The sequence below is a fragment of the Carassius auratus genome, chromosome 49 (assembly GCF_003368295.1).
Source record: "Carassius auratus strain Wakin chromosome 49, ASM336829v1, whole genome shotgun sequence".
In the NCBI taxonomy this organism is placed as follows: domain Eukaryota; kingdom Metazoa; phylum Chordata; class Actinopteri; order Cypriniformes; family Cyprinidae; genus Carassius; species Carassius auratus.
The window spans coordinates 10,456,257-10,702,567 of NC_039291.1; the positions used below are offsets into that span (position 1 = coordinate 10,456,257).

The 246,311-nt window shown below is 36.3% G+C and overlaps 10 protein-coding genes and 1 pseudogene across 20 annotated transcripts in view; 3 read left to right on the forward strand and 8 right to left on the reverse strand.

Annotated features, from left to right (window-relative positions):
- LOC113066171 (uncharacterized) overlaps positions 1-3,019 on the forward strand; it is a 5,007-nt gene extending 1,988 nt beyond the window's left edge. The window contains exons 3-5 of the mRNA XM_026237895.1: positions 281-325; positions 456-592; positions 979-3,019. Coding sequence (XP_026093680.1) covers positions 281-325; positions 456-592; positions 979-2,406 — 1,610 coding nt within the window. The 3' untranslated portion in view covers positions 2,407-3,019. The remainder of the gene's footprint in view (positions 1-280; positions 326-455; positions 593-978) is intronic.
- A 265-nt stretch (positions 3,020-3,284) lies between these two features.
- On the reverse strand, positions 3,285-4,946 carry LOC113065910 (adiponectin-like; annotated as a pseudogene).
- Positions 4,947-27,790: 22,844 nt separating this feature from the next.
- On the reverse strand, positions 27,791-58,130 carry tmtopsb (teleost multiple tissue opsin b). The gene is made up of 4 exons (XM_026237897.1): positions 57,672-58,130; positions 53,759-54,087; positions 41,301-41,534; positions 27,791-30,520 (listed from the first exon to the last, which is right to left on the reverse strand). The coding sequence occupies exons 1-4, from the start codon at positions 58,033-58,035 to the stop codon at positions 30,245-30,247; spliced, it is 1,203 nt and encodes a 400-aa protein (XP_026093682.1). The 5' UTR covers positions 58,036-58,130; the 3' UTR covers positions 27,791-30,244.
- A 13,941-nt stretch (positions 58,131-72,071) lies between these two features.
- On the reverse strand, positions 72,072-84,895 carry LOC113066174 (activated CDC42 kinase 1-like). 4 transcript variants are annotated; one of them, XR_003279137.1, is made up of 17 exons: positions 82,124-83,600; positions 81,806-81,983; positions 81,568-81,638; positions 79,695-79,922; positions 79,451-79,603; positions 78,986-79,263; positions 78,783-78,909; positions 78,555-78,701; positions 78,351-78,445; positions 76,436-76,630; positions 75,922-76,013; positions 75,753-75,797; positions 74,296-75,668; positions 74,113-74,208; positions 73,895-74,022; positions 73,548-73,657; positions 72,072-73,026 (listed from the first exon to the last, which is right to left on the reverse strand). XR_003279137.1 is itself a non-coding variant. In XM_026237901.1 (17 exons), the coding sequence occupies exons 3-17, from the start codon at positions 81,966-81,968 to the stop codon at positions 73,651-73,653; spliced, it is 3,198 nt and encodes a 1,065-aa protein (XP_026093686.1). In that variant the 5' UTR covers positions 81,969-81,983; positions 83,621-83,779; positions 84,767-84,895; the 3' UTR covers positions 72,072-73,650. The 4 variants fall into 4 exon arrangements, 3 of the variants coding, with proteins under 3 accessions (XP_026093686.1, XP_026093685.1, XP_026093684.1); XM_026237901.1 differs by lacking the exon at positions 82,124-83,600 and adding exons at positions 83,621-83,779; positions 84,767-84,895 and having other exon boundaries at positions 72,072-73,657; XM_026237900.1 differs by having other exon boundaries at positions 72,072-73,657; positions 79,695-79,901; positions 82,124-83,601.
- A 1,836-nt stretch (positions 84,896-86,731) lies between these two features.
- Positions 86,732-98,569, reverse strand: LOC113066175 (transferrin receptor protein 1-like). The gene is made up of 18 exons (XM_026237902.1): positions 98,416-98,569; positions 96,309-96,358; positions 95,951-96,173; positions 95,326-95,497; positions 95,059-95,196; positions 94,078-94,162; positions 93,862-93,990; positions 93,601-93,699; positions 92,847-92,986; positions 92,586-92,746; positions 92,390-92,506; positions 92,217-92,302; positions 92,057-92,120; positions 89,732-89,837; positions 89,543-89,633; positions 89,107-89,340; positions 88,841-88,990; positions 86,732-88,743 (listed from the first exon to the last, which is right to left on the reverse strand). The coding sequence occupies exons 2-18, from the start codon at positions 96,351-96,353 to the stop codon at positions 88,501-88,503; spliced, it is 2,283 nt and encodes a 760-aa protein (XP_026093687.1). The 5' UTR covers positions 96,354-96,358; positions 98,416-98,569; the 3' UTR covers positions 86,732-88,500.
- Positions 98,570-103,539: 4,970 nt separating this feature from the next.
- LOC113065952 (C-C motif chemokine 20-like) lies at positions 103,540-105,259 on the reverse strand. Its single transcript, XM_026237485.1, has 4 exons — positions 105,047-105,259; positions 104,644-104,746; positions 103,701-103,778; positions 103,540-103,592 (listed from the first exon to the last, which is right to left on the reverse strand). Exons 1-4 carry the CDS (start codon positions 105,147-105,149, stop codon positions 103,556-103,558), a joined length of 321 nt encoding a protein of 106 aa, XP_026093270.1. The 5' UTR covers positions 105,150-105,259; the 3' UTR covers positions 103,540-103,555.
- Positions 105,260-115,041: 9,782 nt separating this feature from the next.
- Positions 115,042-141,782, reverse strand: map3k15 (mitogen-activated protein kinase kinase kinase 15). Of its 4 annotated transcripts, none has more exons than XM_026237903.1 (30): positions 140,945-141,782; positions 139,579-139,718; positions 138,760-138,783; positions 137,490-137,567; positions 136,494-136,687; positions 135,770-135,938; positions 135,583-135,689; positions 135,287-135,457; positions 132,776-132,888; positions 132,519-132,678; positions 132,189-132,339; positions 131,987-132,094; positions 131,853-131,902; positions 130,894-130,989; positions 130,730-130,817; positions 130,520-130,653; positions 129,879-130,006; positions 129,652-129,782; positions 129,465-129,570; positions 128,135-128,292; positions 127,648-127,831; positions 124,813-124,990; positions 121,933-122,107; positions 121,667-121,852; positions 120,514-120,619; positions 120,192-120,423; positions 119,227-119,342; positions 117,730-117,845; positions 117,514-117,590; positions 115,042-116,178 (listed from the first exon to the last, which is right to left on the reverse strand). In XM_026237903.1, the coding sequence occupies exons 1-30, from the start codon at positions 141,249-141,251 to the stop codon at positions 116,067-116,069; spliced, it is 4,095 nt and encodes a 1,364-aa protein (XP_026093688.1). In that variant the 5' UTR covers positions 141,252-141,782; the 3' UTR covers positions 115,042-116,066. The 4 variants fall into 4 exon arrangements, with proteins under 4 accessions (XP_026093688.1, XP_026093689.1, XP_026093690.1 ...); XM_026237905.1 differs by having other exon boundaries at positions 116,044-116,178; positions 117,487-117,590; positions 140,945-141,251; XM_026237904.1 differs by lacking the exon at positions 137,490-137,567 and having other exon boundaries at positions 140,945-141,781.
- Positions 141,783-147,902: 6,120 nt separating this feature from the next.
- On the reverse strand, positions 147,903-191,641 carry LOC113066177 (SH3 domain-containing kinase-binding protein 1-like). 5 transcript variants are annotated; one of them, XM_026237910.1, is made up of 19 exons: positions 191,326-191,641; positions 180,332-180,489; positions 164,310-164,433; positions 163,410-163,436; positions 161,574-161,680; positions 161,212-161,395; positions 159,645-159,838; positions 156,289-156,364; positions 156,070-156,164; positions 155,709-155,810; positions 155,311-155,362; positions 154,199-154,270; positions 153,771-153,930; positions 152,152-152,225; positions 151,792-151,865; positions 151,034-151,183; positions 149,905-150,125; positions 149,666-149,729; positions 147,903-148,132 (listed from the first exon to the last, which is right to left on the reverse strand). In XM_026237910.1, exons 1-19 carry the CDS (start codon positions 191,327-191,329, stop codon positions 148,094-148,096), a joined length of 1,977 nt encoding a protein of 658 aa, XP_026093695.1. In that variant the 5' UTR covers positions 191,330-191,641; the 3' UTR covers positions 147,903-148,093. The 5 variants fall into 5 exon arrangements, with proteins under 5 accessions (XP_026093695.1, XP_026093693.1, XP_026093696.1 ...); XM_026237908.1 differs by having other exon boundaries at positions 151,792-151,901; positions 191,326-191,639; XM_026237911.1 differs by having other exon boundaries at positions 151,792-151,901; positions 161,269-161,395; positions 191,326-191,638.
- A 2,171-nt stretch (positions 191,642-193,812) lies between these two features.
- Positions 193,813-208,749, forward strand: LOC113066178 (kelch-like protein 24). Its single transcript, XM_026237913.1, has 7 exons — positions 193,813-193,980; positions 195,034-196,012; positions 197,709-197,893; positions 199,571-199,689; positions 202,743-202,931; positions 205,498-205,686; positions 206,601-208,749. The coding sequence occupies exons 2-7, from the start codon at positions 195,093-195,095 to the stop codon at positions 206,799-206,801; spliced, it is 1,803 nt and encodes a 600-aa protein (XP_026093698.1). The 5' UTR covers positions 193,813-193,980; positions 195,034-195,092; the 3' UTR covers positions 206,802-208,749.
- A 25,156-nt stretch (positions 208,750-233,905) lies between these two features.
- Positions 233,906-236,300, reverse strand: LOC113066180 (calcium/calmodulin-dependent protein kinase II inhibitor 2-like). The gene is made up of 2 exons (XM_026237915.1): positions 235,809-236,300; positions 233,906-235,192 (listed from the first exon to the last, which is right to left on the reverse strand). The coding sequence occupies exons 1-2, from the start codon at positions 235,975-235,977 to the stop codon at positions 235,122-235,124; spliced, it is 240 nt and encodes a 79-aa protein (XP_026093700.1). The 5' UTR covers positions 235,978-236,300; the 3' UTR covers positions 233,906-235,121.
- An 805-nt stretch (positions 236,301-237,105) lies between these two features.
- On the forward strand, positions 237,106-242,117 carry LOC113066179 (acetylcholine receptor subunit delta-like). The gene is made up of 12 exons (XM_026237914.1): positions 237,106-237,507; positions 237,840-237,985; positions 238,097-238,141; positions 238,257-238,366; positions 238,453-238,608; positions 238,713-238,825; positions 238,905-239,105; positions 239,254-239,365; positions 239,534-239,648; positions 240,710-240,920; positions 241,022-241,140; positions 241,710-242,117. The coding sequence occupies exons 1-12, from the start codon at positions 237,450-237,452 to the stop codon at positions 241,890-241,892; spliced, it is 1,569 nt and encodes a 522-aa protein (XP_026093699.1). The 5' UTR covers positions 237,106-237,449; the 3' UTR covers positions 241,893-242,117.
- Positions 242,118-246,311: the final 4,194 nt, after the last annotated feature.

Sequence of the window (246,311 nt, forward strand, 5' to 3'; positions counted from 1 at the left end):
TATAGTGTTTGCTTGTAGACAAGCACGGTTCTTGCGGCCCCCTGCTGCCAGGCATCAAAGTGCTGATGTGTGCAGTTTGAAGATTCATTTCCTACAATACCCTCTATATTACCACCTTCCCTTTCCCCCAAAACCTGTAAAACTGCATCCTGCTGCTCTCAGCTCATTGGACCTTTTACTGTCTGTAAGCAGTTTTTACTCTTATCTTTGACAAAATGCAACATCTGGTTGAGACTTGAAACCCCTATTTTTCTCTCTCTCTACTCTTCTCCTCAAACAGATTTTCTCTTGGCTGGACCTGTAACCCGGCATTTAAAAGGAGACAGTAAGTATGGCTTGTTTACCTGTTTTGTAAGCTTCTTTATAGAGTCCCAATTCATTCATCTGTTGTATAGCTACCATATAATCAGAATGTTAGATTTGCACAATGAAGTAACACATAGTGTTTCTGCCAGAAGGAAGTGATGAAAGGGCAGGCATTGAAGCAGGTCCAAAACTAATCCGCAACAGGAGAAACATCAGCTGGTACAAGCAGCACTCTGACTTCTGGAGCTGGTACAAATACTTCACTGACAATGGGAACCAAGAGGGAGTGAGTACAGCGTATTATGAACCAAATAGGACAACATAGCACACTATAAGAATTATCTATAAGAATCTATAAGAATTGTTAATTTTAGCAAAGGTAAATCTTAAGGATGAACAATATATCCGTAACACGTTGGCCCGTAACTTTAATACCAGGAAATCTCTTGTGGATGATTAATTTATGCATTTAGCAGACGCTTTTATCCAAAGTGACTTACAGTGCATTCGGGCTATCAATTTTTACCTATCATGTATTCCCGGGGAATCGAACCCCAAACCTTGTACTTGATACCGCAAGGAGACAGTAAGTTTGATTGAGGTTACATATGTGTTTTGTGTTGGCTGTATAACCCAAGTACTTAATTGAAATAATTTGTCATCACTTTTCAGGTTGCAGAGCTGGATCGTGTCTATCTTGCATACTTACAGAACAAGAATCGTGCTGAGGCAGGTCGTTCCTACAAGCTGTACCTGAAGCACCTAAGCGACATCTACAAATCTTGTGCCGAGTCTGATGACCCAAACTGTGTGGCCTCGTACACCAACAGACCCAAACCTAAAGCTGAGGCACCAGTGCCTGCCCCAGTCAAGGCTTGTGACCCTTACAGAGACCCATATTGCTTGTACTCGAAGGGATACTCATATTACCCATACATGGCTCCGGGCCCAGCTTCTGTCAAAGCACCTGCACCTGCCCCAGTTAAAGCCCCAGCCTACATCCACACCCCTGTGGCGAAAGATCCACGTTCTGCTTACTACTACTACTCTCCGTTGGTGCAACCCTTCCTGTCAGCTGAGCAAAGGGCTGAGCTGTTGCGAATCTGTGACGCTGAGGATGTCGAGTGTCTTCAGTACCACCTCCGTGCTGCTTACGGATACAAGCCTGCTGTTGCCTCGGCCCCATCCTACGCCCATCTCAGCTGTGACCCTAAGACCGATCCTCACTGCGTCCCCCATTTGGTCCAGAAGGCACCATCTGGTCTGTACCTGCGTTATCCCCATTGTGACCCTCGAGTTGACCCATACTGTGCTTATGCTGCTGCTCTGGCATCCTCACAAAATCTCGAAGCCCCATCTTCTGGCTTGGAGAGACCCTGCAACCCTCTCTACGATGATAACTGCAACCCTCTGACAGCCACAAGGTACGGCAGCTTGGCTCCTGAAGATCTGAAGGACAAGCACACCTCTGTAGCCAGTGCCATGAGGGCACCTCCAAGCCCTCGTCAAGACCCTTATGCCATGTACCGAGATGCATATGCTGGGGCTGACCTGCGAAGACACATGCCTACACAATTCCAGCCTCTAAGGCACCAACTGGAGGAACCTCAACATCCTTTGGGACCTCCTGGGAAGACCAAAGAGGGATATGACTGTTTCATCGGGTATGATGAAGAGTGTTTCCCACTGGGTTCCCAAAACGAGCACCGTCCTGCTGTGCACAGACAGCCGTCCGACTCAACCGAAGCCTACGAGCCCCACCTGAATGCCGATGGATCCAGAAATGGAGTAATTGAACCTGATCCTGACTGCGACCCGGAGTACGACAGAAACTGCCGTTTGCGCCGCTACGAACCTGAAGTGGCTGAAACCGCCAGTCCATCACCTCAAGAGGAGCCAGCCCAGGAGGAATCCCACCGTGAGGAGGACCCTCAGTATAGAGAAGACTCCTACCCTGCGGCCCCAGGCTACAACCAGCAGCAATACGAGCAATACATGAGTGGACAAGAGGATCCATATGCCGGATTTGGCCCCCAGGAACCAGGAGCGACTAGTTTTCAGGATGTCCTAAGAGGATACGGTGGTCGGTATCCTGGCTAGGATGACCACCGTGCCTACAATGGAGACTACAGAAAGAAATAAATACCTGTGACAATGTATGCCAAGAATAGTAGGTCAGGACTGAAGGGTTTTATTTGTAGATGAATATTAGAGGCACACTTGAAGAAAAGGTGCACACATCAGTTTCACAGGATTTCACTTGGTTCGCTCAAAATATATTTCGAGAGCTGCTGAAAATGTCCTAGCTCTGGAGTTTGACAGCACTTGTATAGGAATAAAATATTTGATTCTTATCATTTCTTTCTGATTCTTTTAACCAATGTGACCTGATTGTGTTTTGCAGCATCTCTAGGAGGGATAGTCTACTAGAGGAGCACTTGAAATAGCTCTTTGTATTATTTTAGAGGGAAAATTACACAAAACAAAGTATGTAAAAGGTGAAAAGTGTACTTAAATATACTGTAAATTCTCCCATTTGGCTTTTTCTTTGTAAATTCACCAAAAAGTTTCCCTTCAAATGGATATTTAATGATCTTCTGGGACACTTGCTTATTTGTATTCTTTTGTTAAATCGCCAAATTGATGCTTTGCGATTTGTTTGCATATTTGTAAGATGTTTTTCTTTGGGAATGTTCTAAATAAAAGCTTTAAAGATATTGAGCTCTTTTTATTTGCAAATGCATAATTACTATTGACAAACTAGCTAATTTAAAAAATAAGTTTTTCTACTAATTACAATAAAGTACCATTATTTTGAAAAACTGTAGTAGAAATTGTTGTTGTCCATATTTTATTGGACTATCACAGACAAGTTAATTATTATGCAATAATTATTATTTCACCCTACTGTCATTCACAGAGCAATGCTATACTAAAACTGATTAATTATCTCTCTGTTCAACACACATAAAATAATCTGCACCAAAGCAGCATAAAAATACATATTTAATGACAAGCACCCATCATTTACTGCTTCCACAGTTGGTAAACTTGATAATTTAAAAAAGAAATTGTGTCACTAATGTGGCATAATTTGCATAATGTTTCAGTTAACTGTCTTGGGAGTTTAGAGAGATGCTAAAACTCTCCACAATGAAAAGGATGTTTCTTCAAAATCTAGGACACAGCCCGTTGTGCACACAGATACCTCCATTAGCCTCAGAATACTTTTAATACACATTAATAAATATAAACACTCAACAGCTGTCATGCTATTTTGGTTCATTAAAAACTATGCCATACAAATGGCGATTAAAGAGATGCTGAAAAATCACAAGTCTCTAATCTAAATAAAATATAATTATAAGGTAATAGGTCAGCACGTATGATGGTATATACTGTACCTTGAACATTGATTAAAATATCTGCGAGTATGAAGCCAGTGAAGGTGGAGTCGTTGTTGGTATCTGCATAAATCCCTGCATCAAATATGTCATCATACAACTGTAGCCAAACCTCATCTCCAGCAGACAGATTTAAAATCACCCCTTCGGAGGCTTGATCCAGATTTCCGTTGTGGAACTAGCCACAGTCCGGCCATTTTTATACCTAGCTACCTTGGTGTCCTTCTCATTGATGGTAAGATGATATGTAAAGTAGAAGATCCCAGGGATGGCACAACGAAACTTACCAGATATGTCTTCGTAGTGGTGCTGGTCATTGTAGAAGGTTTTAGTGAAGCGGATGGGAGCCCAATTAGCTGGGCTGGTTTTACCTTTGAGCCCCATGCTAAAAGCAGAGCGGTAAGAAAAGGAACCCTCTCCTCTTTCTCCTTTCAGACCGGGGTTTCCAGGAAATCCTCTTTTTCTTAGAGGTCCCATGTCCCCTGCTTCACCTGGCTCTCCATCCGGTTCTTTGGGGTCTTGACAAGGATAACTGAATTTATTAAGATTTTTGCAGACAAACCATTTATTTTGTTGACTGAGAAGAATCCATAAATCTAAATTTAAGTTTTATTTATAATTTTTTTTAAGAATGTTTCTTCAGGTTCAGCAGGTCGGTTTGACTAATTTAGTTTTTTAGTTGTTGGGAATACTGGTGATGTTTTTCTTGATAATTACGGGTCATGGACAGGCCTGCTGACATGAGTGGACAACATTTTTACAATTTCCATAACTGCAATATTTGCAGGTCAAATAGAAACATTTTATGATGCATTTTATGTCCATTTTTCAATTATCCTCTGAGTGAATTTACACTTATACATTTGTCAGCCACTCTTTGTTATTTTAAGCAGATTTTTTGTTGTTTATCATAGTGTGAATTTTGATCAGCTGTACTGAATCCAATTAGGGTTCATTTAGATATTATTATTAGATATTAAAGTGTGGTTTAAATGTCCAAATGCCTTCATTGGGCACTCAATACTCAATTAAAAAGTCTGTAAATAAATCACCTGAATCTCCAATATCTCCCTTTTCTCCCTCACACCCATCACATCCATCCTGCCCGGGGATGCCATCAAAACCTGGGGTCCCAGGAATACCCCTCATCCAGCCGGTACAAGGTTCCCTGCCGTCCTGGCTGCCATTACTACATAAAGCACATCTATCTGTGCAGTCTTCACTGTAACAGCCATGTGATCAATCTGTTGTGTAAAAACGAAAAAGCTATTAGAAAAAGATTTTTATGAGTAAACAATCATGCTTTGTCCTACCTGGTCATAAACAGTGTGTCATTACAGTCTTTTGTGTGTCCCACTATCAGACTGAGATAAGAAATTATGAGAGTTTTTATTTATTGTTGATGATTCATTGCTGCTGCTGCGTGCTAGTCAGTTTAATGCGCACTTTGTGTGAATAGCTATGTTATTATCTCATAACTCTAGAAGCTTTCTGAACATTGTTATAGATATCTGCTTATTTACGGAAGGTAAAGGACTAAATTACTGCCTAGTTACCTAGAAAGACCCATTTAATCAGCGCTCTAGTCATACAATTTAGCAAAATAGAGCTGCTAGCATAAGAGCAGGAGGAACTTAAATGTAATCATGGGGCGCCACCTTGTGGCTCAAATAATGTTGTATCAAGAGCTCAAAGGGCTCCAGACACATAAAGGCAGAGATGAATAAGATAAAATGGGTAAAAATAATAATTTTAATTCACAAAAGATGATTTACATATATAATATAAATATATAATATATAAATATAATATTACAAAATATTTCAAATAAATGCTAAATGGCATTTTTCTTCACTATTTCTGTTCATTGACACATCCATTTTGAATGTAATTCTGCTGTTTGAACCACAGTCAAGGCAGGCTGGTTTATAATCATAATGCTACCTCATGTTTTGATAAGGTTAGCACAATAGAGCTTACTGGACATGACAATTTCATCATAATAATGCATACTGTTGTTACATACCTATTACTGCAACATTTCTCCAGGTCTTAATAAGGACTCTCAGAGTTAATTAGACGCTTCATTAAAACATGAAACCATTAGATATGAAGGGAGTTCTCTATCCTCTGCTGTAAAAGGTCAGTGTTCATCTCGCACAGCTCCCTGTGCTGTACCTGACACTTCACTGGAATAATTGTATTACTTGTACTGATAATAAAATGCCAACATATTTTGGTTAAACGATGTTTTGCTGAAATGTCATGACTATGAATTATCGTCCTCCTATTTCACCTTTGAATCAGCACCATCGATCTACTATTGTGTTTGTTTAAGCGGATATCATGTGTGAGCACAATGAACACATTAGGTGTTGTGAGAGCAAAAAAAGACTATTAATTTAGAGTCATACATATGCAGGGGAACTATTAACCCATTAAAGGCTTCTACATTATGAACATAATCAAAACTTTGCTGAGAAACTTGTACACAAACTACCAGATGTCTTCTGTCATTTCAATGATAGTTCATACTTTTTTCAGTAAGTAAATCTATCTATCTAAAAATGTGAGTATCACATATGATACATTTGGAGACCATTTATTTGTACATTCCCTATTCAACATTGTATTGCATTACATGGCCAAAAAGTCAGTTAAAAGTACTATTTGGTCATATAAAATCAGAAAATGCAACAAACTGCATATTTTTGCTCAGTTACAAATACTCTGCATAAAACATTTTCTTACAGAGGGAGGTCCTTTGATTTAACCTTTTTTTTTGTAGTCAATACATTATCATGTTGACCATGTTGTACAAAAGAATGAAAAAAGCATATATTTGCATAATTTATTAATGCAACCAAATACAAAATATGCTGATTTGCCCTCTTTTCCAGTTTTAAATACAACAACCTTTAAACCTTAATGACTATAAACTAAGCAATAGTGTTAGAGGAAACATTTATGCTACAGAAGTTTAATTTTGTGAAACAAAGAGAGGGAAACTCTAATGTTCTAGAGCATTAAATGTAAGTTAAGTAACATGCCAAGTAATTAACCTATTTTTCTTTACAAGAAGTAAGTTCAGAGACCTAAAGGAGATTCATTATTGAACCAGTCAGCTTCTGCAAGCACAAGTAGCAAGCATGTGCAGGGAAAGTCATCAATGAGATCATTCAGGGCACATGCACATTAATCAGTGTCAAAATGAAAACAAGTATGCATCGGTTACCATGGACACAAATGAGGAATCTGGGTTTCAGCCCAATGGTTCAAAAGGTATTCGAAGAAAAAGCCCTGTGAACAACTTGAATGGTAGAAGGCAAACCAAATAGGCTTATCTTACCACTGCAGAGCTTTGCAATATGCACAGTTGGAGTCATTTCGTGGCTGCTTGTTTGCAGCTCTAATAGGATACCTCTGGAATTGGATTATAGAGGTAATAGGGGAATAATATTGTGAGGGGTTTATTACTATTATGACAGCTTCGTTCAGGAGGGAAAAATATACAGTTACAGTTGAAAATGGGTTTTCATGACGTCTCGTGCTTCAAAATAAATGGTTTAAATGCATAACTTTGAATGAATATCGTTGGAGGTAGAAAGTTGTCTGGCTGAAGTTTGAGGAAAAGCTCCTATAGCCTGTCAAAGTCCAACTCTCTCTCACTGAAGACATTTCGGCAAAGATGTTAGCTCAAACAGAGTACACTACTGGATAAACATTATAGCCCAATGACCCCTCAATCCCCTTAATCACAAATGGGGATGAAATAATGAAAATTAAGGAAATTTCATTTTATGCCAGTGAACATAACGTTTGATCAAGTAACCTGTTCTGTACGTTCATCTTCCATACCGCTAATAATCTTAATGAAAGCCTCTGTAAACAGTCACCTCTGAACTCTATACATCTGAGCAGTGGCGGCTCCAGACATTTTTGATTGGGGGGGCAATGGGGGGGTCCTGGTCTTTTCAAGGGGGGTCTCATGAAAACCAACAAAAAATACAGTGGACATGGCTAATAACTGCATATTTCTGCTACTAAACAACAAAAACACCTTTGCAATGTAAACAAATGACAGGCTACATTTGTTATTCATATCCTTCACACTGCACTTTCATGTCAGGTATATTATGCATTTTTATTGACATTGATATTTTTACATTTATTTCCAGATAGATATTATTGAGTTTACAGGCTAAAGTGGTCTTGCTGTTGTAAACACTGTTGCTATTGTAGAAAAAATATTTGCATCACATTTAAAATCTGAATTGTTTTTATTTTTATAATGATAATTCAGAGAATGAGAAAATCTGAATAAACCTTACCAGTGTTGTGATAATTATTTTTACGTGTTAAAAATAAATAAGTACTATAATATAATAAAAGTTTATTCAAATAACATAAAAAAGACCAGACCCCTCGATGCCTGTGAAACTTTTCTCCCTCAAACAGCACGCTAGTGTTACTTCTACACTACAGGCTACACACAGCAATATAAACAACGTATCTGCATGTTCTCACATCACATAGTTCTTGTAAAATAATAATAAGTAAATAAACACCAAAATCACTTCGCTGAGAATGAAACACCACTTACCAGCTGCCACGATGTTGAAAATATCCTCTAGCAATTAAAAAATGCGCGTGCAGCATGAGGAATATTCCCGGTTGGATGAGGTCGTAGTCAGGTGAACGGCCATCATGTTGGTCATTTTATTTACGGCTAAATTATTATTAATAAATTGTACTAATATTATGATTGGGCGTGGGCAGGCATTCACAAAAGTTTATGTTATTACAAAAAAAAAATTTTGAGGAAATTTTGCTTTGACAAAAGGGCACTTAAGGGGCAAAGGAGCAGGTGCTCAAGTGAACCGGCTCTTTCGGACAATTCGATCAAATAAACCAGCTGAAAAAAAAAATGGTTCACCGGTTCTTTTGCGCTCGATGTAATGCCGTCATTGGCGATGATTGCCCTTCATTCAAGCCTTCAGTTTACCCGCGCTTATAACATTTGCACAGAATCAGTTCAGAATCAATCACCAAAAGAATCAGTTCGGTTCAGATGCGCTCTGTGTCAGTCTGCTTCGCGCTGAATCACGCATGCGCAGTTATCATCAGCTCATCGGTTCTCGAATCGGACGCGTCCGACAGAAACGGTTCTCGGTTCAGTGTATGAATAAATGTCGAAATGATTATTATTTATTATTGTTCTGCGTAGTTTGAAGAGAAACATTTTGGATCTTTATCCCGAATATATATATTTTTTAATCAGGAAGAGGCTGGGGGGTCAAATGGGGGGTCAAGGCATTTTTTGGCAGGGTCTTGAGACCCCCCAAGACCCCCCCTGGCGCCGCCGGTGCATCTGAGAGGCTTAGCCACAAGATAAGCTGACCAAATTTCAGAAATGAAAACCAGGCATACGCTATTACTAGTTCAGCACCTAATATATAATTGAACTTATTTTCCTCCCTGTATGTTCTGTCTTTACCTTGTACTAGCAGCTTGACAGACAGCTAACAGCCTCAATGAACTTAATAATTTGAAATTTTTTTCTGTTAGAAGACGAGGACGAGTCACAATAAATGGGAACTGTCTCCAGAAAACAAAGATGTCCGGTCGTCCTAACATATGACTATGAGGATTGCAACTGTGCTGGCTTTTAATGAAGATTTATGGCAGCACGGCTGATCATTTCTCAAAGTCCAGGTATTAATTTTTTTGTGAAAAACATTCAGATGAAACATCATTCAAACCCTGGAGAGCAGAAGAAAGTGAATACACTATGATTCTCTGCATTCTTCCTTTGTATTTAGGGTATGTTTATTACAGTTCGTTAGGTGAGAGGTGTCTTGAGTGCAGGACTCACTAACACATCAGATGACTACACTGTGATGTGGATGCTGCATTAAAAGCACCGCTGGGTCAATAGATTTTATTGCTGGGATATGAGAGGCCATGGGCAGATCTTCCTTTGGCCTTAAAGCACATGAATCATCATAAAGGAGAGTAACAGGGGAAGGTCTGACTGACAAGCCGGAAAATTATTAGATTATTTTTTAAGATGCCCCATGAACATTTTCAAATACACTTTTACTTTCCTGTCAAACTGCAACCTTAAAACACGCCACACACACACACACACACACACACACACACACACACACATAGAGAGATTTTCTTTTGTGATGTTTTTTTTTGCATGTACAACATTGGGCTGTGTACAGATGGGACAGGTCCAGACAGTCCATGACACTCCTCCTCTTCCCACAGCAGGCCTTCCAAGCAGACTTCGCTTGATGGATGGCTTTTATTTTGCTGTCAGCATTTAACTATTTTGTTGTTTATCTTATTATCTTCTGCAGATACACTGTCATTTATCTAAGCTACCACATTTATAATTTCATTAGATAATGATTTTTAATTACCTTTTTTTTAAGAGTTTCCAGTTAAAATGTTTTTTTATTTTTTATTATTAAATTTAAAATATTTTATGTTTAGGCATGTTTTTGTAGAATTAATTTACATAAATTAATGTTTATTTCATTCTATATTTAGATTTCAGGTCAACACTAGTGAACATTTACTACAGAATCCAAAATGAATTATATATTTGAGCCATATTTGTTTGCATTTCAAGAACTTCAACAAAAAAAGTGGAAATTTGTTCATTTTTTCTACCTCAGTTTTATTAAACAAAAAGACGACCTCATAAAGATTCTAGTCTTGTTTATCATTATGCATGTTTTTAATTGGTTTTAAACCATCTAATCCACAAAGACACAGTTTGCATTGATTTAGTTGGAAATGACATATCTAGGGATTTGTCTCAATATCTGATCATTCGAATTTGTCAGAAGTTACATAAAATAGTGAGCAGCTGTAATCTTCATAGTCAGTGGAGATGCCTGAGGTCTGAGAGTGTGTGAGAAAGAAAGGAAAGCTGCGTCTCAAGAGACTACTTCCTCTTTGACAGATGAATCAAGTCCCTGCATCCTCTCCTAGGGCAGTGCACACTCTCTTCAGATGATGCTATCAGACTTTCTTGACCTTTGACACACACTCAGTCCATCTGTCATCCCACCACCATTCTCCTTTGAACACCCATAAGAGTGCACTTTCTTTTATATTTCTACTGGAGAAAGCAAGAAGCTTGCTGACCATAAGGCCCTGTAATGCATTTGTGCATTGTGATGATCTGCCAAACAGCGCTTCCTTACAGCTGAAACTCAAGAGCTGCCTTCAGGCGCATAGTTTCACCCATATCCCAGGAGTCCTGTCACTTAAACTATTTTCTTTAGTACTGAGCACCAAGGGAAGGAAGTGTTTAACAATTCTTATTACTGATTGCCTACTACATGATTTTGGCTCAGTTAAAAAGTAAACTTTCAAATGAAATCTTTTGGCAACTGACGACAGATGGGTTTGACGCCAGAAGCCACTCAGGAATCACAGGCTCAAAGGGAAGCATATGAGTGCGTGACATAAATGCAAAGTATCTTTCATTGGACAACCTCCCTTGATAACATGAACATCTGTGCGCAATACTGTTAGCTGATTCATCATGATCGGATGATCTCCTAGAGGAAATTAACTGCAGGGTAAATATCATAGCGCAGAATGTCCCTTCAAATCTTCTCTCGATGAAGTTCTGCAGTGGAATTACACATCTTATTAAGACAAAAACAAGAGCTGTTGAATATGTACAGCACATCTATAATTATCATTTTATGATTGAAGTAATATACTGGAAATCACATTTTTCAATAGCGTGCATTTTATGTAAATTCACACAGTTATATAATCAGTGTTATTGTTAAAAAACACTAGTACAAAATCATTTTTGTATGAAATAAAGCTGAAATAAAATAAATGTAAATATTAGAAGGAAAAAACATGAACTTAAGAAAGCTTAAATTTGAGTCATTTTGTGACTTTCTATTTAGAACATTTTTAAGTAATTTAAGTACAACTTAAACTTCATATATATATATATATATATATATATATATATATATATATATATATATATATATATATATATATATATATATATATATATATATATTAGACTTTATAAATAAGATAAATAAAAATAAACCTTTCAGGGCAACATTTCTAATTTTCATTTAAAAACTAAAATGATTAAACTTATTAAAATATGAAAATATGAATAAATTTGACTAATGAATAATCCTAAATAACAATTTATTTTTACACTTTTTGCATATGTGACCATAATTTGTAATGATTCACATACCTTTAACTTTTCTAATAAAAAAAAATACAGTTAAATGAAATTCAGTTGATTTCAATTATAGTTTTTACCATTCAAATTGCAGTTCTGCGTACTCCCTCAGCAAAATTGAAATGTTAATTTAGGAACTTTAAATTCATGTCTGACTGAAGCACAGACCTGTATTAGTTACAATGACCACTGCAGTGACACAGAATGCTTAAATCGGCCCTTCTCACAATATGTTAATCACAGTTGCTGCAATCGTAATCTTGATTATTTTTTCGATTGCTTGTGCAGTCCTACATCTGGCTATTTATCAGGTGAAGTTGCTGGTGTTGCGGGAGCTGACAGGTCTTCCCTAGAGCCACGGCCTGCTGCACTGCTAGCAGCACTACAGAGATTTACCTTTAAAAATATATAAGCAAGAGAGAGGATAGAGCTGCTCAGAATGGAAGAGCATGATCCTCCCTTATCTCCATCTTCATGACCATCCCTACAGCAAGGTCAGTGGCTGATTGTGATGAATGGATAAAGAAGCGATGACAAAAAACTATGCTGTCAAGCTCTTAGCAGATGCTGTGATCTATCTATGCCATCTAGGGGACAGTGGACTGCATATAGGATACTGAAGCTGAGCAAATATTCTGCTTGAATGCTAAAGAAACTTCCTTTAAAAAAAACGTATTATGACTTTCTCCTCTAAAGAAGACATGAAAGTCGGAGCTGGGAAGAAAACACTTTTTAGTAGCATAATACAATTTAAACCCAATTTGTCTGACAGGCTCTGTACTTAAACAAGGATGGCAGCTCAATACATGTATTAAATAAAATCTATGCAAACACATCTGTGGATTTACAGAACAATGTTGATTGATGACAATAAAATCCATTATTTATTTCAGAAACAGGGCGTCCAGGTGGACAGGCTCACAGCTGCCTCGGTCAAAGCATGTGTTCTCCCTTTGGGCAACGTCTGCCATGTCTGACAGCATATGTGGCAGACACTGCCAGGGCTGATGTGTCACCGATGAAATATAAATAAAGTAGAAGCTCAGAATAGATAGAAGAACAGATTTTACCCAGCTGCCAATTAACACTGGACACCAGAAGCCTGAGATTGTGAGTGTAACAAATAACGGTCTTTAAAAATGAAAAGCCGTAGTTTTATTTGAAAATTAAAATTCCGTCATTATTTACTCAACCTCATGTTGTTCCAAACACATTATTTCTATTGAAAAATTTGAATAATATGAAAGTCCAACACCGCCAGGACTTTTCAAGGTTTTTATAACTTTGTTTGTTTGCATCTGTTCAAATAGACTTTGCATTAGTGGTGGGGACTTTTCAGTAACTCTTTCTGCAAGTTACACCAATACACCAGTAGGTGGCGACAAGCGACTGACTATTTTTATGAATTAGTTATATGGAACCAGTCAACCAATTAGTTAAAAAAAGGTTGACTTATTCATCATGAACAACCATTTATTGAGTGAGTCACTGTATGTACCCTGAGTATAAGTCGCATTAGTCCAAAAATATGTCATGATGAGGAAAAAAACATATATTAGTCGCACTGGACTATAAATCGCATTTATTTAGAACCAGGAGAAAACATTACCGTTACCAGCCGCGAGAGGGCGCTCTATGTCTTCAGTGTAGACTACAGGAGCACTGAGCAGCATAGAGCGCCCTCTCGCGGCTGTAGACGGTAATGTTTTCTCTTGGTTCATTTCCCTTAGTTCATTTCTCTCGGTTCATGTCAAATTAATTTTGATAAATAAGTCGCACCCACTGATCTATATATATTATAGATCAGTGGTCACACCTGACTATAAGTCGCAGGACCAGCCAAACTATGAAAAAAGTGCGACTTATAGTCCGGAAAATACAGTAGTTGCACATCTTGTATTTTGAATGTTGCACATCTTTTGCAGTTGTTATGAACATGACATGATGTTCTAAAAATGCAGTGCTTAGTTCAACGAGGTCTCCAGACCTTGCTTTTTTGCACAAAACATAAAAATGTGCTCTGATTGAAAGGTCCCTATGGCTTACGCACATCTTTTGAAGATCCTTACAATGATAAAACACTATTGTCTGTGTGATATTACTTTAATAGCTCTTGCACTGACCACTTTCACTGTCACCCCCCCCCCCCCGGTATCCATGGTAACTACTGTATAAAATATAGTTATACGGAAAACTTGTTTAAAAAAAATACAGTTTTGGAATGACTCCTTTTTAGGTCAGCTGTCCCTTTAAAAGAATGACCAAAATAGAATTCCTACTCCAGCAAACCGCAGCAAACTGAGTATAGTGGAATCTTCTAGAGATTCTGATTACAGAACAACTATAAGAGCCCAGAGCTCACAGCAGCAGGTGCACAATGCAACTACAGTTTATTGTACTAATCAAGCCCTAATATGTTTTGGGAACAATACCATTTACACCATTAAACAGATGATAGCCAAGGGATGGGGTTTGGGACATATCTGGGCCGAGTAAAATAAAATGAAATGGGCGATAAGGATAAAGGGCACGTGTAATGAATCATACAGGACAGGTAATTCATCCTAACTCCATGGGCTGTGCTAATGAACACTGGGAGGCCATGCATCCCAGTAGACCTCTCTGCTTTTTATGAGCATTCCCACCACCTTCACCTCTCTCTCTCATTTCCTTCCTTTAATGGGATTTGTGGCTCCCTTTCAGAAAAAGAGATCCCACGCTGAACCTCATACATGCACATAGACCAGAAATATAGTGATCAATAGAGCTATTCAGCAATTTTCAGTCTGAGAGGGTTCTGTGTGTGAGTCTTTTGTCTACTAACTCAATCCAATGAAATCTATTTCCATAGATACCTTGAGTCTTAAACTTGAGTTACAGAAAACTGCAGCATTTTTCTCTAACAACATCTAGAGATTTTGAGAAACTGTAGAAATTGCAGCAGCTGACCAAGCACTCACTCATACAACCAGTCCATGAATGTCAGTGCAGATTTACTGTCACGCTGTTATAAAATATAGATGACTTTATAAACTGCTTAAAATACTTTATAAAGGGCAAGGCATGCAAACAAGACACTGACGACTGGTGAAAAAAAAATGAGAAAAATGCATTTTGTAAATTGCCAGTGAACAGAATAGAGACCCGGTTATGTCATTTTTTCAGTTAGTGACAGCTGGAATAACGAGGTGTTAGCTTTTCTATTTGGTATGCGTTCTAACCTTTCCCTCGCTCTCCATATTTCTCTCTCTCTCTACCCTGGGGCTGTTTTAGGAAAGTAGACACCATTTCACTTTTTCAGGGTCCATTTCCCTAGAGCCATTGCCCTTATGACAACTGTTATCGGAGGAATCTAGTGAAATATTGAGCTGTAGAATGGCTTGCACAGGTATACCTGTTTTTATCACTTTTTAATACGCATATTAGCGATTCCCCAATGAGGATTCAACCGAACTGCATGAGGAATATCTAGGCCCATATAGACAGGACATACACAGTGAGGGCTTGACTGACGAACTCCCTGGCCACCGCTTCACTCTGTGGACTTTCTTCATAAATATTTAGTGCAGGAGAGATGGAGAGCAAGGAACTGCAGTCTGGTCATATCGATTACATCTAATTCTTGCAGCTGGGTGAGTTTTTCTGCTTTTTCAGGTTGAGATCATGCAAAATCTGAGATAAGTTGGAGGCCCCAGGGTTAGGTCACATTTCCATGCAGGTATTTACTGAATTATGCAAAGACGGAAAAGAATATCATAGAAAAACCATGATCATGAATAAATCATGAATAATATTAATAAGGGATGGTAATGGGTGGAGGTATAAATGAGAAATGACTGACTGTACCATGAGAGTTCAGCAAAAGCAAATAATTCAGAAAAAAGATAGGAGAGTCATGGATATTGTTTGCTAACAGGAAGCAAGTTTATATTCATATATCATATGAAGGCTGAGCAAATGAATATGATGATGACCCTGCACACATCAGGATGGTGTCTTCAGCGATGCAACATCTAGATTGCATTGTGTTCAAATTATGGATGAAGTTATGAAAATGGCCTCTCTTTCTGATGAACATATTTGAAGATGAATTTTAGATGATGCAAACAGTCACCGAGGTTTCCCAAGATCCCAAACAGTGCTTCTTTATTTCAAACCTTCAAATGATTGTTCCATTGACATTGCTCCATTTATGTTGCAAATATTCATAGAAGGTCTCAGCAGACCACGGAGACACTAAGAGTTTATTAACTGGATATCAACACAGGTACTGACATCCAGAAATAGCCTCCATGCCTCATTTGTTCCAATGAAAATCTCATTTACCCGTTTTTCCTCGCATACTGTTTTGCTAATTACTTAATGACTCTAATGAATTTTCTTTTCTCTTCCCACAACCATTCACCCCCTCCTTCCTCAACAGACCCCAGATGTTGGACCACTGAGACGCAGCTGCTGCATTCTCTGCCTGAGAAACTTTTTAATGATGAACCCAGGGGCGGATTCCCCAGATGATCTGCTGCTCACTACACTCATGTTAAACATGAACCGAAGGTCATTTGATAGAGAGATGCGAGAGAGACAAGAGAGAAGAGGAATGAGGGAAAGTCTATACATCCATTAGTTGAGTTGAGTCTTGCTAACCTCTCCACTTCACGCTTCATCTCCATGCAAAGCCACATTTTTGAAGTCTGGTTTCACAGACTGCATTTTTAAATTGCTCATTTAGAGAAGTGAAGGCTGTCTAGACAAAATTTAAAGTGACCAATCACAGTTTTATTTTTATGTGCCATTTAGGAGTGGGATTATCTGAAACAAATTACACTCAAGTGATATAATTTGCCATTTATTACTTAATTTATAATTAATTTATAATTTATAAAAAAACTTTTATTCATGTTTTTAAAACTGACATTTATGTGTAATTATTATTTCTTTAACTTTACTTCTCTTAATTACCAATGTGGTGAAATATGCTATCAAATAAATAAAAATCCTTATTGTACATTAAAGTTCTTTATAGTTCTCTTTGCATTCATCTTGAATAACACACATGAGAGGCTATTTTCTATGAAATACAGCTTCATCTACTGAAAATGGAAAAAAAAAGAACTGTCCAGAACTGTCAAGATTTACGTTTTAGGAACATTACAAACAGAAAATGTTACCAAAAAAAAAAAAATAATAATCTAACAGCAATGTTACAATATTTTTTTGCTTCTTCAGCTGAAATGATGCTAAAACATACCTCACCATTTGCCTCTTTTTGTCACTCTCCCCCGCTCTTATTGACTGTGTTCGATCAATTAACACAGAAACAGTAATAAGGGGTGTAAAGCCTGCTGAATCTGCAGAAATTGTGCTGAGTTCAGTCTAAGAAGTCCAGTTTGGTCACATCAGGTTATGAGTTATGGTCCCAGCTGACCACGCAGTCTACCAGCTTTATCTGGACTCATTATTACTGGACTGCAGTGGAGGGAAAGGACACAGCAAGCTTTGGTCTTTCTGCGACAGCAGAGCGTTAAATCCTTTGCTACAGCCATTCAAACAGTATTACTGCATACGTACAAACAAATATTTGTCACATAATGAGAAAACACATACATGGAAAGCTATTATTATGAACAATTGAGAACAAGCAGTTCTAATGCAGTTTTTTTTAAAGAGGGTGCATAGGAAGTTTACTTTTTACATTTGCAAATTTGCAGTTTAGGTACATCTAAAAGAACAGTAACCTGGCATCTTTTAGTGATAAAATCACCCTATTGTGTTCGTTTATAAAGATATTGGGCCTCACAACCTTTCAGAAAACTTGCTCAAAGGTAACTGGAAAGTGATCGATATGTTGGTTTTTGCCCTCCAGCATCCAAAGGGGGTCATCATCTAAAATCATTGAACAGACTCATCTTTACAGTAACTCTCAACATCTCCCCTCAAACCACTGTCTTCTCACTCAATAAATCATGTGACCACAGGACCAATGGCAACACTGTATGTATTCAGTACACATTATTCTTACAAAAAACAAAAAAACAAACAAAAAAAAAAATACAGAAAAAAACAGACTGAATGACAGGCTGAATTGATTTATCAAAGTAGAATTATTAATCATGTTCTGCCTTTCCTCTGAGTCAGAAGCATGAACAGCCACACAAAGATGGACACTCAGATTAAGAGGAAAGCAGCAGTGCACCCACACCAATGTCACATCTCCACCACCAACACCTGCAATTCACATCAGGCTGCAGTAAACGATCAAATGCGACATGATAAATCATTAAATTTCAGAAAGGTAACACACCAAAATTAACCCGTTGTATCGTGTCAGGGTAAGTTTGCACAAGGGAGAATTCAATATCCTACATAGTGTTCCTGTAGCTCAATTGGTAGAGCATTGTGCTATCAAGGTTCGAGGTTCGATTCCCTGAGAACAAATGATATAAACATTGATATCCTGAACGCACTGTAAGTCACTTTGGATAAAAGCGTCTTCTAAATGTATTAATTTAATGTAATTTAATTTACATGGAGAGAACCAAACACTGAACACTTATGTATTCTAATACAGCAGTGGTTTGGTAGGTTGTGAGGTTGTGAGGTTGTGAGTTCGAGCCTTGGGCTGGCAGGAATTGTAGTTGGGGGGGAGTGCATATTCAGTTATCTCTCCACTTTCAATACCATGACTTAGGTGCCATTGAGCAAGGCACTGAACCCCCAACTGCTCCCTGGGAGCCACAGTGTGTGCACTTTGGATGAGTTAAAAGCAGAGCATGAATTCTGAGTATGGGTTACCATCACATCACTTACACAAAAACCCCCACCAAAGATATTGTTGATATTAGGTGAACAAAACTCATGTAATGTTTAAGTTAAACTGTCTTCAGCTCTCATGAGAATGCAATGTTATACTATTTTTTAAGTGGTGGGCAGTTACAAAGTGTTTCACTAATCTTTAAATTATAATCTCAGAGTTTCGCACCACTACGTTTCTGGAAAGATTTTCAGATTTTGAATTTGAAATCTGATTACAACAGTTAGGAACTGATTCAGTGATCTGATCGGAGCGAATTAATCAATGAATCAGCCTCTCAAAATAGGGCAAGAACAGTGAAGAATATGATCCTCTGAGTTTTTAGTGCATTGACTCATAATTAATAATAATGTCAGACTGGGCTCTAATTTAATTAAACTCTATCCCATCTTAGTGGGACATTAGATCTTTTGGTCTTTAACAAATACATTTTAATCATGAAGGTGGAGTAGCCTATATAAAAAATAAATAAATACAAAAGGAAATGCAGAAACATACAGGAAATGATTATTCCTTTTAGAAATAAAATGTATATTTCTATTTCAGAAATCAAACAACAATTCTAAGTTCAGTCTCATGTTTATTATGTTACTATAGTAAGTCATGTTTTCCTGACAATACCTGGATTACATTTGGATTTTGAGACAAAAGACAAAACAACCACAGAGGGAAGACTTTGTTTGCAAGAGAATAATCCTTTTGATTACCAAGAGCAGCGACGGGGGAATTGCCACCGCTTCATTGTTTTCCTGGTTTTCTCTATAGCAGAACACATGCCAACGAGCAAACAAAAGCCAAGCTATGATGCGAGCATGGCACAGATCCATTATCCTGACAAATCAAACCCATCCGACAGTCAGTAAAGGGCCTTTCACACCGCAGGAACCTTTTCATAGTACCAGAACTAATTGTGGACCTACCCACTTTTGGGCATTTTCACAACGCCGGAACACTGCCTTTTTTGAGAACCAAATTAGCTCCTACTCTGGAGCAGGGTCTAACCAGCACAACTGGTACTAACCGTGTTGTAAGTAGACATTGTTTAGCCAGATGCGTTCAAAAATGCCGTCCCCCGCAGTGTAAACATACTGTAAACATTGTCAACTTATTTCACAGGTATGATGAACAGCAATAAATATACGGACGCTGAAGTGCAGGCACTTGTAGCAAAAATAACACTGCCAGTTGTCGTTGCAGATTCTTAATCCTTCTTTCCGTTCTTTCAATCGCTTTATGTATACGCAGACATTCCATGTCCATTATTGTGAAACCCACGAGACACAACAAAAACACAGACGTTAAAGTTGTTTACGTTGTTCTTCGTGCAAAAATGACATCGTTGTCGACTGACTCACATCACATCCTAGTACATACTGTCGGTGCGATGCAACCTTTTAAATGATACTGGGAAATAGTTTGTGCAAAATTGTCCTAGTACTTTAGTACTATGCATTAAGTTCTGGAACTAAAGAATCCCGAAAGGCCCTTAAGTCACACAGATTGAGTCTATGTGTGAGCAATAGAGGACCTTGGAGAGGTTTCCCCCCCCTGCTTTTCAGTATTCAGAAGTCTGTTTAATATACCCCAACTTTGAGGACACAAATTGAGCCAAAAGAACTCTTCAAAAGCCACAGTGTTTCTGCCGGGGTCCCTGAGGGCCAGACGGCCATTTGCAGTGTAAATGCAGCTTGTGAAGGGAGAGCTGCGTGTGAATTGATGAGAGGCCGACAGCGAGATCACGCATTCAGAGAGGCCCTGTAGAAGACTCGTCTCTGGATCTGTGCTAGACAACAGCGTCCTTGAGAGCCGCTTAACAGTCAGCTCCCACCATTACCATTTCCTGCTCCTTGCTTGCTGTCTGTATGAATAAATCATGGGTTTAGACTGGAGTACACATTCACAGATTTTAAATTATCAGACTGTTGCAGGGGTTTGATGTACACCTTTTTCTTCACTGTTTCAATTTCTTCCCCCGCCTGGACATTCATCAGACAGCGTCTATGTTCTTTAATCACACAGCAGAGCATTTCACGGCCATTTCTCTTCATGCTTGACAAAAAACTTTTATTTCCTGCAAATATTTTACATTTCTGATTTGTCTTGTCTGTTGCATGATCACATACCTGATATCATCAGTGTGGTCAATCGAGAAAATTTTATTATTTTATCAGGAGAAGATTTTGTATGAATTCTTAACAATTCGATTTTTATGGAACAATCACCCTGTAGCAGATCTATACAGGTGGAGCTGGGGAAGGTGGGAGGTTTCTGCTGCAGTGAAAAGTGAAAATATTTGTGAAAATATTGTGAAAATATTTTTAAAAGCTAAGTTAACTATTCATAGAGTGATTCATCTAGACCAGTTGTTTCCAAACTTTTTGCAGCATGCACCCCTTTCTAGAGTTTGACACCTGTCAAGCTCCCCCCAACACCTTACTCTGGTTAAACTTTACATTTTTAACTGCAATAATTAAATATAAATATTCCGCTTAAACTTCACATTTTTATTTGCAATAACTAAATACAAATATTTACTTTAAATTAGAAAACAAAGAAATCTGTTATAAATGCAAAAGATTTCTCCCTTGATTTCTTTAAAGTGCCTGTTTTTAACCAGGTGTCCATTTTGATTAATGTAGTAAGTGAAAAATAAATGTACGAATTATCAGTTATCGCCTAATATGAACAGGGTGGGGCTATTGTGACAGATGTGTTTGTAAAATGAAATTAAATCATGAGTAATTTATAGCTTGGAATGTGTAATTTTATTTCTTAATAAAACTTTCGCATGTGAAGTTTACCTCAGTTAAATACATAAAAATAATAAAGAGACAATCTTTTCCCCCACCATTACAAACATTCTATCGCGCACCCCCGGTGGTCAGTCTGCGCACCACTAGGGGTGCGTGCACCCCAGTTTGGGAACCACTGATCTAGACCACCAAGAGTGACCTTTGACACTACATGCCTAAATGCCGTCTTTTATGTTTTTGTCTATGACAACATACATACAACATCAGTTACAGTACCTCTGTATGGAATATTTACCATGATCTTCTGTTGCATTGGACACATAACTCTTTTTGGAAAAAAAGAGCAATAAATTAAGCTGAGAATGATTATGTTCTTGTTTTGAAGAAAATTAAAACAGTAAACTTTTTGATTAAAAAATTCACACATCAGTGGATTAAATGAGAACTTGTGAGAACAGGAAATGTCACACATCTATAATTCACAATGGCAATGAAAACAAAAAACAAAACAATGAAGCATCTCTGAGTGCCAAATGAGATTCCTGCATATACAAAATTAGGGTATGAATATTTAAAATACAATTACAGCTCAGTTATGTAATAAAAGCCTAAATAAAAACACCTAAATCTTTACTCTGACCCCTGAAAACAAAGTTTGAAAAGTCTTAAAATGGAATTATTTCTATAGATTTTACTTCGAGTATTCATATATTTGTAAAAGGAAACATAAAAAGTAAACTTTATCAAAGTAAAAATTAAAAGATGTTAAATTATCATGGTTATAAATAAAAATAAAAAACATGCAGAGACTGAACTATGGTTTTCAATTTAGCCAATATTTCACAAATAAGATTAAGCAGAAAAATCCATCTGAGGAACAAATTAGCATCACAATGATCTTCAAATTATTTTTCCATTCCCACCCCCTGAATTGACAGATGTATTTTAATCACTGTTTGTGCGATTAATGTAATTGAACCTTTTCATATCCCAGAGCCTAGAATACATTCTCAAACATGACATTAGACACTATTTATTAACATTTAGACACTATAAAAGAACAGCTACTGAGGAGAAATGGTGTGCTGACCCAGTTTGACTCGCAATGTTTCAAACCTTATCAACTGAGGAACCTGAGGTCAGACATAATAGAGCCATTTAGGAGCAGTTTTGACTGCTCATTGGGAAATCTCTGAAGAGGTTGTACTCTGATGCACAGGAAAAGAATTCGATGACAGAAATCTTACAAGAGCGCTGCGCTCTGGGAGACTACTGTGCAAATGGACTGAAAAAGGGCACCAAAGGGCATTGAAGACATAAGCATGAAAGTTCAAATCCGGGCAGAGAGCTATTTTTTTGGTTTTATTTTGAAGTTTTTTATTTGGGTTTTATTTTTGTGGATAAATATTTATGCATATACTTTATATATCGCAAAGTCAACACACCACAATGTTTGCTATCATTTTGCTTAAGTGTGGTGTATTTTTGAGAGACATAAATATGAGACATAAATATAGGGTAGGACTTTATTTTATCCATAGGTAATGAATGGATGTGAAAAGAATGGATGCATCCTAAATAAATTAATAAGCAAATACAAATAAAACACGTACACAAAAAAAGCCATTTTACATTTTACAAGTATATGCAGGATGAAAAGTTATTTATTTAGATTACATTTAAAAGTTTTATTGGATTATTAGTGTTTTTTTTAAAGTGAGAATTTAGTGTATGGTAAATATATGTAAATGGAAAAATAGAAATAAAATTAAAAAATATTTTGATGTTTTTTATATTACATTTAACAGTGTTATATTATATTTGTGTTTTTAAGAGAGCATTAGATTATAGCAAATAATATCTAAATGTAAAAAAGAAAGTGAGAGCAGTAATAATTTAATTGTAATGATTTGTTTTTGTAAACAATAATTATTTTACTGTAACTGGTTTCATAGATATTAGTTAATACCGTATTGTGCATACCTAGTGAAAAGTAGTATGACTGGTGGTTAAAGGAGTTGGCCTGAAAAATAAGATAACTTATTAGTAAACTGAAATGGAATTTTTATATATTATATTTTTATTTTAAAATTGTATTTACTCATGATTGCATCAAATCCACAGACAACAATGCACTGTTAATAGCATAGTAAGCATCTCCCTCAACCAAAAACTTCCTATACAAAAAATTATAATAAATATAAAAAAGATAAATTAATTAATCTTGACTTTATATAGTTATACCAGCGAGATGTATTTTTATGAAACTGTAACAAAAAAATACATCTTTCTTTTGGATTACCACAGCAATGTGTGCAGGCTCCAGTGAATATAGAATCAGGATATAATGTTTCCCTACTGTACATCTTGCTTTCATGTGGCATTTGTACTTGGTTAAATGTTCTTTTGGGTTTTGCATGTCTTTGTATGCTGTGGCACGGTGGAGATTATCGGTGGGCTGTGATGGGCTTCCTGAGCTGCAGGGTGGTAGGATGCCAGTGTGTCACAGAGGATAGCCCAGCAAGTGAGTGCTGCTCTATTGCGTAGGTCTGACTGGAGCCAGTCACTGCAGGTCACTAGCGTCTAATCCATCACTGAGGGCATCTGGCTCCTGCCGCAGAGAAGCACATCAGCAGATGGTTCTCTCTATGAACTGGCAGTAATAGAGAGAGAGAGAGAGAGAGAGAAAAGCAAAAAGATATTGGGTTGGGCATATTTTGTCACAAATACAAAAAAAGACAAAACAGGCAAAAAGTTATATGACGATGATATCCATAAACTGCAAAACAAACTCAGATTAATAATATTTTCTGGAATCAGAGAAATAGTTTTCGAGTTTTGGAATGCATGTTCATTCATTCATTAAATTGATATCTAATTAATATAGATGTAAATAAATCCTAATTAACAATTATAATTAAAAAGACCAAAAAAAAAAAAAAAAACAATGTAAAAAATTTCTTGAATTTCTGTAGTTGATTGTCATTATATAATGAATTACACATTAATACTGCAAAACGTGAAATACCTCAAATAATTGTTCAAAGATTATATTTTAACTTTCAGCCCACTGTATTTAATGCTTTTATGTCTGCTCAATGTAATATATAATTTATTTATTACTAAAAATACAAGTCTAAAGGCCTGTTCACACCAATAATGATGACTATAAGGAGAACTATATTACTATATATACAGTATATACTATATATATATATATATATATATATATATACAGTATATACTATATAGTTCTGTTAAAGAAGGTTCTGTTTAATGCACTGCAGTTTTGTCGTCTGCCGCTTATAAGGAGTTTGTCTATTCTTATATAATTAGAATGATTAGTACAACTTTATTATGATTTTTGGTATGAACTGGCTGTTCCATGTCATTCCGAACCTTGTATGAGTTGCTTTCTTATGTTGAACATAAAAGATTAGAAAAATTATAAAAATTCAATCAATGGCCACAACCAACTGCACCAATCTTCAAAATATCATCTTTTATGTTCAGCATAAGGAAAATCAACTCATACAGGTTTGGAATGACATGAAGGTGGGTAAATGATGACAGAATTTTCATTTTTTTGGTTAACTATTCCTTTAACTCTAACCGATCACAATTTAGAATTTTAGGGTAGCATCTGAAATAGCCAATTCAATTTTAGAGGACCCTGCATTAGAGGAACTCTCTGTACAGAAAGGTTCCTCATTTCCATTTAAGTGAATAAGTGACATGCTTTCCCCCATGATAAACAGGCAGAACCCTCACAGATGTCACTGTGACACTAACACTGACAAAATGATTATGGCCAGGCCTGAGGGCTTTGGCGATAGTTCACAGTAAGTGAGTCTTTTACTAATCAGAAGGATAAATGTTTATTAATGAACATTCATCTGTCTCTGTGGGAAATTGATTATGATGGGTTACAAGGTGTGATGTTTTTATTCTATTTAGCAGACACACGCTGCTCTGTGTTTTGTTCTGTGATTATCTCATATATATTGTGTTAGTCTGGTTAACTGTATTAAACATATATCAACAAAAACACAAGGTGAGTTCACATGACGTCACAGCATGTATACTTTATCTTTATAACATTTGTAATGCATTTAAAGCAGTTGCAAGGTCAGACCAAATGCACTTACCCTCCTTTCAAAAATCAATTTTATCTGATGTAACTGACGTCAAACCTGCCATGATGCATCTCGACCAGAAGTATCAAAGAAATTCTGCAAAATGAGTGAAAACTGAAAGAAACAAACATCTACATAGGCTAGATGTTATTTACAATATATTTTAATTATAATACTTAATATATTTTATAATGTATATAATATTATATATAATATTATATATACATATATATATATATATATATATATATATATATATATATATATATATATATATATATATATATATATATATATGTGTTTGTGTGTGTGTGTGTGAATGCATTATGTGAGTTCTCTTGCTGTTTGGCAAACTTATCTGGAAATATACAGTATACATACCTGGAAAGTACACTACTCAAACTGACACTCCGTTTTTTAAAACCCTGATATTAATTCTGCATATTTCTTCTCATGCACCTGCTGCATCTGATGGCCCTTCTTTTCCGAGGCGTGAGTACTCTTTCTGTCTTCCAGCATTTCTCTCACCCTCACCAGCTCTCGACTACCCTAACTATTGATTAATCCCGCTCAGAGAGGGATTTATCACACTATGGTGTGACTTTCCCATTTTCAAGTCTCAAATCAGAACCCAGTACATCACACTGTTATGACGGAAACTAAAAAAGCAGAAATCGGTCACAAGGATGGATAAGGTCGGAGCTTTACCCTTTGCACTTTGGAATGAAAGAATTAGAAACATTACTCATTTTGCAGAAAAGAGGATATTCTTGAGAAATCTTTTTAACAGCTCATATCGCACAATGCCAAAGCAAACTGGAAATATGCTTTTCTCTGTTGCACAAATTGTATATATGCATTGTGGACATTTTACAATCAAACAAAAACAGTAACTTCTATAAAAGCCACATACATATTTTATATCCAGATATTTTTTATTATTATCATTAACATATGTAACATTTAGAGAAAAAATTGCTTTGGTAATACATAATAGAGACGAATGCTAGCACACACAAACACACAAACAAATGCACAAATAAATTAGTGACCATCTGACAAACAGTTCAGTGCTTTAAAACGTGCAAACACAACGCAACTACAAAACAAAAGCTCTGATTTGGAGATCACTATGATGTATTAGATTCATTTTGGGCATGTCAGAAAAAGAAATCAGAAAGAAATCAGAAATTGTAATCTTATTTAGAATTTACAAAGTGAGTTGGAATAAAAAAAGCTTAAATCTTACAACTTTTTACAACAGCATTTTTACACATTTCAAAGTGCTGTTCTCTTCCATTTCCATTTGTATCCTGACACAATATCTACATCATTGACTGCATTCTCACTTAACGTACAGAGTTTTGCACATTGTCAGCTTTGCACTACTATGCCAACTCATAAAAATTGGGTCACATACCACTTCATATAGAAACGGCCCCATAAAAATACTCACTAATGTTGACACAAATCACAAAAAAAAACATATTATACAAATAAAACTCAAAATAAACACTGTAGTGGTAATCATTTTTGTTTCACAAATCCAACTCTTGTAAAAAATATTTACAGATATGTGGCTCTAATACAAATGCTTGTGTTCATGTAATGTTCAGTTATAGAATTCTCCATTATATGAGCCATAAAGTGGTCATTTAATTTAAATAAAGGAATAAATTAGTAAAATATATTACTCAAAGGTTTGGGTTCTTAATTAATTTTTTTTTTTTTTTAAGGCTTGTGCTTACCAAGACTGCAACTATTTAATAACAATAATAATAATAACTGTAAAAACAGTAATATTGTGAAATATATAAATTTTTTTTACAAAAAAATAAATATTTTTATATATTTTAAAATGCAATTTATTCCTGTGGTGGCAAAGTCTACAGTGTCACATGATCTTTCAGAAATCATTCTAATGAGATGATTTGACATTCAAGAAACAGTTTATTATTATTATAAATGTTGAAAACAGTTGGGGTGCTTAATATTTATGTGGAAACTGATTTTTTGATGAATAGAAAGTTCCAACGAACATTATTTATTTGAAATTTTATGGTTCAAAAAAATAAAAACAAACAAACAAAAAACCACCAACAACCTTACTGTCCCCAAACTTTTGATTAACAGTATAAAACTGCATTTTTGACCATTAATTATTATTAATTTATTTTTGTTTACCTTAACAAGATGGTACTAAATATATGCACAAAAATATAAATTAAAATTGATCAGCAAAAATATGATACTAAAACAAAACACGCACAGTAAGAAAGGCTTTTGATAAGTCATAAAATATGTATAATAATTCAAATTAAAAATAATTCAAATTCTCTTCAAAGTGTCAGCTACAGTATATGTGATTTACCAGGATGTCATAATAGAAATTTTGTTGTTTGATTGTAAATGTTGCTGCATTAGTAAACACAGATCAGCTGGTAAAAACAGTCACAGTCCCACTCGGGACCCAGTGCCAATCACAGTATTCAAGTCTTGAGGAGTCAACATTCTGCTCATCGCTGAGAAGCCTGGCCTTTTGATGGCAAACAACTTAAATATTGATTACAATACACCAGAATCAAAACAAAATGAACCAAAAACAAACATACAAACACTATAAATTAATACATTGAAATTAATTCCATTGTCGACAGATTCTGTTCCACGTTTTGGCTTCAAGGCATCATTGCTTTCTGATATGTTATAGTTTATGAAAGCTTTTTAGAAATTAATTATTATTCTCTCTGTGTGTATACAGTACGATAAAGAGATTTTATGGGATGGGTGCCTGCAGCCAATTTCGCATTACATGCCAAGAAAATTGTGTATTTCCAATGAACGATTTGCTTATTTAAACTTGGAAATACATTGGTGAGGCTATGGAGAGCTATTCTCAGAATGTTCTCATATGCTCAGCAGTTTTAAGCTACATCTGTTACAATACAAGGAAAGCTAAAAAAGAACTTCAGATCTCACATTTAAATACTTGTAAAAGTATATATTTCATGTAGACTATTGCATTTTAATCATTAAAGGGGTCATATGAAACATTTCACAGTTTTCCCTGAGTTCAATTAATGTTGTTAGTCAAGGTTTCTTACTGCTCAAAATGTGTTTTATGCCCTCAAACATTTTAAGGGTTTTTATAAAACAAGTCTTGCTGAAATGAACTGCACAAACTCACTGATGTGATCAGGGTCACACTGTATTATAAAAATGAAGTTAAACCACAGCTAAGCACAATGTTTGGTGGATATTCTTCATATATTACTCTCCTGTTAGTGATACCTCAAGGGCAGAATTACTTGACAATGAAAATGAATTATTGAAGTGGATATGTGAATGTTCAAAATGTATTGGGGTTTTATGTTTCACAGATTTTATTTTAGGATCCAGGAGCAAGTTATCACACTTCTGTATTTCAAACATCAAGGAAAACAATAAAACCCTTTTAAATTTGAGCAATATATATTCCATAAAGGAATAGTTCACCCAAAAAAGAACATTTTCTGTAAATGGACTCAGGCCATCTAAGATGTAGATGAGTTTCTTTCTTCATCATAATAATCCACAAGTAATCCACATGACTCCAGTCCATCAATTAACCTGTACAAAAGTTTTGTGATTGTAAGAAACAAGGCTATAATTAAGCTGTTCAGCCAGAAGCAATGATTTGAAGTTAAAAACATCTCAATGATGGATTTGTTTATTACAGATAGACAGGTTTCCACTTCATAAGACATTAATTGATGGAATCATGTGGATTTCTGTGACATTTTTATCAGCTCTCATTCTGACGGCACCCATTCACTGCAGAGGATCCACTGGTGAGCAAGTGATGTAAAGCTAAATTTCTCTGAATCTGTTCTGATGAAGAAATTACAATTTTTTGAGTCAACCATTCCTTTAACAAACAGGTCCTCATGTGCTTAGATTACTTGTACATGTCCACACGATGAACAGAATTATTAAGAAGAGTAACAAAAGTATCATTTTAAACAATCTGAGTTACACTGGTTGTCCAAACCTGTAAGAAACTGGTAGCAAAAGTGTTCTTGTCAAAGTAAAATATTGAGGAAAAAAACTTTTTCAAGAGAGCTACTATGTAGGCGCCAATAGCCTCGTGGTTAGCGTGTGACATATAGCGCAACTGTGCTCACAGCGACCCAAGTTCGAATTCCGCCTTGAGGTCCTTTGCTGATCCCGCTTCCCTCTCTCCACTCCAATACTTTACTGTCATCTCTCCATTGTACCCCATAAATATAAAAAAAAAAAAAAAAGGGAGAGACCATTCACCCAAATCTGAGAGCACATCCTGGACTCATAAGAAACATAAGCTAAATTAATACTTAGATCCTTACGCATGTTTCAAACTTGTTCTGGGGTGTCATTCCTTTTTTCCAGCGGTCCACTTTCAATATCCATTACTATTTTATTTTCCCCAGAAAGGTCATGCATGCAACATCACATAATCATCAGTGAGGGGCGTGTCCTAGTTCCACATTGCTCTGCAAGATACGCCCACTTTCCTTTTACGCAATCCATGACCTCTATAACCTCTAATTATTACAATGAGCTCAATCATTGTAATAGGCCACAAGAGAGACAACAGGTCTATTGGTGCCCTGGCCCGCAGCAGGAGATGGTTTCTCACCCACTGAGGAGCTTTTCTGCCCACCGCTGTTAGGAGCAAAGATAGTAGGATGGCCAGCTGAGGCCACCGCGAAGGTCACATTCTGGCCGTTGGCACGTCGCACTGTCCTGAGAGTTTTGGTGACTTTGGAGGAGATTTTAAAGCTGGAGCCTCTCACTGGGGTGGTGCACATGACGAGCGCATGGAAACATCTGCAAAACTGACACATAAAGACAGATTGAGAAAGCTGGGATTACATTTCTAAAGCTTAAAGCATAGCTGACGTAAAAATTAAAATTCTGTTATAATGTACTCACCCATATGTCGTTCCAAACCTGTATGACTTTCTTTCTTCTGCGGGAACACAAAAGCCTTGGAACTTGTGATTTTAAAGGCAAAACGGCTGATATTTTCTTCAAAAATGTTCTTTAGTGCTGCACAGAAGTCAGTCAGACATTCAGGTTTGGAATGGCATGTGGTTCCTCTTTAAAAGAAATGGCAAGTCAAGCTAAAATTGATTTCACAGCACAACTTAATAATTGTGGGTCAAGAAAGTGGGTTAAGAAAATGAACCTATTTAAAAGGGGAAATCATTATTATTTTTACCTCATTGGGGGATATTTTTAATCTTTCAAAAATTTATTTTGATATGTCATGTCATTTTGCATCTCATGTAAATGGATCTTGATTTAAGAATGTTAAGATATTTTTACTGGGAAAAAAGACAGAAATACTGAGTGAGAACATACTTTTCTGCAATATCTTAATATTTATAGGCACATTTAGCAGATTAGAGCTGGCCAATAATATAATTTACATTTTGTGACAATACAAGCATTACAATTTGTGATATACATTTCCCTACATATACATAGAAATACTGGTAACACTTTACAGTAAGGTTCAATAGTTTACATTAGTTAACTACTTTAGTTAACATTAATTAAAGGTGCTGTAGGTAACTTTTGTAAAAATATATTTTTTACATATTTATTAAACCTGTCATTATGTCCTGACAGTAGAATATGAGACAGATAATCTGTGAAAAAATCAAGCTCCTCTGGCTCCTCCCAGTGGTCCTATTGCCATTTGCAGAAAGTCATGCGCTCCCGGTAAAAAAATAACCAATCAGACCTGCGGTCCGTAACTTTGTTTGTGTTCAAAATGTAGAAAAATGTATATTATAAGCAAATACACCATGAATCCATTTTCCAAACCGTGTTTTTAGCTTGTCCTGAATCACTAGGGTGCACCTTTAATAAGTGTTTAAATTCGGACTATTTTAGATTGCTTCGGGGTTACCGCGGCGGAGTAACCCAGTACCTTTGTGATTCTTCATAGACATAAACAGAGAGAAGTAGTTCCGGCTACGATGTTCTTCCGCAAGACACAAGCAATTCTGTTTATTAACCGCTAGAGCGTCAAAAGTTCCCTACCGCAGCTTTAAGCATTAACTATTTCTACAGCCTCTATTAATCTTAGCTAAAGTTAATTTCAGCATTTACTAATTCATTATTAAAATCAAAAATTGTGCTTGTTAATACTAATATAAAACTAATGGAGCCTTATTGTAAATGTTACTGAAATACTTAATATAAGGGGCTGGACACGAATGTAGCTCCATTTTACAAAAAAGTAAATTCAGGCAATTGAGATTTTGTATATAAACAAAAACAACCTTGATCAATCCTCTTGCATTATCAGCACATGTTTTCCTGGTTAACACAGTAAAGCTCCTTTGACACAATCTATATTGTATAATGCACTATATAAATAAAGCTCTGTCTCTAATATATACAGGCTTGTTTGCAAACTGAAAGCTCTACATGCACAAAATTCATTAACTGAGGCAGGACCTCTCAGCAGGAGCATTGGCAGTGACTATCTGAAAGTGATGGAGAAGCTTGTTTGAAGGTGCCAATCGCTCACTGAGCATCTGTGTTTATAGCTCTACATTCCCCAGCATGCGATCACAAGCTTGCAGGATTTGACCATCAGGTCATCACAGATGGAAGCAAAGTGGGCTGATTTAAGCTGAGAAAAAAAAATCTACATGCAGAAGACAACCCTTAAAAAGAAAAAAGAATCCAAAGGCTTGCTGTCACAGTTTTGTTGCGTTCATCTCGTCTGTGACCTAGTTTCTCCTCGTGTCTTGATTTGATTTGTTTCACCTGCCCTTCATGAATTAAAGGGGTCATATGATGCAATTTAAATTTGTCTATTCTCTTTGGACTGTTACAAGCTCTTGGTGCATAAAGAAGATACTGAACTCTTCTTCATCATCTTCTCTGCCTTGAGGTTTATTACACACTGTAATGTGGGAGAAGACTGGACTAGAATTTTTGGTTGGATTTTTGTTTTTGTTTTTTTGCCTTATGGACAAACCTGCCATTCTTCTAATCCTAATGAACAAGGGGGAACCCTCTCTGAGGACCATACACAGGACTTTTTAGACCTCACTTAACACTCTTGTTACCCAAAAGACTGCCCTGTCACATTATATCACATGGGACTTAACAACACTTTTGAAGGCTAGATTGTCCAAGCAAGGTCCTCAAGGGAGCTTTGCCGATTATTATTATTTTTCTACTGTGGATTGCTCGTATGCTCACACTGCTGGAATCCTTTGCTTCTTCAGTTCAGCCTGAGTGTTGGACCTGCCTGCCACCTCATCTCATTCCAGCCAAGCACTCAATCCCAGCTCTACTGCTGTCCGTTACCCCCTCAGCATACCCTGAGCTTACTCTCGCCTATGCGGGTCTACATCCAGGATTCAAACCACAACCTCAGCCCTCCGACCAATCAGCTGCCTTGGCTCCTAGCTCCCTCGTTTCCACCATGGCCCATCATCCCATCGGCTCCACCGGGCTCCTTTAACCTTTGCCTCATCATTCCGTCCCTTTGGCTCTGTCAGGCCCCTCCTTCCCCCTGGCTCCGCCTTCATCCTCACTCACTCCAGCTCCACCGTGGCCTTCCAGAACCACTATTCCACATTGGTTGCCAGAGCCTACTGCTCCATCTTGCCCTTTCGTATCCTCAGTGTCGAACCAGACTCCTTGTCTGCTTGGCTCCGTCTAGGTCACCATTGCTGGCATCCTCACAGGAGCTCGCTTCTCCGGATCCTCCTCCTTGGCTTCCACCATGGCTTCCCCCTCCTGCAACTCTGCCATAGGCCTGTGTTTTGGCTGGGCTATGATGATCCATCGATGAGTATCTCCTGTTCTAGCTCACAATCATCTCATGCCTCCTTCGCTCCCCTTTATCTTCACTGCCCTGGTTCCTCCTGCCTTCTACATCCCATCTCCCCGTGCTGTGGTCTTTTATTATCTGTCTCGCCCTTCTCCGGTTTGGTCGCTGGCTTCTTCCTCTATCGTTGCCTTCCTGGTCCTGCCTGCTCCATCTTTCATCTTCTTCACCATCTCCTCTCATCGTTTTGTCTTTGGTTTTTCACTATAGATCTTTGTAGGGACAAAGATGTGCCTTTCCAGAGGGGGGCGTTCTGTCACAGTTTTGTCGTGTTCATGTCATCTGTGACCTAGTTTCTCTTCATGTGTCTTGATTTGATTTGTCCTTCATCAATTAAGCCCTTAACCTGCTGTGTATTTATTCTGCCTTCTCGTCTCTGTCTGATGTCTGGTCTTGTCAGTTTGTGCTAGTTTGTATGTGTAGATTTTGCCCTGTTAATAGTATAGGCAAAGCAAATTTATTTATATAGCACATTTCATACACAATGGTAATTCAAAGTGCTTTGCATAAAATGAAGTAAAATAATCATAAGCAAAAATAACAAAAATAAAACAGGGAACTTAAAAACATTTAAAATGATTACTTTTTTTTTTTTAAATGAATTAAAAAAAGTTACAAATGGAAAATGATTATACATAAACTATAGTGGAATCAGTTCAGACATAGCTCAGTGCTCATTCAATAAATGCACAGCTAAACTGGTGAGTTTTGAGTCTGCATTTAAAAGTGGCTAATGTTTTAGCACATCTGATCTCTTCTGGAACCTGATTCCAACTGCCGGCGGCATAATAACTAAAAGAAGATTCCTCTTGTTTTGTGTGAACCCTTGGTATTTCTAACTGACTCAAACCTAATGATCTGAGTGGTCTGTTAGGTTTATATTCAGTGAGCATATATGCAATGTATTTCAGTCCTAGGTCATTGAGTAATTTATAAACAAGTATAAGTACTTTAAAATCAATCCTAAATGTAACTGGAAGCTAGTGTAAGGACCTGAGGACTGGTGTGATATGCTCAGATTTTCTGGTTCTTGTCAGAATCCTGGCAGCAGCGTTCTGGATGAGCTGCAGCAGTCTAATTGTCTTTTTGGGAAGGCCGGTGAGGAGCCCATTACAATAGTCCACCCAAATGGTGATGAAGGCATTAACAAGTTTCTCCAAGTCTTGACTGGAAACAAAACATCCAATTCTTGTAATGTTTTTGAGATGATACTGTGCTGATTTAGTTACTGATTTGACATGACTACTGAAACTAAGGTCTGATCCAGAATCAAAATGTATGATTAAAAAGACTCTTCTTCATAGTCTTCTCTGCCTTTTGGGTTATCACCATAGTGTGACAAATGCACTGTTGTCCAAAGTAAGTGCTATGTTCTTGCAATGTACTTTACATGATAGATAAAAGGTTAGCACTTTATTTTTCAGTCCTGTTCCTCATGTACATACTATGTACTTATTATAGTAATTACAATAACTATGTAATAACTAGGCACTAACCCTGAACCTAAACCTAACCCTACCCCATGTAGTTACCTTGTATTACCAGAACTTTCTTAGATAAATACACTGTAAGTACACTATAAGTACATGTTAGTACACGTACTGTAAAATAAAGTGCAACAGATAAAAGTTTATTGTAATTAATCATAACTGTCTGCAATGGTCTCAGAGGAGTTAAACACATTTTCTGAGAGAAGGTGTTTTGTCTGTGTGTGAGAGATTTAGCACATCCTCACACAACAACTTTCACCATGAAATTTTGACAAATTCAGTCTACACTTTGAAGGGAGTTTTATGAATACTAAAATACAGAAGTGCAAGTGTTAGTCATAAAAGTTCAGAAACTCAATTTCTGTAACAGAAACACTTATTTTTAACTTTAACGATAACAAAGCAATATATTTTGCTCCAAGCAAACCCATTTGCAGCAGACTGAAATAAGGAAATGTTTTTGTGGCCTTGGCTCTATACAACCATCAGATTGTCACATTTATGTTCAGTTAGTTTGCTTTCTTGGGCTTTCAGATTGTTTTCAGTAGTCTTAGTCTCCCGCCAGTCATCAGTTATCATGGACAGTTATTCCTCCTCATTTGCCTGGTCACTGTTTACATTAATGTGTGTTACTTTAGCCTTCTTGGATTTCTGTCGTGTGGATTATAACTACATTCTGGGTTGGAATGCTATTCATCGTCTTTGTGCCTTCTTCTATGACACAGATAGCAACAAGATTTCATGCAAGTGCTGAATAAATGAATGGCTAGTCATGAATTGTTCCCTCAGAAAGACAGTGTAACTAATCCCCCCTTCAAAATCCTCCGTTTCAGGAACAGTGGCTAAAATCACATTGAAAAACGCATTTGAAAATTTCAATTCAATCTGGAAACAAACAAAGTTTAGGGCTTTTGACAAACACAGAAAAAGGATGACATGAAATCAACAAGGAAGATGTAATTGTGTACTATTTCTAGGCCACTAATACACATATATATATATACTTACATACACACAGTAAATGCATCATTTTATAAACCTGTTCCTGATTTATCCACGCAGACTTCAGTCCACAAACAATCCACAAATCACAGAGTAAGATTTCACCCCTTGAGAAAACGTAGTATACTTAGTATACGTCCATTTTCACTGTATACTTATAGTCTACTACATTTCCTCAGAAGATGCCAAACACTGCGGAACCATCAAGTTTTGTAAACTCAGTTTCACTGCTGTATTCAAACATAAGTGCTTTTTTTGATACTGATTATAATTGCCTTTGAATCTGAGGGAAAACTAGAGACAGACAGAGACAGATAGACGACTGGAGGGGTATAGATTGGGGCCAAGGGTTCACAGTTAATGGTAGACTTTCCCCAAGCCAATCGACTCCAGTCAGCCTGTTAATGGCCATTCTGTGTTCTGCTAGCACTGATGGGACGCAATCATGCATGACCATGACATTCACTGATAGTCCTCACAAAAGCTCTCCATGCCTCGACCACAAATCTGCTAGTCCTGACAAACATCTCCTTAATGTTTGTACTGACAGAGTTGACCTGCAATGTAATCAATCTGTCTGAATCTGAAAATTGCTTACATTGCTGTCAGCCATTGCAGGTGTGTGCCATGCAAGTTTTTTTTTTTTCTTGTACAGCAGACAGGTGAGAAATGTGATGCGTCTTAGGTGGGAGGAATGAGTCTATAAATGGATTCAGATCCACACACTCATTACAGGGGCTGACAGGAGGTCTAGTGAACCCTGCAGAGATGACGAAGATGGCACAGAAGGTGGCTGTGCATCTGGACATGCTGTAAGACAGTTAACACAACTATCTGCCTTGGTGTTTCATCCAATCAGATTTAGCACATGTGGCTCATTGATTTAACATGGCCACTAACTGAATTCACTAGGATTAGATCAGATTATTTTTGATGATTAGTATGTGTAATTCATTCATGGGTAAATCAGTGCTCTTGATTAACAGCAAATTAAGCTCTGTTGCCAGTATTTGTGGCAATTACTATAGAAAATACGTTTGACTCATCCCATAGTTACAATAAGGCAACTGCAATTAAAGTACACAGGGCCAGGCAGTAAATATTAAAATATGCAATGTTTATATCCACAAGTATGGCCACAAAGCTTATTAGACACTTGTAAAATATGTTCTATTAAACGTTAACATAGAATTCAACTTAATTTTCATGTCACAAGAAAAGCTGCTGATATTACATTGGTGAATAATTAGTTCATCTCCCACAAAAATTATTTAGACAGCTTTACAGATCAAATAATAAAATTTTTATGGAGGATAATGAATTGACAGAAATGCAAGCTGCAAAATGTGCAAGCTTTTGGAAGATGCCATCATTTACTTTAATTGTCAGCGCCTTACCTTAACCACATTATATTATTTTTCATTTGCATTTTTTTATTATTTAAATTAAGAAAGATGATTTAATTTTCTATTTTAAGTTACACATGCTGTTGGTGTAGCTTAAAAAAAGTTTACCCACAAACAAAACTTCTGGCATGATTTACTCACCCTCATGTTGTTCAAAACCTGTATGACTGATTTTTTTTCTTTAATGATATTTTGAAAAATGTTGGTAACTAAACAATTTCTTTTCACATACATACATATTCCATACATTGTTTGATTACCAATATTTTTTTAAATAGCTTCATTCATGTTGCACAGAAGAAATAAAGGTATACGGGTTTGGAAGCAGATAAGGAAAAGCAAATATTGCCAGAATTTTCATTTTTTGAGTGAACTGTTTTTTTTTTTTTTTTTTACTTATAGCCGAAACACAGAAAACTCCTTTAAGGATGCAAGTCAAGTAAAGAGCAGAGATTCTGTGCGGGCCTGAAATAACTCTTACACATGTGATTTGCATGTTCCCCATGATGAGAACATCTGAAATCTCCATGTGGGAAAATGCTAATTATCTTCGCCATCTCCTATAAGTCTGAACTTGGTGTGAGCAGTCAGGGTTTAGAGAATCATTTCCACCTCTGCCAGATAATAAGCAATAATTTCAGTGTAACTCATGCTGGATCAATGAATGTTCTGTTGGCCGGGTACAGTCCGGATCTGAGAGGAGTGCTGGGTAGCACACTTTTGAGCAGATGATGGTGTGGAATGGAGATGATTAACTCTCTGCGGGGTATTGCAAAACTTGGGAGAGCAAGATAGAACTTCCTTGCCAATTATGTTACACCTGTTCACAGGTGGTCCAGAATAACTGATCCCACTGCTTGGATGAACTGCCTGTATCTCTGGAAAGCTCTTAATTAAGCTGCCACTTTTGTTGGTCTCAATGTTTTTTTTTGACACAGTGTGAATAATAATGTCTATTTGCAGTCACTTTTCACATGGCAAGAAAACAAATAAATAAATATAATAAATAAAAATATAATAATAATCGTATTGTAATTTACTTGTATATTTTGTCTTGTTTTGCAGTAAAAAAAACAAAAAAAACATAAAATTTCCTAAAAAATATACTCTGAAGAAAAATGGTGTAGCTAAACTTGTTTCCACCATGGGATCTATTCATCCATCCATCCATCCATCCTCTGGTGAAAACAAGATGCCATAACATATGTATTATATATATATATATATATATATATATATATATATATATATATATATACAGTGGGGATCGAAAGTTTGGGCACCCTTTGCAGAATCTGTGAAAATATGAGTGATTTTCAAAAAATAAGAGAGATCATACTAAATGCATGTTATTTTTTATTTAGTACTGTCCTGAGTAAGATATTGTACATAAAAGATATTAACATTTAGTCCACAAGACAAAAAAAAAATGCTGAAATTATTAAAATAACCCCATTCAAAAGTTTGGGAACCCTTAGTTCTTAATACTCTGTGTGGTCACAGCACACAGTATTAAGAGCCAAGGGTTCCCAAACTTTTGAGTGGGGTTATTTTTTTCAGCAATTTTTTTTTGTCTTGTATATATATATAACACAAAATAATAATGTATGAAAAATAAACTAATTAATGACAGTTATATTAATATATTAATACGTATGTATTGTTTTAAGAATGCTTTAAGAAAGTTTTTACTGGAAACCAAGGAAAACATTTTGAAAATGTTGTTGTGGTGCAGTTTGCATGTGCTTGTGACTCTTAAAGCCAATTAATGAACAATGGAGGTTTTCAGCAAAATAATGCTTCCCCTAAGTACACATTGTGCTCTTAATCTGAAATTTGCCAGAAAATTCCTTTACGTCCCAGAAAAGAGAAAGAGGAAGCAGTAAATGTAATTACCACAGAGCATGACAGCTCCTGAACCCATTCGGTATAATAGTACTGTTATTTACTCACGAGCTCAGGAACTTCGCAGCTCTCTCGCACTCCAAAACCCACTTTTTTTCTGGTATGCTTCCATTTTCTGCCGTCTTTCAATCTCCACCGGTCATATTGACACATGCCGAGCAGATACTTGAATCTGTACAGCACTTTAAGTCTTCAACTCGCCTCAACTCACAGTTTCCATGGTTACGGGCTGGGAGGAATTGAAGACTGAAAATGACATACAGGTGACTGGCGTCTCCTCCAACAGGCAAAACTAGTTTTTCCAAGTCTTCATCTCCGGTCTTATCCCAAGCAATTGTTTGGAGCAAATGCTTAAACCCTTACAGAAGAGGAGTGCACAGATATTACAAACCCAAACACATGTACACAAGTTCAGAAATGATAATAAAATGTGCATCTTGTATCAGTTTGATCATGTAAGAAGTGCTTCTCTGAAAGAAAAGTTTATTTGCAAACTTTCTACTTTTACCGACCAAACTCTCACACAATCCTTGAACAAAAACAAAAGCATATATATTTTTTTTCACTTAAATGGTTTGTGCATTCTTCCAAAAACTTGAACATAACTGCATGCATAACTATTTGATTGTTTTGTCCATCCATAACCTAAAATTAAAGCTGGAATACAAATCAGACATCAAAGGATGGATTTGAAAAGCCTAGGCTTTACTAAAGAATGCACTCTGTAAAAACAGATCTTTAAATAAAGTAAATAATGCTGAAAAAACCCCACCAATAATTTACTTGATTATTGTAGGAAATTATTATTATTTTTTTTTTAACAGTGCAGAGTATGAGAGGAAAAGGATGAGCAGATAGAGAGAGGTTAACAGCAGAATACAATTCAAAACTCAGATTCAAAACTAGTAAAAGAAAAAGTCAAATCCTTTTTCATTTCCTGTTCCCAACACTGAACCATTTAACTTGATTTTAATATTACATATTAATGAAATGTTAAAATGGTAATTTAATAACGTGTTATGTAGATTATATCCTTGTATGTTTTCAATATATAACTCATGAAAGGTTATAATTTTACCTATAATAGCTTGACTATGAACTGAGTGGCCTTACAAACCCTTATTTAACTAACTTAAGCTACCTAGACATTCAAACAATTTTTCCTTTTCATTCGCTTCAGCCCACATTTTGGACCAAAATAAATTCTCAGCTTAAAACAGGCTCTATATTTCACATTCAAAGGAGGTTTTGATGGTTTTTGCCATATGGCCATGCTTAAATTGAGTTTACATACGCTAGCTAACAAAATAGCAACTAAACCGCAATTTGTCTAATGTGACATTACTTTTCTTAGTTATTTTTACAACCACTCGTGATTCTATAGGTAATTTTTAACACAAAAATTTTTTATCAAAAAAGTAGCCTATGTGTTTTCTTACAATAACATTCATCCATTTTTAAGTGTGATTAAAGCATTCAAATATGTAAAAGTATGTGCTGCATTTACAATCAAATAATCTAAAGCAAATATCACTTGTAATGTAATATTCATATCATAGCCATCCACTAGGTTGACCATACGTCATCTTTTTCCCAGACATGTCAAGGCCGGGATATCTAAATTGCCTAATATGTACCGATATTGGCTTTGTTTTCCTAATGTGTTTCCACTTCCTGAAAATAATGACTGAAAGATAGTTTGACAAATAGCATGCAGACATTGTACTAATCAACCAATCGTGTTGAGGAGTTGGGTTCTACAGAGAATGGTCAAAACTACGTGAACATATAATGTTTGAGCACTAAAGAGGGCATGATCAATGAATCAAATCCAAAACCTGGACATTTTAGGCAATCTGGAAATCGCGGCCTGGACATATCTGGGAAAAACAAGCATAGTATCTTTGCACATTGACTGATAAGCAATTAATACCATTTATCTGTTACCCACCTGTTTGTTCATGAAGATGTAGATGACAGGGTTTAAGACAGTGCTGCTCTTGGCTAACAGAGAAGGAACGATGCTGGCTGCTGGTGTGACCAGGCCGGGACGCCCGAATGTGGCAAGCAGGGCCATGATCCCATAGGGCAGCCAGCACAGCAGGTAACACACCACCATGGTGACCACCATGAAGAGAACACGCTGCTCCCGCTTACGGCTCACTGCTGTATTGATCCTGCTCATCTTTGCCATTGTGATGAAGGAAGAGGAAAAGGAGGGGAAAGAGAAATAAGTGATACATGACATCACACTGTGCAGCTGCGTCACTGCTTCTTTAGCTAAAGTATTAAAACTGTACATGCAGACATTCACAGATTAAACGCCTCAATGAATGTTTAGCGTAGCTTAGCTGGGCAGAAATAGATATAGCCATGAAATCGATCACTCTGGTCTGTAATAGACCCTTAAACACAACAATGGGTGAACAAAAGGCCCGTTACACGTTGTAGAATTGCCTACTGAGCATGAAGCACCATTTTCTCAGTGTTGTAGCACTTTGTCTGGCTGCTAAGTGCTCTTTTGGTGAAGGCGCCCAAGAGCTGACAGTTGCTACTTTGCTTGAGCTTCAGTCCCTGAAGTTTGGTGCAGTGGTGCTCTGCAGTGTCATTTCCTCTCAGACCCCAATGTGGATGCAGAATAAAAAGTCATTTTCTTTATCATCACTCCCCATCCCCCTTTAAAAAGAGCTTTATACTCTTATTCAGCAAGGACACAACAAATATATCAGAAGTGACAAAATATTTCTAATAATAAATGCTATTATTTTTAACTTACTGGTCACAAATTCTTCCTCAGTTTCCACATTAAAAACATCTTAAAAGTCTTACACACCCCAAACGTTTGAACAGTAATGTATATAAAATATATGTCTATCATTCATTTTTGTGATCTTCAAACAACAGTGCTCCTTTGAGCTGGTTAATGTTATGCACTATATTAATAACCATCGTGCAACCCAAATTAAAATTTTTTCCTAGAATTTTTTTTTCTTAACTGGAAAATAAGGCAAAAATACTCAAATCACATTGTTCCTGCATTCATGTCCAGATTAAAAATATAACGTCAACATCACTGATGTGAATACAGCACTGGTTCTCACATGACTGACGTTTTGAAGACATTACCAGAAAGAGTCAGTGACCGATCTGTGTTGTCACACCTAAGTAAGTGACTATACTGTACTAGTGAAATTAATGAATATGGATGGGAAAAGACAGAAAGTATGCAATGGAAGAATTCACCTTTACTTTAAGCCACATTTCCTCACATATAACTTAATGATCAGAGTCATACAATGCTTTGAATTATATCCTATACTTTAAATTACAACATGAACACATGGGTCTGTACTTCTGCAATGTAATGGCTGAAACCCTGCACCCAGAGCAACATAATAGTGCTTTGATTAAGAGCTAATTAAGAGCAATGGAGTGTAACATGTCCGGCCATTTCCTCACAAGACACCTTCGTTTCCACCCTCCATCTCGAGCAGAGGCCGCAACTTGACAAATTATTCCTTAGCAGAATGTCAGATCAATGTCAAGTTGCTAAATGGCTCCCCATTGAATTGTGCCACAGTTCTCTGGGTCTTTTTTTAGTGGTCACATTAAAAATTAGTCCTATATGCAGAGAAGGGCAACACTCAAGGGTGCATGCTGTGAATAACACAGCATGTAAGGTGTGAAGGGCTGTGGGGGTGTAAAGTCATCCCCATAGGCCACAGCCAGCGGCACATCTGTGGACACACTACCAATTAAGAGTGAGGAGAAGACGTGACTGGCGGATGAAAAAAGGCGGTTTGTACTCCACAAGACATCCACAACTTCCACCCAATTGAAGTTTGATTGACAGGTGGAAACTTCATGGTCACATTAAACACAGGATACCATGACTGAAGACGGACAACCTCAGATGTGTATCACAATAGGAGACAGTGTGTGTAGGTGTGTCCACTTCCCATAATCCTCAAATGAATTCCAGTAATTACAGCACAACTTGTGATGAAACTTTATTGCTGGGGAATAGCAACTATAAGCAGTTATTTACAAAATGCTAAATGGATTAAACAAATACACTGTGAAATAGGGAAAATTAGGACAGAAAATAAGCTTTGGGAACATTATAATGATCACACAAAGTGTGAAAGCATAGGCTCAGTCAATATTCAAAACCTTATTAGCATAAATAGACAAATTTTCCCCTCTGGGAGACTAGATTGAATAGATTAAAAACTAAAAAACACCTAAATCTGATGACATCCAGAGCTGTCAAACTTCTAAAATGTGCCTGGAGAGTCACAAACCCCAAGATTCCACATCATTAGAGCAGGCAAGTACATGTAAATCCAGGCATGCATTACACATCTAAACCCAATGTTGTGGTGGTGTTGTGGTAATGAGACTCTCCCCTCTGGGTGCACGTGTGAGCCCTGGAGTCAGAAGTTGGCAAACCCAGCAGCATGGAGCGCTGTGAAGGAGATGATATTGCATGTGGCAGCTCCTGTGGCTGTCAGAGAGCCTTTGGTCAGGGAGGATCCCTCGGTTATATGGGTAGGTGGACATGAAACATGTGGCTATAAGATTCTGAATGCCGTGTGGCTGCAATCACAGCTGAGAGCTTTAAACTAAACTTGGTTTCTGGAGATCTCTTTCCAGTCTTCTCTGATCTTGGAAAAACACACTTCTGTCGCCAGTCAGGGGAACATGGATCAATCTTTCAGTTCTCCGGTCAACCTGATATTCTGCTGATCTGGTGTAGGGTTAAATTTGAAAGACTTAAGCAAGATGGTGACGGTCCTTAAAAGTTTTATCTACACAGCTGAGTTTTTAGCATCACTGTAAAGAGTTGTGATCATCAGTTTGTAGTCAGTTTTGAATGTGATGAAATGGTGATGAAAATGTTCCGGAAAATGGTTAGAAATGTCTTTCTATCAAGTTGTGAACAGCATGCAAAAAACTAATATAAAACACAACCAGGGCTGCGTTTCCCAAAAGCATCGTAAGCCTAAGTTGATCGTAAAAACGATCGTACGATTGATCTTAATATTACGGTCTGTTTCCCAAAAGCATCGTAGCTTAAGTAGCACTTGAAAATCTTCGTAGATCTACGAGTGCTCTGGAGTAATCGTACATCCCCAAGTGCATTGTAAGAAGACAGATTTATGAGGACACCTGCAGGACAACCGGCAGATTACACTTTTATCTAGATTTAACACACTGCAACGCCAGTAATATAATAATATTTTGATTGTACTTTATTGTAGACTTTATTGTACTCGTTTATTGTTTACATGAATTTATAAATGAAATAAATAAAAAGGGGAAAACAAGATGAAAAAAAACACATCTTTGTTTTTCTCTATCTCCTCTAAGAGGACATTAATTTCATCCTTTTGAAAGGTATCTTTTTTTTTTTTTTTTTTTTCAGCCATTTTGTCAGTGTCTCCGCCTGTATGTAGGTGCTTTATATAGACTTGATTGTATTGATTGGTAATCCAAAACAGATGACAATTATTAGGTTAAACGTTCAGAATACGATTCCATATAAGGTTACATTTTAGCACTTCGCGAATGGACAGCGACTCCTAAGTAGCACGTAGAGCGCGTTCTCGCGCGTTCATGTTAAGTGCATTTTTGGGAAACGCTCGTGGAATTGCTGCGAGCGTTCGTAAGTTTGCACGTAGAAAACGCTCTTAAGAGCTAAGATACATCGTTATCGGGAAACCCGGCCCAGGTAAGTATGATTTCTCAAACAAAAGAGCCACTTCTTTTTATTGAAGCAAAAACAGTGAAAACTGATTTCTGAAACAAATGATTATAATGAGCTAATAATAATCCTAAAAATTTCAGAAAGTTTTTAAAACAATTCCAGAAAGTTTCCAAAATTTCTGGAAAGTTTAGAACATTTTCTGCATTTTTTGGGGGGGCATTTTTGCCTTTATTATGATGATAGGACAATATTCAGAAAGGAAGCGAAGTGGGAGAAAGAGAGGGGGAAAAGACCGGAAAAGGTCTGTGAGCTGGGACTTGAACTTGGGACACCCAAAGCACAACGGCATTGTACGTCGGTGTGCTGCCCACTAGGTGACTTGCACTGACATTTTTCAACCCTAATCAATACTGAGCCTTATAAATGGTAATGAATTCTGTCCACACATAAACAATATATTAATTTCATACAAGAAGCTATTACTTGCTACCAGTATAAGATACAATAGCTAAACATTTTAGAAAGAAAATCTGAATGTTTGCATGTTACTAGGGCAATCCCGCTCGAAACGTGAGTAGCAATTGGGCGGGTTTTGTTGTGAAAACCTGGCAACCCTGACAGAGACTGACATTCCAGACCAGAACGCACATTTTCAAGGGAATATATCTGACTGTAGCATTGTTTTTCAGATAAAAAAGTACGTTAACTTATCATGTTTATTAAATATCTGCAAACATATTATGATATTTTCATGCTTTAGTAGACAAAAACTTACATACAGCACCTTTAATCACTAAAGCCTATAATGGGAAATTTTCAAACATTAATGACATTGCCATAGCCAGCAGCCATATCACCCTGGAGCCCAAGACCGGTTTCCCACTGAAGCTAAGCAGGGCTTAGCCTGGTCAGTACCTGGATGGGAGACCTCATGGGAAAACTAGGTTGCTGCTGGAAGAAGTGCTAGTGAGGCCAGCAGGGGGTGCTCACTCTGAGGTCTGTGTGGGTCCTAGGGCCCCAGGGTAGCGATGGGGACAATATACTGTCAACAAGCACCGTCCTACGGATGAGACGTAAAACCAAGGTCCTGACTCTCTGTGATCATTAAAAATCCCAGGATGTTTTTCGAAAAGAGTACAGGTGTGACCTCGGCATCCTGGCTAAATTCGATCATTGGCTTCTGACCATCATGGCCTCCTAACAATCCCCATATCCGCTGATTGGCTTCATCACTCTGTCTCTTCTCCACCAGTAAGCTGGTGTGTGGTGGGCGTTCTGGCGCACTATGGCTGCCATCGCATCATCCAGGTGGATGCTACACACTGGTGGTGGATGAGGAGATACCCCCTAAATATGTAAAGCACTTTGAGTGCCTAGAAAAGCACTATATAAATGTAAGGAATTATTATTATTATTATTACTACGCCATTTCAAATATTTTCCTGTGCACAGGACCCTCTTTAAGAACCTACCCTCTACATTTTACATAATAAATAAGAATAGAGAAGTGCAAGTACCAAAGTTTTTTTTTTTTTTTTAAGAGAAATGACTAAAAATGACAAACTTTAGGAAACACCGTTTTTTCTGGATCAGTAAAACAGTAAATAAATAAATAGGGGAAAAATTATATATTAAAAAATTATACATTTAAAAAATAAATAAAATATTGTAAATAAATAATACATAAGTAAATAAGTAATAAAATTAATAAAGTTGAAATAATTTAAATATACGTTTAAATAAATGTAATATTTCAATACTAAATAAAACAGAAAGAAAGAAAACATCCAAGAATAAATCAATCAATTTATCCATCCATCCATCCATCAATTAACCAGTAGTAGGATTTGCAATGTGTTCTCAGACTTCAGATGAAGTAAAGTAATAGGAGTAACAGAATTTAAAATAGCTGCCAGTAAAATCCATGTATCTTTCTCTCTCTCACACGCACATAAGTGAGAGACAATAATTAAGTAGAGAAAGATAGCTGATAGTTGAAAGATGGTCGGCTGGACTGACACATGGAACAGTGAGTCGGAAACACACAGCAAAGTCTAAAACAGACTTAAAGAAAGTGTCGGCCAGAGAGAGAGAAAAAAGGAGATGGTACAGTATATGGATGAGGAGTTAGGGTTGAGTGACAGAAAAGAGAAGGAGAGATAAAACTTCATTCTAGTCCGACCCATTTCAGTCAAATAGGCCCTGACGAATGTCTCCTGATTGATTTGAGGCATAACCTGATCTGTCGTCACCTACACTAAACAAATACAGTGGACTAGATCATTATATCTTCTGTCTGACAGGTGAGCAGAACAGTTGTGAATATAGCTGCTAAAAAGTTCCCAGGAGAGTTTGTTGCTCTATGCATTCCTTTCTTTATTGCTCCCAGTCTCCGTCTATTCTTTAAGCAGCTACAGTTGCTTGTACAGCATGCATAAATCAGTGCCTTTAAGTAAACAGTCCTGCAAAATGAATTAATCTCATTCATGTCTGCACTCTATTCTCTGGAAACCAGCAATGAGGGTGTGTTGAGTAATACAAACACTCCTTCCTCCACTAATCTCATTTTCTGTGTGTAATTATATCCCTCTATTTGTCATAACATGTTAATGAAAATTTGTGTCCACTAATTATAGACTAAGAAAATACAAATTATATAATAATATATTATATATCATTTTTATTTGAACTGTGCAAGAGCTCAAATTAGATAGCAACTTGTTTGCGACTGGTCCTGAGAAAAGGATAAATTCTAAAATTATTTACAGTAAGTATCTTTAATCTCTCTGAATCCAGGACCACCTACAAATTTCATATGTGAAGTTTGAGCAGAAAGAACAGCGCATGTCAACATTTTTAAAATTTCCGAAAGTCAAACCATTTTGACATTTTAGTGAATCAGTTTATTCAGATGAGTCATTTAAATAAAATTCAAAACGATTCAAAAACAACTAAATTTTTTTTGTAGTGGAATATTTACACAATTGCAATTAATTTAGATATATTTTCTATCTTTTAATAGTGTTTTCAATTTGTTTTCAAATTTAATACCGTTACCTTATGAGATCCTTTTCAAAAACTATGATGTCACATTTCTAGAACATTGTAAATCTTGAATTTCTTTTAATAATTTTTTGTTTTTAAAACAAAATTATATTTAGAACACTTCACTTTGTGTTATACAACGTTGACATAGAATTTCAGAAAACTAATGCTATGAGTGTTTCTAATATAACGGCTGAGGGAGGGACAACTAATTTTACATGCTTCTCTTCTGACCACCAAAATCTCTTGCCCCAGCCTCCCCACACACACTTTTGGAATGTCATAGAAATGCTATATTAGAGTTTTTCTTTCCATTTCCATTCACCATTATAGAAGTTTACAACAACTTCTGCTTCTAAAAACTCCGAAAAGTATTGTCTTGTGGTATAGAAATACACTGTTGTGATTGTACAAATAAATGCCAGAACACAGATCCACTCCATAAAATTCTATATAGGCCATTCGCCAGGACTTATTATAGGACTAAGGATTCATTCCACCTGTCCAACCTTAAAAAATGCTGTAAAATTCCCACAACAACAGCAAAAACGGCTCTAAATAGCACAAGATAGAATATGACAACGCAGCACATTTTAAGACATGCCTCATAAGTTTCTCTTTCAGGAGTGCAGAGTAGCATTTCAGCAGTAGCTGTAATAGGGACATGTGACAACAGAGTTTTGCTGAATTTTTTGACATCTTGAGGGCTGTCTGTTCTGTCTGAAATGAGGGGATGAGGAAAGACCGGGAAAGAGAGGGTTAGCTAAGAGCCAGGGGTGTCCAATCCTGCTCCTGGAGAGCTAATGTCCTTCAGAGGTTAGCTTCAGTCTGGCTCAACACACTTGCCTGGAAGTTTTCAGTAATCCTGAAAAACTTGATTATTTGGTTCAGATTCATTAGGAATGGAGCTAAACTCAGTGGGAAATCGGCCCTCCAGGAGCAGAATTAGACACCCCTGGTCAAGATCTACCAACTAGTGCTGTAAGTATTAAGCTGTCATTGGTCTTTGAAGCTCATTTCTTCCATATTTAGGGTATGAAAGCAGCTTTCACAATATCTGGCCACTTAACCTGGAATAGCAATAAGCCAAAAAGACTTGAACATGACTGTCAATGTCATTTGAAGGCTCCTAATCAAGTTATAATCATAAATTAGGTAAATGAATGACAGAATTTTCTTTTTTGGGTGAATGATCCCTTTCAAGACATGCAGTTTGAAAAGTAAAGGCTGAAATACACTACACAAATTTTGCACAGATATTTGCCTCTATGTACAGTCTGGGTGAGTCAACGATATAGTTCCAGAAAGTCAGAGCAGTTTGCAGATTTTGGCAGCATTTTGATTTTTTACTTTCAAACTTTTATATCATCCAGAAAAGAAAGGACTTATAGCAAGTAGTAAACTCTAACAAAAACCATCCTAACCAATTTCCCCCAAACTCCAACATTTAATCCAAACCAATTGCATTAAATCAAAATGCTTCACCTGCAAAACTTCTTCCTTGAAACCTCACTTGAGGTCAACACTTTTCAGAGCTGGCAACATGACTTGCAGCAGATATAAACTTCGTTTCTCTCTCTCGTTCCGTCTAACCAGCTGATCTCTGTGCAAACGGATGGTTCGGTCTCAAAGGATGGTGGAAACTACAGTGGCAAATCCTCTGGGTTTTTCACCCCACGTTTCCCCAGTATTCTCCGGTCCACCAACAGTGTGAGTTTACAGAAAGAGACAGGTCGTGTCTGAGCAAATGAGGCTGGTGTTTGGGAAGGCAGTGGATCCCCTGCTGGGTGACAGTTTGGATGGGTTAGTCAACGGCTGAGTGGAGCGACAGGAGCTGGGAGGATAACTGTATGTGCCCTATGCACTGTAAATATGCAACTGTTAAATCTTCATTCAAATTTATATAACACTGTGACACTTTTGGGGGACGAAGGCACAAAGCCTACCAAATCCACCCTAGCATATGTCAGGGAGAGCTTGAGCACTGGTTTGCAGTCTTATTGATCACAAAGGTGTGAATCATTATCTAATTGACTGCTTGTGATGTATGCGAAATAAAAAGAGGCTTCAGCTTAATCGAGGAACTGGTTACTATGTAATATAACATCATGTGGCATTTTTATCACCCCTTTGAGATTTAGCAGAGTGGATGGGGAATATATCTGGCACCTGTCCCCCCAGGACTCCACCGCACCGAACAGTCAGAGTTGCATCTCGTATAAACACACAGGGTGCTAATTGTCTAAAATACTCAAAGCTTATCAGCATTCCGCCTCTGCGCCCGTGGTTCAGTACCAGTGAAGAGGAACTACAATCACTCTAATACAGTGGAGACAACGCTTCAGTTATCTGATCTCACGCTACGATTGGCCTATAATTGGTTTGCATTAAATGACATCCAAATAAATTGAAGGCAGCAGATTAGGAAAAATGCCTTTGATCAAATTATTTCATCATATTCAGGACACCATTATGCTAATTATTTTGTGCGAGGTATCATTATGCCACTCTATAAGAAACCATACGAAACATAAAGTTTCTAATGATTGTTTAAATTACTTGAATGGTCGTAAATTGTTTAATGTAATGTATATGTGAGCTCAAAAATGCTAAATCTGAGAAAACTTGAACACTTAAGCACTCAAAGGAGTAATAATAATAATAATAATTCTTTACATTTATATAGCGCTTTTTTTCTAGACACTCAAAGCGCTTACATAGTCAAGGGGTATCTCCTCATCCACCACCAGTGTGCAGCATCCACCTGGATGATGCGACGGCAGCCATAGTGCGCCAGAACGCCCACCACACACCAGCTTACTGATGGAGAGGAGACAGAGTGATGAAGCCAATCAGCGGATATGGGGATTGTTAGGAGGCCATGATGGTCAGAGGCCAATCGGCGAATTTAGCCAGGATGCCGAGGTCACACCTCTACTCTTAGAGTAGCGCTTTTTCCAAACCTGCATTAAAGTCTGCCAACTCTGAGCTGGTCTGTTTTGACATCACTGCAATGCTCACATCTGAATGTAAATATGTCATCGGTGTGGAAGTTCATCACTCTGAGTGAAAAAGACAAAGTTTGCAATCTGTAATACGTGTAGGGCCAAAGTAAACCATGGGGGCACCACAGTGTTGGATTAATGCTTGTCTAGGACAATTCGATTTTTTAAAGGGGCGAGTGAGAGAATTTTACTTGCCCAACTTGACAAGAAGCCTGATTTAAATGCGAGGAAATTATCTTGACAAAATTAGCTGAGCATATGCACCTGATTCTAAAGAAGCATGTAAACTTTTATGGAGATGGTCCATATTAGATAATTACACTACAAAAGCTACTACACAAGAAAAGGTAAAAAAAATAAAATAAAATCATGACAAATGACTTGAAAGTGCAAAAAGTGGTCTTTTTCCTCTCTGATGGATGTTTACAGGAATGATTACTATTTTTTAATCAGTAGCTCAAGCGTGAAGTGCTGAAACCCTGTTGTTGTTTTTTTTAAAAGGCCCTTTTCATTACATCTGTTTTGTTATATACAGGAATTCATTTTCAGTTCATTTCTTATTTCTACCTCTTTTCAGTCACAGAGCACTTTATGCTGAGAGTTGTTTAAATGAGAGAACATCTGTAACTTAGTCCAGATTCGGGGAATTGTAATGTTCAATAATTTATTGTATTATGTACATTTTTTTTTTTTTTGCACTGAAAATTTTTGTTGGCATTTGCTGTCAGTTATAGTACTGCAAAAATCTGTAATGGTAGGTCACACTAGTTAAAAATAAATAGATAAATTAAACTAATCAGAAATGGGAAAATTGCAATCAGTGCATCTCATATATATATATATGTGCTTAAAGAGACTGCAAGGTCATAAGCCCTGTGAGGTGTCTTTACTAAAGGTTAATTTTCGTTTCTCTGCCTTTGTGAGATCGTAACCCATTAATTGAAAATGATTTCCACTCAGGGTAAGAAGACCTCCCTTTGTTCCTGCTTTTATCAACACAAGCCCAGGCTCAAAGTTATCTGCTTACACAAGCATGGATGTGTCAGAGAAGCAGGGTATTTGATTTGATTTGATTTGAGGGTTAGATCACACCATTGATGTCTAGCGCTAAGTCTTGACCTATATACAGTACCGTGATAAAGTATAACCACAACGTCACATTTAGTTCATTGTGGATCTACAGATGACCTTCAGACCAAAATGAGATTCAGCAGGCCTTTTTCACAGGAAAAAAAAAAAACCTTTATAAAGAGAGTGCTTATGTTAATGCAATGACAATGAATTGCTGCTGAATGAAGTGAAATGAAAAGGTGAATCCGCCAGTGCTGAAAGCCTCAATGGCCTATTTTAGGCAGGGCTAATTTACATAAACATGAATGTTTTAATTTACGAACTCTCTCGGAACATCACAGTCTATTAAAAGTGCTGAAACATCTATTTCATACATTGTAGTCTGTTCAGACACAGAGAAGATGGAGCTTGCGAGATGATATTGTTGCTATTGAAAGTAATTCGGTTGCAAATCAAAGTTATTTGTTGTGTCAGAGGATTTAATGTAAGCAGCTGATGGCCTCTGTTAGCTCACCCATACTGAAAGGGGTGGGAGGAAGGAAAAGAATTGTGGGAGCTTTGAGAGCATTTGTGTTTTGTTTACTCCAGAAGATTGTCCCACTCTGGGGACATCAAATAAAAACTACTTCTCCATTGAAATGTTGTTTTCTTCTCATCTCCATGCAAATTTTGACACAATTTGCTCCATTCCCAACATAATACGGTGCTTAATTTGCATGCAAAATGTTTTGTGCAAAACACTGAGTACAATTTTTAATTGTTGCTGACTGCAGATGCTGATCACCTGACAGCACAGGACATCTCTGGAGCAAGCGTTCGAAAAAGAATTAAACTAGCTTCCTCTGGTAAAGTGGAAATGATAGAGGAACACAGACAAACTGCCGTGAGCCAACCTATTCAAACTGTTTTTAATTTGAACCACATGTAGAGAGAGGACTGCAGAGTGGTTTTGTTAATTAATGGTGCAAAAAGGTCATTGTGAATAATGATTTGTGAATATTAAGCTAATTGAAGTTGAATTTGAAGTCCAGGTAATTGTTTCTCTTGTGGCAGGTTGCATAAATAATTTGCTGCATTTTCTGTTACAATAACAAGCTGCAATGTAACGAGAGGGAGTCAAGGACAGTTTTTCCCTCAGTAGCATGGAGAACATGTTTTTCCTGCTATTGTATTGTATTGTATTGCACACATTTCATGGTGCCTTGATCTACACTTCTGTTGCTTCTAGAAGGGGGAAATTCACTATGAAAATGTTATATTTTTTGTAAATTAGGCACAATATTTATTAAGTCCAATGTATATAATAAAATAATAATATTTATGGAATAATATACTGTGGAAGTAAATGCTGCCATCAACTGTTTGATTACCAATATTCTACAAAAGATCTTCTTTTGGGTTCAACAAAAGAAAAAAACTCTTAATTCATAATTTATTTAATTTATTGTGCAACCAGTACTCAAGAAATGCATCCAAAGCCAAGTAAACCAGGCGTATGGTTTGTAATATGAGGCATAAAGCTTCTCTGAAATCAATAACTCATCAGCTGTAGTAGACAGTGGTGGTTGTGACACCTACCTGTGTGATAACCTGAAGGAGTCTGCCATAGCTGTAGACAATCACCATAAAAGGGAGAATAAGGCAGAAGATAAATAGACAGATGATGTAAGACACATTGTTGGCTGTCCTGGCGGCCCAGTTGACGCTGCAGGTGGTACCAGGGCCCTCCGGACCATAGCAGCTCCATCCAAACAGTGGTGGAAGAGTCCAAATAATGGAATATATCCAGGCAAAGGCAACACCCATGGCCACCTTTCTGTAATTGGTAGAGTCGGCCTGCGTAGCCCCCATCATGGTGCAGTAGCGCTCGTATGAGAGCACCGCCAGAGAGATTAGAGACACGACGCCTGTACAAACAAAGAGAGATACAAAGACAGCACAACGTGCTGCTATGAGTAATAGCTGCTTTCTGGGTTGCTTACAGATCCTTATTACCTTTGTAATAAAGGTTTGTTTACGCTGACTAAAAGGCCAAATCTGCAGTTTTATGGGATGTACTGCAGAAGTGCAAAAGTGTTCCTGTGGCATTGTGTTAGCAGCGCAAAAGGTTGTGGGCTCGATTCCCAGGAAACACACATACTTGCAAAAAAAATGTGTAGCTTGAATGCACTTTAAGTCGCTTTGGATAAAAGCATCTGCTTAACGCATAAATGTAAATATACATCAAGCTCAGTGCTGTGGGGTTACCTTGCTTAAAATCAAGGGGAAAAAATTTGAATTCGATACACTTGAACACTGTAAAAAAATATTTTTCTAAGTTGGAAATTAAGATAATTGGATAACGTTTTACTAGAAAATGTTGAGTCTTTTTACTTTAAAACATCATGTTTAATTCAAACTTTTAATTGGGTTTCTTTGCAGTTATTTGTGAAATTTACCAGCAGTTTCTGAGGGAAATTGTATCAAATTAAATCCTACACCAAATGTTTATTCAATAATATGTGCCATTAGTAAGGACCTGATTTTCTAAACTGTGAAAATGTTTTTCAAAGTTGTAAATAAAGATTATTGAAGCATTTTTACGAGAAAGTATTTATACTTTAAAATGTCATGTTTAATTTAATGTGCTACTTTCTGTTTCTTCGTAATTGTGACATTTAGCTCTTTCTGAGTGAATTTTTTTTTAAAAGGAATAGTTCACCCAAAAATGAAAATATGCTGAAAATGTACTCACCCTCATGCCATCCAAGATGTAGATTAGTTTTTTACTTCATCTGAACAGATTTGGAGAAATTTAGCATTACATCACTTGCTCACCAATTGATCCTCTGGAGTGAATGGGTGCCGTGAGAATGAGAATAAACTATTCCTTTAAATTAATCCCACAACAATTCTTTTCAATCTACTATTACAAATCATCTAACCCACTTCCTCTTCAGAAAACCTGTTTTAGTGTTTACATATTAAAAGTAGTTTTTACAGTTGAACTCTTGGTTTCTTATAACAGCACATTTACACCCTTACTTGGCACTATTTTGCAATATATTTTGGCATGATTTTACTAATACACAATCCCTTGTGCTTTGAGAGACCTTGCAGTCAAACACAGCTGCCTTCAATTTCAGGTGTGGTATTTTAATATTCCCCTGAGTTTGTTTGGTTTTGCCAAATGCACAAGGACACAAAAAAATCACATTACCAGATGCACAAACAGTTTCTGCATGTGTATTGTGTAGTTCACCATTTAGGATGTTTGCCAATCAGTCCACATAAGACTGTAAATCTGTCTTTTAATAGTTGAAAAAAAAAGATTAAAAAATGATGACGCTCCCTTATTTAATAATTAACTAAAAATGCAGTCACATTGGGCTTTGAGCAGTGAAATAGGGACTGTGCGACACTACAAACCAGACAGGGTTTAAGTTAAAGTTTTTAAATTAAGCTAAAAGGCCAATCTGTGACTCCTCAGGTTTTTTTTTTTTTGGGCTATTTAAATTTGCAGATCAGAAATCCCTAAACTTTAAGCAAAGAAAGACAAAATGGATGTGCTTGCATTTTCCATCTCCCAAAATCCTGCCATGCTGGCAATCACCTCTTTCTATGCCTGATGTGAGTGTGTAGCTTATGTAAAATCTGCACTGAAAATGTGTACCATGTCTGGATGAAGTTATATCTCAATGAGCCTGACAATGTAGCTGTTCTGTACCATTCACAGCTGGTTCAAAGAATAAAGGCTTACATTTTTTTTGTCTTGTAAATATCAGCATTGTTAGCACTTTATCGGTGTAATTCATTTGAGGGAGATAGCAGTAATCAGTGAAACAAGTGTATAGTCCACAGCTTACAATTAGCATCATAATGGCTTTAGACATTGTGAATGAGTAAAGAAGCAACTTATATCATGTAAAGTACATGGCAGTTCCTGATGACAGCTAAACAGGAAAGCAAGTAATGTGCCTTTTGAAAGGAATGACATGAGTTGCCATCCGTCTTTCACAGACTGGAACCAATTACAGAGGTTTTCTCCATAAAAGCAATCTTAGTTCTCCTGTAAGCATGGATTTATTGAACCAATGGTGATTCCTATAGCTTTGTTCAGCAAGGGACCCTGACCAGTATTTCAGGTTTTGACCATTATAATGCATCAACAACATTTTTTATTTACCAACTAGGTTATATAAGAGTTCTAAAGCATTGATGTTAAAATCTGTTGTCATATAATCACAAAGACCCATTTGATCTTAACGGCTGCTGGCACCAGAAAAGTAACACCTGTTAATTAACAACAGAACAGCTATTCTACTCACTGGAAACACTACACCTGTGCACTACACTCTGCCCCATTACAGAGTGGATGTTATGGGTCAAGTACAGGACAGCACACATCTTATTTCCCTACACAGTTCTCCTTGCCTTCAGGTTGAGCGCTAAACCCTAATCAGAAGAAGAATACACCCCTGCCCTGGTGTGTTTATTTAACACCTTTCTGATTATGCACGTACGGATATTTTCAATTTTACACTGTAAAAAAAAAGTTTTCATTATCTTTGTTTCCAATATTTTGTCATTTTTATTTATTTATTGAGTTTTCATTAAATAGTTAGTTACACCTTAATTTTTGTCATCAGTAAATAAATTCATAGTGGCTTAAAAAGTGCGATTAACTTATTTCTGTACGCAGTAACTTTGGCAAGTTTAAAATTTTAGTGGGTTAGACTTTTTGTGTACATTTGAGCATTTCTCTCTCTCTCTCGCTCTCTCTTTGGTCTGTAGTCAGCAAAGAATACATTAATTTTACTATGGCACATTTCCAGAAACACAACACATGTTTCACAATCTAAAACATATCCAGGACAAGGAGTTTAAAATGTCAACAAGACAACATCCATCAAACTGATTGATGAAAGTCCTGCCTTCACATAATGTGTAAACAAAGCCTATATGTTGGATTAGTCACCTATGAGGGTTATAGTTCATGTGAACTGTACAGTGCATTTTGGGATATTGTGCTAACAAAACCCGACCTGCATCGTTTGTGGCAACTTTTATTTAGGGGGTTAACAACATATACTGCAAAGCTTTCAAAATTAAATGATAAATCTAAATGTGCAAACAACGTGCTTAATTCTGAAGTCAATTAAAGTTAATGTCTAGTTAGTATGATGAAATATAAAAAAATTATTTTATCTTTTTAGATTATATTTTTATATCAATGTTTTATGATACTGATATCTGTTCACTTTGAAAGACAAACGTTTTGATTACGGCGTAATAACAGGTCCGACGAGCTGCAAGTAGCAGAACGCAGAACGTTAAGAAAACAAACGGCATCTGTCTTATTACACATCTAACTCTCAAACAACATTTTAACCGGTAAAAACGTTTTACATTGTGGCTGCGCATGCGAGGTGCGATTCAAAAGTGCCAATACAGGTGCCTTCGAAGCCTACTTCAATTGTTTAACGACACTGCTGTTAACATACAGACTTACCGAGGAATGAATTGATAAAGCCATACCACACGCATCCCGCGCGTCCGATGAGCCACCGGCCCTGCGTGCTGGCGGCGAAGCTGAACGGGGTGCCGAGGACGCACACCAGCAGATCACTCACTGAGATGCTCATCAGAAGATAGTTCATGGGCGAGCGCAGCATCTTGTAGCGACAGAACAGGACGAGAACGAGCGTGTTGTTGAGAAACCCGAAAGTTCCGATGAATCCAAGGCACACGGCGACCACCAAGTGTCCGGTCGGACTCAGATTGTGCTCTATGTGATTCTCATCCGAGTGCGCGCTGCTCCCGTCATCTCCTCCAGCGCACCACGCGCAACTCAGACTCACGTTGGACTCAATCATTGCACCATTAATTATGGTTTATGGTTTAATCAGTTTGGTTTTGAAACGAGAGTCTGTGCTTTGTAAAGTCAGTGTTATCCATCAGGTTTGTAGAGTTTTCTAACCCATTATTTCTGTGGGACTGGAGTCTACCAAACGCATAACGCAGAAACACATGATTGCCTCATATATTCTAGAACAGGTTTCAAGATGTGGTCAAGCCAATTATGCCCCTCCTCGGGATGAATGGGAGTTTTTATTACCCCCCGCCTAGCTGACGTCTACGTCTCAAACCACAGCACTCTCTCCTAGTTCGTTTTTCACCCTTAAAATGATTCCTTGTTAATTCATCAAAATGCAGATATGCAAATTAAGGGTTAAATCTAAGTAGGTACTGGAATCTATACACAAAAAGTAGAAATGTAGAAATAAGGAGGTATTTATTACTTCTTGTAACCTTAAAATACTTAATGAAGTCAGGCTAATATTTATAACTTGAATAGGTTAACAGAGTTTTTTACACCATGGAAACTAGTACACTAAATAAATAAATACATAAATAATGTCAGGTCAGAGTCTCTTGAAAAATACACTCCAATGGTTGACTAATTGTCTCTCATCTTATTCATAGATGTCAGTTTAACTAATTTGGGCTGTAGAAAAGTAAACAAATATAAATAAATAAATATGTTCACATGTGCATACTAAAGACCAAAAAAAAAAAAAAAAACCTCTTGCAGTAAGTTTAGACCTGAAAAATATTAATAATATTTTTTCAGCCATTTCCTAGTAAAGATGAAACACCTGAAATTCTGGCAATCAAAGATGTTCTCACAATAATAGTCAAGAGATATTAAAGTTATTCATTTTAATTAAACAAGTACTTAAAATAGCAATACTCATTCATCCAACTTTAGTAGAACCATCACGATCTTTAAAATTTGACTAAAAACGATTTGGTCAATGAGGATTAAGGAATAGACTATTTATCTCTTCACATGGATTCTTTTTGACAGGTGAGAGGTCAGGAAAGCAATTTTCTCCCATATTTCTCTATCTTTCTCCACAAGGGGCATCAGAGAATTGCTCCAGGATCAATTCTATTGATGTGGGACTTAATTGTGTCTTGTAGCACTTATGAGGGCCAAAACTCATCAGGAATGTTTTCAAGAAAAGTGGAAGAACATCTAAGTGGACTGTGCTACACAAAAGATGTACATGCCCTGTATCCTGCTTTAATTAATGGTGTCTGATACATCAAGAATCCCTTTGAAGCTCTGAATTGAATCCTAAAAAAGGATTTAAGCAAAGTCAGGTTTCTTGCCATAATGCCATTGTGAAATTCCAGATCTCTAGCTCCTCTGGTGGAAGATAAAAGAATGCTTGATTAAGAGAATTGTTCGGGGCTCAAAATGGCCCATGAGCAGCAGAGAGGGGGTGCTGCTTTTTCCCCTGCTTTCCTTTTTACGGTTTCCTGAGGGAAGAATAACTTGTGGTGTACAGCATTTCATAGTGCTGATCAGCAAAAGCCCTTGACTTCTCTTATTAACTACATCCAACCGTCTAAAATCAATGTTGGTTTAATTTTCATCTGAACCTGGACTGTTATTGTACAGTTTGTGTAATATAATTATGGGGTCAGTTTATGGGCTTCTTAATTCAAAAGATATTTTGATGAAAAATACAAACATATAAACAATATACCATTCAAACTGTTTTTTTTTTTTTGTTTTTTTGTGAGGATACATTAAATTGATCAAAAGGGACAGTAACAATTTTTACATTAATGCAAAATCTTTTAAAAAATGTATTATGTTTTCCACAAAAATATAAGCAGCACATCTGTTTTCAACATTGATAACAGGAAATGTTACTTGAGCATCAAATCAGCATATCAGAATGATAGGAAATCAGAAAACTGTTATTTAAAATTTGAAAACTGTAATAATATTTCACAAAATCTTACTGACTACAGTTTTTTGAAAGGTAGTGAAAAGCCTTACCTCTAAACATTTAATCCTGATCTAACATGCCACTGAACATCAGCCTATATCAGCTGAAAGAGAGTTTGACTGAACCAGTGACACTGGGGTGAAAAGCAGTGGAATTACTCAGTCATTATATGGATATGTTTTCATCATTTGTCCCTTCCACAATGTCCTAGTCAAAACATTTTTTTCTCATAATACTGGGATGGCAACACCATTATAAAACTAATCCATTCCTCCAGTGGGCTCTCAGCTGGGAGGCTGCAGTTTATTGAATTTGCTCTGTGTGTGGTGCGCCGTTCAAGGTCGTAATTATGAAGTCTGATTATTTCATATGAGTGGACATGAGTGAGGTGAAGAGTCCTCAGGATAGAGTGGGATTTGCTTTGGTCTTGTCGTCTTGATTAGCTTATTCTCCACACACATGAACATGGTGTACATTCATTCAAGCACAAATCAAATCCACAGGAGCCTGATAATGAGAGTGATACAAGTATGAGAAAACAAAAAAAAAACATCCAAGCACCTACAGACAGGAATGGACTGGAAATGGATATCGCTAGAAATGCACAATGTATTGGTATCATTGGTTATTGTCCAATATTACAGATTTTTTAAATGTATTTAATTATTTTATAAATTTAGTTGTATCTTTTTTCTGTATTATTTTATTTTATTTTTACAGTTGATTACATATGCCATCATCTGATGCTCACTTAATGTTAATCTTTAAAAACTAATTTAGCAAAACTGTTAAATGTAATTCTGTAATCTACAAATGAACATCAATATTTCATATCAATGCACAGTGCCACATGAATTCACTTGCAGCATTTAAAAAAGGTTATTTTAAGTTTGTGTTCTATTTATAATTTATTTAGACAGAATAGCATTTAGTCTTAATATCTGCTATTTCCAATTCTTCAAAAATCACAATTTCCACAAAACTATTAAGCAACTGTTTTCAACACTTATGAGAAATGTTTCTTGTGCACCAATTCAGCATATCAGAAGGATCATGTGACACTGTTAAATGTAAACTGTAATCCACAATTCAGTATCCATTTTCATTTTCATACTGCATATTGTAATGTTGTGATAACTGAATTCAATAGGATTTGAAACCGCTGATTTAAGTTTGATTTATTTATCATTTATATTGTTCAAAATAGCATAGAATTTTAATATCAGCTATTTTTCAGTACATTTGACATGTTTTTCAGTGCTATCAAAGTGATTCCTGACTGGTAAAGCTTGTCCACAACCTTGAGAAGACTAAGGAAGTTGCTGCCAAAGGTCAATGACAAGCCTAAACATCATCTTTCTAAACTATGTTTCAGTATGCCAATCATCCCATGGGTCTTTGCAACAAACCAACAAGCCACGTCTCCATTTCTTAAGTGCATTGTATGTGTGAATAGCGACTGTCGCAACAAATTTCCATCAACACTGCTTTATATCTCAAGATGGTCTCTTTCAGTAGTCCCTCAGTGAATTGTGACAGGGTTTCAAAGTACACTGAAATGTTCCTTTGCATGCACAGGCTCAGAATAACAGGGCAGAAAAAGGGCCACGAGAAAGGAGAGAAAGAGAAGATGGAAATCAACTGAAGAGATTACCCATAAGAAACCCAACAGGAGTGAATGGGATTTAGTTAGGTTAGGGTTTCAACTAGATACCAAGCAAAAACTGTTTTTGACAGTGTTGACATGAGAACACCAGAGGCTTATCCTTGATTGCACAACAGCCCAGAGCAATGAAAAACTTGCTCTCAAAATCAGAGAGAGCAAATTAACAATGTTTTTTAATAGTCAATAAGCAAAACTAACCGTTCAAGTCAAAGAAGAACAGAGGGACATGTTCCCTCCTCACACTGCCTGATTTTCACCAAAATCGTTCACTTTTTCATCACGCCAGGACGGTTCTGTCTAATGTGATATGAAATCCATCTCGTGTGCTATCAGCTGGGAGCCTGCTGTATATCGAGTTTCCTCAGCGTGGAGTGTGTCGGCCAAAGTCATGATAATGAGGTCTGATTAGGTCATATGGGTGGACATGAGAAAGGTGAAGAGGCCTTACAATCAGAGAGGGATTTGTTTTATATATCTTGACTATCTTCTTCCATCTCTCATTAACCGGAACACATGTACAGATGATACATAAGCATCATGCCAGCTTTACAGGTTGCCTCTGTTTTGTATTCACCCTCAGACATAAACATAGCATTGCTATAATTGAAGAAATGGAAAGGTCGAGTGTTATGGCTGATGTGAAAGCTTTGTTCATGAGTCTGCAGCTATGATAAAACACACTCAATCACCTATAGATGGCAACTCGACATGGACCATAAAATAAAGCTCCCTATATATATATATAGGGGAAAAAACTAATGAGGTTTATATGTGACATTCAGAAGGCCAAGAACCTGGTAACCCCACAAGTCCCACATACACACTGAAGCTAAATAGGGTTGTCACTCCTATTCTAACTCCAGTCAATACTATCAGAGTTCACCTACTAACCAGAATCACAACTGAATTTCCAACAGAATTCACTTCTGAAATCAGAATGAATCACAGATCTAATGCCAGTGTAATTACAGTGTAGATACTTATCACTTCCATCCAGACACAGGAAATCACTTTCAGGCACAAACCTACAGCACAGAGTAGGGAGTCATCTGCTTCCATTTACCCTGGTTCCCCTGGGGGTATACGGGCCCGGACCGGAGGAGATTTGACTGGGGGAATAATGGTAAAGAGAAGTATGAGAGGTCAAAAGGATGCCATTTGCACCATTAATCATGTTCTTCTCAGCTATGTCAACTATGCAGTCGGTGCCGCTCTTGTCCAAAGCCATTGGGAATTAATCACAGCACCAGCTGATACCTTCACTTCAGCTCCTGTTTTACACCCTGTCTGTCTTCATAAAGTGTTACAGATTTAGTGTATCATTTGTCAAGAAATGTACATGTATGCGTGTATAGTAAAATGGGTGATGGGTTAATATCTCCAGTGTGGGAATATGGGTTTAACTGTGACTTTTTACACACTAATATGGGGAGGCAACTTGAAGATTTGTTTACTTGAATGTGTCTCTAAACTGAGCTAGAAGTCATGCCTCACATTGTTCTCACTCAATGTTTATCTGAAAATAATAAAATAAAATAAAACGAAGTGTTGGGGGGTGGGGGTATCTTTTCTGATTTCAAATTGTGGACAAATCCACACATTACATAATGCTGTACATATAGCATAATATACTCTACGGCAGTGAGGAAATATTAAATAAAAATTAAATTTTTGTTAACTTAATTTGTTCTTTTCTGAAATCAAGTTAATCCGTACCAGGAGTGTACTGTATGACAGACGTTCTTTAGACATACAGACAATCACTTCTGCCAATTCACAGGTCAATGACATGACATGAGAAAAGACAGAAGTAGCCATTGACATTAACATGTGCAGCCATGACAATTTTAACTAAGAACAACTGTGCAGTCAAACATTCTGCCATTCAGCGGATAAACACTTCTCTGTTCTCTCCAGTGTGTTCAGCTCATATTTTCCATCATGTCTACAACAAAATGTGCGCTCAAAAAGAAAAAATTCAAAAAAATGCTGTTTATTGAGCTGGAGCTTAACCTGGAATATTCATTATTTCAGCAATTTATCATAGGGTTAAACTGGAATGCTGGTGGATAGTAAACAAAATGCAGGTTTTTAAGTTTAAATACTGCATACAAAGTGGCACAAGTGCTATTGAATGTGCTCCAGAGACTTTTAGCATGCCAGTCACTTTCGAAAATGTCCATTTGTTACCATATAGAAAGCATTTAATGCAGCATTCCTGCATGCTTTAGGCTAATTTTTCATATAGAGACATATAGAACAGTGGCCCATTCTACCTTTCTAAGGTATGAAGAAGACATGACACTAATATGACAGTGAATATGTTATGTCTAATGGCACTGCAACATATCTGGCAAGACAGATGGTGAGTGTGTGCTGCAAAAGAAGTGTTTCAGAGGCATCAGACATTGAATCTCAGCTCTCTTATATATACTTGTCATTTTACAGACATTTTTATTCAAAGTGACTGATACATTTTTGTTCTGGTCTCTCCAGAAAAAAAATACTGGAACGATTTTCCTATAATGACAGTGCCAGCCTTGAAGAAATTTCAATAATGATCAAAAGTGACAGCAATGAGTGATCCTTCACACATGTGGTTCAACAGGCACCAATAAGCTACATTCAAAAGCATTAAAGTTTCCTCTGAGTAGAAAGGTTATCATTTTCTTTAGCCATGAACCTCATAGAAATGATTTAGGAAAGTTAAATTAGTTCATTTTTGAGAAAATGTTCTTTTTGGAGGTCACAGTTAAAGTGTTATGTGTCAGTTTTTTCAGTTATAATGACTTAATTATTTCAACAGTCCCCTTTTCCTTTTTTTTTTTGGTTTATGTGCCTTTTAAGTTTTGATTTGACTAGATAAAAATCTGCCTTGCTGTCAGCCACTGATTGTCCATTCTAAGCTATCTGCAAATGAATGCAACTCACTTTTTAAAGGACATTAGAGTCTGCTTCCTAGTCAAGAAGAACAAACTACCGTTCTGCTGGAGCGCCTTGCCTTCTTTTCCAAAGCCATTCATCACATTGTCAATTATTGTAGGAGAAAAGAGTAAGCACATACATAAATCACCATTATGAGTAGGGTCGGGAAACAGGCGGCCAAGGTGAGGTGACACAGACTCACCAAAGTATGAGTCACAAAACATCAAAGTTTGATCTACTTCAAATTCCTCTCTTGCGACTGTGGGGGAAATCATTCCCAGTCTGAAAAATTGAACTTAAAGGGATAGTTCATCAAAAAAGGTAAATAAAAAGAAAAATGAACTCTTTGTAACTCATGCTGATGGTTTTTTTTTTTCTGCAGTGGAACACAAAATTAAATATTTTGACGATGTTCGCCTTGCTTTTCCATTCAGTGAAAATGTATAGTGGTCCCAGGGTATCGATTATTTTTGAAATTATTAATAAAAAATTATTTAAAATATCTGCTTTTGTGTAACCCAGAACATCTTAACTTCATCCTACCCCTTTAAGAATCCGATATTCAGATACCTCAGACACGTTGAGCTTAATTTTATAGCTCAAATTTAAGTGACAGAAAATCCATAGATGAATCCATCATTACTTGATGGGGCATTAAGAGGTTTTGATGAGTTGCTCTCACGTTCAGCTGAGCAGGGTGTGTGGTAATACCGTAACATCAACAACAGTCTAAGTCGCTGGACCATTAATCATCAGTTCACCCGGAGCATGGAGGCCCCCCGCAACAAACACATCCCACCCTTACCGCAAAGTCCCAGTCGCACACTTGCTTAGTCACCTCCTCAAAAACTTTAATGCCTAATAATGACTGAGGAGGGAAACAGGGAACAAGGTGGATGTACTGTATTCACTCTGTCCTCGATGGTATTATAGAAACTGGAGGTCAAAAAGAGAGGGTGCGAAAAAGAGATTGGGGTGCTCAGCAGTCATTATTCATGTTTAAAGAAGTCCCTCTGTGCTTTTTCATGACTATGATGTGCAACTTTGTTTAGTGATGCATCTGTGTCCATTTCCACAGCCCATTACAGGCATCCGTCTCCATTAATGACCAAGATGAGAGAGAATCCCCACAGAGAGAGAGAGAGAGAGAGAGAGAGCGAGAACAAGGGGTGACTTCTATTGTTTTAAAGTGAGCTAATCATATGTTTTTTTAATCTATTATCCCTTAGAGAAACCTTTCTGCATTTTTACATTCAGAGTTGAATTGAGAATGCACTGATTTTTTTTTATTTATTCAAAATGAATTGAACTGAGGTAAAAAATAATAAAAAAAGGACACAGAATTATAAAATTCAAAACTGGACTGTAGGAAGTATAAAAATTATGTAACTAGTACAAAAGCAAAGTTTGTCTAAAAACAAAACAACAGACACACATAATATCAGATAAATGGAAAGAACATAGATATATAGATCATATCATATATTTTTTATCCCCTAAATTTTTTGAATTTCAACGACATTATTTTGTGTGTTTATAAAGCTGTTTTTCTGGCCAGTCTGTTACACAGGCAAAACCTGACCCAGATACACACAAAGATGTGTACACACCTGCTGAGTGTGTTTAAAGAAGGATGTAGCTTATATGGCAATCTTTTATTAACCTAAAAAATACTGAAAAAAAAACCCTTTTCACACTTGCGTTACACAGAATCACACATCGAGGAACAGAGCATAATTATTTCGACATGAATTTTGAAAAAGCCCAGTGGACGGGGATGAGCAGAGGTGAAAAAGAAAGTACTTAAAATTTCACACCACAGAGCATAGAATGAAGAAAACAAACACGGTCTATACCCAAAGTCACTGCTTGGACCAAAGGCTTCTGTTTAATGAGAAGAGAAGAAGACGATGACTAAGTGAGAGAAACAAACTGAATGATAAACATGGATTACGTCACACATTTCGGAGATAAACAAGAACTTTGATGGGTGCTTTGTATATTATTCATAAAGGTGTAAATTCATTTGCTGTTGGCTTTTCATCAAGGCAGGAGTGGAGCAGAGAAGCGGCAAGATGTCTGGTGACCTGTAGTTATCTGTCGCTATGAAAACGTCAGTTTGGGAATTGATAAATGTGAAGCTGTTTGAACTACAGTCATGGTCTTATCTTAAGACGAGCCACCTGCAGACTCACATTAGTCCCTCCCTCTAACGTTAATGTCTGGTGTGCAAATGTTACATCATAAATTCATGAAATGGTTTGACGGCATAATTTTTTTTTTTTGACTTCTCCAAAAAGGAGTCTATCAAAAACATTTCTCAGATTTGTTTCAACATTCTGATCAGCCTAACATAGCAATAGGCTAAACCAATACCGTTAGTTTGGGGCGGAGCCATCATTTTGGCTAACCAATGGGGCAAAAAAATAAAAAATACAATGCAAAAAATTACATGCTTCACCTTATTTTTAAAGTGAAGTAAGCTGTTTTCTGTGAATGTGCAAGACTTCCATCTCATTAACCACTAAATAAATAACAAGAAGAATGTGAAAGTGCAGTAAACAGTACAACTGTTTGCACCAGTGTGCTTATAATTAAGTTTATAATTAAGAAGACAATAATTAAGGCTCTAATGTGAAGGTGGATAAAATAGTAAATAAAACATTGTGTTTAAAAAATGTGTTTACAATGGAGCAATGACTTCCATTTCTTGTTTATTTAAAAAAAAACATTTATAAAACTTAATTAGGGGCTCATCAAAATTATTTGCCAAAGATTTTTGGAAATTAAAAAAATGGCTAAAACAGAAACAATGGGTAAACAGAAACATAAAGTCATGATAAAAGTAGTAGACAGATCTTTAGTATTTTGATGTACATCCAGAAAAACTGACTGAGCCAAAAAGTATAATTCATGAGATAATCCTCATTTGTTTACATTGTAAATGGGATGATATTATACAAAAGAAAAATATTACAATATTAATAATAAGCTTTTTTAATCCTAATATTTTTTTAAATGTATATTTAGTCTACTGTTTGTCCAGATTTTTTTTTTTAAGCAATTAACTTTAATTTCAGTGCATTGTTCAGTCTGCACAAATAACCTTGAATATACGCATTATGCATTTTAGCCCTTTGATTCAACACTTCTGAATGAACCTTTCTGGTGCTCGGGGAAGAGCCACACATCATCTGAGTGTGATGGGATCGATATACTCAGGTCTGGCAATGAGTCACAGCTTTTAATGCTCCAGCAAACAAGAGACAATAAGACTGGGAATATGTCCCCTTTTCCTGTATGGACAAACAACCAATGCAGACAGCACTTTCAGATCTCTTGGTAATAAAAATAAATAAATAAAAAACACAAGCCCTTTACAGATGCACACCTTTTAGTTTATCCAACTGTGTCATCTTCCTTCTGAGATTTAGAGGATGATGAAAAAACCTGTATATAAAGGTTTGAAGTATCCCCAGCTGCCTTGATATAGCAGGGCAACTCATGGGCAATGGGAAGCACAGCAGCTTTGTTTACAACAGGAGTGTTATTGATCCCAATCTCAGCTGTCTGAGATGTTTCTGTGATAGTGGTTTGCAGAAGCCAGATTGCAGGAAACCCGGATCTGACCTGTGGCATTACTTCTAATGTCTAATCTCAGCATGAACAAGAATCATCGGATATTACATGACCGTTGTGGGTATTTTTAGATAAGAGTTTAAAGAAGCATCTTAGGTCTCCTTTAGTGATTCAATTCTGAGTTGAATTATTACAGTCATATGCATCAGGGCCATTTCAATATATTCAGTCTGAGCTTTTTGCGCCACAGGGTTTTAATAAACAAAGAAATTACAGAATGGAAATTTTTAATTGGACAGTCCACTCTAATGCCTTATTCTAGATTGGTTGTTCTCAACATGTTGTGCTTCAGGGCTTTACTTAGGACATCAAGTGGTGACCCAACACAGATACCAAAACAGTTTGTCACGCAAATGTAAATAAAAACATAATTAATATATATAATATATATAAAAAATCTTAACATATAATAATAATAAATAAAAAGAAAATGTCCCCCAAAATGTACATTTTAAGATTTAAAGGGGGATCGTTTAGAGTCACAGAGAAACTCTGGCAGATAATATTTTTATTTTTTTCATTTTTATAGCCAAAAACCTAGAAATGGGTAATAGTAAAATTCTACATAACTTTGTTTAAATCAGTGATTCTCAACTCGGGCAAGACGGCTTCTGCAAACTTCCTGGGGTCCACAACACATGTATAAATGATTTACATTTACATAATATTATCATTATTTTCAATGTCGTGAAACACAAAAAATAAAGATGTCCAATATAATAATGAAATCATATAAAAATGTCAGATGCACTGGTCTAAATACATTAATCAAAACACTAAAACTGAAATTAATAATTTTCATTAGTAATTTGCTACAAGTGTAATTTACAGTTTTAAAAACTAACTTTAAGTGAGCATTAGATGACAGCAAAAGTAATCTAAATGTGAAAAAAATTAGCCTGCACAATTTAATTAGCAAAAAATCAGTAAACACTGGCAAATTTTTATAATAAAAAAGGAAGAAATTACTCTAATATGGATTTGTTAACTGTATGAATTTACGTCATGCATCCCAAGAGTTGCTGAGAGTGTAAATCACCCTATACAGAAAAAAAATAGCCTCATCATGTATTCAGATTGGTGGACAACTGCAGCAAATTTGTATGCTTACTCCCAAACTGATGGTTAGATTTTAAGGTGGGGACAGTGGAGAAGCTTCTTGCTTTAAAAAAATAAACAAATAAATAAACGATCAAATAAAATCATGCAAATTCATATGAATTCGCCACCTTGTACGTTTTCTCATGAAAATGGGTTGCAAGACACGTGGCAAGAAAGGAACGAAGATAATAAAATCAGAGAAAACTTCAAAGTTAGGAATGTATTCACATTCAGAATCACAGATGTTTTTGCCAATTTGTTCACCTCAACTAAACAGACACATTCACACCAACACCTCCAGGACTGGCAGGAGTAAGCAGCAGCTTCTAATTATGAAACTCTGGCGTATTATTAACACCTGCATGAGTGTGACAAGTCACAACTCAACATCAATCTCATTCTCACAAACACTTTGTAATTTTCATTGGCTTTATGACTTGCTTCTATATATTGAAATAAGAGGAAAGCACAAAAAGATTGACCTTCAAGTAATATTAACTTGCACTGGTTTGCAATACAGAAAAAAAATGAACTCTTACCAATCCAATTTGAATAAAACTTTTTTTTTTTTGTTTGTAGCTGTATCTGTGTAACAAATCCACACAAATTCAATTAATCAATCAGCCCCTAAAACAGAAAAAAAAAAAAAAACTGATTAAGCTGAGAGCCTACCCACCTTCACAATCTCACTACTGAATGAGTATTGATTTAGCAGACCAATGAATAAGTGCCATTTATTATTTAAGGGCGGGAATGAAATCCATAAATGACATCATTAAGCATGACAAGTTATGGGGTTAAATAATGTAAGAACATGTCTTACTCTTGCCATCTAATAACACCTGTAACCTGAGTTATTTTTATTTTTTGTTAAATTGCGTGGAAAAAAAAATCCCGAGTTGCAGTCTTTTGGGTCTTATTTAAAAATAGCTCGTTAGGAAAATCTGACAAGCAAATTCGTTTCTTTACATTTATGCTCTCTGTACGCTGTGACACGCTGTGTGCTCACAGTAGCCAATCATTGCAATGATATAATTATTGCGTAATTTGTCAATCATTCCGATTCCGCCCCCTCTACGCCACATTCAACCATAGACAGTAAAAGCATTCAACGCATTCAACATGAAGTCGCGGAGACGCCATCTTGGATCGGTCGCCAGCTCCACTCAGTGTAACCTGTTTGGCAGGTGCATTGAGCTGTCAGCGCATTTGATTAATCATACCTCACGGAATATCTAACTGATTTTGACGCGGGTTTTTTGCTGCAAAGGTCATTCATGCAGCTATGATACAGGACACATGGTTCAGCGTATTTTAATATTCATAATAGGCTTAACAGTTAGGCCTACATTATATTCTGATAATAAGATATAAAGTGACCAGACGTCCTAAATCAAAATATGTGAGGTAGGATATTTATAAATCACACACTATAAATATAATAAAGAAGCAGAAACAGATAGTTACAGTAAAATAAGATATTTTAATAAGTTGAAGTATAATGATTTGTAACGTAATAGATGAGTGCGATGGCTTTATTTTATAAGGTGATTTTTTTATTATTATTAAAATTATTTTACAATGTTTTTGTAATCTATTAATTATCACGGGCTAATAAAAACAAGTAAGCCTATACCAATACGAACAGTTTCGGATATATAATTTTGATTGAAGATGAGAGGACAGTCCGTGCCCCCGCTTGGTTGTTGTTTGATCATTTTTGTGTTTTCAGTTTAATAGGGTGAAGGTAATTTATTGGTAAATATTACTGATGATAATATATAGTCAAATAATACTGGCTTGTTTTTGCAGCTGTGGTCACTTATATGCCTCTATAAAAATTTGCAATAATGCACTTAAGCCCAGAGAGAGCCCTGCTATAAGATAAAAATATTTTAAAATCATTCAAATATGCACACCGTGGAGTTATGGACTTATGTTACAATAAATGTTTTAACATGCCTGATTGCTAGAAGACAACTATGAAAGTACGTTTTTGCCACCTAATAATAATAATAATAATAATAATGCTTTGGTAAATCAATTATGACATAAAAGAAAACATACTAAGCCATATTTATGACATAATAAGTCTTATATTAATACATATAAAGTAAGATATATATATATTTTACCAGAATTGTTTCTCGCACTGGAGTTATTTCTTAAGCTTGATCTAGATGTGCTTATAGTAATGGAAAATAAATTCATGACTCAAAAGAGTCGGGGAATATGAAATATAAAATGAGGAATTTCGAAAGCAAAGAAATGTTTCATTCTTTAGCATAATACTGACATCTAATGGTGAATTTGAGGAAAAGTTCTAAATGTTTAGAGAAATCGTCAAATATTCAATATTCAGATATTTTTTGATGGCTTGTAAACGTCTGATGGCTTGTAAAATAATATATTTTAGAAAATAAATAAAGTTAAATGATTTGAAGTTCATTTCAATTTATTGAAAGTGATTTATTTTATTTTATTTTCTCCGAAACATATTCTTTAGACAACACTTTGGCCTGTACGTTCTGTCATTGAGTGGTTGTTCTGTAAGGCTTGCAATGACTCATAGACATTTATAATGCACATCCTCTTCAAAGCTCCATTACAAGGCTCAGTGGGTCCTTATTTCCAACTCTACCTCCAGGCTCAATGAGACCTGCTTGATTTAAAAAGGATGTTACATTCTTCTCACAGTTTTTGATGTTGAATTGCTGCCATAATTGTTTAAACACAAAAAGGGTGGTGAACTAATGAAAATTACAGTCATTATTCACAGCAGCTTTAAATATTTACTTCATACAAAAATACAGATTGATAATTATACAACAAACATTTATAAAGCTTTAACAGTAAGCCCAGCATTCTGCCATTCACTTTATAAAAAGTGGGATGCAACCTACATGAGGTGAGCACTGACACAGGCTATATTCCAAAAAATGATCCGCAACAGCAAATTGCATAGCCATGAACACAAAACCAGTGCAGGTAAAATACATATAACTATAATTAGAATACTGAACATCTGGACAAGAGGCAGATAAAATCACAAGCACAGAGCAGAAGCCTCAAATTACCTAGCCAGATGTCTGTGTGTGATTGATGTAATGTGCGAGACATACAGTTCTGACAGAAGAAAAATGCACATAAAAAAGAAATAACTGTAACTCAGTTCCATTCATGTAACAGATAAGGTGATTTCCTAATGACATTATGTCATAAGTGGTCTTGTGATGAAAAATACAATAAAGACCAACAAACTAACAAGGAAATTAATAAATTAACAAAACATTAGGTGCAGTGTTGTATGCAGTCATCATGGCACATGAAAATGGGTGTATTCTAACATCTACCTCACTATACAAGTCTTTGACGTATCTCGTTATCATCCCAGAATATTTTGGCTAAGAGACCATCCTGAGACCATCTAAAAATTATTTTAAAATATGACAGTCGTAGTCCATGACTGTGACTAATGTGAACACCACTGAATAGTATTAAATGAATGAAAACTAGTAAATGTTTAAATAAGCAAGAACAACATCTGTGAACTGCATGCGACATCATGTATGAGAGTTAAAAGACGTATGAGCATTATGCTAAAACAGGAGCGTAAAGTTGCGGTCACATTAGCGAAGTTTCTGTGAAATTCACGCAGAAGTCACTTTCACACAAAGCAGCTTTCTGTTGGTCATTTGCTAGTGACCAACTTGAACCCACTGTGAAATCTGTGAGGAAACATTCACAATTATACAAACTTTCTGGTCATGTGGATTCCTATTAAAATTACAGATTTTGCCTGTGAAAAATAGCTTAACAACTGTAAATGTAACAACACCTCAATGGTCAATATATCCATTCAAAAGCTTATTGTGTCTCTACAATATACCCTTGTATATATATCTTTACATAAAACCAGTGGCAAAGAAAAATTACAACTCTTGTCATCTCATAATATTCATTGGCTGTGCTGATAAGATTCACATTATGTCTCCAATTTTCAGATCTTCCCTATGCCACTGCAGAAAAATATTCTGAATAAATAAACTACAAACATTTCACAGGCTCAATGCTGAAAAGTCACATAATGCAGTGAAAAGCAAACTTTTTCTATTTTAAAACTTATATAACACACAGTCTTAAGTACATGGTTCAGCTGTTCACATTGCACTGCTGTACTTCAAGTAAGTGAATTTTGCATTTGTCTTGCATTGATTATAAACAATAAAGCAATGAATATTCAAATGACCTGCAAATATCTACTGGTCTACAGTCAATGAGCAGTAGATGAAACTCAATTCTCATTAGCTGCAGTGGAATGGAGATTAGCTCTGTTCTTCTACTTCCAGCCATTAGATCCTGACACAAATCAGAGAGATGTCAATGAGATTATGTAAAGTGCATCAAAAAATTGAAGAATTAGTTTTAGTAATTTTTTCCCCCCCCGATGCAATTAAAGTCAATGGGGTCCAAACCAACACTGCACCCTATTGATTTTCATTGTATGAATAAAAAACCCTGAGACATAATTACAATTTTATGTTCCACAGAATTAAAAATTTTGTTTTAACAATCCATTTAATCATCATTTACTACCTATGTCTAGATGGACCGTAGGAGTCCAGCATTTGGGTGCTGGCTTGCTCTAGATTCCAGCTACATCTCTCCAGAGCTTCCACACATTCAGGCCGAGCCTTCAAACCCAGTCGAAACAACTGCTCCACCTACATCAGGAATCAATATATATGAAAATGCTCTTTTATTATCAAAAAATAATTTCCCTCTTTTGAGTCTGAAATGAAGCACACAAATACCTTAAGATATTTCACGGCCTCCTGAGCATTCCAGCCGTGTGTCTGAAGGGCCGTTTGACATTCCTCCACAGTCACTCCATGTACTGCTTCCTGCACCTACAGAAACACCCAATCAGTCGTCTTCGAATGCCATTACATCATTGAGTAGCCAATGGTGAGAGCATATGGTGATAAGCTGCTTACTTGTTGGAGTGTGACACGGTTGTAGGCACCTGCTAGGGTGCTGCTGGACCAGGCCAGACTATTAGAGGTCCCACTGTTGGATGGCCCACTGGTGTAGCTAGGCGAAGTGTTGGCCTTGTTAACTTGCTGTTGAACCATGGGTCTCACAGTGGCCATATTGGTTGTTTTTTTCTCCACATTTCCCTCAGAGTCCTTTAAGAACCTGTCATACTTGTCCAGGTATGCTGGTTTCTCAGGTAGCAAGTAATAATGAGTGCTGCTGGCCTTCACACCACCGTACACGATAGGAACGATGCATGGACTCTTAGCTGGAGTCTGGGCCACTTCAGTAGAGCCGTACTGAGAACTTGTAGTGGTGGCCGTCGAAGTATAAGACATGGCGGAGGAGCTGGATGGCGCGGAAGAATATGACGATGGGGACAGGCAGGAACCCAAGGATCCAACGCAACAGAGGCTGGATCTTTGCTGAGGGGAGCCACCTTGGGGCGCCATGGGGCTTGGTGCCCGAGAGTTGGGTTGAGATAGAGCATGATCCCTCGGGGGTATCTGAGGCGGACATCGGCTCCTGTCTTCATTGTCTCCAAGGGAAACTGACAAACTGCTGCCGTATATCCCTGGCCGCTTAGATGGACGCATGGGTGGGATGGGGATTCTTGGAGGGATTTGAGGCTTGTCCTCATAGGAGCAGGGTAGGATGATCTGGCGGTGTGGGGTGAGAGCTGAAGGAGTCGGGAGGGGTGAAGAAGGGAGGGAACGTCCAGCCGGAGGGACCCGAAGCTTCACCATCACCTCCCTTTGTAGCTCCTTAAAGATGTCTGCTGATTGTGTAAAGGAGTGGGTTTCCTCACCATGCTTGGTTGGAAGAAAGAGATTGTCCTCCATGTTGTGTTTACTATCAATTTTAACATCATCTTCTGACTGAGATATATTGTCTTCCTGTGACACGGTTGCATTTATGGAGCTCACTTCTATGTCTTCTTGCTCTGCACACTCCACGGCCACATCGTCGTAGGCCGGAAGAGGAGGCAGGGGCCACATTTCCCAATCCGCCACTGGAGTTGGGTGCATGGGGTTGGGCAGCGCTCGAATGGGGCTCTGCGGTGGCGCCATATCCAAGATGGAAGCAGCGTAGGATGCAGGTGGCTTTGCTGTGATGGGATTGGGGGTCTCGGTAATGGGGGAGGGTGATGATGAGCTGAAGCTATCATCTCCAAAGTCAATGAGTGAGACTTCGCTAAGGCGGTCACTCAGACTAGTGCTTTCCCAAGGGCGGAGACGCAAACCCAGGTATGTGGAGGTCTTAAGAGAGAGCTTCTTCACACCTGTCACTATCAAATCATCATCGTCATCCAGCACAGAGTCATAAAATGGTTCTGGAAACAAGTCATCAGGCAAAACTTAGAAATGTGTTTTTGTGATGCAGCATGATTGCAGTGAAGAAGAGAAATGGTTCTTACTCTTAAGAAGAACGGCTGGTTTAGGAGGTCTAGGAGGAGGTTGTTCTGACATAACAGTGGAAGCAGAAAAGATCAGAAATTAAAAAAGATAAGCAGTGTAAAAAAGAGATGTGATGAATATGAAGTAGAACAGAACTGCCCTACACAACAAGACCAAATGATTGCTTACTTTTAGACCGGTTTGGAAGTTTAGTGGGCTTTGTTGCATTTAAATCCATCCCAAGAACATCTGGTGGATCCATGGGATTACCAAGGTACAGACTGAACACAAGGTACACTGGGTAAATAGCAAAATCCACTTCTACATACTTTCACAAGATACAGTTGTCTAGTGGTTCTCTACAAGGGAGCCAGGGGCCCACTGGTGGACTTCTAATCTAATGGATGGAAAATTATTTCTTACATAAAATAACAAATAAGAAAATATTTCTCCCCTCAATAATTGTTTTTATTAATTGAAGATCATTTAGTGCTTGAAACATTTGAAATTGCGAAATGAATCATAGTAAATTAATATATATCAAACCTTCCAGATGTCAAAAAGGTTGAGAATCGCTAGTTTAGAATAATATACTGCTGCTCTCTATTGGTGAAAATAAGTAAAGCAGTCTGTTCCCTGAGAGATCAAAATTCAATAGAGGCTGTTAACAAGAGGTCACTCGTAAAAGTTCATGGTATCTCACTCATCAATCTTGTCAGGGGCACCCCAGCTACGGTGTGGATCCGTGTCTCCATGGCCTGTGTGGATGAAACTGTGCTTGAGAGGTCGGCTGATGTCATGAGCAGACAGACCAGCCACAGAGGTCACCACATTCCTAGGGAACTGTCCTACTTTCAGGGTCTGTCTGTTCTGACCCCTCCACCAGTAGTTCTCTGCTCTGCAGCACAGAAAAACGGGTTTAGAAGTAGATTTAAAAATTAAAAATAATTGCAATTAATCTTATGATGATTTTCAAGTTGAATATGACTATGAATACGATTTTTTTATGAATTTATCTTAACTTTCTTATACTGACATTCTTATATATATATATATATACACACACACACACAGGTGCTGGTCATATAATTAGAATATCATCAAAAATTTCACTAATTCCATTCAAAAAGTTAAACTTGTATATTTTATTCATTTATACTATGGGGTCGTTGAATGCTTGAATCTGATTGGCTGACAAACGTTCTGAGGTGTGCAATTATTTTCTGGGAAACGCACGCCGAACGTAGTTCCAGGTGTTGTGAGCATTGCCCTGAAGATATTATCTGTTAGCATAGCGTAGCAACTTAAAGGCTACACATGACATTTCTCACTAGCGATGTTACAGCGCTGTTTAGATGCAATGCAGCAGAAGAGTGTTTAGATACACACATAGGTTCGTTTGCCTAATTCACACAAGCTCTCTCTCTCTCCCTCTGTGTGTGTGTATGTGTGTGCGCGTGTGTCTCTGTCGCTCTCGCTCTCTTTCTAATAACTTCATTATTAACTGCATTAGAATGCTATCAACGTCTCAAGCCTCCGTTACCAGCTTTAAAACGACGTTTTGGTACTAGCAAAAGAGGCATTGGATGAGTTGCGAGACATGGGCTTCAGCTGTCGCATTCCTTGAGTCAAGCCACTCTTGGACAACAGACAGTGTCAGAAACATCTCGCTTCAAAAAGGACTGGACTGCTGCTGAGTGGTCCAAAGTTATGTTCTCTGATGAAAGTAAATTTAGCATTTCCTTTGGAAATCAGGGTCCCAGAGTCTGCTTGAGGTCCAGTGTAAAGTTTCCACAGTCAGTGATGGTTTGGGGTGCCATGTCATCTGCTGGTGTTGGTCCACTGTGTTTTCTTAGGTCCAAGGTCAACGCAGCCGTTTACCAGGAAGTTTTAGAGCAATTCATCCTTCCTGCTGCTGACCAACTTTATGGAGATGCATATTTAATTTTCCAACAGGACTAAGCACCTGCACACAGTGCCCAAGCTACCAGTACCTGGTTTAACGGCCATGGTATCCCTGTTCTTAATTGGCCAGCAAACTAGCATGACCTTAGCCCCATAGAAAATCTATGGGGTGTTTTGAAGAGGAAGATGCGATATGCCAGACCCAAGAATGCAGAAGAACTGAAGGCCACTATCAGAGCAACCTGGGCTCTCATAACACCTGACTGATCGACTCCATGCCACGCCGCATTGCTGCAGTAATTCAGGCAAAAGGAGCCCCAACTAAGTATTGAGTGTTGTACATGCTCATACTTTTCATGTTCATACTTTTAGGTTGGCCTAGATTTTTAAAAATCCTTTCTTTGTATTGGTCTTAAGTTATATTCTAATTTTCTGATATACTGAATTTGGGATATTTCTTAGTTGTCAGTTATTATCATCAAAATTAAAAGACATAACCATTTGAAATATATCAGTCTGTGTGTAATGAATAAATATAATATACAAGTTTCACTTTTTGAATGGAATTAGTAAAATAAATAAACTTTTTGATGATATTCTAATTATATGACCAGCACCTGTATATATATATCCTTTCCTGGACTGTAGGTTGACCGCGACCACACAATACAGCCACATCTAACACCTAACAAAGAGACAAAATAAGTCCTCACCTTCCCTCAATTATGGTGATGATGTCGTTAGCATGAATTTTAAGTTTGTCTGGCTCATCAAAGTCCTGCAGCGCCCTCATGTCAGTGGGCATTGTCTAAAAGCAAATTAGAAATATGTCATTGATTAAAACAACAAAAAAATATTTTGACATTCATGTTCTCTTCAGGATATTCACCCTCTGCTGTTACTATCTAAGATTTTACCTCCACAAGGAAGTCCCTGAGGGACACAAATGTTGGCCTGTCTTCAGGTTTGGGCGACCAGCACTGCAGCATGACGTTATAAATGTCCTGTGGACAGTCCTCTGGTTTGATAAGCCTCTCTCCCTCCCTATCGATCTTATGGAGAATCTATACAGAAGGACACACATACAAATGTCACACAGACTTACAGAAAAAAAATCGATTTCAGGGTCAGGTATGAGGGTGTACCTGGCTACCATTGAGTCCAACCCAAGGTTCCTGCCCATGAGTGAACATTTCCCACAGTGTTACTCCAAACATCCAAGTATCACTGGCATGGGAGAAGGTTCGGGTCTTTAGGCTTTCTGGAGCACACCTGCAAAGCACAGATCACTTTGATATGGGCTCAGGGAATTATTAAAGAGTAGAAGTTGGTAAAGTACTCTTCTCACCAGGCAAAAGGGACTTTGTGATGCTCCTGCATCACATAATGATCATCGTTTTTAGGCAAGGCCCTCATTAGGCCAAAGTCACCAATTTTGATAAGGTCGTTGGAGGCTAAAAGGATGTTGCGTGCAGCCAGGTCTCTGTGAATGAATCGTCGGGACTCCAGGTACGCCATGCCACAGGCGATCTGAACGGTGTAATGGCACAGTACTGATATCAAAATATGACCCTGACGCTTCCTCAAGCGGTCTAACAATGAACCCAATGGGGCAAGTTCTGTCACCTGAAACACACACAAAAAAAATGGATAAAGTGCTTTAAAAAGATCACACAAAAGGAACATCCTGTACACTAGTGTTTAAACAGTCTGTAATATGTTGTTTCTAAAAGAAGTTCTTGAAAAAAGCGGATTAGTTGTATTTTAAACATTTTTTGCAACCCCAGAATGCCATTTTAAGTACTTCAATTACCATCTTCATGGGGTGTGTGAGGACAACACCATAGAGACGAATAAGATTGTGGTGGTCCAGGGAATGCATGGCGTTAACCTCCCTTATGAAGTCATCTAAACCTTCTTCCTGTTCCAACAGGTCTGTCTTCAGGCACTTCACAGCCACACTCAGCTACAGCAGAGGAAGAAACGCTATCTATTATATTATTTTGCATATGGATACCTCACCATTACTATAGACACTTATTTTCCTCTCTTCATACCACTCTTCCAGACGGGGCCTGCCATTCTCCACGTTTCACCACTCCGAAAGAGCCATCTCCCAGTTTCTCGTAGAGCGTGAGGTCTCTGTCACTGATGATGCAGGTGAGATTGGCTGGCTGTCCGTCTGGTTGAACTGAGGATGGGGATGAGCTGCGGAACACCCCTGGGGTCTGGGAATCCGAGTCAGGCCGCTTCCCAGTGAACACCTGCTGGCCCAAGCACAGAGACTACGGCTGAGGGTGATTCCACCTGCCTCTGCCTTAAAGATGCAGTAGCTCCTCATACAGTAACTTTTATAAACCTGGCAGACATCTATATGAAACTTTTTTTTTTTGTAATTTTTTATTTTCAATTTTCAAGGGGAAATACAGAAAGCAAACCTTCAATATATTCCTAAATCAAAGACACTTGAAAGTTTATGCAATTACATATAAATTTAAAACAGTAATAATAATAATGAAAAATAAACATATACCTATACTGTACATCCATACTCATATACACATAAAAACAATTATCAATATAGTGTATCTTCTCTCAGGCCTGGAAAGAAGTTTTTACAAGTGTCACCAGTGCTTTGTTTCCTCCTCTTAACAATAACTATATACAATAAAACATGGGGAGCTATTACTTACAGAAGATTCCAAAAATTGCCATATTCCAATATTGAGAAAAAAAAAAAAAAAAAAAATTTGAACCTTTCAAAAGAGGTCTGGGCGTACTGGTTTAATGTAGTCAATCCATTTACTCCATATTTGTAGGAAGTCTTCCCTTAATGCTCTTAAGGAGAAAGATAATTTTTCCATCACATGTATATTATGTGTTATATCAATCCACTCCTTCACCGTGGGTGACTCTGGTTTTAACCATTTTCTGGTAATTACTTTTTTACTAGCTGCTAAGAGAATTAATAATAACTTCTTATCATTTCTGTTCCACCTCTCTGGGGGGATATTACCCAAGTATAAAAATTCACAGGTATAGTCAATCTCTACCCCAAAGACAGCCGTCAGAGCTCCTTTAATCTCATGCCAGTATTGATTCAATTTCTGACACCCCCAAAAAATGTGATAATGGTTCGCTTCCATTTCCCCACATGATCTCCAGCAGCTAGTACCCTTCCCTTGATGTTTTTTCTGTGATGGTGTAGTGAAAAACCTGATAACGTTTTTCCAACAGAATTCTCTCCATGTGGCTGAACTTGTGGATTGCCACTGTGCTCTACAAATTCTGCCCCAGTCTTCATTTGAAATATTTAAGTCTCCTTCCCTTATCCACTTATCCCTTATATAGAGAGTATTTTCGGGTACATTTTGGAAAAAACCCTTATACAACTTTGAAATGATCTTATTACATGGCTGAGCCTTGGATACTGCTAGGAAAACCTTTATTATTCCTGACTCAGCCCTTGACATCTATATGAAACTTAAATGCTCAAACGGCTTAGAAACCATCCACTTGCATTTACCCGAATCCCTTGTAGCTTGATCAGTATAAGGTCAATAAGACTTAGCTGATGTAAAATGAGAAAGGATTCTTGATCTTAAATAGTGTTGCCATTGTAACGCATCAAACATTAATACTCTTCTGGGAGTTTTTTGTGGCTCTTTGCATGCTAAAAAAGTTAATGAAATTCACATACAAAGATGTCGGCCCTTGTAGCGCCCCCTTTTGACAAAAGCAAAGTCAATTTTACCTACAGTCAGAAACCTTGACAACTAAGAATGGGTAGGAGGAATTAAAACAAGGGAAAAATTAAACAAATTAGAAACCAACTCAAAGTCCATGAAAATAAAACTAGATGGAACCCTTGAATATCTGTTACACAATCAGTCATTTTGGCATTTTTTAATTTCAGGATCCACACAATACCTTGCTCATCCATGACTTCCTTTTGCACATGGCCCTTCTCCTTTTCACTGCCTCCCATAGCCGTCTTTGACCTGCACAGCCAGAGAAAGCAGAAAAAACACCAGAAGGACTAAATATAATAAATATGTCAATTATATAATGTACAGTAAATTAATATAAGGCCAAATAAATACAAACACATTTAAACAATTAATAAAAAAATTCAAAACTCCTCTCACACACATGCAACTCCACTCACCTGGTCGGCCCATGCCAATCTTTTCAAGGTCCTCATTTTTGACATAGTCAAAGTGTGAGAGACGTGTGACATTGAGCTCATCACGAATACGCATAAAGTACTGCTGGAGCTGCACGTCGGTGAGCAGCTCCATGAGCCACTCGGTTCCCTCTTCAGACTGCATGTCTCCACCGTCCGGCTGCACACACATCAGATAAGACTTATTGTTTTAAGAATAAACAATCTTATCCTCCACAGTTCCTATCTGATTTTGAGGATATTTAGACATCAAGTTTTTTTTTTTTTTTTTTGCTGTGTAAAGAAAACCTAATCTTTTACCTCATCTTTTGCATCATATTGCCGTTGATAGTCTGAGCCCGCCGCCATTTCTACATGGAAAGCAGTGTTTGCAGGCAGCGTGTGTATGAGTGAACCGCATTCCCTCGGGATGTGTCCTGTTTTCACAGTAAACTGTCAGGCGTCTCCTCTAATCTGTGAGATATTTGTGTTGGATTCTTCTTCATCCCATCAGCTGCTACAAAAGCAAACTCTTTTATAAGCTCAAGTAGAGAATACAGTGTGTAATCTGATTCCTCGATGAAACAATAGTTGCAGTCTCATGAGAAACTGGGTCTTCTGCTGCAGAACCTCTGCGCAGGCTCCAGAGACCCTTTTGGATGAAAGAATCAGTGCACGCAGTGCCTTAAATCCAGTTAATTGCAGCCCTGTCTCGTCTCCCAAACATGCCAGCATCCATCCTCTGTCTCATCTCCTTTAGTCTCAACTCCTTGTCAAAAAGGTCACAGCTTCTTAGCGATAAGGCATTTCCGTCCATTATAAGAGCCTTTTCCAGAAGCATCGTTTTGCTCTCTTGTGCTGAGTCACTGCGAGCTGCAGTACAAGTGCAGCAAACCTCAGACACAATCCTTAAAAGCAGTATTGCTGTATAAACTGAATGTGTTCTAAGTGCTCAATGTCCCGCTGTTTAGGTATTTATTTGATACTTATTTGAATTACAGTTTCTGAATATATGACAATAGCTTAGCAATAGGCTAATATTATTCATGGTTAAGTAGTATTGTTTGTAATGGAAACTTATTTTTTACCATTAGTTGTTTAGGGCAAAACAAGTTAGAATGAAGGTAAAATAGGTGAAATTCGCAGCATTTAATAAACAAGTTCTGCTCGCGTATTTGAAGGCTTCTATTAAATAAATTAAGGTAAATGTCATATTATGCGACTATGCATTACTTTACCGAGAGCTTTCGAACTACTAGCTATGTCCTGCCTTACCAACAACTGGTACAGCCAAATAATGTATAGATTTTGTAACAAACTAGCTAGTACTTACTAAGCCTCTAGTGTGGACTTAGCATTCTAATTTAAGTAAGAGCTTATTACGAATGGCTGGTCCAACCCTACACAGGACATGATGACGCATTCACTACTGATGAATTATGGAGTCTCCCATGTGAGTAAGGGACAGCATGTCCAACATCCAGAAATAAATCCGCCCCCAGATGCACATATTTATTCACACTTTCTCACGAAACACCCAAACCATCAGAAACCACCCGCTGAGTGTGATGGCAACACGTCATAACTATGAAAATGATGCAGTAACCCTTGGCAACTACAGTTTGACTATAGCAGACAGAATGCCACATGGGATCTCTTTTTTTTTTCTTTTAGAGATCCCCTACGCACATGAGAAAACTCTGAATTTGTAAGATAAGAGATGTAACACACCGGCCTCATAAGTTTAAAGAACTAAATATAGCCTTGCTTATTGACCCAACTAGGCATTTATGGTCAAGTGCTATCCAGCGGTCTTACCTAGATTTAGGTCAGTCCTGAGGCCTTTAGAAAATGTCCGCTAAATACATGCTGATATCAGAGACCGTCCTCCTGCGGTCCAGTGTTTGACAGCGCCATGGCAGGCAAATATGAGCCAAATCAAGGCCACTTCTGACTGGTCAACCTCAAACTGCAAAACTGCGGAGATGAATGAACATAGAAGCAGTTGAGATATGATAACCTTGTTACAATGTGTCTTCGAAAACATTTGACATCACTTCAGAGGTTTACACATACGTATGTAGGAGGAAGATCACGAATCATATAAACATCATCCTTGAATCATCATGACTGCTTTCCTGCCCTAATTATACAAATACCCCCTCCCCCCATTTTATTATTATTATTTAATGTCTTTAGATTATAATTTTAATGGATTTTATTTCAGTTTTGTTTTAGTTGTAATTATTTTAGCACATTAAGTTAAACTAAATGGAAATAAGAAATGCTTTGGCAATTTTTGTGTAAGCTGTGACCACACCAGCTGAATTATATATTACTATACCTGAGATAAGGAGCTGGGGCTGTCACATGTGACCTGAATAATTAATAAATTACATAATTTATTGAACAATAGCGGTTTTTGCCATATTGTTGCTGGTTCGTGCTAAAGAACACAATACTATCTGGTATATACATGTAGGATACTGCTTTTATTATAATGTCGTTAAAAGAATATTAGCTTAAATATACCAGAAATATTAATCAGAACAGATCCAAAAGGAAATATAAAAACCAATTGCGTTTTCCACCTGGATTTCAGGGACCACAAGCGCGTTTCGAGTCCGCTCGGGCCCATGCTGTCTAGATAGGCATCGCGCTAGGTTTTGAGACACGGCCATTGTCTTCTTTATTTTCAGATACAGAATCGGACATAAATAACAGGCCAATTCAAACAAGCGTAAATAAACAATCTATATGTAGATAGTTGAGTTCAACCAAATGGGCATTAAGGGCCGGTGTTATCCATGATCTCAGGCTCTGGAGTGATGCAGTCATTAGGATGGTTAACGCGGTGCAGTGGTACCTGCATCGATTCCCGAACATTCAGTACCGCGTCCCGAGCTTACATTAATGCTGTTTTGAGTAAGTGATATTTTAAACACAGTCACATTATTTACTTACCTCTTAAATTGTAATTTGAAACAGTATTAGCTACTCAGCCGTCGTAATCCTTCTTCAGCTTCAGTACACGGATTGATCTCGCTCTTAAAGCGACAGAAGCGTTTTACGCACACAAACGTGCTGTGGAGACAACGTTCTAAATTGGAATCTTGAATTGACCGTGGTTATTAAATTAATGTAAATAATATTAATAAAGTCTGAATCTAAACATGCACGTGTGAATTATAACATCATTTTGTCCACCGAATCTGCTCTTCATTGTGACTACAGCATTAGTGGTCGTAGTAGCCTATAGTGGAACATTTTAAGGTAATTTACTGTAACATCACTGATACCCACCGTATCATTTGTTACAGGCTTTAATAGTGAATACAATACACTTAGCAGATACACTTGTCCTTTCTATTGAGGACCACCAACTAATTATTTCCTAAAACTAATCCAATTACAAATACACTAGATTATACTGCACACCTTTTGGCACTATTAGAATTAAGATTTTAACTAGAGGTTTTCAGAAAATTACACATCGGTTCCAAACAGTGTTAATTTTGACACGAAATTTTAATTTAGTTTTAGTCTTAGTCTTTTGACTATAATTCTTTTTAGTTTTAGTCAAGTTTTAGTCATCTGATTTGTTTTAATTTTAGTCTTATTTTAGTCGACTAAAATTGCTTGGTATTTTAGTCGACTAAAATTGCTTGGTATTTTAGTCGACTAAAATAAGACTAAAATCAATAACAGATTTACTAGACAATTTTTTACAGCTGGTATAGGAAACAAACTTAACCAAAATATATAAAACACAAATTCAACTTTATTTCAACACAACTGTGTCTTTATTTCGATTCAGAAGCTTTTATGCAGCAACAAACACTGTCATGATAATGTAAACAATAACTAGCTGCCAATTGACCATCAATAAAAGAAAAATAACGTTAGGTCCAGGACCTTAAAGCTTACAGCTGAGCTGAACAATAAGTGCATACATTTAAAGTAAATATTTAATAAGTTGGCAGCTAGGTGGATAAAAAAGTAACAAGATTTTATAAGGTATTCATTTGTCTAGCAATATTGTATGTTTTAAATACTACAATATTGCTAGATTAGTATGTATAATGATAGGATGTGAACATTCATGTTTCACATGACTAATATAGAAATATTTGTGATATTGTCAACAAGTAGAACATTATAAAATATACTAAACATTAGTATTAATCAAATGCATTTATCATGATATTACGTATTAGTATTGTGCTCTCATCTAATTTGAAGAAGGAGCTATTTTACAGTACTTTTCAGTTCGTAATATTTAATGCTACAACATCTACGCACTGCACTATTCCAATTTTGCTTAGCTCAATAAACAAAAGAACATCGTTGTGAAATTACATTTGAGAAAATGTCCGGGTGGCTCGTCTGTAAATGTCTTTTCAAATTGGTTGTGTTCTTGCCACGAATGAGCGCTCTGCGTGCTTTACGCTTTGTTTTGTTTTGTTCGTCGTCAAACGTGAAGTGAGCTGTGAACATTATGTCGCTCTTTTAGACATCACCTCTTCGAATGCCGTCTTCCCGGGAGCTCATTTAAAAACTGAAAACCTTCGCTTCACGTCTCAATAAGTCAGGCTCTGATTGGTTCTCTTCTCTCATGCAGTCTGTTCTGTTTTGCCGGTTCTTTTGCTCATTCCTCGCATCTCTCCCGTCTGCTGATTTGATTTTCGTCACAGTCTATTTTCGTCTCGTCCTTTATTCGTTGACGATAATGTCAATCAATTTAGTCATAGTTTTAGTCTCCATCAGTGCCTTCTATTTTAGTTTTCGTTTCGTTTTCGTCTGCAAAAATATATTCGTTACGAAAATAATGACGAAAATATTTAGTCAACGAAATTAACACTGGTTCCAAATCCCGTAAAGTGTCTTGTGAGGTAAGAAGATATTAGTAGTCTTACACAACAATAAACATTCTTTTTACACCAGAGTTTATTACAGAACAAAGGTCAACAGATATTGGATAAAAACAACAGGTTTAACAATCAATAGCAATCAAAGGTTTTAACCACAAAACATCTAGACATATTTGAATGTCTGTGCTATTTATTTTGATTCATATGAATTTAGTAAATCAAACACTGCTTTTCTAGAAGCACTCATTCTTAAGTTGAGAATCATATAGTAATTTATTTAGCCATTACATTCTGCTTGAAACAGATAATTTGCCTTGTTTTAACAATCTGTGACGTTTACATTTATTTCATGCACAATTCTACATGCTATGAAAGACCAAACACATTCCGTAACTTTCTGGTAAGTGCCACAATGAGAGAAAAAAAAAAAGACTTGTATGTTGTCTTTTGCAGCCTAGCATGCAATACACTTGAAAAATCCCCCCACCAAAAACTTTGTCTGAAATGTGTACAAACATGAAACCATTATATATAATAAGCAGTAAGCTAAATTCACACCATATCCTAATAATTATGGAATATGACCACATCCTCTTTTTTAACGCCTGCCTTAAAGAAAAAAAGAACAGATACAGAAATAAGCAACCAAAAGTAAAACATAATATAGAAAAAAAAAATTAAAAGCACAAACAGGCCAGAAAAGTGAAATCTGAAACAAGAACTCATTGAAACATTGAAAGAAACTGACAATGAAAAACAAAACACGACTAGATGTCATGACTAGATGTAACAATCATCCTCAACAGTTACACAGATTACAGTTTTTAATAGTAACAAAGGAGGAAATAAGCCACACAAAAACAGGATAATGAAAAATAAATATTTACATAAACTATGGGAAACACTGTACCCGATAATTTGATCCACCCTACAGTGAAATATGAGGATCACTGTCCTCGATATATACACATCGGTAGGCAAAAACTACCTACTAACACTCCACATTATGGAAGACACTGCTCCCGATAATGGATTTAGAATAGAAATATAAATGTTACATAGAAATGCTGTTGTCACAAATATGCTTGAGTACATGTATTTGATCAAAAGGGAAACTAGCCTTGCCAATTTTTTACATTGTATCAGATCAAGAAGAACAAAAAAGATACTTTAATACAAGGATATCTGTAAAAAAAAACATTATTCAAAATTTCACATTTTGCCAATTTAGGGCTTTGCTTCAAAAATACAGAGGAACTGCTTCGTAATATTACAACAGGTGCTTTAGAGCTTACCGTACTTCCTCGAGCACCTGTAACAAGAGACATTTCTAATGCCAGCTGTTGGTAACATGTATTTCCTTTAGCAGATGCTGCTTTTAAGAACTGACAGTATAACAGTCACAATTATGGAAGTCACTGCTTCCGATAATACAAAAATAATAAAAAAAAGTGTCTTTTATAGTGAACACTGTCACTGATAAATAAATAAGAAATAAATATATTATGGTCCTCGTTTGGTCACAGAGGCTGAGTTGGGGTTTTACACAAGGTGTGAAAGGAACTAAAACTCCCAAGTAGTGACCGAGGACAAGATTTACTCAGTACGTACATGTGCAAATTGATAATGGTGTCATGGATTAGAAAGGACAAATTTAACGTCACATGCACCTTAAAATAATTTCCAGAGCTAGTTACCGTAGTTCGTAATATAATTAAAGATCGTATAATTCAGATATACTTCATAGTGACACAATTATACTTGTGTATCTAGAAACATTTTCAAGCAAAATCAATGACAATTTGGTTGATGCAACAGTGATAAACACTAGATCTCGTTGTCCAAAGACCAGATATCTCCAGCCAGGTCATTGGCACAGCCCTGGATGGTCCAGGTGAGTAGAGCGAACTTGTTTAAGACCTGGTCTATGTCGAAGCTTGTCTTCATTTCATATACATCACCAAAGTACTTTTCCAGGTCTGTGGTGGTTTGCCACCCATTACCAAAGAAAATGTGGCGGAACGGGACATCTCTCAAAGAAACGTAAGGAGAGAGAAAATTTTTCTCCACCTTAAAAGATGAAGAAAACAAAAACATGAGAACTTGGCCAATATGCATTGAGCAAAGATACAAGACGAGCCTAGAAAGACCAAGAGAATAACTTCACCTTCATTATGCGGTTATTGATGATGCGACACATCTCCATATCATTCAGGTCGGTATTCCGTATGTCAGTATTAAGGGAGGATGCGGCTTGACTGTAGGAGCTTTTTGCAGCATTCAGCCACTTCGTTGACAAAGACTCAGTTTTACTAACCTGTGAAAAGAACATTGAGAGACAATGAAGTTAGGTTAGTTTATTTTAGTTCAAGAGTTTCAACTGTATTTTTTTATTTATTGCAAAGACATAATTCATAAGACAAAAAGCATTACGTTGTTCTTTTTGAGGACATCAACGCGCTGGATGATGGCGCTCACATGGTCTGTGATGACATCAGAATACTTGCTAACATCTAGTTTGAGGATGTGGTCATGGACGAGCCGGAGGGCCATTTGCCCAGCAACCTGAGCAGCAAGCACTGACAACTCAACCACTTTCTTATTGGTGATGCTGTCTAAGTGAGTTTTATCATCCAGATTTGTTCCAAAAAACTCTTTAGCAGAGGCCTAGTGGAAGAACATCATTAAATGAGCATGCAAACATTTGGATGACTCTGTATAAGACACTTATGAACAAAGCAACATTTTGAGCTGTCAGACTCATAAAGCCCTTGAGCTTGAATTATAATGAAATGGCTTGTGGAGTATGCGCCATGATTATAAGAATTATTATTATTTTATTAAACTGACAGGCAGATGAAACACTTACTGGAGGAGAGACAAAACTAAAAGACACGGATGGGATTCCAGACATGGCCAGAAAAGGATATGCGCCATCATCCATCTGCATGGTTTTCAGACTGAGCACGAAAACAGATTCATGTATATCATATTACCACAGAAACAATCATGATTATACAGATATTTCCATCATTAAAACAAATCAAAGCAGACTTACTCAAATTCCTGTAGAAGGCCTGAACTTGAACTATTGACCTTTAGCACGGTCTTCTTCAGAAGGGTGTGCAACAAAGGACTAGCAGAAGCTCTAAAGTGACCTGCACCTGTAGATTAAAGAGAAATGCATAAGATTTTTAAAGAATAGGGAGAAAAGCAGGAAACAGGAGTGGAAATGGAATGAGTGGAAACTCGAACCACTACATGCGCACCACCAAATTTCATAGGTACACAGGCACTAATATGTACTTTTGTTAATGCAAACATAACAGATTTAAATTTAATTTTAAAATGAAGGATGAAGTGATAAAAGTGCCATGTATCTCTTCAAACATGATGTGTTTTTACAGCAAAGTCAAAATCTTGGAATGACCATTTGATATGGAAGGGTTTAATGAACAAATACATGCAAATCTGAACAGGCACAACATCGATAATTTATATGCATTTAGGTAACACTTTACAATAAGGATCATTAGAAGACAACTTAGGTAACATGAACTAAGAATGAACAGTTCTTCTACAGCATTTATTAATCTTAGTTAATGTTAATTTGAACTTTTACTAATGCATAATACATTTTCAATAAATCAATGTTATTGCGAATATTAATGTACGGGTTGCCGTACGACTTCCATGTAATGCAACCCATGGTATATGTACAGTAGATAGAAATCACTGAATGTAATGTCATTAAAATATAATGGTTTAAGTAAGATCTTTATTATATTATTTTGCATTCTTGTCAATAGATCTTTGTAAATATTACACAATGCACCTTCAATGCACTGTGAACAAACATGAACTAAAAATGAACAACTGTATTTAAATTAACTAACATTAACAAAGATTAATAAATACTGTAATTTGTTTTTCATTGTTTGTTCATGTTAGTTAATACATTAACTAATATGAACTTATTGTAAAGAGTTACCTGCGTTTATTTATCTATTAGTCATAATGGGCCAGACCTAAGAAATATATGGGCCAATTTTCACAAAATTGGGCACACATACTTGTTTTCACACATTGTATGACTATTTGCATTTTAATAATGATTGGAAATTCAGATGTGAAGTTATTAAAAGGGGGGTGAAATGCTATTTCATGCATAGACAATCACTGATCAGAGCGAGAGCGAAATGTCACAAAAGAAGTGTGTTTTTGGTTGCCAGGGCAAGACAACCCTGCACAGATTAAAAAAAAAAAAAAAAAAAAACAGCATTAAGGGACCAGTGGATGGAGTTTATTTTTACAGAGCATCAACGGAGTTGTGCAAGTGTTTTTGTTTGTTCCCTGCATTTCGAAGATGCTTGTTTTACAAACAAGGCCCAGTTTGACGCCGGATTTGCATATCGTTTATTTATTAAGGATAATGCAGTCCCAACGAAAAAGGGTCACAATGGTGTGTTGGAACCGCATGCAGCGAGTAAAACTGCTTCAAATATCTCTGTGTTGTTAACTTAGCTATCGGCCAGTAAGCACATCAAGTAAACAACATGCGATGTTGCCATCAAACTGCACTTTCCACATGTACAGCTTAAAAAAAAAAAAAAAAAAAAAAAAAAAAAAAAAAAGACGACATAAAGTGGAACTTAGTCATTTTCCAAAACCACTAAGCAAATATATACAGTTTCAATACATACTAGAGACGTCCTGCTGTAGTCGTTGCTGATGCTGCTCTTGTTCAATTTCATATTCTGGATCATAAATATACGGCTGAATCTGACTATTAGCCATGGTTTGTTTTGGATGATGGTTTTTTCCTCAGGGTAATGTCACAGCTTCCAGACGCTGACAACGCAAAAGCCTACTGGCGCTCGTGATTCTTTAGCTCCGCCCACACGTCATGCCTTCAGCCGCTCGTGTTTTTCCGGGAAAAAATGGTACAGACTATCTTTCTCTTATGAAAATAATAAAACTAAAGACTTTTTGGAGTTATGAAGGATGCAGTACTACTCTATAGGTACTCAAGATTAACATGATGTTGAGTGAAAACGAGCATTTCACCCCCCCTTTAACCAGTAAAATATGACTGCCTAGTTCAATCATATGGTTATGAATTTTCAGTTGTAACACCCCATATACAAGAGGTGCAAGATGTGCTGAATATAATTTTATGCCAGACAAAGAAGAGGAAGAGGAGGAGGAGGAAAAGTCTTAGCTAAGAATAAGAGATACCATTTAGTACCATAACACATTATTAATTTATCGTGACATCCCTTGTAAATATACAAGTCATTTTTTTGTCATTTACAAAACAAATTGTAAATGGATGAGCAAAAGTTTATAATAAATATTTGTCACTTGAACACAGTAAACTTACCAGTAACAACACCATCTAAACTGATGTAAGTAAAGGCTTTTCTGTCCAGTGATGCCCAGTATCCCTAAATAGCAAAAGACAGCACATTACAAAACTTGCATTTCAATTCAAACCATGTGTAATTATTCAAGCCAAGCACAGATGACATCAGCACACAAACCTCAAGCCATTCAGTAACTCCGACGTTACCAAAATCCCCTGCAGTCCAGCTGGCAAACACAATGCTTCTTTTGGGTCTGAAACCCTCTATGATGATGAGGATGAGGAGTGAGTGTATGCCACAACAATACACCCTCAGACTCTATTTGAAAACACAGGTGCGTAAAGACATACCTTTCTTCAACTCAGTGAAAACCTTCGCAAGCTCCAGCAGAAGAGTAGTGCCAACTGTAGACTTGGCATATCCCAAGCTCAAGGAGTCCCTTTGCGCTCCAATCACAACATAACGATCTGCCGGATTCACACCACCACAGTTAGATCACAGACATTTTGTTCTATAAATGGATTTGAGCAAAAAGCACAAACTCACCAGGGTCCACGTATCCTTTGATGACTCCAAACACATTATGGATCTTAGTGTGGGCAAGATTATTATTGACTTCTACGGTTATGCGGTCATTCTCGCTTCCCAACTTGTATGTGGGGAGCTGACCCTTAAAACTAATTGGGGCATCATCTCCTCCCATATTTCTGTGAGAAATTTGAGAATACCAATTAAGCTTTCTGTTTTTCAAAACAGTATTTTATTTTTATTTTTAATTATCAAGGTAAACCAAAACCTATAACATACTTAAAGATTTCACGTGCTTTGTTAGCAGTGATGGTTTGGGCGAGTATTCCAGGAAGACCAGAGGACTTGGCAGGAGGAAACTGTGTGTGATTAAAAGATGGGAATCCTGGGGTGTAAGGATCACCTGATCCAAGGTGGACCTGTAATTAAGGACCGGAATATGTAAATGAATGTGCTTGCTTTATTTTTTACTGTCACAGGTAGTGATTTTTAATGAATCATATGAGTAGGGATGTAACAATGCACCACAAGCTGGTTCAAATACCATGCAAATATGAGACGATTCAAATTGGCTGAGATGTTAAACATATCTCAAAACAGTTGGTGGTGGGAGTTTATATGAATGTGTCTCTAAAGGGGAACTGACTGTATTTAGAAAAGTTTAAGATTATATTTTCTTTTCATCTCGTATAATGCATATTAAAGTACTGTTTATTAAATCACTGTGTATAGTGGTAACCAAGGAAACACCATATTGCTGCTGTTCCATAAGCGCCACCTGCTGGCAGAGAATGATTTTGCTTTTTGATTTAGCACATCTGCTTTTTTTTCTTCGTGCAGATGTTTTACTTAGCATAATTTCACAAAACTAGTCAGCTCATCCTTTTTTTTTTGCATCAAATGTAAAAATTTAACTAAAATCGAATTCAAATGCTTCCAAGCATCTTTGTTTGGATTGTGATTAATATATCAATAAAAAACAATCATCAAACTCAACTCAAACATATGAATAGTATTCTTTGGCATAACTTACATGACCATAGAGATCAGTATCCTCAGACATTATTTCATAGTCAGCTGGGTCTGGGTAGATCAGAGCTGCTATGGCACCCATTTTAGCTGCATTCATAACCTACAATGGTGACAAACATAATTTGATCAGCACTAGCAAAAAGTACCAGACTGTTACTATTAATAAAATTGGACACAAATGGTCATGAGTGTCTAAGAAAAAAAAAATACTGTATATAGTCAGAAGGAAGATGAACTTTTTTATCCATTACTCATAAATCACCTTCTGTGCCATGCTGATGTTTCCAGCTCTCATCAGTACAACAGATCCATTTAGACTCAGTCTGTATGTTTCATTCTGCACAGTCTCAAAGTCAGAAAGCTGACCATAGTTGGCGTACACCAGTCTGCCCTGTAAAAATAATTACAAAGTAGGCTGACTAACAAAAGAAAAAGACAGAAATACAAGTGTTTCCAGCAGGGAAAGCGGAAGGCTCACCTCTTTACGTCCTGTTTCACTGTAAGCCAAGAACCCATTTGGACGGATACTCACTGACCCAAATTCCACTTTGTTGGGTTTGGACCTGTTAGAGTTAAATACAGTCCAAATTACAAATAACATATCCAAAGAAAGAGTAAAAACCATGATTTTATTTGCAAAGGTGTTCAATGTGGTTTTTAGCATGTTGTCGTGTGGGGTTTAGGGTCTTCAGAGAGGTTTTAGAGTGCAATGTATTTGTTAACGTACCCATGTTTTATTGTGTTCAGAGAGGGTTTAGGCATATTTTGCATTCTCTAGTGTATCACTATGCAGCTTTTATTGGTGTTCAGAGTGGTTTTTAGCTCTGTTATGCACTTGTTAATAAGCTGTATTAAACCCAAAGTATAATTCACTTGTACGTGTGAGGTGAATTTCATCATTAGAATAGTATGCGCACCACAAGATATTTGTCACCACGCGTACTTTGTATGTGCAGGTCTCACATGCACATTTAATTCGTTTTTGCACTAATCCATTGTTCTACAAGGTGGAATCAATGGCCTGGGCCATTGTTTAACAGTAGAAAACTAAACTAGAGACAGAACAACAACAAAAACAAAACTGTAGAGACACGAAAAAATTTATTCATAACTTTAGTTTAAAAGAGTACAAAGACATTTTTATAGGTTATAATGTCTGGGGAAAAATAGAGCAGATATTGGACTTTGAAAGGTTGCGTGTGTACACATAAAAAATTCTGAAGTATACTTTTGGCTTTAGATTTTTACTGTGTTCAGAGATGTTTTTAGTGTGTTATGTGCAAATTAGTGTTACTACTTGTTTTTTTTATTGTATTCAGTGTGGTTTTAGTGTGTTATATGAATTTTAGAATGTTGCTATGCCAGCGCTAAGGTGTTCGGAGCTGTTTGAGACTTCTGCTATGCCGTTACAAAGGTGTTTTGAGAGGTTTTATTTTGCTGTAATGTAGCTGATACTGACTTGTCAGGATACTGTAGCTTCACAAAGTGTTCATCAACCCAGGGGTCCATTTTCTGTTCCGTGAAAAAATTATGGATCTTATCAGCTAACTTGTTATCTGCAAATGATCCTGCTCTACGGTCACTCTGGGATAACTCGCTTGATGGAAGAGGAAGAGAAAATCAGAGAAGTTCAATAACAGATGTGTGTACTTTAAGTTAAGCAATCACAATTGTTTTAATGTTTAAAACGCACAATGAGCAATAATATTAGATCATTTACAGTTACCTTAATCTATCTTCAATGTCTTTAGAGGACAGTTTATCATTCAGAAGTTTAACAAGGTCACTCCAATCCAAAGAAGGTGGATAATTTGGCAGAACTTCTTGAATAGGTGGAACTCTCGAAGGGCAGGGAGCTGACTCAGACTCATGGTGTGCAGAGAATCCGACGAGTAAACCTGAGACATGGAAAATGTAAAAGGAAAACTATGAGTGTCGTTTCTCACATGAGCAGTAGAAATGGCTCATTGAAAAACCTGATTTTGTTTGATCACTCACAGGGGTCAAACATTTTTTTTTTTTTTACTGACCATTGTCCCTGGCAACCAATTTAATATCTCTTCTACATAAAAAAAATTAATAAAATTCTACTCGTATCTATATTCTAATTTGTGTTTCTTTATATTTACATGGCACTATGAATTCCACAATGAGGACAGAATGGATCCTTTTCAGTAATGAATTCAATCAAACTGTCACATGCAAAAAAAGCTATTTAAATATGAAAGTACAGAATTTAAGAATAAATAAAACTGATTTCATAGGGTCCATTATTACATAATAATGACTGCATGATATTCATTCACCTAGAGTAAAAAACTGAATAAACCGCAATCAAAAAAATACCTCACCTACAATAAAGATGACCAGCACTCCACCAACCCAAACCAGAATCCTCCACCTGTTCCATGGCCTAGAATGACTGGTTCTTGTGTACGTGTCATTTTGCATGGGTCCTAGTTCTGTTCCATCCATTTCCTCCTCACCATCTGCAGAAATCTTGACCTCCACGCGGCTGCTCTCTCCATCAGGATTCTGAGATCGATTGAACTGGGTATACGAGCTACTGTTTACCTATTAACAGAGGGGGGAAAAAGTAGGCTCCAAGTTCCAGAGAAATATATACAGTATATATTTAAAGTATTAAGTATTGTACTTAAAATATCAAAGATGTTTAAAGACAACAAGTTTGTCAAAAACAGAACTTACTATTTTTGAAAACTTCATTCTGGCCTGATTAATTGTTCCTGCCATGGAATCTGAAATGGTAGAGATATTAAATATCTTTAGCAACACACAGTTTATCACAAGAACCTGCTTGGACGAAGTGCTCTTTTTGAAGCCTCTGAATTCATAAACACAGCCCTCCTTGTTCAAAGTCCAAAAATGTTTTTATCCACTGAAAAAAAGTAGTAGACTTTTGATTAGTTGATCTCCGCCCAAAACCCCCGCCCTCTATAGTGGCTCCACTGGTAGTTAGCAGTGGATAAAAATCAATATGGAGATTATATTATGTTGATAATGTGATGTGAACCACAAACATTCACTAATCTAGTGACCCATTAAATGATTTACACTAAACAAAGGAAGCTATAGCAAAAAATACCAAACTGAAAAAAAAAATACTATGTTTTGAAAATATAAGTAATCAAAACTGTTCATCAAAACAGTTGTGTTGCTGGACAGATTTCCCCATAGTGACATTTTGAGGTATATTATATCGTTTCCTTATTCTACATTCCTATGAATAAACTTATGTTTGATTAAAAAAAAAAAAAGTGTGTTGCATAATTTAAGGAAATGTTTGTGTGCACGCTTAGAGGAACTTCCGTCTGATTCACCCAACAGAACAATTGGCGGCTTTTTTTTTTAAGTCTTGCAACAGTACAACGGCATGCACTGTCACTTGAAAATTTATCGGCTAAGACTTGAAAAAATAACACCAAAGGTCTAATGATTGAGTAAGATGAGATTAATGAAAAGCTACACGACATTTGTCTTATTTTCAATTGTGTCGTTGATGACACCCAATCTAGCCGAAAGAATACAAGGTTCCTGAACACAAACCAGCTTTTCTCATGTTTCAACACAAAACAATCTTGAACAGGAAACCAGATACACACATACACGTTTGAAATTGCAATCTTCTCATTGCAAAAAAGTCAGCCCCGATTCATTTATTCTGCAAGCGAAGGGATATTATAACAGAGCGGATACTGAGGTAAAGAAAAAAGTACTTTGTTAGATATGTGATATCAATATTTCGGCCCCAATTAATTGAATCACCTTATTGTTGAGCTCTGCAAGCATAAATGCAGTTCAAGTTTGAATAAACATGGATGAAGATCTGTTCTCTCAGGACTTGGTCAAATACCCAGAGAGCACTGTGAATGATGAAAACCATGTGCTTGTCACAACCAGCATTATATACTAATATTGAAGCTGTTCCATAATCATCTCCATTGTAAATCAGGTTACAAACCAATCCTTTCAGAGCACTAAGAAATAACAAAACTACTAAATAACGATTTAAATGTTATTCTCATTTCCCGAACACATGGTTACAAGGAAGTTACATTTTACAGCAAGGACGAATACCAACATAATTATTTTTTTATTTGTTATCTGTAAAGTAGTTAATAAGTTAATATATAAATAGAAAGCAAAAATATGTATTCCGCACTCATTGGAGAACACTTGAAGGTCAAATTAAGCATTTCCTGTTCACATGCACGTGGTGCAGAAATATAATTCGTCCATTATTATTGACTTTCTCATTTTATAGATTAATAATTAATAGAAAACAAGCCTTAGCACAAAAAAACTATATTCAGATCATACCATTCCTAGGCAGACCTTCATATTACATAAAATACCAAAGTATATGAATTTCCTCCAAATCGGTAAAAAGTTATCTGCAAGGTGACGGTCTATGGGAAACCTTGATCCTGGAGGACTGGTATTCCAGCAAAGTTTAGCTCCAACCCTAATCAAACACACCTGAACCAGCTAATCAAGGTCTTCAGGATGCGGTTAGGCAACGCATTTTTTCCCGGGGTTTTTCAGGGTTGAAGCTAAACTGCAGGAGAGTGGCCCTCCAGGACCAAAGCCCACAATCTCTGGTCTACAGTACGGATCTTTCTAGATTTAACCACATTAGTAATGTGCATGTAAACTTATTTATAAACCCAAAGCATGTCATGAAGTTCAGTGATAGCGCGTGACATTATCATCGAGCTGTCAACTGCAGGCCTTCCTGCTAATTTATAAAAAATAAAAAAAAACACAACGGCGTACTGAAACACAAAGTACTTACTTTGAAATGTCAAAACTGTTCCTTTAAATGATCTCGTGTGCGTCTAGTTGTCAGAACCTGAAATCGAATTTTGTGTCTTTAATGTTTTCAACATGCGCTCGCTAGTAGCTGCTGCAAGCACCCCGGTAAAAGCTAACGCCGCACTAGTGTTGCCAGATTGTAATAAACGAACATCGCAAAACCCCGCCCACTCCAACAAAAACCGCCCAAAACTTTAACTGTCAAAATAATGTGATAGAATATGTCAGTCAAGGTTGTTAAGAGCCATTTTAACTCCGTAAAACAAAATAATGACGACAAACTAATTAATAACGTTAGATAAATTTCCCATTGATCAAATCAGGGCAATTATAATAAAGAGAACTACCAAATATGGTTAAAATATGCAAGAAGTCATCGTCAAAACGTCAATCAAATAATATTTAAATATATTAAAATATTTTTTTCGATACCCTCGAAAAAACAAAAGCATAATTTTCAGTGTCAACAGTCAGAATTTAAATGCAAAAAAAGTATATAAGTGAAAGGAAAAAAGCAACGTAACTATGTATTTCACACTTGATGTTGATGCAAACATTAGACAATCGAAATTGTGTCGTCATTCATAGATAATTCCACAATGCTGTCATTTTGGAGATGCAGTGTAGAGCCTTCGTGTCATCTCTCCCACAACAGGTGTAGGTTAATTAACGTTTTGAGAGGCATCATGATCGCTCATACAGTTCATACATTTAAAATTATCGCGCTAAATCCCGTCAATCATGAAGCCCCACGTCTGTCTGCAGATCCCTAGCGATTGCCTAAAAGTACGACCCCGACGTCCACATCAGCATCAGCGCCTTCACACTGCAGTGTGCTTGTGTTTATAACGTGATGACTGTGTGGATGCAGTATATGCACACTTGGGGTTGTTTTTAGCCAGTTAGCCTATACAATTTATATGTGTGAAAACCGCCAAACTGACCTAAACCAGCCCAAATTCTGTCGGATACTTGAGCCTATTTGTACCCGCACAATCAAATTCAAAACCGCCCAATCTGGCAACACCTGTCCGCAAGACACACAATGTTCACGCAATGCGCACGTAATTTAACGTCACTTCCTGACTTCCTGATTTATTGAGGGGGTTGTTGTTGTAGCCATAGATATATAAATAGCTAGACGCCTCATTGGACGCGTTGACGTATTGGAGCAACGGCTCAGAGTGGCCAATGAGGCGTCTAGTTATTTATATGTCTATGGTTGTAGGTTTATATATAAAGCGGTGAGCTGTAGGCGACACTTTAAAATTGTTTTACAGATGTAAAGTAACTCTATCACTGGGACATGTGCAATACCCATATGTCAATAAGCCTTGACATATGTTATGAACATAATTGTTGAAATGAATTTATTTTTAAATCAATGTGGTTATCTCTTGAAAATGTGCAGGGAAAGAATTATATCAGACAAAATTATGTTTTTGGTTTTATGTAGACATGCACCTGAACTAATGGAATACATACACAAAACGAAAGAAATGCATAGTTGATATATAAAGTTAGAAAGTATTGCTAATTTCAGAAAAGAAAATGAGGTTTTAATTTATGGACCAAAAACCTTTGCATGTAATAACCTACATATAATAACAAAGTCCATTTAAGGCAAGTCATGTCACTTGGATCTTTGAAACGCCTCTCGAGTATGCACGTGCACCCTTTGAATTGGGAAACATCAAACTCTCCAAAACTGTTCGCTGAGCTTACGATTACATTTATTATTTGAAACCACCAATGAAATCTGACAGGAACTGTCTCATAAATGTTTTTTTTTCTTTTGCTCAAATAAAGTTACAAAACACTGACTGTTTCTATTTGAACCTTATTGTAAAGTGTTACCTACTATTGATAGTCATCTTATCCTCTCATTGTGTCTCAATATTGAGACATTTTGTTTGTTTGTATGTTTGTTTTATCATGGTTCTATTTCTCTCTCTATATATTTCTGTTGTTGTTGTTTAGAAGATTTATAAAAACAAATCTGCTCTGTTTTAATGTCAGCTGCAGTGATGTGATGACTTATACTGATTATCGATTGGCTCTTTTATTCAGAAGGCGGGCTTCCTTCAACAGAGCTGCCATATTGACTGTTGCATTTTTGCCCATTCAAAACTACGAGTAACACGTGTTGGGTATTCTTTAATATGTGTCCCAAATCACGTACTTATGCACCATTCTGTGACGATTTGCAGTATAAAAAGTTTGAGCAGTGTGTTCACACTCAAAATTCCAAAAAGAAAAAAAAGTGTACTTTACACACCTGGATGTTGGACACTTCATGCACTCAACTTTTGCAGCTTAAATTACATAGAGAAGGGGGAGGGGCTATCAGACTCTGATTATGAATGACAAAATAACCTTATATAATTCATACACTACTTGGTTGAGTATACATAGTGCAGTAGTACTTTGTGTATAGTGTATAGTGCATCATTTGGGATTCAGCTAGACTGTCTAAAACTTGATCGCTGCTCTGTCAATTCTTTGTCATCAGTTAGGAATCTGGGTGTGCTATTTGATAACAATGCTTCCTTTGAAACCCATGTTTCTAGCATTTGTAAAACCACATTTTTTCCAGCAATTATGACCTATGCTCTCAATGTCAAATGCGGTTAATTCATGCGTTCATGACCTTGAGGTTAGATTATTGTAACGCTTTATTGAGTGGTTGCTCTGCGTGCTTAATAAACCAGATTGGTCCATATGCAGAGTTCTTACTAGAACCAGTAAGTACTGTATGACCATATTAGTTCTGTCATCACTGTACTGGCTCCTTATTGAACATCGAATACATTTTTAAAATCTTGCTTATTACTTATAAAGCCCTGAACGGTTTAGTTCCTCAGTACTTGAGTGAGCTCTTATCACATTATAGTCCTTTACATCCTCTGCAATCTCAAAACTCTGACCATTGATAATCCCATTTCAAATCAACTGCAGGTGGCAGATTTTTTACTTATTTTGCACTATTTTTTACTCTGGAACAATCTACCTAGTATTGTTTAGTAGGCAGACACACTCTAGATTTAAATTTAGACTAAAGACTCATCTCTTTAACCTGACTTACACGTAACACACTATCACATTTCTATAATTCAAATCGGTTTAAGGATTGTTAGGCTGCATTAATTAGGTCATCCGGAACCAGGAACACTTCTCATGACACCTGATGTACTTGCTAAATCATAAGAAGAATGGCAACTATGCTAAAATTTGTATTTTTCATTGTTAGGTTCTGAGGTCACCATAGCCATCCGGATCTACTTTAGCTAAAAAAAATTTATATATATATATATATATATATATATATATATATATATATATATATATACAGTACAGACCCATAGTTTGGAAACATTACTATTTTAAATGTTTTTGAAAGAAGTTTCTTCTGCTCATCAAGCCTGTATTTATTTGATCAAAAATACAGAAATAAATGTAATATTGTGATATATTATTACAATTTAAAATAATTGTTTTTAAATGTATTATACTTTAAATTATAATTTATTTCTGTGATGCAAAGCTGAATTTTTAGGATCATTATCACATGATCCTTTAGAAATCATTCTAATATGATGATTCATTATCAAAGTTGGAAACAGTTCTGCTGCTTAATATTTTTTCAGAAAATGTGGTACTTTTTTAGGATACTTTGATGAATAAAAAGTAATAAAACAAACAAACAAAAAAAGAAGAATCTATGTTTTTAAAATATAAATATTTAGTAATAACAATATACACTACTGGTCAGTAATTTGGGGTCAGTAATTTTTTTTCTTTCTTTAAAAATAAAATCAATACTTTTATTCAGCAAGGATGTGTTAAATTGATATTTCATGGTGTTTTATTTCATGGAGAGCTAATAGCTATATTATTAAATTCGAAGATATTTAGTTATCCATTTCACTCACATCTAAACCCATTCAATCAGCTTTCAATATAAAGGAACAGTTCACCCATAAATTAAGTTTTAAACACCCTCAGGGCATCCAAAATGTAGATAAGTTTGTTTCTTCATAAGTACAGATTTGGAGAAATTTGTTACAAGATCACATCACTTGCTCACTAACGGATCCTCTGCAGTGAATGGGTGCCGTCAGAGTTCAATCAGCTAATAAAAACATCACAATAATTCACAAGTAATTTCTATGACTAATTTAGTCCACTAATAGGTAGAAGTTAAAAATGTATTAAAGATGACTTTGTTTCTTTCAAACCCATAGCTTTTTTCTTCTCGATATGTTAATTGTTTGATTGGAGTCATATGGATTACTGTGATGTATTGAGCACAATAAGTTAGTATTGCGTTTATATTAGTATATATAATTGAATGGATAAATTGGATAAGTGAATAATTAACCCTTCTCGATACATAGAGTTTTGAAATATTTTGCCCTATATATAAGTTGCTAGAAAAAACTCCAGAGACCCGAAAATCCATAGTATAGTAAAGTTAGTTTGCGTTTTCATTTCGGTGCAAATGTTATAGGTCCACAATTTTAGAAAAACAAAGGACAACAACATTGTAGTGCTGAGTTGTAGTTCATCACAGAAATGCTGACTGAAATGGTGACCTTTATTTAAAAACACATATAAGTGAAATTTAACAGAAAACAAAAACAATTTATCTACACAATTGTATAAAATGTTTATTCAATTTAAAGATGGAAAAACATTTCCTACTCTGTCATACTGGCATTGCTTTTACAGTAGAGGGCAGCACTGACTGACCAAAAGGGTCATTCCACAAAATGAAGATCAAAATACATGCACCCTTAAAAACCATTTGTGAGCGATATCAAATATATAATTCCTTTGTATATATTGGTCTTTATAGATGACATTTAAATAGTATTTTAATGAGTAAAAATTGTGAACTTGATTAGTGAGATAACTGAATACAAAGAGCTATAAAATATTTTGTATAGTTTAAAAGAGGCCTTAAGTCCACAGTGTAGTAAAGTTACCTTGTATTTTCCCTCCATAAATACTCTGTACAAGAAAGTGCATATAAGTAATGCCAATATAAAGAATATATGTTCTCTTTATTAAAGAGGAAAACTCCAGACGAGCCTCTATTTTCTGCTGTTCTTAAAACATTAAAAACCGCCATTCTTCACTCTTGCTGCCTTCATCCTAAAGGGCACAAAACATTTTTATTCCATCAGTTAATTTTCTTATGGGCACAACATGTAGTAAGACTGCATTCCTTATGATGGTGACTGATAAGATGTGCTCTCTTACTTCAGGCACGCAACTCTCTTCTGGGTCCAATCCTTCGCTGGGTCTGCGCAGATTGATTTTCCTGTCTCAGTTTGGAAGCTGAAATGATTTAAAATACAGTGAAGTCTAGCACCAGAGACAATATTATCAATAGCCTAATATCTGTAAAATCAGTGTCAACACAGCTTATGCGTGTGGCATTGCAAATTCAAGTGATCCTCTTTCTCAACCCCCAAAAATATATAAAGAATTGATCAATTTCAAAATTAGTTAATTATAAACATAAAAGAAAATGATTGTTGTGATAATAAAATGTTCTATATATTTATAATACATGTAGTTGTATATAAATTATATTAACAAAACCTGGTAATGTAGATTAAAATAATCAGAGATGTCATTAAATGTTTTTATTCTTTTCATATATTTACACATTACAATAAAATGAACACACTCTCAGAATATGCATCCTTTAGGGGTAAATACGGTACAAAAGTGTACATATTGTAAGGGTGCTGCTCCAGTGACAGCTTTTGAACCTTTTTTGAGTGCAAACATTTACTCTGTATTATTCTCTATTATAATATAATATCTAAAACAATAGTGAAGTCATCAAAATAGCACAGGTGGACGTATAGGGATTTGGTAACAATAGTTAATGTGTTAGGATATAATGAAGTAACAATACACAAAAAAATGATACTTGTATTAATTTTGCAAAACATTCAACACACATTTGTCAAATTTGCTAAATATACGTTTTATAGATATGCATGTATCTGTATAGATAAATAGAACGATGCATTTTCCAAAGTTGCCACGTCTTCATACAATTGTAACTTATAAATTATAAAAATGTATACAATATATATAGAATATTATATATATATGTGTGCATACAGTATGTAAAAGTTGCACAGTTCACATAAAGTACATGAAACATGTATGAAAAAATAAAACTTACATTATTGCTGCAAGATCACAGCCGCCAGTCATGGATTGGATAATGTAGCCTTTCAGAATTCCACAGCGTCTAGGGTGTCTCGTATAACTAAGACAGCAACTCACTGTGAAATAGGAAGGGAAAGTGTTATTCTGTTGTTCACGCAAACCTTCACATGCATTGGTTTATCAGACTGCTAATACAGAAGTTTCCCAGTAGCCATTCAGCTAGGAAAGCTGAATACGTAATCTATCTTTCATTATACTAAATCTGTGCTCCTGAGCACACAACACAATCTTTATTTTTAAAGTGAAAATACTACTCCATGTAATCCGTGTGTGTTATATGGTTAACGCATTCAGCAGAACATTCAGTTTTTTCAAGGAATACGTTTCACATATTTTTTAAAAGCACATTCACTCACCTGCATCTGTCTCCAAAGCAAAATATAAGAGTATGAGGAAACTCAAAGTGTAGATTTTAAGGCAAGCCATCTTTGGATCTTGGGAAGTGCTCCAGTATCTCATAAAGCGTTGTCAAGAGAGTGGTAATCCACACAGGAAAAAGTTCTGAAGAGCTTTGATGAACTTCAGTGATGAACACTCAATTTAAACCTTCATTTGGAATTTCCCCCCTCCCTTTGGAATTTACGTTCACTCGCCAAATGAAACTCTTCAGATGTGGATATACAGTACGCTGCGGTCGGGCAGGTGTGTGAGACAGTTGAACTGTAATCTACTTCCTGGTTCCATAACGACATGTCTCTGATCAATGTGTCTGGCATTAAACCAGACAAGGGTCAAATATCATTCATTTGCTTGAAAATACTCATTTAAAAACTAATTTATGACTAAATTAATTCATTTAAACTTTTTATAAAATTCTTTGCTTTTTAGACATGGAAAATTTTGTAACACACACCTGTGTTTACAAATACAATCAATCAAACGACTGATTCAAGAATGCGTGAATTAAATATTCATTGATTTAAATAAGTATTTCTGTACGTCTGTAGAACCACATAAGGGGAAGTCGTGGCCTAATGGTTGGAGGGTTGGACTCCCAATCGAAGGGTTGTGGGTTCTAGTCTCGGGCCGGACGGAATTGTGGGTGGGGGGGAGTGCATGTACAGTTCTATCTCCACCTTCAATACCACGACTTAGGTGCCCTTGAGCAAGGCATCGAACCCCCAACTGCTCCCCGGGCGCCGCAGCATAAATGGCTGCCCACTGCTCCGGGTGTGTGTTCACAGTGTGTGTGTGTTCACTGCTCTGTGTGTGTGCATTTCAGATGGGTTAAATGCAGAGCACAAATTCTGAGTATGGGTCACCATACTTGGCTGAATGTCACTTCACTTCACTTCATATTATGAATATTCATTAAATATATGAATTCTCGTGAAATCACCGTCATCATGTTGCACACTTGCACAACAGAAGTGTCTGAAGGCCAATCATTTTTGTCAACAATGTATTGCACTCTAACTTGAGGAAATCATCTAATTTCTTAAGATGCATCTGACGTTGGAGATTCATTTTAGATGATTTGTACACACATTTTTGTGTTTGCAACAGTTTGTACCAGAGATATGACAGAAAGAAACTGTTATGAATCACCTCATTGGCCTAAATCCAGATTACTCAAAACCTTGTACTTATTAACTACAACCATGTAAGTACTGCATTAACAGCTGTCACACCCTATTACATAAATTATATTTCAGTTAATATTTTATCTGGGCAATAACAGACTTCCGCTGAATGTTTAACTACTGACACCTGAAGATGATCAAATGTGCCGACTTCATTACACCAAACTTATATAAAGGCTTTAATACATCAACTGGTCAAGTGCATTAAAGAGATATAGTTTGTATTGTGTGGAACAATAACAATAGCAATAACAAATAGGATCTAGTATTGTCTTGGACCCTAACTTACCCACAAATGTGAGTAAATGATGACAGATTTTTTATCTTTGGGTAACTGTCCCTTTAAGGAAAAAACACCTATTGAAATACCTTTTTTTATCATTTAACTTGGATTAACAAAATATAAGAATAGGCTCAGATTTCAATTGTTGCTTGTGCTTTTAATTCTTTTTTCACCCTGATGAACTCAAAATATGCCTTTAAATTGGTTCTAGTCTTACATTGAGATATTTGCCCTGATGAAAAGCTTTGTGTGATTCATTTTCTTCATTGTAGTTCTGCTGCTTTGCGCAAGATATCGTTTGCATCCTAACTTCTAGAATTATTCAAATAGAGAATAAATTCATCAGTTAAAGTCAAATGAATTACATGTGAGTGAATAAAGCTAATTATATACAGGGTTAGCATGAATGAATCTGCAAGAGCACAAGAGAAAGTAGAAAACACGATAGCTTTCTGTTACTAAATGGCTGGATATTATTTTACTCCATGCAGGTGTCACCAATTCCATCAACTCTAGTTGGTGTAAAATGTGCAGAAAATGAATAATTAACTCACTGCAGGAAGGATTAAAAATATCACATGCTAATTTTGGATGTGTCCTTTAAATGTCTTTAATTGTGAAAAAAGTAAAAGCTTAAAGTAGATTGTTGCCCTTTCTTCCAGCTATTATATGTATTTTGCTTACGCAGAGGTCTAAAATGAGGAAAGTGCTAAATTTAGAAGTCCATCAGGTCTATAAATAGCACCCATATAAACATTTAAATAATGTTCTGCATGTGAGAAGAAGTTCAGAAGTTCAGGTATGACGTAGATGTGACAGGAAAAAAAATGATGATGAAATAGAATGTAGAAATACAATTCTGCATTTACATGAAGACAAAATAACATCCAAAAATATTTGTTTGCCAAAAGGTAATTTTGAGCTTTAAAGGGGTGTTGCTGTTTTTGGTGTAATGCACTGTATTTATGAACTTTAAGGTAAAAAATGTATATATTTTCCAAACAATGCACAGTACATTATTGTTTTTCTCTATCCCCCTATCTTAAAGGTATTTGATTGATTAAAGAATTTATTGATGTAAATGCTCAATTCAAGGTACTTCCGATAAGCTTTTGTGTTGCAGGACTAGCACGACTATTGTTACTATATTTTATTGTGGTGAATTGCCCTGTGCTCGTTTTGTATTACGTGTATTAAGATTGTTGTTTTTCTTTCTTTTTGTTGTAGTTGTCCTACTTCTTGACTTAATGGCGGCTGCAGGGTCTTCTCCATGGGTGTGACTGGCACTGGTGAGGTGGTGGGGATTTTTCTGTGGTTTTTGGTGATCCATATTTCCTTCTGAGTGCTGTGACTGCTGTGCTACATTTGTTCGGATTTCAATTAGTGGTTGTATATTTTCACACCGATAGTTATGCCCTGTTGGAGCCCTGTGACATGTCAAGTGTTATTTTCTTTCTTAGTTTAACTTGAATAAGGTTTGTTCCAGTGTTTTAGACATTTATTACTTTATGTGAAAATTTGTATCTGTGACTTGTAATAAAACTGCTTTCAGAAGTGATGAAGCCTACACTACAGTTTGTGGCCAGTTATAAGCCCCCTCTGATTTGGTGGGTTACACTTGGATAACCTTCTATAATCTTAAAATATCTTTCACCTATTAAATTGTAACATTAAATAAAAACACTTAAACCCAATCTCACTCTGGGAAACATTCAAATGGTTCCATGTTCGATGTTTTCCAGTCTAGTGTTTTCTGTGACTGAGCAGGTATGTTGTTAAATATTTGTTGAAAGCACACACTCTTCACAATAAAGGTTCTTGATCTGAAGAAGCTTTAACATCCAATGAACATTTCCCTTTGCACTAAAAGTGTTTATAGCAGAAAAAGTTATTCAGATCCTTAAAATGCTCTTCACACCAAGACAAAATCAGTTCTTATTATATTAGTTCCTACTTTTCATTCATTCGTTTTTCCGGTGGATCGCCTCATTCTGTTTGTGACACTGTACGCTGCAAAACCATGCCGTGTTTTTACTACCAAGACGCAGTTTCCGACCGTGAGTTATTCCATAACGGACGCAAGCAATTCTTTCGCTGAAGAAATGAAATGTAAACAAAGGAATTATGATCCATATTACAACGTTATTGCTTCGTTGTTTTTTTATGTGTACTGCTTACACAAATGTAGCAAATACAGTCTTTATAAGCTTTCCATTGAAAAACAGCGATCTGTCGTCGATGTTTGAGGCTTAGATCTTTATAATGATACATAGTTTGTCAAGATTAAATTTGTCCTGTTACATTTAATCTATTCATAATCACTGACACGTGCGAGGGTGAGAGGCTTTGAGGACAAGGGCGTTCTGGTGCAGGTTAACAGGTTAAGAACCGTGTCTTGAAAGCAGACAAGTAACACTAAAGAAGGCATTTTGCAGCACTCTTGATGCATGATTGTTTATCTTGTAGGAAATAGCTTGAATACTTTGTTTAATTCCATGACAGTTGTTTGAATACCACACATTTTTGCATCATGGCTAACTCATTTGATAGCTTTTCATAAAATGTTTGAGTCACAGATCACTTGCGCAGATGCCCATCCCTCCTTGAACTTTCATTTCAGTTTAAGAATAAATGATATTTAGATGCAACCAAAGCTTCATAAAGGATCTGATCAACAATTTGCATGCATCTTTTTTTTTTTTAAGGGGATGCTGGAGGCCAGCACAATGCATTTAATTATCTATATTCATCCATCATCTTCTGCTTATCCGGGGCCGGGTCGCGGGGGCAACAGTCTAAGCAGAGACGCCCAAACTTCCCTCTCCCTAGCCACTTCTTCCAGGGGGGCCCCCGAGGCGTTACCAGGCCAGCAGGGAGACATAGTCCCTCCAGTGTGTCCTAGGTCTTCGCCGGGGCCTCCTCCCGGTGGGACGTGCCTGGAACACCTCCCTGGGAAGGCGTCCAGGAGGCATCCGAAATAGATGCCCGAGCCACCTCAGCTGGCTCCTCTCAATGTGGAGGAGCAACAGCTCTACTCTGAGCTCCTACCTAGTGACCGAGCTTCTCACCCTATCTCTAAGGGAGCGCCCAGCCACCCTATGGAGAAAGCTCATTTCGGGCGCCTGTATCTGGGATCTTGTCCTTTTGGTCATGACCCACAGCTCATGACCATAGGTGAGAGTAGGAACGTAGACTGACTGGTAAATCGAGAGCTTTGCCTTACTCTCCACCAACCTGAAGTGGGCAATCCACCCTTTTCCGACTGAGAACCATGGCCTCGGACTTGGAGGTGCTGAGATATATATATACATATATATATATATACATATACATATATATATATATATATATATATATATATATATATATATATATATATATATATATATACACAACATGTTTTAAAGAAGTTTTTTTTGCTTATCGTTGCTTCATGTATTTGACCAAAAATACAGGGAAAAAAACTGTAATATTGTGAAATATTATTGCAATTTAAAATAATGGTATATGTTAGAAGTCGAATCACAAACAGGTGCTTCTCAATAAATTAGAATGTCGTGGAAAAGTTCATTTATTTCAGTAATTCAACTCAAATTGTGAGACCCGTGTATATTATTAAATAAATTCGGTGCACACAGACTGAAATAGTCTTTGGTTCTCTTAATCTAATTTCTTAAGATGCATCTGACGGTGGAGATTCATTTTGGATGATTTGTACACAAATTTATGTAAAAGAGATATGATAGAAAGAAACTGTTATGGATCATCTCATTGGCCTTATGTTACTCAAAACTTTGTACTGTACTTATTAACTACAACAACTTACGCATTTACAGCTGTCACACCCTATTACACGTCAGTTAATATTTTATCTGGGCAATAACAGACTTCCGCTGAACGTTTAACTACTGACACCTAAAGATGATCAAATGTGCCGACTTCATTACACTTATATATAGAATTTAATTGTATATACATCAACTGGTCAAGTGCATTAAAGAGATATAGTTTGTATTGTGTGGAACAATAACAATAGCAATAACAAATAGGATCTAGTATTGTCTTGGACCCTAACTTACCCACAAATGTGAGTAAATGATGACAGATTTTTTATCTTTGGGTAACTGTCCCTTTAAGGAAAAACAAACCTATTGAAATACCTTTTTAATTTTTTGTACTTGGATTAACAAAATTTAAGAATAGTCTGAAAGATGTTTCAGGCTCAGATTTCAAGTGTTGCTTATGCTTTTAATTCTTTTTTCACCCTGATCAACTCAAAATAGGCCTTTAAATTGGATCTAGTCTTACATTGAGATATTTGCCCCGATGAAAAGCTTTGTGTAGTTCATTTTCTTCATTGTAGTTCTGCTGCTTTGTGCAAGATATCGTTTGCCATCCTAACTTCTAGAATTATTCAAATAGAGAATACATTCATCAGTTAAAGTCAAATGAATTACATGTGAGTGAATAAAGCTAATTATATACAGGGTTACATTAACATTTTTAGTGCCATTAAATTTCATGCAATCAACTGAAAACTAAAAATTAATGAAATGTGATTTATAAATATTTATATGTACTTCTTAATATGACATTTATCTCAATGTTCACTTAACCATGTAAGATAACCTTCTAAATGTAGGATAACCTTCTAAAATCTGAAAATATCTATTCATCTATTAAATTGTAACAGTAAATAATCACTTAAACCCAATCTCACTCTGGGAAAAAAAGTTTCAAATGGCTCCATGTTCGATGTTTTCCAGTCTAGTGTTTTCTGTGACTGTTGTTAAATATTTGTTAAAAGCACACACTCTTCACAATAAAGGTTCTTCATCAGAAGAAGCTTTAACATCCAAGGAACATTTCCCTTTGCACGGAAGGTTTTTATAGCAGAAAAAACTTTTTCAGATCGTTAAAATGCTCTTCACACCAAGACAAAATTAGTTATTTTAAGAACCGTGTCTTGAAAGCAGACAAGTAACACTAAAGAAGGCATTTTGCAGCACTCTTCTTGCACGATTGTTTATCTTGTAGGAAATAACTTAAATACTTGAAGTTTATTTCCATGACAGTTGTTTGAATACCACATATGTTTGCATCATGGTTAACTCATTTGATAGCTTCTCATCTGTGATAGAGTCACAGATCACTTGCGCAGATGCCCATCCCTCCTTGAACTTTCATTTAAGAATAAATTATATTTAGAGGTTACCAGAGGTTAAGAAAAGGATCTCATCAACAATTTGCGTGCATCTTTTTTAAGGGGATGCTGGAAGCCAGCGAAATGCATTTAGTTATCTAAACATAATTGTATGTATTATGACAAAAAAAAAAAATATACACTGCTTTACGAAAGTTTGGATTCAGTAAGATTTTTAATGTGTTTTAAAGAAGACTGTTCTGCTCGTCATAGCTGCATGTATTGGACCAAAAACACAGAAAAAAAAAGTTCATATTGTGAAATTTTATTGCAATTTAAATTTCTATTTTAATATAATTTAAAATATGATTTATTTATTTATTATGCTGAATTTTCAGCAGTCATTACTCAAGTCTTCAGTGCCAGTTCAGTATTTGAATCTGTGTTACTTTTGCTCTGATGAATAAAAATTCAAATGAACAGCATTTATTGAAAATATAAATCTTTTTTAACAATATACACTACTGTTCAAGTTTGGGGTTATTAATAATAATAATTATTATTATTTATTTTTTTGAGTGAATTAATGCTTTTATTCATCAAGGATGTGTTAAATTGCTAAAAAGTGATAATAAAAACTATTTTAAATAAACACTGTTCTTTTTTAACTATTCATTAAATAAGACTGCAATGATGATGAATAATCAGCTTTGTATCACAGAGATAAATTACATTTTAGTATAAAGTATATTAAAGTAGAAAACCATTATTTGAAATGGTAATAATATTTTACAATATAACATTTTGAGCAGAATAATCTTTAAATGTTTATGTTTAAATCATAATACGTATGATTTAAGTTCCAGCTACAGTCATTCTGAACACAACAGCCCACATCATTTCCATGAAAGGACTTGCATGACTTCTGTTAAAGCACCCTGACGTTTTCATACAGATCTCATATTTCCAGCACATGAAATTCCATGCTTGTACTGGAACTGTAGTGTCTGTGCATAATTCAGAGTGTGAGATTATTCGCTTACACTTTTTTATGTTGCAGCTATGAACGATTGATAATATGGCTGTCACTTATAAAACAAAAATCCTCTGAAAAAAAAAATCACTTATAAAATAATAAAATCCTCTGTTCTGAGAGGGAGTAAATTTCCCTCCTAATGTCCCTAAAAACTGCAATAACATCTTCATTTGAGTAGCTGAGCATGAAATATGACGCCATGCACAAAAACAATGGGATTTCATTTCTAAATTAGACTGGCTGAAAATAATTTTCATTCAAATTTCGGTAACACTTTATTTTGATAGTCCACTTTAGAAATTCTACTAGCAGTAAGTAACTTTGCAACTACATGTCAACTAGCAGTTAGTAGAGTATTTGTAGACTGTCTGCTTAATATCTTCTAACACTTTCTTTGTCAACTTATTGTCAATTTATACTAAGCCTAAACCTACCCCTAACACTAACCCTAAACCTACCCTAACAGTCTACTCTGAGAGTTAGTAGACATGTAGTAGCAAATTTCTGAGATTTAGTTGATATGTAGTTGAAATGTAGTTACATTTTTACTTATAGTCAGTAGAATGTCTAAAGTGGACTATCGAAATAAAGTGTAACCCAAATTTAATTTAAATGTCGATTCATTTGCGAATGTTCAATTTAGGCTAATGCTCGCAACGATTAAGAACCAGACTTTCTGCATTTCTGACTGATTTTTTATTTGATTTGATTTGAAATGACAAGAGTAAAAACAACCATTTAATCATATTTACACGTTGGACAAATATTGTCAATGTCCCTCATTGTTCCAAAGCTTCACATTCCAAACACTTATGGCTTGATATGTTACTTCAAGATGTTAACTTCAAGATGTCCACACTATTTCTTAAGTTCAAAAAAGCCAAACAACATAAAAAAAAAAATGCTACCTGGCACATTCACTTTTTTCTAAGTCACATGATAGCATTGTGTGAGGCCCAGGAGGAAATGCATGTTATTTTTTACTTAAAAACTCCCTCTTCACAGCAAGCTGCTGGACTGGATGAGTGAATGAATGAATGAAGCATTCATATCAGGGGTGTCAAACTCAATTCCTGGAGGGCCAGAGCCCTGCAGAGTTTAGATTCAACCCTAATTAAGCACACCAGATTTAACAAATATTTAAAATGCATGGTATGTGTGTTGGAACAAATCTCTGCCGGGCTCTGGCCCTCCAGGAACTGAGTTTGACACCCATGATTTTCACTGAAAAACTTTCCAAAACATGACGTGTTTCCAGAAAGCAGTTCTATTTGCAAAACATGCAAAATGTGCAGGTGTGACCATTAGGCGGAATCATATCCCATCACATCATCGTCAGAAAGCATAAAATAACGTTGAATCTAAAATGATAAGCTCAATTACAAAACAACAACAACACAGGGACACATCTGGAAATTTACCGAAAACACTTTACATGATACAGAACAGGAAATGTTACAGTAACAATGTTAAGGTCCTTATTAAAATATTACATTTCCATTTAATTCTTAGTCTTTTTGAATAAGTTAACATTTATTGTTTTTAAATGAACGTCTTTTCCTTTTGACAATGTTTCCAGCGATTGCAACATTTTCCACAGCTTAAACTATGTCAAATATTTGAAGGCAGTCAAATGACTAGCTTTATCTAATACCTGCCATGTGACTTTATGGAACAACAATTTGTGTGAGCGTTTGCAATAGCTCAGGAGAGCAAGCTTTTGCATGTCTGAACTTTATTCACCTGTTTTGCAGTTCAGAGAAACATAGCCAGAAAATCCAGTTTACAAATCATAAGTCTTAAAATCAATTCAGCTTGGCCCATTTTTTTCCCACATATATATATATATATATATATATATATATATATATATATATATATATATATATATATATATATATATATATATATATATATAAATGAAGAATATATATATTCTTAATGAAGTCTGTATAAAGTGTAAATACACTTGATTATAAATATATATCACAATAAATTACATTCAAATAAATAAATGAAAAAAAAAATGTTCAGAAGTTTTGGGTCAGTAAATTTTTTTTTTTTTAAAGAAATTAAAACTTTTATTCAGCAAGGGTGCATTAAATTGATCAAAAGTGACAGTAAACATTTTACTAAAGATTTCTGTTTCAAATAAATGTTGTTCCTTTAAACTTTCTATTCATTAAAGAATCCTGAAAATAATTTCACAACAATTGAAGAACATTTTGTCTCCGACACAGCCAGAAAATCCAGTTTATAAATCATTTAAGTCAAAAGAAAGGCGATAAGTATCTTTCATCACATCACTTTCAGTGCACACAGCAGAGAATTTATTTAAATAGCTTAGATGGAACACTGGTGCTCAAAGTGCTACCATTCCCATGATAGGTCAGTGTGTACAAGTCAACACTCAAACACGGCAGCTTTTGTTAAAACTAAAAAATGAACAACCAAATCATACATAAGAATCTGTAAATCCTATTTAAGCACTTTTGATGCTTTGATCCATTCAGAAAATAGAATGGCTGAATGAACCTGAATCTGAGCGGCTACTGACACAATAGACCACTTCATTCTTGAGAAAGAGGATATAGAGTATGTTTGTGAAACGTGGATGGCGGTTTAAGAAAAATACTTGGTTTGCTTTTAGCAAGCCTGGTCTTGCACATAAAAAAAAAAAAAAAGTAAAAAATTTAAAAAGACAGATGAGCAACATTTGACGCACAAGCAACTACTGAGTGCCATATTATGTATCTACATACTGGGGTAATTATATCCAAACTTATCAAAATACATCTAAAAGAGGCTACTTAGCCCTGGTCCAAGAGGTGTGTTTTCATTTAGTCTAGACAGTTCCTCAAAAAAACAAAACATTGTTTTATAACGAATGATACATTTTCCAGACTTGTTAAGCTAAAACAAATATAAACATAGATTTTCTCTCATTCAAAATGGCATTATCTGAAGTCCTACGTTAAGTAGGTAACACTGTTTGCTCGCTCCATCCTAGGCCCATTCCTAAGGCACTTGGAGAGGATCATATGACCCCTCTTGGCCCGGCAGTGTAAAAAGTAGAAAGTGCAGTCTTTCCTTGATAGAGTCGTTAACATCCTCATGGATATTCCCATTGGAATCAAATGGAAATTAGATGTTTGGAAAGGCTGGAGAGGCTGAAAATATATACTAAAAAAGCACAAAAATAAAACATTCATAGCTCATAGCTGAAAGACTGAAGTAAACATGTCCAACTGGAGCAGAGCATGACATAATTACAAGGTTTGAGCCAGTAAGGGGCTCTCATTATAGCGTGTGGATGTATTATTATGCTGGCTCAGGTGTCGGTCAACAGCAAACTCTCGCTGCTTTCATCCTTCTGAAAATTTCTAAGCCCTTTATTACGGTGTCTCTGAATGGCTTTCCAGATACGACACAGCGCTCCTCCCCTATAGTGGGAAATAAATGCAATATGTTTTATTAATTGCAGACTTTTTCTTAGAGACAATTTAGCCTGCAGAATAACTACAGCTGTGCACTTCTGAGCAAAAAAATGGGGCAAACTAAAAATCTTCTAATAGACTTAACCACAAATTACATGCAAGGAAATTAGCAAGAATAAGGCGAATGCATTCCTTAAAATGCCATTGTTGTCTTGGAAAACCATCAAAGATGGAACAAAGTTATTGGTAGAGTATGTGAAGTGTGATTCAGAGTGGTTCGGTGGAGCTGTGTGATGCACCAGAGCAGTGTCTGAAGATCTGGTGAGAGATCCAATAATGAATGCATCTCTACCACAGATGTGTATGATGTGGGGAGCCTTTTCAGCTGCTGGAACACAGCTGTTGCTGTGGAAAATCAAGTAATGCTTTGTAGTATGAAAGAATTCTGAAGAATGTGCTTCCCACAATTGAAAAGTATAGTCTAAAGATAAATGATCAGATGTTATCTTTCATAAAAAAATGCTCCTGCCTACACTGCAAAGACAACCAAGAAGTGGCTTGATTTGTTCCTCATAAAGAATATTTTGGTCTCTCATTGAACTCCAATTAAATGGGAAAACATTTTTCAGCTACTTATTAACTGTTTGAAGCCATCAATACTGAGTGGAACATCACTGACTCATCTTAAGAACATTAAATATTTTAAGGAAAGCTGTCCAGCACTAAATTACTTTATCTACAGTATTAGCAAAGTTCTTGCTAATTTCCAGACTAGTGATTTGTGGTTTAAAAAATGGTTGTGGTTAAAAGTACCATTTTGGCTTGGCTAATTATTATTATTATTATTATTTTTTTTTTTTGTAGTTGTAGTTCACATATAGAAATGATGAATATAATATTTTTATAAAGTCAATATAAATGTATATAAAGTCACAACATTTAAGCACAACAGTTTTCAACACTGATAATAAAAATAAATGTTTTTGATTTCTGAAGCATCCTGTGACACTTAAGACTGGAGTAATGACTGCTTAAAATTAAACTAATAAAAAAAAAAAAAAACGGTTTAAAAAAATTACAACAGAAAACAGTTCAAAACTTTCAAAAACAATCTGACACCAAACTTTTGAACTGTAGTGTCTATAATTAGTAGGAATATTGTATATTACAAATACTATTATAAATATCATGTATAATTAAATTTATATAATATTATTATACTGTATTTATTCCATTATAAGTGGCTGACCTGACAAAAAAATTAGGGCCACATTATGCAAAGGAAGCATAAACTGTACACAATTAATCACTCACTTGAACGCTGACAAATTAAGCCCTCACCTAAGCCTCAGGCAGCACAGGTCTTCTTTTGTAACGTCGCATAGAACGTCGTTGAGCGTAAAATCTTCTTCAACAAACTGTTCAGACACAGACAGAAACCACAAGAACTTGGCATGAATCATCAGTTCCTTTATTTATGGAAACTTTAAATAGTGAGTCATTTTTTAATCGTGGGAAAGGTACAATATAGACCGTGTTCAGTGTGATATGTTTCACCTTGTCTATGGTCTCAGAGTCGGCACCCTGCTCCTTCAACCAATCGGTGAGCTTCTTGTCAGGATCAGGATGTGGAGTAATGTGAAATATAGAGGGGGTTGAACTTGAGGAAATCTCTGTTAAAGGCAAAGGAAGGATTTAGGAATATTAAAGCACAGATGCTAAGGTCTATCTAGGGCTGTAATGATTAGTCGACATTATTGACAATAAAAACTGTTGACATATTTTTGTTGTTGAGCAGTCGTTTGATCTCATATGACCTAAGGTAACAGCCTGCAACAATGTGAGTTGACCAGTGAGGTGCTGTAGCGCCTTCCTCGATGCAATTCTAGAGGAGAAGACAGCACTTCAGAGCAAAGGTGGCCGAACCTGAAGCTGTTGAGCGGCGTTTAGATGAATATGTTAATATATGGTGCAAGCTTTCCTCTCAATAACAAAATAAACACACAAAAAAAAAAAACCCTGACAGAGGCGAGAAAGCAGCAGCTAAGAAAGCATCTGATTACAACAATGTGGATGTTTGCACAAGGTCTGCAGTTCGGTACTTCAGTAAAGTCCAGTCATCCCACGCTTATTTATATAGAACATTATGCAATAGATAGCCTTACCAGAAAAACCACTTTCAGTTATAATTACAACTTGATTTTCTGTTAAAAAGCAGCTCTCCGGTGTTTAGCTAGCTAATTATAAAATCTATTCAGTTCATTAAATTAATAGTTTGGTTTGCAGAGATCAAAGCTTGATCTACCTCAGGACTGTTTTGATTATCATTCATAACCCTGAATGAAAATTATGTTGCGAATAAATTAGTTTATTCAAAAATAAAACCACTTATCCTTTCTTATCTTTATTTTGTTTCCTATCCATATGGCTTATAAAAGGAGATGAAGTTTCTTTGTCACTTTATTTTGTGTGCCAAATATATATTGTTTTTATAATTTAATTGTATAATAACTGTAATTACATAATATGATTTTCAAAAGTGATTATCTTAATTTATTTGTTCGAATATGTATAACTCAATATTTTGAACTAATTGCAAAAGCGAAATAATCAAAGAGTACTGTTTAATTGTTAAAATAATTGATGATTAGTCGATTAATCAGGCTAATAATCATTAATCAAATGTAAAAATAATAGTCTTTTGAAGACCTAGTTCTATCTAGACAGCAACACTCACATTCACACTTTGAAATTAGCCATTTATTGGGTTCTGTCATTTTAAAAGATGGAAGGGAGCTAGCAGACATTAAGGCGCTTCACTAGTTTTCAGTTTTCAACAGATCTTGTATTTGCTTTTTCCTATAAACTGGTTGTAAACAACTCTAAAGGTCAGAACAGGACACTGGAAATCTGATAGAGGGGAGTTGACACTTTCTCTATTACCTTAGCTAGCATACAAACGTACATAAGACTACAAAGTAAACAAAGACAGAGTGAAAGGATTTTATGTTAGCCTAAATCAATAAATGTGTGTGATTTAGTTACACAACTAACCTGCAGAAGGCTGTTGTCTGGTCCTGATAAGCTCAATGTCGTGTACCCGCTGTTGGAGAGTTTGTCTCAGTACCTGCTGATATTCTCTCTCCTTCTGCACCAGTTCTTCAAGCAGCCTGAAGAAGGCGAAATAACATTGAGACGCTCTCCGAAAGCATTACTAACACATTCTAGCCAACTTTCACTGACTAAATCCACCAAGAAAAGACAGATTACATCTAAAAATAACACATCAAAAAACCATTAAGCTCAGGAGCCAAAATTAAACCTGGAAGCTGTCTTATATTGTATATAATGTGCAAAGAGCAACAATAACCTGTGCTGTTTTTCACAAATACTGGAATACATAAAATACACACTACCATTCAGTAAGTTTATTTTGAGAAATGAAGCATTAATTAACTGTATTACTCAGAAAAGTGTCTAGTGTCATCAAAAGTGAGAAAGACATTTCTGTTTAAAGTAAAAGCTGTTCTTTTGTACTTTTCATTTATCAAATATTCTTGAAAATTATTTAGCATGGATTCCACAAAGATATTTCGAGTTTTTAAATAGAAAGGTTTCAGAAGGATCACGTGACAATGAAAACTGAACTAATTATGCTGAAAATTCAGTCTTGCTATCACAGGAATAAATGTATTTTAAAATCGATTAAAATGGTTATAATAAATCCTAATAATATTTATATAAATACAAAGAGAGTATAAGAGGGAAAATTATGGTGTTTTCTTTCAAAAACATGTTCAAAAAAATCTTACCAACCCAAAATGTTGAACCCTCATGAATATTTGTAGTAAATAATGTCAAATGATCCGTTACCGGGAACAAATATTTAGTATTTAGTATTTTTTTCCATTCACCCACCATTGGAGGGGGTGGCAAAAGCGTATTTTGTGTACTGTTTATATTTAACTTCCTTAAACAGAATGATGGTAAGTGTTTTTTTAAGGAATCACAGTGTATACCTGTTGGTTTCCTGTTTGAGGCGTCCAAGCTGGGCTCCCAGCGGTTGCTGTGGCCGCTGAGCCTCATGGGATATGACTGAACTGAGGGTGCTGACTCCAGACGTGAGTACTTGATCTTCCTGGGTCGTACGTGCCACTGTTCCAAAGTCCCCATCATCCACTTCATCAACTTCATCTGCGTCCTTATCTGCACCCTCACTTTCAGATGCAGGCCCGAAATGTGTCTGCAGCTCTAGAAGAGAGACAGATGCTTAATGAATCTTAATGAATCTTCCCTATCTCTTTCACACACACACACACACACACACACAGACACACACACCTGGAATTAAAATGGTAACAGCTGCCTGTACAGCCCGTCTGATGATGTTGTCCATGGCAAACATCCAATGTGGTTTAATGTGGTGGTTCCTCAACACTTTATTTACCTGAAACAAACAGTGATGAAGGAGAAATCTTAATCTCATCACTCAAACCAAACACAGGAGGGAGGCATTGATACACTGAGGCTGCACAAGAAAGAGAAACTAACAAAATACAAACTCCTTATCAGAGGAGAACAGACTCATCTAAATGTTTTGAAGCAAAATTAGTTTGCATAGTGTTCAATGAGAAAAATCATGCATCTTCTCGCATTAGATTTCTCCAATATCTGACAATAAAATAAATGAAAGATTCAGTATAAAATAATAAATAAAGGCAAAATACGGCAGGATGCAGAGAAATAAATATAATATAGGTGCAAAATAAAAAACTGAATGAATCAGCTCAGTGACAACGAAAAAGGCGCAATAAGATAAAAAAAATACAATACACTAGCAGAGCTTAGAATAAATCATAGAAAAGTTATTCTTACTGTGCATTGTTTAAAAATTCATAAAATTAATTTAGATTTTAAAATGTTTTTGAAAGAAGTTTATGTTCACCAAGACTACATTTATTTGATCAAAATATAGTAAGAATGTAAAATAATATTGGAATTAAAACCAACAACTTTCTATTGGAATATATTTTAAAATGAAATTTTAAGATGAATTTTCAGCATCATTACTCCAGTCTTCAGTGTCACATGATCCTTCAGAAATCATTCTAATATACTGATATGCTGCTCAATAATTTTTTTTCTTATTATTATCAATGAATGTGCTATTTAATATTTCAATGAAAACCATGATTTATTTTTCAGCATTTATTTGAAATAGATTTTTCTATAACATTAGAAATGTCTTTACTGTCAATTTTAATCAATTTAATGCATGCTTGCTGAATAAAAGTATTAATTTATTTATGAAAAATAATATCTTCCTGATCTCTGAACTTACAGTACTAATGATACTGTATGTCCAACATCTGTATTTAAGATTTTAAAATGAATAATGACGCATAAATAGGATTTTATCAATAGTAGATCATGTCTGGGTAGGAAACCATAGTAGCAATCGAGAACAATACTATTTATACTGCAGTCAACTCACAGAGTCCTGGAAGCCAAACAGAACCAGCTGGATCTGGTTGATTGATGTGCTGTCGAAGTCCAGGTCCAGTTTGAGTTTTGAGATAGTTGTTGCCATGACACGTCGCTCCGGGCAACGTATAAAGTCCCGTAAGATGCAGATGATCTGTTTAATGTGGTCCACTGACAGCTTCAGCTCCTCATGACCCTTAAAGACAAGATACGATCCTCAATGTATGATTCACACACACCACTAACACACACAATCAATTACTCAGGGATACATACCTGAATGTGGTTCTCCATGAGGTTGGATGTCACCTTATCCTGGTCCTCATTGAGGACCTTGTAGAGTATGGCACGTCTTTCGCTGTCTTTCTTCAGCAGGAAGAGGCCAGAGTCGCTGTTCTCAGAGGAAGCTGGAGAGCTGCGGTCTTCTGCTGTAGGACTCTCATCTGGAACACTGCATCACACATATTTCACACAGATTCACTAAGAAAATATGAATCTAAAAAGCTTCATGCAAATGTTACATTATGTACAATACAATATTGTTCAAAATTGTGGAGTCGATAGACTTTTTCAATATTTCTGAAAGATGACATGTTTCTTATGGTCACCAAGGCTGTATTTTTTTTAAAAATCTATAATACAGTAAAAAGAGTAACAGTGTAAAATATTATTACAATTTAAAATAACTGTTAAAATATAACTTCTAAATATAAAACCATATTTCTAAATAAATGGTTTAAATGGTTCTGCTTTAATTTAATTAAATGGTTTATTTTTATTATATATATATATATATATATATATATATTAGAGGTGGGCATAGATTCATTTTTTTAATCTAGATTAATCTCACTGTGATCTTGAAATTAATCTAGATTAATTTAGATTAAAATGGCTCATTCGAATTCTGCCGAAGGCATTCAGAATATGTGTTACCCAAATAAAATTGACAAACAGTAAGTCTTTGAGAAGGGTTTTATCAAGTTGGTGGTGCATTAGAAAAGGGGCTCATCTCCTGTTTCCAAAATGTATCACAAAGTGCTTGAAAAAGCTGTAAACTAATTCCACATTGCACAAGGTGCAAACAACATTATGCCTGATTCACACCAATGTTTAAGTTTTTTTTTTCAAGTTTGTAGGTGTCAAGGTACAGAAACCAAATAATAGCACTTGATAGTCTTCAATGTAAAAATGAAATATACAATCAAACCTACATTTATTCAGACACCTTCAACATTTCTCACATTATTACAGTTTTGCTATATATATCAAAAATTATATCTGGTTTCTGAATAATTTTTGGTTTGACTGTTAAAACTACAAAGAAATTCAGTCAAGAGCAGTGAGTGATTTTCATTTTCTTGGATAAACATTACAGCTTCCAGTCGCTAAATTAGGCGTGGTCCCTTTAAGAGATGATGAACGCATCCAATATAATACACATCCCATTTTTTCCTTAACTGTTAACTTTCACTTAAGAAATAACTGACAGTTTTTTCGAGCATAATTTCCAAGGTGGATATTTTGACATATTTTGTATGTATTTGTCGGCACAAGAGCAAAAATAAGCAAATTCGATCTTGAGACGCCTTTCTCTGCGCGAGCCCTGAACACCAGAACACCGTGGTGTTGAATTGGGCTCTTTCACATCTTTTTGTTTGTTCAAGCTTTGATTTGCATTTGTTCGTTCGGGAGCAGGAGGAACTTCTAGGTGAACTTCACAGAAGAGAGCTCGGTTCAGTGTCGCTGTCCGTGATATGCGGATATCTCTCTCTCTCTCTCTCTCTCTCTCTCCACACCGAGCACAGCGCGCGAGTAACCAGCTACTCTGTTCAGCTTTTCCGCGTCTAGTTTTTGGATGCTTTAATGTTTAATCGACAAGCGGTACGGCTTAACAACACGTGAGAAAGATAAGCTTTCGTGACGATGCGCAGCAGTGGCCCGTCAACTGTCCTGAGCATCTTTTTAGGCTGTCCTCAGCGAGTCAGTTATATAAAATATCAAAGTGAAAGTCATCATAGCTTGCTTAGTACAGACCCAGCTCCCAACCCAACTTTGAGAATAGATTAACGGCGATATTTTTTTATCGCCCGATAAGAGTCTCGGGTTAACGCAGCACGTTAACGGCCCACCACTAATATATATATATATATATATATATATATATATATATATATATATATATATATATATATATATATATATATATATATATATGTATGTATATATATATATATATATATATATATATATATATATGTATATATATATATGTATGTATATATATGTATATATATGTATGTATATATTTATGTATATATATGTATGTATATATATATATATATATATATATATATGTATGTATATATATATATATATATATATATATATATATATATATATATTAAAAATAAACCATTTAATTAAATTAAAGCAGAAAGGTGGTTTTATTAAGGTGTGTTTCGCTCATAGGTGATCTCTCATACTTGTTGAGCCTTTAAAGGTCAGTTTAAACGAATCAACTAAGTGTGTATTTAACCATGTTGAATTTAATTCACTCAAATTTCAGTGTTAACTTTAGCAGCCAAACTATATATAAATCTGAAGTGGTAATTAAAAAACATGATTTCATTTGAGGAAAGAGGAAACGAGCTTAATGTTTGACAGCTCTGTGATTCAGTGTGTGTGCGTCGAAACCGAGGTCAAGAAGTGGTCTGTAAAGTGTTCATGGGATTATTTTATGAGCAACCAGAGAGTACCTGCTGTAAAAGGCATTATCTCATTACACACATGTACATACACCTGCCCAGAAACCAGGGCCCAGCACACCTGTCTCCTCATTCCACCGCGCTAATTAAACAGTGTTTCCAAGGAGTCGACTAGCTGTCAGGACAGGCCTCAGCGATTCATGTCCAGGAAGTTGATTTACTGTTGGTCTGAGAGCTGAAGCGGCTGTGGATTCTCAAGCTCCGTAAACACGGTCACATCATTAACATTCCAGACGCTAATCCAACACTCACATAAACACATACATATACACACTCTCAGTTATGGCTGACCAGCGTGTGACCTAAACTCCTCTGGACCGGTTAGCGGACCCTGGCTAGTCTTGATGATAGCTCTGTATTCACCTTGGTGCTCATCTTCTGAGCTCACCTGAGGAAGTTTGAGTTGGGTGGTTTGATGAGGTTCTCTGAGCCAGAGCGTTTTTTCTTCTCAAAGAACACGTCTTGTTTGGAGTCGCAGTCGGGAGACACGGAGCCCGGTTCACTGCTGCTGCTCCCCGCGGCTTCTGTCTGCAGCTGTACTGGTAAGGAAACACTGCGGATGTAATCTAAAGGGAGGAAAACACAGACATGAATGGTCATGTTTTTACACACACATATGCACTTAAAGACAACCATTCAGACATACCAGAGTTTCAAAGCATTTTTGGCTTTTATTTTGCCTCCTGTTTAAGTTCAAATCTTTTAAAAAATATGAATGAACACGAAATATATATATAATTTTATGAATTTATTTTTATTTTTATATGAGCTCAGAGTCAAGTGTTATATTTTGAATTAATTTTACACAAAATTTTTTTTTTTAATTAAACATTATAAAAGGGCTGCCAATTCAAAATGTTCATTCACTGTTATTAATTATAAAAAAAGTAAATCATGCCCCCTATTGGCCAATAATAGACTTACGGTCAATGATATAGAAATAAAACCAATATATTACTTTCTAAAGTCACATTTTGTAATGCCTGTTACATGAGAAACAATAAATACCTTAAATAAATGTCTTAAATATATTTTCATTAGGGTTTTTAAATCAGCTAATATTGATATCTCATTATTCTGATTAAGTGGATTAATTACACCAATTAAACCTTTTAATTGACAGCCCCAATTTAATTTACCCTGCTAGCATTCCACTGTACTCCCCACAGTACACGGTTATCACAATATATAATAGCACAATATGGTAACATTTTACAATAAGATTCGACTTGTTATTATTTGTCAATTACAACAGTGAATATGAACTAAAAACGAAAAATACTTTTAAAGAATTAATTAATTTAATTATTTAAATTAATTAATTAAAATAAGTTAATGTTAATTTCAACTATTAACGAATACATTATTAAAATCAAAAGTTGTAGTTGTCCATATAATGGACCTGAGCTAACAATAACTGCCAATGAACAGTTTTATTAACTAATGCGAACAAAGACGAATAAATACTGAAACATACGTATTGTTCAACTAACATGAACTAATGGAACTTTGTTGTAAAGTGTTACCCACAATGTTAAAGTGATTTTTTAACTCTTCCAAAAAGCTTCCTCAACAAGTTAAAACACTGGAACCAAATCAATAGTAAACCACAGAGAAGAGAAAGCAAAACAAAAATCAAGAGAATGAAGAAAAAAGATATGACACAAAGAACCAATCAGAGCACACAAGAGCATACACTCAACACCATCACCAGTAACCAGCAAAACACCAATGATTATGAGCATATGGTCCTCAAGAACACACAAGGATACATAGATGGGGAATACAAACCTTGCCACACTGTTACATAGAGAATCCAAGCCAAAGCAGCCGATTGGATGACATTAAGGAAGAAGGAGATATTGATATATTAATATTTAGCCTAATGTCTAATGAACAAAACTTGGAATACACCAGGCCTATAAAGGCATCGCATGTGCGTTCCAGATACAAATGCCGTTCCAAATTCCAGAAGGATCATGTGACACTGAAAACTGGAGAAATGATGCTGACAATTCAGCTTCGCCATTAAAGGATTACATTACAGTAAAAAAATATTCAAATACCGTATTTTTTGAACTACAAGTCGCACCTAAGTATAAGTCCCATCAGTCCAAAAATACATCATGATGAGGGAAAAAACATATATAAGTCGCAATGGACTATAAGTCGCATTTATTTAGAACCAAGAACCAAGAGAAAACATTACCATCCTCTCGCGGCTGTAAACGGTAATGTTTTCTCTTGGTTCATTTCTCTCGGTTCATGGCAAATACATTTTGATAAATAAGTCGCACCTGACTATAAGTCACAGGACCAGCCAAACTATGAAAATAAGTGCGACTTAGCCTGGAAAATACGGTAATAATAAAAACGGTTATTTTAAATTCATAATATAACTGTTTTTATGGCATTCTTAGCCTTGGGGAGTATCAGAGACTTCCTTCAGAAACATAACAAAAAAAATATATATAATTAAAAATAAATAAATAAATAAATAAAAATAGGTCAGTGTCATTAAAAAGTTTAACCAAATAGATCACCATATATCTGTGTGGGTTGTATATTTCTTTGCTTACTATAGAATGTCAAGCCATTAGCTTAGCAACATGCTAACATCAAACTAATGTACTATTCTATGTAAAAAGCTATTTAGGTTGCTCACTGTGTATAAAGTTTTTCATATCAGTCCCTTACGAGGTTAAATGACAGTGTGGATAGCAGTAAGCAGCTCACTAGAAACAGGATCAGAGCTTGTCACTCCTCTGGCAGTGTCAAAGAGAAATCGTGAACGTTTTCTGAGAAAGCAGAGTGTGTTTGTGTGAAACACCACACCCTGAGAATGCTTCTCATGGACAGTGGGATAGCTGACATGTGTGGCTGGATGGAAATCATTTGTGAAGGTAGTGTGAGGCCTTATCGTTGATTTTTCCAGGTGCTGTTGTTTCTACTCATCTCTTGTGTTAGTTCAATCTGGACTGTAACCGTCCAGTTGAGGGCAGTTTGGACCTGTTGCGAGTATCCCAGACAGCAGCGAGATGCAGGCATGCTGGTTTATAATGGGGGGGATGGGTTGGAAGCTCGTGTTTGCCTGCGAAACATTTTCTGTGCACTCTCACAAGGCCAAAAATGCCTTAAACACCATGGATGTGACCGGAAAGGTCAACCCAGGTCTCATTATCCCAGCTGCAGAAAGCATGTTAGACGTGGTAAGAGACGTTACCTGAGGGTTTGAAAGCGATCTTGTTCTTTTTGCCTTTGATGTTTTGACGCAGGAATGGATCCTTGAGCAGGTCCCCAGCCATTGCTCGTTTATTTGGGTCAGGCTCAAAGCAGGCAAGAATGAAGGATTTGGCCTCCGACGAAAGAGACTCTGGGATCTCTGGATGGATCTTAAACATGCCCACCTGGTACAAAGAGAACAGAAATGAATGGAGGAGATGACTTTGATAAATAGCATATTGAAAAATACAAAAATACACAATATTTTACAACAAATAATATAGAAAAAAATTACACCTGTATATTAAAAAATACTGCGATTATCCATTATTTTATTCAGAAGATAGGATTTAAAAAAATTATTCTATAAACTTACAGATTTTCTTCATTTTTTGGTCGGTTATCTTCTGTATTTGCACCAGTATATATATATATATATATATATATATATATATATAATGTTTTTTTTTTTTTTATATATTTTATACCTTAAACATGGCAGCCTGTGGTTCTCCCAGCTCATGGAAAGGAGGTTTGCCTGTGGCCATCTCTATGATGGTGCAGCCCAGGGACCAGATATCAGCAGGAGCCCCGTAACCTCGAGGGCCTTTATCGATGATCTCAGGGGCCATATACTGTAACGTGCCTGGAGAGAGATTCACAGGGGAATAGCAGATCTTCATTAGATAAGAATGTGCTGTGCCAGGATGTTAGGCAAAATAAAATGAATCAAGGAGAGAAGCTCAGAAGTGATGAAGATGACAGTGGAAGGTGAGGGGGAGGACAGATGAGAGCACCTGCTCTGATGCTTCACCAGTCACTAATGAAACACAAACACACTCCTGTCTCAGGCACTATGCTAATCTAATTACTCCCTCACAGGAGACATTCTCGTGTTACCAGTGACCAGGACTCATAATCGCTTACCACACTGGAAGGAACGCTGTGTCAGGAAATAAAAGTTATCTAAGCTTTGAAGAGGTGAACCAGTCCACTCCAGTGTATGACCAATTTAGTCATTTTGCAAGGGTTTTTAATATTCTAAAAACAAAATAAATGCATTAAATTATTTAAAAGTGACAGTAAAAAAGTGAAGAAAAAAATATTTTAAATAAAAGCAGTTCTTTTGAACTCTCTATTCATAAAAGAATCCTGAAAATAAATATTCCACAGTTTTTTTTTCAACATTAAGTAGCACAAATGTTTTCCAACATTTCTAATAATAGGAATGTTTCTTGAAAATTCAGCTTTGCCATAACAGAAATAACTTTTATATTTTTGATATTTATTTTTGTATTTTTTAAATAAATGCAGCCATGGTGACTGATAATAGACTCCTTTAAAAAAGATTTAAAAATAGCTGTGTAATAAGAATGTTTCTTAAAAATTCAGCTTTGCCATCACAGGAATAAACTATTTCAAATTATTTATTTTTAAATTAGTAAATCAAATAATTCACTATATTTTTTTAAAGATTAATCAATGTATTCATTATTTAAAATTTTTTTCTCTGAACCTTTATCTATGAAACTTGTTGTAAACCCCTTATATAGAGCATTAATACACACTTTATAATTGTATCCTGCCAGCGTTTGGATGGAGGAGATGCCTATATACATACTAAAAGAGGAGGAATGAAACTCCCTTAGATCCTGTTTAGTGTGGCTAATGATAGACCGAACTTTAACTAAGCCTAAAACCCTGACCTGGCAAGACCACCAGGATGTATGATGCATGACACACAGCACAGGTCAACTGGAACGGTGAGAGGGTCACACGGAGGGTGCATTCTGCAACTAACAAAAGTGAAACAAGTACCAGTGAACGTCTCTGTGCAGGGATTGACTCCAGCCAGCCTCTTGGACGTGCCGAAGTCTGAGATTTTCAACACGCCACTGTAGGTGTTGACTAAGACATTATCTCCCTGTGGAAAGATGAACGGTCAATGAACATTCACATTTTTGAGGGCACCCAAATATATATCCAAAAGATTCATCATAGCTACCTTGATGTCCCGATGGACAATCTGGTTCTCATGCAAATAACGAAGTCCTTCCAAGATCTGCCGAGTGTAGAAGATTATGGTGGCTTCTTTCAGAGGACCCCACTTTGAACGCAACAATGCGGACAAACTTCCTGTAAAAAGAAAACATGATGACTATGAAGAACAAAATCAAATGTAAAGTAGAAAAGACATTCTTTATATTCTATTATTAAAAATTAGACATGTACCTCCCGGGACCTGTTCCATGAAGATCTTGATATATCCGTCCTCTGACACCGAGCCCAGGTACTGAACAATGTTCCTGTGTTTCAGATACTTGTGGAGGGCTATTTCCTCATGCAGTGGTTGGGAATACCTGAATGTAGGTATCAGTGTTATTTTAGTATTTTTAAATACTTTTATAGTATTTATTCATATTTCAAATGAGCTTTTATTTTTATATTTTCACAGTTCAAGCTTTAGCCATTTTGCTATGTGCTTTTGTCATTTGATCTAGTTTTTGAGTCTAAATATACATATGTTCCTGTAGCTCAACTGGTAGAGCACTGCGCTAGCAAGCAAGCAAGCGCAAGGTTGGGGGTTTGATTCCCTGGGAACACATGATATGTAAAAATTTATAGCCTGAATGCACTGTAAGTAGCTTTAGATAAAAGCGTCTGCTAAATGCATAATATTTAATTTAATGTGTGTGTGCGTGTGTGTGTGTATTAGTTTCCTCTTTTTTTATATAGCGCTTTATACAATTCTGTTTATACAATACAGTGTCAAACAGGAAAATAGTTTGTCAATGATGCAAGACGACAATAACAGTATGCTGTGAACATCCATGCTGGTCTGCTGGTCAGATGGGTTATCAGAAGAATCTCACCTGCTGTCTCTCTCTGGGATCTCTTTGATGGCAATGCGCACCTGGTTACTCAGGTCTCTTCCAGCGTAGACTACTCCGTAAGTTCCTCTACCTAAAACCACCCTGTCTCCATTCTCATTGTAGTCGTACTCATACTGCAGAACGATTCAGGATTTAAATAACCAAACCTCACAAATCCAAAAAAAAAAACTTGTTTTTTGAATCTCTCACCTCTAGGGTGTCTCCTTCTCCCTCCCCCTCCAGCTCGACCGCATTTCCTGATCCGTCTGTGATCAGCTCCTTCACCATGGAGCAGAACCTTCACATAAGTGACAACCGTCCATGCATAAGAAGCAGACTTTAAAACCTAATCGATTGACTTCAGGAACACTAACCTGCCACACTGGTCCTCTGTGGAGAAGTAGATCTGGAAGTCATCCGAGTTGTCATGGACATACAAAAAGCAGCAGCGCTCATCGAATTTTGAGATGCTAGAGAGTGGAAGGATACGAGATTTATTTCATGAATAAATCACATTTAAATGGAAGGATTGCTGCTGAAACAATGTGTGAGAAATTCGCACTAGTTTTAAGACACTTTGTGAAGACTAGGGATGCACTAATAATAGATTTCTGCCATTGTCATGTTATGGCTGATTAAAAGTCAATATTAAAATTGTTTACTAAATTACAAAGGAATAAAAGTCACTAGAAATATGTTTTTTTTTAGATTTTCTTAAAAATATTACTCTTATAAGTGTACAAAACAAATATTATTAGTGTTATTAGTGGTTTGGAAGATTATCTATAAGTGGGCCAGTGTTATTTTAGTATTATGTAAATACTATTATATTATTTATATGTAATTTTTAATTCGTTTTTATTCCTATACTGTATTATCAGTTTTTAAAATTTAGAATGTTTGTCTTTTTTGTTCATTTTTTATAGTTCTATTTAGCTTTATTTCAGTGTTAGTTTTAGTCATTTTAGTATTTCAACTTATTTAATATATATATATATATATATATATATATATATATAATATTTATTTTATTTATATTTTTATTTATAATTTATTAAATAATATTTATTTTAATTAATGAAAATGATTGTTCAAAGTTTTAGTTTTAATGAACAGTAACAGTACTGAAGTAAGCATTCATCTAAATGCAAAAAGAGGAATATGAGCACAATTATACAATGTCGACCAATATGATTAAAAAAAAATAAAAAAAAATAAATTGTTGATGCACAAGTTGATGATTTTGCCAGATAAGACTAGTAGAACTAGTTCCTACTTAAACATTGTTTGTTTGTTTGTCTTGAAACAACATTCAGAAAATCATTTCACTCACCTAATCCCTTTGATGGATGAAGCTGTGAAGTTCCACTCATGTATTCCCTTCTGTAACCACGTCAGTTAGGAAGATTATATAATATACACAAAATAACATTTTACAGCAAACATGATGTCGTCTACACCACTGACCGTCTCAGCAGGCGACACATGCCATATAGAAACATTCTTCTCTTCAGCTTCACTGTTAATGGACACATATGAGGGCTGGTACACTTTAGTCGGCTCCAGAATCAACACCTGTTTAATGGAAGAAGTGATGAGTCCATGAAATGCTGTTCAGTCAACACAGGTGTGGTCCCGGACGAGACACACATGTGAGGCGGTGTACTACCGGAAAACGCAGGCCGTTGGTGGTTCCTTGTGTGGCCTCCACAATAATGTCCATCCAGAAGTTGAGTCTCTCTCTTTGAGGAGAATGCTCAGTGCTCTGCTTCTTAAAGTGCTGAATCAACTGAAGGTTTTGGACGACTGAGCGCAGGTACCTGAAAGAGGAAATGAATGCGAGTTGCATTAAGAACACTTCCTCCATTTTAACAATAAATGTCGAGCTATACAAGAAATTCTGAGAAGAAGAGGGAGGATGTGGCCAGATTCAAATCAGGCCACAGCTCCAACACTATTTCAACACAATACGTCTGCGGCATATGTATTCTGTATGTACCATATGGGTGGTTTAAGTTTGAAGAGTTTCTCTGCAGCCTGCACAGCTTTGGGGATGTCACTGGCCAGCATGCTGACAGTAAAGAACTGCCCCACGTCCCAGTAGTTATTCATCTTCTCCAGACTGCCTTTACGTCCGAGCAGACTGTTCAACCTCACACCTGAGAGAGAATGGGAGGGTGAGAAGGGGCAACCTGTGTCCTTAATCGAGTGAATGGTCTAAGAGCAACAGGAAACAGGAAGTGTGTTCCTCCTCACCGATCTTCCTGAGTTCCATGGAAGTCTCAAACTGCTGTCCGGCCACTATAAGCAGCACTGCCAGATTAATGCCAGAATAGAGAGTGGGCTGCAACTCAAAGCCCTTTCTATACCTACAACACACGTGCATGAATACAAAATCACTTTTTTTAATGTGAAACTAGTGTTCTGGGTGTTATAACACATTTAAGTAGTTCTTAATGTGTTCTTAATACATGTAATATGGCTGCTAGGGTGTTCTGGGTGATTTTAATACATTTAGTGCAGCTGCTAGAGTGTTCTAGGTCAGGGGTTTTCAAACTGTGGGTGGCAGAGCGGGAAAAAGGTGGGACGCATAAAGTCACTTGACTGCAGCACACACACACAAGCAACATTACATAGAAATTGCAATATTACTTGTGACCGGAATTTAACTAATAAACATGCGCTGTGTTTTGAAGCACACGCAAACAAGTTGTAATAACAGTGAGGGTCTTATTATTATTATTAAGTAGCTCGGTCTGCATTGTTAAAAAGAAGAAACTCACTCACTCCAATCACTGCACTGTATTCTGCATGAGATTGCATTACACTGGAAAATTCAAACGTTACGAAAGGCTTTTTCAGGTCTGTTTATTCATCTCGGTCATTTGTTCAACTCAGTTCTGTTGTCTTTAAGAGAGATATACAGAGGTTGTTGTTTTCATTCCTTCGAATGCATTTGTTTACCTACCAACACAAGGAAACTGTCTGTAAAAAGCATTTCACATGTATGGGGTGAGCGGGGCACAAACTAGCACGGTTATTTGTAACACACATGATTTAAAATTTTTCACACATGCTTGTAGTGGTCAACTGATAAATTGCCATTGCCGATATATCGGCCGATATTTGTCATTTTTCAAATATCGGCATTGACCAATACTTTTTTTCTTCTTGGCCGATGTGTAAGAGCTGTGACTTTTATTTTGACGGCGCTGAGAGTGGCTTTATGCATTTGCCCACTGCCATATTCATGTCATTTTCACTGTGTGCTGTATGTTTAATGAGTGTTACCTTGGCTTTTGAAATTTGATTCCCAATGCACACAAACTTCCCAGAATACTGAGTGCCCTATTCTTTGGATACAGTATTTACTTCCTTTTTAATTATATTTTTATTAAATATTTATTTGTGAAAAAATACTTTTTTTTATTTATTTTACACATATTTTTTTTAATCCATTGTCAAATGATTTGACATTTATTAAATAAATATATATAGGCTTTATATTGGCTCAACTGCTTTCAAAAAGATATCGGCATCGGCTGTCAAAAAAAAAAAAAAAAAAAAAAACAATATCGGTCGACCACTACATGCTAGCATATATATATATATATATATATATATATATATATATATATATATATATATATATATATATATATATATATATATATATATATATATATATATATATATATATATATATACACCATATAAAAATCTTTTGAAAACATCCATGAACATTTATTTAAACACAGCAAAAGTATATTTCATGTAAATTTTTAGTGTTTATGTAAAATGAGAAAAATCTGCTATTATTTTAATCTCCAATTTAACTAGTGTAAGATACTGACCAGTTTTAAATTCCAGTTTTGCAGATGGGAAATTGCAACACTGCTTTACAATGTGCGTAAACATATAGCGTTAACATGCTATTATTAGATCTTTACTATTCTATGACTTTATCAGTGTAATTTACATTAAACGCTTTCATTAATTTTAATGAGAAACAAGTGAATAATGGCTCATAATGAATAATGTTCATTGTTCAGAAATTTATATTTCAAGAAATGTAAAGCATTTTGGCTTGTCTCCTGTTCTGTAAGAGCTGTGTGTGCAGGGATGGGAGGATTGTGTTCATCTCTATGTTTTCCTTTTTCATTAGATCAGGTAACATTTTAAGCTGTCATATGGTCACTACAACATGCCCCTCAGATGTTACAATGTTGTCACACTTCACTTCCATTTTTTTGTTGTTGGGTAAATTAAGAAAAAAGTGGTTGTGAAACAAAACCTTATGTTTCTACTAGACGTGTGAAATTAATGTGAAAAAATTGAACTCTGAACTCCATGTGGATTTACACAAACTGAGAAAATGTTGGTGGGTCTTAAAATGAATTATACTTGTTTAGGTGTGTCCTGGAATGGAAAAAATTGAGAGTCCCTTTTCTAGGTGACTTTGGTGTATTTATTGCAACTGCTTGGTTGTTTTGGGTGTTTCAGCACATTTAATGTGGCTGCAAGGACATTTTGAGTGATTTTTTATTTATTTATTTCTAAATGTTTTTAACATTTAAATGTTGCTGCCGGTTGTTTTTTTGTGTGCATTTAAAGTAGCTGCAAGTAAAGTAGCTTTAATGTGGTTGCTAGGGTGTTTTGGGTGTTTTCAATCACTTTTAATGCAGCTTCTTGTTTCTGGTATACAAGCCCAATACAAGGGATTAAAAGAAAAAAAAATCACTGTTAAAGCTCATTTAACTCACTCACCACTGGATGGCGTTGTCCCTGTTCTTGGTGTCCTTGCAGTCAGAGTCGAGGAAGATGTCCTTGTAGATGCGGCCACACAAGCAGAACATGTCAGGTGCAGGGTGATCACATGACTGAAGAACCTGCAACATCACACGCAATGCCTTTTCTCGATCTCCAGGGCTATTTCGCCTGTTATTGCACACGCAAACATAAATGCATTTGTTCCTGAGGTCAAAGGGCTGTTAAAAGATAAATGCATGTTTACCAATCATATGAATAGGAGAATATACCACACAATGCAGATTTGTGGTCACCTATTGAGCGCAAAAGCATAGTGGAACTGAATCATGGGCTGATCGGCCAAGTCACAGGTGGGCAACATCTCAATGGTCTGTACCAATTTAACCATAGCATCATAGTCCTGAAAAGACACACCAAAGACTATTAAAACCACCAGTAATGTTTTTTAATGTCTAGATGTGCTTTGTTTATACTATATACCTGTATATCCCTGTAGGAGAAAAGCAGGTTCATAACAATGTCCTGAGTCAAAACCTCAGTGTTGTCAATGCGGAGTTTAATGCGGGAAAGCTCCTTGGCCAGCTCCTCACCCTGGTATTTATCTCGAGCTTTTCGGATGTCGTTCAGTAGGGTGTCTTTGTATGAAGCACTGTGAGAGAAAAAGAAGATTGGATTTAGTTTTCACAGATAAATTCATAGGTGCTCTCACCTACAGATGGGACGCTCACAGACCACCGAAATTCACTGACCATCAAAGTGGGTGAGACTTCATAATAGTCCAAATCTGCCTACACAGGATGTGAAACTCTTGGCACTACGATCTACAGTGATGTTCTAGACTTCTGATATCTGAGCTCCAGGTGAAAGGACACCCTGACACTTATAGAGTTCCTAATAAATCTTTCATGCACATGTGCATGTCTGTCTTGAAGATATAATATGAGCGCTACATCCAATTTGGGTTGAGTTGCATTTCTTCACACCACGGACAAGAAGATGTGTTTCTTGAGGATCACTTGACACCTTATTTAGATCCATGATGAACACAAGACACAGAATTCCACTGCAAATCAATTTTAATTTATAATATCAAGTTATTTACATTAATTTTTCATGTAATATTGATTTATGCTTAGCTAAATGTGACACCATTACGTAACCGTGTAAATGATTGTCTGAGAATGGGCATCCTGCCAAAACTTACCAAGACGTGACATGAATGTCTTTGAGCAAACTGACGAAGCGGTCAACCAATGGGACGCACAGAGGTCCGAGAAGGTTGTCCCAGTTGGGCTGCATGTACTCCGATGCTCTACGCTGGGCCACGTTCTCACAGCACAAGTACTCGTTGTTGGGCATCATCAAGTAGGGGATGAAATAGTAGTTCCCGCTGGAGGCCTAAAAAAGATACACAAATTCTAAATTTGTGCATTAAAAATGCAATACAGACCTATTCTTAATCATAACGTATAATTCATGGCTGTCTGCAACACTGTAAAAGTACAGACTGCCTGTGCATTAGTGATCATGTACACAGCAGCTGGCAGCCAAGAAATTCGAAGCGTCAAGGAAATCTTGTTAACACCTTTGTGATCATGTACTGTCCTAGAATTCCAGAGCAAAAGAGAGGAGGGGGCCAAAGCACATCTTAGCACTCTGCCACATCAACACCTCAAATGTAAAGGGTCACCTAAAGCCAAGCCTCTTTCAAGTCATCATACATTTTAAGACTTTGGCGTAAGAATGAATACTGAGCAAATCCTGAGACTCATAGCTAAAGCATGATCTCTTTCAAAAGGGGGCCGCAAGAGGCTGCTAAGGGGTCAGGAAAAAAAAACTGTAAAAAAATATATGCATGAAGTATATACAGTATTTTATTTCTTTATTGTTATTTTACATAATACAGAATCCTCCAAAACAAAAAAAAGAATGAGATCATTAAAATCAGGTGTACGTGATATTATACAAATCTGTGGTTTGTTAGGGATCTAAAGCTTTTGGATCCACTTAAGAATAATGATTAATCATTAAAAAGTAACCAAGTGTCTCAGCAATAAATAACTCACTGACTTTGATTCAGAGCACTTAATGTCAGCCAGACAAAATGAGTCAGATAGTAACAGACATCATTCGTCACTCTCATTCTAACACATGCTTATGGGATTTTCCCAGCATGCACTAGAACGCTCATAGCACCTACTTTGTTTCTTAGGCCGGAGCCCCTGTACTCGGAAGGCAACTGGACCCATGGAAATCCTATTTTAACTGGCCTTGCAGCCTACTCCAGGTAACAGACAAAAAAGAGAGAGAGAAAGAAAAGGAGAGCAAACAGTGAAGGGTACTGAAAGGAAAATAGAAAAAGAGAATGATAGAATATACAGACTATAGAGTATTAATGGAAACAAGAAATTATAGATGAATGAGTAAGCCAAGGAGATGCAAAAACCTTGAAGGTACATAGAAATGTAAAGTAATGAAATAAACTATAATTTTTTTTAAATAAAGCAGATAGAAAATAAATATAAGATGAAAAAAATAGAAAAAGGATAAATTGAAATTAGATAAATTGCATTGCCGAAAAACTGTAAGTAAAATTACTTAAATAAATATAATAAAAAATGTCATATAACATAAGTAATACAAATTCAAGTGAAATTAAATAAAATATCAAACTGAAATAATGAATAATTACTATAATAGTATGTAAAACTACTTAAATACACTGGTGTGTGGAACAAACATACTGTACATTTAAGCAATAATTAATAATATTTCTCTGAAATCCTTGACATTGGCCTTAGTTTTCCTTGGTGTTCATGAGAGAAGTAGCGATTCCTAAACGAATCATTCTTTTGAGTTAAATCTTCCCAATGAAGCTTCATTACGCATAGCATGAAAGGCATAATAGGGTTACTCTACGAAAATGTTCCAATTTCAATTCTGTTCACATAACTAATGATAAAAAGTCAACACAGATCCATCCTTTGCTTGATTCTGGGCCATTTCAATTAATCATATTCATAAATGTTATACAATGTGCACACATACTGAATGCTGTCAAGGTTAGCTTCTTCTCAGCAGCCATTCAATTTAAGAGGTTTATTCAAAGACATGCACTCAGTGACCCTCTCCTTTATTAAAACCACTAACACCCACTGACTCAAAGTGCCATGACACCTTGAGAGCCCTTATGAGTTCATCTGAATCAGCAATAGTTCCGACTTGGACACAATGAGCCACCAGAACCTTCCACAGATTAGTGCATGTCCATAAAGTAGAGTTCAGGAAATGATCTGCTCACTGTGTAAAGTTCTGGATATAGACTGACACAGAAGAGTAGGAACACATATGTCACAAGAGCTCCAAAAATAGTCCCATACACAAAGCTCTTGGCACACCAACAATGAATGCCAGCCTGTCCACCACCCTCATCAGATTACTAGTCTTGCAAAGAGTTTTTTGATACTTACTGTGTTTTTCTGTGCCACCATGTCCTATGCGAGAGAAAAAAGAAAGGAACAAAATTACACAACTCTCTAAAAAATGCATGTATATTACTTTATTTCACATGACCACAGCACCTGGGAAGTTTTGTCATCATGTCATTTATTCATATTTTTATTCCATGAATGATGGCCATGTGATGCAGTGAATGAACCCTGACTGAAACAGTTGGGCACAGCAGCGTCACAGAACATTAACAAATACACAAACATACCACACGATATGACACTTCCCCCCATGCATGATTGTTATCAGCTCAGTATGCTAGCATATATGCTCTCCAATGTCTCTGGGGAAACATGTTCATGTGCAGCTGTCCTGGGACTGACTGCATGCCTTAGCTCAAATACAGACTGTGTTGTTCTGGCAGCTTCAATGTCCAGCGCCCAGAAAAGATAAACCCCTAGCTAAACTGAGAATAGCAGGTCAGGATCTGGTAGTGGGCCGCCTCTTTGTACAAATAACAAACATACCAAATGTGAATGTAACTATAGGCCTGAAGGTATAACCCCCCACCAATCCTTCCTAGTGTTTGTGTGGCGGCATTTAGAAAACGTTATGAGAACAATATGCCATTCATAAGCTATATTTGATTTAAAAAATAACCAAAAACCCCAGATTTATTTGCTTTTTTGGAGAAGTCAACCTACAAACGGCCTTCTTGAAACCACTGAACATCTGAAAGTGACACAAACCCCCTTTAAAATCAATCTATGATATGTCCTATTTTAGATTGCTTAGTAAACATATCTGTGTTTATGTGTGTATTAGACTGTAACTCTCACCTTAAGTGACTGTGCCGTGTCAAGGTCCGTGTCATGGTAGAGGATGACATTGTTGGCCATGTCAAAGCTCTCACGCACACCGAGGTGATAAAACAGAGAGGGCTGTCTGAACACATCGCTCATGTCTACAACTGCAATGTCTGAAATCAATCAGAGACAGTAAGCATGCGAGAAATCCATTGAGTACACAATCCCACTACTGCAGAACAGTACAGGGAGAGGTGTAGCTTAATGCATGTTCTTTAAGAAGCAATCATTTATTTTAAATTCTATCAGTGTTTTTTTTGTTTATTATGACTTTCCATTAAATCACACATTATACAATCTTTAAATAACCTTTTGTCTGTTTAAAGTAGTCCCAAGGGCATATTTGTTCTACTGCATATGGCTATATTTGTTCATTTCCAGTCAAACACAATCTGTGCTTATTCTATGGAAACTATGCAAACATCTGAAAATGTGTTTGAAAGCCATGCAACAGTGTAATACAAGACCAGACTTGATGTAACCAGGAGGTGATGCATGACTCAGTCTTATAAGGAAAAGGGTGATGAGGGGTAATACATTTACAAGAAATGGATCTGTAGAATGCTATATAGGGAGGATATTTAAAATTGTTTTGTTCACTTCTGTTTTGAAAAACAGGGATACAAAGTTTCAGCTCTGACAATGTCCTTTTTTTATGGTCCTCTGGAGTTCTTTCCCAGAAGAGATGTTGCACGTGAGCTATATTCTGCAATGCACAAAAATGCACAGGTCAAACTTGAAAAAAGTTGCCCTTTTCACCCTCCCAAAGCTCAGATGTAAGAGGTTTTTGATCACTTAGAGTAATGCATGCAGCCACACCTGCATGAGAGAGACTTCATGCTAGACCGTCCAGTAAATTCATGGAAATGAAATCAAGGAATGTGCTGGAGGCAGAGATATCATGACTCTAATAACACCCACGTTTTTTTTTTTTTTTTTGCATATTACTACTCTTCATTTACATATTTATTTCACTATTACTTACATTTCTTGCATATTTCTCGTTGGAAACAATAAAGTAGACTGTTGTTGAGTATTATTAATTCAATAACACAATCAAGCTCTAAATCTATAATGATATGTGCCAATAGTTTCTATTCTTCTACATCCTGCAGAGCTGGCTGCATTGTGGGAACCCTGATCTCTGGAGGCCCCCCAAAACTACTCATTTAGGATGTTTCCTTAATCCACCACACCTGATTCAACTTCAATCAGTCCATTCTGAAAAACTAGAAGAGCTGTACTTGGAGTGCCAGTTTAGGGAGACACCCAGAAAGTAGTATTAAGGGGCTCCAGGAATTATTCTTGCGTACCACAAAGCCTAGTTGTGTTAACTTACCTGCGTCATAAAATGTATCGAGCACTGTTGTCTCCCCAAAATCTAACCGTCCGAAAGTTACTGTGGTTAATATGGCACTTTCCGCGTCGCAGGCGCGCTGAAGACACTGGAGCGCCCCGGATTCCGGGCTGTTAGCGGCCACTGCCTTCAGTCCATCATTCAGCACATAAACAGCCCGCAGGGACCTCTGTTTGGTCACCGGACTCGGGCTGGTCAAATCAGCCCTCTCCACGCCTGCAGACATGGAAGCCACAGCGGTGTGGTCGCCACCAGCCTCTGCTGTAGGTTGATTGGACATCATCTCCATAGTGCGAGTAATTGTTTTGTCTCTCTGCGCGTTCCTCCTTTTCTTTCCGCCGTTAATCAATAATGAATAACCAAAGTTTAGTGTGCACCTGTGGCACAGAGAGGCGCGTGGCTGTGACGTCCAGCGTCTTGCGATTTATTAAAGCAGCGCGCATCACTACATATTACAATGTGGTCCAGTTTTATCTCGTTTGCGCCAGCGGTTATGCAATTACACGAAACGATTTGTGAATTCGGTGCAGAAAGTCAGACAAACTTGAGGCGCACCGCGCGCGCTATGTCTCCAAAGACACGCGTTACCATCCTATTTGAGGAAGTCATTCCTTCTGCCCTTTCTGCAAAACGCACCATCCGATCATTTCCTCAAACGTGTGTCCTTCCGTTCAGGCGTGGGTATATTTCACAAGCGAGAGAAAAACTGCGCAAATCTAGAGCAGCTCGCGGCGGTTACTGCAAGTACAGTCACTATTAATTCATCTGGAGCAGATGTCTAAATATAAAACTTGTCCATGTTGACGCGCATGGCAAACAGAGCTACGTCAGGTCCAGGATTCCAGCTCGCCAAACTGGTTTACTTATCTGTAATTTTCGTTTGATTTCAGATTAGATAATATTCGGAACCGGACTAGTCCAAAAATACCTTGATAGTATTCGTGGAAACTGTTTACACGCTCCAACATACCTTCAAACTAATTGTGTCTTTTTTTCTTTCTGAACTTATCATTTCCACCACATCTGAAATTCTGTATGGTTTTTAATAGCAATGCTTGAAATCAAATTTTAGATATTAAATGTATTCTTTTTTTTTTTTTTTTTTTTTTTTACAAAACAGCAGACCGCTTTTGTTTTGTTCTTTAATCTTGCGCTTTATGTCCTATTTTAAAAACACAATCTTAAAAATGTTTTCACACCTTTTGTGTTACTGAAAATTATGCACACTGAAAACTCGTAAAATATCCGCGAATGATATGTACCTTGATGTTCTTTGTCTTTACACATACAAAGAGCATCTCAATAAATTAGAATGTAGTGGGAAAATTCATTTATTTCAGTAAATCAACTCAAATTGTGAAACTCGTGAATTAAATAAGTTCCATGCATACAGACTAAAGTAGTTTAAGTTTTTGGTTATTTTAATTGTAATGATTTTGGCTCACATTGAACCAAAACCCATCAATCAATCTCAACAACTTAGAATATGGTGTCTTGCCAATCAGCTAATCAACTCAAAACACCTGCAAAGGTTTCCTGAGCCTTCAAAATGGTCTCTCAGTTTGGTTCACTAGGCTACACAATCATGGGGAAGACTACTGATCTGACAGTTGTCCAGTCAATCATTGACACACTTCACAAGGAGGCTAAGCCACAAACATCCATTGCCAAAGAAGCTGGCTGTTCACAGAGTGCTGTATCCAAGCATGTTGACAGAAAGTTGAGTGCAAGGAAAAAGTGTGGAAGAAAAAGATGCACAACCAACCGAGATAACTGCAGCCGGATGAGGATTATCAAGCAAAATCAATTCAAGAATTTGAGTGAACTTCACAAGGAATAGACTGAGGCTGGGGTCAAGGCATCAAGAGCCACCACACACAGACGTGTCAAGGAATTTGGAGAAGAACTGGACTGTTGACCAGTGGTTCAAAGTCCTCTTTTCAGATGAGAGCAAGTTTTGTATTTAATTTGGAAACCAAGGTCCTAGAGTCTTGAGGAAGGGTGGAGAAGCTCATAGCCCAAGTCGCTTTAAGTCCAATGTTAAGTTTCGACAGTCTGTAATGATTTGGGTGCAATGTCTTCTGCTGGTGTTGGTCCATTGTGTTTTTTGAAAACCAAAGTCACTGCACCCGTTTACCAAGAAATTTTGGATCACTTTCTGCTTCTTTCTGCTGACCAACTTTTTGAAGATGCTGATTTCATTTTCCAGCAGGATTTGGCAGCTGCTCACACTGCCAAAAGCACCAAAAGTTAACCAACAAATGACCATGGTGTTGGTGTGCTTGACTGGCCGGCAAACTCACCAGACCTGAACCTCACAGAGAATCTATGGGGTATTGTCAAGAGAAAAATGAGAAACAACAGACCAAAAAAATGCAGATGAGCTGAAGGCCACTGTCAAAAGAAACCTGGGCTTCCATACACTGTTAGCTGACACTGTTGTATTGGTAAGAAAAAACTAACTTTTTAGAATTAACCAGAAAAAAACTTTTTGTTGTTGTGGAAGAAGTGACGTCATAATTGAGGAACATTCGCAATTGATATTAAAAATGTTGACACAATAAATATTACAATGTTTCTTTTTTTCACCATTTTATTGTATTTTTAAACAACAGTTTCTTTTTTAGATATTGAACATACAATATGAACTGCTACTGGTAATTTTCTAATCACCAACCAAATAAATAACTTTTATTATCAAATTTGCTTTCATTTGTGTTCTAATATGTGTGCCTACCTGTCTATAAACAAGTAAAATAAATAAATACATAAAAAGACGTTATCAATAAGATTTACTTTATGACTTCACAAATGTGAAGTGATGAAACCAAATTTTGGATGCACTGTATGTGTATAAAAGTCAACATATTACTGTCAAGCAAAAGTTGTCAAATATTAATTTGACCACTAACTTAGTCAGACACTAATATACTAAAAATAATAATACTTCCACACATTTATTTTCTAATGTGACTTTTGTTGTTTATTGAGATTTAATATTTATTAATATCACCAATTAATCATCCATTTCATGTTTATGGAAAAGGCAGGCAACACATATGTGATTATGTGAATAATACATCACCTTACTCACACAAATTACAAAAACATATATTAATTACAACACAGGATTTGTTTCTTCAGATATGCGGTGGATATACTGGCATCATAAAACGACTTGATAAAACTGGCTTCTCGGTGGTTAACTCCTGTGTGGTTGTGGTGTAATGCTGAACTATTACAAGCTGTTGTTCCTCAAACTTAACTCTTGACAAAAGTGCATCTAAAGGGTTGATATGTCTTTTGTTTTTGAATAAAATATACGTTTCCAATTATTGTTTCTGCAAATGTATTGATATTTTAACTTTTTACACTTATGAATTATCAAAGAATATAGAAGGGTCAAAGAAATGTAATGCATTATCAAATGCAAAAGGTATTTTGATTTTTTTTTTACGATTCACCCAGTTTACACCCATATCTGAGGTGTGCTCACATCTCCTGGTTTTACCTTATCAGAGCACTCAGAAGCTCTGATCTTCATTTCTGCATGGGCATCATTAGTGATGTGACCGTCCTTGGAGACCCAGTCATCTGCAGGCCTCACTGGACAGCACCCAGGAGACCTGATCCTCAATTACCAAATCAAATACCATAAAGAGCAGCAGATGCCTATGGAATGATATCAGTGAATGTCTTAAATGTGTTTGAGAGAGAGAGAGAGAGCGGGGTCATGTGCACACTACATGCAGATGGTGTGTACTTCTGAGGAAGGACTGAATGCTTGTGTGTATCAGAGCTGCTCGAGGGGTATGATTTTACCCTGTCTAGGAGCTGGACTTAAAATGACCTTCACATAAAACATCTCACACAGACATGACTATTAAATGTTACATAACTGTAACCCATATCCAAACACATTTCTAGGAATATAAAATGTGGTCACAGATCAGCAGTTTAATCTTGGATGGAAGTTTCTGATTTGTCCTGGAAAGGGAAATGAGCTTTCCATCGTTATTCTCATTTAAGATGTTCAGCAAAGATGACCAGCATGATGAACTAGTTGATAATAAGAAACTTAGGATACATAAATAAATCGAGTTAAAGTCCCCATGAAATAAAAAAGGAAGTGTTTTGGCTAAAAAGTATGAATATGTTAACCTTAAGGTTATCTATAATAGAGGACCAAACCTGCAAAAAAATTAAATAAATAAAAAAATAAAATTATATATATATATATATACAGTCTTGTTCAAAATAATAGCAGTACAATGTGACTAACCAGAATAATCAAGGTTTTTAGTATATTTTTTATTGCTACGTGGCAAACAAGTTACCAGTAGGTTCAGTAGATTGTCAGAAAACAAACAAGACCCAGCATTCATGATATGCACGCTCTTAAGGCTGTGCAATTGGGCAATTAGTTGAAAGGGGTGTGTTCAAAAAAATAGCAGTGTCTACCTTTGACTGTACAAACTCAAAACTATTTTGTACAAACATTTTTTTTTCTGGGATTTAGCAATCCTGTGAATCACTAAACTAATATTTAGTTGTATGACCACAATTTTTTAAAACTGCTTGACATCTGTGTGGCATGGAGTCAACCAACTTGTGGCACCTCTCAGCTGTTATTCCACTCCATGATTCTTTAACAACATTCCACAATTCATTCACATTTCTTGGTTTTGCTTCAGAAACAGCATTTTTGATATCACCCCACAAGTTCTCAATTGGATTAAGGTCTGGAGATTGGGCTGGCCACTCCATAACATTAATTTTGTTGGTTTGGAACCAAGACTTTGCCCGTTTACTAGTGTGTTTTGGGTCATTGTCTTGTTGAAACAACCATTTCAAGGGCATGTCCTCTTCAGCATAGGGCAACATGACCTCTTCAAGTATTTTAACATATGCAAACTGATCCATGATCCCTGGTATGCGATAAATAGGCCCAACACCATAGTAGGAGAAACATGCCCATATCATGATGCTTGCACCTCCATGCTTCACTGTCTTCACTGTGTACTGTGGCTTGAATTCAGAGTTTGGGGGTCGTCTCACAAACTGCCTGTGGCCCTTGGACCCAAAAAGAACAATTTTACTCTCATCAGTCCACAAAATGTTCCTCCATTTCTCTTTAGGCCAGTTGATGTGTTCTTTGGCAAATTGTAACCTCTTCTGCACATTCCTTTTTTTTAACAGAGGGACTTTGCGGGGGATTCTTGAAAATAGATTAGCTTCACACAGACGTCTTCTAACTGTCACAGTACTTACAGGTAACTCCAGACTGTCTTTGATCATCCTGGAGGTGATCATTGGCTGAGCCTTTGCCATTCTGGTTATTCTTCTATCCATTTTGATGGTTGTCTTCCGTTTTCTTCCACGTCTCTCTGGTTTTGCTCTCCATTTTAAGGCATTGGAGATCATTTTAGCTGAACAGCCTATCATTTTTTGCACCTCTTTATAGGTTTTCCCCTCTCTAATCAACTTTTTAATCAAAGTACGCTGTTCTTCTGAACAATGTCTTGAACGACCCATTTTCCTCAGCTTTCAAATGCATGTTCAACAAGTGTTGGCTTCATCCTTAAATAGGGGCCACCTGATTCACACCTGTTTCTTCACAAAATTGATGACCTCAGTGATTGAATGCCACACTGCTATTTTTTTGAACACATCCCTTTCAACTAATTCAACTAATTGCCCAATTGCACAGCCTTAAGAGCGTGCATATCATGAATGCTGGGTCTCATTTGTTTTCTGAGAATCTACTGAACCTACTGGTAACTTGTTTGCCACGTAGCAATAAAAAAATATACGAAAAACCTTGATTATTCTGGTTAGTCACATTGTACTGCTATTATTTTGAACAAGACTGTATATATATATATATATATATATATATATATTTTTTTTTATTATTATTATTTTTTCAGCTGACTGAATTCAGCTACTTATCCTCATCATTGTTGATGAGATTCTAGTTTGAGGACGCCTTTTATATTTAGATAAGTGGTTTTTATAATTCATTTATCTGACTGTCAGTCTATCTATCTATTTACTGTGTGTGTGTGTGTGTGTATATGTATGTATATATATATATATATATATATATATATATATATATATATATATATATATATATATATATATATATATATATATTATTAATGGGGAAAATCTATATATTATTATTCATTCTCCAAACTAAGGACATTTGAGTGAGATTGTTATTTTCTTACATAATTTCTAAAAAATAAATAAAATAAAATAAAAGAGTAATTGCAATAATAACACAAACAACTGACCTATGTTTGTGTTTGTGTGTATACAGGATATTGATGACATCAAGTAGGTTCATAAGCATTTAGAATAAACAAAGAAACACTGCAACAACTTTTCCAAGTCTTTTCTTTTTTAATAAAATCTGCACACAATTGCATTTAGTACATTAAAATATAAAAGTATATATAGAAGATTTCGAAGAAATAACTGAGTCAAGAAAACACAACGTACGTTTTCTCATTGTCATCACCAATGTAAAAGAAATAGCAAAGACAGAAAAGTTTGGAACGCTCCAAATAAACAAGGCTTCAAATGTGGGGTTGCTGAGTAAACCGCAAGCGGTGTGAAATTAAATCCACCTTTGCATATAAAGAAAATAACAGAAGGCCTCTAAGTCAAAAGAAAAGAACTTAAGGTGAAGAGTATTTAAGTAAAACACACTGGTTTCTCCTTCATTTGATGTTTCTCTGACTAGCGTTCAGAGGCAGTACCAGAAAGGGTGATGATGGGGTAACTGTGTCAGTTGTGCAGGAGACCAGCTAATCCCCATTTCAACCGCTGTCACCTGTCTCCAGGTGTGGGTCATCGCCACCCTTTAATCACATGACCCACAGTAAGGCCACACCGAGGCAACGGGTCTGTGAGTCAGCGGCCAGTCTGAGCACAACACGCAAAAAAAGCTTCTTAAAAAACGAAAGCAGAAAGAGTACAAGTGAATGGGGGGTAAACAGTTATTTTCTTTAAGCAGTTGTTCTGATACATTGTTCTTTTTTTTTTTTTGCACAATCTACTTGGGCTGTGGTGTGGAACCTCAGCCTGACCCTTCATCTGATCCATCCAGCATGTTTGAGTTCATTTGGACAGGGATTTCTTAATCTGCTCCACTTCGATCTAAAACAGAACACAAAACAAAGATGTGGCCAGTTAAACACAAGCCGGGTTTCCATCTAAAGTTACGAATTTAACTTAAGCGCAAAATTGGAATATCGCACAAAACATTTGCAAACAAGCAGCGTTTCCATCCAACGAGTCGAAGAGAACAAAACCGTAACTTCCTGATAAACTGGCACTACACATAAGAAAAGTAGGAGAAGCTACTGAATATAATAATTTTCAGATATAATAAATCACTTGCAACTCAGAACGAGCAGACGAATCATTGTTTCGCAGGAGGATGCTGCTGTTTGGGAATGCAGTCGTTTAACAGTTCTGGGAGGCAATTATACAGAAATACTTTGATGACAGACTTCGCTCAGGCATTTCCGAATGACTATACAACAACATTTTAGATGCTGGGGAACAAAATCGGTCCGCTGGTAAGTCAGGATTTGTCGTCCCATAACGCAAAGTCACATTACTTTTTTGATGCGCTTGGAGGAATTTATTCGCAAAATGCACTTCCATCTCCCATTATTCTTATTAACCCTTTTTTGCACAAGTCAAAAACTACCTCAATTGAGTGTAAAAAAGTTTTGGCAAATGAAGGCATTTTTATTCGAAATTCAGTGTTTCCATCACTCGATTCTGATGCGATACTTCAAAATGCACATAAAAGCAGGGTGACGGAAACCCAACTACTGTCATGGGAAATAGAAATTAAATAAAACATACTTAACATTATTTCAGCAAAACTGTTTGATGTTCAAGAATCAAGAGACCAAGACAAAATGTATTTTTATCAAATGATAAAGTAAAAGCAACAATATTAAGATTTTATTCTTTTGAAAATATCTATTTTTATTTTTAGATATTTTAACATGTAATTTTTTTCTGTTGTGCAAAGCTAAAATTTGCAGCATCATTACCCCAGTCTTCAGTGTCACATGATTATTCAGAAATAATTCTAATATCATTCAGAAACTTGTTTTATTATTATGCCTAAATAATGTATTATTAATGATGTTAAATAAATGTTTAAAAGAGTAGAGCTGCGTAATATTTTAGTGAAAACTGAAATACATTTTTTTCAGGATTCTATAAAGAAGACAAAAGGAAAGCATTTATTTGAAATTTTTTGTAAACTATGGAGAATTTTTTTTTTACAAAAATCTTTACTGCAATGTGTCTTTACTGAATGAAAGTATTCATTTATTTATTTATTATATATATAAATATATATTAAAGGGTACTCCAATCATTTCAATGGTAGAGTAAGTTTTTGTAAGGTAGTGTAAGAATATTTTTTTTAAATATTAACATAGTTGATGATTTGAAATGACTTACATTAAGTTATGTGAGTAATGAAACATTAAACATAACATTAAAATGACAAATATCTTGAATAAACAAAATAACGAATGAAATTTATAATAATACCTATTTAAAAAAAAAACATATTTGGTGGTTTAAGATTGTTTAAATCCCTATGAAATGGTGTTGCACTGGGTTAGGGCTACGTTTATGACTAGTATAATGTCTCCTCACCTGCAGTGATATACGAATCCTCTTCTCCTCATCCAGTTCACTCACCAGCTGTTTGATTTCTTGTCTGAAACGACACATTTGAGAATTACACGCATTTCACAGACATCAAATCAATCAACTTGTCATTCCCGCATCTAATTTCCACCCCTCCTTGAAAATTTCCTTTCCCTCTTTCACTATGTCACTCTGTCTGTCTTTCATCTAACCCACAGTCCCGACCCCATCTCGTCTGTTCATACTTGTGCTGGCTCTTCATGAGCTCCACAGCTCCTTTCAGGTCTCGTAACTGTGCTCTGAGCTCCTCCAGCGTGGAGGTACCCTGTTCGTTCTTCCCTCTGGCTTCAACAGAAGGGGAATGGGGTCGCAGACCAGCGCTGCCCTGATGGAGAGAAGCCCCGCTGGACCCAGAAGATGACGGAGGGGCGCTGGGCTTAGGGGGGAAAGATGATTTTTCAGGAGCCTGTGGAAAACCCCCATGAGAAATCAGAACAACAGCTTATCACACACATATACTCTTGGATGTTTGACTTTCACTTCAGGCCGTTCCACAGGGCCTCAGTCTCTGTGTGTGTTTGTGTATGAGGGTACTTGTATATACAGTGCACTGGCACCATAAAGTATTTGGACACTTAAAGGGATAGTTCACCCAAAAATGAAGGCTCTAACATTAAATACTCATCATCACATCCTTCCAAATCTTTATGACATCTGTTGTACTGTGGAACACATAATAATATATTCTGAAGAACTGTTGTTCATACATTGAAAGTCAATGGGGTCCAAAACAAAACAGAGTGCTGCAGGGATAACATGTTTTTTAGGCCAATACCAATGGAGGGTTTTAATGGGTTTTTGGTTAAATTATACTACAGTGGTTGTTGGGGACATTAAACATCATCATGCCGAACAGGTAAACTCATCTGCACACTTGTCCTCTTTTAAGATTGAAAGTTGTTGGAAACTAAATGGTGGTGACACTGAAAACATGTGACCATGCAGCACTTCATTGCACCCCACTGACGTTTAATGTACAGAAAAATAAAGCATTTTTGATTTATTTCCTCCTTATTCCACAGAAGAAAAAATGTCATGCAAGTTTGGAATGACACAAGGTTGTGTAAAAAATGACAAACGTTTAATTTTTGAGTGTACCTCCCTTATACTTAACTGAACTTACACTTAAAATGTAAGAATACATTTACACTATATAACATATATTAAAAAATAAAGTGTGATCAAGGTTTCCAAAAGTAATACTTTTTTGTGTCACTGTGCATACAATGCTTGACCAGGGCGCTCCCTTGTGGTAGGACAGAGATGTGCATGCAAAAGGATGGGTGGGGGTGAGTGGGAGGGGGCGGGGCTTACTGTAATGACTGGCACTGCCTTGGGCACCTTCTTGGAGTTGTCATAAGTTTTGTGAGTGAATGAGTCCTGCTCTTCCTTTCCCATCTCCTTCTCTCTCCTCTCCTCTTCTGGAGATGGGGATTCCAGGAGGTCAGGACTAGAGAGAGAGGACTAAGGAGGAGAGAGATTTTTTAATGATTATGACCAGATAACCCACTGACAGGAGAAGCAGGAGTAAGCCCATGTGACATACACACAATCATAGCACAATCATATCTGACGGATTAACACCTGAAGGGTCACAAATATATGACAAGTCGTCAGCTGATTGCATCTGATAGGTGTGTTAACAACCAAACACACATTAACTGGTTAAAAATAATAACAAACCAGGATGTATATGTTGTGTAGTAGGATTATAATGGTTAACTAAAACTAAAACCATTAAAAAAGTGTTACTTTGTTACAATAAATAAACATTAACTATTTTTTTTTAAAGCAATGCTTCTTAATTTTGTTTTGTTTAATGTACTAAAATAACTAAAACTAAAATAATAAATAGCAATATTTATATATATATATATATATATATATATATATATATATATATATATATATATATATTTATTTATTATTTTAGTTTATATATATATAAAAAACGTTTATTTTTAATACAGACATAAAAAATGGCAAAAAATACAACACAATTATTACATATTTTAAAAACGATATAATAACATAAAATAGTATCTCTACTAATATAACCCTGGTGGACTCACAGACGTGAAGACCTGCGATCGTGGCCGTCGGTCCATCACACGGGGCCGTGACGCGGTCGGGTGGTTCAGCTTCTCTGTGGATAAGACGATGGAGTCGAAGTCTTCTACATCTTCAGCCGAGTGTCACACAAATACAAACATAAACACACAGGACCACATATATATCACATGCATATGAATCACGAACACAGGAAAAAACACGTAATCGTAGACTGAAATCGCACATCTCCAGGAATGGAGGTGAATCAAGTGAGATGGACAGACAGCTGTTGTAATCGGATTAGATATGGATTATTATAAGTCTTATTAGTCATGACAGTGGTGTGCTGGATTGAAGGGCAGCTCTGGACAGAGACTCACCGATATCTGGGGATTTGTCTGCAGAGCCTCGGTCAGCCGCCACACAACTGCCGTCAGACTTCGGACTGTCACACCTGTTCAAAAGAGATTTAGCTTTATTAAAACAGGAAAATACAACAGATGTACTGAGAAATAATGTAATAAGAGATGGAGAGGATTTCTAACATGCAGAACTGAAAGTCTGGAGCGAATTGGTTTATTTAGATGGTTTTAAATTAATTACTGATTAAACACTGATTAAGTGGAATCACTGCATTGAATGGCTTTAAATGAATCGGTTGAGAAAACTAAATGATTCACTGATTCATTAAAATTTACTGCACAAATGATGTTCAGATGATTCTAAACGAATCCATTCAGAAACAAAAGGATTCAATTATTCACTGGAATAACTGCACAGACGTTGTGTGGATAGTTCTGTCACTGTTTTGAGATTCAGTCTATTCAATATTCAGTTATTTTTATTAATTATTAAGTGTCCATTTCACTGTTAAAAGCTTTGTTTTTCCAACTAATTGAGATCCTCAGCTTTATGCCAGATTAATTCTGTTCTGTATTTATCCATAAAAATGTATGATATATCTGATACTTATATAAAATATCGTGATACATCACTCTTTATTTAATCATGACTTAAGTAGTGTAATGATGTGATCAAATCCTGAGTTAATTCTCCATCAATACAAGACTTTGCTACCTCAATCACCCTGCTATTATAACACGTTTTTTTACTTAAAGGTACAATTTGTAAGATATTTGCAGTAAAATATCCGAAAACCACTAGGCTAGTGTTATATATTTTGTCGAGCTGATTACCAATAATATCTCTAATGTTTTCAACTACTTGTAAATCATGATAAAATTCCCATTCTAAACAGTGACACGGGGCAGTGCAGGCACCTACCCATTGTTGCCGCCTTTACTGACGTAGAAACCACATGACAACAATGTCGTGGACAAATGCGAAAGTAGCTTCGTGAAAAACTTAAACTAGAAAGAAATACCGATCTCGCTTGTGTTGTCCTCGACAGGTGAGTTGTTTTGATTCGTATCTTTACAGAAAACGTATGCTATTATAACGATCAACAAGATTAGTATTATGAGGCATACACGTTAAACGCAGGGCATCGCATCTCTAGAACCGCGCAAGGACGCATCTGATCCATAGTCTGATCGCGTCTATGCATTGACTTTGTATGTAATCTACTTGCGCAAATCATTGAACTCGCGTCTTATTGATGACCGTCAGCGGTTGGGTAGAAGACAATAAATCCCATCATTCCAGGCGCCTCCTTATCGTCATCAAACCACGCGATTGTTTTTGTTTTGATAGTGCGCCCTCTAGTGGCAGGTCCTACAACCTGTACCTTTAAATAATAGATTAATCAGCTGTAAAATGTAATTTTGAAGAGAAATCACTAGAGATGAATATAAAGTTCTCATAATAACTGTTTAACACTCAAAAAACACATCACAAAACACTCAAAAAAGACATAAATTTTTATATCTTTTTATAGTTGTATAAAATGGGCTGAGAATCTTGTTACTTTTCAAATGTGTGTGTTCTGTAATGTAGTTTTAGTGATGCTGATACATGTGTGTTTGTGTGTGAGACTGACGGTATATTTGGCACAGCTGGTCTCTCGGGTCTGTCTGGGCGTTTGGGTGGTAGCGATGATGGGCGATTCGATGAGTTGTTGTTCTTTGGGGGGAGAGGCTTCTTTGGGAGGAGAGATGGGAAGGACGGCTTTGCAATCTCACTCTGCTTCGACTCCTCGCCTACATGTAATCATCATCATCATTATTTAAGGGCATAGAAAGTCATACAAGTTTGTTTACAGGAAACTAAGAGAGGGTTTGTCAAAATAGAGAGGGAAAATGTTATTCCAACATGTGTTTACTTCTTTGAAAACACACAAGCAGTATGCCAATCTAAATCGTTCAGAGAAAGGCAGCACAAAGCTTTAGGGGGTTTGATGTAGAAGGTCAAAGTCACAGAATTACAGTTGACCGAAGCAAATTAAAACAGATGGGAGATGTTACCTACCTTTTTCCTCAGCTCTGTGTGGGAGGGATTCAGGCCGTTCTGGTGGAACCCTTTTAGCCTCTGTCTTTTTGTCTGGGGATCAATACACAAAATATGAGAGTTCAACAGAGAACAGCTGACTCATTGCCAAGCTTTCAGATGAAGTGACCCAGAAACATGTCAAAAGGTTTAGGGTATGATGAGTATGGTACCACATTGAACATCTGGGTTTCAAAATCCAATTTCAACCCAGAAATTTTGAAAAAATGTCAAACAAACATACTTGAAAAATACTAGGATTCTGCACTATTTATAGTCACTAATTAAATTATACACATTATTTATTTATTTATTAAACAAATTAAAACACAGATCAAGTGACTCTTAGTACAGACAATCAAGTGTTCTTGCTGATATTTTTTTCATCATCTTAAATCAAGCTGGAGAATATAATCAGGTATTATATTATATTATATTATATTATATTATATTATATTATATTATATTATATTATATTATATTATATTATATTATATTATATTATATTATATTATATTATATTATTATATTATATTATATTATATTATATTATATTATATTATATTATATTATATTATATTATATTATATTATATTATATTATATTATATTATATTATATTATATTACAGACAGATAGACTTATTCTCCACAAGGTGGAGCCAGAATGAACTTGAGGAGACATGATTACTTATAATCAGATTATTTAAAAACAATATAATATAATATAATTATTTTTTTTACACCTGTTTTAAACTGGAATGCTCTATTGCTTTTATAAAACTTCATATGTTTAATTTAGTGACATAAATTATTATTCAATCACCGAGTCGATTTGTCACTGGAAATGCAAGGTCAAGTCTAGAGTTTTACATTGTGGGATACATTACTTTGACTGTACGCTACACATTTTCAAATATGTAGCAAGTCATTTGGCTTGTCATACTCAAAAATTGTACACGCGTCATTTTCAGGTGATTAAACCTGATTGTGAATGTTCATACATCGACATATGTAAACAAATCGAGCATGTAAGCTTACATAGTGCGATGAAATAAAGAAAAAATGCAGAACGAAAAGAAGAGGAGCTTGTTACCTGTGGTCTGTTTAGTGGTTGGTGCTGCAGGTGGAGGAGGTTTCTTAGGTCTCTGTGAGCACACACACAGTTTTAACACACAGTACATCTATTAAAACACAAACATGGACTCATACACATTTGTCCTTTTAAAAACACAATCCCTTCAGGCCAAACAGCACTAAAACATCAAAGGACATGCTGCTACATCAGGCAAAGAGTGAAGAGGGAGGGAAAGGAAAAGGGCAGAGGGGAGCATGTGTGTGTGTGTGTGTGTGTGTTTGTGTGTGTGTGTGTGTGTGTGTTTCACCACAGCTCTGCCTCCACTCAGAGACTGAGGCCCGTTGTCATACAGGACGGGAGCTCCCCGTTGGAAACAGCTGAAGTGTGTCAGTGAGAAACAAACAAGAAGATCTCACCTCTTTTTCTACCTCAGGAATGAATAACTTCACAAAGTTGTCTGGAAAGACTCCCTGTTTGCCGTTCAGCTCTCCAAGCCACCAACCAGCGTCTGCACAGTCCTACGCACAGCAAAAAACACATATTTCATCACCCTATTTGTGTTCTAAAGAGGCCAGACGGGATGTCAGTGACGATTTATTTAACCACGCTGAACGTATAAACACCAATTAGAACATATTTGATGTATAATTCACTTAAAATTTATCTGGAGAGGAATTTTGGACCAGAATAAAAAGAAAAAAGAATAAGCTATAGTTATTTATTAGCTCACTTTATTGTTTTTTTATCACAATTTTGAGGTGTATCCACCAAACTCACCTTATTGACAATCGTTACGATATCTCCCTCTTTGATTGACAGCTCATCTTCGTTCTGAGCTTCGTAGGGGAAAATCACTTTGCAAAGCTCCTTAGCTGTAATTTGAATTTTCACAGTCACATCAAGAAACAATTATGGCGTATTTGCATACAATTTGAGTACACAAACAACTCGAGCATTTAAATCATCCACAGCACAGGTGTGATCTAATCCTGTTACCTTTGGCCTTGTTCTCTGGCTCCGCCTTCATGGTTTCCTGGGCAACAGCCGGAGCGGCTTTCTTTACCATTTGAGGCTGGGGAGGATAAAAATCTACTATCAAATACTGAAATAACAATCTATAAATGCTACCGTTCAAAGTTTAGTGTATTTAAGATAACAAATACCAAAATACATAAGTTAATATTAAAATAAATAAATGGTGTAATATTCTAATATTGTGAAATATTACGGTTTTCTTTTGTAATATATTTTATAAAGTAATTTATTCCTTGAATGCAAAGCTGAATTTTCAGCATCATTTCAGTGTCACATGATCCTTCAGAAATCATTCTAATATGTCGATTTGCTGCTCAAGAAACATCGCTTATCATAAATGTTGAAAACAGTTTTTTTGTGGAACAGAATATATTCTTTGGTGAATAGAAAGTTTCAATAGGGCAGCATTTATCTGAGCCACAAATATTTTGCAACATTTTAAACGTCTTTACTGTCACTTTTGATAAATTTAATGCATCCTTGCTAAATAAAAGTATACATTTATTAAAACATTTTTTAAATAAATAAATAAAAAACTTTTGACCAGTAGTGTAAAAGAAATATAAAAACAAATTTATCACATAATTTAAATCTAATATCATACATAATATGCTAACACTTAACAATAAGGTTTCATTAATGTTATTTAATGTATTAACTAACACGAACAAACAATGAACAATACAATAATTACAGTATTTATTAATCGCTGTTAATATTATTGAATGAAAATACATTAGTTCATTGTTAGTTCAATTTTAATTCATATAAAAAAATAATGATGCTGTTGATAAGTTAATGGTTATCAAAGAAGGTAACTAGAAACATTTACCCAGACCCTAAAGAGGGCGGGCACTATTTCCTTCAACAGTCTTGCAAGAGCTGATGCATTTATTTGAAAATAATCTGCAGTACTTTCCAGTATTAGTTAAAAGATGTGCATTTCTGTGGCCAGAAAAAGCTGTCAGGGGCCCAGTGAATTCAAACATACGTGTGTGAATAGCACACTGTACATTTGGCTCTGTTTATCTGGCCTCTTTCCAGCAGGGGAGTCACAGTCCTTCCACAAACATGGCAGGGAATCAATCCAGCTCGGCATACAACAAGCTCTTTAACATCCCAATGTGGCCTTAACACACACACACATTTGCTGTGTTCGGTGAAAGAGAGAAAAAAACTCTTCCTCCTTCTCCCTCTCTTCCTTTTCCTCTCATTTAGAGCAGTCATGATGGAGACCATTTCTGTGAAGTCCCTCCGGTGACTTCCATGCCCAGAACACCCATAATGGTGCGTCTCGAAGCCCAAATTACCGCCACATGACACAAAACACATCTCAGCCATCGTATTTAACAGCTCACTTGACAGCCACAGTTTTTACATCATCATTAACATAAAAGACAGATAGATCAAGAGAGAAAAACAGACAAAAATAGCTAATTTCGTATTTACCTTTCAGCAAAATGACAAAACAATCCGTCAGTAATGGCCGGATGGAGATAAACTAAATCTGCGTGCGCAAGTGCTGCCTGCAACAGGAACCTCCAACAAGCTTTCAGTCTAACTGCGGTTCACACCCCTTGAGTCATGACAGTCTCTTACATTCTTACAAGCCCTACTTCTGCTATAAAACAGCCCTGAAGTCAGGAAACCACTCAGAGCGAGAAAGGAAGAGAGGAGGAGAGGGCCGAATATGGAAAGAGAGCCGTGTCAGGGAGTGGTACATTTGTATATGGGTAAACCTACAGTTTGTAAGTGCTACTGGATTTCCAAATTCCAATTGATTACTCGCCTCGCAAAGTAGAAAATTGTCTCTGTATGCAACAGGTGGAAGTTAAGCACTGGAATATATAATAATGGATATTCAGAGATTAGTCTAGAGAGATTTCCTTTTCTTTCGGACTAAACAAAGTGAGGTTGAGAGACACAAAGCGTGGAAGAATTTCCATAAACACTCTTTGATAATGACTTCCTTTCTGAGCGGCCCGAGAGTACCAGAAGTGCTATTTGCGTGCCATCTTTGTCCACACACACACACACACACACACACACACACACACACACACACACACACACACACACACACACACACACACACACACACACACACAAATGCATAACCAAATGCAACTATAAACATTTTTAAAGAGTATTAAGCCACATTTTTCTCATATGACTTCATCAGTTGCATGTTTCATTTACATAAATGACAATTTTGCACTTTTGTTAATTTTTGTCAGTTGAAGAAAATAAAGAGGAATAGTATTTGAAAGGAATACTTGTTTGAAATGCAACTAATTAAGAATGCAACTAACCAATAATAAAATGTAAAACTCAAGTGAATTTATGCCCCACAACATCATAATGTAGATTATGATATATAAGTATAATGAAATTTTTTTTTGGAAAATTAAACAGTTTCTCACAAACTTATGTGAGTTGATAAAATACATAATGAAATATAACCGTATATGGGTAACAGAGAAATGACAATTGGCTTCAAGCTACACATGACAATAAATGAGATTAAGACAACATTTCTTCTTGAAAGTCACTATTAATCGCTATTGAGTGTTTGTAATAACTTCTGACTGCGATCAAATGTAGATTTTAGTCAAATAATGAGCCAGAAATATGTTGTTAGTAACATTCTAGAAGAATTTTATGTGGAAGATACACAGTAACAACTTCTGTGCTAATGAGTAAAAAATTACATTAGAGGAACTACTGATTATTTCTAATATGTATAAGATCGTACAACTACATCTTGTACCAGTTTTTCCATGATGTAGTTCTAGTTCATGCATCTTTTTTGCAAAGATATTTAACAAGTGATTTGTTTAATATTTACATCATGTTGAAAATGTCATCATGTTTTTTTTTGTCATATCGTCCAGCCCTAAGCCATAGTATGCACAGTATGTTACCTTGACATAGCTTCATAACCACACTGTCTCACACCTCAGAGCAAGAACTCGAGAAAGAAATACACACACACACACACACACAAAAAGTTTGCACATTAACACAAACCCAAACAACAACAAAATGATGTCTGACTAAGAAATGAAAGACTTCTTTATATGCGGGACTAATAATGTTGGATAGAGAAAATGAGGCAATGAGCAAAGGGATGCATGCTGCTCTCAGTGGGCCAGGAGGACGGGAAGGTTTTAATGAACGAGAGACTGTGGGGCCGAAGGCAGAGTGAACGCAGGGGACCAAGCTAGACAAGTTCTGACTGTAATTACAGAGTCATAAAATCCGAGAAACACAGATATACTTTTTATGGCTTCATTAAAATACAGCGACAAACTCACCTTCTCTCCCTCACTGTCCATGTCAACGGATCGTGGGCGGAGCTTGATGGGCTGGTCTTTGAAGATGTCCCCGAAGCCGAACCCCCGAACCTTTTTGGGCTGAATTTCAGAGTTGGAGGATAAACTGCCAGTGTTAGACCGTAAGCTAATGGAGTCGCCGCCATCACTCTCTGAGCTGGTGCTGTCCTTTATGCCTGCAGATACACAAACAAGTTTCAAAGGAGGATTTGAGTATTTTGCATGCAGCTTTGCATGCAGCATTCTAGTAGCTGAACTGTTAGAGTCGATCTGTCCAGGGATCCTCGTTTAGAGTGCTGTTTAGGGTTGGCACAATAGCAAAATCTCAGTAGGTAACTAATAAATGATTGGGACCATTAGCATACTAATTTTAACTGTGACATTGAAATTGACTTTTTAGATTTTTCTGGTATTGGTATTATAGGTGACATTTCACAATTCTTGGTATCAATATCAATGTCACAGCTAAAAAAATTACCATGGTAATAAACAGTAATTTATTTGAAAAAAGTAAATAAATGAAATAGACTACTGTTCAAAAGTATGGGTTCGGTAAGATTTTTTTTTTTAATGAAATGAACACTTTATTAAGCAGGGAAACATTTAAATGATCAAAAGTAACAGTAAAGCTACAGTATTAATATTGTAAAAAAATATATATATTTACAAAAATGATGTTCTTTTGAACTTTCTATTCATCAATGACTAAAGAAAATCCTGGAAAATGTATTATAGTTTCCACAAAAAAAACGCACATCTGTTATCAGCATTGCTAATAATACCAATTTCTTCAAAATGAACTCAACATATTAGAATGCATTTTAGAAAATATATTAAAATATAAATCAGTTATTTTAAAAAGTACAAATATTTCACTATTTTATTGTATTTTTGATCAAATAAATACAGCTTTGGAGGGCATAATAGACATGTTTCATAAAAAAAAAAAAAAAAAAAAAATCTTATCGACCCCATACTATTCAACAGTAGTGTAAATAATATTAATTAAAGTTAAAGTACAAAAAAAAAAAAAAAAAAAGTGGGGACATTGGTGCATTCATCTATCAAATGTATTAGATGCATACGTCATCCGCCCTGGAACTAAATAACGTCATGCAACTAAAGATGTCATATTCTTTTTGCAAGTGTTCTGAACTGAATTTAATTAAATTGAATATTTGTAATTGGTCATAAACAGAAGAGGAAGTGAATTGTTATTGACGGATATAGCATAATTGGTTAGATGTGGCTGGTTATTTTGGAAAATGTTTTAAAAATGTTTCATTACTCATCCGACTGACTTCATCAGCCGTAGGGAGGAGGTGGAGACTCCCCCACACTTAACCTGATTTCAATCTGTAACATCACAAGACTCACAAATTACTGTGGGAGTTGCTTGCTTAATGGTGTGAATCTCAATGTCACATGCAATGTGATGAAACTTTCATGTTTCACCATCTGCTTGCTTGCTGGTTTGCCACTTCAGTAAGACGATAATTCTTTACTAAAATAAATAAATAAATAAATTCCATTCCATTTTTATAATGACCTGGATGTGAGGAAGCCGTTTTAGATGTGGGCAAATGAGTATGCAGTGCAGACTGACTGGTTTGTGTGCTCCGTGTGTCATCCTGTGGGGTCAGATCCTCAGCCTCGGCCAGCTCCTTGGTGAAGTTAGAGGGGAACATCCCAGTTTTGCCATTGAGAAAGCCTTCCCACCATCCCTCCTCCACCTGAGCAAGCAAACACACAAAAGCAATTTTAAGAACTACAGATAAACAAGAGGTTCTATGTAAAAAAAAAAAAAAAAAAAAAAAAAAAAAATATATATATATATATATATATATATATATATATATATATATATATATGTATGTATGTATATGAGTAGGATGATCATACAGTACCCACCTCTCCCAGAACCTCAATAACATCTCCGATCTTCAGTTCTAGTTCATCTTCATTCTGTGGAGCGTAGCTAAAGGCAGCTTTGCAACGCCTTTTTCTGATTGCCTCACCTGTTTACATGAAAAATTTATCAATTATAATAAATAATGTTTTTAATCTTTAAAACAATGTGGGGCCAGTAAGAATTTTAATGTTTTGAAAGAAGGAGGAATGTAACAATGCACCCTGATTTGGTTGAAAAATCGATACAAATATGTGACGATTTAAATCGTGTGACGAGTGGGGCGGGACCGAGAGCCATTGGAACGGAGCGAGGCTGGTGGAGTGATTGGGAAATGAGCGACACCTGCTCCACTCACCAGTCTCGAGTCCCACGGAGGAGATCGGAAGGATACAAAAGAGGAGCAACAACAGTAAAGGGGGAGAGAGGACCAGGCCTGGACTTTACGGACTATTTTATGTTTGGTTTATGTTTGTGTGCGGCAGTGGTCTGTGAGGGGCTGTCGCGCTTTTTGTGTTTATTTTGTAATTAAAGTCTGATTTAAATGTCCGCCGGGTTCCCGCCTCCTCCTTCCCGTGACTATGAAGGTTGTTTTATATTGTTACAAATTGGTTTAGAGGTTAAATGGATCGCGATACAGCTGGAGGTAGGAGTTTATAGGAATGTATCTCTGAGAGGAACTGTCTACAGAAACGTTTTCAAAGTATTTTCTTTACAACCTGCCCCTGTATAATGAATATCAAACTGTTTGTAACCAAGGAAACGCTGTATTGCTGCTCTTCCATAAGCGCCACCTGCTGTTAGAGAGTTAAATTGCGTTTTCATTCAGCCCATCTGCTGTTTCTGTTTTGTGCATATATGTTTCATGTAGTTTAGTTTCACAAAATTCTGTTTTTGCTTAAAATTTCTACATTATACAATCTAATTTGGATTAAAAACTGCTCATGCTGCATGTATGTAGCATCTTTGCTTGGACTGTGATTAAAATACAGTGATTGCCTGTAATTTCAAATGGAAAGGGCACAGGTTTGTTTAATATGAAGAGATTTATTGTATTAGTGTTATTTATTTGATTTGAGGTTTCGTTTAAAAATTTAAATTTAGTTTTGTTATTTGAAATATTTGAATTTCACAAAGAGATATGCAGCATTTTGTCCAAGCAATAATAAAAAGAGACTTCAACATTTAAAATTTGTCCTATATCTTATTTTGCAAAAAAAAATAAAAAAAAATAAATAGTGTGTAAATCGTATCGTGAAATCAATATCGTGAATCATATTGGATCGTGAGTTTAGTGAATAGTTACATCCCTAGAAAGAAGTATTTTATGCTCATCAAGGCTGCATTTATTTGATCAGAAAATAGCAATATAGAAACAGCAATATTGTCAAATATTTGGACAATTTAAAATAAATGTTTTCTACTTTAATATATTTTAAAATGTAACGTATTCCTGTGATGGAAAAGCTGAATTTTCAGGAATCTTTCTAATGTGCTGATTTGCTACAATATTTATTATTATTATTATCTATATTGAAAACAGTTGTCCTGCACTTATACATTCTAGCACTAGATGTCTGTCTTCTCTTTACTAAACAATTAGTTACACGTTGTGCTCCAAGACTACTCACTAAACACATAGAGCTCTGTGGCTCATGACAACAAATAGCATTTGACAACAGATACCCAGTTTCAGTTCTCTACAGAATGGAGAAACTGGGCACTCCAGCTCTCATCTACTGATATTAATATCTTGATGCCACAGAGCACTGAGAATGCCAAGATTTCAATACTTAATACGCTGGTGAAACCAATGAGACACACATATTTTGACTCACTTTTCCTTCGGAAGCCAACATCTCTATCTGCAAAACAAATTAAAGTCATATGAACCAACACCAGCACTGTTGTCTGAAAATCAGGTGATATAAATGAATGGCTGTAAACAGAGCTCGTGTTTCGAGTATATGTCCCATTTAAAATATGTGCAAATTATTTGTTATTTAAATACATGTCTGTGACCTTAATTATTTACTTAATTGTTTAAGTCATTAATATTAATCATTTAGCATTTAACATATTGAATGTCATTAAATCATCACATGATTACACAGAAACACTAAAAAGTGAGTCATTTTTATGAGATCAAAGCAAGTGTCACATTGTTACGTTTTTTTTTTTTTTTGAGCATTTTTACTTAATTTAATTTCACAACATTCTCAGTTCAACATAAATGTGACCAATCAGAAGATTCACAGTGGACCTAAAAAGACAGCATGTGTAGTTTCTGTAATCATAAGAATAAGGGAGATTTAATAATGTGTAATTACACATCACACACACACACACACACACACACACACACACTCACACACGAAGTGGTAGGAGTAAATGGTTTCTTGTCTGAAAAGAGTAATACTGTACTGTAATACTGTAGTAATACTGTACTGGCAAAATCACACACACACACACACACAAACACACACACCAAACACAATCTGAAAATCTGATAGACGTATTCTGACCCGGCTTAAGTGTCATTGCAAGAGTAATGTTTTATTTAACAGTCAGCAAACCTGAGCCGAACCTCTGTTTACTTGAATCTTTGACAGAAAATGTAACCACCCCCCAAATCCTCTTCTGTGAGACATGGGGGTGGAGGGGGTGCTTTTGTGAGTGTACTGTGCTGAATAAGCACTGGACTACTTTTCGGATGTGGAAAAGATCAGATACACTACCTTTCCTGGTGGGTCTGAGGCTGGGTTCTGATTTTGGGCTGGCACTGCCATTGGACAGGTCTGATTTGGATCCGGCCAAACTGGACTCCTTCTTCACCTCTTTTTTTGAGTCTTTCTTTATCTCCTAAAAATAGAAAAGGGGCACTTAATGCACAGAAACTCTAGAGGGAGCTCTAGTCCATTCACATACACTGTGTGTGTGTGTGAGTGTGTGTGTGTGTGTAAAACAGAGACAGACAGACAGAGAGGCATGATGTAGGCCTTAGTGCAGTAGAGCAGAGAGGCGCTCATTTCCTGGATGGGCACTACAGTGACTCAGAGTCAACATCTTACACACACACACACACACAAACACACACACACACACACACACACACACACACACACGCACACACACACACACACACACACACAGCTTTAAAACACTTCTCCATCTGTTTGTCCGTCTGTTAGAAGAAGTACCAGCTTTGTCTGTACTGCACTTCTCTCTTCCTCCACTAGACCTGTTAAAGCTGTAAAAACGTGGCTGGTGATTAACTCTAATACGAATAATTGTGATTAATAATTGAATTGTTTATTTTGCTCATATCAGTTTAATACACATGAAGTAATTGTTTTTGAGCTTGAAAACATAAACTGCTTTGTAAAAATAATACATAAGCCCTATTCGGACGGGACTAGTTTTACAGGGGGTCGTTAGAGAAATCTGCGTTTCACATACGTACTTGGTGATTTTAATCCCGTCCGAATCTGCCACGTCTGAGTTTTTCTCACACAACCTCTGTGATAATTCCAGAGCAAATTACCTACCGTTTTTCAGCAAACTCAGTGATCCTCTGAGAAAACTAATCTTGTCCGAATGCGAATGTCTGTGGTTGCCGGTTATATTTTATTTCCTTGTGTGTTTTGGCCAACGTGAATTACCGTAGATGCTCTTACCGCGCAGATGTTTGATATAACGTTATTTGCTTAGCGGCAAATAAATAATAATAACAAAATAATACAAATAATAAAATCAAGAGCAAGATCGCGTAAACTGTTAATACCGGCTATTGTAATATCAGCATCAGGTAGGATTACTCACGTTCATTTATGTACTCAGTTACATAATGTTTTAATTACATTTAATAAAAAATAAAAATAAAAAAAAGGATGAAAACAAGTTAAACTAAAGGAACCACACATTAATATGGTTTTGTCATACTAGCCATTTAGTATTTATTGTGTAATAATACTAAGGCAATCATTCTGAATGAATGCAATGCACGCATACAGAGCGCGTGATCTCTGTGACGCCCAGCACAAATCAGACCTAACAAATCTGTAATAAACATGGAGATGTTAGTCCCGTCCGAATTGGTACATGAAAATCACAGACGTCAGGTGATAAGAATCGAAACTCAAACTTAGTTTAGAAAACTAGTCCCGTCCGAATAGTGCTTAATACTAATAATACTAAATATGATAAAAAAAATATACATATAGACATTTTAAACAATAACAGCAATACCAATAATAATGATCTAAGTATAAACATTTTAAATATTATTTTAAATATTATGCATATATTTAAAAAATAATACTATTTAGTATATTTTATTGTATGATTCAAAATAAAATAAAATAAAATAAAACTTTTTTTTTTGAATCCAGCTCATCTGAATACAACAGTATTTATTATAATTAATAAAATGCCTCATAATCAATATTTAATTTTAATTAATACTGATTTGCAACAATATATCTTAAATTCTTCACTTTCACAAATAGTTTCATAGTAAAGCAATCTGGTTAAACCCTTTCATAGAGGAGGATAACCTAGTTTTTTTTATATATATATACTCCTCATTCCAAATCTGAAATAATGCGGTCATCTTTTCTGGACTTGGTAACCTTCAATAATCAAAAAGGTTAGTATTTGTTCAAGTGCACCAAAAATTAATTGCACTGTATTTGTAATGGACAATATCTATGCAAATCACACTGTGGATTAACAAACTGACCATTGCTCGATGCTCGTTGTCTCGAGAGCTCGTATAATACAATGAGCTGTACTGTGATAGATATTTAAAGTGTGCACACAGTAATTGCTCTTTTCGTTCTCTCCTTCTGTTTATAGTGTGATTTAAGGTATATGACTTTAAGGCCTGTGCAAAGGTTAAGAGAAATGCAGAAATAGATCTCGAGCATCTCTTGGCTCACGCAGAGCTGTCATCCTTTCTCAATTTCCTGCATGTTATCTTTCTCTGCTCTTGTCTGCGAGTTCTTTCTGCGTGTTTCACCCTCTTGCTCACTCTGACATGGTTATTTATTAAGAGGAATAAGAACATACTATCTGCTTGCTGGATGCTTCATCCTTGCAGATCAAGTTGTCATTCTGCAGGTGGACAATATTTCAAACGGGTATCATAAATCTCACCAAAATTTTTCAAGAGCACAGATTACTTTTTTCTTTTCTTTTTTTTTATCTGTCTCATGTCTACATGTATCTTAGGCCATTATTTAAGACCTATGGGGACATACTTCCAATTGAAACAGGAACGTATGGCAATACATATTTTAGGGTTTGTCTTTTATTTTAAATAGTAATTTTTTCCAAAAAGCAATTAGAGAAATAGCATTTTCAAGCCATTTGCTATTTCGAATGGCTAAAAAAAAATGCATTTCTAACATAAAAACAAGGTTTGTGGTTAACATTACTTGCAGAATAAAATATGAAAGTCTCGTCAACAAAGATAATCAAAATTTTGGTACCGTTTTCATTCATTTTAAGTGTGTAAAAGCTAAGAGAATTTTAAATACATACAGACTGCTTTAAAGCTATTAGACATGGACTACACTACATAATTTTCTCATTTATATTCACACTTTTATCTCTCAATCAAAACCTTCATTAGTATCCCAAAACATCCAGTCTTCACATATCCTTCAGAAAAGCCTCTCCCAACCTTTACAAATAAGTTTGAAACTTCATTACAGTTCAACAAAAACACCAAACAAAGTTGCAATATTTTTCATATAGTTCGTGTTTCCGAAATCCAAGAAATAAAAGATGTTTTAAAAAACGAATTAAAATGCAAAGACTTGTCATAACACACAAACCAGGAAGTGTCTCTCGCACAGGAAAATGTGATTTTCTTTTCTGAATAAGGTGTAGAAATATTAACTTTAAATCTTATCAGCCAGGGAATGAAATAAGGTTACAGTGGTTAGCTTTCTTTAGGATGACTGTGTGTGAGAGAGAGATAAACTGAAAGAGAGAAAGAGAGCATGAAATGAGAATGTAGCAGTGAAAATGTGTGCATTTAGAAAAGATATTCAACCATAATAATCATGTGTTTCATCACGTGTTTCATCATGAATTTAACGTCTAATCAGCAGACCAATCACATGCACAAGAACTTAAATACAGACCACACAAAAATCTGATATCACACAATTTGATGTCAGTCAGTGTATATTTTTATAGGGAAGAAGAAGTCACACATAAGTTTTTCAGTCTGGTGCTTATGAGACCCATTAAATATAGCTAAAAAAGAAATAATACTAAACTAAACAATAAATAACGTGTGAAAATACAATTATATTAAAAAAAAAAGTGAAATAAAAAATTATTCTATATCATACTTTAAAAATAAAATACTAATATTTACATTTTCATTTTATTTAATTTCTTTATAACTTTTTAATATAATTTTTTATCTGAATTTTAATCATCCTTTAAATCTAAAAGTTTTTAATTTGGCTGGCTACCGGCAAGCATGTATGGTATGCGCTGCTGGTTTTAGCGCAGCCAAGTGAAGCGCTTCAGTGAATGAAATATCAAAGTTTTGCATTTTGCTCTGAAACCATCAGTGCATAGCGTATACATTTATGCTTTCAGTTTGAATAGAAATCATATACAGTATTATAGTTAGTTGATCTAAAACAATGTTTGTGCATAAACAGTTGTCAACCAGGATGATATGTAAATGAGTGGTCAGAACTTGTTGTTATTGTTTAGTTTTTTTTTGGAATAGAAATAACAAACATTGCAGTGCATACAGTATACTGTACTGCTAAAAGCTAATTTTACTAACTTTTAGAAATACACTAGTATATAGGTATTGGCCTTAATGCTAAAGTCAGAAGAAAATTAGACAAAATATAAGCTAAAACAGCACACAATGTGACTTAATGCCCAGCTTAACTTAGCTAAAAAAAGAAAAGAAAAAGTTTTTCCCTCGAAATATGGGACACATAATTAAGAAAGAGTGCTAGTACTGAGTGCTTACACCAATATGTACATTCTCTCTCTCCTTGAGCAGCATATCACACACTGGATCCTTTCAATGTCTGTATTGGGTTGCTTCGTGAGTGTGAATGAGAGTGTGAGTTAGTGAGTGTGTGTGTGCGAACACATTGGTGTGCATCCCAGAAACATTCTATCCAAGAGAAAACCCTGAAAACAGAATTCCATTCACTCTGCAATAGGTGCCTTATCAAGTTATTTATGATGAAAAGAGCGCACAGCAACCGACCTGCTGATAAGATCAGAAGAGTTTCATGCTAGTTCAAGCTGGTTTAGGATGGTTCCTGCTGGTTTGGTGGACCAGTCTAGCTGGTGGACCAGAAAATAGATTAAACTCAAAATATTTAATTGAATGTGTCAACGCATGTCAATGTCAATCCACTTGGGCACAAAAGAGAAACTGAAAGCAATCATTTCCATCCAAACTCTAAATAAAGTTATTACAACAGAGCATTTTACTATCGTCAGAGAAGGAAGTGTGTGTGTTGCAGGCCACTTAAAAGTTAGTACTTAGATTGTGGTTTGGTAACTTAAATACAAAATACTTAAATGTCAAAAATACACAGGTATTGTCTGTGTCATTTTGGATCTATTCCTATTATATATATATATATATGTATACATACACACATATATACACATACACACATATAGATATACATATATCTACATATATCTATCTGTCTATACACACACACCCAATCAAATTTTTATACAAAGTTCTTATTTAATTAAAAAACAAAAATGATACACAACTTATTTTTATTTATATAAATGTGATTTTTTTCTTAATCACTATAAATCACCCTCTGGGGTCTATATATTTATGTGTTTGAAGAAGACTGTCTCAAGATTCGAAGGACTCTTTCCTTTTCTAACCATAAAGCAAATTATCTCTTATAGTTTTGCAAGCCTAATATTAATGAAACAATCCAAAATGATTGTGACTGTACTTTTAGCTGTCTGTGATGTGTTTTTATATCGTTTTACATTGAGAAAATGTTAAGTTTAGAAATAGGATTCAGGTTATGCGCTTATATCTACAGTATGTAACTGAAATTGGGCCTAATAAAAGATCATTTAATTTGTCACTGTTTGAAGGACAACATTGGGATTTGGAAAATGAATTGATTATCAAAATAGCTGCAGCTTTAGCAATAGCTATAATGTTTGTTAGTGTGCTAAGTTCTCACAGTAACTGTTAGCAGACAGACGGTCCCATTGATTGACGGGTCATCTTCAGACTCCACATCTCACAAAGTCCTACTGTGTGATTGGGATCGGCCCGTGCCAGTCATCAGCAGGGAACTCTGAGAATATCTAAATACATCAGTGTTCAGAATCGCGCGTTACTGAAACTATTGTTATAGTGTAGAATACCTTCAATGATAAAAGCTCAGTTATCAGTCCTGAATTATATTTTTGTGGTTGTTGAAGCTCCTCTCTAAAAGGTTGATATAAGACTTCATCCAATGATTTAAACCACGCTTGGTTTTGGTTACGTGTTAAACAAGTTAAAACAAGATAGATAAAGCTCCATCATCACCAGCCTAATTAAAGCATAGACTGTGTGGCATATGTGTAATGGTCTACCTGTATACCTTATGGTGTCACTGCCATGGAAACATATTAAAGCCAGGCCCCTAGGGGCCAAAGTACAGCTGTAGTACACACATACTAGGTCAAACACTGAAACTTGAGCAAGAACAATGCTGAGGATCATACAGACACAAAAACATTCAAGATGGATCACAACAGCAGACTTAAACGGTTTGTCTAGATAGTTAGAATTTTTCGTTTTTATATTTTTAGCAGTATTTCTATAAGCAATGCCCTGCACATTAGCTGTTAGTCGGTTTGCATGATAAAACCCTGTTGCGTACTTGAATTCATCCTATTTAAAGAACCGCCACTGCAGCCAAACACATTCAAACAATCAACACAACAGACATCTCTAACCAATTAGTTGAATATATTAAATAGTCAATATATTAAAAGTACTCTATTACACACTACCAATGTACACACAAACAAATTCATATTCACAAAGGACACCTTTGGACGGCTATATTAAAACCATTTGATATTCTCAAAAAAACCTTTTAAGCACAATAAATCATTTTTATGCACAAAAATCATTTTAAGTAGGTACTTGTGGTGTTTGTGGAGGGCACAATCACAACCCATCTCTTCTCACTCATCTCGCTTTACGGCATGCAGCTGCAAGGCTCACTTTTTTTTTTAATATACACTTCCTGCCATAGTCATAGGCTTCGACAGAGCTCGAGTCAAGTCAAACCACAGTATGTAGCTGCAAACTTCTGCAGTGCGCCCCTTCTAACGATACAGTATGCACACACATACATGCAGACCAGGCCAGATGAGACCTTTTCCCTTTGAACTGTAAAAATAAACATGCCAGCAGAAACCACGGTTTTGCAAAGCATTCTGGGAGCAGCAGAGGCCTAATCAGGCTCACCTGACAGAACGAGTCTGTTTATCAAAAGAACAGATTAGAAGGGGGTGTTCACATTCTCACGACCACAAACCAATCAACTTTCATTAAACTTTCATTTCAATCTGGCCGACTATGTGCGCATGAATCCCTAACACGGTTATTTGTTTAATACACTGACACGCACACACACATTTAGCTCCTACTCAGGCCTGTCACGAGACTCCTTTTCTCTGACTTCCTGTTCACAATAGCATTAACAGAGCTCTGAAAAGTGCGTGATCTACATTCCTCTCCCCCGCTCACTGGTCTGCTCCAGATGGTCAATGGTAGCTGGTTTCCGCAGCATCCCATCATTCCTCTGTCTTCCACTACACGGAGGATAAAAAAAGTAATGTGCTTCGGGGAATGACAGGCCCTCTCATACACAATAGTGTAGACAACCTTGATATGCTGGTGCTGATCTTTGATCAATGCCACAGGTCGGCTCATTCTTTTTTATCAACCGAACAATCAGCATGTTGTTAAACAACAGTACAACCCACAGAATGCACTTTCAAGCCCTCACAGACTCATTTTCATTTCTATCAAACAATTAAACAAGTGGCTACCACGAGTAAGGTCTATATCAGCTATAAAAAAAAGTACAAGATCGCATGTCCACGTCAACTGTGGGATTGGGAAATGATCAACATGTATGTAATGTAGCTTGCAAGTTAGCAGCTAGCATGCTAACATACAGATACAATGTGCAGTCCTACAAAAAAGGTTCAGGCAGATTGATGTAATACTTGTGTGATTAAAAATACAAATACTTCACATGAAAATGATCAAGTTATTGCATCTGGGTCAGAATGATTGACTAGTTTTTGATTGTCTCATGTTTTGAATTCGTTAGCATGCTAACAGTGTTCTACACTTGTACAAGAATCCTTTTTCTTACAGTCTTCTTGAAAATGTGTACTGTAAATATGGTTGGTTTTTTATGATAAATTACTTTTTATAATTTTCTCATTAGCTCGCAATTTTCACTAGCTGTTTTAACAATGGTGTTTTAATATTTTTTTTATGTTTTCACATTTACTGTTGTTCACATGCAAACTTCAGTGGTTTGCACATAAGGTGAAATGTTTCCTCATGCCGATGTTGCAACAGGTTCTATTGGTCATGCAAATAAGCTGTGCTGACAAACAGAAAGTTACAGTTTAATAGTGACTTCTGTGTGAGATGTGCTTCATGCTCTGCTACAATATTGACAACAGACAAGGGATCTTTTTTTTTTGTCTGTAAAATTTAATCAAAATAATGTATCCTCACCTAAGTTTACCCTCATAACAAAATGATTCAAGTGCTTCTTGCCTCAGTTGACTAGTTGACCAGGCCTTTCATTGTTTAGACAATCAAATGCATCCAGGTCCTAAAATAGGTATTAAATTTGGTTACTTCAATTGGTTAATTTGTTAAGGCCATCATAGTCATTAAAAAAGGCTTTGTGTAATCCTCCAAAAAAGGACCTTAGGTATATTAGTGGTGGCTGGGAATACGTCATGTCATGAGATTGCAGTGAAGTGCAGTTCTGAGTAGAACAGAAGAATGCAGCGAGAACAAAGAATGATGTAAAACTCTAAGAATCCAGCACACCTCCTAAACCTCCCTCTCGGGTTAGGAGGTTAAATGCTCTACAACCCAGTTACATCAGCAACTGCTTCAGGATGCAGGGTCCAGGACACAGAATTCCACGTTTCAGGGTGGAATGCATCATTGCCTGTGACACAGTTTTGCGAGCTGCCGCCCCATGGATTATCAGTGCAGTGAAGCGAAAACAGAGCCCCACGCTGAGGCACACACTCCCAAATATATACAAAAGTACAGATAGGTAGAAATGACAGTCACACACACACACAAAAGCAACATAACACCCAATATAAACACATACACACGATTTTGAAGTATTTAGTTAGACATCTCAGGGGCCAAAAAGGCTGAAAGTAAAATGTAAAGCACCTTACCAAGAGCATGTTTATTGTATGAAGACAAAAACAAGCAGTGGAAAAAAAAATAATTAATACGTTTACTCTTTTCCGCCAGCATTTTTGAAAAAGATGCCAGCCACCCTCAGCATTTTTTTTAATCATTTTCACAAATGGCATTCAGAATATTTTGTTGTATGAATATCTGAACATGCAATACATCAAAATAATGAACAATGCCTCTACTTAAAAAAATAAAATCAAAATCAGATTTATTCCAGCTTAAAGCATTCTTTTTTATTTTAAGTCTCATAAAAAAAGCAACATTTTGATCAAAAAGCTGAGAAAATTGCATTTCAAGACTACATTTGGATCATAAGTGACCTGTGCTATCAAAATGAGTCGGAATGCACACAAGGGAATTTTGAGCTACACGCCATAAAGTGAAAAATGTCGATTTTAGTCAAAATTCAGATTTTCACAAACATTTTTTTTAAACCCTCATCGAGCGATCCCAATACTCTAATAACAATTAAACCTCTAAAATGATCTTTTTTTTGTATGTTTTCTGCTAGGAGTACCTATTCTCTGCTTGCTTCTTGCGCACCTGCATTAAGGCATTTCCGACAGCGCGATCCCGATACATATACACATAATTATGTTATACAAGTATTCACGCATCCATAACCTGTTATGTCTTAAGTGAACATTTGGGGAACTGTTGGGGAAAAACATCTGATGTATAACATTATATTAGATCAGTGCATTATAGCAGGTCTTAACTTATAGCCTGTCTGTCTCATTAATGTTAATATAAAGAAGGAATCTCTTGCTGCTCTTGACCGAACTGCTTTTGTAGTTTTAATAATCAATTTATTTGTAATAAATACACTAAAGGGATTTTTACATTTGATTATTTGCTTTACTTACTTGAATGCTTATGATGCGTACTTAAAGGCAATTAATAATAGCAACAAATTTAGCAAAGACAACAACAACAAAAAAAGAAGACTCTCATTAAGCTCATGATGAATATAATCCAAATATTCAACGTCATGAATCATGCAACCTTTGGCAAATCCAGTGATTAAATGTTTTGCATTGCAGACCATCTGACACAAGATCTGAGTGGATCGAGCCTGTGCTGCTGAATCATAAATGCTCTGATGATGCTGGAGTAATGCTTTTATTGCACATTTCACTATCAGAAAGTATGCAAGCTGTAAGTACGCAATAAATATTTGATGGCATTAAATTAGTTGTGGTGAACAGATCATATTATGATGTCGTCATGGAATGGCTTTTCCACAGATTGTTCCATGATAATATGATCTATGTAATTTATATACAAACATGCACACTCAATAAGCAATATTTATGCCATTTATTTTTTATGATGAAATCCAAAATATAAAATGCAATAAAAATAAAATCTAGTGAAATGAAACTGTAATTACCCCGAAGAACTGAACAAAATTAAGAGAGAAGAATGAAAGGTTAAAGGTCATTTATGACAGAATCTCCTTATTTGTATTCAGAGAATAGCAGATTATGAGGTTAATTAAAAAGGTGATACTGAAACAATCCTTTCCAGCTGTGTCGACTTGAATCAGATAATGAAAAAGAGATAAAAAAGAGAGGAAGAAAACCAAGGAGATAGAGGGCTGGCACGAGTCCAGACATGATTGAGCGATTGTGAAGAACGGATGCCTGTTTATTCTAAATTACACCACTCATTTAATCACAGAAGAGACTAAATTATCGGTCCATTATCACATGACCAACACAGGAAGCTGAAGCGCATGCATGACTGACCAATGACCAATCGGCCAGAAAGGAAGCCCCTCATTCAAGAACTGACCGTCCCATCTTTATCATCATTCTTTATTATAACCTCTCCTTTGAATGTAGAGGCTCAGCTGAACTACAAGATATCTGACCGAGCTTTTGTGCCAGCTTAATGGCAGAGCACAATCTACAGACAAACAGGATAAGTGAGAGATTTACTTGTGGCAGACCTCAAACAGGAAACACCTGTAGATGGCAACATGCACACTTGTCTCTCCACTTAAAGATAAGTGCACACTTCCACTTATACTGTACATCAGATGAGAATGGGTGAGATGGTCGACTAGTTATCCTCAATGACTAGATGATTTAACTAAATCTAACTTAAATTTTTTTGCAGTGGTACTTTAGAGTCATAACTTATGTGAAATCTCTAAACTAAAAGTATTGCTTTTAAAGCACAGCCTAAAATTAACTAAAAAAAAAAAAAAAAAAAAAAAAACTAACAGTATATAAAAGATTATGCAAGATACATACTTCTCAAGTGGTCAGGGGTCTGGGAATGAAGCTGGAGAAAATATGCCACATTTTTCAGATGTTTATTATGTGTGTCTGAATGTTCACGCTCTCTTTCTCACAAACCCATAGGTAAGACTAAATTGAGACTTCTGCTTCTCAGTTTCTTGCTTCTCACTTTTCTCTGACTGTATATGCAATTCAACATTTATAATAGTAAAAATGTTTTTAAGCAGCAAATAAGCATATTAGAATGATTGCTGAAAGATCATGTGACACTGAAGACTGAAGTAATGGCTGCTGAAAATTCAGCTTTTATTTATATATATATATATATATATATATATATATATATATATATATATATATATATATATATATATATATATATATATTAATAGTATAATTAAAAAAATGAATTATCTTTCAAAATATTAATTTTTACTGTTTTTTTTTTTTTTTTTTTTTTACAAATAAAGGCAGCCTTGGTAGCATAGAAGACATTAAAGATACCAAAATGGTAGTGTAAATCTGTAAAGGAGAAATCCAATAAGTCTACTGAAATATTAAATAAAGTAAAAGTAGATGTTTTGTTTAGATTTGCCATCCATCTTGAATGTGGCTTGGAAAACTCAAAAACTGTTATATGAGATGAAGAGATCACTTAACAGAAACTGTTGCTGCCTAGAATTAGCATCATCATGGAATAAACTCCAGAATATTTGTATGTAGTGCATCGGAACCAGAAGACCACCAGATTAACATATTTATGTTTGGAAACACATTTGATGTGGTCAAGTATAAATAGAAACTCCAGTCAGATAGCAATCATCAAAGTAAACAGGCCAAAAGAGTAGCATACGAGCAATACAAATTTCCTCTGGAAAGGGTCCCAATACACACCAGCACACCACAGTCACATCTTGATTTTGCTCTAAAAGTTTAGCGCCATCTCACTACTAAACCATGAGCATGGTGCATGATTACTTTAGCGTACACAAAAAAGTGTGAATGTTCCATATGACCATTGCGAGCCGTACCATGAGCATGTGCTTTGAGCTGTTCAAGTGGAAATATGACTCACGCACTGTTTTACTGACACCCTAACTCAGCAATATCCAAACCCACAGAGAGAACATAACAAAACTGGCCCTGCATTAGTACTAAACAGACTCTGAAACACTTCACGGCAGCCAAAACCTGCCGTTTATATTAGAATTATTGTTCTGACAATGGGCTGAATGGTGTAAATACCCATAAGCATCCATTTTAAAGGTTACTTTGGTGTTTATTTTAAATGACTATGCAAGATGTGTGGGTATATGGTAACTATCTGAACCATTTTAAGAATGGAAATGTTGCTCTAGCTTGTTTAGTAGCCATTTATTTGGCATGCTCAAAATTAGCATGTTAACATAATACAACACACATGTTGGCAGTAAACAAGCTAATGTGGTGCAGTGTGATGAAACCTAGCAAACTGACAGTGTATTAGTTATATTTATAGTTACATAGAAATATTTTCTTATTAAAAATCGTCATCTGCCAAAACATTTGTTTAGGACAGTTTGTGCAAAAATAAATGTGTTTCTTAACAATACATTAAATGATTAACTGGTGTTGTGTGGATAACTTCTGGATCATTGTGATGTTTTTATCAGCTGTTCTGACGGCACCCATTCATTGCAGAGGATGCATTGGTGAGCAAGTGATTTAATCCTACGTTTCTCCAAATCTGTTCTGATTATAAGAACAAAATCATCCACATTTTAGAAGGAACAACATTAAGGTCCATTTTAACATTTTCAGCTTTCAACTATTCCACTACCTATTTTTCTAATCTAGTTTACACATTTACACACATATTTAAAGAAATAACTTCACTATGATTTCATGACGGCTGTTTTGGTGTCTTCAGAATGAATTCATCAGTTGTGCTCAAGCTGTGAAAAGAGCTGTTTAAATTGCAACCGTTGAATTTCACACCGTCTCGCTGTTAAGCATCTTCTCTCCCCAGTGCCATCAGAGGAAGTCTGCACTTCCCTACCATGAACCATTGAAAAGGAAGTGACCTCGCGAAGCTACAGAGTCTCTCTGTACACTGCATTCACTGCATAAACTCAGGTTTTGAGTGGGCTTTGACAGAAAGAAATATTGTTCTTGCCAACTTTGATTCAAGTTCAATTTCACATGGTTTCATTTACACAAGCATAGCTTAATGAACAGACTAAAAGAAAGAGCAAATGAATGGATTTGCAACAGGGTTACAACATACCTTGCAACATACAAAAACTACTAACACATACATACACACACACACACAAAACACTAAAAAATACACAGGCTTTGAGACTTGACTTGTAAACATTTCCAACCACAAGATTTTCTCTAAAGTTCACACCAACATTAGTGGTATTACTTGTTGAAAAGTAATGTGTTTTAAAGTAAGAAGTATAAATAAAAGGAGATTACAAAGAGAGCTGTACTAATAAAGTACTAATAACAGTCCCAGTGTGTAACAAGTATGTGGCGCTACAATGCTAAAAAGCTTTCATGGACTCCTCACACCTGAGCTCATGACAATCTGCTGGAGGAGTTTGCAGGTTTTCTGCTGCAATATGAACCTGATGTACTGGTGTCACTCTCCGTCTGCAGTGCTGCATCTCAAGCCCCTTTCACACTGCACGTCGGACCCGGCAAATTGCCGGAACATTGCCGGGTTGACTTTTGTGTGAAAGCAAACACGTCCCGGGATTGATTCCGGCATTGAACCCGGGTCGTGGACCCAGTAGCATTGCCAGGTTCAATCCCGGGACGAGTGCTGTGTGAACAAAAGCCAGATCTAATGCCGTGTCGTAGTGATGACGCACGTTATCGCACAACTCTTTTACCGGCTGTTTTGAGCGAAGATTTTTAAAAAAATATGTGCAAACTGTAATGAAGCAGAGATCAGTTAGTTCCTCACTTTTCGCGCTGACACCGAGATCGTTCGTCAGCTTCAGTGAAAGTATAACGTGCCTAACGTTTTCGACTTGTACATGACACGTCACGCCCTGATGTCACGTGTCGTTACGGGATCTTTACGGGTTGTGTGTGAAAGCACGCACATATCCCGGGTAATCAATGGCAGTGTGAAAGTGCAAAATTTAGTGACCCGGGAACACTCGCCTGAACACTTTACCCGTGTATTTGCCGGAATCGCAGTGTGAAAGGAGCTTATGTGCGACCAATTCTCTTCCAGTCAACACACACACACACACAAACACACTCGCCATCCTCTGACAGTCAGTATTAGAGACATGCTGAGTTCAGCTCAACACAAACATACACTTGCCAACACACTCTAGAGCTGAAAAATATAACGAGCGATATAATGAAAATTCTATATATATCCACAATGAGTTGTTGGCAGCAAAACACAAACAATACTTTTTTTGAAAGTATTTTTTAAATTGGAGATAGAGTGCTAAATTTTAGAGTGATAATGCCATAAAAGCAAAATCAGAAGTGGAAAGTTTTAGCACAAATTAAAGAACACAGACACAGCCGGCTCATTTCCATTAATGATATTGTGATCATATGCGCCATTCATACGGGACACGTCCCAGTCAGGATTTTAATAATGCCTAAAACATCCAGAGCAGTTTGACCAATAACATGCAGGTATTGTACATAATCGACCAATCGTGGGGCCGCGTGTGAGAAGGTGAGATCTAGAGGGAACGATCAAAGCGATGCAAATATGTTTGTTCGTTCGGTTGACTTGAAGCTTCGCTGCGCACAAATCCAAAAAAAAAAAAAAAACTGTGCCACAATGCTTCAAGTCAAACGAACGAACAAACCCATGAAAGCGTTTCGAAAGCATAAGGAGCCGTCTGCTCTGCTCTTTAAAGCTCGTTGTTACACAACGATGGACCTGCACAGTGGAAATAGCCAAAACCTGGATATTTTAGGCAATATTAAAATCCTGGCTGGGACGTGTCCCGTATGAACGGCGTATATGGTCACCCTAATTAATGACCTATGAAATCTACCAAGAGCAGCACAAATTAACATAGGGTCACAAACGAGCAGGGCATGATAATCAGGTTGGGGTAATCTGCTTAAAACACAAGTGCAAAATGGGTTAAGTCATGCCCTTTTTTTTGGAAGTTAAATAATGGTGCAAATACCAGTAAACTGACTACCGCAAATATTAGTAAATCACCTTGCGTGATATATTTAAATACTCTCCTTGCATAAATTATGTCTGAAAGGGAAATTCCTGCAAATGTTAATGCATTTGTCAGCTGCAAAAATAACTGTCCATGCCTTTTCATTACTAATGTTTCACTGCGAATTTAGCAAACAATGATAAGATCATTACATTTTTACTGTAATTAACTTATTTGTTTTAACATTTTGAATCTACACTACCATTCACAAGTCTGGGATGAAAAACATATTACTTTTTTTTTTTAAGTTGTCTCCAGTGCTCACCAAAACTGCTTTTATTTATTCAAAAATACAGTAAAAATAATGTGAAATACTACTATAATTCAATAACTGTTTACTAATTTAAAATGTAATTTATTCCTGATAAAAAAAGCTGTTTTTCAGCATCATTACTCCAGTCTTATTGTCACATGATCATGCTCCTTTGCTGCTTAAGAAACATTTCTTACGTGCAAAGTTCACAAGAATACCATTAATTTATTTTTAGTCAGTTAAACTGTTAATATCTTACTCCACTGACCCCAAACTTTTGAACTGTAGTGTAATTGGTTGCATTAAAGATATGCATTTAATACTGTCAAAAGTGAGAAATTTAAACCGTTTTTGCTAATTCGCTCAGCCCTAACACTCTACGCACACTCACTAACACTCTGAAACAGTGTTGATGGCTTGGTCATGCTAAATTAAGGCGAGAAACCGACATCCAGTGGTGAGTCTAGGCTGTGAATCCATCCACTTCCTCCTGCAGGGAAAGGTCAAAAGGGGAAATGCTGAGTTCAGCACTTACTCTGACAAAGTTGTCGGGGAAGAGCCCCCTCCGACCGTCCAGCTCTCCTTCCCACCAGCCGCCCTCATCCTTCCTGATGTTACTGATGATGTCACCGACAGCGATGGTCAACTCGTCATCGTGCTGGGCCTGGTAATCAAACTCCACAATGGCTTCCACTGAGAGAGAGGACAGCAAACAGAGGTTTAGAGGTCATGGTTTCATACAGGAAGCATGTTATACTGTATTACTGTATGAGACACACACAGACATGCAACTTTCAATGAAAATGACAGCTCCATCTGCATTGGATCCAATTATGTCTCTTAAAAACTAGATAGAATTGTGGTCATTACACTTCACCTTAGGAAATGCAAACAAATAAATGATTTGGTTTTTGTAATTCAACATGCACAACCAACAGAGAGCCTGTTTTGGTAACAAAAACACTAGGCTGTTATAGGTGGTTGCCACTGTGTTGCTATGTGGGTCCTATGTTTAAAATGTCATTCATGTGTTGTTATGCTGCTTTGCGTTCTGGGTGGTTTCAATGGCTCTTGGTTGGTTGGCCGTTCTAAAGCATTCCGGAGGGTTTATATTGTGTTTCTAGGGTGCACCGGTTGGTTTCTAGGGTGTTGCTAGGTGAATCTAGGATAATCCTAGGGTGCTTTTATGTTTGGAATATTTAGTGTGTTGCTAGGTAATTCTAGGTTGTCTTGAATGGTTTCTAGAGTGTTATTAAGTGATAAAAGGGGATTCTGAGTGAGTTTTATTGTGTTATAATGCTGCTTTAGTGTGTCATAATAATTTGTTCTGGGTTGTTTATAGGGTGTTTCTAGATGATTCTAATGTATCCCGGATTGTTTTTTAGGGCACTGATAGGTGATTATCGGCATTTCGGATGGTTCTGGAGGGATGTCTTTGTGTTCTAAGTTGATTCTAGAGGGTTCTAGATGGTTGTTGCTATACTGTGGTGTTCTGGATGGTTTCTAAGGTGCTGCTAGGTGGTTCTAAGTTGTTTTGCGGGATTTTAAGGAATTTTCTAAGTGATTCTAAGATGTTTTGGGTGGTTTCTATTGCATTCTGATTGGTTGCGGTTACTGTTTCAAGTCAAATCAGCCCATTCCCAAATCTCGATAATTTTTTGGTGTCTAGATATGGCTTGGGACTCTCCTTCAATATAAGTCAAAGGGAGTTTTTCACCCGTTTTATTGTCCTGTTTGTAAAAAATCGTAAGTGTAATCACTTTTAATATCAATGATTTATTTTTATTTTTATTTAATTCGTAGGCACTATGGTGCAGAAATGACACACTACACCCTTTAAGGTTTATGCATATCCCCAAATGAACAATAGAAATACTGATGCTTACGACAAAAAATACTTTATCATGTGTGCTCTGCTCTGCCTCTGACAACATCTTAACATATTTTTATTACATAATCATATATTTAATGCAATAAAACATTTACTGAGATAGCAAAGAAAGATACAAGTCTTTCCATAGGAATAAGAGCTAATAGGCCCCTGGAGCATAAGCAGGCATCATGTTTTCGCTGCAGATAGGAGGATTACTCTAGATGAGATCAAGGCAGAAGCGAAAGGAGACCAGAAATTAAAGTCACAATATATTTTTACATTACAGATTATAATAGATATATATATATATATAATAATTGGGTGTTTGCATGAGGTCATGATGGTGAGGAGGGGTTACAGTGAGGATGGAGATGAGAGATGGAGATAGAATGATGAGTCATCAAGCCATGCCACACAAGTCGAGATCACACCCATGCCTCACTCCACTGCAATGCACACTGCACACACACACACACACACACACACACACACACACACAGTAGTATAATGCAAACATCCATTGTGTCTTCTATACAATGTTTGATCTATATCAGAAGCCCTGTCTACAGATTTTCGGATACCAACCAACCCCGTTGCTCCATGCAGAAGGATATCAATACCCTACCATTAACTACTCAAGAATGCATTGGCTTATATGATCCCTCAGATGAGCCTGCAGAATATTCTGGAAACTGCTGAGCTATCCATGGAGGAAAGCATGTGGTCGTATAACAGAAATCGGTCAGCCCGCAGCCATAACAAACACAAAGGTAACGAATACTTCCAAACATCTGGTGGAACGCACCTACGCATATGAACAGATATTAAAAAACCTACAGGCACACACCCACACACACATAAATACAGAAATGCTACAGTCTGTATTGATATAGGTTCCTTCACCTTTGTTTTGTTGGGAAAAGTGTAGAATTTAGTTTTAAAAAGCTTATAAAACAAATACGAATGGACAATTTACCAGGACAGTATAATCATATATTTATATAATAAAATAAACATACAAGGATTGGGAAATATATACAATTTATAACAGATGGGTGTTCAATTTTAATCTGAAATCACAACTATTCTTCCTTGACTTCTCTAGGGGCTTGAAACACAATGAAAGATCTTTCATTCTGTTAAAGACGTTGTGCTACCCCTTGATAACATTCAAGGTCCATCTGTGATTTTCTTTTGAGCAGTATCTTCTCTCTCACTTATTGTCCCTTTGTCATCTTCCGGTTGTTTGAGGTTTGGATTCGAAATAAAGATGTGACGTTGCTTACATAAACTAAACATGGTGAAATCTTGCAGAAAAGCCTCCCACCCACACTTACACCCCTGCACCGAGAATACAGGAGTTTGTCTTGAATCTCCGCCAGACCCACCACAAATGTCAGCCTCTGTCTGACTTTTCAGCACAACCCTTCTTCAGCTGTTCCACACAAACACATTTACACTCGACGACACGACAAAACAGACAAAAGCATAAAAACAACAAAGCTGTTTCTTATTAATTCTTGTCTTTCTTCTGCTTTTTTTAAAGGTCAAGAGAGAGTGAAATAGTATTAGTCAGGATCCAGTTATCATAGTACTGATACATCTGATACTAATAATTATATTCTGATATATTCAGAGTAAGAAATTCAAAATATGGGGACGGCTTTGTTCATTTAATCTGATCTGTAAGAGGAACTATAAATAATTACTCAAAGCTACAGTTTGAGATCAGAAACGCAGTAACTTTAAGAGTAATTAATAATTATAATATTAATGATGCTGATAATAATAATAATAATAATGACTATGCACCCGTTTGTAAGGAAGCTTGTAAATTAATTTCTCTATCCAATGCCTTCACGTCACGTGACAAAAGAACGAACGATAGGTTAAAGCCTTTTATACAGTCTTTTTTTTTTTTTTTATTAAACAATACACACATTAAAACATTAAGGCAGTAAACTTAAAATCATAAAGTAATAATAATAATAATAAATAAATAAACACACAGATCTGTTGCCAGCGTAACTCCTTTTATACAGTCTATGGTCAAAGCTTATGGGGCTGTCACGTGTTGAAAGAACGACTGAAACATGAAGAATAGTCAGATAAGATGTGAGCTGAGCTAATCATAAACTGAAGACCCAGTTAAACAATTCATTCTTAATGTATTATAGTTTTGTATTGTTTGTAGTGTGATCAACGTTTGCACACCCAACTGCTATTTAAAACTAGCCCAAAACTAACCCAAACTAACCACGTTTCCGCTGTATATAAATATCCTACAATTACAATTGTACAAGTACAATTTTAGATGTATTATTTGTGTCCCCTGCAACATTTAGCCTTGACATGTCATTCACCTGAGTAAAAAAATTACTTGTCTGAAAAAATAAAATAAATAAATATACAGTACAGACCAAAAGTTTGGACACACCTTCTCATTCAAAGAGTTTTCTTTATTTTCATGACTATGAAAATTGTAGAGTCACACTGAAGTCATCAAGGGCTATTTGAGCAAGAAGGAGAGTGATGGGGTGCTGCGCCAGATGACCTGGCCTCCACAGTCACCGGACCTGAACCCAATCGAGATGGTTTAGGGGTGAGTTGGACCGCAGACAGAAGGCAAAAGGGCCAACAAGTGCTAAGTATCTCTCGGGGAACTCCTTCAAGACTGTTGGAAGACCATTTCAGGTGACTACCTCTTGTAGCTCATCAAGAGAATGCCAAGAGTGTGCAAAGCAGTAATCAAAGCAAAAGGTGGCTACAATATGACATATTTTCAGTTGTTTCACACTTTTTTGTTATGTATATAATTCCATGTATAATTCCACATGTGTAAATTCATAGTTTTGATGCCTCCAGTGTGAATCTACAATTTTCATAGTCATGAAAATAAAGAAAACTCTTTGAATGAGAAGGTGTGTCCAAACTTTTGGTCTGTACTGTATATATATATATATATATATATATTTTTTTTTTTGGTGTAAATTTAATCTGAAGCAATGGTCTCAGTGCTCTATCAGGTTTTACTTTAATCAGCATATTTGTAATACTTGCCTTAAATGGATTTCTAGGACACATTTTAACTTTATTAAGGTCAATATTTTCCTAACTTTATTAGATGCATTGCACACTTTTCCCGAGTCCGCACTGAGGTGAGCTCTGCGGCAGACTTCAACCCAACAGTCAAAGCGCCAATATGTCACAAAAGTGTGGACTCAGAGGAAGACTGTGAGGGTTTAGGGTGCGATTTGGGACAGGGCCTTTATGAATAGCTCATTGAATCATTGACTCACCTGATTAGTTCAAAAATGAAAACACTGTTGTGTGTTGCTCAGAGATGTGTGACTGTTCTGCTGTGGCTTTGCTTAGAACTATTTTTTTTGCGAAATGGAGCAAAAATAGTCAAAAATCTGTTTAATTATAATATATTATAATATTAATAAGTCACCGTTTACACTGAAAGTAATAAAATCACATTCTCGCAATAGTTTCAGTTCAGTGTTATTGATGTTTAAATCAGGTTACTTGTCCGGTCTGGCAAGTAAGACTTTTTCACTTGCTCCTTAACAAAATCCACTCCCGAACAAGTGTTAATGTCGATCATATAAGCCTTGTACCCAGTGATTCACTGCATAAGTTAAGAGATACAAGCATTATTGTTATTTTCCACTGACTCGGAACAAGATCAATAATATTCCAGTTTTGGACAAATAACCTTTTTGGCTAATGATGTGATTGAGCTGAACTAAAATCCTTCATTGTTCTTGTCTATGGGAAGCCTGTGACTTACAGCTGATTTTAAATTGTTCATTCTCTCATACTGACTCAGACCGACTGGCTCTACCTTAAGGTTAATCAAATTTATGTTATTAGATTGCATTAGATGGAACCGACATGAATTAAATGAATTACATTGGCAAAAGTATTTTTATACAGCCTCATGCTCAAGACTGGACGAGCATTAGGTGTGAACGGCTCAGAGTGACTCCAGGATGAGTCAAAGAAAAGAACACAGATGATATCCTTCACAGCCAAACCATTTCATGCCATCCTGACCCATTACACACCTCAGAATGTATACTGAATGAACTGTGGGCCAAATATAACTGCATAAAGCCAGTAACCAGACACAAACAACCACTGTGATAATGAGCAGATTCCAACACAAGCATATCACATTTAGAGCGGTGCTACGAACGCAGGCGTAGGCCTGACCCATTTCACTACACTGCGCTATGGTCTGGTTTTCAATGGAAGAATTCAACTTTTTTTGTTTCTTACTAAAGCTAAAAAAGTCTTCCAGTAAAAAGCAGTGAGTGATTTTCTCCGTCTTTTGTTGTCTGATTAAAGGGGGGGTGAAATGCTATTTCATGCATACTGAGTTTTTTACACTGTTAAAGAGTTGGATTCCCATGCTAAACATGGACAAAGTTTCAAAAATTAAGTTGTACGTTTGAAGGAGTATTTCTGTTCCAAAAATACTCCTTCCGGTTTGTCACAAGTTTCGGAAAGTTTTTTTCAAGTATGGCTCTGTGTGACGTTAGATGGAGCGGAATTTCCTTATATGGGTCCTGAGGGCACTTCTCCCGGAAGAGCGCGCGCTCCCGTATAGCACAGCACTGAGAGGCTGAGCACAGACAATCACTGATCAGAGCGAAAGCGTCGCGAAATGTCACAAATGAAGTATATTTTTGGTTGCCAGGGCAAGACAACCCTGCACAGATTACCAAAAAAAAAACAGCATTAAGGGACCAGTGGATGGAGTTTATTTTTACAGAGCATCAACGGAGTTGTGCAAGTGTTTGTGTTTGTTCCCTGCATTTCGAAGATGCTTGTTTTATAAACAAGGCCCAGTGTGACGACGGATTTGCGTATCGTTTATTTCTTAAGGATGATGCAATCCCAACGAAAAAGGGTCACGGTCGTGTGTTGGAACCGCAGGCTGTGAGTAAAACTGCTTCAAATATCTCTGCTTCCTTGTTAGTGCGTCCGCCTCCCATGCCGGAGATGCCTCCAGCCGGTCGTGTTTTTCCGGGAAAAATCGGTACAGACTATCTTTCTCTTATGAATATAATAAAAATAAAGAATTTTTGGAGTTATGAAGGATGCAGTACTACTCTATAGGTACTCAAGACTAACAGGATATTGAGTGAAAACGAGAATTTCACCCCCCCTTTAATATTAAGCACAACATTAAGTCACTTCAAGAGCCGCAATGATCCAATTTACTGTTACACACGTATTTTCATTCACAACTGTTTACATTCTCTTAAGTCATGACAGATGAGAATTTACGTGAATAATCACCAAGCTCCATATTTCAGCACATTTTTGTGTACACATTAGACTATTTAGGCATGCATCTTAAACTAAAAGTTCACTTTGCTTATGCTATTAGGCAGTAATGCATAAAAGTTAGAGTCGTACTTGTATCCTACAAGTCTTGGGTTTGAGTATTGGTACCTCTTCCATCCTCAATACTATGACTGAAGTGAGCAAGGCACCGAACACTCATACTGTATGCACCAAAGGCCAAACATCACCTTCACTTCACTTGTTTGTCCGAGTTCTGTTCCGCCTCTGAGCTCATGCACTGGAAACAGGGCGGAATAATCATTCGTAGGGAAGTTGTGGCCTAGTGGTTAGAGAGTTTGACTCCTAACCCTAATGTTGAGGGTCCGAGTCTCGGGCCAGCAATACCACAACTGAGGTGCCCTTGAGCAATTCACCGAACCCCCAACTGTTCCCCGGGCGCCACAGCATAAATGATGCCCACTGCTCCGGGTGTGTGTTCACTGCTGTGTGTGTGTGTGTGCACTTAGGGATGGGTTAAATGCAAAGCATGAATTCTGAGTGTGGGTCACCATACTTGGCTGTATGTCACTTTCATTTATCTTGATTATTGTATTTTTATAATCATTGGAGGCCGGAATCAAATACTGTATTCCGATGACCTGCACAGCTCCACAGCATTGTAAATAAGCAAATGTACACTGTAATATGTCCATCAATTTTAACATCATGAAATAGTGATACTGGTATACCACTACAATCCTAGTTTCTGCCAAGCAAACCACAAATTTACAGGACCTCTATAGAAGAAAAGGGCAAGATCCTCTTAAATGCATGACCACATGTGGCTCGCCATGTGTCCTGGCTTCCCAAATTTTGTCGGCCATGCCACTGATTATGAGGGTTAGACTTGGGTCATGTGCAGAAATGTAGAGACATAAAATGCCGCACTTTTCCCAGAAGCATAAAACATGTAGTTAACATGCCATTAAATGATGCAGTATGTAGGACAGAAACTCTTGCTTTCGATTCCTAAACACAAAGTCTAACACTACTTCCCTTAAAGCCAACACTCAACAAACTTTGAGTGTTTCATCATTACAACTTTCATTACAACTACTCTCTCTTAAAAATGACTGCTCCGAAGTCTGACACGTTAAGAAATCATGAAGGTGTTTGCATGTAAAAACCATTCTGTTGTTAGAACATCCTGCTGCAGATATATATTCAGGGAGTGCATCAACACTTACATTATTAATCTACAAAAGCTTTTTCAGAAGATGTTTTTTCAACTGTATGTGATATTTTGTACACAATATCGTACAAAACTCTCACACTAGCCGTGGAACTTCTCTTTTATCGCATGAGGTGACATGACTTTTATTCTTGAATGAAGCAATCTCCCGCAGACTTGAGACATCAACGATTACTCATGCTCCAAAACACACATAACTCTTTCTTTTTGAAGAAAACTTTATTTTTTCCTTTTAATACAAAACCTTATGGTTTTTATTATTGCATATTGTGCATTTCCCTATGGTGCCATGCACATAAACATATTGTGTTAATTCCATCCAGAATAGCTCTTCTGGAATATTTTATAAAGATCTATGATTACTATTACCCAGCATAGGGATGCTCAGAGTCAGAAGGCATCTGCAGGAAATTTCTGTGCTGCATTCAAGAGGAAATCGACAGCAATGTTTTTAAACATGCAAGATGTGTTAAACGGCGAGCAGAAAATACTCTTGTTGAAGGCTGAAAGAATAATCAAATTAGCCAAATAACCATAAACAAAAGAAGTTGCCGATGTGTAGATCTTACAAATCTTGTGGTAAGTACAACTGCTAATGGTTCCCCTACACTGTTTCCACTGGCAATAAAAGAGCAACTATCATATCATGGAGGAACATGAGGTAGATGTGTAAATGCTCCACTACATAACGGGAACTTATCATACACAGAAACATACCTCTCTCACCACTTCCCTGTTCTCTGCCAAAAGGCAATGAATGAGCATGACACAGCAGCCATGATAGTAAAGAGACCGGAGTACAGTGCACACTTTCCAAAATCCCAAAGCTTGCAGCAAAAGATTCTGATTGGCTGTCAATGCTTTTAAGGATTCATCAGCTGAAAAATATTATTCTGATAGCGATTCCAATGATATTGTTCCTCTTTGGCATTACCATTAAAGTTACAGGCCTCACGTTGTTCCAAACCTGTATAACTTTGTTTCTTCTGTAGAACACGAATTATAATGTGACAGATTTAAAAAAATGTCTTGCTGTATTTCTGTCTCTACAATAAAAGTGAATGGGCTCCAGTATTGTTTTGAACCTGATTGACTTCCACTGTATATTCCTCAAATCTTACTTACTCTTATCTGCAACATAACTTGACAGAAAGAAAGTTGTACAGGTTTGGAACAACATAAAAGTGGGTTAATAAGAAGAGAATTTTCATTTTTGGGTAACCCTTCAAGGTACTATTATATACAATCAAAAGTTGTTTGCACATAATTTCCTTTTTCTTTTTTTACTCGCTTTTTAACTTAGAGCAGAGCATGGCTCGATAATTCCCGTAGTGCTGTTTGTGACAATTGATTTATTTTTTTGTAATAGTTGGTACACACAGCTGGCCCTCTGTCATTAATAACCATTAGTGTTTATATTTAAGCAGAAACTAACTAAACCTTTTCCTAACAAACACTCTGGTAGGTCTGTACAGGGATGGCTTTTAGTCACTGAAGAATGTAACCAAATGTGCTGTGCAATGTGCTCAAAACCTATATTGTGCTGTTTCAATTTTCAACACGTATCTCTGTTGATCTAAACGCTTTGATGAATCTTGCCGAAAGATCAGAGACACATGTTCGACTGTCTCACGCTGGTGTTTTGTCAAAGATGCTCCAGTTTTAATGAATTCGTCACGGGAGAGTGGATAGAACAGAATGGATCATAAGAGGATCGTACATCTGTTAGTGCTTCAATTAGTGTTTTTAGTTTGTTAATGTAAATCACCAATGGTTGTAATCCATTGTCAATGATAGGCTCTGATCTGCTTAGCATGACACAACATTTGAGGTTACAGTGATGACTGCAGTTCTGAACATCTCATTCCACAATAGTGTGGAATTCTTCAAAAATGTCTGTCATCCTGTTTTATCATCAGTGCAATGTAAGAAAACGACACCAGCAACTATTTTTTTGGGCTGAAATGCTAAAAACAGCTTTGGCTGCCGCTGCCAAGCTATGGACTTTGATAAACTGTCTAAAAGTCTGTTTAAAAAAACACACGTACAAACTATTTATACCCTATTTCAAGAACATAGCACATAACGCGATTTTAACCGATACAACCTTATGCAAGGAACATTTTCTGCCTTTTGAACTAAATACAGAAAATCAGCTTGTTCAATGTTATTCAATTTTTTCTACTTAAAGGTCATAATGAATGAAACGGAAGTAGCAACCAGCCTTCTCTTCCGTATTTTGATGTATATTCCAATTGAAATCGAAAAAGAAAGAAAATATACTGCTGGGACTTTGTTCACCAGAAGATCAAGTTATGACATTTTGATTAAAATGATCATGTCCAAAATATACAAATCTAAAAAATTAAACATGCATGCTTAAAACTTTACAAGAAGATCAATAATATGCATTTAGAAAATATATAGGGTGAATTTTTATGTTTAATGCCGACTTTAGTGCTATACAAAATACAAAGCATTTTAACTTTTACATTTAGACATAATTGAATCTCAATATCAGTTTTGTTTTCCTTTTGGAAACAATGCATTGAATTCAAATGAACACTTACTTTACACATATATTTACTTAATATTCACTAAAATATCTGAAAATAGAATATATGCATTGTTTAATAGTTACTGACAGCCAATCTAGTAAAGTTTATGCTGATACTGGCAATTTTAAAATAGCAATTAAAAATACATTAACAGTTTCCGTTGCAATGTAATGTGCTAATGATATGACATGTATATTAAAAGGAGGGTTCCTCATATGAAACAACGTAGCAAAAACCACATCTGTGAATAGAAACATAACGGACAGCTGGATGAGAGAAGGAAACCTCAGAGGGAAATGAAATTCAGCTTTTAACTCCTCATGATCTCCGAGCAGCGGAGGAGAGGAAAAACATGCAAACGTGTCCACATCTTGAAATCATCAGATCTTCTTTCAATGTAGTTCTAATGAGAGCGACGGATGCATGATGCAAGCACTATCAATGATTTTCAGTTTCGTTAATGTATTGTATGCCACATCAATAACACACTCTGGTCAAGATCTTGCTTAAAATAACCGGTCTTTACACAAATCTGTTGTACTCACCCATTTATGAACTTGTTTACGCGGCGTGTTTGTGTAGGATGTCTTTCAATGTAGAAAAAGCCAGAAATCCGCTACTTGCAGGAGATGAAGCCCCCGGGTCGGAAATACCGCAAATAAGCACTTACAATCAAAGAGCAACGCGGCTTCTAAGCATTTTTCTTACAGATTATTATGCCCCTCATTAAAACGAGCAAAAAAAGGTCAGGGGCAACAATGCAGAGGGGGAAGAGATGATGTGGATGTTGCCCCAGCCGTAAGAAGCTTCACTACAGTTTTGCCTCCGTCGCTTTACTAACTCCAGCTTGCCGTCACTGCGCTCAGTGGCGCTCGTGAACCGAAAGTTCTCGCGAGAAACTGGAGAGATGCGCTTGTAATGATCGAGGACATCGAACGGGATTTCCGCTGTTTAACAAACAAATACCTGGAGCCTGCAGACTATGCCTGCAGATCACAGTTGATTGTTTCTAAAAAAAAAAAAATAAAAAAAAAATCGATACTGATCATTATAGAGATTAATCACTGAAGTCTTCTAACAAATTTGGTTATTTTCGAATAAGTTTAAAGTGTCTGAAAGTAATGTAATCTATAGGGAGACTTGCCAGTGCTTTGTTTAAATAATATTGTAATATTCCCAAATTTGTATAATAATTCTACTACTTATTTCTATACGGTGCAATGTCAAATAGAGGGCTGCTATTACAAAATGTAACACTTACAGGAAATATGGTCACTTTGATATTAGGGTATATAATAGGGTAAGTACCCTAAATAAAATGTTATTATATGAACTCTGTGGCTGATTGGACCTAACCATATTTTACAAATAATTACAGTTATATTATAGAGCGTGGATTCATTTGTATAAAATACATACGAGCTCTAAATTTCTATTGTTAAAACAAATAATCCCAAATCCCCATTTGTGTGCACTTGCAAATGTCCTGTTATGTGGTTTCCATTAGCCACTGCTGCCACCTTGTGTCTAGTCTAGGATACAACAGCCAGTTTGATTAATTTTTGGCCATGGCTCTTTAATGAATATTCGAATATAAAAAAATTGAACCAGGCTTTCCCCTGTTGTGTTTTAGTGGGGCTTATCTGATTAGATCCATGCTGTATTATAGCACTATTAATGCTGGGATGACTACTAATCACATAACCACACAGAGACGGAGGAATGTGATTTAGACAGCAGAAAATTCAGTCAGCTGCTGTGGACTAATGGTTTGGATACCAAGTGAGGACAGAGACACACTATAGCAACAGGACAGAGATAGACTGCAGGTGAAAGCATTGAAAGAGGAAGAAAAAGTCTTCCAGAGAATGCTTTAGGCATCAACATAGATCAAGATATATTTTTACTGCCAGCTCGAAATCACACTAAGATTTTAGATTTGTAGTATTTTAGCATTAGGCCTACATCGCTTGCTCACCAAATAAATCATCTGCAGTGAATGGGTGCCGTCAGAATGAGAGTTCAAACAACAGATAAAAACATCATAATTCTCCACACAAGTCCAGTCCATCATTTAACATCTTGTCAAGTGAACAGCTGATTGTTTGTAATAAACAAATCCATCATCAAAATGTTTTTAATTTTTAACAAGTCTGAACCAGGAGCAGAGGCGGACAGTAGTGAAGTATTTTTACTTTACTCAAGTAGCCTAAATTTAAAAAGTAAAATACTTTTTTATTAATTCTATATTTACTTGAGTTCTAAACTGTATCTACAGTTACACTGAGATCGGACCTTGAATTTCTTTTATTTTAGATAGGATAGCTACCTGATAATGTCTTCGTGATTCACAGTGTGTATTGTACGTTTAGCCTCCAGGTATTCAGAAGAAAGGAAGTTCAACCGCCTCATCTGCTTTCCAGCAGAGCCAGTCACTGTTTAAAACTTTGCCTTTGCGGTTGAAAGTACTGCGGCAGAGGGACATATTTGTCTTGAACCTCAGACAATGGAGGCGAGAAAGAGCACTGAACATCGACCACTAATGTACTCGAAAGAAAAACGTTGCACTGTTACGAAATCTTATGTATAGATTTATCTGCCGGCTAAATGATTCGAAAAATGAGATTATTGTGTGTCTATAAGGGTTAGTACTACACGGTATCAGTCAAAACTGTGCATTTTGCAACTGTTTATTGTGTGTGGTAGATTATGTGGGTTTTATTTGTCTTGGTTTTTGTTTTTAATTTCAAAAGGCATAAAAAATTTATTTTGTAACATTTATAAGCTTCTACTAAACTCCTAAGAGAAAAACACAAAGTCAGTTGAACATCTTTCAGACGAGATTCACCTCCGCCACTCCTGTGACTGATGAAACGTTTACAAACAATCTGTGGCCATGTGGCGTTTTGAGAACTCTGGTACTTGTAGTCTCCTCTGCCTCTACCGTCATTCCTTCAGCCTGAGTTGACGACTACATTTCCCAGAATTCCTCGCGCCATCAGCTGATTGTCGTTTATGTTTTTCGCATGTGATGACGGCAATAAAGCACCCAGCGGACCGTTTTTTTCCAGACGATCTTTTTGGTTCACTGCTGGAATAGAGATGATCGCCGAGGGATAGACAAGCAGTTTTCCTGGGCTGATTTTCACATTTTACATACTGACGAGACTTCCATAACAAACTCTTCACTTCTGAAACTGGTAAATTTATGTTTGTTATATTATAAAGTTTATTCTAATCTATTCTATTTTGTTCCGTTCAGTAACACTTTTGTAACTATGATCATTTCAAATATATAAGTATGAAACCAGCTTGTTACATGTAATTCCAAAAAAATTATTTATAAATTAGCTTATGTATTTATATAGAAGTCCCGTGTAAACAATAAAAAAAAAATCACTTTTATCTAAAATTCTTCATATCTCACTAACAGTGTGGCACAAAGCAATAACTGCGACACAAAAATGATGGTCTTTCCTTTTGGGAATGTTGACTAAGCTCACATGTGTTATTTACAGTCAGTTTTTAAGCTAATGCCTTTAAATTTTGATATGACTGACTTTAGTCACGATTTGGTTGCATAACAACAACAACAATAAATTAATAATAAATTTAATTTGTCAGTCAACACGTGCTGGCAGTTCATTTTTGAAACAGATTTTGTTGACGTTCCCTAAGTTCTTTGTTTTGATCCACTTGTTGAATACGGAAGTGACCGCTAGAGGGCAGTACTACAAGAAAAGCATCATGTTTAAATGTAAATTCACCTGTCCTGGGGCATTGAGAGGGCAATGTGAGACAGACATAAGGTTGCCAGGTTGTGAAAACATTGTCAACTTAAAGTGGATTAACAGTGGTAATTTTTATTGGTTAGGTAAATTTTTGTACTTTTATGTTATAAAAAACTGTTATTTAAGTTTTATTATGATTTATAATAAAACTAGTAGTACATATTATTATGATTTACTAGTTAATGTGTATCACGTTTTTTGTCAACATGGCAACATTTTGTTGACATGATACTGTGTGGTTGTTGAGACATTAGCTACTCCTACATCTTTTGTAAATTTAGCCTGAAAGGCTGTAAATGCTTTAGTTGTTGTTTTAAACTAATTTTAATTTAACAAAGCACATTTTCATATTTTATGGTTACATAAGCAACTCCGATATGTGACAGATATTGTTGTTTTTATATAATTATAACAAGTTCATTAATCTCCTGATTAAAATAATGGTTCTCTTTTTAATTTCAGCTGAGGCATCATTTTCTTCTATTGTCTACAAGGCCTTGGACCTCATCGGTCTGATAGCAATGGTACTTATTCTGGGCAGGAGACTGAACCGGGAGGACTCTGGAGTCCGTGAGTCCCCGGCAGTCAAGCGAAAGGTTCTGGAGATGGACAGCAAGTCCCTCAGTAATCATGATGTGTTCGATTTCTCCTCCAGCCCATGCCACTCCGATAGCATTCTGCAGATGTTTAATGAGTTCCGTGACAGCCGCTTGTTCACAGACGTGGTGATCAGCGTAGAGGCTCGTGAGTTCCCATGTCACCGTGCCGTGCTGTCAGCTTGCAGTAGCTACTTCCGTGCAATGTTTTGCAATGACCACCGGGAGAGCCATGAGATGTTGGTGGAGATCAACGGCATCCGTGCCGAAGCCATGGACACCTTCCTGCAGTACGTCTACACCGGACGTGCCCGCATCACTACTGATAATGTGCAGTTCCTCTTCGAGACCTCCAGCCTTTTCCAGATCAGCACTCTGCGTGATGCCTGTGCCAAGTTCTTGGAAGACCAACTTGACCCCTGCAACTGCTTGGGCATCCAGCGGTTTGCTGACGCGCACTCCCTCAAGCAGCTGGCCAGTCGTTGCCGCTCTTACGCGCTGCAGAGCTTTACCGATGTGGCCCAGCATGAAGAATTCTTGGACTTGCGTAAGGAGGAACTGGAGGAGTACATTGCTAGTGACGAGCTAGTTATTGGAAAGGAGGAGACCGTGTTTGAGGCAGTGATGCGTTGGGTGTACTATGATGTGGACCACCGTCGAATCATGCTTAGAGACCTTCTCACCCACGTCCGCCTGCCCCTGCTGCATCCAAATTATTTTGTGCAGACGGTAGAAGGTGACCAGTTGATCCAAAATGCACCAGAGTGCTATCAGCTCCTCCATGAAGCCAGACGCTATCATGTCTTGGGCAATGAAATGATGTCACCTAGAACACGTCCACGCAGGTACTTACCTTGGCATTCCCTGTGCCCTGAAGGTCTTTATTAAAATTATGACCTAGAAATGTACACAGATGCAAGCATTCTAAGTCTTTGCATACACTAAATGCACCAAGCAGTTTAAATGAAAAGAGTCTTCGTGCCTTGCCTGAATTGTTTGTCCAATTCAGTCAAGTCACTATTGAAGAGTTCTGTACCATGACTTGACTTCAAATTATTGGCTGCCTCGCAACAAACAGAATCAAGCTGGTGGTTAACTAGTTATTAGTAGTTGTCAAGCTTAGTTGAAACACATTCTTCTATGTCCTTCTAGATCCTAGATACTTCTGGAATCTTTTTCAGAAAGGCTACATTGTAGATTCGGTTATCCTCAAAACCCGAAGGCATGATTCAACAAGTGTGTGTCTGAAGTAACTTGAAGTTTTGTTTCGTACTCCGTAGTTGAGCATTGGGAAACCCGTTGCTTTAATTAATGGATCTGGAACAATCCAAGCCACATTGTAAGTACAGCGAGATGGGACAAGAAGAGACGGCCCCTTCAGGCCCACTGTATTGCAGTGCATTGAGGGAAAATAAAGTCTCGGTGGGCTTGCCCATACAAATTCTTCCTCCACAAGCTTCATAACACATAAACACCTGAGTTTCGAAACATGCTCCTGTTGACTTGATCCTGCTTGCAGCACACTCTCTTTGTTTTTGTTACGTCTGGAGGAAGGTGGGGTGAGAGAGGGCAGGGGGGGGGGGTACTGCACACTTATGTTTTTCTCAGATCTGAATGTATAGTGACCTGGAATTTGCCTGAACGTGATTCACTGAAAGATCTGCCAATGTTACAGAGCTTATATATTAACAGTCTTATTATAGACTGCATGCAGATATGTGTAGCACAGTCATTAGGATAGCTACAGTCTCATGCGACCAGCGAAACACAGAGAAAAGCTTGCTAAATAATTAGTCTTTCGGTGAAAAAAACAAAACATACAACACTCTCAAAATACCTCTCAGCTTCACAGGGCCTTGTTCTAGTTTTCAGACGGGTGTAGGTTTACAGTTGGCAGGAAAGTTGTAGTTCCACCTCTGTTTCCAGGCAGATTTGGTATGGTTCTTAAATTTGAATTATTGGATAGGGCCTGGCTGACCTCCCCTAATTATTCTCTTGGATTGTATGGGTGTAGCGCATTTAGACTATTTACGTCACAAGTGAAAGACTGTTTTGAATTTTCCATGTTTGCATGAATTGACTGGGCGTGCAACTGGCTCAGTTCGTTCTAATCTCTTTCCCCTTGAGAATGTATTCAAAGTTCAACTCCAACTTTAGCGTCTTCATTTATGCACTCTTCAGCCCCCTGAACATTTACACAGAGAGCACAGTCTTCTAGGCAGATCATTTCAAGGAATAAAGAAAAAAAAACTGTGGGGAGTTAGTTCTGGATGAAATGTGTTTGCCCGTGGATTGGTTCTTGCATGCCCTGGGCACTAGTAGACAGTGTTGTTTACTGCTATTCTTAGCTATTTTTCTAATTTCTGAAGAGAACAAATAGGCCAAAAAATACAAGAATAAAAAATGTAAACCATGAGTTGTGCAGTGCTAGATGTATTACAGAGTGCTGTTTAGAATGTGGTCCCTTTCCATGTTTCAGTACTATTAAGGATTTACAATTGTTGATGTGTCCAAGTTTGACTTCCTGTTGTGTCTTTGTAGGTCCACTGGATTCTCAGAAGTCATTGTGATAGTTGGAGGGTGCGAGAGGATGGGGGGTTTCAACCTGCCATATACTGAATGCTATGATCCAGTAACTGGGGAATGGAAATCCTTAGCCAAACTCCCAGAGTTCACCAAGTCCGAGTATGCTGTGTGTGCCCTCAGGAACGACATTCTAGTCTCAGGTAAACATGGATCTGTGTGATACCATTTCATGAATGCTAAATTGTTTCGCAGGCAGTGGGGGAAAGACATGACTTGGGATTCCAACCTGTGCTGATGCATTTCCTTTCGAGACATGAAGTTTAGGCAGGAAATATCAAAGCCCCTGTACCAGTAGTCTTTTGTTTACGTCTGAGCCAGGAAGATGATCTACTATGCTAATGCTAGTAATAAAGGGAGGCACATTCTCATTCTAGCCAGCATTTGATTGAATAAAATGTTGCAATTCTTGTCAGTGTGATATGATCTATTAATATTTTTGGTCTTACATCGAAAGACTATTCATTTTAAATGCATATATCTGCTAATTTCGTCAATTTGTAGGGGTACATTAGCATATGCGTAGTATTGCATTCATTTTATATCTAAGGCTTGTATTGTATGCCTATCATCTGTCATTAATTGCTCAGTTATTGTAGATGACTTAGTTCGATGTTTACTCCTGGCTAGTTTAGTCTGTGGGGATTTGTTAAACATAGCACGGCACCACACTTAACAGAGCAGCTCGCTTTTAACAGCAAGCAGGTTCAGCAAAAAAAACTACGAGACGTGATTAAAAGAGACCAGGAATACCAGCTATCTCATAGAGAGGCAGAGAGAGAGCAAGGGTGAGTGAGGGGGCTGGAATCCTGAGCGATCAGTTTTCATTCTGCATGTGCCAAGCGCTTCTCTCTTCATCTGTAGTTTCAACCTCCTTTAAGTTTATTCCTTCCCCATACATCTTGCTTCTTCTCCATCTTTGAAGCTTGTTCAGTAAGCCAGGGCCAGGCAGGCTTTTGTATGCGTCAAACTCAAGACCAAGATATGTGAGTCAGAAATTCAAGGGAAATTGACATAATGGAAAGATGAGATTCAGGTTGAGCAGCTTTGCTGAGTCCAGTGTCTTCTTCCACACTGCCGGTGTTTCCTGAAGAACTGGAACCGTTTTGTAGATGTTTAGCTTTCGTTAGCATAATCAGACAGATGCACATGCGTTAATCCATTGCGTCAGTCGAATGTTTGGTCACATTTACCACTTACCTAATCATTCTTTATCATTACTATATTTACTTTCAATCCTTCTAAGTAGCTTAGATTAGATTACAGCTCTAGACAGTTTCTCAAACAACTTCACGAGGTGCTTCCTAGGAGAATCCAAGACACTTGTTGGCTGTTTTTCTTTACTATCTGCTGTAAAAAAATGAATAAATATATTTAATTAAGTACAATTATGTAAAATGTAATTTAAATTTTGATTCGTGAAGAATTGTATTTATTATTAGTGGATATTTTTGTACAAGAGCTATTTAAAGCAGTAAAATATCAAAGTATAAAATCAAATTGTTGTGAACGGTAGGGTATATGTAAATAATGAATGTGGATATGCATTGTGTTGCAGAATTCTTTTCTTAAATACTTGACAGCATATTTCTGGTTAAGCTGGTCTCTAATTATGTTGCTTAACCTTGAATTATCTTAGAACTGGAGCAAGATGTCCGTTTTCAGTTATAGCTTTATTATTCATGTGTTTATGTGAGATAACAAGTAGCATTCACCTAGTGTGTCATGGGACATTTACCTTTTTACATTATTGCATAAGTATTATAATAAGTGCATAGCAAGACATAAAATACTGTGACCAATTGGTGATGCAATTTCAGGTGGTAGAATCAATAGCAGGGATGTCTGGATGTACAACTCCCAGCTCAACATCTGGATCAGGGTTGCCTCCTTGAACAAGGGCCGCTGGAGACACAAAATGGCAGTTTTGTTGGGAAAGGTGAGCTCAATCATTTCAAGATCTATTCTTGTAGGCCTGCACAAAGCAAACTTGATACTAAATACAAATCATAAAGATGAATAGGGGTATCAACTTTTAATACCCCTATTCTTTTGTTTTTGCCATCAAAGGCCATGCGCCCAATGAACCGAGGGCATTTTTGCATAAATTAGTTTGCAAAACTACTACACGTACTACATTTAATGCCAGTTGACTTATAGTGCCTCAACCACAATGTGTATTGTGTGGTGAATTTTTGACTGCAGAGCATGAAAACATCAAACTATTTAAAATACATTTTGAAACCAATAACAAACAATACATTCCAACTTTTAAGGGCATTTATGTTGGTTTTTCAATGAGTCCCATAAATTAAAGTGTTGGCTTTGTAGTCATGCCATATGGAAGGCGACATACTGTTTTGATGATAGCTATGGTTTACCTCTAACCATGATTAAGATTTCCTACATCTAGAAATGGGTGTTGTTGGGTTAATTCAACCCATGTTCCCACCCTTATAATTTATTGCCTGTTTGTCATTTACTGCTCTTTGTCTTGTCTTGTCTTAGTTCCTCTATCACTTTCAAAGCCTCTGTTCATCCCTCTTTTCCTGCTTGGAACTTGTTTCTTGTTTTGATTAAACAGTGACATAATTGTAAACCTCTCCCTTGAAGGTGGTTTGCTTACAGTCCAGTTTTTAATAATCAGTAACAGACATTGAAGTGATTAGATGTGAACGGCCTGTACCATAAAGGAACGACTCTGCCAAAAGTGCTTGGATCTTATGTTGACATTGCATCACTCATATCGGGCTGTTTTCAACATTTTTTTAATGACCATAATCAGCTCCAGAAATCTGATTTACTTTGGCAGGGGGTAAAACCGCTTGGTTCGGCTCTGTTTGTGAAGGATCTGATGCATTTTATGGAGTCAGTGAGGAACCAGCTCAAAGGTTCAATAAATCAAGACTGTCTTCTTTTGAATGGAATGAGCCGAGCCAACAAAAACTACTTGTGCAATAACTAATTAACATGCCATGTAAGTTATAGCCAGCTGACTGCATGAACGTGTCTTTCTGTTGGTTTATTTATTTGATGCTTTATATTATAGCTCATTCAGATATCCCCCTCCCTGCTTCCTCACTCTGGGTGTCTGCTAGAGTCCCTCAATAGTTTTGGACTCAAACTGATTTGACCCTAAAAGATCATTTGGGTTTGTTTTTGAGCAGCAGCCTTTCAGACATATGGATTGTTTTATGGACTGTGGTTGGATTTATTGGCTATGAAAGATTCATGACTGACAGATGAAATCTAATCAACTGAAGTCACAACAACCGGACGTGGAAAAAAACACGTTACCATAGGGTCATGATTCAATAATGTGATATGAGCCGTGCTGACACTGGTTAGATATATTGTATGTGATTATTATGCATGTGTGATACAATATTTTAATTAACATTTCAATGAAACTGATTCACACCCTGTCAGCATATATTAGCTTTTCACTTATGCACACAGTAAACAGGAAACTGAATTCCACTGAAGACGTTTTATAATCTTTGATGATGAAATGTGGTTTTTATAGCTATTTTGTTGATATACCATCTTATCAGTCCCGGGGGTGAAAAGACTGTCTCAATAATATCGGAGTCTGAACAAACAGCTCATCAGAAAGCACATGGCATTGTTTTGTGGAAGTGGCGTGTGCCCCCTCTGTGTTCGAGCATGTTCTTACACTGATACTGGTCAGACCGGTTTTCTTGGTTGTTCCATTAAGGGAAACATGTTTACCTTCTTTTTTTTTTTTCTTTTTTTTTACCGCTTGGAGACATGAGGCAGGAGAGAGAGGAGACAAACACTTCAGGGTTTTTTTTGTTCCACGTGTTTTCATTTTGAGAGTTAATGGGAAATATCTCTTTGGGGACTTTAAAAAACAAGAGTGATTGAGTGATGTGTTACAACACAGAACTGTCAACACTTTACAAAGGTCATGTTTTTGCAGTGGTGATGTTTTGGTCACATATTGGATAATGCCAATGAGTTTTTTAATGACTGGTTGATAACCCAGGTTACAGAAATGCCTTCAACTGTCTTAAGTGGTTTATGCAAAACCTGATTTGCACACATTCACCCCATTGCCCCTATTTTGTTCTGCATGTAAACCTCTTGACATTAAAACCCAGAGAAAATCTGAAAATCTGAAAGTTTCTCTTGTATGTATATGTTTGTATGTATTATTATTGCTATAATTATTTTTTTATTTACAGTAAAGCTGAATTGATATAAAATATTATAATTAAAACTTTTTTTTTCTCAAAAAAAAAAAAGTCAAATGGTATAACCCCTTAAAAAACATTCACATTCAATATATTAGCTTTTTTTTATATATAATGAACAAACATTTGTTGTTGCATAATGGTTATACCACTTGACATTTTTATCATCACTGAATCGTGTGTGATTTATTATAATTTTTTCTTATATCAATCTTAGACTTTCTACAAAGTTATTCAAAGTACCTGCCTCTGGTTACTCAAGAGTAAACCAGAAGAGTCTAACCACTGGCACAGTCAGAAGTAACGTGTTCACCTCATGACTATTTATAATGCATACTCAGCTGTACATAGAATTTCCTGTGAACAGCCATTTGTCTTCAAGCTGTTTGAATCTGGTTTGTTTAGTCCACGTACGTATAAAAAAAAACAAAAAAAAAAACAGGTATAGTCATAGATTTGTTTTGTTGCTAATGCAGTGCTAGCCTCAAGGTTTGTGCGTTTGCATATATCTATAACAATCCCTTTGTCGTTACATCAGTTTCAGAATTGTGAAATTAAAGGGTAAACAGTAGCTCCCTGTTTGGCTAGATCTGCACGCTTCATTTCACCTCTAGATTGTGTCATCCACAGAAATGTCATGTGTGCAATTCAAAACAGACAATAACAGTTTGAACAGACCTACATTTCACAACCCACTAATATTTATTGTGTACGGGCCCACACGGGTGTGTACGGATTTCATGTATTGTGTAACTTAAATTGTATTTATCTACAGGTGTATGCCGTTGGTGGATATGACGGTCAATCACGACTAAGCAGCGTCGAATGCTACGACTCTTTCTCCAACCGCTGGACAGAGGTGGCTCCCATGAAGGAGGCCGTCAGCTCACCAGCCGTCGCCAGTTGTGTCAACAAACTATTTGTGATCGGAGGAGGACCTGACGATAACACATGCTCAGATAAGGTCTGTTGAAGAGTATGATGCATGGTTCTGAAGAGAAGGGCATGTTTACTGCATGTAAACATCACATTTATTTTTGGGTCATTCTACTGGAGGGTGTGACACGCTTTGTTTTCCAGTGTAGTCATCTTGGGATTTCTCTAAACAGTGCAATGGACCATAACAGTAAAAAAAGCAGTAAAAAAAACTCTGATTATATAGTTTCCCTTGAGCCTGAAATGAAGATGGACACATTTTTTGTTTAATCCAGCTGTATTTATTCCGTGCAGTTTTTAACATCCAAGTGGAAGATATAACACCAACATGTCAGGAAATCAGGAATCACTGAGTTGGAAGGACATTTACCATTTTCACCCTCAACCACTGTGTGTTCAGTTTTGCTGTGTGCTTTGGGTCATTGTAATGTTGGAAGGTAAACTTTCTTCCCATTGACAACAGTCTTGCAGAGGTTCAAGATCACTTCAAGGTTGTGACTGCATGTGGGCTTTCTTGAGGAGGCTTTTTTTTTCTTACAATCCTCCCACACAAGCAACATTTGTGGAGAATTTGTGATATTGTTGTCAGATGCACACAATGACCAGTCTTTGTCATAAATTTCTGCAACTGCTTCAGAGTTGCTGTAGGTCTCTCGGTTGCCTCGCTGACCAGTTTCCTTCTGGTTTTCCTTCATCCAATTTGGAGCAACAACGTGAACCAGGGAGGATCCAGATACCTTCCACTTCTCAATAATAGACTACACTGTAATGCTTCTGGGCATTTATAAAGCCTTTAATTTGTTTTTAATTTTTATTATTATTTTTTTTTTGTGTGTCCATCTCCCGACTTGTGCTTGTCCTCAACTTTATCCTGGAGATCTTTTGACAGTGCCTTGCCACCCATAGTTGATTGTTTGCTTCAATTGCACTACCAAGCACCAATATTCTCCAGGAAGGCTCTTTTAATGCTGAGCTAGGACCACAGCTCATCACAGTTGAAAGTCAAATGGCTTTGTGTGCCATTGAGAATGTGATTAGGTAAACCTGATTGATTTTACAAGTAATTTTAGGAGGGGTGATTCTTTTTCCATTTCAGTGATTCTTGCACTGAATACAGCTGGATAAAATAAAAACGGTGTCCATCTTCATTTAAGTCTGCAAAGCAACAAAATTTAATTATTTCTTTTCAATACCCGTTGTATGTACTAATAATAGTATTTATTATTATTTTATTTATTTTGTTTTAGTGAGTTTGTTATGTGCTTTTAGCATTCTTGTGGGTTTTTCTTTTCAAAATCTTTTTGTGTATCTTTATTTTATTTTTATTTTTAGTCATTTTCGTACTTCAACTTCAACTTATCTTATTTCAGTTAGTTGCCAAGGCAACATTTCTACATTTCATTTCAGTTTCTTTTTAACTAATATAATTTTGTATTCTATTTCATATATATATATATAAAAAGTAGATCATTTTAGTTTAGTTGACAAAACTGCTATAAACTCAAGCTTAATAACTTCTCACTGTACAGTATAATTGAGTTGAAGCAGAGGTCAGTCTATGTTTAAATGTGTTCAGGTGACAAATGACAGAAAGTTTGTGAATACAAAGTCCCTACCATGGTCACTGCGACATTGTGTGTGACCAAAATGGCATCAGCTGCTTAAGCCCTGGGTATGCCAGCTGCTAGATTACATGATAAGAACTTGTTTACTTCTACACTGTGGTTGGACTGAGTTTTTCCTTCATCATGGCCTAATTTTGCCTTAACAGAACAATAGATCTGAGACCGTGAATGTGCTGTCCACTGCCCCCTGATGGAGATCAACAGTTATGTCCATCTGACCTGGATCTGTCAGCCCACTCTGATACATTCTCCAGGTGTCCTTTAGAGAGAAACTCTCAGCCACAGATATTTCATTGGATTCCCTTAATGCATTTTCCTGCAATTCAGTGTCTTGGTTTTGAATAAGCTGACCTTTAATTACCAAACAAAACTACTTTGGATCCATAATTCCACTGAGTACAAATTTACATTGTATTTTTAAAATACTTGTTGTGATGGTTGGTTATGATATTGAAGAAATCAGGGAATTGATACCATTGGAGCATTTCCTGTTTTCTTATAAGAATTTCTTATGGCAATAATGCCACCTGTCTTAACTCTGACTTGTTAAAACAAGTGTTGTGTGTGTGTGTGTGTGTGTGTGTGTGTGATTTGACTATTACAGTTATTATAGTCACATTTCTATCCTATAGTCTCGTGGATCATTTGTCCCTGGAGCATTCTTTTGCACAAGTGTCTGCTATTTCCAAAATGTGTGAAGCCCCGTAATACCATCACATTCTCCACACAAAGAGGGGGATAAAAATGCATTCAGGCTTTTCTCAGGAGATATTGTGTCTTTGTGTGATTATGTTTCGTTTTATCAAGACACTTGATCACTGATTACTGTTTTTGTGAGTTTGTATTTCCTCGAGGCAGTTTTATGTTTCTAGGACCACAAAAAGTCTGTTTCTAAAATGGCAGGGGGAATTATAAATGTCTGTGATTTACAGCCTGAGGAGACATAATCAATTGTGTGTTTTCCTCCAGGTCCAGTGCTATGACCCAGAGTCCGACTCCTGGTTGCTAAGGGCCAACATCCCCATCGCTAAGCGCTGCATCACGGCCGTATCACTGAACAATCTCATCTATGTTTCTGGAGGCCTGACCAAATCCATCTACTGTTATGACCCCACTGAAGATTACTGGATGCATGTGGTCCACACGTTCAGCAAACAGGTACTGGATGTTATGAAGTTCAGATTTAAAATCCTACAGAATGCAAAGTGGACTTGCCTCTAGAAGTGTTTTTCTTATTCATGTTATCAGTAGAGAAAAAAAAAAAACTTCAATTAAGAGCTATAAGAATCAGAATCACATAACAAACTAAAAACCATTAAGAAATCATAACACATACATACAGATTTTTGGACATTCACACAAATTCACTAGTCAGGTGGATACACACCATTTGACAACTGGAATCTTATCCTCTTTCAATATATTTACTTAAAGTACCTCTGAGCTTTTAAAATAATTTTTTTTTTTTTATAATTAAGTATCACATTTGCATGTTCAGGGTTCTCTGTTTAATGGTCACATGACATGCAGATAAACAAATAAAATATTACATTTTTAGTAAGTGTTTAATTTCGTTGATGTTATTTTAAAATGATTTATTTTAATTTGAAATTTTTAAGATTTAATTAAATATTAGCTTTTCATTAAACTCACAAAACCCCTGCAGTTTCTTTAGGGAACCCCAGCTTGGGAAACCTTGATGTAATGTAATGTAATGTAATGTTTAATGCACTTGATGTGGTTGTTAATTACAACAAATGATGTGTAATATCTTAGTCTTTGCATTTTGACATCAACATGGTACAAGATTATCCTATTTAAATCAGTGTGATAAACGAGTTAGGTCAAAGGTAATCTAAAAGTAATCAAAAAGCAGTCTGATTACATTACCTTAAATGTGTAATGTAATGGATTACGTTACTAACTACAATATTTGTTATGTAGTAATGGACTACAGTTTGTTAGTAATCTAACCATCTTATATTTTCTTCCTGAACCCATGTGTTGCACTCTGTTGACACATAGTTGTGTAAACAGACCAACATGTTTACAGTCTCGCTCTTGCTTTTCAGGAAAGTTGCGGTATGTCGGTATGTAACGGAAAGATCTATATCCTGGGTGGCCGTGGTGAAAACGGAGCGGCGTCAGACACAATCCTGTGCTATGACCCGTCCACCGGCATCATCACGGGCGTGGCCGCCATGCCCCGCCCCATTTCTTACCACGGCTGCGTCACCATCCACCGCTACAATGAGAAGTTCTACCATTCATGACATTAAAACGCACACTCACACAGGGACATGGATAAACTGAGCCTTACTATAGATAATGTAGCATTATGAAAAGTAAGGTGAGTTGAGTTCACAAGCTTTGAGACCAGTCAGTTGAACTGACAACTACATAATCACTAATTTCAGTGTACAGTATAAACATTCTTTCACTTACTCACGCTCATGTCACTCCAAATCCATATGACCATTCTTCTAAAGAAAATAAAAGAAGATATTTTGGCCAAAACAAATTAGACCCCAACTGATTCAATGTAACTTTTTTCTTAACTGTCTTCTACCGGCCTTATAGTCAGATACAGATTGTGTATGGATTTGCATATTTCCAAATCCGTTACCCAAATACTTCTAAACTGATTGACAGCTGATTGGCTGGGAATTCTAACTGGTCTCTTATCTCTCAACCGCACTTTGTTGTTCCCGTCGATTAAGTGTCTTTTTATTTGGGATTATTTTTGATTACTATTATTGCATTTTCTATTGTATTGTATTGTATGGTGTAAGTGGTTGTTTTGAGTGGGTGAATGGCGTGATTCTTTGTGTATGGTGGATAAAGTGTTCGATTGTGATGAATCCATGTGTAAGTGTGTTTGAAAAGATTCTGGATGTGTGTGCGGGACAGCTAAACACAGAATACGCAGGAACCACTTTTTCTTGAGCTCCCATGTTTAACGGGTACAGTAAATGGTTCACAACAATCCATCAGGCACAGAAAATGACTGTTTATTTTAATATTTCATTACGTATGCATGTATGTATTTGGGTGATATTAATTGTTTTCTGTATTCTGTAGTTGAAATTGCAGGTGACATTTAAAAAAAAAAAAAAAAAAAAAAGTGTGTTTGATTTTGTGTTTGCTCCTTTATAGTATGCCATTCATGTGGAGCATTACTATGTTGATTATTCCGTATCATTTAGCAGCATGCTTTCATGTAGAATACAAGCAGTGATGTCTCATTTATTAGTGAATCACATTATTTTAAGTTATTTATTCTTTATAGATGTTTGAAAGCCCCAACCAGGCACTTAAGTCAATATATCACAGTGTCTCAAATGTAAATATGAATTTGATGATCCTTCTTCAGGTTTACTGTATCAGTAAGTGTTTGCAATGGTGAAGCATCAGGCCAAATGGCCAGTTCACACTCTCAGCTCCCATAAAACTCCTTTTTTTGTTCTCACAATAATCTGATCTTAGTATTTGTGTGTACAGTGCAGTGATGTGTTTGTGCTCTGGGGAGCAGGGATGTCAGCTCTGTTCCCTGCTTTTGGTTAACGGGATTTTTTTAGTTTTGTCAGCTGCAAGACCAGAACAACAGAGGACACACATCGCTCGTTTTACTCTGGGAATTGTACAATGCAACTGCAAAACCCTGCACATATATGCACATAACACAACGTGGCCTTTCTATATGTTTTTGAGTGTCACTTTTTGTGGTGTGTAGTTTTATGACCGTGTGTTTGTTTAAATAAATGATGCGAGTTTGGTGTCTTATTGCCGTATAGGCTTGTTTTTTTTTCTTGTTTTTTTTTTTTTTCTTTTAACGAGTCCTTATAAACTTTATCTGTGCATGCCAAAAACGATATAACTTGTTTGTCAAATAAAATAAATAGTGCCTTTAGCACTAATAAGTGATGGTTTGGCAGAGATGTTTGGCCAACTTAAGAAAAATATTACTGAATTAAATGAATTCTTAAAAGAAATTATGATTTTGTGCCTTGCTGCAGAATATTTGACAACTAGCCAAAGATGTTTGTTTTTTTCTGTGGTAATTCCAATACAATATTGTAAAAGAAACTACCAGCCTTTTATATCACATGTAAAACTGTCGCTTAAAATGTTCTTGTTCTGAGTACCTGAAATGTTTGAGAGCCTAATGTGGTGTACATGCATACGTTTCTTCAATAAAGCTATTTCTAGTGCGGCTTTGTACACTATTGTTATTTGTTTCCTTTCTAGAATCTCAAATTTCTATGAAACCACTAACCCTACATTAATAATAAAAAAAATAAAAAAAGTTTTTTTAAACAGTATATGTATTAAACTCATCCTGGACTGATGCAAACATATAATACCTATTGTGAGGCATGCTCTTATATTTCTAACTGATCAGATTTAGTAAAAGTGACATGATATGTATCCAAGTATGGTGTCCCATTCTGGGAATTTGTGCTCTGCATTTCACCCACTCAAACCCGCGACCTTTGGGTTACAAGTCCGACTCTTTAACCATTATGCCACGTCTTCCAGTTTTCATCTCAAAGATGATTCCAATCCCATATACTTAGTAAGTACTATTAAATTGTCAGGTCATGTATTTCTGCTGTAGCATTGCCAAAACAACCTGAGCTCTGGTTTCCTTCCTGTGTACTGAGTCATTCATTTATGTACTAAGTTATTTTGAATAAAAACCGTAGGCTAACTGACAAAAAATACCACACTAGTCAAACAGAGCAGGTGAAGTGTTGAATTGCAGAACCACCTGCAGATAAATGCTCACAGCTAAACAAACGGAACTTATAAATGGAACAAATAGAACCCTACCCAGGGAGGAACTTTAGACTGTCGCCGCTGGCAACATGGGAACATTTATCAACTGGACATATTGATGCTGAAAATGATACAATGTGCATATGGAATCTGGCTCTTGCTTAAGGCTATGGCTTTTCTTTCTCATGAATGTTTCACTGGAAAAACAAAAATATTTTGCGGAATGCTTGACATGCCGTGTCAGTATTTGCTTTTAGAATAAAAAACGAGTGGCGTTTGAGAAGATCATAGTGTTTAAATATGCACATATAGGGTCTCCTTCACAATACGTGCAGAAATCATCAAAATTTAACAGGAAATTTAGAACCAACTAAAACCGTTGATACATAGGCATTCTCCTGATGGCGTTAGAAATAAGTCATTTAATCAACTTTATAAAAAAAAAAAAAGAAAAAAAAAAGAATTTAAGCTAGGCTACTCTTCAAAATAAAAATGTTAAAATTCGTTCACCCATATTAATACCTCTCGGCACTTTGATCAATACTGAACTAGATTTATGTGGTTACAGGTTTACCTGTTTTATCGGGATGACTGTAAAAAGTTATATTTGAAAAAAAAAGTTTTATTGGCATCATTGTGTGCGACTATATGTAGTATATGTAGGCTAGCATAATGTATTTTTGTTTTTAACAGATATAATGCCACATGTAGGAGCACAGACAGTTGGCCTCGGGTAATATATGCACTTTGACTGAATTACAGTAGGATGGGGTGAGAGAGTGTCTGTTTGTTTCCCCACAGGTGAGTTTGGCTTCCTCGTGTCACGTTAATTACCTGGAATAAGTCAAGAACGAGGAAGTGTTTTGTTCATTTCTGTGGAATGCTTCTTCGAAAATGCATTTATTCTTTATAGATGTTTGATAAGAAGATATAGTTAATGTACTCATACTTCTCAACAGACCTGCCAGATGCCTTGTACACACTTGCGCTCTTGGCCACTTGTGAGCGCGTGCGCGCGTGTGCAAGACTGTCAGATCTCAAAAACGCACACTAAATCCACACTCCACAATAAGAAATCGCGAGACTTTTTGCCAAGATCTCAAGAGGTCATGTAAACCTTTCCAATGTAAGTTAAATATTAATAATAATTAGATATTACGCATATTTTGGTAGTAAAACAAAGTGCTACAAGTTTTACAACATTTGGAACTGCTTTTTATCACTTAATTAGAAGCACCACAAATTAATGTTGTCTTGTTATAGGGACTACTGAACAGACATTTAGAAGTTGATTTTAAAATACATTTTAAAATGCATTTCAAATTTAAATTTAAATAAAGCTATAAACACTTGCACTTTTACAATACTATAAGTGTGTCCCATCAGGTAATGAAAGGTTTGACACACACTTGTGGTCTTCATCCTCACTTGAACACTTGGGCCAAATACAGGAAATACGTCACAGAAGTAGTCAAGTGGACAAGTGCAAAGACCCCAAGTGTGGGTATTTGGTCAAGGCTAAATAAAAGCATTCTATCGTCGTGCAATTGAAATATATAACCAGAAGGTGTCAGTATCAGACCGAAAACATTGCTTTACTGTAAGCAGCCCAAATAAAGCTGCTGTAAGGGATTCTTTTAAACTCCAAGCATGAAATATCCATACTGCCTGATGAATATCTCTGAAATAACACATATTTTATATCACAGCCATTAAATCTAGCAGAAAAGACAATCTGACACAAGTTATTAAATGTTAGCCAATCAGAATGCAGCTCCCTACAAATATTGAACAATGGCATAAGTAAGGGGGCGTGACTATATGCTGAAGGGTAGAGTGTTCAGGAAACATGTTCAGAAGCAAAAATTATCTTCTCTTAATTTTGCTACTAGTTGTGAACAAATCAATTAAGGTTAATCAATGTTTTGTTGTTGTTATTTTAGAGCGAGCATATATGGTTTAATTTACAAACACACACACACACGCTTGTTTTTGTGAAAAGTGACATCCCATAGGCGTAATGGTTTTTATACTGTACAAACTGTATATTCTATCGCCCTACACCAACCCTACACCTAACCCTAACCCTCACAGGAAACTTTGTGCATTTTGACTTTCTTAAAAAAGAAAAAAGAAAAAGAAAAATAAACCTCATTCTGTATGGTTTATAAGCGTTTTGAAAAATGGGGACATGGGTTATGTCCTCATAGGTCACCCTCACTTGTAATACCTGTGTCATACCCATGTCATTATTCAAAGTTGTGTCCTGAAATGTCACAAAAACATGCCCTCACACACAAAGTATAGGAAAACATAATGTGAATATACTGTATGGTGCTATGTTTTCTTCATCCCATAGGGGCCTGTGTTGAGCTGCAGGATGCTGCTGAACTATGCAGTGTCTGTGTAGTGTAGTGTATGTATGTACAGCATCACCTGTGGGGTTAGAAATCTGTGTTAGGGAATGACGAGAACTCTCCCAGCTCTAATGGACTGGCATGGCAGCAGCTACCATTGCAGAATCCCTGACAGTCACAACTGTCTCTCCAACTGAATACAGAGTTTCTGTCCTCTGCGTGTTTAGTTTTGCAGCCCAGTCCAGCCTCCCTCAAAGCTGTAATTTTACACCCTTCATTTTGCATTGACACGCATGTAATGTATTCTGAATTCCATGAAGATGGTGGAGGGTGGGAGAGGTGGGGGGCATACATGCTTTCAGTGAGAGAAACACGTGTCTTTGTGCTTCTCCACACATGCATGTTTAATGTAAAGCCCTACATACCCAAGTTTCTGCACATTTAAACACACATTTAACATTTAGTCACATTATATGGACTGGTAATACAGTGATCCTAGAGACAGTGCATTCTTGGCTCCTTGCTTAGTACCTCTAAATTAAAACTGATGCATACTCTTGTAACCCTTACTAAGATTTACCATGGTAACCCATGGGAGCACCCTCAATGTGCTCTAAAATATCACCCAAATGCTTCCTCACTTATCTGTATGATGAGAGAGACTTCATTATCTGTGTTTTTTGCTTTCATCCTTTACTTAGTATGCAGGTACACGCTTGGGTTTGGTATGCTTTCTGCACTCATTGATGTTTTGCTGGTGTTTTGCAGCAGAGAGAGAGCCGGGGCGATTCCCTCTTCCCCTGTGTAGTTCTGCTTCTGTCATTGGTGCTGCTACTTATGAATGAGATTCAGAGTTGAATGGAAGGCAAAGGGGCTCCAAAGTCTCCCCCTAAAGAATCTAATTGCATTCAGGTCACAGACGACTTGAGAAAGAGAAGGAACACTGGGCTTGAATGCACACGGACAGCACAGCCAATGGGAGGCATCCATCCGGAGGGATGCAGTGAGTTCGTGAGATGCATTCAAAATCTCTGATTCCTGGGCAGTTGATTCCAAGTGAGAGACAGGGTTGTGCTGAGAGGGAAAGCGAGATGTGGCAAGAGCATGTTAACATTTATTTCTTAAATGGCTATTCTCACATTCTAATGTAATCATTTACAACGAGGGAAAGGTTTAGTGTCAACACTAAAACCTATAACTGCAAAAAAATAAAATAATAAGAAATTTAACAGAAAATTAATCTAAAGTTGCAGTTTAAAACTTGTTAACAGTTAGTTACCTTATTAGCTTTAACATGGCCATTTTTTACCTAAAATATCTGGACACAAAAGATGGGTTACTTAACAGTTTAATGTTAAAGGCTGGAAAGTCCTGGCATGATGCATCAAATTGTATTATTTTTTACATTTTCTACTTTATATGTTTTAATAATTTTATTTATGTTATAAATTGTTACAATGTAAAACAACATTATGGTTTAAATATTTTAAATAATATTTATACATATAATACATGTTATTGAAATATAATTAATAATTAACCATTTTAAAATAGAATTATTAAGGCCAATTGTATAAACGTATAATTGTTTATTGAACTAATGCTGTCACCATTCCATAGTGTTTTTTTAATCTTGATTTTAAGCATTAAAATAAAATAAATATAAAACGAAATAATATTACAAAAATTATTTTAAATATAATCATCATCAATGCCAAATGTGTAAACATGTAAAAAAAAAATGAGTATTATTTTTTATTTTACAGATTGCATTTAATAGGATATTTCTGTAAAAACTATATATTTCAAAGAGCCATAGAAGTGAAAGGATGATGTCACCCTGTTAACTGAGACTCACAGAAAAGCACAGGTCAGTGGGACAGAGGTCTGTGGAATTGAGAAGACATGATGATGATGTCATCGAGGCATGAGATAATCCTTACATCCAGAATAAATGACCATGGTCTGGCTGTTCTGAACTTTAATACAATGATAGATAGATATAGATAGATAGATAGATAGATAGATAGATAGATAGATAGATAGATAGATAGATAGATAGATAGATAGATAGATAGATAGATAGATAGATAGATAGATAGATAGATAGATAGATAGATAGATAGATAGATAGATAGATAGGAGTAAAACCCCCTAATATGCTATCAAGACAGAATGGCAAACATCTATGCAGAGAGTTTCCCTAATGAAAGCCCAGCTCACCGACCATTTCCCCCCCCTCAGACACATCACAGAATTTACTAGAATGCTTCTGGACCTTCTTGGTAGAGGAAAGTCAGAAGACAGAGACTGACATTTAAATGAGTCAGTCAAACTTAAGCACTTATACTGAATGCAAATTGATTGAACCACCTGATTTCGTAATGTTAGGTCTTCTGTATTAGTCTTGAACCTGTCTAAAGTTCCTGCCAGCCAAATCACCAGCCAAGCCAAGTCACATTGAAATCCCATTGTATTAATGCTAGAAAAAATATGAATTCTAGAAATTGCAGCTATGATTTAATCTTTTTATCTCTCATTTTCAAGATATATCCCAACATAAATCCTGCTAATATACCGGTAATAGTGATTGTATGTGCTGTGTTTAGCTGCAGTATTGTTTAAGGATGATAAAAAATAGTTAGAAGTAACTGCTTCTGTAGTGCTGTACCATGTTGAGATAAGGTCATCACAGATGCTGTATGCTGATGAGACTACGCTGTATGATCTTAGCTGGGAAGAGGTTATGGTCTGTCAGGTTATGTGTGTGTGTGTATGTGTGTGTTTGAGAGAGAGAGAGAGAGAGAGAGAGAGAGAGATGCACAGGAGATTATCTGATGTTTCTGCACTCCTGATTCTTCCCTCCCTCGCCATTTCTGTCATTCTCTCTCCTCTTCAGTGTGTGATTAAAATCTGCTAGCAACCATCAAGAGTATAAAAGCCTTTAAAACCCAATCACAGTTCATACACACACACACACACACACACACACACGCACACATATGCGAACATTAGACCTTTGCTTTAGCAAATGTTTTATCCTGGATTGCACCTCTGTAAAAGTGCTCTGTTGTATGGCCATATGTACATAAAACAATGTTTAGTTTTTATTAAACAATGACCTGTTTTCCTGCAGACTCTGGAGTACAAGCAAAAGGGTGCAGAATAAAGTGAGCTGTGTATGATTCATTACACTACAATGTGCTTGGACTGGTACACGAAAGGCTCAGACAAAATTTCTTGCTGATTGGTGAGTCTGTTTTATAACCACAGCATCAGGGCATTTTTTAGTAATGTCAAATATAATACTACAGTTTTGGTGTTGATGAAAGGGTACTTAAACCTTTTAGCCAGGACTATCCTGTGACCTATGACCAAAAAAAGTATAGACTACACTTGGATGAGAGATAAATGAGCAAGCAAATGTGATCACACACGAGGACAAATACATCCAGAAAATTAATATCTCAGCATGAAATAATTTCTCTGACCTCCTTTCTTGTCATGTCTTACTCTGGACATATGTTCGGTCTGTCCTGACCTTGACTTTAATCTGCTGTGCTTCCCCAGGACTGCGGGGCGACAGACCCTGATTGACAGGCGGTAGGTCTGAAACCAGTGCCTGGTCTGCCTTGTGTCCGTGCTGATTAAAATATCCCCAAGGGTCGGTGATGTAACGCCACAGGCTGGACTCCTTCCCCCTCTTACTGTAATAGACCTCTGGCCGCTTTTCCCAAAAGCATTCCTCCGAAAATTGAAGGTCTTAATCTTCACTGTAATACTGTCTTTCTGGACAGGCCGGACCGAGGGGATAACTTAATGAGGGACAGAGTTGTTCTGTTGGCATCACTGCAGGCTAGAACTGAGGAGTTTGAGTTTGAGACGTCTTTAAACTGATTCTAGATGAGATATAACATCAAGTAATGGCGGTACATGCTGCACAGGGGTGAAATACACTGGTAAGAGGCATTAGAGGAGGAAGTGTGTATCAGTGCTCTGATTTTGTTTGTGTGCTGGTATAAGAGCTCTGAGACTATCAATGATAGGTCAAGAAGAGACTGTTCTCAGCAAACCCTTTACTCTCATTTTCTTCCAACAGAAATCTCAATGAATGGACATACATAAACATAAAGCAATCAAATGCACTACATAAAAATAAATAAATAAATAAATAAAGTAGAATAATGTGTGAATCATTAAATCTGATTATTATAAAAATTATTATTTTTATTTACATTTATTTATTTTAGAGCATAAACACAATGATGTAACTTTCGTTTAAAATTTGCAAGTAAATTTCACAAACAATTACAAAGAACCAGCAAGTAACACACTGAATTCAACGTGAAATTGAAATGTTATTTTCTTGCAAAATGTATTACAGAAATCGTTGTTTTATTGTTTCAAAACCAGTTCTGTGCAATGTATAAGCAACAAAATATAGTGAGATTTTAAAACAAAAGTACCAATGGGATAAGTATATATATATAACTTCTTAATATAATATCTTAATAACTTCATTTGATCCACAGTTTTCCTTCTCAGATATCTTTACTTGAAATCAAAATAAAAACACCGATTAAGATAAAAGAAAAATGAAATAAAACCAAGTGCATCGTTTGGGGCATATTTGTGCATAAGTCTCTTTATGTCTGTGTATTACTGCAGATTATATAATGTATGCAGAAACTGATATTATGGCCTGAAATAAACAAACAGATGATGTAAACATTGAATATCTCTCTTGCAAGATATTTTGCACATGAGGGATGTAATAAACCAGAGAGGCTGAAATGAAAATGTTTCTCTCTTTTTTAAGAATAAAGAAGTGCTCAATATCACTAATGAACTTAAAGGAGTGAATGCAGCACTAACAGACTGGATATAACACTCACTCACAAGCATACAGTAACACACGCACACGCACAGTTTCTACCTAAACACACTCACACAATTAAAGTTTGCCCATATATGTTACGTGAATGCTGCCAGTGAATAAATAATGCATATGCTTGTGACAGATCAATTTGGAAGCCTCATCATCACTAATTAGTAGAGCCCCTCGGGGAGAACGTAACTATTGACACAAGTCACTGTCCAAACCTGGTTTCACACACAGACCCATCTCAGCCACTGTCTGTGTTTCCATTATTAACTACCTCAGAGACAGTGAGATATCAAGCTTTAAAGAATTAATCTTGAGCACCGGCGGCGCCAGGGGGGGTCTTGGGGGGTCTCAAGACCCTGCCAAAAAATGCCTTGACCCCCCATTTGACCCCCCAGCCTCTTCCTGATTAAAAAATATATATATTCGGGATAAAGATCCAAAAATGTTTCTCTTCAAACTACGCAGAACAATAATAAATAATAATTATTTCGACATTTATTCATACACTGAACCGAGAACCGTTTCTGTCGGACGCGTCCGATTCGAGAACCGATGAGCTGATGATAACTGCGCATGCGTGATTCAGCGCGAAGCAGACTGACACAGAGCGCATCTGAACCGAACTGATTCTTTTGGTGATTGATTCTGAACTGATTCTGTGCTAATGTTATAAGCGCGGGTAAACCAAAGGCTTGAATCAAGGGCAATCATCGCCAATGACGGCATTACATCGAGCGCAAAAGAACCGGTGAACAATTTTTTTTCAGCTGGTTTATTTGATCGAATTGTCCGAAAGAACCGGTTCACTTGAGCACCTGCTCCTTTGCCCCTTAAGTGCCCTTTTGTCAAAGCAAAATTTCCTCAATTTTTTTTTGTAATAACATAAACTTTTGTGAATGCCTGCCCACGCCCAATCATAATATTAGTACAATTTATTAATAATAATTTAGCCGTAAATAAAATGACCAACATGATGACAGTTCACCTGACTACGACCTCATCCAACCGGGAAGATTCCTCATGCTGCACGCGCATTTTTTAATTGCTAGAGGATATTTTCAACATCGTGGCAGCTGGTAAGTGGTGTTTCATTCTCAGCGAAGTGATTTTGATTTTTATTTACTTATTATTATTTTACAAGAACGATGTGATGTAAGAACATGCAGATACGTTGTTTAGCGTGCTGCTGTTTGAGGGAGAAAAGTTTCACAGGCATCGAGGGGTCTGGTCTTTTTTATGTTATTTGAATAAACTTTTATTATATTACAGTACTTATTTATTTTTAACACGTAAAAATAATTATCACAACACTGGTAAGGCTTATTCAGATTTTCTCATTCTCTGAATTATCATTATAAAAATAAAAACAATTCAGAAATTAATTAAAATATAATTATATTTTAAATGTGATGTAAATATTTTTTCTACAAAAGCAACAGTGTTTACAACAGCAAGACCACTTTAGCCTGTAAACTCAATAATATCTATCTGGAAATAAATGTAAAAATATCAATGTCAATAAAAATGCATAATATACTACCTGACATCAAAGTGCAGTGTGAAGGATATGAATAACAAATGTAGCCTGTCATTTGTTTACATTGCAAAGGTGTTTTTGTTGTTTAGTAGCAGAAATATGCAGTTATTAGCCATGTCCACTGTATTTTTTGTTGGTTTTCATGAGACCCCCCTTGAAAAGACCAGGACCCCCCCATTGCCCCCCCAATCAAAATTGTCTGGAGCCGCCACTGATCTTGAGTAGTGCACCCTTATCCCCTCTCTCTTCTCCTTATCTTTTTTAAACAGAAAAGAAGGATTGCTGTGCAAGTAATTTGTATCATTAGGGTACATTTGCAAATCTAAAACTGCTGCCTGCAAAGAGAGTTGCATGGAGAAACTGTTGCTATGGGAACCATTTCGTCTGGCTCACCCTCTCCAAACTTTGAGAGCTGATTTGGACTGTTTTGTTTGTGTGTGTGTGTGTGTGTGTGTGTGAACAAGACAGAGACAGATGTGCATGCAAGATTTACAATTACGTTTACCCCATGAACAACAGTGCTTTTTATCAGCACTGGATGACATCCTAAAAATAATGAATATACCCTGTCGTCTTTTTTTTTCCCTTTCTTTCCTTCAGTTTTAAGCACTTTTAAAATTATATACATTTACTCGGAACACAAAATTGTCTAAAAAATAAGACTAACACCTCACTCCATTTTGTCTTATTTAGGCTTAAACGAAGAAAAGCCTCATTGACAATGCATGCAACAAATATAAATAACATTTTATAGATAATAAATTCTCTAGAAATAAATATTAATATCTTAGACATACATTTTTCTTCTCAAGTAAATTACTCTTATCTAAATAATAATACAGAAATAATGAATCTTTGATTATATTTGGAATTTTTTTGTTCTGGCTATAAGACTTGTGCATAAAAAAAATTCAGTAACATGATAAACTTTTAGTCTAAGTAGAAGCAGCCAGCTGTTTGTAAGAACACACATAGCTGGAGGGAATCACATAACAACTCTGTTCAACTCAGGATTGCAGTAGCCGAGTATTTCGACTGATAACAGTCTGGTGGTTCCCTTGAATAAAACCTCTCATCCCCAAGATGACATTTTTGTCTGAGGCATAATGCCAAGTCATTTACACATTAACAAGGTTATGTAAGTCAGTGATTCTTCTGTCCCTCAGCTGTCACTCACAAACACAGCTGAACCCACGCGCACAGTCAGTGTGCTCCCACCATGGGCATCAGGGTCTTTTCACTGCCTACGACGCACAAAAACAACAAACATTCCACCAAATCTTCCACCTCCTCCTCCTCCTCCTCCTCTTCATCTCACTTCATCGTTATGTTCTCATCTAGCCCTTACATCCTTTAGTTTGACACAAAAGCGTCCTGCTCTCTCCACAAACACCTGCCTCCGACTGAACCAAACTGTCAGTGTGTGTGTGTCTGATGAACTCTTTATTGCTCTGCACAGCTGCTCACATAATGCTCATATGTAGCATTAGAAAGTCAGACGCATTCTAGTGATTCAGTTCATCCTAAACAGTTCTATCTCACATATGTAGCATTAAAAAGTCTGATACACATGCTAGAGAATTGGTTCATTCTCAACAGTTCTCACAAGCATATGTAGCATTAGAAAGTGAAATTCATTCCAGTGAATCAGTTTGTCCCAAACAATTCTCACTCTCTCAGTATAGCATTGAATGTCAGATTTATTCATGTCCTAAAAGGTTTTCTTTCACAAGGTAGCATTAGAAAGTCTGATTCCTTAGTGAATCGGTTGGTCTTGAAACATTATGTAGTTCTGGAATGTTTGAATGATTATAATGAATCATTTTTTCCTAAATGGTTCTTTCTCACATTTAGTATGTAGGATTAATAAGTCTGAATCATTCAAGTGAATCAATTTATCTTAAATGGTCCTATATACAGGGTTGGAAAGGCCAGTTCTGTTAAGTGAAATGGTTCTTGTCAATGAGCCGTTTTAAATGATTCACTGGTTTGAGTCTCTGTTCAGTTTGACAGGATAGGCTACTGTACAAATGTACCTGTAAGTTTAATACTGTCATAGTAATTGAAATTGAGCATTCATTTAAAACTCTTCACTGTTTTTGTGCCATCTGAAAATAGCTCAGAATGAAATATAATTTATATTAGGTTTGCACTGAAATCGATATCGGGCCCAATACTGCGCTCCTGTAATCCTACTAAGTCCAGAAAAAGAAAAACGTCAGCATAGCAGATTAATATAATGTTAAAATCTCAAATGTTTCCCAACACTGTCCATTTGACAGATGCAGGGCCGAATGTAATTGTGGGTAGTGCATGGAGTGTGTCCGTGAAATCTATAGGGCGTTTTCTGAGGATCTTTGGATAGTGACCCTTTCATCCAACCCACTTACAGTACATGGCAAATGATATCGGCCCGTGTCAAGGAAGAGGGCAGTGTGTGATAAATTGTCTTTGCACCCAATCAAATGATTGCTGATCCCCATATACTGTACATTCGGCATCGACAGTCCCATAAACACACAGAACAGAGCAACACACTCGCAATTACAGTGTCTTTCCACCAGATGTTTCTTAAAGCTTGTGTATGTGTTTGTGTGGTAATAATGCTATTTGCCCCAAATTCTTTGTAACTAAGTTGTTTTCTTGGGGGCATGAGTACCAGCTTGAAACCCTGAGACAGAACCCCATTTTTCAAAGGCAAAGAAGAAGCTGCAGGAGATGCAGTATGTGGGAGAGAAGAAGAGAGAAAATATGGAAGCTATTTCATCATGAGGAGCTCAGTGAATATTTCATCATGTGATCAAAAATAGCTATACACTCTCTCTGTTGTTCGCTTCTCTGTGTTTCTTCATAGAGGAGGGAACTTCCTTTAGACGTGTTCTAACATGAATTTGAATGATATTTATGTGAACTGTCACCTTTACATCTTTATCAAGCAAACAGAGACTTTTAAACATTTATATTTCAGGCCTTTTTTGACACTTATTAAGTGAAATGAATTGTGCGTGTATATAAATGCAGTTAATTTGAAGAAATTTGTAAATATAAATGATTAAATTTTGTTTCCTAGTAACAACTTATTTTTGATCTAAGGTTGTAACAATTCAGCAGTTCTTTTTTATATCATGACAGGCCGTTATAAATGGATACATCATTGCTAAAAAACAGAGACAAAGAAATAAATAAAAAATCTGTTATCTCAGATCGCTAATGGTTGTCCTATTATCAGAGCGAATTATGTACGCTTCCAGGAAATGTCAGGATCCTCTTGCATTTGACTGTTATATGCTATTTTTTAATAATTGACTAAGAGGAAGAGAAGACAGTTGAAAGTATGAGTATCTAGTTAGATTTTCACATTATGAGAACATTCTAACTCTCCTGGTAAATCAACAGGCTAAATAAACATACGAAACAATGTTTTATTAAAAATGAAAAAGGTTTTCTGTGAGGTTTGGGTTTAGGGTTAGGGGATAGAACATATCATTAGCTGAGTGTAAAAACTAAGCCTATGGGAAGTCCTTGTGATGATAGGAGCACCAGTGTGTGTGTGTGTGTGTGAGAGAGACAGAGAGAGACATGGGAGCCTGAGGCAGAGCCCTGCAGGTTGCTATCAGGCAGACTGTTTGATAGCGTCCTACCTGTGAATTGATGCTGGAAGCTTTGTTTTTATACAGTGCTGCATATCTCTAACACACATGATAACACAAGTAAGCATAAGATTTTATATTGTTAGTAATATTTAAATATAAACACTGAATGAACCGAAGCAACATGATTATTCAAACCTTTTTTTTGTGTGTGTGTGTTAAAATATTAGTATAATGCATGTTACATCGTGCTTTTGATAAATGCTTATTCTAACATCTTTCAATCATCAATGCACTGCATTAAATGTATGTAGAGTGACAACTGAGATTTATATTATAATATATTTATAGTTCTTCTTATATTTTGGCTGCACTAAAATGCTTTTTTTTTTTTTTTGCTCAGTTTGGGCCCCTGAATAAAGCTGGGGTATTTTTCTTTTCCTCTTTGAGTATAAGCTCCATATTTTCTTATATCATACTATATGATCCATATCCTAATGTATCAAATATGATAACAAACATGCACACTTTTATCTAAAGTTTTGATCAATGTTTTTATAAATTTATATATTTTATGAATTCAGCTTGTAGTCACAGACCTGCTGTCAATGTCTCTGTTCTGTTTCAGCAGTGTAAACTTTTAAACAAATAACATTTACAGTAATCACACACACAAACACACATGTGATTATTACAACATGTTATTTGTTTAAAAGTACTGGACCTTTCATCTGTTGCTTTCAGTTTGTGTATTCCTTTTAATACAATTATATCTTTTATACAGATACATTTGAAAAATTCACTGCTGTGTGTTTAAAGTGATCTGCGCACAGCTGGAATAAGCTAGCTGAAACTTGTCTGTCTGTGGTTGTCACACATACTGGATATTTGCCATAATTGGGTCATGTGATCAGAAGGGTCTCATAGCCTCAGCACGAGCCCTTCAGTAATGAAGGGAGTCTGCACTGTCACTGCAAAGACAAGCTCCGGACACTGGGGAACCGGGCTTCGGTTCAGGTTGCCATGGTGCTGCACATCCCAGCTAATGTGGGTGCCGTGAGTTACCGTGGAAACTGGAGATGCCTGAGGGGGCCGGAGGTAATTGGCAGAAGTGATAGTGGCAGCCACTTTCTTCTGTGGTGCAGAGAATCTCTTGATGGCTGGGAAAACAGCTTTTTTTGTTTGTTTGCTTTTTTCTTTTTTGGTTAATCTCTGGAGCTGAAAGCTTTTTTTCCGCATGGGTTACTCACTGCTGATGAAGGATGTGCATGTAGGTGTGGAAGGGTCAGAGAGAGGGAGGAAGAGAAGAAACGAGGCAGGAGAGGAGGTAGATGTGTGTTTTGGCTTGGGCCAAAAACTGTGTCAGCCAGCTATGGACTAAGAAACATTTGAGATATATTCAGATCATGGCACAAGTTAAAAGATATGAGTCAAATAGTAAGCTAAACTTTGTTTTTATATGTCAGGCCATGCAGTATGTGATAATTCCAATTAGGTAAGTTTTTTTTCCTAAAATATTAAGACATAATTTTTATATATTAGGAATAAAAGAAAAAAAGAGTCTTACATAATGTTGTCTTACACAAATTTGTTAAGAAATATAATAAACATACTTTGTTTATATATATATATATATATATATATATATATATGTGTGTGTGTGTGTGTGTGTGTGTGTGTGTGTACTGTAAACATTTATTTAACTGAAAATCAAGAAAAACATGGTGAAATATATATTTCAATATACTTAATATACTATATTTGTTTCTCTTTAGACAGTGTTATAACTTCATTCATGGGAAACCTATAACTGAATCAAATGAATAAACTTGTTTTAAGCATAAGGTTTAGTTAAATTTATACTTTAAAAATACATACTGTATATTTATCTCTATATACAAAATCTTGTAACTCAATTCATTAATTATAACTGAAACATATGAATAAACTTGTTTTAAGCATAAAGTTTTGACACATTCCCAATGGAGAAAGAAATCAATTTTCACATATTAAGATATTAATGTTTAGATAGTAAGATACAGTATACATTTATTATTAAGTGTTAAGACATATATATAAGATCTTACATAATGTTGTCTTAACAAAATTTGCATATATTTTGTTTATATATTAGTGTTTACTAAACGTATAACTGAATCATATGAATAAACTTTTATTCTAATCTAGCTGTAACCACAGAAGAGCCTCTGGATGTGAAAATCAATGGTTGCATATGCCACTTCTGTTCATAACAGATCCTCAGTAATGCCAGCCATTTTCACCCTCGGTACTCTTGTAATCCCACTCTCTCCAGTTCTATCTGATAATTCTCTATATTTCTAGGTCAAGCTAAAGATATACTACCTGTCACTCTGAATTACATTTCATATACTGTGCTTGATGTGAACGCTGTATGTGTTTCTCAAACGTGCAGGATTTTGTGCTTGTTGTGGGGATGAAAAAAGGAAACAAAACAATTCAAAAGGATCATGTTTAAGAGAATCTAGGTTTAATTTGGTAACCAGGCAACAGTGGAGCCTGTATCCTCCATAGTGAGCGTAGCATCACCATGTGAATATACTGCACATGCTGCAGCGTTCACACACACACACACACACACTACTGTTAGCGAGCACTGGGGTTATCTCATGCATAAGTGACTTGCACCACTGTCAACAGCAGTGAGTTTTAATTGGGTCAGTCATCCAGACCTTTCACTGAGCTTCTGATCTCACCCAAGGAATGCCCTTGTGGACCCCCTTAACAAGAGAACCAACCATCCGTAACATAATGCTTTCAACCACAGGACACACAATCACACACATACACTGTAGCAAGCTACACATTTTACATTCGAAACAGCATCTTTTTTTCCCCCAATTCTCCATATTTCCTAAGAGAAATGAGTCTTTTAATGTGAAATGAGTGTTTGATTATATTCTGTACCTTTACTTTTACCTTAATTTGCATTGTTTTATTTCATCTGTGTTCTGTTGTAGAACCTCTGATATTGATTCTTTCTAAATTTGATGATTTGTTTTGGTTTCCTAGTCTGATAAAATGAAAACGTTTGCACAGAGTTTCGTAAGAGAAAGTTGAGTGAGCAGTCAGGAACTTCAGTAATTAGACTGTGCTTTCCTCCATGCACCTCTCGGGACAACAGAGATGGAAATCACTGAAAAGTTGAGGTTAAGAAGGAAAAATTTTCTGTTCTTCTTTTTACCTGTGTTCATGTCTCCAGCAATAAGAGAGGGCTGCTGTCCTGTGATATACAGGGTCCCTGTGGATTACTGGAAATTAGGCTTCCTTCAAACATGTTCTGCAAGTATAAAAATTTTTATTTTGATGTTTGAATTTCATTTTCAAGTCATAAATATTTCCAAAACATATGTATTGTTTAATAGCTTTTTGTGTGTGTGTGTGTGTTTGAAATTACATTTTAAACAATCTAGGAATAAAATGGGTGCTTTATATGGAAATTTCAACCAAAAATGTTGCTGGTATATATATAAAATGGATTTTCATAGTTAAACTGTAGAGTGAAATCCTGGGAGTGAACAATAAAACATACACATACAGTAAAATAATTATTTTTTTTTAAACAGCGACATAAAAGTATTTTCACGGTTCATCACGTCACACAAACACTCTAGAGCGATATTGATTATTTGTTTCCCTCATCAGGTCGTTTTGAGCAGCAGGAGATGTTTCTTGGCTCAGTGGAAGGACGCATTGATTTATTTCTGTAGTAATTGTACTCACTTTCTCTTCTACTACAGGTCTGCTCAGACAGGCATCATTGGACAGGATATGGACAAGTCCCCCGTCTTGCCTTCGATGTAAACACACGTCAATGACATCTGGAGCCTGATCAACACATGGCCCCGTTCCAATAGCTGAAGGACCCGATTCAATCTGAAAAACAGGAAGGTTAATGCTTCCCTTGAGCAAACATTTAATGCTGATCAAAGTTCTTCAACTAACTTTTGAGGTAATTCATCAGGCATTTGCATTGAAATTTTCACTAATAAGTGAGTGTGAGCTTTTTAGGATCATCATTTACTCATTCTTGTCTTTTTGTTGCCATAACCCCGACGCACATGTGCAGAGCAACACTTGCAACTTGCTTTGTCTCAACTTCTCTCCCCAGTTTCTTGTATTTGTGCTTTGTTTAAATAAGAGTCAGTTATAACAGGCTGCCAGCTCTGCCTCATTGATCCAGGCAAGCACATTTCCCAGCTGCCTAAAGTACCCAGGCTTGCCACATTGATTGGAGCAAGCGAGCCTTCAGCAAGCTCCTGAGAGAGTGTCACACATCCACACAGACATCCACACACACACACGCACACACACGCACGCACACACGCTGCCTGTAATCTGCTCTCATGGGCTGTTTTCGAGTTATCAACAGGAGGGAATTTTTCGAAACACAATGCAGTCAGTACATATGGCCCTAATTTCCGTGAGGACTCTAATGATAATGTACTTGAGTAAATGTGAGTTTCTTAAAACATCTTTTTCAAACAAATTAGTTTATTAAAAAATACCAGTGTCCAGTGACCAGTGACACAAGAATTCTGTCATTAAGTTTTTTTTTTTTTTTTTTGTCATTTCCATCAACTATGGAAGTCCATTTCCACCACATAAGAATTAAAACAATACTTTGGTAAATCATAATTAACATAATTAACATTATCATTATCATAATTAACTTCAATAATCATAATTAGGATTAACAAAAGCATGAATTTGGAGGACAGTAAATTTTGGAGTAAAACTGCCAACTGCTCTGTTTTTCTAAACACATGAGTAAATAATATTTTCGTGCTTTTTGCATGATTTGACAAAACGGCTTAATTAGATATTATACACAATAAAATACTCTGTTTACAAGTGATGGTCGTTAAAGAGATTTTTTGAGCTACTCTAGAGTGGAAGATTGACTGAACAGTAACAACTTCATTTTTGGTCATGAATCATGATATGCACAAACTCAAAAAACAAATTTTTATGTAAATCATTTGTTTAACCAAGCTTACTAAAATCAAAGAAACAAAATTTGTAATGACGTACCGGTTATTAAATGATGACAAAATTTTGATTTGTAGTTGAACCATCACTGAAAGGCAGAAGATGCAACCAAAATCTGTTTTAACACCAGTGCAAGCTGATCATAAGAGAGACATGTCGTTAAACTTTGTGCTCCAGGACGTGTGATTCATTATATGAGACAGTTTACATCGTCATCAGATTTTTATTTTTAAAGCCATCCTAAATAAGAAGACAGGTAGAGCGAGAGAGAAACAGAAGGATGGCAAAGAAACAAGGCAGATGTGTCCTGTCACCCGCAAGGATCTCGCCCACACTCCGAGAGCAATCACATCCCTGGGGCCTGCAGAGGTGGCACGAGAGACAGACAGCTTGCCCTACTTTTCCTGAAGCCTCTGAACAATAACGGCTCTACAGAATACAAGATGGAGTGCGCTCTTACCCAAAACCTCTCCTGTTGATGTTTTCAGACGAATCAAAAAACACTTTCACATCATGAACAAGAGACTAAAGACTAATTTCGGAGCAGGTTGAAACAGAAATTCAGCATCTTAACATCTGATTGTACATTTGCTTTCAAGTAGAGAAGATTTCAGATTGTAACCAAGTTAAAGTCCTATATTTAAACATTTAATGGTAATTAAAGAAGATTTGCATTCTGAGATTTAACTGTTTGAAAATGTGTATGTATAAATACACATATCATTTACCCCTTCTTAAAATCATTCTAATTTATCTAATTTCTCAGCCTGTCCTGAGAGATCTACCTAAGTCTTTATATAAGTTTTTAGCATACCTTTTCAAATTTGATCAGAATTAGACATTAAACTTACATAACTGGCTGTCTGTGTGGCTCTTATTGCCAGTTTGCTTCTCTCTACTGCAAAACTTCCAGTGGTTTGCTCAAAGACCTCACAGATTGACACAAAAAAAGCATGAGATCTGGAAAGGAGACCACTAATGAAAAGGCTCCTGAATCTAAAATTCAGATGAACATTTTTGTTTTTATTAATTGTATATAATTTTGTAGTTTTGTAGATCATTCTAGATTTCACTTTATTAGGTTAATTAGTGATTTTTAGACGGTGACATCAAAAAAGTAAGTGTCATTTTTTTTTCACAGTTCTGACTTTTTTCTTGCAATTCTGTATGATATAAACTCAGAATTGCAAGATATAAATGTGCATGATTCCGTATTCGTCTAGTGTATATTTACACAAACTATTAAAGCGTTTTGTGAGAACCTGCTCTTGAGGTATTTTAGAGACGGTATGGTGCAGTCAAAACGATTTTTTGCAAGGTGTGGAGAAAATAGCAATGCAAGTTATACAACATTCAAGCCTTTCAATTCAGAAAAGTCACCAAGGCCTCAGGCGGAGAGGGAACGTGACTCAGCTAAATGACGTTTTAGGCATCTGTTACGTTATTTATTCAATAATACACATTTTCCTTTTCTCCTTGATTTTAAATGTTTGACAGCTGAGACATCGTGCTGTGATGAATGGATGTTTCTCGCTGGTAAAGAGTATCTCGCGTCTCGCTCTTTTAATAACAGTCTACTATTGAATTCATACATGGTTGCCATGACGATGGATCTCTGCGCAATAGATGACAGTGCACGCTTCAAGGATTCGTCTGACTCATGCTAAAGAAATGCCAGAACTGATGTGCTCAAACATGTGAGAAGGTCACCTGTGGTAAATGTGATGTGTCAAATGACCGGTTTATAAAATACACCTGACTTTAAACTTTATTAAAGACACCATTCTAATACTGAACAGCTGTTCAAACCAAGGAAAATATAAGATACAGTTTTTTTTGTTTTTGTTTAATGGGCTCTCTAAAGAGATAGTTCATCCAAAAAATTAACATTTTGTAATAATTTCAACCAGTTGCTGGTAGCCATTGACTTCCATTGTATTTTTTATTCCATACTATAGTATTTTTCAAAATATTTTATTTTATGTTCAACAGAAGAACGAAATTAATAAAGTTTTGGAACAATTTGGGTAAACTTCCTTTAACATGGTATGATATTTATTCATTTAAATGTATTTAGGTGTATTTATAATGCAAGTTTTTGATGCATTTATATAATTTTTTTTTTAATTCAGTTATAGAATTTAATTTTAATGTTTTGTTGTGCATTTTAAAGACATTTCAAAAATCATGAGATGAATCAAATTTTTTTCTGTTCTAATACTCATTTTTCTATTCTAATAAACAAGCAGCTTTTCACTTCACAAGAGGTTAATTGCTGGACTGGAGTCATGTGGATTACTTGTGGGGAATTTCTATGTTCTTATCAACTGTTTGGACTCTGACGGCACCCATTCACCGAAGAGGATCCATTGGTGAGCAAGTGATGTAGTGCTAAATTCAGTCATACAAGAGTCAGTCTGATTCCTGTTTGAAATCTTAATGACATAATATAACATGACACTTAGGTTTGTCCTCAAGACAACAGACTCAGTGATGAACAGGTGGTGTTCTGTATATAATCAGAAGGAACCCCTCATAGTTCCCACATCTGTTTAAAACAGACACACACTGACTCACTGGTCAAGAAACCTGGTGGTCCAATTAAGCTTGAATACATTCCAGCAGCTGGTGTTTGAGGGAAGCCCCACAGTGAGCTAATGAAGAATGAATTGTGGGTCACATTCACACATACTGTACAATGAGTCACAGCTAAAATGTTATTCATCAGATATACACTGAAACATAGCCTGTTAACATTATACATTAGCTGACTCACCTTTTTCATCACACTTTTCTTTATTTTTACATAATTTCTGCATGATCAAAAATGTTAGCTTTTCTTTTTACCCATATTATATTCTGACATCAATATTTAATCTAATGTAATATACGTTTTATATCTCATTGTTTTTAAGGGGGCTTTCAGTCCCTCATCCTTAGGCCATGCATGATATAGATGAATAGTGGAGAATTACTTCTGAATTATTATGATGCTTTTATAAACTGTTTAGACCCTCATTCTGATGGCACCCATTCACTGCAGATGATCCATTTATGAGCAAGTGATGTAATGCTAATTTTCTCCAAATCTGTTCAGATGCATAAACAAACTCATCTTGGGTGGCCTGAGGGTGAGTAAATTTTTCTTTTTGGGTAAACTATTCCTTTAAGATACATACCTTTTACAAGTCAATCTAGTAGGTAAGTAACAATATATCATCACTATCTGTTCTCCACACAACATGTTTTTCCATCTCTCACATTTGTCTTTCTTTTGAACTGAATTGTAAGTCAGTATAGACACTGTTCTGTTTATAACTGTACTTCTCTTTTTACTCTTTGGATAAAAAATCCAAAGTGATTTATTTTTAGCTTTGCATGGAGGACAAATAAACAATACTTATCAGACACAGCTTACAACAGCTTTATATTGCATTTTATTTATTGTATTTTAAAGATGTAATGAATAATGCAACTTTTTCTTGGCATTTTCATGGATATGATAAAATGTGTCTTAGTTACTTTCTCCATTAATGGATATTCTCTAGAAAATTCACTGTAGTCAAGGATGAATGGCAGTGAAATACTGCTTGTGAAGGATTTTCATCTAATCCTGCTAACGTTAAGGATATATATCGGCTTACTTCAACACTGCATACAGCATTCCATTAATGGAATTCCTTTGGGATGCTCCCATAAAGGTTTAATCCCATGCTCAAGGATTATATAAACATTTGAAATCATGAAACTTCCATTTAAAGCTTCTTGTCATTGAAGGACAATGTTTAATTCCACCCCACCCTGTTCTGACAGTCTCCTCATCTGCCTTGAATGACATTAAGAACTGGAAAACCTTTAGCTCAAGAATTCGTAATGATATATAGAAAGTGTGTTCATGGTGTAAGGTATAAAAACAAATAAAAGCAAGTCATAAATGTGCAATATATTACATATACATATGCATACATAACACAAGCCAGTAAATTGGCTAACATACAATTCAAAACAATGTCAAAAAAGGTTCTGTGACAAAATATTTATACATTTTTGACTGGATGCTGAGTTTTTATTCTGTGACACAGTATGTAGAAAATAAATGCAGAACGTTCACATAGGACACTCTAAACATGACTTTATGCATGAAATGGTTCAGAAAATTTGGACACAAATTTGTTAACACAACATTCAAAAAGTCCACTATATTATTTTATAACAGTAATTATTATGCAAATAATTGTATTACAATTAATGTAATAAAAAATTAAATTAAATATGTATTTGAAGAAATAATTATCAAATTAAGCCATAAATATATATGCCATACATATACAATATATATATATATATATATATATATATATATATATATATATATATATATATATATATTTTAATTAACTATAATAAACCTGTCTGAATAACTTACAAATATTTTTTTCTGTTGCATATAACATTTTAAATTGAATTTTGCTACATATATGTTTCCATATTTATGATAGCATGTTTATGTGTAATAGCATGTTTATGTTAAAAATAATAATTATTATATTAAATTAAATCTGGTAAAAAGCAGTATTTAAATTCTATTTCAGTTTTTTTTTTTCCTTCATTTCACATTTAAATTATACTTCTGTATCCTTTTTGGTACATCAATTTAGATCTGAATGGTGCACTTGGTCAACTTTCTCAAAAAAAAAAAAAACTTTAATCACAAAGAATGCACATAAATGGACATGCTATCCGAGATTATGGGTGATATAACAAAGATAAGAAAAGAAAAACAGATTTAATTAAATACTAAAAAAAGACTCAAAAATGTATTTTGCCTCTTCGTTCTTCTGTCTCTCCTCGTCTGACCTTTCTTTTGTTCCTTATTTGTTTTCAGCATACTCAGCCTTTCTTCCATTCAGTTTCAGAATGTTGTCTTAAATATCCCCTAACATTCAATCTGAAATTCAAACTCACAATGACATGTTGGTGTGTGTGTGTGTGTGTGTGTCAGCAGTGAGGTGTATCCTGCCTACCAGAGCTCCTGTAGTGGTCCGACGCCTCTCCTCTGGATTTGTTGCAAAGAAACATCAAGCACTACACGAAGCCTCAGCAGAACACAAACTCTGCATTAATAAACCAGAAATCTTTCATTTTTAATTCTCTGCTGAAATGTAATTTGAGTCTAGATCTCGTTAAGAAAAGGATCTTGAGTGTTTTTTAGATTGTTCTGTGCTAGTTGAGGCACTAGCCTACTTCATGGCCAATTACACACCTTCTAGGAGGCATTCGTTTGGTTCATCGTGAAAACTGTTACAGCAAATGAAACTTTTTTAACTGAAATTGAACCTTCTTGGATCAGGATTTGTGGTTGTAATTCGGTTGTTAAGTGATGACGTAAGAAGCGCTGTTTCCGGGTCCAAGCCTCAACTCGCTTCACTTGAGAATACGACCTCAGCAGCCGTTTATGAGCACTGTTTATTCATATTAATAATTTGAGCTAAACGCTTTCAAACTTACGGTATACACTACAGTCTCCGTGCTCACAGCGTCCCAAACACAAATAATTTTTATATATATTTTTTATATTTATATTTTCATTGTCTGGCTATCTGGGACTTCAGTATGGAGGTAAATGTTACGATTATAACTTTTTCGCTAGTATTCTATAACATTGTGAGTTTATATTAGCACCTTTGGTTGTTTTCTCGTTGTAACTGATAGAGCGTTTGGACACAGAAGCGCTGCTACGTGACGTCAGACTTAACAAGCGAATACAGATGAAAGCACATTTGAACTGCTAAATAGAATTATGCAGAAAATTCATAAATATGTAAATCACTGATGCAGTCTATTTAAAGAAGTGTTTATTTTTAAACCTGCATTTTTTATTTCAAAAACTATTTGTAAAGTGAAGAAATTATACAAACTGCCACAATGGCATGATCATAGACAGGAAAGGGCATGATTGCTATCTTCGTCTGAGTCGGGTTAAAACTCTCTGTTCAATTCGCTGGGCGATTTTCTGATGTATGAATGATACTAAGGATATTATTTTAGGCTATAATCTGAAGTTATGAAAACAAGGTTAAAATGTGAGGAAAATGCAAACATGGCCCAGATGTTTTCAGCTGCATCTGTGGGTATTTTATTATTTTCAAACAGTGATAGAAAATTACAGATTTTAAGGGGGGAAAATAATGAAATATCTTCTTCTTTTAAGCTGTCTGTATGTGTTATAAAGTTGTTACTGATATGTTTTAACTCAGCATTATCAAATTAGATATTAGGCCTTTTTTGCAGGCTTTTGCTAATAATATTTTATAATATTATTTTGTTTCAAACACCTAAAGCAAAGATGTTCACTTGAAAACTAACATCTGCCCTGTTGTCAAACTGGTCAGTTTGGACACCCTTTTTGCTTCAAAACAAACGTCACCTTCCTGTTCTTGTTGTATGATTGTTTAAGCCCGGTGGAAAGATCACTCAATAATGGCTTATGTGCTCTAGTTGTTTAAAGAAGGGTTTATCTCCAAGGGGTGTATGGAGGATTGTTTCAGGTGAGTGGAATTATGGGATCATAATTATAGGAGATGGACGAGTGGTTTAGCAGTGTGTACTGTGCAGTGTTCGGGTGTCCCGTGATCACATTTGGATATTATAGATATAGTCGTCCCCTGATGGAAGTACAGTTTCATTAAGTTGATCATTATCTGGTTACATACATTAATTGTTTATTATTTAGGTGTTTATTGTGTTGGTCTGAATAGAGAATAGCTATTTTTATGAGTATAAACTAGTAAGGTTTATTTATCTGCAAGTTTATTTAAACCAGCTGAAGGTTTGCATGCCCTGGTGCATGCGCAGTGTATGTTTATTGATTATTCCATTCCAATATATGCATATTTTTATATTCTCTCAGCTTGGTTAAAGGGGCAACACTCACTATAATTTCTGAAAACAGCTGAATTTATCCCATTCGGTCTCATTCCTGCATTAAGAGCCTCAGAGACCCCTTAAATTCATCAGATTATATTCAAATTAAAGGATTGCCCATGTTCTGCAGTTCACTGTTTTTATTTTTCTCTCAGTATTTGCTATTGCTAGTCATTTATAGATCTACTGTATGTTCTCATTTCCCCCCCAGTTATTAAAGTACAAATATAAAGAAAGAAACCTCATTATGAATAAATCATCTGAATTCATTTATTCATTAATTTGTATAATGAGACATTTGTGTACATTTTTTTTGCTTCATAAATTAGTTATAAGCTTGAAAAATATTTCATGCACAATAAACCACACACTGACATTTTAAAATAATACAAGAACAAATAAATAAATAATCAACTGATATGCTCAAAAAACAAACAAACAAACAAACAAAAAAAAAAACACTGATGTAATTACAGTGAGGGTGCTGTTGAACATACTCTGAAATTATATTTCCAAACCATTTCATTATCAACAAAGACATGATCACTTATTGCAACAGAAAGCATGTTTATGCTAATGTGTGAAAACCCCTCCCCAAAATAACATTCACTCTGTCCTCTATGATTATGTTTTATGCCTCTGTATCCTCACATACCCTGTCTGTATTGATGATCTATTAGTCTTGTTCTCAGTAACAAATATTCAGATATAAAAAATACAAATATTGATTTCAGTAAAAACAAACGTGCCTGGGTTTAAAAGAGGTGGAAACACCCACAATGGCACAAGAGAAAAGCTCATGCAAAGAGAACCGTATATATTACTCTATACACGACGCCAAACTAATAAACAGTCATAGAAAAGATGCAATAAATCAAACAAGAAGCACTCCTTCTCATTTTCGCTCCATTGCTGATTCTTCAGATCTTCCTCGCTGGCGTTAAGTGGATATAAAATGTATTTTGGGCATATGATCAGTCAAGGATTGAAAATGGAATGGATGTAGATGTGACGGAAGTGAATAAAATCTTCCCTCGATTACATACATCATCCCATTTCCATGCAATATATATATGTAGCTTATTTCTCTGGAAAGACAGTCAAGTTGTGCTTCAGGTGCTGAACTGGACAGCTCCCTTGAACGAGCAGCTCATTGTTTGATAGATGCCTATGAAACAGGGGCTTCTGTTTGTTGATGTCGTGATGAAATCTCACACCCAGACCCACGGCGTCTATGAGACGAGGGGCTTAATGACCAGAAATCTTGGGAGGCTTTCTTCACAGCAGCGGTTTGGGATGGGTTTCAGTTGGAGAATTGCCAGCATCTTCAAATCTTGCTATTTTAACCCATTGTGCAGAGTGGCTCTTCATCCTTCGTCCTGTACTCATACACTGAACCATCTTCACCTCTCGTTCACATGCACAGGCGACAAGTGCGTCAAACCGGTGATTAAAAGAAAAGGTTGAAAAAGCATAATCTTTCAAGTTTACACACCGGGAGTTGACTTGTCTGTCATCCCTTTGAGAACTTCGTCTATTCGGTCATCTTCGATGACCACTGTGGAGAGAGGACACAGATGTTTAGTAGAGCTTTTAAACTGTATGCATAAAGGTAAGAAAAGCAGCATTTATCTAATTATGTCAGCAGGACAATGTGCTATCAAGGGCCATTTTTTTAAATGTACTGTACAGTATATTCACTAAGATCATTTTAGTAAAAAAATTTATAACTGGAATTGGTTAACTGTAGGTTCCCTCATCACATACAGTGAAAAATTATATTCGATTTTATTTCAATGCAAAAATATTATTAATAAATAAATAAATAAATTCCCATTAAATTTACAGTGAAAATTATAAAACATAAGGCAATACATATATGTTTACTGTAAAATGTAAATTCAATATAATGCATATTTATACATTCCAAGAGTATTTTTTAAAGCATATATTTGACATTTTGTTCAGATTTATTTCTTTATACTCCCTTTTTTTATTAAGCTTACTGTTTTTGTCACATATTTTTATCTGATAATTTGTGTTTGTCTGTGTAACACTGTGCTCTGTTTTTCATGTTTATTAGCCATCGTTCCAGGCAAGATCAATTTAAATATGTTATGGGGATTGCATTCATTAATTTATTTTAAAGTTTTATTAACCCGTATGATACCTACCGTGTTTTGCCCTGCCAATCTGCCCGAGTTTCGGTGGCCTTTTGGACTGTGACGTTCCGAAGAACGAGTTCGTGTCTTGCAGTCGACAGCTGAAGGAGAGCTGACTGACATCACTGTCCGCCCCGTAGCCGTTCATCTTCCCCTCGTTGTATGGCAGCACTTCGGACATGGCTATCCTACTCAAATTCCCAGCTAAGAAGTTGTGAGGAAAAGCTAATAGCCTATTATTTGTAGGAAGTTATGGATAAAGTCTTTATAAACTACTACTTTTTTTTACTCAGTGTTGGAAAATAACTCCAGGTAAGAGCTTGGAGCAACTATCTCTCAGCAGGTCCAGTGTGCTGCTCTCCTGAGCGAACCGTCGGTTGTACCGGAGAAAGGAGGGATGCGTCCGCCTGCTGATGAGCCCTTGCGAGAAATACAGGGAGATCTCGAGACCATAAAGGAAACCCAGACGGAAAAGTGAAGTCATTCATCCGGGTTTGAAAGGGGAGGGAATAGGGAGAAATAAATAAATAAAGATGCGCGAGGGAAAGACAGTACAATAATACAGTAAGACGTTTAACTAGGAATTGAACTATTATTACTATTTACCTATTACAAGAAAGTAATCAATTATTGACTAGTATTTCTTAATTTCATTGTTTACTCCAATATAAATTATCCACTTGTGTTTATTCCTATTTCCGCATCCCAATAGTTACAAGTAGCATGTTACTAGTAACCAATTGCAATTTTGTGGTTCAGTATATTCCAATATTGATGGCACCCAGTTTTGCTTACTAGTAGCCATTCATCAGCTCTTGTCGCTTTTAAGTATTAGTAAAGTAACAAGAATGAAAATCTGAATAGAATACAAATAAAACCAGATATAGCAGTGTTTATTTATTTTCCTTATCAGTTAATTCAGAATCACATGATCTAAAATACACAATTTAAGACTTGGCTAATCCCAAATTTTATGCCAAAGCACTGAGTAAATGGATAAATATGTGAAAATCTGCGGCCCATCTTTGGCGTTGCTCTGTTGGCTCCCTGTTAAAAACTTGAGTTATCTTTTAGCTCCCTCTGCTGGCCATTTTCAAGAGATCCTAGAGCTTGTATAGTAGCAAAAGAGGAAATAAAATAAATGACTAAACCATGAAAATCCAACCTCTTTTCCGACTCATGTCAGCCAGCACTGAAAGCTGATCTGACTTTTGCCTTAAAGACTCACACTGTCTGTGCAAACACATTCTGTTCTGGTGACAGGTGGCCTGCTGTAGGATCACCACTGGAATGTTGTTGGTCCATTTTTAGACTAGCCATGTGGACCAAAGTGGAGAGCGGTGCAGTTGGTATCTCACAGTTTATGAGGGCTACTTTGGGTCGACTTCTTGGTTGAGATAAGAATGAGTTTTATGAAAAGGACATATATTTTTTGACTACTTCGCTCACTCTCATTTTGGGCCCTTAAATATAGCTGAGCACCCCCTACAGTCTCTTTAGTGCAGGTAGTCAACATTGGACATTATGTGTGTGCTCTTTTCCTCTCTGGATTGATTCCACACCTGTCTGTGTCAGTCAAGGGGAAAAGCTGTGCTGAAAAGCCCTGGGTGTGCACGACAATAACAGTGAAAGGAAGTCATACAACGGCATGACATGATGAAAAGCTTTCTACATCTGTTGACGGTGTCCTTTTTTTCCTTCTTTCTCCAAGGTAGGACAAACTAATGAAATATTTAATAGCTTAATATCTGTCAGCTGTTCTTTCGTGCTTATAAAGTAACACAACTACTAAATAAGTTATAGCACTTTAATAAAAAACTGAATGCTGATTGCATTATATAAAAGATTGTTATTTTATCAGTAGAAGATGATGATTATTATGTTTTTACGATGACTTTTGATTTTACGTAGCGGACCCCTACAATTATGTTGTTTTGTAAAAGTACTACATCCATTTAGCTATTTGCTTCATAAAAATGTGGCACCCAAATATAAATATTTGATCAAACTTTCTGAAAGGTGAAGATATGTTCTGTTTTGTAGGATGTTGGGGCCGGAATGAAGAGGAACGCCTCATCAACTACCTTTTTAAGGAGCGTGGCTACAACAAAGAGCTTCGTCCGGTCCAAAATAAAGATGATACTGTAGACATTTATCTTGCACTGACACTTTCTAATCTTATTTCCTTGGTGAGTACATAATACTGCCAGTATAAACAGTTTCATACTGTAATATATGTCAAATAAATATTGTCTGATACTGTGCCAGACTGTCAAACAAAGATGTTTTTTCCACTACAGAAAGAAGTTGATGAAACATTACTAACAAATGTGTGGATGGAGCATGTAAGTACATTATATGGATTCCTAAATGTGTGGTTTAATTTATATATATATTTTTTGTTTAGTATTTAGTATTTAATATGTCTTCTCTAATATATTTCCCTCTTGTTTTCTTAAGGGCTGGACTGATTATAGACTTGAGTGGAATGAAACAGAGTTTGATAACATTCCCGTCCTGCGCCTGCCGCCAAGTATGGTCTGGTTACCAGAGATTGTTCTCGAAAACAAGTATGCTGTCTTTCTCCATCATGTTTTATTTCTCGATATTGATGTTTTTTTATGAAAGCAGCATCATTCATTTTTCTTTAAAATAGCAATGATGCCCAGTTCCAGGTGGCCTATTACTGCAATGTGTTGATCTATCCCAGTGGATATGTGTACTGGTTGCCTCCAGCTATATTTCGAAGCTCCTGCTCAATAAACGTCAACTACTTCCCTTTCGATTGGCAGAACTGCTCACTAAAGTTTAGGTATGTTTTGTAGTATGTTTATACATTTTATTACCTGCTGCATGAATTACTTCTGGTATTTTATTGCTTAATGACCCCCACGAGACTCATTCTGTCTCTATCAGCTCATTAACTTACAATGCCAAAGAGATTAGCTTACATCTGAAAGAGGAGCAGAACGAAGAGGGAAAGTCCTACAAGGTGGAATGGATCGTTATTGATCCGGAGGGATTCACAGGTGAGCTCTGACAGAAGGATATTTATCTTTTTCTGCTGTTTCATCCAGATACGCAATCTTTCTGTCTCCTTTCTTGCAGAAAATGGCGAGTGGGAAATAGTTCACAAGCCTGCCAGGAACAACATTTATAAAAACATCCCAGTGGAAAGCAACAAGCACCAGGATATTACCTTTTATCTCATCATTAGACGTAAACCCCTGTTCTACGTTGTCAATATAATCATTCCCTGCATGCTCATCTCTTTCCTGGCTTCACTCGTCTACTACCTGCCTGCGGACAGTGAGTGATCCTGCTGTTTACCATACTGTACATATGACAGAAATACCATGAAAGTTTATTGAAGGAAGCCATTAATTTGTTTGTTACATATATTAAAATCCATATATGTTACAAGACGGTATGTCATTCGATCTTTTTCCTGTTTCAGGTGGTGAGAAGATGACATTGTCCATCTCTGTGCTGCTGGCTCAGTCTGTGTTTCTGCTGCTAATTTCACAGCGTCTGCCTGAGACGTCTATGGCAGTTCCCTTAATTGTGAAGTATGCCACTATCAGATTTATTGCATGAGGATGTTTCAGTATCAGTAATATAGAATAAACTCATAAAGCTATTGTTGGTACTAAAGTATTGATTTTAAACACATACACAGTTTTTTTTTATCAATTAGCAATGGTAAAATAATAATAAAATGAATTTTTTTTTGACAGGTATCTGATGTTTATCATGGTATTGGTCACTGTGGTGGTGCTGAATTGCGTAATTGTGCTCAACTTGCATTTTCGGACCCCCAGCACCCATGTCATGACTGAATGGACCAGAGAGGTCAGGCCCTCACTTGTCTCTGCAATAATTAAGTTTTTTTTTTTTGCACGTGAACTGATAATCTCATGCATGATAAATTTTGACTATTGTGTCCAAAAATGTTGGTTTTTTATTGATGGTGTGTAATAGTAGCAACATATGCATAATTTATTATTATTATTTTAATTTCATGTTCAATATTAACTTTCTGTAGTATTTTGTCTAAATGAATAAAAAGTCAAACACTAACAATAGCAAAATCAAGTAATTTAAATACTTTCAATGAATTTTGATCTCATAACATTATAATGTGCAGTATGAAAAATGGGATTGACATTTGCTAAAGATTACATTTATTTATTTTTTACTTATTTATCCATTTAGCAAAAGCTTTTATCCAAAGTAACTTATGAAAGAAAAACAAAAGTAATTCGTCAATGAAAATTTGATGAAAATGTTCTCACCCTCAGGATGTGCATGATGTAGATGTATTAAACATTAGAATTACATCACTTGATCAGCAATGGATCCTCTGCAGTGAATGGTAGTCCAAACAGCTGATAAAAACATCATAAAAATCTATATGAGATTCACACAAATCCAGTTGAAAAGCTACAAGCTGTGTGTTTGAAGAAACAAATCCAATTTCTATTTAACCTTCTGGGTCAACACACAAGTCTTATATCCATAATATTGCTTTCTCCATGCAGTAAAAATGTTGTCTGAACCAGGAGAGAGATATGCACAGATTAAGCCCCATTTACAAGTGAAAACCGTTCTATAAAGAAATTTCATAGGAGTAAGCATTATGGATTTTGGCCAGAAGCAACAATTTAAAGTTAAAACAACTTGATTGATTTGTTTCTTAGAAACAGACAACTTTTTTACTTAACAGGACATTAATCGAAGGATTGAAGTCTTTTGTGATTATTATGATTTTTATAAATTTAGCAATTTAGACTCTCATTCTGACGGCACCCATTCACTGCAGGGTATCCACTGGTGAGCTGAGGGTGATTAAATTTTTAGCAAATTTCCATTTGCACTATTTCTTCAACGACTGCTCATCTTGTCGGCTACAGTTCTTTTTGGAGCGACTGCCTCGTCTTCTCCACATGTCCCGTCCAGCCGATGACAAACCCAGCCTGGAGGGAGCGCTGCCACGGCGTTCCAGCTCACTGGGGTACATCGCCCAGGCCGAGGAGTACTACAGTGTTAAATCACGCAGCGAACTGATGTTTGAGAAGCAGTCTGAGAGGCATGGCATGGCTGCTCGCCCAACTCCCAAAGCTAGTCAGTCCCACATGATCAGCATAACACTTTAAACTCACATTATGATCATATTTAAAGTGTTATCACACTTGAATACCATTAAAAGAGTAAATTCTTCACAGCGTACACATCCAGTAATGACTCAGAGATGTCGGATCAGCTGTACAACGAGATGAAGCCAGCTGTTGAAGGAGCCAATTACATCGTTAAGCACATGCACGAAAAAAATGACTATAATGAGGTAAAAAGACAATTAAATCCAATGTTGTTGTTTTTTTTAACCCAACAGACTTTTAAACCTTTAGACAAAATGTGTTAAGAATATTTGACACAGCATGTTTTTATAGTTATTTATGTATCACAAATTAGATTACAATAATAATTGCATCTAGTATTTCTGAATAATTTGTACAGATTTTTTTGTTTGTTCATTTTGTTTGGATCCTTTAACATATAAATATGTTATATTAATATAAAGGTATATTATGCATAATATTTCATAATTGTATATAATATCATTTTATTATATTATTATTTATTGTATAAATTAATTACAATTCTAAATATTATCACGTTTTAATTTCCACTATGAATTTATCTTATAAAACTATATATTAATTTAAATTAAATTAATTATTAATTTAATAAAAAATTGTATCCATTTAATTTAATGATTCATTTAATTACATTAAGCACATGCACAACATGATGAATAACTAGACGGTGATGTGTGAAAAATTAATTGGATTAGTATTATTTTTTTCATATAAATATAATTTTTTTCACAAGCATAACACGTTTCTTCTTCAGGAAAAGGACAACTGGAGTGGGATTGCCAGAACAGTGGACCGACTCTGCTTCTATGTGGTCACTCCAGTTATGACATTAGGAACCATCTGCATCTTCCTGATGGGCATCTACAACCAGCCTCCAGCGCTGCCCTTCCAGGGAGACACTTTCACCTATACAGAAGAAAACAAGCGCTTCTCATGACCTCTGTACACCACACCAGTGTCCTAGATGAATAATGAATAATAGCACCAGCACTGAAATATCATATAGGATGTTCTGACAGTAATGCATAGCATGGATATAAATTACTTTCCATTTAGGCTTCTTATGCAACTTGATTACTAATATTATGTAGCTTATGTGGTTTAATAAATCTGCCTCTTCTGCTCTGAGAATAAAATAATAATGCTTGGTTTTCCTCCTGGGTGTAATTGTTGTTTCAGTGGGTAATCAAGGTTTTACCACATCCATTTTTTGCTGTGTTGTTATTGCAGAACAATCTCGCAGGAACATGTTCAGAACAGAAGCAACCTAATCCATTGAGAGGATCATGGACATGCAAGAAAAGTGGAACCCACTATTTTAAATTATAAATACATTTAGAAATGGAACAGCTCACAAACCAGCCTGAAAGTCTGTTATGCAGTTATATAAATAAATCATAAATTCTGCACTGCAGTGTTTGAACACTAGGGTTTAGTATTGCACTCAAATTCTGTTCATCGTCCTTTTTCTTTCATAATTAACATTGTTGTGGTACTGAAGTACTTGAGCTATTATACAGCACCATAGAGACAGGAGAAGGAGAAAAGCAACTGGAGTGAAAAATGTAGAGGTTTGATTATGCATAGTGTAATAGACCGTAGTTGATTCGTGCAACCTTTAGGTCTAAATTACATCCTGTCAATAAAGTACATAAATCTTCCTTGGTGGTGGAAACACAGAGTAGCAGACACAATAAAAAAAGGTTTGAAATGGAGAAAACTTGATTTTGTGTGCAAACCTACCCATGGAAATGTCTGTCCTCAGTGTGTTGCTTTGTGGTTGCTAGGGGGCCACTTACTGTCCCTAATCAAAAGAGCCCAAACTTTATATTTTTTACCCCTACTTTAATGCAGTCTGCCCTTGACTTGCATAATTATTTAGCACTCTCTCCCTATCAGTACACACACAATCTTAATTTAAGCCACTGCTTGGAGGCCCTAGTAAATTCAGACTGTCATTATCTTTATTTTATTATTATTATTTTTTTTAGAAAAGACCAAGCTTCAGATAGGAGGCCACAATGTCCTCTCTCGGGTGTCTTTGCCCCATTTAGATGAAATGAGGATTTTCCTACCATTACAGTCCAAGGCCCTTCCCTCCAGTTCAACCCTCACTGAAGTTCTGAAATGAATAATTAATAGTCCACATGCTGTGGGTTATTAAGTAAAATAACTCAGTGCTCTGTCGTGTCTGGAAAATGATCTAGGAGTTGGTAGAAAGTTGTAATCAATTGACTCTTAAAAAACATGTTACTGTGGTCCACACAGATTGGCCTTAAGATTGGATCTGAAATCTAAACTGGAGATTAATCCAAAATTGCTGACAGTGGGGGGCTGAAGAATAGATCTATATCCCCACCACAGGGACCCCAGCTCCTCTAGATATTTGTCCGTTGGTCTTGATAGAATGGCTTAATGGCCTGCAATCACTCTATTGGAGAGTGTTTGTTTAGCTTTGTGGAAACGGCCATCCATCAGCAGAGCGGTTATGTTATTATACTGAGAGAGAGAGAGAGAGAGAGAAGCTCAGACCAGCGAGACCAATAGCAGAAGAGCAGGCTCATCAAAAGGCATTGTGACTACTGAACCAAAGTGATTTATCAATCTTTAGTTGAGTAACACTGATGTAATAATGTACATTGTACAGTAAAGCTCATCTTTTTGTTAAAGGACATTTATGAATTCTTACATTTTATATTTGTAAATACATTAATCATCATTCACATTTCCCATAATTTCTGGAGTATGGTTAGATTCTCAATTTGCAAGAAATGCTCTTTTTTAGATAGCTTAGTTAGCTTGTTCCCATGAAGCGTGTTAACAAAACCCTAAATGGTTCATAAAAACTGGGTTGTGATTCAGTCCGAATCATTCTGGTAGTTCACCCTGGTAACTTTACAAAACAGTATCACGATACTTCATAACAACAAACTGGAACGATGGATTAAGCGAATATTTTTCTACAATCAGAAACAAACCTGCAAAATTACTCTAATGTTTGCCAGTGATGAAGACTTGAAGTTCATGAAGACTTGTGAAGGACTCTGCAGGTAAATACATTTTCCAATCAAAGAGCTACAAAACATTAACAGTAACCTACATGAAATCATCAATGATTTTTTTTTTAAATATATATATATATTTGGAGTGTTTATACTTATTTATTGGTTTGTGCACACTTGTATGCTAAGTTGCAATATATTTTTTTTCTATCTGCTTATTTATGATTTAAATTATTGTTGATGTAGTTTAGATTTGTTAGCGATTAAAAGGAAATCTTTCTGTCCCTACCGCCATATTAATTTTATTCTTGTAAAAATATATTTGTTTGTTTGTTCCTTACAAACTGTGGAGAAATGTTCTGTAATAACTGGCAGCATGACTGACCATTCCTTTCACATCATGCTTCCAAAAGGAAACTCTGGCTTAAAGGGAACAAGTATACAACCTCTCAGCTTGTTCTCATGACACACAGGTATCTTGGTGCCACACAAACATATTTCACCCAGCTTTGTTTATTATGGATAAGCAGCCCTGTGGCAGCTGTCAGACAGCACTGCTAACCCACTTCATTTCCCAAAATAGCATACGCTCTCTTTTTTTGCCATTTGAGAAGAGTAGAAGCATCATGGACTGGGGAATAAATTTAACATCTCCACAACATCTAGGCCGGCAGGAAATAATAATAAAAAAACCCTAGTTCCTCCCACTCAAAAGCAGCAATGCGTTCTGAAGCCGATCCCCCCCCCTCCATCCATCTGAAGCTGTTTGTTTACCACCCTGTTTGCACAGCAAAAACAGCATAAGGAAGCAGAGCTGACAGAATCTTTCTATCTGACATTCAATTGCCTCGGGAAGCAGTGGAAAGGAAAAGCTTGTCTTGTGTGTCTAAAACTATGATATCCAGATCTCACTCTATAAGCATGTGATTATTACGAGATCACAACTCGTATATACATTAGTAAACCTGCATGGCAATGCTATTACAGAAAACATACATAAATAGTGAGATCAATCTTTTTTGTTTTGGTTAAAGGTGCTAGAAAAGGATATTTTCCATATGTCTCTGTATGATCAGAAGGGGGCACACTATACCAAATATGCGAGAATACAATTAAAATGCCATACATTGTGACAAAGATCAGTTTCAAAAGCAGTTGCGGTCACACACAGCTCTGCTAAAAGAGCACACTTAAGGGACAAATATGAAATCAGGCACTAAAAAGCCCATGAGCTAGATGAATCTGACAGCTCCTTTTTTCCTGCTCTGATTCTTTCCTCCCTCTGTGATTAAGAGTGCATGTTTATGGGGCAGAGCCCACTGATCACTGAGTCTCTGATCAGTAAGGTCCCACAGAATCTGTTGTATGATTCATGCTGACATACAGGGGCCTGATCTGGGCCCGACTCCAGTCTTCTGGCTCCATCTGCTCTGGTTCTGAAGTAAGGATGAGTTTGAACAAAATCAATAGGCAGCCAGGATGAAGGGCAGGGATGATGGTGAACTGCCGAAACTGTTCATGTTGGATGAGTTTGCCAGACCACTTCAGTTTATAGGGAAAACTCAAAAGGATTTTGCTCAGCATCATTTGGGAAAAACATGCCATTTTTCTCAACTTCTTTTAAACAGAAATGTTTTTGATAAAGTACTTTATTATATTTGTGTTTCAGTGAACCATTTAAGAGGTCTAAGACAAAATTCCTAAGGCAAAGAAAGTTACTTTAGACATGGCTGCCAACAATAATAAAGCTCAATAAACAAAGTTTTCTATCTAATTGTTATGCTAAGAACCTATATTTCTTTTGGGACTCTTTCTGTGAATAATAGATGCTGTAGCTGTTTACTTAAACATTCTGAATATGATTCCGAGTTTAATTTTGAGATCTTTTTCATTAGACCTAATGTTAAATTAAAATGCCTTTAGCCAAATGGCTCTGTTTATGAGTTACATATAAATAGCTGTTTTATATTTTGGTTTCAAAAACCTAGCATTTCTTTCAAAATTGAAGGATATTTTCTTGACATTTTAGGGCCAAGGCCAACATTTCTGGCCAAAACAATAGTTAAAATAAGGTTTTTGCATTTTCATGACTGCTTGTTCCAGTTGAGGCAACTTCATTGTTTAACAAAGTTTTGTTAAATGAGCTGCATGCTTTTCATATTCTCATGGAAATTAAATAATTTAATAGCGTTTTAAGACTTTAGGGTATGTTCTTGACTTTCAGAAATTGACTTTCAAAAATAAACCTACCCTGAAAGATGTTCACTAGAGTGAAATGTGTGGCAACTAGCACCGATTGACCTCCCATTTATGAATCTTTGCGTTATATTCCTGTCACTCTTATGCTTTACGCT

Coding starts and splice junctions, on each gene's coding strand:
- LOC113066175 (XM_026237902.1), bottom strand. CDS start 96,353: ATGGCAGGAACAATTAATCAGGCCAGAATGAAGTTTTCAAAAATA. Junction 93,700..93,861: donor ACATCAGCATGGCACAGAAG/GTGATTTATGAG, acceptor TCACCATTGTAG/GTTATGAATGCAGCTAAAAT. Junction 92,987..93,600: donor ATACTGATCTCTATGGTCAT/GTAAGTTATGCC, acceptor CCTTAATTACAG/GTCCACCTTGGATCAGGTGA.
- LOC113066178 (XM_026237913.1), top strand. CDS start 195,093: ATGGTACTTATTCTGGGCAGGAGACTGAACCGGGAGGACTCTGGAGTC. Junction 196,013..197,708: donor CCTAGAACACGTCCACGCAG/GTACTTACCTTG, acceptor GTGTCTTTGTAG/GTCCACTGGATTCTCAGAAG. Junction 202,932..205,497: donor ATAACACATGCTCAGATAAG/GTCTGTTGAAGA, acceptor GTTTTCCTCCAG/GTCCAGTGCTATGACCCAGA.
- LOC113066180 (XM_026237915.1), bottom strand. CDS start 235,977: ATGTCCGAAGTGCTGCCATACAACGAGGGGAAGATGAACGGCTACGGG. Junction 235,193..235,808: donor GATTGGCAGGGCAAAACACG/GTAGGTATCATA, acceptor CTCTCTCCACAG/TGGTCATCGAAGATGACCGA.
- LOC113065952 (XM_026237485.1), bottom strand. CDS start 105,149: ATGAGATACTGGAGCACTTCCCAAGATCCAAAGATGGCTTGCCTTAAA. Junction 103,779..104,643: donor TGTGATCTTGCAGCAATAAT/GTAAGTTTTATT, acceptor AAATCATTTCAG/CTTCCAAACTGAGACAGGAA. Junction 103,593..103,700: donor AAGAGAGTTGCGTGCCTGAA/GTAAGAGAGCAC, acceptor TGTGCCCTTTAG/GATGAAGGCAGCAAGAGTGA.
- LOC113066174 (XM_026237899.1), bottom strand. CDS start 82,171: ATGGCGGCGGGCTCAGACTATCAACGGCAATATGATGCAAAAGATGAG. Junction 79,923..81,567: donor GGAAGTCATGGATGAGCAAG/GTATTGTGTGGA, acceptor CCTCAGCCGTAG/TCTCTGTGCTTGGGCCAGCA. Junction 79,264..79,450: donor TCACACACCCCATGAAGATG/GTAATTGAAGTA, acceptor TGTGTGTTTCAG/GTGACAGAACTTGCCCCATT.
- LOC113066179 (XM_026237914.1), top strand. CDS start 237,450: ATGATGAAAAGCTTTCTACATCTGTTGACGGTGTCCTTTTTTTCCTTC. Junction 238,609..238,712: donor AACTGCTCACTAAAGTTTAG/GTATGTTTTGTA, acceptor TGTCTCTATCAG/CTCATTAACTTACAATGCCA. Junction 239,366..239,533: donor GCAGTTCCCTTAATTGTGAA/GTATGCCACTAT, acceptor TTTTTTTGACAG/GTATCTGATGTTTATCATGG.
- map3k15 (XM_026237903.1), bottom strand. CDS start 141,251: ATGGAGATGATGTCCAATCAACCTACAGCAGAGGCTGGTGGCGACCAC. Junction 136,688..137,489: donor GCTCCGGCCTAAGAAACAAA/GTAGGTGCTATG, acceptor TATCTTTTTTAG/GCCTCCAGCGGGAACTACTA. Junction 130,818..130,893: donor ACAGAGGACCAGTGTGGCAG/GTTAGTGTTCCT, acceptor ACTTATGTGAAG/GTTCTGCTCCATGGTGAAGG.
- tmtopsb (XM_026237897.1), bottom strand. CDS start 58,035: ATGATTGAGTCCAACGTGAGTCTGAGTTGCGCGTGGTGCGCTGGAGGA. Junction 54,088..57,671: donor CTTTATCAATTCATTCCTCG/GTAAGTCTGTAT, acceptor TTGTTTGTACAG/GCGTCGTGTCTCTAATCTCT. Junction 41,535..53,758: donor TCCTTCAGGTTATCACACAG/GTAGGTGTCACA, acceptor ACAATGGCAAAG/ATGAGCAGGATCAATACAGC.
- LOC113066177 (XM_026237908.1), bottom strand. Junction 163,437..164,309: donor CCTCAGACCCACCAGGAAAG/GTAGTGTATCTG, acceptor TTTGTTTTGCAG/ATAGAGATGTTGGCTTCCGA. Junction 156,165..156,288: donor GCCAGAGAACAAGGCCAAAG/GTAACAGGATTA, acceptor TTCAAATTACAG/CTAAGGAGCTTTGCAAAGTG.